This window comes from Ammospiza caudacuta, chromosome 2 (assembly GCF_027887145.1).
Source record: "Ammospiza caudacuta isolate bAmmCau1 chromosome 2, bAmmCau1.pri, whole genome shotgun sequence".
NCBI classification, from domain to species: Eukaryota; Metazoa; Chordata; class Aves; order Passeriformes; family Passerellidae; genus Ammospiza; species Ammospiza caudacuta.
In genome coordinates this window covers 59,487,075-59,737,909 of record NC_080594.1, presented here as the reverse complement: position 1 = coordinate 59,737,909, position 250,835 = coordinate 59,487,075, and the positions used below count along the sequence as shown (strand labels likewise).

General features: G+C 42.0%; 6 protein-coding genes and 2 non-coding genes across 14 annotated transcripts; 4 read left to right on the top strand and 4 right to left on the bottom strand.

Annotated features, from left to right (window-relative positions):
- The first annotated feature begins 13,904 nt into the window (after positions 1-13,904).
- Positions 13,905-91,920, top strand: GTF2F2 (general transcription factor IIF subunit 2). Its single transcript, XM_058800011.1, has 9 exons — positions 13,905-14,065; positions 20,558-20,631; positions 21,143-21,161; positions 21,932-22,076; positions 28,706-28,744; positions 49,670-49,751; positions 81,597-81,696; positions 86,459-86,602; positions 91,073-91,920. The coding sequence occupies exons 1-9, from the start codon at positions 14,000-14,002 to the stop codon at positions 91,190-91,192; spliced, it is 789 nt and encodes a 262-aa protein (XP_058655994.1). The 5' UTR covers positions 13,905-13,999; the 3' UTR covers positions 91,193-91,920.
- Positions 37,336-40,921, bottom strand: KCTD4 (potassium channel tetramerization domain containing 4). The gene has a single exon (XM_058800012.1). The coding sequence runs from the start codon at positions 40,781-40,783 to the stop codon at positions 40,010-40,012; it is 774 nt and encodes a 257-aa protein (XP_058655995.1). The 5' UTR covers positions 40,784-40,921; the 3' UTR covers positions 37,336-40,009.
- Positions 91,921-98,989: 7,069 nt separating the features above from the next.
- Positions 98,990-99,125, bottom strand: LOC131554998 (small nucleolar RNA SNORA31). Its single transcript, XR_009274493.1, has one exon. It is a non-coding gene; the product is annotated as a small nucleolar RNA SNORA31 (small nucleolar RNA).
- Positions 99,126-99,794: 669 nt separating this feature from the next.
- TPT1 (tumor protein, translationally-controlled 1) lies at positions 99,795-105,037 on the bottom strand. The gene is made up of 6 exons (XM_058799901.1): positions 104,877-105,037; positions 104,547-104,620; positions 103,709-103,899; positions 102,872-102,977; positions 101,446-101,562; positions 99,795-100,023 (listed from the first exon to the last, which is right to left on the bottom strand). Exons 1-6 carry the CDS (start codon positions 104,902-104,904, stop codon positions 100,021-100,023), a joined length of 519 nt encoding a protein of 172 aa, XP_058655884.1. The 5' UTR covers positions 104,905-105,037; the 3' UTR covers positions 99,795-100,020.
- Positions 100,090-100,219, bottom strand: LOC131554997 (small nucleolar RNA SNORA31). The gene has a single exon (XR_009274492.1). It is a non-coding gene; the product is annotated as a small nucleolar RNA SNORA31 (small nucleolar RNA).
- A 126-nt stretch (positions 105,038-105,163) lies between the features above and the next one.
- Positions 105,164-137,874, top strand: SLC25A30 (solute carrier family 25 member 30). Of its 5 annotated transcripts, none has more exons than XM_058825160.1 (11): positions 105,323-105,368; positions 127,198-127,287; positions 128,718-128,796; positions 130,340-130,487; positions 131,120-131,214; positions 131,481-131,566; positions 132,762-132,857; positions 133,758-133,882; positions 134,395-134,533; positions 135,384-135,464; positions 136,270-137,874. In XM_058825160.1, exons 2-11 carry the CDS (start codon positions 127,267-127,269, stop codon positions 136,309-136,311), a joined length of 912 nt encoding a protein of 303 aa, XP_058681143.1. In that variant the 5' UTR covers positions 105,323-105,368; positions 127,198-127,266; the 3' UTR covers positions 136,312-137,874. The 5 variants fall into 5 exon arrangements, with proteins under 5 accessions (XP_058681147.1, XP_058681143.1, XP_058681145.1 ...); XM_058825161.1 differs by lacking the exon at positions 105,323-105,368 and adding an exon at positions 126,559-126,590; XM_058825164.1 differs by lacking the exon at positions 127,198-127,287 and having other exon boundaries at positions 105,164-105,368.
- Positions 137,875-139,881: 2,007 nt separating this feature from the next.
- On the top strand, positions 139,882-170,555 carry COG3 (component of oligomeric golgi complex 3). 3 transcript variants are annotated; one of them, XM_058824736.1, is made up of 23 exons: positions 139,882-140,092; positions 141,938-142,084; positions 142,599-142,660; positions 144,299-144,464; positions 145,303-145,377; positions 145,498-145,590; positions 145,883-146,008; positions 148,216-148,296; positions 148,509-148,552; positions 148,752-148,878; positions 149,375-149,466; positions 151,914-152,053; positions 153,273-153,433; positions 155,548-155,653; positions 157,520-157,644; positions 159,257-159,346; positions 161,208-161,328; positions 163,599-163,687; positions 163,787-163,921; positions 164,914-164,989; positions 166,476-166,603; positions 167,172-167,270; positions 168,464-170,555. In XM_058824736.1, exons 1-23 carry the CDS (start codon positions 139,925-139,927, stop codon positions 168,491-168,493), a joined length of 2,481 nt encoding a protein of 826 aa, XP_058680719.1. In that variant the 5' UTR covers positions 139,882-139,924; the 3' UTR covers positions 168,494-170,555. The 3 variants fall into 3 exon arrangements, with proteins under 3 accessions (XP_058680719.1, XP_058680720.1, XP_058680721.1); XM_058824738.1 differs by lacking the exon at positions 139,882-140,092 and adding an exon at positions 140,498-140,531; XM_058824737.1 differs by lacking the exon at positions 145,498-145,590.
- A 49,432-nt stretch (positions 170,556-219,987) lies between these two features.
- CBY2 (chibby family member 2) lies at positions 219,988-220,971 on the top strand. Its single transcript, XM_058800442.1, has one exon. It carries the CDS (start codon positions 219,988-219,990, stop codon positions 220,969-220,971), a length of 984 nt encoding a protein of 327 aa, XP_058656425.1.
- Positions 220,972-250,835: the final 29,864 nt, after the last annotated feature.

Here is a 250,835-nt window from a genome sequence, read left to right as displayed (position 1 = left end):
CGTGTGCCTGCTCTGCAGGGCCTCACACACCATTGGCACTGAGGCCATAGAAGCCTAATGATCCTTTCCTGCTTGGAGTCCCCTTTTTTTCTGGTCAGCTGTTTTGTACTTCTCCTGTCAGGGCAATGAAGGGTTGGCCTGACCTAGAGGGACATCTGAGCTGTGAAAGCAAGCAAGCCAAACTCCTACTGCTGCTTCCCAGTGCAGCACCACTCCCCATCTGATGCCCCACAGCAGCAGGAGATGGTAAATCAAAGTAATGGGTTCCCATCGAGGGAGAAAAGGCACAATGGAAAAACAGCAACTTCAGGAAAAGGAGACCAGCTGGCTGCTGGTTTGTACAAAGCCTGCAGCCAGGGGGAAGCTGTCTAGGAGCAATGAAGGTGTTCCTGTTGTTTCCAAGGTAACTTCCATCTTCTGCCACCCAGGTGAGGCTCAGCCTTTATCATCATGTGAGCAGAATACAAATAATGGGCCTGATGTGGAAAACAAAGCTCACACAAAATGCCATGTGTTACTCCAGCTGCTCTGCTAGTCATTTCTCACCTTCCACCCTTCCACATCAGCCTACTGAGGCAAAGTGACAGGAACAAGGAATTCATCCACAGCAGCTGAACCTTCCTGACTTGCTGCCAGATGGAAGTCAGCTAATTCAAAATTACCATAGTGGCTTTCCAACTGGAGTTACAACTCAGGAGCCCAGGAACCTCATCGATGCACAGCTCTTTGGTGCCCACATCACATGGCTCTGACCTTCCCATGCTCATCTGAGAGGATCCATGAGTTCTCCAGCTGGCATGAGCACCAGCTAAGCTTGGCTGTCACCTCAAAGCCATCCTGGGATTTTCTAGGGAAATAAAGGAGTGAAGAGTTTTCAGACTTTGTCTCTGTGGCAACCAAGAGAGCTGGGCTGCTGCCACTGAACCAAGTGGCACTTCTTGTATGGAGTCACATGGGTCAGGTGCTATTGACCTCTGCATTACCTGTGACAAAAGTCACTGGCTTTTAATTGCCTCTTGAAACCAGCACCAGAGAGGAAAGGAGGAGTGAGAGGATGTGCCCACAGTCATGTCCTGAGTGCAATACCTTAATCCTTTGATGTACACATTATTGTCCACACAGGGAGTTTGCAGGAGCAGAGAAACTTAAGGCCATCACTGAACTCTGTGTAGTTCTTCCTGTCATTATCATGCTGTGCACTGGCAGGGAGCCCACACCAAAAATGTCAGCCTTCCACAGAGCCCTCCCAGGACACACACTCCCAGGTTGTGGCCCTGCTGCTGCCCTTGGTCTAACATCTTCTCTCCAATACTTTTTCAGCACAGAGACCTTGATGGGGAGAAGGACACAAGAACCAGGCTGAGCTGGTTGGGCAGAATTTAGCACAAGATCAGCACCACAGTGCTGAGGGCTATGGGGGGATAGTCTTGAGGAGGTTTCTGGTCAGTATTGATACTCTAGCAGAACAAGTACATGGCCAGGAATCAGTAGGGGATCTGCAATGATACTAAATGCAAATATTATATGGCAGCAGGAGGCCCTCCTTTCCAGATATTTCCAGCTTTCCTGGAAGCTGGCATTATCTACTCCAGGTGTCAGCTCTGATTCACCCACAAGAGCCTGTGTCACAAAATATAACATCAATATGACTTTTTTAGAGTTTCAAAGCACAAATCCCAGCACTGCCAATATTGAAGAGTTCCCAGCACTGTGGGCTAAAAAGCTCTGGTTTGGAATATTGACTAAAATTTGGGACTCTTGCTAGCATAAGGAGTATTTTTTTTTCCCAGATATACCCCCACCTACAAGCCTTCAACCCTCTCAGGTCACAAATGCTGAGAAGAAATGTGTTGGTGTCTATGAAGCAGCTCCCCAGGCAAGGAGGCTGCCTGAGGTCTGCTTCTGCATGCAGGGGCTGCAGCAATGCCAGGATGAGTGGATCTGTGAGCAGGGAACCTGTCCACCCCAGAGGATCAGACTTCTCCATCTGTGTGGCTGAGCTGACAGTAGGAGTCTTGTGGCCTGCTCTCTTGAAGGATGTGCAGAGATCCACTTTGCCTTGTCAGCTGCTGGGGTGAAATGATGTATCACAACCATCAGCTGAGGCAAACAGTAAAATTTCTGTCCCATACCTATTTGTCAAATGCTGCTCATCAGGGTCCTGGAAAATGGAGTGTGGAAGGAGCTGCCTGGTCACCCACCAGTTGGTGGCGATTTTCTCTGGCACTCAGAGATGGGCATAGCCCAACAAACTGATACCTCCTGGAACATGGACAAGTGAACTTGTAACCTCTCATCTGGGTTTAAGCACACAGAAAAAACAGAAATCTCTACCAACATCCAAATGGCAACCGCAAGTGAGATGATACAGGCAGCTGAAGCATCATCCTATTTTGACTGCTGTACCCCCTCAGTTAGCAACTGAGTAGTCTTGGTTACAGAGTCATATTAAAAACTCTTCACCAGGAGGAATTCTTGGTTTAGCAGCTAATATGAGAGAGTGAAGATCTGCCAAATGCTTGGGAATTTGAAATGCACTAGGTACAACTTTGCAAAGGCAAAAGAAAACTTCTTTCTCAGCCTGTCAAAAGATACAGCCTTCAACTCTTCAAAAGAGTCAGCTGGGATGAAGTGCTTCCAACAGGCAACATTCCTTACAGTGTAGTTGTTCCATTTCTGATCTTCCAGCCCTGATTCTCAAAGAAAATCCTACAATAGCTTTGTGAGGTAAATCTGGGAACTGTATCTCATTACTTTCCTGAATACTAATGTTTTAGAGCACATTACCATCCTCCTCTCTGCACCTTTCCCAATTATCAATCTCCCAGTGCTCTACATCACGCTACTATTATTCTATAAATTACCTGCATCTCTTTTCCCCCTAGGATATAACTACCAATATAGTCTTTATATTCCATGCTGTCAGATGTCTAGCTCAGACACAGGTCTAATTAAACCCAGAGCAACTGTTCCCAAGATGCAGTTAAGTTTGAAATTCACTTCACCTTTTCTGAGGACTATACATGCACCAAAACTCATCTGCTTTCTTCAGATATACTGGGTGGCTTCAGAAAACCTATTACACCTACATAAAAATCTTTATCTTGAAACCTTTGCTCTTACAATACTGGCATGCCAAAAGCCTTCATAGACTGTGAATAGGAGGGGCAGCAGGGGAGTGACTGGATCTGGTTTCTAAAAAATAGAGGTGTGACACTATGACATGCTTCACAGAAGATCTTAAATTCTGTTTCACCAGACAGAGTGGGGGTTGAGCACTAATTTAAAATAGATGTTCACTTTTGAGTAGCAACAATGACCCATAGCTACAAATTCCTGCAAACTCAGACTCCCCTTCCCTCCTTCAGCCCCTGCCTGGAAGAAACACCTTCAGGAGGCTCTTCTCCATAAGGGAAGCAGCATCTGAGCTGCCCTTTCACTGAGCCTCAGTTTCCCACCTGTAAAACAAGGAAGGAGGACAGGCTTAGGCTTGGGCACTGCAGGCTGCCATCTCCCCCACTGCTTATCCATCACTGCTTGTGTTTGCTCCTGGCCATGGCCAGTCTCTCTCCAGACAGCACCTGCACTGCTCTCCCCCAGGGTTTTGTACATTCACTGTCAACTTACTGCATGAGAGGGACAGTGTGTCCTCCCAACAGCTCCCAGGGCAGCTGTGTAATAACTTTATTGTACATTTCCACAGTGGGAGAAGACTTGAATCTCTTCTCCTTGAAGCCAGGCATCCTGAATGAGACCTTCAGAGATGGCTTGGAGAAGGAGCACTCCTCGTGGAAGGCAGCAAGCAGGGCAGAGGATGAGGGAATCCCCACAGTGTGGGCCAAGCCAGGGCTGCAGCAATGCCCCCATGGGAATTGCTGACAGTGTGGGACTGAGCTGGGCAGAGGAGTGAGTAACCCTGGGACCAGCAGCAACCCAGCCTGCAGGGTGACCTTTGGAAGGAGAATCAACACAAGATGTATTTACCCCATTTAGAGAACATAGGATGTAAACTTTTACTGTGACCAAGGCTTTAATAAAACATGAGACCAGCTGAGGCCTTTCTCATACCTGTAGTATTTTAAGCATTCTTGTCCCTCAGGTTGCTCTGCTAGCTCTTAAGGGCTGGGTTTACACTGCTCTTGTTCTCTCTCACTGCATCTCTAGCAGCATCTCTTTCCTCAACTGGACCTCTAATTTCCACAGATTTGTGTCAGTACAGTACCTTTAGGCTTTGGTTGAAACTGATGGATGGTTTCAAAAGTTAGGGACAGAGCCACTGTCAAGCAGACACCTACAGAGATAATGTGATCCCAAGGGCTTCCTTCCCATAGCAAAACAAGCTAAATGCTATGTAGTCAAGACATTCAAGGCTCTAGTATAATGCAGAAACATAGAAATACAAAAATAATGGTGTGTGAGCAGCCTAAACTTTGGCCTTCTTTAATATTTGGCTACTTGGCTTTGCAATTTTAATGACTCTTTCAAGGAATCATTTTTATATTCAATGCAGTACTTTGTGCAATGGCATGTTAACTTTGATGAACTCTGTTTAAGATGGGGAACATTCCTTGTAATTTTCTGCTGATTTTCACCTTTTTTTGCATTTTTCCCTCACATGCTCTTGCCCACTGAGAGTAGATTCACCAACCTTGTGCACAAATATGCAGAGGATCAGCAATGCAAAAGCCATCCACATCCTTGTCCCCATGCCATGGATGTTGGGAGGCTGATGAGTCTGATCCTCAAGCCTTGCACAGACAGGCTTATTGAACTTGACAGCATCGCATGTGTGCAGGGAGATGACTCATCCGAGCACAGGCTGTGGGATCTGCCCCTACTTGTAGAGCCACTTTCTTCATAGCAAATCCTGGCTGCTCAAACAACACTTATGTTTCTATTTTGGGTCACTGTTTACAAGCACAGACTAACAACAGTGGGAGAATGGAAATCTGCTACCAGCCAGCACTCTCTGACCCTCTCAAAAGCAGCTTTCAGACACTACATTATTGGAGAGGATCAGAATGGACAATTGCTCTAAATACCTTAAAAATATATTATTATCTGCCAGAGACTTCACATTTCCTAAGAGGAAGGTGAATATCTGGCACTTTCTCTATGTGGTTAGAGGAGTAATTACTAGTGCGGAGACATTGACTCTTTGATAAGTTGTCAAGGATTTCTGAGACTACTGAAGTATCACAATGTTTTCAAAATATCAGCAGATTTTCTAGTGAAGAGCTGTACAGTTATGGGTGCTTGACTGAAGCATCTCTTAATGGCTGCCAGAAGTAATTTGCACTGTTGCTCAGCAGAGGCAACGGATGGTTTAATATCCAGGCCTTTTGCTCTGCACAGGCATGTCAGCTAAGTACATATTGTACCCAAAGGAAATTGCTACCCATTCTTTGTACATTTGCTTCTCTTTGTGTGAAATCCCCTGCTACTCCAACAGCTCAATTCAAAGTCCCTCATCAAAACCATAATTGTGGTTCAATCAACAGTGTTTTACAAGAGGGAAAATGACTTCACCACAAGTGCTCAAAACGGACATCATGCCAACCTTACAACTTATCGAGATGTGCGGACATTTAGCACGACCTGCCTTGATTTTCAAAAGCTGAGTTTTATTGAGCAGTCATCTCAATGATTTTGTGCTGTTCTATTTTCTAATATAGCAGTGGGTTCCTTTCTGCAAAGGATTCTGTATGCCTTGAATGTCCACGATGAGCTGGCAGGCACAAGTGACTTCTGATGTCTGGGTTTTCTTCAGCAGAAGCATGGTTCATATGTCACTGAGATCAGAACAAAAGGTCAAGGAAAGCAAAACAAAGAAATCTAATCTTGAGTCTGCTACTCATCTCTCCACATGGTGAGAAAATCCTTATGTATTTCCCTTTATCAGTTTCAGCTCTCTACATGCTGAAAAGTATTATACATCTGTTAATATAGGGTTAATACCTAAGACTAATAATGAGGGAAAAGCCTATCTCAGCCAAAACAAGGACTCAAAGTCAGACAAATGAGATTCCAGTGGAAGAGAAATAAGATTTCTTTATTCCTAGCATTGTTAGAAAGATACCTTGTCTTTCACCCCAGAAATTCTCCATGTGAACAAAGAAAGTTCAGGTAATTTAACAAACGGGGTAGCATTCAGCTTGGTTAGAAAAAGCTTCAGTGACTCATCCTCAAGAGTATATGAAATGAAGAGCTGACCTGATCGTGTGGGGACTCCAGAAATGACAAGTGTGTGTGAATGTGAAACAGGGGGTGAGCTTCAGGAGGGAGGAAGAAATATCCCACAAGCTCCAAGTGATGATTTGAGGACTGCTGCTGCCAAATGCTCAGTCTCTGGAAGAAAGTGTTCTCAGAGGTAAGTCTGCACTTTTCAACAAGAATCAGGCTATCAAGAAATGGCCTCTGATAAGAAACAATCCTAGAATTATTGTATTTCTTACCCCCAGCCCCATGTGTCATCTGCCAGAAGATAAAATGAAACAACATGAGGCCATCATGAGGACTAGCTGTGGTCTCTGCCCCCTCATGAACATTTAGCCCCTGTGTTCTCATTGGATTTTCTTAATCTCACTGATTTTATTTTCTGTTTTCCTTTGTTCCTTTTCTGTTTATTTTCCTCCCACTGACTGAAATGTCATTTCTGTTCCTTTTTTTTTTTCATGTTTAAACCATAACAATTAACTAGAAGACAAAATTTCAGACCTTATTTAACCTCATCCCTCAATGGAAATCCAGTAAAATATGATCCAATCAAAGGTCTGTAACACTTTCTACTCATTCCAGTTTATTTATTTCAATTTGGTGGGAAAGCTGTTCTTTGTGGCAAAGAAAATGTATTTTGCTCTGGTCTGTAATAGCATTGTTAGCTTATACTGAAAGGAGACAAACCACTCTTGCATAATCATATTTATTAGATCATTAGTGCTGTTTTAGAGAAGTGCCAGCTAGCAGCACATAGGAAAAAATGTGAGTTATCAGCAAGGTCATTAGGTGGAAAAACTTTGGAGGGAACCCACAGGCAGCACACAGCAGTAATGAAGCAGACACCTCTGATGTCTCCACTTAATTATCTCAGTGAGAATTTGTTGTGAGGTGCTGCTGTGGCTGAGCTGCAACTAGGTGCAAGGGTGGGACAGGAGGTTAGGTGCACATGCATGTGATTAATTTCCTTTAATCACACCACTGACACGAGGCCTTGAAGAGTCCTAGAGTGATCACTTCTGAAGAAGTGACACCCACAAACTGGATGTCTTTGTTGCATTTAGATGTACACACAATCTCAAAATTGTATACACCTGTCTATGCTTTCAGGCTGGCAAGCTTTCCAACAGAAGTGCCCTGTTTTTCTTTAGGAGCATTGTAGATTTTTTCTTCTGGTCAATAATGTTGTTTTTGCTCAGTTTAGTCACACAGCCTTCTCCCAGTCTCATTGGGAAGCTCCCTCTGCAAAACAGTAGTTCATTAGGAGATAATTTATGCATCAATAACATATCTTGGAGAGTGTGCATTGCCTATACCTACAAAAGTAATGAGATACAGTTCCCAGATTTACCTCACAAAGCTATTGTAGGATTTTCTTTGAGAATCAGGGCTGGAAGATCAGAAATGGAACAACTACACTGTAAGGAATGTTGCCTGTTGGAAGCACTTCATCCCAGCTGACTCTTTTGAAGAGTTGAAGGCTGTATCTTTTGACAGGCTGAGAAAGAAGTTTTCTTTTGCCTTTGCAAAGTTGTACCTAGTGCATTTCAAATTCCCAAGCATTTGGCAGATCTTCACTCTCTCATATTAGCTGCTAAACCAAGAATTCCTCCTGGTGAAGAGTTTTTAATATGACTCTGTAACCAAGACTACTCAGTTGCTAACTGAGGGGGTACAGCAGTCAAAATAGGATGATGCTTCAGCTGCCTGTATCATCTCACTTGCGGTTGCCATTTGGATGTTGGTAGAGATTTCTGTTTTTTCTGTGTGCTTAAACCCAGATGAGAGGTTACAAGTTCACTTGTCCATGTTCCAGGAGGTATCAGTTTGTTGGGCTATGCCCATCTCTGAGTGCCAGAGAAAATCGCCACCAACTGGTGGGTGACCAGGCAGCTCCTTCCACACTCCATTTTCCAGGACCCTGATGAGCAGCATTTGACAAATAGGTATGGGACAGAAATTTTACTGTTTGCCTCAGCTGATGGTTGTGATACATCATTTCACCCCAGCAGCTGACAAGGCAAAGTGGATCTCTGCACATCCTTCAAGAGAGCAGGCCACAAGACTCCTACTGTCAGCTCAGCCACACAGATGGAGAAGTCTGATCCTCTGGGGTGGACAGGTTCCCTGCTCACAGATCCACTCATCCTGGCATTGCTGCAGCCCCTGCATGCAGAAGCAGACCTCAGGCAGCCTCCTTGCATAGAATCAAGTTTGTTAAATTACAACACAAGGGAAATAAATCCATTGAAAACATTTTTTTTGGTAGCTGAAGAGAAAATGCCTTGCTCTTCACCAACTCATTAGTGGAAAGTCCAGGAGATGAGTGACTGTAGATGCTGCTGACCTTTTGTGCTGAGGTAGTGCATTGCCAGGGAAGAAGATCAGAAAAAAATATAAAGGAGTGCAGGAGAACAGGTTAAACTCAGTTCTATGTAACATTTTCTATACACCTACAATGAAAAGGCACTTTAGAAAGCAACAAGTTGAAGAAACTTCACATTACCTTTGTACTATTACCAAGTTGAAAATGTTGTATGCTTAAAGCTCCTTTTTGAGAGCCACCGGTGAAAAAGGCTAGATAATACTTTTTTTATGCCTGCGAGGCACAAAAAGTACTTTGAGTTAAAGAGATAATGCAAATTTTATGGTCATTAAAAAATTATTTAAAATTAGGTTTAAACCTAGTACCTGAAATTTTCTGACAAGTGTTTTCTTCCTTTGAAAAAAAAATAATTTGCAGTTGCATCTTTCTATTTTCTCTCTTCCCCCACTCCCACTCCTTCCTTGATATGGTGAAAATCCTAACAAGCAAGATACAAGCTGCCTGCAGTCAAATTTACTGCACGCTGTCAATATGATGGAAGACATGGTATGGGTTGGAACTGCAGGCAGATGTGCAGTGCTATTAGTGCGAAAACTAAGTGTTCTCCAATACATAGCATAGATAAAAATGTGTGGCTGTAAATATATAGAAAGAATTAAAAATTGTAAATAAATGAATGAAGACTGCCCTCTGTTCAGAACTGCCTTTTTGTGTCGTGTTTTGCAGCAGAAGTGCCATGTTGAAGATTTCATGCTGCCTAGGATTGTAATGAAATAGGAGCTCAGCCCTGTGCTTGATGTTTTCCAACTCTCTGCCACAGAACAGCTTGGAGTAAACAAGTCTGTTATTAACATGTTGCTCAAAAGCAGTTTGAAAACACAAAAGCTCCAACATATATTTTTGTCTTAAAAAGACACACTGAGAATTCTTTGCTGCCTCAGGAAATAGATATGCAGCTTGATGGGCCATGCCCTGTTTTAGAGTAAGTTACACAGAATTTCTTTTCTCTTATTCAAAAATAAACAATCATGATCTGCCCAGATGTTCTTTTCATCTTTGCAGATTATTTATTTTTTCCAGATGAATGGAAAAATTTCCAGATTTCTTTTTTCCAGCTTACACAGACCAACTGTGCCACAAACAAGAGAATGATGCATTACAGTTGAAGATGGCAAAAGTTTGCCTTCCTCTTACTCAAGCAGTTCAAGCAATAGTGGTAGTTTTGAGATATAAGTTTGAGTATTTCTTGCACCCTCATAAGTCCATGAGGTCTTTGCTGACTGAAAATCCAGGTATTTGGAATACAGGAGAGATCCTTGCTGGCGGGCAGATGCTGTGTTGTACTTGTTACAGAGTAGGACAAGCAATGTTGTAACAATCTCCCTCCAGTAGCTTTCCTCTTCCAGCATGAGTTCCCTGCTCACCTTTATTTGTTGATGAGGAGATTAGCAGGCAGGAATGAGTGAAGTTAGAGCATCAGCTATTGGTGAAATAGTTTCCTGGCTCAATACTCCCAAACCAAAATTAGCTTCTGCAGGAGATTCCCTCTGTGCCTTGCAGCAGGTCTCAGCTCTGGCTCCAGACCCAAATATTTTGACCCCATGGAGGCCCAGCACAGCGCTGGTGTACAGTGCTGAACTCTGGGAGCATCCACATGTAGGCAGCACACAGCTCCTCCAGCATGTGGAAACCTCTCTGATGGTGTCCATCACTGATGTCTTGTGGCACCACCAGCTCCCAGGAGCACATCTTCCCTAGTTCTTGCTGGGCTTTGAGGAAAGCACATGGGTTCCTAAATGGAAAACTCCCATCAGCTTCAACAGGGCAGCATCAGGCCCTTTGCATCTTCTGCTGTGCTGGTTTTCACCGAGCACCACCAGGCTGCATCAATTAGCCTGTTCCTAAAACAGATGAAGAGAAATTCTGTGTGGCTGCTGATGACACTGCCAACTCTTCATCTCACTTAACTGGACAAGGGGAAAATAAAGAATGAAAGGCTGTGCAAGTCTGAATTTGGCGATCCCTCTTCTCAGACACATCTGTTTCCATGCAAGCAAGAAGAAAATGGGTGACTAACACACAGCTCTGCAGCTCAACAGCTGGCCCCTGGGTCCTCCTCCATGGCACTAAATGTGTCCCTGGCAAACACAAGGTTGAGATTTTAAATGAGGAATTAATGAAAATGCACTCTTTTTCCTGCTTGTTGTCCCTTTAAATTCAGTTTCCATGGAAACAGCTATGGAAAGGCTGCCTGGAGGAAGGCAGGAGAGATCTCTGCCTGGCCACCTTCCCCCCTGGGCTGCCAGCTGAGCCACCCCAATTGTCAGGCTTTTAGCCATCCCAATTGTCAGAGGTTTTTGCTATTGTCATTTACACTTGGAATATAAGTGATGACTCCTCATGGATTCCCTCTCTAAGGAGTCCTAAGGTGGTCAGCCCTGCTCCTGTCACCTGCTACTGGGCTCTTTGCAAGTGGAGCTTCTTTCCATCCATCTGGTGGAGCACAGGCGCATCTGAACCCCCTCGACAATGCTTTGCTGCAAATGTCACCCCTGTTAGAGACATCCATTGCACTGCTTTTTTCTTTTGAAACGTAGCGGTGCATGTGATTTGAGTGCACAGACTGAGCTGGGAGCAGTGGTGGAGGAACAACTTTGTTGTTAATTCAGTGTTTATCCAGGGGAAACATTTGAGATCCCTCCTGGAGTACTGCATCCAGCCCTGGGGTTCCCAGCACATGGCAGGCACCAACCCATCAGATAAGGTCCAGAGAAAAGAAACTAAAATGGTCAGAGGGCTGGAGCACCTCTCCTATGAAGACAGGTTGAGAGATTTGGGTGTGTTCAGCCTGGAGAAACAGAAGCCCCAGGGAGATCTTTTTGTGGTCTTTCAGTACATTAAAGGGGCTCACAAGAATGAAAGAGAGATGCTTTTAATTCAGGGCCTGTAGTGAAAGGACAAGGTGCAATGGTTTTAAAGAGGGTAGGTTTAGATTGGACATCAGAAAGAAATATTTCCAAATGAGGATAGTGAAACATTGGAATAAATCATCCAGAGAAATTGTGGATGCCTTATGCCTAGAAGTGTTCAAGGCCAGGTTGGATGGAATCCTGAGCAACCTGGTCTAGTGGAAAGTGTCCCTGCCCAGAGCAGGGGTTTGGAACTAGATGGTTTTTAAGGTTCCTTTCAACCCAAACTGTTCTATGATCTTATGAGCAGGATCCAAAGCAGACTGTAAAGCAATGGTGTTTGTCTGTGTAGATCCACGCTTTTTCCAGGTGAACAAAACCAAAAGGTCTTAGACCTACAATATTTGGGGTGACACAGTCCCAGAAAATGAGGCTGGTCTTACTGCTGTTGAGATGCACCCACTTCCATTTTTATTAGCATTTGAGGAGCCTCTAGTAGGTCTATGTAAGGTTGTCTTAAAGAAAACTGAATTTTCAGTGGAAGTTGACTAACAATATAAGACCTATGACCTGTCCACCCTCCCAGCTGAGTTCTGCAGACAAACACAGTTCCAAGGTAAAAACAAAAGCAATTTAAAAATGTGATTAATTTTAAATGTAACTAACCCTAGTCAACATAATAGTTCAGTGTTAGCCATTATTGCTTCAGATACATATAAAAATGTTGTCCTCCTTGGTTACCTAGATGATTGCCTATAATTAGAAAGGCAGACTCTCATATCTGAGATATAATACTGAGATCATTTTTTTGTGAGCTAGATGAGCAATTTCTTGCATATTGTACCAGAAAAACCCTCTGCTTGCTGCTGGTACAGACTCAGATGGAGTATAACCTTCAATGTTGAACAACCAAGCTTCAAAGAGGATGTAAATTTCTCCTGGGGGGAATTCAGAGAGCAATGAACATAAGCCAGAGGTCTAGAAAATAGACCTATGAGACAGAATTGAACAAACTGAAGTTATTTAGTATGAGAGGAGGCAAATCAAAGGGCTATATCTCAGTAAAAGGATGAAGTAAAGAAGAGAGGAAGATAATAAAATGCATTCCATGCCATAGAATCATAGAGTGGTTTGGATTGGAAAGGACCTTGGAGATCATCTAGCTCAAACCCCCAGCAGTGGAGAGTGATACCTGCCATTAGATCAGGTTGCTCAGGGCCCTGCAAACCTGGCCTTGAACACTGCAGGGATGGGGCATCCACAGCTTCTCTGGGCAACCTGTGCCCGTGTCTCCAGTGTGTCCAAGTCTTTGTTGTGCCCAGAGTGGATAGAAGGTAGATAACAAGGTTAAACTGCAAATGGGGAAAACTTCCCCAGGGATAGAGACAGCTGTAAAATAAGGACTTAGGTTTTTCTAAGCCAAATCCCACATCTCAAAGTAGGATGGGCAGGTGCTTTCTCTCTCCTGACATAGGACATTTTCAGTGTCTGAGATGCACTCCTATCTTCAGACAGCCTGCTTCAACTCTTCTTCGTGAGTTCCCTTTCTGGGAAGCTAAGCTTAAATCTTTACTTTTTATTCCCAGGAACTCATTCACCAGCTGTGTTTTCCTCACTTTTGTGGCCTTTGGGCACACCATGATGCTCTGATCCCTTTCACAGGAGCTGCTCCTCTAGCCACCATTTCCCTCCCAAACAGAAGGGCACTGTCATGGTAGTGCCTCCTCTGTCCAGGCTTCTCCTCCAGTTCTCCTAATCATTTATGCTGGGATAACTCTTCTGGTACCAGGAGGGAATAACTTCCGGCTCGGCTCTGCGCTATGCTGCCTCACCTTGAATCCTGTGCGCAGTTCTGGGTGCTGCAGTGTAAGAAAGACATTGAGCTGTTGGAGAGCGGCCCAAGGAGGCAATGATGGTAAAGGGTCTTGCAGGGAAGCTGTATGAGGAGCGGCTGAGCTTCCTTGGTCTGTTTAGCTCGGAGGAGACCGAGGGGAGCCCTCATCGCAGTTACAGCTTCCTGATGAGGGAAAAAGGAGGGGCAGACACTGATATCTTTTCTCTCATGACCATTCTGGAGGAACAGCCTGAAATTTCTCAAGGGAGGTTTAGGCTGGATATCAGGAATAGGTAATTCACCCAGAGGGTGATTGGGCACTGGAACAGCTCCCCAGGAGAGGGGCACAGCAGCGCCTGACAGAGCTCAAGAAGCATTTGGACAATGCTCTCAGGCACGTGGTGTGACACTTGAGCACGTCCTGTGCGGGACCGGGAGCTTGATGCGATGATCCTTATGGGTGCCTTCGAACCCAGGGTATCCTGTGACACTGGAACTTCCTACGGCCACCACGGATTCCCGCTCCTTCCCACGGTCCCGCCAGGGCGGGGACTCGAACCCGCGGCCCTCCCTCAGAGAGGGCCCGCCCCGCCGTGCAGTGCGAGCGGAGGAGGTTTGTCCCTCGCGGGCCGCCGTGTGCCGGTGCGCTCCGCTGCCGCGCTCGCCGCCTCTCGTCTCGTCCGCCGCCCGGCCCGGCCCGGCCGCTGCCCCGCCATGAGCGACAAGGGCGAGCTGGACCTCACCGGCGCCAAGCAGAACACGGGCATGTGGCTGGTGAAGGTGAGGAGCCGCCGCCGCGGCCCCGGGCCCGGCCCAGCGCGGCCTGTGGCAGCCGGGTGCCTCCGTGCGTCCCCGCCCCGCCGTGCCCGGGGTGGGTGCCGTGAGACCGGGGTTGCCCGCGTCGGGCTCGCCCTGTGGCCCGGGACGGCCGCTGTGCCTGTTCCCCTCCTCGGGGACTGCGCGGGGCCGGGTCCGGATGCCCGCTGAGTAAAGGAGACACCGCAGGGAAAGTTGGGCTGCTGGGGAGCTACACAGAATCAGAATGTCGAGGGCTTGGAATGATCCTTAAGGATCATTCAGTCCCAGCTCCCCCTGCGGTGGGCAGGGACATCTCCCACTGGACCGGGTTGCTCAAGGGCTTTTCCAGCCTGGCTTTGAACATTTCCAGGGATGGGGCACCCACAGCTTCTCTGGGCAACTTGTGCCAATGTCTCACCACTCTGGCATCTCTTCCTTGTCCTTGTTTGTGATGAGCAACAAACATGGCCGTGTAGCTTTTATTTCCTGAAAACTTTGAGCGCTGGAAAAAGTTTTGAGTGTGCCCAGATTCACGTCCTGATAAAAAACTGTCCACATCCAACAAGGAAAGTAAACACCAGGGTCTTGTCATTACAGCTCTCTTTAGTGCTGGTGAAATACAGCTCTGGTGGAGGGGCTGTGAGAAGGTACTGAGGGTGTCAAATCAGACCTGTTTGGTGCAGGACCACGCTCCAGTCTGGTGCCACCACTCACAGGCTGGCCCTGCGCTGTTCCCTGGAGTCAGTGTCTTTGCTGTCAAGACATTTTGCTGCCAATACCAGGGATTGTTTCAGAAAGAGGAGCTTGAAGCTGATGGGGGAGCATGTGCCCTGCCTGCTTTGAGTCCCCTCTGGGCATGCTCCTCTTTTTCTAGACCTATGTTTATTCTCTTTTGGGAGAAGCAGTTCCTTCCTCCCATTCCTCCTTTAGGGACAGGTTCAGACATCAACTTCAAAGACCCTGTGGGGACAGGGTGGTACCCAGATACTCGTCCTGGGCGGTGAGGGGGGTGTAACACTATGATACTTCAGCTACCAAAACTTCTTCTTGCTGTGGTCCTTAAAAATGGTTGTGGATTTCAGACTTGCTTTGCTGTGCAGAATTTTTGGTGGGCAGGTTGCTGCATCTGGTTCCTCCTCTGTACTGACACCTGAGTGTGTGGTGTCACAAAGCCACAACAAGCACTGTGCAAGTGCTCTAATTGTGGTTGCTTTTCCTGGGCACTGTCAGTGACTGCTGGCAGCAGAAAGCTGCAGAACTAGACCATGACATGCTGAGTGACGGGATGACAAAATGGCAGATGAAATTAAGGGTTGAAAGATCTAATCTGGTGTGCACACAGAAAAACAATCCTAATTATAGGTATGCAGCAGTTGGGTTTCTGCTGGTTGTTGTCATTCAGGAGGAGTGGTTTTCTTTTTTCTGTACAATGAGACAACTCTATAAGAACATGTCAAATGAGCAGAGTCAACATTGGACATGATTACAAAAGACACAGAAAACAGAGGAGAAAGTATTATTGTACCATGATGTTGCCTCTGTCTGGAATGCTCTGTGTAGCCATGGTGTCATCCCCCATGCTATGGAAAGTGTACAGTGCACCTGGGAACAGAACAGAGGAGAGCACCAGGTCTGCTCCTGGCAACAAGGAATGATGGCTGTGGAGGGAACTCCTAAATGCTTTGTTACCTTTTAGGCTGGCAAGAGGATTGATTTGGAAGTCTTGTAGAGCTCTGAAGCAATGAGTAATGTTAGGGGTGGATAAGGAAGAAGTGAATAGGTAAAGATGAACAAGAAAGAATCAGTTCAAACACTAGAATTAGAGGTGTGTCAGATTAATTCATTGGTGGGGCTCAGCATGAGCCAAGGAGGTACTGTTTTGCACAATGTGTAGTTAAATTTTGGAACTTTTTGCAGCTGGAAATTCTGAATTTCAAAACTTTACAGAAGTTCAGACACAGTTAGTCAAACTCAGGCAAGAAAATTGAATTGAGAGATTAAAAAGTAATATGCTGCCAAACTTCATGTCTGCTAAAACACCCTAGAAATTAGAAGAGCGTGCTGGGGAAATAAATTTTCTTCGTATGTTCCTCCTGAAGGAGCTGCTATTGGCTGCATTTGGAGACAGGACACTGAACTTGCTTGTCCTTTAGTCTGATACAGTTTGGTGTTTCCTGAAGCAAGGAATTTTCAGGCACATTTGTGCTTACAGTTGGTGCCACTCTGTTTAATGAGAAAACAGGACTGAAAGGAAAGCTGGAGTATTACTCTTCCAAGTAAATGTTGATGTAGTCCTTCATGCATGTGTTCCGAACTTATGTCTGTCTGCTTGTATTGTAATGATAGTAAAGAATACTGAAAAGATGCTAACAGTGATAGACCATAACATGGGGTAGGCAGGATTTTATACTTTGATTTCCTTCGGACTTGAGCTTGGAAACAACCACATCTGTTAGTAGGACTTCCAACTCAGTGGCAAGACAGTGCATGGTACCTGTACTTTTTTTCTTCACTAGCTGGGACAACGAGGATGAATTTATCCTTCCTTTGGGGGAGAGAGCATTCAGCTCTGATGGAATAAAACACCTGGCTTATTTGATTTCCTTTTAGCATCCATTGTGCTAGCAAAGGAAGTATTCCAGAGAGACTACTTAACAGGCAATAAAAAAATGTAGCGGTGAGTATTTTAGAAGCATAAGCAGTAAAAGGAGGTACCATAAAGAGAGTGAATTACTTTAGTACAAATCCAGAAAGGCACTAGGTTTTTATTTCTGTATTTTCAGTGAAAGCTAAGGTAGAGAAATAGTAAGACTATTTGGTTATGTACTTGTGGTGAAGTGAAGCTCATTTAGTGTTAGCAATTAGAATGTTAATTTTCTTGTTCCCTGAGTATGTTGGTCAGATTTTAAAATTTAATCTGCTGCATTGTTCTATAGCTAGAAAGAGGATATCTTTTTTTAATTCTTCTTTGTATTTTCAAAGAAAAATTTAAACATAGACTCTGACATCAGCCTTGGTTTCTGTTGTATGCACTGTGTATGTATTGCTATATAGAGAAAGAGCTAATTTAGTTTTTTGCAGAAAAGTGGAAGTAGTTTGTTACAGAGAGGGGCTGCTTGAGTTTTCCCTTCTGAAGGGGGGTAGGAAGCTGTGCCCAGGCTGAAGAGATGAGTGGAGCAGGGGCCCTCGTGTCCCACACTGCCTGTAGAGTGCCTTGTGTGTGCTGCAGCCTGGGCAGTGCTGTGATGTGAGTAGCAAGAGGAGAGCAGCAGTGGGGAGAGGGCTTGGAGTGATGCTCCTTTGTATGTCAGATTTGTTCTAGTGATCAAACTGTCATTTTTTTTCTTTTTTGGAGAGAAGAGTGTTCTTACCTACAAACCCCAGAATAAAGACCACTTGTCCTGAAAGGCTGTGTTCAGTTGCCTTTCATTGGGCAGGCACTCTGTTCACAGGTTACTCTTTCTGTGCATATGCAGTTCTCAAACTCCTCCTGTGGGATCTGTGAAAATTCTGCCTTGTAAAAACAGGTTGCTCTTGATTTCTGTGTATTCTTTCAATGATTGTTAAGATTTTGAAACCTGACTCTTTACCATAATTATTATGTTAAAGTTAAAAGAAAGGTGCAAAATAAGATGTCTGTGGCATTTAAGGCTTTAGTCTTTCTTGATTGTTTACGTCATTAGCATGTGGGTGTGTGAGTAGCACCTGGTTTTAGCTGAAGTACCTATGGATAGCTGGAAGTAATCCTTTGATCACAGCCCTGCATAACCCTTTGTCTTTCTCTTCATGGCCTTTGACTGCAGGTAGGCCAGCAGAAAGATGATTAAATGCACTCTTTGAGACTTTCCTATGCAGTATGATTGATCTGCAACCTCTTAATCTGACTTAATTCCCAGTCTGAATGTATTATACAGCAAGTCAATGATTTTAACACCATAAGAGCCCTTCACTCCTTGTCCACTCATACTGAATGTGCATCTACCTGATTATCTGGCAGTATAAATAGAGATTAGGTGCAAGCATGTAATAATACTTCTGTTGAGTAGCTGAAGCATGTCACAGCATTTATCTTGAGTTTAGAAAGAAAACAGTATCTGATCTGGCATGGAATCTGTTGTAGAAAGTAACCACTTTGAAAACTGGAAATATATATATCAATAGATTGTGCCAATTCATGGCTTTCTGTTGTGCTTTTGTGGTGTTTTTGACCAAAGTTGTCTGAACTTCATGGGAACCTGGACTATCATTTAGTTTGTCTGAGCAGTTGGAGGCGTCTGGATTTTGTAGTTTTTCTACATGTACTTCATGGGGTGCTATGAGTCTAAAGCTAAAAGTACTAACTAAGCACCAGTTCCAAGAGGTGGAGTTCTTGAAGAACTGATAAGTGCAAAGGTAGTGTTAACTTAATTTGAGCTTCAGGAAGTTAGGAGTTTGTTCTTTGTCAGTAAGTTATTGGAACAGGCTCTTTTTCTCCTCAGCTTTGTTTAGTTTTACTCTGTGCAAGACAAAAATTAGGCTTCCAAGTGCTTCTTTGCTGCTTGAAACAGAAAATGCCGCAGGCATATCTTAGTGTATTTCTCTTCACTACTGGCTGTGCCTCACGCTGTTTTTCCACATGGGCACAGATGTTTCCAGTAGCTGTGGACTGTGTGAGCCAGGACAAACTTTGCTGTGCCAGTAAAGAACATAGCTCTAAAGTTTTGAGGAGTGTGCTGCCAGAGGCCTTTATTGTACATTTTGAGCCCAGGTCACTTGATGCTGCAGATACCACAGCCTTTGCAGCTGCAGGAATTGGTGTGTAGGTGAGGTACCACAGCCTTTGCAGCTGAAGGAATTGGTGTATAAGTGAGGTAACAGCACTGCAGCAGCTTTTAATTCTCCATTTATGCAGGTCTTGTTTCTGTCCCTGGACTAATCATGACTTTGTGCAGCTGTTCTGGAAAATGGCTTGGGGTGCTGCTCTGGTTGTTCCACCTGCTAAACACAAAATCATCCCAACTAAAGCACAGAAGTCACCCACTCCTCCTAGCTAGATCAGTCTGCTCTTTCCACATACTGGCCAGCTGCACAGAGACTTTGCCCAGTGCAGTGAAGAGCTGGGAATGAGTGATGGGAGGCAGATTTGCCTAGTGTGGTTCTGCTGTTGGAGGAGTGGCAGTAGGCTGTGGTCTTGAGGTTTGAGGTTCCCTGACTCTAAGCCTTCCCTTCACTCCAGAAATTGCCTAACTTCTCATCACTGTGATTGGTTGGTTGATTTTTTTTTTCCCAGAGAGATGATAATTTCTAATGAATATTTAAAAGTACAATTTTATCTGATAAAATATTGACACTCCTTAGTTTAAGAATTTGATGCTGATCTTTTTCTGCCTTTTATGATTGGATAGTAGCATTTGAGATTGAAGTTACTAAGATTTTTCTCTCATTTGAGACTCTACATTGGTGGTTTTTTTTGTGCTACATTATTCTCTTTGCTCTCTCTAACTGAATATATACACATATGTGTATTTATGTATATGTGTATATCTGTATAACAGCTCACGAAGTGGGGTTGCATGAGCTTCATAAAGTTCAACAAGGTCAAGCACAAGGTCCTGCACTTGAGTTGGGATAACCCCCAGTATCAGTGGATAGTATCAGAGGAAAAGACTGAGAGCAGCTCTGAGGACAAGGACTTGGGGGTGCTGGTAGGTGGGAGGCTGGATGTGACCTGGCAATGTGCACCTGCAGCCCAGAAAGGCAGTTCTGTCCAGGGCTGCAGCAAAAGCAGTGTGGGCAGAATGTCAAGGGAGGGGATTCTGTCCTTCTGCTCTGCTTTGCTCTGCTCTGTTGAGATCCCCCTGGATTGCTGTGTCCTGCTCTGGGGCCCCCAGCATAAGAAGGATGTGGACATGCTGTAGCAGGTGTGAGGGAGACCACAAAGATGATCAGAGAGCTGGAGCACCTCTTCTGTGAAGATGGAGAGAGCTGGGTCTGCTCAGCCTGGAGAGGAAAAGGCTCCAGGGACACCTTACAGGTGCCTTCCAGTGCCTCAAGGGGGCTGGTGAGAAAGATGGGAACAGACATTTTAGTAGGGCCTGTAGCAGTTGGACAAGGATGAATGGTTTTAAGTGAAAGGAAATTTAGACTAGATGTAAGGAAGGAATGTTTTATAATGAAAGTGGTGAGGCACTGGCACAGGTTGCCCAGACAAGTTGTGGATGTGGCATCCCTGGAAGCATTCAAGGTCAGGTTGGATAGAACTCTGAGCAAACTGATCTAATTGCAGATGTCCTTGCTCATTGCAGGGGGTTTGGACTAGATGTCTGTTAAGGCCCCTGCCGATCAAAACCCTCTATGGCTCTCTATTGTCTACTATATTCAGCTCATACTTTATTCTGAAGTGGTCAAGGTAAAAGCATTTAAAGTATTTACCCATACACAGTTTATATGGTATTTTAAAATCTGCTCTTCTTGAATTCTGTTGTCTTCTCTTAGGTCCCCAAATACTTGTCTCAACAGTGGAGTAAAGCCTCAGGAAGAGGTGAAGTGGGAAAACTAAGGATTGTCAAGTAAGCCTTTACATTTACTGGTTGCATTTCTTAGAAGTTACCTATGTAAAATAAGAATATGTTGCACCTGTTCTAAGACATAATCCTCTTTCTTGCCAACAGTGTGCATATTTCTCTGATACATGATCAGTGTTTGCTTGTGTAGTGATTAGGAATATAAATTGTACAAAATTATACTGGGGAGTCATTCTGTTGCGTTACAGGAGGTTTGATTTCCTAGGTTTAAGGAAACCTAATTGCAGAATTTGGTTTTATTTACATGTGTTATTTTGCTGCTTCTGTTTTCACATGCTGACTTTTCCCACTTATTCTTGGGCATCAGCCTAACAAAAAGTTGAATAGCCCTGAAGATAAATAAAAAAACTAGAATTTGAATTAGCTTTTTTTTATCAGGAAAGCTAAACTTGAGGAATTAGGCTATGGAAGCATTAAATATTTTTAATATTTATAGAATTAGTTATTATAACAAATATTTATGTATTTATTAAATATTAAATATTTTCTTTTTCAGAAATCAAGGAAGAACGGAAGTAAGTAATTGCTAAAGTTTATGTTTTGAATTCTAAAATGTGTTTAAAATGTGCTGGTTTCTAATGTCACATATTTTTTGTTATACCTCTAGCGAGGCATTGTACCGCAGAATCAGGAGGAGAGAATTCTGTTAGTAGCTCTGCCCATAGATGCCTGTGGGACTTGCATCAGGTCTCTCTGTTCCCTCACTTTGTTTACCTTCTCTTCAGACACTTTGAGATGTGTTAGTACAAAAGGCTGAGGAGGATGCGCAGGAAAAGCATGTGGTGCTGGTGTGAAGCATCCCTCTTCAAGCTTCCTTAGCTTCTCTATTGAGTGTACAATGTGAACATGGCAAAGGAGCTGTGTTTAAACCTCTTCTGGGCTGTACAATTCAGGAGTCCCAGGCTGGTAACACTTGGTGTGGTACTTCAGCACTTTTTCTGGAACTCAGCTGGCTGTGCAAAACATTTTTCAGCACTCATACTGAGCAATGGCTGAAAACCTGTTATGCCATATATTTTAACAAGTAAAATCAAGTTGTTCTCTGACTTCAGGAGGAGGTAATTTACAACTTTTTGAAAGCTGAGTAAATTTCGTTTAGAACATGAAAGCTTTGAATTCTGTATTTTGACAAGAGATCAGTGTGGAAGGACTCTTATATTACTCTTTATTTTTGAAATAGGAATATGCTATACTACTTGTGTTTTCTCTCTTTTTGTTTCCCCATATCTTGGGAAACAGTGTAATTGAGTCTGTTTGGTAACACTGTGGCAATTGTGACTGTTAGGTGTCATTTACTTTGAATGAAGAGCTTGCAAGCATCAGTGATATTGGAGGAAAGCCTGCTTCAGTCAGTGCACCAAGGGAACATCCATTTCTTCTGCAAAGTGTGGGAGGACAGACCTTAACAGTGTTCACAGAAACTTCAGTAGGTAAGTTAGAATTAAAGTTGTTATGACTTTTCCAGTATGTCTGCTTTCAATAATTCAGTGCTGTAAAAGATAGAAGACTCGTAAGTCAGATTTTGGTGTTTTCTGCGTAGATAACGCTGTTGTAATTTTTTTGTGTCTGTCTGTTTACTTGTGTGATTGAGCAGCTGATTTAAGTTCTCTGGGGTTATCATGTACATTTCATCTCTGAGTCTGCTGGAGAGAACAGGGGGAATGTGGAATGCACTGCAGAGTGCAGTACATTGTGTACATTCTCCTTTAGGGTTTTGACTGAAAAAGCATGGTTTTGTGTTCCCACGTATTTTTTGTATGAACTAGTATTTGGTTTTTTTCTCCTTAAATTGGTCTCTGCTGTGAGTACAATTCTGTAAGAATGCTGATTTTTCCTCTGTTCATTTTTTAAAATTTAATCAGTTAAATATTGTGCATTTCCCAGCAACTAGAAAGGGTTATTTGAGGACTGTGGATTTACTGAGTAGAAGTTATTATTTTAACTGGGAGCAAAGGGTGGTTAGTTACATGAGAAATGATTGGGATGAAGCACTGACTAAGCATAGACCCTGTCAAAATTGTTTTTGTTTGAGATTAGCAAGCATAACATACAGTCACTGAGTTTTCCTGAAACTAATTTAAATGCAAAATGGCTAAAATATTTTGCTGTTCTGTTTAAGTTGGTACAGTGACAGTACAGTCAAAAATATACTTTACTGTGCTTTTCTTGCTTGAATTTCTTTGCTTTGAAAAATGAACATGACACAAATATTCCAAATTCCAGTCAGATTCCTTACAGGCATCATATTTCTGAGGTTACACTCACGTGCTTAAATGTGTAGGCATGTTTTGAGCTCCATGTCCATTTTCAACAAATTTCAAAGTGAACTATGGCTGGTGGAAAAACAGGTGTCTGAAGGGTGGACTGTACAGATGTCCCAACTGAAGGAAAGGCTGCTGCTGTATTGGATGCCAGAAAATCCCCATGGAAAAACCCACTATACTGACCATGAAAACACAGTCAGTAAGAATTTACATATCTTTGCACATCAGTCAATCCAGAGTAAGGCAATAATAACAAATTGAAATTCATTCATTCCTAGGTTCACAGATCAGTATGAGTCTTCACATTATAATTAGCATATTTTTTCTGAAAAGCATGTTGTCCTTTTTCTTTTTTTAATCTGCACCATGTAACACAAGCAATATATCAGTTTCAGCCATGGGCCAAAGATTAAGCTGGTATGGAACTGCAGATGTCATCTAGAAGGGTGCAATTGAAGAATTAGGCAAATGAAATATGGATAAAAAGTGCTTCATGCACTACTGCTCTCAGTCAATACCCTTATTGAGGACTCAAATCAACCAGAGCAAATGGCGTAAAGCAGTTGGGTTTGTTTTGGACAGGGTGGGGTTTTTGTTTGATTGTGGGTTTGTGATTTTTTCCCCCCCTCCACCATTTTTTTAAACACATTGAATATCCTAAGATCTATTTTCTATGTAGTCCTTTAACACTGAGATCCTTATGTTGGAGTGACTGTCTTTTTGATGGCTTTTCTGAAATATGCTGTGATCTTGGAAGATGCTGTAGGCAGTTTATATATTCTGGATAATTCAGCACTTCACATTGACTCATCAGGTCATTTAGAGCAAGCAAAAAAGGTCAAATTTGACAAGTAATTTAATATTTTCTGCATGATGTAATTTCTAGTCTTCTGAATGGATTTTCTGTAGGTTTTATTTTGCTTTGTCTTAACTGAACTATGCTTCTCCTACTTGTAGTGTTGGGAGAAATCCTTTAGTTCTTTCATTGTAAATGTCTGAATCTCTTGTGGTCCCGTATTTCTTAATGGGCAGTAGACTCTTCTAAGGTGCAATTTATTGTGTCCAAAATGTGGATCTGAGCTAAAAGGAAGCTTGATAAAGTGCCTTCCATCCCAGATACTGTTAAAAATCTGGCCTGTGCTGGCTTTCACATGTGCTACGTCTTCTGCTTGGATTAGCTCTGGGATTTCTCCCATTTATTTTCTTTTCCTTTTTCTGTGATTTGAAATAGCCCTGGTGAATAATACTGAGTACTCTGATGGTGGTAGTTGCAAAGTCCCTTTGCAAGGCTGTTGCACATGTGAGCATTGCATTGTCTCCTTGCTGGGCAGATCACTGAGCCCTGTGGTGGCGTTCCTGAGCATGAGTGTAGCAGAGCTGGTGGGAAGCATGGCTTCTGTCATATCTGCAGAGGGATCCAAAGCACACTTGTCTCTTGCTGTCTAGGTCTTGCTGTCTAGGCTGGTTTTGGTGTTATTTCTGCATTAAATATGAACTACATTCTGTTCCATAAACATCACCATATGTACATCAACTGTTGCTATGCTACAATGCTATTTGTGCTTCCAGTCGTTTTATCTCATCTTTGTCATCAGCTGTCATAGCTGTGGTTTTTTGGTGGGTGAGAAGCAGAAGATTTTGCATATATTTTAATATGTCTTATTGAACAAAATGAATTCTTCATATGTGCATATAGCTAGAAACTATCTAGGGGCAATTCATGGCTCTGATACATAGGGTATATTTGGTTAAAATTGTTTTCTGAGCTTCCTGCTGGCAGACATCCTAACATAAGATAATACTGTAATTTAACAGTTTCTTTCCTCATTGAAGGAATGGGAAGACACTTTTGTTAAACATTTAACTGCAGACTTTTCTGATTATGATTATACATTGCTTTCCTTACTACTTTAATTGCCCATTGCTTAATTTTTTCTGCCCACACGTAGTTTAGGTTTGCTGGATCTTCATGGAAATAAAATTGCAGCTTTGCTAGAGATAATGATAAAAGTTTCTTATTGAACTGGTTTTTGGAAAAATGTGCTGCTAATATGAGTTGTGAAAACACAGACCTTGGCAGGCAATTGCATCCCAGACTGTAAAGGACTGATGGGTGGAGGAGAAGATTTTACACTGTAGACACAGATAAAGTGTAAGATATTTCTGTAAAGTTGGATAAGGTGATTCATTTTATTTAAATTTTGAATATATCTTCACAACTCCCCCTCCATAAGTGAATAGCCGTAATGTCTATTTTTGCATCTTTAAATTCTTTCATGCTCTTTCCATCTTACTGAAAGTAAAAAGTGTTCAGAGAATTCCATTGACAGAACACATATCAGAGCTTTGCTTCTGAGCAGCATTCATGCATGGATTGTCTCACTGCTTCATGCTTCACAGAACATTGCTGGCTTTTAATCCTTTGTTTTTCTTCAGTTTCCTGGGCCTTCTCTCCTTCAGAAATTCAGTTAGTGACACTCAATTATTTTTTGTGTTCTTGTTCAATAATTCATGTAACGCTGCCTATGTACCCAAGAACAGCTCCTTTATTCCCTCATTCCTTGAAAATTCTCCCATTGTTTTGAATTGTTGGGGTTTTCTCCTTTACACAGCTTCTCATATATGAAAGGACCTTTTCTGAGTTCGTACATGAATCACACCTACCATATAACATACAATGTGCAATTGTATTCCAGCAAAAATGAATATTCAGAGGTTTTTATTCTGTATTTTGTATATATATATTTTTAAATATCAGCTATGTTCAGCCATTAAAGAAATGTGAAGAGAACAAACCCTAATAAAAACCTTTCATTAAAGCAGTTTCTTCTTTAATTGCACTTAATTATTCTCAGTAAAATATAGTGTGCTCAGAATCTTGATGCCTTGTAATACTGTTTCCAGTTCTGTTAGGTAAGTGTCTGAATTCTGAAATTCCTCATCAGACTGCTATTTAGGAAAATAAACACCCTCACTGTTCTGCCATCTTAGTGCAGCCTGATGAGGAGTTTTGACATTCACCTGTCTACATTAACAGTACTTTCCAATTATTTCTGTTCAGGCTGTCACTTCACCACATAGTCCAGTCTCCAGAAGATTTTGGGATCTAACCTAATGCTTCTTTGTTCTGTTTTGTACTTCAGTCTTTTCTGGACTGTTAGCCGAAGCAGAAAACCTATCAGCAGCCTCATGATCAAAAGTAATAGAAGCAACAGCAGCCTTTCAAAACTATGGCATTTTGCACATTTCCAAATATTTTTAAGAATCATAAAGATGAAAACCTTGATCAGAAAAGGAGAATTTGAGACTCAAGCTAGTTTAATTACAGATATCACTTTGATGGCTCAAAATTTTGTGTGTAATATTGAGATATACAGTCCATTTAGAAAACAATTGCAGTTGCTTGCATCATACCCATTTCTCCATCTCAAAAAAATGGAAATTATATTTATTTAATTACTTATGCTTGTTGGAGGGTTAAAAAAGTACTGTAAAGCAGGTTCAGCTGGCTGGCAGGGATAAGCTAATTTTATTTTCATTTCTGTTATTAAAACTATAGACTGTTAATTCCTGCACAAATTTAAACAATTGAGGATATAACACACAAAATACAAGGTCTGTTAGAATGGGCTCCGTGTGATGGGAAGAGTCTTTTTGCAAACTTCATTGATTTAAAATACCTTTTGTTTCCAGTCTCACTGATGTATATGTAAAAAACCAACACCCTACCACCACCCACTGCCACAATGACAGCAAAAAGCCCACTAACAACAAAAAGCCCCAACTAACCAGCCCAAATCTGTTGATGTTTATCAACTCCTGCATGTTGTAGAGGAGGCTGAGCAGCTGTGGTCTGCATTAATTAAGTATATTCAGTAGATGTAGTACAACTGCCTTTACCTTCTTCATTATATTAATGCTGAGAAGATTTTTAAAGCAGAGCCTGTGACCTAATCATAACAAAACTGAGTTGTCTAATGATGAGGAAGAAAAATGACACTTTCTTACTTGAATTTTGTCTGTTTTTTTGTCCCTGCTGTTGAGGGCAGATACAAACACACACCCTTTCCCTGTAGATATGAAGTACCTTTATTGCCATTTGAATCAGAGATGCTCTTAGCAATGTTCAAGTGTGATGTATTTGGCAATAGTTTCGGTGAGGTAACTCAGGTCTTCCATTGAAACTGAGTTGGAATTAAACAGCTTTAAGCCAGTTCCATCTTGCTTCTCACTTCAGACAGGTGTTTGTATCTTTGTATGTTTGTATGTTCTTCATTTCATCCTCTCTGCTTCTTGTGTGTGTACTGAATGTTTCCTTCATTAAGCTGCAATTGAGTTAGGAATTGGTTGAGCATTTATTTTAAGTCATGCTGTAAATCTGCCAAATATGCACAAAAATTACATCAATGAGAAAATACTTGGTTTTCTGCAAACAGGCTATCCTGGATGTACGTCTGAAAGTTGGCAGGGATCTTTACTCACTTTGTGAATACTCATGGCTGGGAAGGAGCCGTATAATGATTGTTTCTCATAGAGAAAGCAGGTGCCTTCAGCTGCAGAGACTAATGACAGCCACCTGTGTAAAGAAAGAAGGAGCTGGAAGATACTGGTTTTTATGTTTGCATTTAGTCCTCAGGCTCTCAAGCCATCTCAATGAGAAAAGAGGGACAGAAGCCTTCAAAGCCAGCAAGAAAAAGGTTTTCTAAAATATTTCATGTTTTCAGTTCTTTTAATACCCAGCCTGTAAATGGCAAAAATTATCAACCTAACTGAACTCGAAAATTACTCTCTGAGTTAGAGCAGTAATTCACTCTTGCCTGTAAGTAAATAGCTTGTAATGACAGCTGTAACTTGCCTGAGTTGAAAGCAAAGGACAAGTATGTTTTACCATTTCTAACTGTGTTTCAGGGAAGTGAAAATGTTCTTTTTGTTCTCTGCATCAGAGGATGCATAAAAAGGAGAAATATAGGAGGAACAGTCAAATATAATACTGACAAATTAATGGAGGGGTTTAATCTTACAGGGCTTGGTAGGGGTTGTAACTCAGGTTACCACAATGCATCTACTGGCAGCCATTTCTTGAAATGTGGGATTGGAATTTCTTGCAGAAAGCTGCTTCTGAATCTGACTCCGCCATTCACCAGAGTGATAATTTTTTAGCAAGTCACTTTGCAACACTGTGTCTGTTTCCTACATATGATTCTCTGCTGCATGGAACAGGAGATATTTCTGATTATATGTATTTGTTGTACTTGACAAAAATACCAATGGACCATAGTATCATTGTAGGACAAATAATCAGAGAGGAAAAAGCTTGAAGAAATAAATTCTTCCATTGCCTGTAAAAAGAGTAGAGAAGAGGTTGATCAAGATCAAAAAATTACCTAATGCCAATTAACAACATTCTTTTGCAGAACCCTGATTATTTTTGTAATAACCAAAAATGTTTGTCTAGGCTAACCAGTGAGATAAATGAATAATGTACATTGCTTGAGCATAATCCTGCTACTGATTTTATATAAATGTGTAACTTTGTTCTTGCAGAGCTCAGTCAGAGGTGCAATAGAGTTCTCTCATTTAAGCTGTGAGGGAGTTTGGGCACTAAAGGACTTTTTTGTTGCTGCTGGTAGCAAATTATTCCTCAGAAGGTATATTTATAAACATTAATCAAATCCAGTGATTTTGATTTTATCATAATCTATCATTCTTTACTTTGCAACCCAGTTGTTGGATGTAATTTCAAATAATCAACACAGAAACATTGTGATTACTTTTCTGTTTATTTTTTTTCCCAGAAAACCAATCAGAAGAAAAATCAGAAAGTGGCAGCACTGGTGAGTACAGACATTTTCTTTGAAGCACTTAAGAAATTACTTAGTACTGCAGATTTTTAGTTTTGCTTCTTAAGAAGTTGGTAAATTTAAAAAAGTGCCTTTTAAAAATATTTTGTAGAATATCATTACATTAAAAAATAACTTCATAACTGTTTATCTGCTGTGCCCAAAAGTTTAAATTATTACTATTTTTTATTTAAAAGAAGGGGAATAAAATGATTGATGAGGGAGAGGTTTAGAATGTAATGTTCTTTGCAATGTTGTTTTAGATTTTTTTTTTGTTTCAATTTGTTGTTTGTCTACCTTTAGTTTGAATTCTTTTCTTTGGGTTGGAAAGTTTGTTACACATTTCCAGATCTTTTTTACTTGATTTCAATTGCATAAACTAAGCAGTCATAAAAATAGTCCATAAAAAGTAGTATTATCTCTGGTGCACATGGATTAAATAGTATTGGACTGGAATACACTTGTTACGTGGTAATGGCACAGAGAGGAGATGGCTCATGTGAAAGGTGTGAAAGAGTTTCAAACTCCTACTTTTCCTTAAAATAATTTCCTAAACAAAACTCTAATGCTAGTGGGTGTTTAAAATGTCTTCTCGAAGGTACTTTTTGGACAATTAAACATGGAGATGTCTGCTTTTTCTAGTATGTGACATCTTTAAATTGCCTTTCAGCATCAGATACTGTCAAAAGTGTATAGTTTGTGTCTGGCTAGAGGTAGGGTTTGGGTTTTGTTTTCTGCAGCAGGGAATTTTTTGTAAAATGGAGATTCCTTCTATTACACTGGCCTAAGCATGTCAGAAGGCTGGTGTTAGTCTGCAGACTTGTACTGAATCCAAGGTGTGTTTTATAGCTTGCAATTCCTATTTAATTGGTAAAACCTGTTCAGTCTGATTCTGTGTGAATTGTGGTGCAGTTTTAAGGTAAGAAGGAGTACTTCCTAGAGACTGGCATTTTATACCACTGCAAGACTGAGATTCATGGCTATGCAGTGTCTCATGTAAATCAGATATTGAGATTTTAGCTGCTAAAATGAATCAGAATTTTGATACTTCCATTTAGTTGTTTTTTAGTTGTAAGGGTGCACTCTTGGTTGTGTTTTGTTGTCATTTGTGTTTGAAGGGTTGAATTGTCTCTCTTCACTTGGTGCCTCCTCCGTGTTCCGTGAAAGATGGCCACGTGTTCAATTGTTCGTATTTTTGCTTCAGCCAGAAGAATTAGTTACTGTATGGTATGAGCTGTTTAAATATGCTGACAAGATAAGTTCTAAGCCCATTTTATGGAATCAAACTGGATATGGATTCACTCTTTGACTCATGGTATTTGGTTACCATGGGGCACATAAAGGAGGACTCTCAGCCATCAGTTACACTATTTGCTTATTCACTGTTTTCTCAAAATCATTGTGGAACTCAGATGACCTTTTCCAAACTACCTCTCAGGTAATTCAGGCTATGTAGTATTCATTTTTTCTGTTAATCTACTGTTTCTTTGCCTACATCAAGTGCTTTTGAGGCAAAGATGATGTCTTTTATGTTTTTATTTAGCATGTTAGCATAAGAAGATCCTTTTGAATCTTACTAAATTAAAATATGTAAGGTTTAGTCATAGTTAGTAAGTAAAGAAAGTAAATGAGATATGACATTCCAAAACCATTGGATTTACATCTTTAAAAGATATTTACATTGGCAAGGTGCTGTCAAACTTTGAAATTTATGTTGTAAATCCTTAGTATTATGTATGACATTTTTAATCACATTTATTGTTGGGCTAGTTGTAAACCACCTAGAAATGTCATGATAGTGTTGCTACTCTACATGATGCTGTTTGAGAGAGATTGTGAGTGATACTAGATCACACCTAAGTTCATCTGGCTGGTGTCCTGTCCTCAGGGGGGGTCAGCAGCAGATATCTTGAGATGAGAGTAAGAGTAGTGTAAAAGCGCAGTGGTACCTGCCCAGAATACTTCTCATAGAATCATAGAACAGTTTGGTTTGAAAGGGATCATTAAAGCTCACCTAGTCCAGCACCCCTGCAATGAGCAGGGCCATCTCCAACTAAAACAGCTTCCTCAGACCCCTATCCAACCTAACCATGGAGGTTTGCAGAGATGAGCACCTGCCTCCTTTCTGAGGAACCTGTTCCAGCTTCTTCCAGCCTTTAGTGATTCACAGCTCGGAGAGTTCTAGAACCAGAAATTATGGTGTTTTACCTAACAGGACCTCGTGGATTTTTCGTCTGTGAAGTGTCCCTGTTGGTTGAGCCTATGTAAAATCTTTAGTATCTATAATATCTTGAATGATGTTTACAGTCAAAATATTCAGAAATCAAGATGTATGTGAGACAAGTTCTCTTAAACTAAATTTGAGTTCCTTTTGCATTTGATCATTTTAGATCAGTTTTCCATACAGAAATCTATTTGTTTAAAGCTTGTGATAAACAGTGCTTGGTGATTCAACTAGTGTTGTTTAGTGCCTGAAGGCTGGTTTATGCTAAAAGTGAAAGGAACATAGCAAATAAGACACTAAGCTAAAGGAAAAGAGAAATGAGGATTGGCTTTCCTTGGTCCTATATGAGGATGAGCAAGCAATTTAAATCCAAATATGTGTATGTGGCTCTTGTTTGTTTATGACATTGCTTGCACCTACCTGAAAGTGCTGTCAGTGGTGACAGAAGCTGTGAAAACCAAGCATTTGTGCCAGTATAAAGTGTGACCTGCTCCCCCCCCCAATAAAAATACTCAGAAGCTGCTGCTCTGAGCCTGTGTAGTCTGCTGAGAATGATACACTAAAGAAATGCATTCTCATGTAAGAGCAAATTCAGTTAGGTGCAGGCCTTGTGGAAGTGCATTATATGGAAGCTCCAGGGGCAGCAACTGAGTATTTAATGTTGCCCAAGCTTTGAGCATGTAGACAGACAATATAGGGTGAATTTAGTATTGAAATGTTACCAATTGTGAGTGTACGAATGTGACTGCAGACACAAGAATACAACACTCAAACTGTTTGTAGATACCACTTCCTTAATTTCTTGATATTGTAGTTAAAAAAAAAGGATTCACATGTTGATTATACATATGTTAGAATATCTGAAATTCATTGTAAGTGTGATGATAACCACTGACCTCCATGTGATAAAATCAGTAATTTTTTTTGTAAAGACAGGCTTCTTATGGTATAACATGGGATGGTATAAAGCTGCTAAATGCACGTTTGATTTTATCCTCTTTCAAGCAGTTAACATATATTAATTAAACTCCAAAAGCAAAATCCTAACTGAAAAATGGTTGTCAAGAGGAATAAAACAGTAAATTTTAATTTAAATACTAGCTTGCAACTCAGTGTTGAAGATAATTTGGATGCTGCCATGTTCAAGACATAGAAACAGTTTTTATCTTAGAAATATAACTGGGTTTGTTGGCAGATAAATACAACACAGCCTAAAGTACAAGCTTTCCAGGAGCTGTAATTGGTGTGAGACTCCATTGGTAGCTGTTGAAACACACAAAGAAGCAATGGCTCCTGCTTGAAGGTGAATGTAGTCAAGGCCTATGGTGCTGGTTATAGTAAATATTGTGTAAGAACAGGGAAGGTGCAGTGGTACAATAGCAAAAGGATATGGATTTAATGTAGGCCAGCATTAACTGGAGTTAGTTTTTTGAGAATTTGTGTAAATGTGCTTGGTGCCCTTAGAGTGTGATTATTTATTTAGGATATTGTATGAATAGTCTAACATGTATGTCTGAGCAAGTGAATGTACTTATTGTCAGTTTCTCTCCTGAGAGCAGAACCTGATACAAAACAACGGGAGTTAATCCCATGACTGTATTTTGTCCTCCTATGATGTCCATGCCCAGCTTGTAGAAGTAATGAGTAAACAGAAGTGTGCTTTTGGCTTGTACCAGAGTTCTTGGTTTTCCTTATGACTCTTGAGAAATCCCAGGAATCTTAGCCATGCTGGGCATTGCAGATCATGACTTCACAAATTGTGTTTGTCTTCTGTGAGATATTTTGCTGATTGTTGCAGTTCGCCCACCTACCAGCATTTGATGGATTTGATCACATTTGATGGGTTCAGAGTTTTGGAGTATTGCAAATTCAGAGCCTTGAATGATGGATCAAAGGGGCAGAGGAAAATCAAATGTTTTCTGTCTTGGCCAGTACAAGACTGACATGTAAGGCTTGCAGGAGTCAGTTTCAAAGTGAATAAAAAGAGAAACTCTGTGGGCAAACTCAGAAATCATAATCTTGCTGTGGCAGAAAAGTTATAGAAGTGGACTTTTATCACCATATGGAAGGCATAAGATAGCCTACATGTTAGATTTCTGCCCTGTTGGAAAAGAGCTTTATTTGCTGGTTTTTTTAGAAAATGTGTTGGAAATGTCATGAGACCTGGCAGTGCTGCAGGCCTTAGATAATGTTAGTATTGATAAGACTCCTAACCTCAAGAGTACCTTTTTCTCTCTTTAGCTGATTCTTATCAACCTGGCTGGTAGGACCTTTAATTTGTCTCCTCTGAGACTACCAATTTTTCAACACTGAGGAAATGTACTGCTTTGTCCCTAATACTTGCCAAAGGCCTTATTTAAGTAGTAGAGAGGCAATAAATGACTGGGTTTGGTGTTACAGTTGCTTGTCTGTTTACATTTTTTCATGCTTAGCCTGTTCATTGCTAGTTTGTTTGCTTATTTTTTCTTCCTGATTGAGAGAGTCCATATCCACCTCTGACCTGGTTTTTTTCACTTTATCTGTTCGCTATGGTACAAAATCAGGAATCTCCTAGGAGGTAACAAATAGCTTTCTGTGGAGCTGCAGCAGGAGATTTGTAGCTTGAAGTTTTCTATTAACAATTTTTTTTTAAAGTTAATTCCTCTGACTTCTGCTACAATAAAGAAAATTGCCTCTTTGAAAGCTGTCATATGAAAAGCAAAAAGAGAATTTTGTAAGTTTTTTGTCCATTATTTATTTATTAATTTCAGGATTATTAGACATTACTTGTATAATCTCAGTGTTGCACTGTGTGAACATCTGTCTTCATCACAAAACCAACACCCTCAGCTGACAGTGAGTGACACTGAGTCCCTTTCTCTTCATCTCATAGTGCTCATAGGCTCTCTCACCACACTTCTCTCTCCTCATTCTCACAGCTGGGGGAGCCAACACTACAGACTTCCCTGAGCATCAGACTCTAGACTCTCTAGCAAGCCCCTTGGAACTTCATCTTCCTGGGGCATTTCCCCAGCAGGCAGCCTTTGGTTTTTAAATCTGAATTCTCATCTCCTTGATGTATTTCTGTTGCTGATAAAGTGCTACCCCCTCACACAGGATGCCAAAATCTCTCTTCTGGAGCTGTAAGCAAGGAGACCTTGTGCTTTGGTTAGAGCAGACTTTCCATACCTGGAACAAAGCTGCCCCTGAGAGTTTGGTGGTGTCAAAGGAAAAAAAAGGTGTATCCTGGAAAAGCACAGAGATCTAGCTTTTCACAAAACTAAAATAATGCTTGGGGTGGGACTATGGGAATATTCCTTTAATGCCCAGAAAGATAATGGCTTTCATGAACTGTGTGTAAACCAAGGTTATATCCCACAAAGTCACACTGCCAGTGAATGAGGCAGTATTGTAATTTTTAGCATTATCAGGAGAATCTTATAGATATTCAGAATGACTCAATTTATAGGAGTTGTCTTCTAACAACTTGGTTTTGAAATCCTAGCATGTTGAGCTTGCATATCATCATGTTGTAATGGTGTTTTAAATGTGTAGCTGCTGTTTACAGCTATAATTATTTTACCAGCTTTGAACAGCACAGATAGAAACAGCTTCTTGGGAGACTGTTGCATTAGCTGTGTGTGGTACTCCTACCACAAACATTCTTGGGAAAAGAAATCAACTGTCTAGTTCTACAGAATATTACACAATTTCAGAAAGAAAGGCAACTGCAGTTGCTTTTTTGGAGTGCTTGCTCATCCATGTTCCTCAGGTGTCATCATACATCTTCCTCCTACCTTCCCCAGTCCTTGCCATACTGCTTGTTTTCTGGCATTTTGTTGGGAATGATGATGATTTACAGAGGCAGTGTTTTGAGACAATGTTCTCTGAGATATACTAATACATAGTAGTTACAGAATGTCTATTTCAAATGTAAACAAACTCCAAAATGTTATTTTTTCTGATCCTAAATTTCTTGTGCCTTACTTATTGATTTTGTTTCAAAACAGTAAATTATGCAACCCTCTCCCTTTATATAAGGATTCCTTCATTTTTTTTTTAACTAGTAGTCACTTTTCTGTCAATCTACCCTGTGTTGCAGGGCAGCAGACAATGTTAGGTTTATGTAATAGTTATTTTGCAAAGATGATCCAGCCTAGGAAAATAGTACTTATTTTGTCACAGACCCAAGTGAACTTGTGCTCTTCATCCCCAATCCTGATTTATCAGTCAGTAGTAGTAGGGCAACATGACCCACAAATAAATGAATGGATTAGACACTGCTCTTATTAAATTGTATTTTTTGTTGCCTGCCCTTATTCTGCTTCTATACTAATGAGGAGTGGGGGAAGAAGACAATTCTCTTAACCTCTTCTCGTCTTACTGAGTGGAAACCTTGTAATGCTTTTAAGAGGCGAAAATAACAATGCCACTGATTTTCTGCAAATGATGTAATTTTTACCTACTGTAGAAAATAAGTGACCTGTTGTCACTTAAACAGTTGTAATAGGTACAAATGCAAAAAAAAAAAAAAAAAAAGGCATGAGCATTTGAAAATATCAATAGTGCAATTATGAGGCTGTGAAACACTGGTCTGTGTGTGAGTCAGTACTGAATGTACAGAACTAGAGCTGCAATTTGACCTTGTTGTGCAGCCTCTGTATTTCACAGCATCAAGACTACCTCCAGAAACCACATGAACTCTAGAAGTCATTGGGCAGTAAGACTGGTTAGAGACTGAAGAAATACTTTGAGCAGGCATTGTATATATTTTTCCCAGTATTATTCTTTCCTAGGCATCCCTGACAAAGCCCCACAACTGGCCTGATGAAAAGAAGGGGTACAGTGAAACAAAAATGAAAAATACTTGAATGATGGGAGGAGAGAACAAGACAAGGGAAAGAATGTGAGGGTCAAAGGATCAAAAATTAGGGTTCTCCCAGACATGTGAAGTTTCTGGGTTTAGAAACAGTTCCCAGTCACCAGAGAAAACTGGGCTAAAACAGGCTTTAGTCTGACATAGTGCAGCCACTTGTAGGTTTTGTTCTCAATAGAAATCCATATGGTTGGTATCTATGCCAGTGTACTGCCAAGTGTGATAGGGTCCTTGGCTTCTCCTCCACCACTGGGAAAAGGCGACCATCCAGGTGTCAGTATTTTGGTTAGTTTGGCAGCTATTTATATTTTTCCATGAGTAGTCATTCAAGAAATTAATAGGGGCCTAAGGACATTTTTTTGTACTCTATGCAATTTAGTCCTGCCTTCAGTTGCTTCTCCTTTCTGCTTGGTGATGTGTTTTCTCACCTGACAAAACGGGCAGTCAGGCCAGCAGAGCTGACCAAGCCTGGGAGCAGGTAAAGTGCCTCCTTGGGGAAATAGGAGGAAATTCCTTCTTATTCCTACTGGAGCAGTTGAAGATCATCAGAGAAATTATGGTAATTGTCATTTCTTCCTTCCTGATACTTGTGGGGCAGTTCTGTAAGTTTGTTGTGATCCAAGTCTTAATGAGATAAAGGAGAATAAAAATATTTTGCCTGCACGTCATATACTATGTGATGTTAATGTTGTTAGAACAACTGTGGGTATTTCTGACTTAAGCCCTGGGTTTTGCAGCTTTCATATTGTCATAGCAGTTACTGAATATGAAACTTCCAGCTTTAAAGAAAAGACAGAAAAGGCAGCTGATGCATAACTGGGTACTTTTTTTTGCTCATCCTACTGTGATGGAACACAAGTATCCACCTGACTGAGTGAACATATGCAAAATATATTTATGATATATTTAGTATGTTTATGAAGTACAAAGGAGACATTATTTACAGAATTGAGGTTTTATGTGGTTTTTTTTGTTCATATACCAAAACATAACAGTCCCACCCTGAAAAATTGCTCAAGTTTATATCTAGTTTGAAGTGTCTAATTGTAGCTGATGTGGCATGATTCAAGACAGTTATGGATTTATTTAGTCAGAGCAGGGAAGGGAATTAAATTTTTTACCTCCATGTTCCTTTCTGCTGTGTAATTCAAAGAGCTGAGGTGCCTTTGATCAGAGATAGCATGTAAAAATTTCAAACCCTGACACTTACAGAAATGCATCACTGCTCATGAAAAAGGGAAAAGAAACAAGATTGAAGTTAGTGGTGCAGCAGATGACATGTCTGCCATAGATGTCAATGTTTCTTACACAGAAATATTAAAAAAATCCAGTTAAAAATACATAAGGTAATGAATCATTGAATTTTAAAAAAACAAACAAACCAATCTGCAATAAACCAAGCAAACAACACAGGTATTTATTTTAATGATGATTAGAGAAGTACATTTTTCCTTTAAAAAAAACTTTTTTTTCCAAAGTTCTCCTTCATAAGTTGAGAGGGCAGTAGATACTCTGAACCAAAAGCCCAGCAAATAAATATTTTATGAATAGCTATACAATATTCTTAGAAGATGTTTCAGATGGTTTTCATGTTACCTGTGATTATCAGCTTATAAATAACTTATATTCTGAAAATATTTTCTACAATAAATGCAGACCCATGAAATTCTCTACTGATTTTTCATAAGCACAAGTCATGCTCCAATAAAAAACTGGTGCTGCCTTCTGATAGGGGAGTGCTAACAATTGATTTCTTGGTCTTTGCCCTCCTAAGAACTTAACTGAAAGGCGAGCAACCACAACGTATTTTAATTAACTCATATTAATTGTTTGAAATAAAATTGGGTTTTCACCTTCCTTCTTTTCAGCTGCAGCTACATTTTAAATTTTAGTCAAAGACCCAGGACAAATGAAGGTTGTAATCAAAAGTGTTTAAGTGCAAATGGATTGACATCCCAGGAGCAACAGCCTCCTCCAGATTTTGTGCCGATGCAGGCTGTGTATTTGACAGCAGTGTGAGCATGCTGCTTTAAAACTTGTGGATTCATTATGGAGCTTTTTTAGATTGTCTTGCCACTTTATCTTGCTCATGTAGAGAATTGTATCTACAAAGGGCTTTTCATGTAATTGTTCTGTGTGATTGTGTTTCTAGTTCTTGTCCTAGAAAATCAACAGGATTTTGTATTTCTCTTAGGGAAGCTTTCACATTTGCTTTTCACAGAAGTCCTACAGATTCTTATGAGTACAAGAGTAGTGGTTAATGAGAATTTTTTAATACCTCAATTTGAAAATAGCTTGGAGGGGGAGGAGGGAGGATGACACATGCTCATGGCACATGTAAACAATAGTATTTTACTGTGTATCTTTTGTGTCTATATAATTAATGCATTTGGACAAATTCATGGAAGTTTTGGGATACATGGACAGTTCTTCAGCTTCTATGCCTGAAATGTAAAGTAATCTGATTTTTAAACAGTAGAGTCTGGAAAAGTTCCACTTAGAACCGTATTTTTTATAGAACCACATTTTTTGTGAACTGTAAGTCTGTAACAGGAGGACTAGATAGAAAACATCATAATTTCTAGACAGTGTACTCATTGTGATGGAGTATTCTGGAGAAGTTGAATTCCCCCGTTTGATAAAATCATATTGGAATATGTTTCAGTCGCTGCTCCCTGGTCTGGAGATGTAGCATCACTGTATTAATTCATCTCTGGCAAGGGACCTAGTTAACAACACCTGTTGTGTGTTAAAAGTGAAAAAGAGTTTCATGTTGAGGGATAAGTGGACCTTGCATTTGTATTCTCAGTCCGTCATACTTAGGATTGATTTGTTCCCCCTAAAATCCAAACCACAGCTGTTCTCAGCCTGTCTTCTGTTAGCTGTTTTCCTTGGTTGTCACTTCTAGTATGGATTGTACTGCCTTTTGTTGACATTCTTTTTTTCCTGTATAAAATCAATGTTTTGGGAGACTACTTAGTTGTTTGTTTTTCTTTCTTTATAAGCATTTTACTTGAATTTTGGGTTCGTATGAGCTGTGAATGATGATTGGTTTCAATGACAAACAACACTTAGTGCTGCTTCTTCTTGCCTTTTGTGATGATTTTTCAGCTTGCTTTTGTGAAATGACTGGTTTGTAGTACTTGTGTTTAAATTAGTTACAGTTGTTCTATAGAAACTATTAAAACTTTGTTTAAAATATCGATTAAAAGATTTTATAAATAGTGGGGAAGAGGAGAATGAAGGTATTTATTTCGTTACTTAGAGTGAATTGTCTTTAATGCCAGCAGGTGGTCTGTTCAGAACTGGTAGTATTCATTGCATTTAGTAAGCCACTGTGCAGAGCAAGGGCTCTGTTCATTGCCTGTCCTTATGAGCACAAATGATTGCTAGGAAATCTGACTGTGGCATTGTTGGATGCCAATACTGGAAGTTGCACTAAACTTAATGTCAAATACTTTTGTTAGCTATTTGATATGATGTATGATTAGAAAATTTAACATTCTGTGCAGATTGGACCCAATTCCTATAATAAAATTAATCTCCACCAGCATTATTTTGTTGGTTTATGTGTCTCTGGCAACATTAGTGTAGCAATATGGTATAAATTTGGAGTTAAGTGAGTTGAGAAACCATTTAACTTAAAAATTAATTTGTTTTTTTAAATTCTCTTGCAATCTTGTTTTTTGGAAATTCAGTACAATAGATTACCATAAACACTAATGAAGAGTCAAAATCATTTATTCCACTTAAAATCCATTCTTAATGTCTTATAAGCAAAACATTCTTTAAGCCTGCTTATTATCTGAAAACACTTTCACTGCTTTTCAACAGAGCAGTTAGGTATATGCACATTCATCACACAGGTACACAAAAATTCAGCTAGACTCTCTGGTTGAAAGACAGCATTGAGAAAACATATTACAAAGAGCATAAAGCATTCCATGTGTTTACAATGTTAGCAGATAATTCTTGTTAAATTCAGGCATAAAATTTTCATTCAGCTTAAGTAAGCCAGAGATAGATGTCAATTTGAGATTTACATACCATTAGCTCACATCAGTTGATTAGCAGCTGAGCTCTGTGGTACAGGGCTAGTTAGATGCATTATTTGTGATGCCAGGAGGCTGCAGCTCAGGGAGCTTTGCTGGCTGCGTGCTTGTTGCCTTTGCCTTTGTGATTACTTGATAAAATGCAGTGCATCACTGTGAACAATCGACCCTCTTGAACAGTCCAGACTGGTCAGCAGCCTAAATCCACATTTTAAAGCCGTCATTATAGCCTCAAATTTAAGAGTTTCCAGGGTGCAGACAAAGGTATTGTCCTCCTTCAGTACCAATCGTGTACCGTTTTCAGACTTTATGAAGTACTTGAATTGAATAATATTTGAAGATACTGAAAACTCCTCTGGAAATCCATCCAGCCTGCTTTTGGACACCAGTACAATTCTGGATTTTATTTTTGCAATGAATTCAGGAGCATTACAAAAGATTCTAAGTCCTTGTGAACGGTCGTGGCTGTCAGTTATTTCCAGGAAAGTAGTCTCCCGGGATGCTAGCTGTTCCTTCTCCCACCTTGATTTCACTGCCTCTGAGAGTACCTTAAGCTGGAAATATTCAGCTTCTTGTGCCAAAAGTTGATTTTCTCGAAACCCCTCTGGTAGAAGAAGTTCTCCGTTCCGTAGGAAGTTGAGGATGTGTCTAAAAAGGAGTCCATCTCTGTCTATGAAGTAATGACCGTCTGCATCAAATGGGCACATTATTCTTCCATTTATGATCCCCTCCAGGAAAGAATCTGGATACTTGGTTAGTGTCTGTTTTTGTGTGATGTATAGATAACCACCGACATTCAGAGTGATCAGAGACGTTTTATAGTCCTTGTCTAGCTCGGAGCTTTCCGAATTGCTGCTTTTTTCTTCGCATTCGTTTTCTCTCCTGCTTCCTTTTCTCTCCATTATTGAAGCTAGGACAACAATACAGCTATCCTGCTTTGCTCTTGTCAGCTTGCAAAGAGGATGTTTCTTATTAAAAAGCACCTTTATTCAGCTCCAGCTCGATGTTGGAATGGAAATGCTGCTCGCATTGCTCTGACTGTCAGCTTGGGTTTGCAGTAGGTGGCGCATCGGCTGTGTGTGCAGGGAGATAGCAGGAATGTGACTGTAAGAGAGAATTTGCATTTAACTGTGTAAGGGAAGAAGCGTATAACAACTGTTTTATTTCTTTCCCTTAAGTCTAAGTAGTTTGCATAGCTTAGGGGGTTCTGCACAGAATTACATACTGCTATACTAAATGGCAACTTATTTTTAATACTTGAAGATGTATTTGTAGTGTCAGCTGGCCAAATCATATTTTGTGCTTATGGTGTTAAACAGCTTCATTTGTGTTTCAAGGGTTTTTTATTTTCACAAAGCCTGTTTTTTCGTGTTGTTTTTTAGTACTGATTACTTGATGCATTCAGCAGGACAACACAGATATGAAAGGTGTCCCTGTGTGTATAACGGGTGTGTCATCTGTGGGATGTGTGCACGTGCATGTCACTCATTTATCGGGCACTCATTTATTGTGCAGCAGTAAGATGTTTCCACAGAAGATACCCTGCAAGTGGTGCTAAGGACTTGTTGGTCTGACTGGTCTAAGTTTGTGGCAAAAGCTTTCATTTGCAGCCAAAGGGTCTATCCTCACCACCAGGAGAACAGCAGCCTGATTAGGTTTTGCTTTTTGCCTTCCTGTGTGCCATAGACAAAAACAGTTTCACTGAGAGGATTTACCATTTATATTGATGATGGGTTTTCAGTCAGCAGAGCTGTCTAGCATCAGTTGGTTCTTTCTCGATAGGAAAACTCAGCTGCCCTGTGGAACAAAGGGCTTGTGTGCCTACAGATAGCTTTGAACATCACATAACACCATAGCTTAGCAACACTGGGGTACAGGGAGGCAGAAAAGTCGGCACAGCACACTGAAATCAAATGCCTATCTTCTCTCCTGTACTTTGAGCCTCTCAATTGCCTCTTAGAAAAAGATTTCCCCTTTAAACATTTGCAGTTTGGAGCAAGAAAGGAAAAGCTCTCCACACATCTCTATGGGTGTGTCCTTGGGGAGTGGACAGATGGGAGCCACTGCACACATTCCCCAGCACGGGTGGGAGCAAAGGCTTTCCTTGGGTTAGACCTGGAGAGGAGGAGGTTCCATCTTTGTCAATATGTATTTTTCACTTTAGAGATAGATGTGTCCTGCTTTGTCTGACTAGCAGTGGAAAGGCAGATTATTTCTCTGTAAATTCTTCTGCTCTAAGTATCTTATTCCTACTGCTCCCACTATCTGTAAGGTTCTTTATTGATACCACAGAGTAATCACTGTACTATTTTATTATTTGGAAACTGACTCTAGTGAAAATGTTTTTCTCTCACTCTTCTCATTGCCAGGGTATCCTGTCCCTAGTGCTGATGCACTAAATTTTTCTGCTGCTGTATATGATATATTAAGCAGGTATTATTAATTAGGTTTGATTTATCGTGGATTAGTAATGGTTTTATTTTTAACTCTTTGATGCTATGGATATGTTTAACATAAATTCAGTCAGAGATTTCAATCAGTTTTTATTTTTTAAACATTTGGACTTTTTTTCAAGATTAACTCCTTTCACTAATTACTAAGGTGTTCAAGTTACTGAATTAGTAATTGAGAAAATGAAAAAGCCAATTAGTTTCAAGTAAGATTTTTTTTCCATTACCGGAGACATTAATTCAAATTTATTTTATTGTCAAGTGATGGAAAATTCACTTAATGTGCTTAGATTGTGCATAACTATAATATTGAACCATCTTATTGTCTGTTAAACCTTAAGAGAATCATTGGTTGTTCTTTCACACACACTTGTTGTTGTTCATCTCACACACTTAACTTGAAATATTTTGAAGCTGAGCTAGGAGCATCCTGGTACAGGTGACTAGGGATTTCCAAGGAGAGAAGGGATTTGTAAAAGACAAGAAATTTTCCATGTCCAGTTAAACTGTCTGCATTTTAACAGACAGAATTTACAGAACAATGTGTGTTCTCTTTTCATCATCTTCTCCAAGTTCTAACACTTGCAGTTGATATTTTCCACTTTTGTGAACAAGTAAGTATTCTTTAAAAGATCATGCAAAATCATTTTAGTGGTTTGTATGATAAAATATTCAAAATGGATTTGGTGTGGAAAATATACTTTGTGGAGTTCATGAATATTTACACTTAAACCTTTGAGACTTGAAAAATTTAGAGCTGCTGTAAAATTTTCATCCCCACAAACCCATGTAGCTTTATTTCACTGCAGCTGACAGTCATCTGTAACACAAAACTAAAGCCTGGCATTTCTCAGTGAAAATTTTCCACTCTCTGTGCCATACTACAAGACTTTCTTAAAAAGTCTTGTAATTCTTCCTTTGCACTTGGTTATACATATGGTATTGTAGCGCATGTAATTTGAATGGGGTGGTTTCATATAACTTACTGTTTTTTGAAGGTATAGCTATGCTGGATTCCTTTTTTCTGTCCTTTTGTCCATGCACTGAAAGATCATCCAAAAGTTCATTTTGGCAAAGATACAGAAATATTTCTTGCAATCAAGTTAGAGACTTTGACCATTTTTGTCCTCTGGGAGTCTTTTGTGATGTGTACCATTTAGTCTGTGATAGCTGTGTCGAGTGCATCCCAGATCTTCTTGCTTCCCACTTGGATTGAAATGGAGTAGCTTGCTGCTGGATGCTTTCCCCTGTTGTCAGTGAACTGTTTGTGCCCTATCCAGCTGAAGTGTTCTGTTTACAGTGTGGGGTAGCAATCCTGAAGTGTCTGCTGCTTCACAAACTTTTAGTGTCACCTGTATGCTGGGTTTGCTGTCGAAGTAGGGAATAGTGCTGGAATCCAGCAATTGAAAGGATATTGTTTTGGTTTCAGATTAAATCAGGAAACACACTGAGCACCCTTATACAGACTTAGAAGAGTGGCTGTAGTAGTAGTGCTCCCTTCCCAAGTTATACACACTTTGGGTTGCAGCAGAAGGGCAGTCCACAGAGATTTCCAGGTTCTCACTCAGACAAGCTGTCCTGGAGACAGTGAAAATTCAGTGCTGGTGTCAAGCAGCTGCACAGAAAAACAAAACTTAGGAGAAGGGGGGTAGACATCTGCCCCTCCTTCTGCCCTCATGTTTCCTTTTGGAAAATTAGTTCACTCTCACTCAACTTCCACCCTCTTCCTGAACCTCCTGGTCTGTAAGCTTGAGCATGCCATGGAACTGAGGATTCGGGACCAGAACACACCATGGAAAAGTTGGTGCTTTCCCAGTGGTTCAGCTTACTTGCCTATCCAAAGAGCATCAGCTTTACTGACAGTCAGTAAAAATAACCTGGCTACAGAAACCAGCTAAATTTTTTATTAGAGTACAAAAAAATATGAGGAAAATTCTCAGCTATAGGAGGGAGAGAAATTTAGAAGTATATTAGGAAGCCATGCTAATGCAATCTGTTAGAGTTATTGAGGCAGTTTGCTAGTCATTTAATGTCATATAACACAGAAAATTGGCCACATTGTTGGACAATTAGACCATTCAGTAGCTCCTGTCTCACAGTGTTGATAGCATAGAAATTCTCATTTCAAAAATATCTCCAGATGTTGATTAACAGCTATTGAAGCAAGCTCTACATAGTAATTAAAATTAAAGATTTTCAAACCAACAAGTCTTAATAATTTGCATTCAAGAGTTTCTAAAGGGCTGTCTAAGAAACTGTCAAAGTTGCTGTTGATATTTTTAATAATTTTTGAGTACTGCAATTCTACAAGACTGGAAAAGCAAATGCTGTGCCAATACCTGAAAGATGAATTAGATGAGACAGGTATTTAAATATGAAAAGGTACTGTATGAAGAATGATAAAATATCTGACTTGGAAATCAATCAGTTAAACATCAATTAAAAATTAAGGGAGAGTAATATTTCTCTCCACACATGCTAATCAATGTGTGGAGAGAAAATGGGTGGCGCCAATTTGTTTGCCCATTTTTTTTTAAATTAGAATTTGTTCAGCAAAGCAGGTGATGCTTTTTTCTGATAAATCCTTCAGTATGTTTCATTTGTCATTTTGTAGTAGAATATATACCACATGATGGCATTTGTCTTCCCAAGTAACTGTTATATGTGATACAGCCCTGTCTTTATCTCAGCCCTTGAGTTTTCCAGCTTTTACCCTTCTGATTCTCTCCCTGATCCTGCTGGTGGGGCAGTGAGTGGCTGCATGGAGCTTGTTTGCTGGCTGGGGTTAAACCATGACAGCTGGGAAACAACAGCCCATCTTCTAAGAGCTGAGGAGCTGGAGGCACATGTGCCCACAGCCTGCCCTTCCTGCACTCTCATCTCCTTTTTCCTGCTGCCTGAGAACCATGCATCCTGAGTGTGGTCTTCTCCTTTTTTCCTTGGCACCACTCACAAGGCAGAGGAGTTGGTAAGCTCCAGAGCCTGACCCATGTGCTGTCAAGTCTGGCTGTGAGAGACAATATCTCAGGAAAGACATACATGAATTGGACTTTCTCAGGCTAATAAGAATGATTAAGAAGCTGAAGAATTGGCATAATGGAAGGTTCAAGAAAACATGATTTATTTTTATTAGGCTTGGTAAAGGTGAAGACTATATAAGTGCTTGGATGGGCAAAAATGCTTTCCTAGCAGGCTCTTCAGCTCAGCAGTCAATGGTCCAATAAGACAGTGGCTGGAAATAGAAGCTGAGTGCAGTCAGACTAGAAGATTGATACATTAAAATCTCCAAATCAGTACATCTCTCTCTCTCTAAAAACTGCAACAAGCCAACCCCTATCAGACCATCTACTGCACAATTCCAGTAAATTTCTCCTGCCTGTTTATTAACATCGGCTTAAGTGTTTCTATCATATTCTGTTCTTTGAAAATGATTGTCAGCAGGATTCCAAGCTGGAATCTGTCTCTCCCAGCATATCTATCATCTCACTGAGACAATAGTTGAAATTACTTTATGAATTGGCACTGGGGCATTCAGGCAGGGAGGTCAGGGTGAGCATGCATTTGGCAGCTAATGATGAACGTACGGGTTCTGTGGAGGAGCCTGTCTGGAGCTGCACTATGAGGGTACTTTGTACCTGCCAACACATGTTGGGCATTTGAGAGTGTGAGGCTCTTGGGAAAATGTCTTATTTTCCCTTCTCATCACTGATCTCAGCTAGTCTTTCAGACCTATTTATTTACTTTGTACTATCTACTTTGAGTAGGTGTTTTTAACAGGAAACTACCAGTTCCATGCCATATTCATCCATTACCTCCTAAGCTGATGTGACTATGGAAATGCCAAGGCAGATGTGTAGCATTTTGGATATCTTTTCATTGCATCTTTTGTCTGGCAACAGTTGAAGACAGACCCAAGTCTCTGAATTTGAGTTTGGTGAATGAGGTCTAAGCAGGCTACAAAGGGAATAAAAGTTGTGTTCCCTGACTGCAGTCTTGCATCTGGAGGTTTGCCTGTATCTTTGTGTATTCTGCTAGACTCAAAGGTTGTGTTAAAATTCCAAAGAGGGTCCAAGGAAAGTGGGACATAAGCCTTGTGTTTGGACAGTGGATGCTCTTAGACAGCAGACAACCTTAGCTGCAAGGTGGTGTTTGGGAGACAGCCTTGTACATTAAGTGATTGGAACATTTTGTCTGGATTTGACAGCAAAAGTCAAATCTGGATCAGTGGTAATGAAAAGAAAGTATTGGCCAAGACATCAAAGACGAAATACCAGAGAAGTTGTGGATTCCCTAGCCCTGACAGTGTTAAAGGACAGTTTGGATGGGGCTTTGTGCAACCTGGTCTAGTGGAAGGTGTTCCTGACCATGACAGGGGAGTTGGAACTGAGTGATTTTTAAGGCCGTTTCTAACCCAAACCATTATGTGATTCTGTGGTCATATTAAGGATAAACATGTTTAATTGGCACGTTCATTTTCTAAATAGTTAGTGGGTAGGAAGTCTCTGCTTTACTGATCCTGATCCTTGAAACTTAAAAATAATTTGAAAATTGTGCAAGGTGCAGGGAGATTGATAATGACATGTCAGTGTTCAGGCAGCTGGGCTAGATGGTTCAGATGAATATAGGTTAACTAGCCTTGAAACCTGTACCATAGAAGAGAGCAGAAAAATTGTTATGGCGTTCAAGAGGTATCTAAGATTGGAAATGTAATGAATGCTAGCAAAGATGGCTTTATGTAAAGTTTTTCTGGTCCAATAAACCTAATTTTATTTGTTTTGAAGATTATGTGTTTAAAGTAACAGCACATTTGCAGCCTGCTTAGCATTTCCTATTGCACATAGTCTAGATCCTTGTGACATTCTGATTTATATTAAAAAAGAAACTAAAACAAGCACAGAACAAGATTAAAAACTATCTGACAATTATCAGAAAGGAATTATGAGTAGGAAGCCTCTTGAGTTGTAGTTTGAAGGGCTTACTCCAGGACAAAGCGGTGAGAATCACTGCTTATAAAATGTGTTGTGATTGACACAAATGCAGGTCAGACAGTGAGTAACTATGACAGGACTGTCATAGTGTGACTGGGATTGCTTAATTCACAGAGTCTGTTTTAAAGACATGTGTTTTCACCAAACCAAAGGCAATTATACACCTAGGCAATGAAGAGCCCATAGATAAAATGCGAGGCTTAGAAAAGATTCAGAATAGTTGTGTTAGTAATATAATAGCCAGTTAGTAATATAATAGCCAAACCCCCAGAACTTGGTTTTTAGAGACAAATGATCTTAACTCATTTAGCCATCTAAGCATAAAGCAGTCATGGGACACAGACACCGTGTGCACCCTCCTCCAAAAACACCTACCAAAAAAAAAACCACTGGGAAATAATTTAATTCTAAAAGAGATGGGACCATTTTTTCCCCTGACAGTCTCCCTTCCTCCCTCTCTGCTGAATTCATAGATTCTGAATAACATTCAAATGGCTTAAGTGAGGTGAGAGAAATTCCAGCTCCTGTGTCTGTTATTTTACTTCCGTGTATGATTTTCATAAAATCAGTTCAGTAGTATTATGTCTGGTTTCTGGTCTCTGTTATCTTAAAGCATAATTTTGAGATTGAAAAGGTGCAAATAAGAAATCCCAGACTGATTTAAGCCTGGCAAAAATGTCTTGTAATGAGATAATGCATGAGCTTAAATTGGTTCATTTATTGAGAAGGTGATTGAGAAGCAGCTTGATAATGATTTGTAAGTAGTTTCAAAGGGAGAAAACACTAGGTACTGAAAGACTCTTTACCATAGTATAAAAAGTCATGAGAAGAACCAACTGCTAGAAGCTGAAGCCAAATTCTTATTAGAAATTAAGCAGCAATATTAGTACCATTTAAGCCACAAATAAGTTACTAGGTTCTGTAAAGAAGAAAGACCATACAATTTTTCTGTCTGTGATACATAGGAAGTCAGGCAAATCTTCCAAGTTGTCTCTTTTGACCATTAAGCTGGGAATCTACAAAATCACATGTGTTTTAAAACAAATTTTCTTCTATTTCATTCAAACCTATCTGAAAAAATATGGCTTTCTTACTGCTTTCAAAGATTTAGTTTGAATCAATCCAATAAATTTTAGATTAAATAAGTTAAAAATTCATGATGTCTAAGTAATAGTTTCTGGCATTATTCAGGGAGAGCAGACTTAGATGTGTGGACGTAGTAGTATTTCAGTCTATAAGGTGATATAGGAAATCCAGAGGTGTCTCAGAGTGCCTTGTGTTACTTGGACATCAGTATTTCTAAGCGTTTCTGTCACCTTCTGTGACATTGCCAGCAGAAGGTGGCAATGACAGTGTAGTGCTCTTGGAAGGACATTTTTATACTGAGAGCTAGTCAAGCCTTTAAAACTCATCCTTTCTTGTAATGCAAGGCTGTTCCAGAGGTGTTTGTTTAACACAAATTGCGCTGGCTGTGCCCAAAACAGACGGATTAATTGACATGCACTCCTCCCACATCCACACATCATGCACTAGAACATCATAGTAGAAGTGAAGAAATTTGCCCACCATCACTTCTCTCTTCATTTCTACATTAAGTTGCTTTTAATTTTTGGGTTTACCTACCTTTATGGTGTAGGCTGGTACTGCTCTGTTAGTCATCGTTGCTTTAGGCAAAAGGTGGTCACCTAGGGTAACAAAGTGACTTTGTGGTGAATGTACAGAGAGGAGTATTACCTAAATACATGTATGTATGTGGTGTCCTAGATTACTGACTGAAAGCTTTTACTTCTTTTCCCTGACTGTTACCATCCTCTTGTACTATTACTTTTTTTGCATTGTGTTCCTTCAATGTACTTCTTAAAAAAATTGTAACAAGAGGAAAATGTGGTACTGTTTTCCTGAGTATAAGAATAAAATTAGCTTTTGCTTTATCTTCCACTAATTTTGGGTACTTTGATTATTGGATTCTCTTTGTAGATTGTTTTTTTCACAGTCACTGATTGTATTAATTGCCCATTTACAAAAAAGTTCCTAGATAATACTCTGAGTGCAAAATCTAGAGAAAGGAGTTACAATCTCTTATTTAAAATTTGATCTCTGTGATTCATTCTTAATATGTAAAACATCTGAAGGCAAAACAAGGAAGTCTGGATATACCAGCTATGCAAACATGTTTTTACTGCTTATTTCTTTGGTGTCTGAATAGCAGAGATTTTAGAGCCTCGTTTGATAACTTAGAATTATGTTATATTTTGTAAATTCTTAATTAGTGAAAAATAATTCAAATGCTGACCATCTTGCTGGATCTTATTTTCATGTCCAGTTTTACTTCATTTTCTTTTCATTCTAGATAAACTTGCCTTGGAAGGAATAGTGGTGCAACGTGCTGAATGCAGACCTGCAGCTAGTGAAAATTATATGAAGCTGAAAAGGTAGGAGTCCTTCATAACAAATGATATGTGCTATCTGACTTTGGTGCTTTTATTATTGCCTTACTAGTGAGAGGTGATTTCAGTATTATCATGGTCTTACACCAGATCTACACAGGATCAGAACTGATCTTACTTTTGGGGTGCATTTACTGTAGGGAGGGAGTGAAGGCTGCTGTGGGCATTGTATCTCCCTCTGGTTTTGTCTGGTGGGATGATGCAGACTTCTGCATCCATTCATATGCAAATCTGTTACTAGAGCACATGTACCTTTTCATATCTGAACATATGACTGTATTCAAATGTGATTCAAGCTGAACTTGCTGAGACTTAAGAGATTACATCTGTCTGCTTGGGGTGCCCTTCTTGAGTGTGGGTTTCTGTGGATCACCCAAGTTTAATTCCACTTTACACTGTGCCATGCTAGACAAAAAGGATCTCTGAAAAGACATTTAAAATGTCCAAAATAGGAAAGAGTTTCTGGAGAAGTGCTGGACCTAAACTGGCATGGTTCTTAAAAAAGGTAGTGACTGAAAATGCCAGAAGTAGCATGGAAACCACAACACACACATTTTACAGGATCATTTAGTGACTTCTGAAAATTTAAGCAAATACCTCTAGGATTTACCATGTGATTCATACATCTTATGGGTAATTAACTTGATGATGTTCTCTAGTAATCAGATTTGGGATTGACTTGTGCCTTATGTTAAGTCCATCTTTATATATTTTAAGTATGTATATTAATTTTTTTGGAATAGAGAAATTCAGAGCAGGATATTTTAGGAAGAGAATTGTCTGTGACTGGTTTTAAAATTGTCAAAAGAAACATAAAATGCAAAGTGATGTTTTTCTCCAATTCCTAATCTAATTTCTATGTATCATATACATTTTCAGTGTCTTGTATTTTATTAACCTTCTCTGTCATCTAAATTGTGCCAGTATTTCCTTACAGAGTTCATTCCATTTTGACATTTTTCGACATTTTATGTTCTAGCTGTTGGAAATTAGTACCATGTTTGTTCCTGTACAGTGAACTACTTAATTTCAGACTGAGTTCTACGATTGCTGTCATGGTTTTTGTCATCAGCAGGAAATGGAGATGAGACAAATGTAATGTTATAGAAAAGGACTCATTTCAATCTGGCAATTTTAAATATACATGAATATAGAATGTAAGATGTATTTGCTTCATACTTGTTCTAATCACAGGTTTCCTGATCCAAGTGCTTTTTTGCATTTTGTACATAGTTGATCAGATAAGCTTCTTCTGCTAAGGCCACAGAAGGAGACCAAAACAGAACTGATAGCTTTAATTAAGTACTACCCAAACTTTGAATTTTTCAGTGTTCTACTTTCTGTCACGCATGCATGGATGCAGCCCCTCCTGGTATTCAGTTTTGTCATGTTCTGCTCCTATAGGAGCAACAGAAGTACAAACACAAAAGCACATTTTGTCTCTGAAAACATTGGCAGGTGAAAACAATGGTACCGTTGTTTTTTCTTTCCTCTAGAAAAATTGTCAGGCTCTGTATTCCTACTTTCTAACTTCACATGTTTTTAAAGATTTTTTGCCTTCTACCGATAAGTTAAAAAAAATTAGTCTGATCTGCTGAGAATCAGCATGAGATTTAGCACATCTAGCATTCACAGCCTCAGAAGGAATTGGTTTATATCCAAATACTGAATCTGGTATTTGAGTAGTAGGATCTAACTTTTCTCTCCCTTGATGCTCTCCCACCTTCAACATGTTACAGTCTGTACATAAAAAAAGGTGACAGCATTAAAGATAAAGCACATACATTATAGAGCTGTGTTATATTAAACCATTTTGTTCATTTTTCTATTTACTGTTGTGCTTTATATGAGACAGACTCTTCAAATATGGAATTTAAAATATTGATTAAACAGCAAGTCTATTGTGTAGGCTTTGAGTGCTATAATACTAAGTTGAGTTGGGAAGGAAGTAAAATTAAAAGATAAATGCAGTAGCTTCAAATGTTTAAGATCTAGAAAATGGAGCTGCCGACTCTCAAAATCTGTAATCACTTTTTTCTGAGAGCTGGCAGTAACCAAAAAGGATGATATACTTCCTGGTATTAAATGCAGATAGGGATCCCCTCTATTTTGCCATCTGCGTCTGAGTCGATGAGCTCAGCTGATGAATGCCTGGCGTGGCATTGGTCTCCTTGCTGCTCTGCAGAGTTTCAGTGTGAGGATGAAGCCATGGCCTTGTGATGGGCTGGCTGGCAGTTCAGTGGGAGATAGCGTGACGTGTGGGTTTAAGGACGGATGATGAAACTGCAGAAGCTGGTGACATGTGTGAGTGAAAACGTTAACAAATGTAGTAGTCAGGAGGGTTTCCTCCCAGCTTTTGATTTGATTACAGAAAGGATGGGGATGGCTGATGTTCACAACACATTGAATACAAGGTACAAATGTGTGTCTAGGGATAGCTACTCCCTAACAAAGGTAAAACAGAGGCTGTGTGACCACTTGGTATTCCATTTTGCAAGTTTTGTTGTCATTAGATTTATTTTAATTTTTTCCATTTTCCTGAGCTTCACATTCTAGAAGAGGGACAAATACCATGAAACTCCCTCTATCCTGCACTAGTAAAGCTTTGTGCTATTGAACTTCTTGCAAAATTTTTATTAGCAGTGTATTTCTTCATAGCATCTTAATGATTGGTTTTACATTTGCTGTTATTGAGGCTAGCTGAAAAATAATATATGTGGTTTCCAAGCACCTGTCATGATTTCTGTCTTGTGGGAGTGGATCTCATGATCCCATTTAAAAATATTTGGACTGTGTGGGGGAAAAAGTAGGCAGACCATTCCTAACTGCAGTCAGCTTTGCTGTGCAGTATCACAGAAGATGCTGTGCCTGCACTACTGTACGATAGCTCCCTTCTTGCCCCATGGAGCCTGTCAGACAGTGGGGGCACATGTGAACTGTGGCAGCAGTGTGTGTGTCACAGGTGGGGGTCACACACATGGCTCACTGTGCAGCACACTCTGTATTTGCACCAGCCTTGTGCCCCCACCATCCATGTCACCCAGGTCCAGGTTGCCTTTCCTTTCTGTCAGGCTGCCTTAGGCAGGCTCCACATCCTCCCTGGCCAGTCCCACACAAACCAGACTATTTTCTTACTGTAGTCAGCTTTCCACCATGAAGATGCATGATCTGAGCCTTAATTTTGTCTTTTTGAGGCTTAAGAGATTTTAATTTCGTGATTCCAATGTTTAAGCACCTTGGATTAATGACCCCTCCAAAGAGAGAGATCTTCCAAGCAGCTTGTCTGCACTGGGAAACATGGGGCACGGGAAGAGAGGAGTTATCCAGACATTCAGGATCACTTCAGGCTTCAGATTACTTGAGAGGAGATGAGAATACAATTTTGATGCTCCAAAGGAGTGTTTGCTATTCACAAAAGAGGGAAAATGGAGGGCTGGGGTTGTGCAGGGGGGAAAAGAGAGGTATAAAACATTTTTTTCTTATTTTTTTAAATACACCTTCTAGCATATTAATTATATTGTTTATGGAAACTGAAACTTTATTGAATTTTGGGAGAGATCATTAATCTGATTGCTGGTTCTCAGTTTCCTTCTTTTTGTAATGCCTGGAGACAGAGGATAAAAATGTAGGCTTTGCAGGCTGACTTATGATTCTTCTTTTGTTTTACCTTAAAATGGCTTCATTACAGCATGGTATGAAATTTGCCAGATCAATATTATTGTAGCCATATCATTGTAGCCAATATCACTGTAGCCATTTCAGATTCTTGCTGCCACATTACCTTTTCTATCCTTGCACTGGTCCTCACCTCCATTCTCTTCATCCCTCTGATCATAGCAAACTCTCTTGTTCCCCAAACCTTTCCCATTTCTGCTTCCCATTTCCTCATAGAAAAAAATATTTTCAAAAGTATTTAGACCGCATCAGTATCTTATACATTTCATTTTAAGGTAAAGTTAAGAAGAAAAAAATCTCTAAGAGTGACTTCTGCAAAGCTCCAATTCAGACTGACGTGGTCAAGTTGAGTAGCTACAGAAAGGTCTCTAGGACAGCTCAGGTCCTCTGCACTGGGGTGGCTGGGCAGCAGACTCACAGTTCTCAGAGGAGGTGTTGAAGGCACATGTGAAGTGCAGCTCAAGCAGTTGATGAATTGTGTGACATGTTAGTTAGTGCTTCTGCAACAGTGGAGAATGGCAGGCAAAAAAGGATGAATTCAGTGCCCTTGTTTCATTCTCAAATGTGATGCTGAAATGCTGGTCACCTTTCACAATGGCTGTTGGAATACTCTGGTTTGACTATACCTAACCTGAGTTACTGAAGTCTCACAAACCATACACCAAGTGAAAAAAGAGAAGGAGTCCTAGGATTATCAAAAGCCTAGAAGAGCCAACATTTAACACTGCAACAAGGGTTGTAATCCCTATAGCTCTCTTAAGTAATTTTTAAATATGTCTTGAAGTGTCATTAGTGAAAATAGCGGTTGCCAATATGACAGCTTATAACAAGGCCGCAAGAATTTTGTGTGTCTTCTTGCTTTTTCTTGTAAGAGTTTTCTACAGAGAATATATTGAAAGTCCTTATAAAAGCTGCTGGAAGAAACATGCATAATAGACTTTTAGGAGTAATGGGTTGTAAAACATTCTAGAATAATGAACTTCCACATTTGAAAAGTCATATTTCTTTACAACCATATTATGGAGGCCTCTTGAGGTCCTGAAGCTTCGTGTTCTAGGTCAAGTAAGTGGAATTAAATTAATGCAGATGAGATGCTCACTTTTTCTAAAAAGTACTGAGAGAGTATTGACTGACTGACAGTTCAGTATATTGCTGTAAATGAGCATTATGCCAGGGGTTTGGGGTTTTTTTTTGATTGGGGTTGTTTAGGGTTTTTTCCTTTTTTTCCCCCCCACAAATACTTCCCACTAGCAGAAGAAAATGAGTCATTTGACCACCATGCCACTTCCTTATATTCTTGTAGATATACTTAGTTGGCTATGAATTCCTTTCCAAAGTACATGAGTATACATACATCTGTGCATTTTCCACAAAGGCTGACACACTGCACAAATGCTTCTCAGTTTGTTTGAGGTGGGAAGCCAATTTTATGCAGGGCTGAGATTGCATCTGCCTGTCAATCAATGCAACCTTGATTTTTCAAGTAGCAAAGATCAGTTTCTCTCGCTTGAGGTAAGATTCGGCATAGTAAAAAAAACCACATTCCTAGGGTGTTTTAAGTTACTCATCAAGTACAAAAAATATCATTTTTGTTCATATGATAGAGTATTTCCAATCACAGTTTTTCCTGAAGAGTTATGTGCACTTTGTAAAAAATTAATGTTAATCATGTTCATGTAGGTTTAAGCTGTACTGCTAAGATATGTATTTAATATGATTCTTGTGTTCCTGGGCGCCCACCAGTTTTTAAGAAATCAAGCAAATAACACTCTAATTGTGAACAATTGGACTGCAAAGTAACAGACACACTTCAGTATGTGTGTCCATTTTGATCCATTTTTCACATTTTTTACCAGAGTAGTGGAGAGAAGCAAGTTAGAAAAACAAGCTTTAAGTGAGGTGAGCTCACTTAAAGAGAAGTGCTTATTCCCCATTTCAGTGGTCAGGAGTGTTGCTTTTGTTTGTTTCCTATATATTTATTTGTGATCTTAGACTCTTTTCACTGTCCCTTGTCCTTTTCATTTTGTCTGTTGTTTTTTGTTGTTTTTACAAGTGGTGTTCTGAGACTGGATTTTAATAGGCCTTTTATATTATCATGCTTTTTTGTTCAGTGATATGAAAAAGGTTGTAATGTTGGTCGTTGCTTCCAGCCATTGTAATGATGCTAATAACTAAGGCATAGCCTGCTGTTGGTAATGCAGCAGGTATTTTATCGTGTTTCTGTTAAATCTGCAGCTGGATGCAGGAGGTTAATATGTTCTTTCTACTCCATTGTACTCTTCAGCTTATTGTAGCCAAGTGTATTCAGGCTAATCTGAGGGGGGTTGGGCAGGGGGGAAGGGACATAAAAGTGGGGTTTTTTTAATACACTTTTTAGCATATAAATTATATTGGTTATGGAAACTGATACTGTCTTAAATTTTGGGAGATACCATTGATCTGGTCACTGGATCTCAGTTTCCTTTTTTTTGTAAAAGTCTGGGGACAGAATAAAAAATGTAGGCTTTGCAGGCTGACTTATGATTCTTCTTTTGTTTTATCTTAAAATGGCTTCATTAGAGCATGACCTGGGATTTGCCTTCTTTCTGTTTTTTAAGTATCATAATTTCCAGGTGAGAGTCACAGAATCACAGAATGGTTGAGGTGGGAAGGGACCTCTGGAAGTCATCTGGTCCGAACACTCCTGCTCAGTCAGGGCTACCTAGAGCAGGTTGCCCAAGGTTGTGTCCAGATTCCTCTGCATTTCTCTGGAACTGAAATAGCTTCTGAATAGAGAGCATAGTGAATGTGTTCTGTGCCTTTTTAGAAAGGTATGTTGTTCATAGAAGCCTAGCATGAAGGTCATTTTCAGAAAGAAGAGAGATGCTTTGGGATGAATATTTAAGAAGAGTTTATGGCAAATACTCCATGAATTTTTCCTTATACCTTGGGAAAGGAAATCAATTTTTGTAATTGGAGAGTTCTCGTTGCTCTGGGTTTTTTTGACATAAAGTTCATGAAACAGAGGCATTGCATTTAAGAACATATCTAGTTTGCCTTTATGATAATTAGCAAAATAGCATCCATTTCCTTTCTATCTGCTGAAAGCACTGAGGCTAAAAATAGTCACCCTGGAGTATGTTCAGGCTTCAGTCGTAGCCAGCTTCTTCAGGCTGGAGAAAAGCCTCTCTCAGTACCAGTGCTCAGCACCAGAAGTTCTGGATATTTATAATTCTAGTAAACCTTAATGTCAAGGGCACTGATTCCTTCACTTGAAACCAGAATCCTTGGTATTGTACAATGCTGGAACTCCTTTAACCAGGGCAGCAATAATTACAGAGATATCTCTGCTGCTAAGGTGCTTTCCAGATTTCAGTGAGGGACTTGTTTAGTATGTGGGAACATAACTTGTCTTCCCAGGGTAGCACATTCCTTTTCATCCTCTTTTCCATCTGTAATATGATATGATACTATAGTGGGTGAAAATCTGAGAGTTCAGTTTTAACTACCGTGACTGATCTGGTGTTACTGATGTAAGTAAAAAAGCTCATTTCTTCATTGGTGTCAGCATTTTCTCTGTTGCAGAGCTCACTGAAGCTTATGGATCTCTTACTGGTTGCCATTCCAAATTCTGTAGTCACGTTGAGTACTTCCAGTGTTCTGGGTTTGCAAAACTGCTTTGGCAACTACCAGCTTGACAAGCTCAAATTTTCACAATATGTACAATGCCAGCACCATACCACATCTTCTATTTTTAAGCTGCTTTGTTCACATACTACTGATGATATTTGGAGTTTGTAACAGATCAGTAGACTGGTATCATCCAACGGTTCCCTGCTGCAAAAGAGCTCCAAAAATTCTACGGTATCATTGAGCACTAAAAGCTACCTGGTGCAGAACCAAAGATTAAAATCATTAGGTGGCAAGTTCTGTTGCTGACATACTGATTTCCTGGCTTATCAAAACATTTCTGAAATTTGTGAATCTACAGGAAGGCACTGAGACAGTGGTCTGAAAGGTAGCAGGGTGCACGTGTCCCTCCAAATAGCACTTGTTACTCGGGATGTCACCAAGTTCAAGGAAATTCATAGATGACAAACTGTCCATCTTCTGGTTTCTGGTTCTTTTTTAAAGGAATGTCTGTCTGTAGGATTCCAGTGCTTATCAAACTGGGTTACCCTGGGATAAGTGGGTGATTTAATTCCTGAAGACATGGCAAAATTCCAGTGGGAGCTTAAGTCCCAAAGTGCCATAGGACCAAGTACCGTGGAGGAAAGTTGTGGAGGTACCTCCTGTGCTCCTTAAAGGCTCTGTGGGTGGAAAAGACGCCAACTTTGGAAATTATTCACAACATTGCACAGATATTAATACAAGATACTGAAGCACTGCAACAATCAGTTAGTACTCTGGCACGATCCTGAAATGTTTTCCAGTAGGGAGGAAATTGTGCAGCCACCTGCTAATGCTCGAGTCTGGGATGTTTTTAAAAAGGCTTTGGAGTTGAATTCAAATTAATGCCATAAAATGGAAAAGAGCAGTAAATTACTTCCTTTTGCTTTAAGCGAGAGATATAATGTAAAATTCTTTCAAATCCACTCATCTCGTCTAGTTAAACTCACTTTATTTCTCTTGAATCATCTGGATAGAAAAAAATGGGATTACCAGTATCAAAGGCCAACAAATTAAACTGCAAATACAGTGAAGGAACTTTAAAATCATAGGAGGCTTATTTACACTTCAGATCAAATGCAAATAATTTTCAGTAATATTTTTCACAAAAGCTCTTCTATAGACCGTTACTTCCCACAGCTTGAAAGAAGTAGAAATTAATACAAAGGACCCCTACCTGAAATATTTCTTATGTATATTAATGTGCATACACAAATTTAACAATTTCATATAAAAACAATGGCTCACAAAGTCCTTTTTTTTTTCCATGCCTTCATTTAAATACAGATATGTCCGCTTATGGCCTTAAGAAAAACATATGCTGCCATTTTCAGTTACCATTGCAAGACTACATAATTGTGAGAGAATGAGGTGGTTTCTCTTTGAAATGGTATTTTATCAACAGAATATTATTTAAATGTCAGTTCTAGTGATATGTAAGTCCTGAAGGTATTCCTTTCTGTCAAGTTTACATTGAGTTTGAAATTTTCAAACTGCTTTGTGCTTTTTAATGAAAAATATTTTTTAACTGAACCTTGTACACAATAATTTCACCATTCCTGAAGTCTGTTACGATGTTTTTGCTAGACTATTGCCTCATTTGTTTGTAGTCAGTAGATTTGCCTGGGATTTGTTCATTGTCATTTTGGTATCTGTGATACTTCGCTGAAAATTTTGCACTGTGCACTAAGCCGTTACCACCATTAGGACTCAACACAAATGCCTCTGCCCTAGTAGAAAGAGTATTACAGCTCGAATCTGGCTGTATGTTTGTTGAATGGTACAGTGAAACTGTTACAAGGCTGGTGTGTTTTATCCATACCTGAGATTGAAATGAGACGTTTTTTTTGAGCTAAGCTTGTACCTTGAATGTTGTGATGACCCCAACAGGGAAGCATGAAGAGTGCTCATGGACTCCACTGCTTAGTTCCTCTCCTGCTGGCCCTGGCAGAAAGCTGGAACTGAGGCAGCTTTGTGACAGCTACCAGTAATCATTAAGGTTTAGGGTCAATGTTACTTTAGTTTATAATTTTGTATAAGTTTCTTCTGTAGAACACATAAATGTATGATAATATGCATATTCTGCACCTGAGGCAGGGCAATCCCCAGTCTCAGTGCAAACCAGGTGATTGAGAGCAGTCTGGTAGAGAAAGACTCTGGAATATTGGTATGAAAAATTGGACATGAGCTGGCAATGTGGGCTCGCAGCCCAGAAAGCCTCTCACGCAGGAGTTGTAAAGATCCATTTTTGCCTTGAAGTGCCGTGTTCCAGGTGACTGCTCTGTGCTTTCCCAGGGCCTCACAAGAAGACTGAAATATTCAAACCCAAAGTTAAAATGGATAGTGCATCACCTGAGAGTTGTCAGCTTCTCCTGTTTCAAGTTTGAAAGCAAGGTATAGCATAAAGTAGTGAAACTTAGAAAAATTATATGCTGCTACTTGAAATGAAAGTTTCCAACAGTGTAATTAATATAGCAAAGCCACTAAATGGAAATGATTAAAAAAATGCTCTCATCTTCACCCTAGTTTCTGACATACCTCAAGGCTGATAATGTTCCGCACTAAAAGCGGCTCTGCATGCCTGAATTAATATCCTATTGATATCCAAACATTTCATGTTGGTAGGTATTGATATATGTTACCTGCTCTATCAAAATTATTTAATTTTCTTTTCTTTGAGATCCATTATCTCTGCTAGGGTGTTGTAACATAAGCTACCTAAAGCCATTTCTAGTTGAGCCATCTCTGAACAGTTCAGAAACCATGGTGTGCACAGACCAGAACTTAGATTTAGAAGGTGGTGAAGGGCAATAGTGAAACCTGTAGCAGCAGACTGATTGGATTTGGGGTGTTTTGGAGGACAGACTGACTTTTTTTTTTCCATTGATCGCTGTATGTGTCTTTTATCCCCTTCCTTCCCTTCCCTCATCCAGGGTACTTTTCTCACTCAAACTTTAGGTGTGCTGGATGCTTCTGGTGTTGTCAAGCACTCAGATACTTGCTGGTAGACGTTTAGGGTGGCCCTTTGTGACTAAGGTGGAGTTGCAAGTTTATCCAGGAGTTATCTTCAGCAGCAGTTTTAAAATATAAAGAAATTTAGATCTGTGTTCAACTCATACAGTGTGTTCTATCGATAATTTATGTTTGATTTTCCAAATGTCAAAGATTGCAAACCTCCTGTCTTATTAATGTATTAGTCTATCCTGAGTGACAGTTCTGAGAATTAATTGTGCAACTCCAAAAATACCTGCCAAAAATTAACAGGTACAGCACCATCTTGCAGGTCATGGGCACACTGAAACAGTAACTGAGGAAAGTGTGAACAGACTGGGCCCTAACCAAAGTTAATGGCAATGAGGTCTCTCTGTTAGGTCTTTGAACAGATCCATATTTTCTCAGGGTTATCTGACTAACCCCTTTCTTAATGATAGTGGCAGAATCAGGAGGAACTGTACCCTGTGACTTGTAATATAAATTTGAATTACTGCCTTGCTGTTCCCTCAGATTATGTGTGTGTTCTTGAGTGCTGACTGAGACCTTGCCAAGGAGGAAGATAAAGAAGAAATAGTCATGAATTAGACAAAGAAACAGCTCACCAAAGAGCTTTCCTCTGTTCCTTCTGCTCATGGTTGTATTCAGTTCTGCGGCTTTGTGCTGCATTCCCAACTATAGGCATGGGGAAATTAGGGACTTTACAGGGTTCATTTCTGTTTATAACATAAGGTTCTGACTCCATGATTCCAGTCTGCAGACAGCAGATACACACAGGCTTCTGTCTTTCTTCAGAACTGGTTGAACAGTGTTATCTCAGGTTAGAGTCAGTCAGGAACATGACAACACCTTTAAGGTGAGGCATCTAAGTATAAAAAAATAGCTTAGCACAAATCCATATCTTCCCATAAACTCAGGCACTTGTTAACCCTTAGACTGTCATGACAGCAACAATGCAGCAACTTCAGATCTAAAACAATAAGGAGATGAAAAAAATATCTTTCAAATGGTTCAGATTTTTTAAAAAGGTGTTTAGTTGGGCCTAGAAGTAATGAGACACGCATTCTGTCTGCTAAGCTTATTTTTAAAAGTTGTTGTGTCATATCTGAAAAGATCCTAGCTCTCCTACAGTATTAACTGTAGCTGTTTTTGAGGTTAAAGAAAGCCCTGTGCTCAAAACCTGTTGCAAAGTTCAATATTGTCTGTATCTTAGTTCGCTCATTTTTTTTTCTATTTGAAAAACAGACAGGAGGAACAGGAACACAAAAATAGCCATGGCCAGATTTCTTTTTGTAAAAAAAGAGAAGAAAATCCCTGCATTTCTGGGATATATTCTGAATTGTGAAGTCATCTTGAAAGAGAAATTTCACTGTATGTGAGTGTAGGCGGGAGCAGAAAAATATGTGATAAAAATAGCAGACTACGTGGAAATTAACACCAATATGTGGATGCATACCTGGAGATGTTAAATGATAATATCGGAGAATTACCCTTTAGATCTATATTTATATAATACATTTCAAACTAAAATTTAAAAAACTCAAACCACCCATATATAATTTTCAAATTACATTTCAAATACTTTCTTTATTTTGAATTCTAATTTCAACTCAGACATTGACTTCTGTTCTGACTTTGGGAACTGTCTAGAAAAGTCATGATCATTTTAACTATTCTGGCTCATGTTGACAAAGAACTTTGTTGTTCAACAAAGTCCATGAAAACTAAGTACTCTTTCTCTGAAGTGAAATTCAGGGAATAAGTACTGCATCCTGAAAGTATGAAGCTATGATCGAAATACTTAGAGCATTAAGAAATCACTGTATTGCAGAAAAGGCTCAAAAAAGACTTAATAAGATGTTAATTGATCAAAACTTGATTTTCAAAACAAGAGAATGTTTTTGTAGGGTCTCATGAAGCACATCCATAGGTACAGCAAACAGAATTTTTTCATATGCCATGTTTATGGTATTGGAAGCAAAGGATATATTTTGTAGATTGACAAAACATAGAACTTCATGAGGTTAAGTTGTACTATATAAAATAAATTCCCTTCTAAGTCAGTATGGTTAAGCAGCTGGGAAAACCACTGATACTTATATTGGAGCACTGTTTTTTTATTCTCTTACTGTACCTAATGTTGTCAGAAAAACACACTTCAGATATGCTCTTAAGTATGAGTTGGTTTTGTTATTATCAGCAGGAAGCAGGAGCAGCATATGTCTATGGGAATGCAATTTATGATAAAATACACCTAATTAAATCTCTTGAGGATTTATATTCACACATGCTGTGAAACTGAATCATATGAATATTTCTTAATAAATTAAAGCATCTGTTTTAAATGTCTAACTGTGCACCTAAACTTCAATTCCTGGTCTTTGTACCACAAATTTAAAATAACATGAAATGCACTTTATTACTGCAATATCGACCATGAGAGGTATTCAGGGCAACTTGGAGAGAAACACCTACAGTGTAGTTATGCCACATATTAAAGTAGGAGTAATGGTGTAGGTTTTATAAATTGATGCCTAAATCAGCCAACTGGAGCAGATTATTACAGCTGTTTTTATTGCTATTTCTTCTAACTCTTTTTAGCCTATTTTCATATTAGAAAACGAATACCCCCTGTAGTATCCACTCTAGGGGTAAAAAGTGCTTCCTGCAATTTGTGGGATCTTGGCAAGGACGAAGCTAGCAAATAGATCTGCCAGATTTAAGACGTTTCATTGCAGTTTTACACTGTATTTTTCCCTCTCCTCTATCCTGTACTCTTAGATTTGCATGGTCTGGTACAGAAAGAATTATCAGTTAATTCATCCTTTTGCTGCTTTAAAAAATAAAAAACTAACTTTGAATGTCACTTGGATATTAGTTTGAGGTGGTTTATTATATAGCATTTAGATTTTTTTCATTATTTCATGAAGCTGTATGTAAGTGAAATGCTAGGTGAGTAAATGATAGATGTTAGCCACAGTGAGTATATAGGTTTTTGTTCCTGACAGGCCTAAGAGCCAATGCTTATGGAAAGTGAGCTATTGTTTTGTGTATTCAGTGAAGTATATTAGCTGATGCACAGTCTGTATTTATGTTAAGAAATTTGGCAGAACATAGATTGGAATGTGGCAGTTATTTGTTTAATTGCCTTATAGCCCCTTAAAAATCTAAGAAGTTGTTTTCTATTACACTCTACTTTGTGTTTATATGTGTGCATAGTACAGCTGAAAGAAATACTTCACTTGCTTCAATTACCTAAGCATAGCATTTGTGGAAGTCTTGAATCTGACTAAACAGAGGACAATACATAGTATTGTACTTTTGTCTTCTGTGTATATAATGAGACTTCAGCTGCATGAAGGAAAGTAAGACTTGTGAAAGCTGCTTGAAAAGCAGCTGCTTGGTCTAAACAAATGCAGTCATTCATCTAAATTGATGAGAAAAGTGCAAACAAATGATAAACTGATCTATTGTTACTATTTTCCAACAAAGATTTCAGTCTGTAATTTCTTTTAATGTAATTTTTAAAAAATACTTCAAAATTATATGTAGGGAATCACAGGTAAAGCATCACCAGCTTTAGTGAATCCAAGCTGTCATATTTTAGCTGTAGATACACAAGTTAGAAAATAAAATGGCAGGCATACTTTAATTGTGGTTTTATTTCTCTAAAAGGGTCAGTAAATTCAAATGAGTTTATACACCTCAGGGACTTTCTGGTCTCCGAACATCTGGGTGTGAGCCTGGAACACGGCCCTTGGAAACCATAACATCCCTTATAGAGGAATAGAACCAAATGAAACATATGTAATTAGTGGTGTGCTCCAATCTGTACATGGGCAGCTGTATGATTGGTGCTGTGTAAATGCTGCAGCAATGAACATGAGTAATGAAAATCAGGAATTGCCTAATAATGCATGAAGTAATTTGAAGATTATGGGCAGATCCATTTCAGAAGCTGATGAGTGAAGCACAAGTGTCCTATGTATCATCCAAAGATGAAGAGTTCTAAGCATATTTGCCCACATGTCAAATGTGCCATTATTTTAATAAAAAAATAAACACATAATTCAAGTCTAGGATTTAGGAAATCTGGTGAGTGCAAAATAGAAGTAATACTTGGTATAGATATCTGAAGCTTGCTGAAAAGCAAATGCACAAGCTCTTACTAAGTTCAGAAAAACCAGTCATTTTTGGAAGCAGTGGAAGCATCGTGTTACATGGTCAGCTTTGTTGTTTGCCAAAGTCTTTTGATGTATTTCTGTGTCTGTATGAGAAGTGACTGATGCACAAGGCATTTATGTAGCAATATTTAAAAGGCCAAATTCAAACAATGTTGTCAATTCGCGTCATGGTGCACTAACCAAGTAGTTACTAGGAGCTTTGAGGGCCTATCCCTAAATCCTGTCAAATTGAGGAAGACTTTCATCAAGTGCAGCAGTTATTGAATCACCCCATTAAAGGTGGTGTGGAAGGTGGTGTTACCTATGTTTTGTGATATATAGTATTTGATTTGCTTTTTCAATTCTTTTGTCCTTTTTTCATGGGTCTGCTTTTACTATGTAAGCAAAGATGATACTGCCATAATAGTGAGGGATTTTTCCCTGAAATAAAATGCAATGTGGAGGCTACCCATTCTGCAGCGCTCCCTTCAGAATGATAAAGTGTTGTTCTGTCCCCCAGGTGCTCTTCAGATAACCTGGCTTCTCACACTGGTTGGACAGTTACATCTCTTCACTTCATTAATCAGTATGAACACAAGCAATTGCCCTGGACTAAGTTAATGTCAGAATAAAATAAATTGAACCTGGCTTTCAATTCACACATAAAACTGAAGTGAAGGTCTCCTGTGGAAGGAATTGAGGCTAAAAAGAGTTAGCTGCTTTGAGCTCTCAGGGACCAGGCAATCAGTGCACCCTGCCTTTTTGCCTTCTATTAAGATAAATCAGTAACTTCATTCAGAGTATAGGCATCTTCCTTACTTTTTAAAACATAATGTTTTGCTTTGGTTTTGTTCAGAATTTTTCTGAAGTTAAAGACTGTTGAAGTTTTGGCAAAATGCAGAAGTACTTTCAGTTCATTGCAATATTAATAAAGAAGAGGAAGGAAAATTGTTTTTAGAGGATTTAAAAGCTAGATGACAAAATTATTCTTGTTCGCATATAGCTTCTTGCTGCAGGAAATAGGAGCCTTTTAGAAACAACTCCATCAAAGTAACTCAAGCCAAGCAGCTAGTAGCCATCTTCAAGGAAGATGAAACTCTAGACATTAAAAAAACTCAACCAAAAAACCCATAAAACACCGCTCAAGATTACAAGAAAGAGATACTTGAATCCATCCACAGTTTCTGTTCCTCATTGAACTATCCTTCATGATGCCCTATTTTGACTTCTGGATGGAGATTAGAGTGCAATAGTAGTTTCATGACGTCCACCTACAAATGAAAGTGTGTTTATCTAAGAATGCCAAGCACACAAAATTCTATCTGATGTCCCTCTCCTAAGTGAAGTACAGAAAGTTAATATCTTAGGAAGGCTGTTAATGGGCCTCTCCTTTATATTTTTTTGGTTATTTTTTCCTCCCCGTTGTGCCTTTATTCCTTTTTGAAGAAATCCTTTTTTCTTTAGGTAATTATGACTTCTTGATTATTCAAAGAACTCTTCTAAAACCCTTCCAATTATCAGTCATGTGTTTCTGTTGACATTTTCATTCTTCATTTTCTCTTGCTTTAGGAGGAGGACCTATCTGAATGTCTGTATGGATGCATAAGGTTCCTTGCTTGAGGCTATCCTCATTAAGTCATGACTATGTTACTTCATTCGAAATAATACACTAACTCACAAACTTTTTTTTAACTCAATTTTTATTCTTGTAGTTCTCTTCTATCATGTGTGTAAATATCCAGCTTTGTCATGTGTGTCCTTCTTGAAAAAGTAATTTAATTTCTCTGCAGTTTCGTTGGCCAGCAGGAATAAATGTTTAACATTTTTCCTCCTTTGACTGGTTTTGGTTTAACTGTTTAGCTTGCATTTTATTCCAAAGTGGTACCTCTGTGTTTATTCACATCGTCATGGCATGGCCCACTGAGGTTTGTTTATGCTCTCTGTAATCCGAGGGTCTTAAAAGGCTTTGCCCTTTGAGTGGTCGATTTTATGCTGTGATTTAGAGTGGGGAAATGGAGATATGAAGAAGCTGACTAGTCCTGCTTTGGCAAGTGAGCCGATGGTGCTCTTCTGCATGTCCTGACAGAAATTGTGTGGCATGGTCACTTCGCAGTTTCAGGCAAGTTTCATCTTCTTTTCCTTTTTGCGTATATAGGTCATGAGATGCTTCTTCCCCTGAAAGACTCTGAAGTCAAAAGCCTTGGTTTTGAAATAATACATACTCAACTCAGAAAGTCTTCCTTTTAGTTTTCTTCTATATCTTAGACTTACTTCCACATTAAGATTGCAGCAATATAATGCCTTTGTGTTTTTGTATTGGATCCCATCCTTCTCTTACGAGCTACCTTTGAACAGAAGCTAATTAAATCTACACACATTTAGCATGACATTAATTTTTTTTTCTTATCTGCAGCAGCTGTTTATGAAACATGATTACCATTCCAGTAATTAATATTTCTCAGGACTGTGAGAAAAAAATCACAGCAGTGTCTGATGTGTTTTTCTTTCTGGAGGCTCAATTGTATTGAGCTGGAGTGAGTGCTTGGCACATCCAAATCTTCAGTCCTGCATGGAGCTGTGCTTAGTGACACAGAGCAGGCTGTGGCTGCTTACTTTGGATACTGGCAGGAGGGCATGGCAGAGGGAGTGCCTCACTCTGCTCGATGTAAAGAGGGAGTGCTTGTCTTCCCAGTTTTCCTGCTAAATCCAGCACACTGTGCTTGTCCTGTGATACGCATATCTCAAGGGCTGTTGGGTTGTCCTGGCATTTAGCAGTCATCAATAACGTTTCTTTCTGGGAACCCATATGCACTTTTAGCATTCGTAATACTCTGCATCAAGAAATGATGCCATTTATTTACAAGTTGTCTGAAGAACTGATTTCCTCAGTTTGCTGGGGGTTTTCCTGTGATTTAATGCCTGCTACTTCTGGTATTCACATCATACAGTTGTTCCCTATTCCTGGACTGCATGAATTCATACACCTCAGTCATACCTTCATGCCTCATTTTTTTATTTTTTGACCCTGAAGAGTTCTATTCTTTTTTTTTTTTTTTAGAGTGTAACTTGTTACATTCCTCTATGTATTTATACCAGAGAAAATTAGTGCCCCAATAGTTCTTGTTTCTTCTATGGTCCTTTCAGAGAGAAGACCACAATTTATAATGAAATACTATTTCATAATTGCAGCTGATATTGTACTCTCCAGGAAATAGCCATCCTTGCTACTGAGGGTAATAGAATAATAATGGTGAAATCTCATCCTGGCTTCTCAAGCTTTTTCCTCAGGTTCATTTTGGCATTACTGTTACATCAGCGTGCCACAAAATTTCACAGCAATGTGTCAGCCTCACTTTTCAGGTGCCTATAAGAAGGGGTCCTGTGTGTGAGATGTCAGTGGCTCTAAAGTCACCTGGCTGGCTGTACGCACTGTGGGTGGTGGGGAGCCATCTGGCCTGGGAGTGCAGGGCTCTGGCATTCTGAGCTGCTCACATGGCTGCACTGCCAGAGAGAAGGTCCTGTAGATACTTTGGCAGTCCCTGAGCTGGAGTCTAAGGTAGATTTTTTTATGTTTGTCCCCATAGCAAGCCATAAAAATGGCAGTTGTGAAATAAAAGGAATTGCATTAATTTCAGTCAGCAGCTGCTGAAGATACTGGGAAAGCATATTTTGTTTTGGGAACATCATGTTTGGATTTCCAAAACAAAATTTTGCAGGATTTCTGTTCCATGAAAACTTCAAATGTTGGCTTACCTCCTGATTCAAATCTGTGGTTTTTTTTCTTGAAAGCACAAAAAAACATGTAGTAAAAATTCAGATTTCCAGACAGCCATATTTAGGACTCAGCTGAAGGGCTATTTCTTTTTTTTTCTACATGTTATTAGTAAGAAACTCTATTGCATCTATGCTTTTTGCATTTGTATTTCTCTCATCACGGCAATGAATGTTAGTGTCCCAGTGTGATGCTTAAATTTTCTTTTGCCTAATTTTGTTTCATTACTTCATTGCACAGTCTTCAATAACCTAAGTGCTTTCTTGTTTACGCCCTTGACATTTTCAAATGATGATGCTTTTCAGCCATTCTGTAGCTAAGCTATACCTATTTGTCTTATAGGCTTCTGATTACAGAGTAAATATGCAGCTATGGAAAATACACATTCTCTAATGTATATTAGTAGAAGCAGATGGTGCAATCTGTTCATTGATGGAATTTAGTTCCTAAAACTGATTTAATCTGGTTTGCAGCAAATACCATTCCAGTACCGTCTGTCATGGAACATGTACAAAGGGAGATGTTCCATTTCATGTTGTTTGTGTTTCATTGCAATAAAGTGCTTGTTTCATGTGTTACGTGGGGTAAGGCATAACAGAGTACCTCTTCTAAAGGCAGGTTGTTTCAATGCACAATACTACATTGTTCATTATTTGCTATTTTTATATGTTATTATTTTTCGTGGGCCCTTTTGTATTACAAAGCTGCATGCTGCTGGTCCCCTTTGTAAACCTACTTTTCATGCAGCCATTAATAGAATTTGCACTTGAGAAGAAACAGTGGACAGTTATTTTCTTCACTTATCAAGTGGAGAGGAATTTTAAATTAATTATAGCAGCATTTTGCGTAATTTGGCATTTTTCCTGTTATGAAAAAGAAGTTTCCTTGTTTCTTCAGAATAGAGGATTTTCCAAAATTATGAAGGCCATATAAACAGTTTGAGTTCTGCTTCTGCTAAGTCAAATGCAGAAGAGAATCCAGTGCATAGTACCTGTCTTCTTTAGCTCAGAGATCCTGTAGTCTCTAAAGCAGGAAGTCTTGGCCTGAAGTGCTGAATTGTCATAGAGGTCTTGAGGCTCTGTATAGCTCAAGGCTACAGGCTTGCAGAGACAGCTTTCTTCTCCCCACTTAGCACAAAATGTTTGGAGCTATAGCAATAAAGTGGTAGGTAATTTATGTTTCATTTCCTGTTGCAGTGAAGGATGTGTGAATCCTCCAAAGTCTTGTGGAGTTATTAAATTAAAGGATGTAGTGGAGCAGGGCAAGTAGTCCAGAAAGTATTGTGGAAATAACATGATATAAAAGCATCTATTTGGAAAAAAAATCTGTTGGGCTTCTTACCTATCTGAGTAATTGCTTGACTGTTCTCTACATTTTGAAAATTAAATATTTGCTACAGCTGTGTTTTTGGGAGATTTTTAAGTAAATGTGTTCTCCATTTCTTTTCTCTAGAATGTCTTAACCTCCTCTAGACTTAGAACTAGAATTTAAAAATTGATCTCCCATGGGGTTTTACACAGCTCCAAAGAGCTTTCACAACTTTCAAAAAAGCTGATTTGTTTCTCTTTTCCCCTAGAGATGCTTATAATTTTGTTTTTGTACAAAACCAATAAATAATAACAACAAAAATTATTAAGTGTCTTTCAAGATGATTATGTAAACCAAAATGAACTTAATAAGAGACATGTCAGTAAAAAAAAAGAACACATTTGCTTCATCTAATCAAATAATAGCTTGTGTTGGAAGGGATCTTAAGGATCACGTGGTTCCAAACCTCTGCCATAAGCAAGGACACATTCCACTAGAAGATGCAGTAAAATATGAAGTATATGTGATATCCCATGATTGTTCTTGGAAGTACACCATGTATACCACTGAAGAAGGAGCAGATATCCAGCAGTTCACATCATTCTGACCTGACCTATATTGACTGCTGTGTGTTCTCTGCTAACAGCAGTGTGTATTGTTGAGTCCAGAGAAATTCTCCCATTGATGTTAAGTGTTTTTAAAACACTGTCGCTCTAAATATCTCTAATACTGAGCTAACTTTTTATAAAGTTACAATTTTTTTTAGTGTTTTTAAGTGTGGTAGGTTAACCTTGGCTGGCTGCCAGATGCCCACCCAGCTGCTCTCTCACACTCCCTCCTCAACAGGGCAGTGGAAAAAAATAATATAGAAAATATCATGGGTCAGGTTATGAGCAGTTTAATGGAAGAAAGCAAAGCTTGTGTGTGGAAGCAAAACAAAAATATAGATTTAGTCTCTACTTCCCATCAGCAGGCCACTTTATGGGAATCTGGACCTAAGTGCACATAGGAGCTGCTTCAGAAGAGAACACCTTCATAAGAAGTGTCATCCTCCTCCTTTCTCTTACCTTTTGTTGCTGAGGATGACACCATATGGAATGGGGTATCCCTTTGGTCAGCTGGGGTCAGCTCTCCTGGTTGCATCCCCTCCCAGCCTCTTGCCCATCCCAGGCTCCTGGGCCCTGGGGCTGCTGCTCAGGCACTTCTGGGGCTGCTGTGGGGCAGGCTCAGCCTGTCCCTGTCAGATTCACTGCACTGATAGATGCTCTTTTATGCTGCCATTTGAGAAACATACACACACTGAATTTAAAACTAGAGAAGTTTTGGGAAAATGGAGGCTTTTGTCAGTAATAATGGTTTCACAGTTTATTAGTACAGTAATAATGATTTCACATTACATTTCATGTTTGGATTACTGACTAACAAATTCAGTTAATGACAAACCAGTGAAATTTATGTATGTGGAGCATTTCTTCTTGTATGTATGCATTTTTTAAAATTGCAACCTTTAGTTTAGTTATTAACACTGTGCAAATCAAGCTTTGAAATATAAGGGTCCTGAAACTTTTTTCATGACTCTTCCCTACCATCCCCCTGCCTCCCTCCCATTCCCTGTGGAAGACACACTCAACCAAATTGGAGTCTGCTTTCACACAGATCTTATGGAAAACCCAATTATCCAGCTTCCTCTTGGGGAAGTTAGACAATGTTTGTGCTTCAGCCACTAACTGTTTTTGGAATTTGTCATGCCAGACAAATCTGTAATCAAATCTTTGGGGTTTTTTATTTAATAACAGAATAGGTATGGCTTCACAAAGTCTGGGTGAGTTTCTTTGTGCTCACAAATAAGATGGATTCTTCTGAAAATCTCTAATTAAGAGAATACTAATCTAACAGACCTCAAAGTACATGGAGCTAAGTTTATTTCTTAACAAGTAAGCTCTCTAGGGAGAGTTCCAAAGATCATGTTCTAAACTACTAAGCTTATGTTGGTTTCTTCTTTGAAACAAAGGCTGAGTTATTTTTTAAATTATATTTTTCAAATGCAAAATGAAATCTTAACACTTTCTGGACTCAGTTGCCTTAAAACCTTATCATGTCCTTGTTGTGCCTTGTGGTTATCAGTGTGCTTTTTAAAGAAAGCTGTTTTGAAATAACTTTAAGAATTGTTGGTTTAAAGATATAGCAGAGCTTGAAGCTGAGTCTTGAACCAGTCTCCTGATCCTGAAGGTATTTTCACTTTACTGACAGCTTTTATTGGGGCTAATGGTGATACAGCTGTGGCTTTGATAAGCACCACTCTGAAGATGATGCACATAAGGCAAGTTAAAGGTTTTTAAGAAAATAACATCCAGGTTTGCCCTCTGCAGCAGCATTTCAGAGGCCAGACCTTGAGGAGGGTGACTCAAGGTCATTGAGTCACCTTCATAAATTGAGCAATGCAGGGCTGCTATAAAACCTTCCTTCACAACCTGGCAAGCAGGAGCAGAGTCCTGTGGCAGGTGACTCTTTGGTGGCCCTTTTTCCCCATTGCCATCACCTCCCAGCTGCAGGGCAGCCCTGCAGCTCCCAGCCCTGTTCCTGCTTGCTGGACTCCTTCCACACAACTGGTGTCTGCCTCTGGCTTTGCTGCAGCTCCATATCCTCTTACTCTGCTTGTGGGAGCACAGTTCCCACTTGAACAGGTGAGGGACGTCCACCTGCGTCCAAGGTGCAGCAGTGATTTCCCAGTGGAGTTGGGCAGGTATGTAATATATTGGGAGAGGGAGTTGGGGGAGCACTTGTTTTGCAAAATAGGAGGAGGTAAAATGTAATTACTTGAGCAAATGCAGCAGAGCAGTAGTTCTGTACAACTGGCAAAGGAAGTACAATTGGCTGAAAGAATGATGATCAAAGTTTTTAAAAAATCTTCAATTTTCTGTTTAACTGATATATCTTTCACTCTGTGCTGTGTTACCTCTTTTTTTCCCATGGCTTGCAGGAAAAACTGGTGAATTTTCCACATGGAGGATGAGCAAGACTGCTTTTTCACATGGACTGAGGAAAAAGACAGGTTTCTTTCCTGCATTTGCTTTGGTTTTTATAGTGTAGGATTTCTCAGGTTGCTGAACTAAGCATGATTTCAGAGTTCAGTTAAAACTAATTTCATTCTCTTTGTTTGCAGGAAAGAGTGTTGGGTGGGTTAATTCAGCAGTTCTGCCTGAGCTAATTCTGCAGTTTAGTGTAACCATATATTTAAACCATTGAACAGCAGCTGAACTGTGCAAGATTTCCCCTTTAAGCTATCAAAGGCAGTGTGTAGTCATTAAGCCATGGGCATGTGCAGTACATTTTCCCAGCACCTGCCTTTCAGTGCCCTTGTTCTTGAGCAAGGTGCAGCAGTTCTTGATGCATGTTTCTAAGCATATTTTAACTGAAGGGAAGGGTGTGTCCTCAAAAAGGTGTTCTTGCTATCCAGCATTTTAGAGTGTGCAGGCTAAGGAAGGAAGAGACAGAGAAAAACCTTGAGGATTTGAGCTAGCTAGGTTTTCTAGGGAAGCAGTCCAAATGTTTTCCAGATTGTCACAAACTGTTAAATTGTTTACAGTAAATTTTAACTGGAAGATCCCCAGTTGAGCCAGATGCCATAGCTGTTTGCAGAACAATCAAGAGAGTGGTGAATTATTTGGGAATTGGAGTTTTAGAGATCGCAGCAAGTAGTTGGAGGCAGAGTGCTGGCAGCTGTAACTTGATAAAGACATTTTGCAGGAGAAAGGGAGGAGAGGTTCAGATTGAGGAGATGTAGCTAAGGTGCTGTAGTGATTTTTTTGTTGTTGTTAAGGACTTGTAGCCAAGAGTCTGCCTCTTTCTTTCCACCTCCTTAGCTGTGAGCAGTTTCATTGTGGAGTGAATTGACTGAGCTTGTAAATCATTCACCCTTTTACCAGTAATTGAAGAGCTAGGCCTTTCAGGGTATAGTAAAGATGTACCTTTTCTGTCTTAAAAAACTAGTTTCTAAAATTCTCTCTTCTTGTTCCCATTAGCAAAATGTACACAATTTCTCTATCTGCAGACTGACAAAAACTATTTGGCTTGTGTTGCCCAGACCTAAAAATCCCTTTTACTTCTACCAATGATTTCAAAACAGTTCTAAGCACACCAGATGAGTGTTGGCAGGAGAACAAAGATTATGCAATTTTGAGACAAGTCTATTTGTTTTACTTTTAAGAATAATCGTTCGGAATTTAGAATTCCTCTTCTAAAATCTGAATTGAAATTTTGTCTAGCATGTAAATCCATTTGTTGTGGAGAAATTTGAGGACTGAGAAAAATAGGAGCGAGAAAGGAAATTAAATCTTTGCAAATGGAAGTGAGAAAGGAGACTTTATTTGGCTTTAATTCAGGAGCTAATATTAATGTTAAAATTAAAGAGCTGGGCTTTTTCTCTCTTGCTTAGTTTGCTAATGAGTCACTTTTCCTAGATCACCTTCTCTAGTATTAGTAATGGGCTTGTGAGGCTGCTGGTGCTTCCCCCGGATGCAGGATCTGCTCCGTGGTTACTCATCCCTACAGTATTTCAGATGCTGGCATCTGCCTGTGCCAAATAGACTGCAGTGTCCAGTGTCAAAGGGTTGGCTCCACAGGATCATCACCTGGATGTCTTAGCTGAACAAACCCAAAAGCTTTTCAACCTACTTTTTCCCTTTTCTTGCTATTTTTCAGGAGTATGTGCCCCAGACTCCTGCCTATTCAGCCATTCCTCTTGTGTTGTCCTCCTCTTGCAGCCTCTGTGCTCCCTCTCTTTTTCCATGTGGGAATGATGTGTGTCATGTACATTTGCATGGTTCTTATAGCTCTCTCCCCAAAATCCCACCTGCATTCCTATTTCTCCTGGCATGTTGCCTAATTTTTTGTTTGGTATACCTTATCACTCAGCCAGTCTCAAACCTTGTCTCATGCCTGTGGTTAAGGTACCCTTACATTCTCCAGACAACACAAATGGACATCCAGATTTTACTTCATCCTCATTTTAGACCTTTCTGTCACTGGAATAAGCCGCAAGTACAAGCACTGTGGTATAAAAATCTACTGTGTTTCAATCCACTTAGGAATTAAGATGAAGTGCCCCATATGGAGCTACAGCCTGTAACTGAGCATGCATGGATGCACTTTTACCCTTAGTCCTCAGGGAAGACTTTCCCCTTCAGCTCTGCTTTTGCTTGTTCTTGAACTTGATCTTATCACTTGTGTTGGGCAGGAAGCAGGGCAGGACAGAGATGTTCGTGCTATATGTATTAATAAGAAAATACTGGAAGTGACAGGAACCAATAACGGAGAGTTCTTTTCCATTTTGGGCACTAATTGATTGACTATGATGACCATAGGTTGGAAAGGAGGAGTGCAAAATCCTGACATTTTTAACAACTGCAAAGCTGCAAACCTCTCTGCTCTTCCAGAGTACATGAATTGTAATAAGGAAGTGTTCATTTCTTTGCAATAAATGGTAGGGCAAGAGGAAACAAGCTCAAGCTATACCAGGGGAGGTTTAGATTGCATTGTAGGAAACATTTTTTCACTGAAGTGGATGTCAAGCTTTGGAACAAGCTGCCAAGGGTAGTGATTGAGTCACCATCACTGGAGACATTTAAAAGGCCAGGATACTCTGGGACATGGTTTAGTGGTGCATTTGGCAGTGCTGGGTTAATGGTTGAAATTAAAGACCTTTTCCAACCTAAATGATTCTGTGGTTGGTTGTGTGATTTTCTATCAATCCACAGCCTAAACAGTGCTGAAAGGGCCTTTTCACCTGGGGGGCAAGGGGTGATGCTGTGACCCCAGTCCTGACTTAAGTCCTCCTGAAAGGACAAGGAGGATGCAGAGGCTGCCTTGCTTCACAAGGTTGAATGGGAATCTCTGCCCTTAAGGATATCTGGTCATGGACCCTTTTCACTGGAAAAGGGGGTGTGTGCTGAGTGAAAGGGGGAGGCAACAAACAAAACAGAGACCCAGACCTGGACAGATAAACCTTAGAGGCAGGGCCAAGAAACAAACTTAGTCAGCCACACTAATGGATAGGCTATTTATAACCTCATGTAATATAGAATATACCTCTGAAGTATGATTCCTTTTTGAACTTAGTCTCAGATAAAACTCTTCCGCCTTGTCCCCAGTGTGGACCAGGCAATGCCAGATCCTAACTTCATCAGTGTCAGAATGCTTCCAGTGGAAGTATCTGTAGACACACTTGATTAAAATTATCTGTGATGTTAAGCAGATGTTACAATTTTTTTCATGCTAATTGCATTTAGTGCATCACTTAACATGTTTAAAGTAGTGCATCAAACAAATAGAAAAAATTATTGAATTATATCACTACTAATGCTAAAATAGGTTTTATTTTATCTTTATATTATTTGTTTACACAAGCTTAGCTGAGAAGATTTTAGTCATTTGCAATTCTAAACTCAGAGAGGAAAACTTGGATTGGTTTTAATCAATTATTCACTTTTTGTCAATTCAGAAAATAAAATGCTTAAGAAATTGTTTTACTTATTGTTGAATTGCCTTTTATAACATCTGATGTTCTGTACTGAAGGAAGATACAATATGTAGACTTGGAGTGTTCAGTCGTGCCTTGGTGGCTGTCTGAGAATTAGACATGAAATTGTCATATATTCCTATGATTCATTGCTTATCCTTCAGCATATATAGTTGAAGATGTCAACTTCAGAAAAATCTAATATCTGAACACATAATAATTACAGCTCTTTTCTTGAAATGCCAGGGTTTCAGGACTTAAAATTAGTTATAAATCGTATCCTGTATTAATAATCTGAAACAGTTATTTAACGCTGGCAAATGCGCTTCTTAATGCCATTTTCATTCAGCTCATGCTCTTCTCCGCCTGCCTGTCTAGTCTTCAGAAATGGGGACAGCCTCCCTTTGCTTTGACTGCGCTGGAGTAGCGCTGAGTGTCTGAAGAGCAGTGGATTCATCCATGCGATGGAGGCTGTCATCCGCCTCCATGGAACGTGAGACACTGGGGCTCCTTGCAATGAGACACAACGTGCAGGATTTGCATGTTGTTCTTATCTTTCAGAATATATGACAGATTGTTTGGTGTAGCAACAGATTGTCATTCTTGTTATTAGACAGTGCGTGTTTTTACTGGTGTGGCCATTCTAGTAATTTCCTATGTTGTTTGTGCTTGAGCACTGCCATGGGATTGCTTTAGCAGGATGTGCACCACAGGGTGCTGAAGTCACTTAGTTCTCACAGAGCTAGTGAAACTTTAAAGTTTCAGTATCTTACAAGAATGTTCATCTCTTGCTGATCATCTGCTTGCTTCTTACATTACTGCTATCCTTGCTTGGAGGGAAAGTCAAAAGAGATGCTGCCTGAACCTCACCAAGGTACAGAAGTCCAAATGAACAAAAGGAGTGTGAGGCTATATTGTTGCATTTATTTTATTAGTTTGTTTTGGATGAGGTTTTTCAGGATGTATCTATTTCTGTCATGTTTGGGCTGCTAGCGAAACAAGGAAGCAAAGGAAAAGCTTCATGGCCCATACCAGGTATCATGAAACTTCATGTAATGCAGCTGTCAATGCCTGGTTCTGGTACAAAAGTACTGAGTAAGGGATGATGAGAGCATTAGCTCCCTGGTATTGGACTGGGAACTTCTGTGAGCAATTAGAGAAAAGCTACAAAACTGTGCAGAGATGGAGAGTTTGTGTTTCTTCCCCTCCAAAGCTTTGGGCAGTGGGCTTGCTCTCTTCCAGTGCATCTCTGCCGGCTGACTCCTTACTGGTGCCCTGTGTACAGATAGCCAAGCACAAAAAGGAACATAAACTTCCCTCTCTTATCTGTGAAATAATTTCTTTAGAAAGGCAAAGAATTTGAGCCCTAGCAGTGTTTGTGATTAATACCTGCTTCAAATCTTTGAAACATTTGTTTTGTGACAAAAGATTAATCACAGTAGATTATCAGTTTTAAAGGTCTTTGGTTTATTTTTTGTTGCTGAAAATTACATGTATTTAAAAAACAATGAATATCTCTTCCTAGGAATGTACATACTGTCTTCATCTGTCTTTTTGTATGAGCCTGCTACATGTTGCCAAGTCCTATGGAATTATTTCCAGTCTGTTTGAATGGTTTTTTCCCCTTATTCAAGTATAAGCACAATGACAAATCAAAGCTGCGGTATGAAATGTGTTTTGTTGGGAAATGACCATGGTGGATTCGATGCCATGCTGGTTACTTGCTGTATTTCAAGGGGGAAGAGCTATATTTGATCTTGGGGGTGGAAGAGAAAACCACAGTGTGTAGGCGCGGCTGCTCCGCTGCTAATTCATTGGCAGTTTGGGGGAAAATATATCTCAATTTTCTCTTTATTTTTTAGGCCAGATATTAGCATGAAATATGGCTCTAACCATTTCAACAAGAGTTCAGTGTAAAATTTAATTCTTTGGATATTTTTCTATTTTTCAGAGCAATAACTAAGTCTTTTAACTCCTGCAAATCATAATAAAGAATAAAATAAATAAAGGTAAAAAGCCACGGCTCCTTTAAATCAGTGTCACCAGTGACTCAGAATATCTGTTGATTTTTTTCTTTATTCCTACCAGCAGTTTAGTTTGAGATTCAGCAGGTCCACTCTGAGAAAATTCTGCATAAAGCACTGCTGGACATTCTTGGTTAATACTGCTTTTTTGAATTCTGTTTAAGAAATTCTAAGTAAGTAAAAGTACTTATATCTGTAACATGTAAAACATCTATCTAAAATGGTAGTACAATTTCCAGTTTATAGCTCTTGTTACGTATTTTTGAGTCTATAATTTTTTCAGACAACATCTATGCAAATTTAAAAAGTCAATTATATTCCCCCAGACATACTACTTTCTGAATATAACAGAATTGCAGCATGATTTTGAAAAAAACCCCAAACAACTATGCTGTATTTTCCCTGCAGATAGTGTCTGTATCAACAAATCATCTGGACAAAATTATTATGGGCTGTTTGTCTTTACCCTTTGTAATGCGCTAAGCAAATTTCAGTGCTTCATCCCCTCATGAACCTCTTGCTAATTGGTGTTTATACCATGTTTGTCAGTTTATTCCTCCATTTTTGTGAGGCCAATTCCAGATGTGCATCAGCTATTATTCCATGTGGGATTGTGTGACAATATGCCACCTGCAAGCCCAGTGGAAGGAAGGTAAAGGATGGTAACCTGAGGCTCTGTGAAATCGTGAAAGCTGCAGAAAAATAAATGGGAAGGGCAGCCATTAGGGAGAAGAGCAAGATGCATGTGTAGAATAAAAGCTATTAATAAAAAGCTTTGCCTCCTGAGTCACCGTGCTTCCCATATAAATTTCCATCTTGGCATGTGGCCACGGCTGTAATTGTTTGCATTAAAAAGTAGTATCAGGAATGTAGTGTATTTTTAGCTGTCACTACAGCAGTAAAAACCAAAAAAAAGGTTAACATTGTACTGTAAGCCAGTTTTCTAAAGACCATCTGAGATCTGTGGTTGTAATTTGGAAACCTTTGGCAAGAAATATCAATGTACAACACAAACATCTCTGAAATTCCAGAGACATACATTTGCAGCTGATGTATTTGTTACTTCCTATGTATAGATATTTCTGAAGTCTTCTGCCATTTCACAAACCAGCTTAGATGGTCCCTCTCCATTTTCACTTGGTTGGCTTTCATTCTGTTTCCTTAGCAGGCAGTAAGTTTTTTCTTTGTTTTCAGGGTTATGTGCTAGAGAACTTTACTTGTTAAATGTATCTTCACTTCCATCAGCCTTCGAAGGGAGGCCTCTGAGAAGTCTGTTAGCTCTCTTACACATTTGATTTTCTACTGGTTTGGAAATTTGGAAGTTAACATAAAAGAGCTGAAATGCATATCCTGCATGGGGAGTGAAAAACGTTAAGAAATAAATTGCTAGTGTACTTTTGTGCAAAGAATTAATTTAAGGAAGCCACACTGAATGGAGTTGAAATTTCCTCTATTGTAATTTTAAAATGCCAGATCAGGAAGAGGCCTTGAACATGAGTGGTATCTAAAGTCCATGGCTGACAATTCGTCATTGAAGAGTTCTTTGGCTGTGTACCTGAAGAAAGAGAGATATTGTTAATTTACATTGTAAAGAGTAATGAATATAAAGCCCAGTGCGAGGAGGATTAATCATGAAGATAGGTCACTGTTGAATGCCTGGCGCTCCCTGAAAACGTGACACCACCTGATGTATTTAAGTATTGTTATGACCCTGTGCTGTAGCTGTTATGAGAAGGACTCTGGAGCTACATTGTAAATCAAATAACTTCATCTGATGCACATGAAGTTGGTGCAGTGGCCTTGGAGGGGAAGAGGGTGACAAGAATTCCCAGTTTGTCTCAAGGAGCCCCTGTCTCTTGAACAGTAGCAGTATCAGTAAATAGATTGAGCAGGAAATCTCCTTTATGAAGGAAAAATGGGGGGAGAAGTGAGATGAAAAATAGCTAGAATACAGGAGAGGAAGAACTGGAAAACTCCCCAGGTCAAACCAATAGAAACATGATGAACTGGGAAAAAAAATGAAAGAATTAAGTCAAACTGTGTAAAAATTAAAGCTAAACTATTTAAATAGTCATTGGGACCAAAAAGAAAAATCTTAAGCAATGGAGAAATAGAGAAAAAGACAGATTTGTAGAAAAGATAGTGATTTAGTTTTGGTCTATGCCTTTTGTGAAACATGAGTTTAGAAGATCTTTGGTAACCAGATGAAGAAAATCTTTAAAATCATTTAATTAGATTGAAGGCCAAAAGGTAAACTCTTGTGATAAGCAAAACATGTTCACTGTTCGTTTACCTTCCAATTGATTTTCCTTCTTCCTTTTGCAGACTTATCATTTTTTCTGTAGTTTTTAGTACTCTTAAGCAACCATTGCCTCATGTTCTACATTTTTATGATATAAAGATTCGAAGGGAAGTAAGTTTATCTATGTATGAGAAAAAACTCTCCCCACCTACTGTCCAGCAATACCAGCTATGAGGGATGATTTTCTGCCTTTCAAGTCGCTACAACTGGAGAATTTATTTCTTGATTTATTACTTCCTTCAAATGTAATTTATTTAGGTTGTTCAGGTGTTCATTCAGAAACACGCTGAATTTAAATTTTATCTTTTTGGATGTAAATGATATCTTTACAAAAAGAAATCAGTGATCTCAAACACTAACAGTTGTTTTTAAAGATCTGTCAGTTTTATAATTTATATGTTTTACACTAATAAACATGCAGTTATTATTGGCATTAAGGTCACCATATTACTTTTTGTTTGGAAAGAAGCAAACATCACTGTGCATTTATTGGGCTGTGGTATACTGTGTTTAGTGGAAATTGACTCCTCTGCCTACAAGATGCAGCTTTGGAAACAAAAGTGCTTCACTGATAATTAACATGTTAATCAGATGTGCCATAAAGCCATTGTGTCTAAAAGGCCATTGTCCTGTGCTTTTCTAGAGCTTGGTTTCTTGTCTCATCATTTCAAGTAGAAATTCTTGAGTGCTAAATCTGAATTAAATGGAACACTCCCTCTACATCAACATACAGAAGCTTTAAATTACATTGAATTACGTAGGGATGAACTTGACAAGATATCCTCAACCAGTGACCTGCTAAGAGTCTTTCCCAAAGAGAATTGAAGGTCACCTATTGTTATTTGTGTGGTAGAGACTTGATTGCACATTGATTTGAAGCTGGGTAGATTTTTCTGTCTTTATGTCTTTATAATGCTCTTAAAACTGTTATTTGCACTCTCTTACTGTACTGTAATGCCAAAAGAAAGGTCACAGAAATTTATGTTTTTACATTTCAATATATAAGAGAAGGTTATGGGTTAGCAGAGGTGAATGAAAAGCTTTTTTCATCCCTCAGCCGAGTAAGCTGTGAGATTTTGCATTCATTTGGGTTGGGTTTGATCTTTTTTAAAAGCAAGGGCTTTTTTTCGATCTGAGCATTAGGTTTTTGCAGTGAAATTTGTGTTCAAAGTTTGGTTTTAGTATCTTCACTTCAGCTGTTTGATTTTTTGCATTTCAGTATCTTCTGTAGTTTACAGCACCCTAATAGTTCAATGTCCTTAAGCAAAAATAGGGTAAGAAGAACTTAATCCAGAAGAGTGCATCTGTTTTGCCTTATAGATTGTTTGCATCTGACCCTTGATAATGTCTGGTTCATAACTGCAGATTTTTAGAATTCACTTTCAGTGTGTGCTGGTCTGACCTTTTTATTCTTGTTTTCTTTTTTGTAGATTACAGATAGAAGAATCTTCTAAACCTGTAAGGTTATCCCAGCAGCTGGACAAAGCTGTAACCACGAACTATAAACCAGTGGCTAATCATCAGTATAATGTAAGTAGCTTTTAATATTTTCCCTTCTTTTCTTCAGGAGGAATTTGGCTTAGGACCCCAGGACTGCTCTGCTGCTGTCCAGCAGCTCTTTTGCTCACAGTTGGCCACTGTCTTTGTCAATGCTCTATGTCACCTGATTTCTCCTTGATTTTGTCTTCTGGGGATCTTCTTTCTGTCTCAAGACCAGTATCACCCTTGGGGCTAAGGTCTGCCAGTAACTGTCTTGTGTTATCTGATGGAGGGCAGACCACCTTCACCCAACCTGTTTTAGTGGCTTTATTACATTCTTCCTCTAATCTTTTTCTTAATGTAATTTTGAGATTTGTGGATGAAAGACAGTTCTGGCTTTGTGCTATGAGATGTGGAAATGCTCTTTTGAGCTAAATAACTTTTCATCTGCAGGAGGGTAAAGGACTTGAAAAGAATCATTAGTTTCCAGTCCTTTGGAGGAATTGGCAACAAGTAGAAAAGAGTAACAGCTGACAATTTTTCTCAGTTTCCTACCTTCAGCATACATGTTATTGGCATCATTGGCTTTGTCAATATTACACCCACACTACTGTTCCAGATCAGTAGATGTACATATAAACTATAATGTCCTTTTCCTTAAAGATACTCTTTGAGTATGTTGAATGTGAGCAACATTAAGTCATACTGAAAATGAATCACTGTGTTAGTCATTTAAACTTTTACACTTTTTATTAAGATTTTATTTACATAAAACAAGTGACAATATACTGGATGATATTTAAGCATTATTATGAAAGTCAGTCTATTTGCCACAGAACCAGAAATAATAATTTTTCTCTCATGGGTCTGTTTTGTAGTAGTTACTGTTTAAAGCCTGCTCTGTACATGGATGATCATACCAATATAACTATTGCAGCTGAGGGAATGCCATTTAACCAAAACAGTCACACTGATGTGTCCTACTGTGCAGATGCAGTTTTACATCAGTATATTGTTTTATGATGCTGCTGGTGTTCTTCTTTAATTCTGGAATAAGCTTTGGTGGGGTACAGCTTCTCTTTTTAGTGGGGTGCTGTTCCATTTCCCTGACACCAGCATAATTATGGTAGTATGACTACAGCCTAGAGATAATCTTTGTATCTTTATTCCAGCTGCAAACTGCAGGTCACCATATCATTATGGAAATTTAAATCTTGTATGAGATTGAGGGGGTATAACCAGGCCTGTTAAAAGTAATGATGCTCTTATGTCCTAATTATTATATTTTTATTGGTTACACAGCTGTCCATGGTCATGGAAATCCATCAGCAGTGTGTTTAGTTTTCATATCTACCCTAAAGGTGTTCTGATGGGAAAAATCTTGTAAGACATACTTGTCTTGAGTCACCTTCACCTTGCCTTGACTCTAAAGGCCAAGGCATGACTACTTTCCACAAAATCTTTCTTTTCATTAAGTCTTCTATTAAGGTTCAGGTTAGATGGCTGAAAGGGTATATAACTGGGAGAAAAAGTCCATGAAGTTCTAAAACCCCTTGGTGGAATTTTTCTGCTGTTTTCAAGCAGCAACTGCTTTTTTAGAACCTGCTGCATTGCATGTAATTGTATGGTGCTGTGCTGGGGACAGGACTTCCACAAGAAAGAAATAAAAATGTACAAACTGTCATATATGTTAATGTAATCATCATCTGGGCAGTTTCTGAGGGAAGAATGAGTATCTACTAAGTAAGACAGAAAGGGCTAGCATTTCTTGAAGGAAAGAATAAAAAATGAGGCTTAAGTGTGGCTGCTTCATGTACCTATAAATTAACACACAGCAGGAAGGAGGAGGGAAATGAATTACATGTGGATGGGGAATAGCAATGGCTTGTTTGAATTCAAGGACTGGGAAAGTGATTAGGTTATTTTTGCAAGAAATTATATTACACCAATATTTTTATTTGAAGAAATTTCAATTCCATTACAATATATGCTAAGGTTGTAACTTAGCTTTTCTTCTCTGGGGAAAAGACCTCCATTATATGTATAAATATTAAATGTGTTTGCAAAGTTGCAAGGTTAATATTTTTGAAGCTGGAACCTTTCTGTGACTTAATTAATTTTTATAATACAGCAGAAAGGTTCTTCAGTGGTTCTGGCTACCCCTTCAGAGGCTTCATTTAGTGGTTTCTTTGTGGTCCTCTCTTCCCCTGTAGAGGTTGGTACCCATGCCAGGAGACAAGAAAACCTTTAGGACTACTTTAAAGTATCTTTAGATGAAACTTTGGATTTATTCTAACTTTTCTATGACTTTTATATTTGCTGTCTACCAAAGCAGTTATATCAGCTTCAGTATTAATGATACTTTCAAAAGGCAATTTTGGCTGCTTTTCAGCAAGCTTAGCAACATCCTGGGAAGGTAAACAAAGAGAAATTGATTTCAGTATAAAGTCTTCTGGGGATAAACTCACAACTTCTGTGCTAAACAGCTTGTTCTAAAATGCTCCTTCCTGGAAATCAAGTAGTATTTGAATGTTTTTTAAATTAAAAAAACCACAGAATTTTAAAGACATCAAATTAGTTTACAATGTAGGTGCATTCTATTACATGACTATTAAAAAGTGCTTTAAGCCTACTACATAGAAGACCCTGTTTGCAAAGAAAACAGGAAGGAGAAAAGTGAAAGGCTGCATTGTAACTTGCTGTGAGCAGTGTATTCACAAGGCCAAAAGAAGAAATCAGCAACAGAAGACACCAGGCTTTTTTTTTTTAGCACTTCTCAATGTGCTCTTCTATCAGACAACAGTGGAAACTGTTGCTGAGGTTAGAGGAAAATGCTAGAGTATTGCTAATTAGAGAGTGGGCAGCTGGGGCACCAGCAGCTAGTAGCTTTTCAATAAAGGGAGGGTTTTATACACAGTTTTTTATGTGAGTTGATTTTATACATTAATGAATTAAGAATATTAGAATATTCACATGGAATTTTTTTAGTAATTGCCTGTTGGACTTCCAGAAGAAGCAAATGTTTTGACATGTTATTGTTTAAGGGAACGCCAGTGACATACTTTAACGTTCCTCTTCTCGTGTCTGTGGTGCAGCAGTTCTGCTGTGGATCCTGGTAACCAAGATGATGTACTGCTTTGCTTGGTGTTACACTTTGCTATGTTGCAAAGCTATTACTGTTTTGAAGATTTATTCTTCTTTAAATGCACTGGCTAAAGAGTTAAATAATTACACTAAACTGTACTTACTGGATAAAAATCAATTGCATGATGGGTTTGGGTGGTGAGATTGCAGCTTTTATAACACTGCAGGGAGTTAGAAAAGCAGACAGGTATTTAGTTGTGCACACCCACTTTAGTTTAAAGCAGAAGTAAGAGACTTCAAGCTACAGGTTGGGAACAATTGCTCTGCGTCCAGTTTAATGATGTACATCCATTTCAGAATGTGAAGAAGGTAGTTAGCTGGCTGGAGACCTGGGAGCCACAGCAAAGGTGGCAATATTCTTTAGCCACTTTGGGACAGCTACCAAGAGACAGGCTATTTTCACTCTGAGAGTAGGAGGAGTTAGCTGGCAAGGATACATAGGGAAAAAATGAATTGAGCCATAAAACCAATCTTTCTGCTCAAAAATAAGATCTTTAGTATCTAGTAGATCTGTCTGTGCATTTTCATTTCTATGCTTTTCATCTGAAGACCTTCCTTTTGAGAGTCAGAGTTGAGCCATCAGAAGCAGAACAACTCCCATACAGAATTACCTCATTTACAGCCAGGCGCGTGTCCCTTATTGATCACATGCATCTTTTCTGCTGTACATTGTGCCGCTATGGATTCACCCACGCAGTTTGCCTGAAAGCACTTGATGATTACATGACTTACACCACCTTCTGGATCACTTTTGTTGGTTCCAAGGAGCTGGCTGGTTTTCTGTTCCAGGGTGGTGTTGGGGGTGGGTGGGGTGATGTGCTGGCAGGTGTCGTGGTTGGTGCTCTCTGGCAACTGGGGTTTGTTTGGGGTGTGCTGGTCTGTGCTTCTGATGATGAATCAGAGGAAGTATTTTTGGAGGTGATAAAAGTTTCTGTGAAGATATATAGTCATCTGGTGCAGATTATAGTGGTTAAGTAATTTTTAATGTACAGTTTGAAGTAGGATGATGTGTGGCAACAAGGGGCCTCTGCCTGCTTAGAAGGTTTGGTTTTTTGGGACTAGTGCAACTTCATGTGTGCTACTCTGGTTTCTCCTGAAGAGAAACCATCCCGATCCTCAAAGTGTGTCTTTAAAGATTGGTTGTATATTGAATGGAGTTTATACCTTGAGTGCTGCTTCTGGAGAAAATGAGGCAGTGTCCAAGGGCCATTGGGAGCATTCTCTGGGCAGGTGCTTGTTATGATTGTGAATGTAGCCATGTTAGCCTGTGGATTGTCCCGAGCATGGCAGTTTGGAGGTTGTTTGACATTTGTCATTGTACCTCAGAAGCTGGTACCAACAGAGGTGGAGTTAGAATACTGTCTCAGTTTGGATTCCTATATTATTATTAGTTTTTTTTCCCAGGTTTGGGCACCTGCAGGCTCTATTTCCATTTTTTTTTTCCTGGTTAAAGCAGATACATCTGAGAAGCTTATTTTGCTGAGGACAAAATGCTTAGTTTATGCTCACAAAAGAATATTTGTACGTTCAAAAGAAAACTTTCCAGATGAAAAGCACTCAGCCATTGAACAGTGTTTTGTTAAATAGAAGAGGTTTTTGTAGCTTAATGTTCAGCACTGGGAATTATACAGCATTACATGTAATGTCTTTAAAACATGTGTTGTAACAGATTGAATATGAGAAGAAGAAGAAAGAAGATGGAAAAAGAGCTCGAGCTGATAAACAACAAGTGTTGGACATGCTTTTTTCAGCCTTTGAAAAACATCAGTATTACAACATTAAAGACCTGGTGGACATAACCAAACAGCCAGTGGTATGTACTGCAAGTCTTGTAAATACAACCATTTTCAGTAGTTACTACTGTGTGTATTTTACATATCTAGAAAAGAGTTTAATATGTATTATAGGCCTTAGAAACTCCTCTCTAAATATGTTTTACAACAAACTGAAATCACCAAGTTTTAAGTTCAGCATTGTAGGACAGTGTAGGATACCAAACATTGTAGTGAGTGTGCTTTTTCTTGACAGAGATGGTTTAAATAACCTAAATGGTCTCTTTTTTGTTTAGGTTTGCTTTTATACTAGGAACCTAATTCTGTAATGCTCTCATGTCTCCCCTGCTACTCCTGTCCTCACTGAAGCCTAGTTCTCTTGGCAGCAGCAGCTTATGTTAGTCTATGGTTAGCCCTTCCCTCAGCATCTGAACTTTATTTTGGCACAGCAACAGGGGTTGCTCTTTTTCTATATTTCATGAAATTTGTATTAAATGAAAGGATTATGCATATTAGAAGCTCAGGCATCATGAGCTCAGGCTCAATGCCTCCAAAATCACTGGATTTCCTTTACAAATAGGGTAATTTTTAGGTTAAGAGTTTAGGTGCTTGATATTTAAGATTTATTTATTGCTTTTAAACAGTGCTTTGATACACAGACAAGAAAAGCACCAAGACATCTGCCTTATGTGATGGTTTTGTTGTCTTGCAGTGCCTGTCAGCCTCTTCATGTATGAACCATAACTTTCCAGTTCTTTCCCTTCTTTCTGTGTTCAAGCTTTCCTTGAGCAGACCACGCAAGAGTGGCCGGGTGACAGTGACATGCAAAGGACCTTCAGTGGTTTTGATGTTTTTCACTGCCAACTTCAATATCTATCCTCAACCCAGCTGCAGATTTCAGAAGACTTAAGGGGACTTAATTATGTTTGAGTCTAAATGGAGCAACAATGTCACAGGTTATTAGAGCTAAGGCTGAAAAAAGAACAGTAACAGCTGGATTGTGGAAAAAATACTCTGTAAAAAAAATGAAGATGCTTGCTAGTTTTTCTCACTTCACATTTAGAATGAAGTGTATCTCTGTCAGAGCCTTTGTATAGGTAAACAGTCTGTTTGGTTAGAAGCTGCACAAAGACGTTACACAAGTAAAATCTGTGTAGGTTCTCTGCGTTCTAGTGCCTTGAAAGAAACTTGAAAGTTGAGTAACATATCCATGTCTTCCATTCATTTATCTCATGAGTCAGCTCCATATCTGTGCAACAGAGAAGGTGTGTGGGTCATGGGAGCTGAGAAGGAGGAAGGAATAGGAGGAAGGTATGGAGGAAGTGCAAGAAAATTCTAAGTGGCTTTTATTTTTGGTAAGAGAAGTGTGGCAGTCACTATCTCAATCACTTTGAATGCAAGCTGGTACAGATTTATCTCATCTACCATGACATCAGCTTGCAGTAGACTCCCACTTAAGCCACTGGAGAACTTGAAGTTACAAATAAATAAAGGTACTTTTCTTATGTAATGGTAAATGTAAATGGTAAATGAAATCCTTGCTATAGAATATGTTGCATGTTACACAAGAAGTTGCTGCCATCTTTATTTGTGTCATGAAATCACAAAACAAGTATTTTCTGAATGTAAATGACTGCTATATTAGGGAAACCTGGATTTATTTGCTTTTCATTCTAATGCAAAAGAACAATTTGCAGTAGTACGCAAATCTTTTGCCACCTACCCAGATGTAAGTACTGAATGCTTCCTGGAAATATTGCAGTAATTCCAGACTTGGGCTTCATTGCTGAGAACATAATACTGTCTGTGAGAAATCAAATATTTGTGAAGAATGGAAGCAGGATGGAGCCAATGGCATAAGAACTGTATTTTTAAAAATTTGAATGGATTGTTTGGATTTTTAATTCTGTTTTAGCTTTAAGTAATGGTTATCCTAAATACAACAGGGTTTGTTTCCCCCTCAAAGTTTCAGAAGTATTTTTAGAGCATGTAAGTTAACTCTTCAGAAATTTTTATCCCGTAATTCCATGCTAACATCTCACTTTATGTGGAAAAAATCATGAGGAAAGGTAGAACAGAGCAGAAGATGCTTTAAATATATGAACAGATCACCTACAGATGATTTTCTATGCTAGAATTATATGTACATAAACACACTGGATCCCCTTCTGAGAAAAAATTGTGGGCCCCTGATTAGCAATCACCAGGCTCTAAAATTCAGTATTTGGCATCACTGGGAGTAGTGTGGGGTTTCTCTCCATGGTACAGTGTCAGAGCACTATACTTCAAGATACATAGACCAGCCTGGTGCACTGCAGACCCAGGTGGGGAATCCTGGTTTCTAGAAGGAGAACTGATCCTGCAGGAAAAATCATAGCATCCCCTGAACTCATCTCTTCAAGCCATTTGCTCTCAGCTACAGCACAGCACAGTGGGATTATCCATGTTTCATGACAGTCTAAAAACTCCAGCAGCTCAGTGTTGTCTGTGCACACACAGTGATGTTTTGGGGTTAATGCTCTCAGCTGCCCTCCCTAACACCTTTCCTGCCTGGTTACCCCCTGCAGCAGAGATGGGAAGTAAGTGGCAAATCTTCAGCCGCTGCAGCTCACGGTTCCAGCTTGAAGTGCTGTTACCCATGTCACAGACCTTACCTTGCTCTTTGGTTTGGGTTGGTTTTGTTCCATTTTGTTACACTCTTGGAAGTTTTCCTCTGAGAGAAGCAGAACAGCCTGGGTAATTAGGTCTGAAAAGCAATTGAAATTAAAAATAGCCTTCATGTAGCTGGGTGGGTGGGTTTGGGTGGGTGCTGTGGAAAGTTCAGCCATAGTGGTTTTACTCTGCCTGAGGCCAGCAGCACCATCACACCTTGTGACCCAGCTTCCGAGGCAGACTAGATCTGCCAGTTCAGGAACTGCACATCAGTGTACCTCATGGCACTGAGTGCAGTTATGGGGGATTTTTTCCAGTTCTCTGTCCATGTGAACTGGAGCAGCAGAATTTAACCTTGCAGCCAGGTGTTTCTCCCACCCACTCTGCCATGCTCTGAGGTGTCTGTCGGTGACACTGCCTCGTGTGCAGGCAGGGGGTATGCAGGTGTGCACATCTGCACACACCCATGCAGAAATGGCTGTTTCACCTGCTCCCAGCGCCTTCGGCACCGTGCGTAGGGCATGGCTGCCGTAGCGAGCTGTGTCCCGGGTAGCTGAGGGGAACAATGACGGCATCGCTGCAACAGACGAGGTGTGCGAGGGGACACCGCGATCTGCTGCTGCCACCTGCTGGGGTGTGCGTCTGCGCCCCAGAAGGCTGAGGAGCCATCCCAAGGAAACACCCTAGCAGACCTAAGAAGCTGGTTTATATGCACGTCCCTGGCAGTCACCTTTCTTACGTGTTGGGCTGCTTTGCATACTTTTAGTGTGTACCTGGAGAGGGAGAGTAAGGATAAGTTTTACTAAAATACACTTATTTTACTGACTGAGACCATATTTTTTGTTCATGTATTTCCTAGCTTTTCCATTTAGCAAAAAGGGAAAGAGTGTAAGGAACACTTAGACAATCAGCCTTTCTTATTTTCCTGTATCTTCAACATGTATTTGTTGGTTTTAATAGCTTGGAGTACATTGATATTTAGTGGAACTGCAGATGCAGAAAATACAAGCATTCCAACAACTCCAGTTCAATATAAGCACTCCAACAGGATTAAATTGCTCGAACTCGAGCAATTATTAATTTAATGTGGGGATTCTTAAACTGTGGTCCGTAGTTGCCATGACAATCCACTCATCTCAGTCCCAATTAATAATTAAACAAACAAGCAGGCTCTTGTGACTCTTAAGAAAATTACTGGTGTTTATTATAAAGAGCAAAGGAGGGCAATATCAGTGAGTTGTGTTTTGTCAAAGATTATTATACTACTGGCATAATAGCTCTACTTGTTATGGTTTTTTTCTTTCTCTTCCAAGCTTTAATATTTTAAGGTATTAGAAAATTCTCAGACACACACTTAGCTCTCTTCTAAAAATGAGGCCACAATAAAATGCTTAAAGCTTTGCAAAATGGCATGAAAACCAAAAGCTTGAGGCTTTGACAAAGTTTGAATAAGGCAAGGATTTTCAAGATAATCCCAGACCAAGCAGGAAGAAAGGTCAAGAGCTTTTAGCTCAATTGGAGAAAATCCAGCAGGAGGAAGATGTGTGACATAATAGTTCCCAAGAGGTGTGGGTAACTTCATTTCAGCAGCCCCTGGAGTACTTGCCTCTCAGAGGGACTGACTGGGAGCCATCACCTCTGGGGCTCCTGTGCTCCCTGCTGCATCCCTTGAGGCTTGTGCTAATCCCTGCTGGTGCCTGAGGGTAAAAGTCTATCCCAGAGTCCTTCCCACACCAATTAGTGCCCATCAGCCAGCCAGGCTGTCTGCCTCTTAGGAACTGAGTCCGTGCAATTGAGCAGGTGTGCAGGAAATGTGGGAATTGCCTGCCTGTTTAATTTGAACTTTTGTTTCCTTTCAGATATACTTGAAAGAAATTTTGAGAGAAATAGGCATCTACAACGTGAAGGGGACCCACAAAAACACATGGGAGCTGAAGCCAGAATACAGACATTACCAAGGAGAAGAAAAGAGTGATTAGCAAAAATATTTATGATGTAAGAGTGATTGCACTCAGGGATCTGTGGTGTTCACAGAGAGGACTGAGCACAGTGCAATTCTGCAAGGATAAAGATAAATTAAAGCAGCTGATACTTTGTAATTTTCTGTAGCTTTTTCCCCCAAGGAATATTTCTTGTATGTTTCTGTATATGCTTTGTCTTTTGACAGGAAAAGTTTATAGAATAAACTTGTATTAGATTTATCTTTATTAGAAATCTGCTGAGTTCTCCTCTTACTTTTTCTTCGCAGCTTTGTGGCTTTTCCTAGTCTTGATAACTGATGGAAAATGTGTCTTAGAGGAAACCATAACTTTGTGGGTTTGCATTCCAGTGTAACTGGGTTAATACCCTGGGTTCTGCTGGGATCTGTCAGGGCTTTGTCTGGAAGCCTGCATATGTGCACAACCCTTTGTGCAGTGTCTGTGTGGAATGGACATGCTGCTCCTCCTGGTATCAGGCTTTGGGAAGAACAGCCACAACCATGGTGCTCATCACAATCCTTAGACTCCCTGGGAACAAACCAATGCAGTTAAAAACCCGTAAAGTGAGTGGGAAGATGTCAGTCCCCTCCATGTGATTACTGAGAATAAATGACACGTCTGTTAGGTACAGGAAGGAACAATTTTCTCTTTTGTTTGGTTTTTATGCTGATATCTATGTTCTGTTTAAGTATATCAATAAAAGTATTATTTTAATTTGTACCACACAATATTGACTTGAACACATTATGATTTAGGTGGCATAAGTCTGAAGTGTTTGTTCAAAGCATGTTTTTATTGCTGGCTTTGCCACTGGGTTCCTCTGTGGTTTGGCAAAGATTGCTAAATGTGTCTGTGTCTCTATTCCCCCATTTTTTAAATGCACACTGCAAGGGTTATTCCTTCAACATCCTTTTTAGGAGGGAGCAGGGAAGGAACTATTTAATGATATTCTCAAAGCTTTTATGTTAGAGCAAAGAACACAGAGTGGAGATAACCTCATTATTATACCTGTAAATTAAGCAGGTGAGGTTTGATAGCTCAGCTTTCACATTCTCTCATGTCCTTCAGGTGTACGCATCATTGCTGCTCACCCTGATGCCACAGGAGGTCTGTGTGAGAAGCAAACATTCCATTATTGGTCCACTTGGAAGCAGTGAAAGGCTTAGGGAGTGGTCAAATGCTTTCAGAGGTCTGTAAAACAACTCTTAAGTCACACAATTTTGCTCAATTGATTTTTTTCTAGAGTTTTTTGTTTAGGTATCTCTCTACAGCTACATTTTGAGCTGGTGCTCAGCATCCTGTGTCATTAAGTGCCCAGTTCCCAGGGAGGGACTGCTGAAAGTTTTGAAGAGCAGCTCGCATTCCAGGGGGCTGTGTGCTTTCATAAATACTGCCACTGACTCGTGTCTCCTCGGGCTCTACAGCAGGACCCCGCTGGCAGATGGCTGCAGGAGCCATCTGAGGATGCTGAGAGGAACACAGGAAGTCAGCCTTTGTGTCTTGCTGGAACATGAAGTGCTCCCGGGCAGTAGCCAGGGCCTGCTCACACTGCTGTCCTCATCGTACGGCTCGAGTCCTCTGTGGACTTGTGTTCAGGGATGAGTAGGATGAGAGCTCTTGCCTTTCATGAGCTGGACTCCTCTGTGGGATCTGTGTCCTGTTTCAGCAGGTGAAGCGGAAGCACCCAGCAAGTCTAGGTAAGCTTCTCCATTTTATTGCCCCTCATATGATCCTCTAAAACCATGCAGGGAGATGCCATGCAATCCTCGTTAGGTTGTGGTGTAATTCCTTGCCACAGGTAGAAATGACTGTGACATTCCAGAGAGAAATGGTTACCTTGAGTGGAATCTCCAGCAGGAAAGTTTAGGATCTGCTTGTATTTCTGGTTTTATGTGAGCTGGTTCACAGTTTGTCTTCAGTTGAGAGGGACATAGTCAGCAAGAAATGCCTGAACATGTAAGTAAAGGAGGTGTTTTATTGATCTGCAGAGTGCCTTTGGACAGGGTAAATAAGCTCTGCTCGGGAGTAATGGAAAATGTGCAGAGCACTACGTTTTTTATGGGGTTTATGGTGTTTGCAAAGGGCTGATTTTTTATGGGTATCATTAAAAACATGTAGAGTGCTAGAAGTAAACAGAAAAAAGAAGCAGTGGGGTTTTCAACCAGTGAGCAACCAGAAAAGTTGAGGGATGCCAAACTGTACTTCTGTGAAGTAGCACCAGTTACAAATAATGAGCAGGACAGTGAGGAAACACCATTTCAAAAATGGAAATGCTGTATCATAGTAAACTAAGAAAAGATAACCAGTGGAGAGTCCAGAAGCCAGGTAGCTTGTGAGCTACTTTTTTACCTGCTTCCTGTATGATTTTAAAGTTTTTCTAGCATGTTAGGGGATAATTGGAATTTTACCCTCAAAAGCTGCCACAAAATCCAAGTGGCATGAGAGAAGGGAACAATGAGCCCACAGAGATGCTGATCTAAAGCATGAAAGATGCTCTCCTGTGCTGGCAGCAGGACCTGTGCCATGCATTCAAAGGCTCTGCTGGCTCCTGCCTGGTGGGAGCATGCGGAAAAGATGAAGGTGGAATATTTAGGTGCCCTTGGCATGTCATCATCCAGCCTGCATCTGAGCCATGGGATCTTACAGTACAAACCATTTTAGAGACAGAAGCAGCAAGATAAATATGCCACTATGAGCCCCATATTCTACCTTCTGCAGTAACCCAGGGCACTGCAGGACTAAATTCATGCAAGGCTGGGATAATGACTGAGCATTTGGGAGAACCTCGTTTGGATCCATCACTTAATAACCAGGAAAAGCTCTGCAGCTCTGCTGCACTTGTTCTGCATGACGCCCTTACACAAGTGCTGTTGGCAAGATTTCCATCTGCCAGAAGAGGAGGCTCAGAGGCATTCAGGTCTTATTCCCTGGCCCCCACATTTGGATTAATTTAAACTCTGGACTCACAGCAGTGATGAACAATTCCCTGCTGGTCTTACCATATGCTGCTGAACTCTGCTCATGCAGATGTTCTTGAATATTAGCGGTCAAAATGCTGCTTGGTGAGAAGGTCCCACAGGCATGAGCAGAAGTTTCTGTGTGCTAAATGCCATTAAATGAAATTAAAAGCATGTCCACTCTCCAGCCTTGCTTGGCCTGAATGACCAGTTTGAGTCATTGGAAATTGCATACACAGGAAGCTCAGGCAGTATCAGCAGGGACCTGAGCAGACATGAGGTGACAGCCACCCCTTTAGAGATGCCCTGCTCACTCAACCTCCCTTCTCTTTCCCACCGCACCAGGGAAATTCTCCTCGAGAGGAGGAGAATCAAAGTAAAACTTGTGTGTTGAGAAAGAACAGTTTAATAACTGAAAATTAATAAAATACAGTAGTAATGGTAAAAAATTATTAAAATGCTAATAAAAAAGGAAAAACACTTAGTGATGGACAATACAAGTGCTCATCACCCTCTGACTGATGGCAGAACCCCCCCTTATGGGTAAGTTCCCCCGTTTATATACTGGGCACGGCATTCTGTGGTGTAGAATATTCTGTGGTGTGGTGAGCCCAGGGCCTTTGTTCTAGTTGTGCTTTCCCCCCCTGCCCTGTTTCTTTTGCATCCCTTCTCACTGGCAGCACATGAGACAACATAAAAACGTCCTTGACCTAGGATAAACACGACTTAGCAGAAAAACAACATTGGTGTGTTACAAACACTGCTCAGATTCCAAATCCAAAACACAGCACTGTAACAGCTACCGAGAAGAAATGAGCACGGCTGAAAATCAGGGCATGGGGGTACCAGGATGGCACACGCTGCTGGGGGTGGCTGGCAGGCTGGGGCAGCTGCAGCTGGTGGGTGAAAGGCAGAGTTGAAGCACCTTTTTGTGGGCAGCATGAGGAAGCACCAGCAGCTGCAGGCAGTTCTGTGGCTGCAACAGCACAGCTGCAGGGACAGCAAAATCATTCCTCCCTACTGCTATGGGAGAGGCCAGGGGCACCCAGCTGTAGGTAGAGCAGCCAAACCTCTGCCCTTGAACCAGACAACTGCAGTGGCAACACTGGGGTTTTATTAGCTGAGGAGAACAGGAGTACCCAGCTTTACATGGTCATTTTTCAACCACTCTGCTACAAGTAATTTGGGAAGTTGATCTTTAAAAAGCTTTCTCAACATTTATGTTCATGGACATTCCCTATTAAAAAAAAAATAAACAGCTGGACTGCTTTGTGCCAGCACATCTGCACCTCACTCAGATAGGAAAAGAGGTTTGCTCTCCCATGCCAGTGGGATGCCAGCAGTGCTTCCTTCCTACTGCTGCTGGTTACAAATGGGGAGGTGAATCCCAGCTGTTAGCTCCCAGGATAAAGTGTGGGCTGCAGAGGAAACAATGGTTCAGCATTTTATCAATAAGTCCAGCTGCTGCCACATTGGCAATACTGGCATCACACAACCAAAATAGTCTTAAGAATGTCTTCAAGGGTGTTTGGATCCCTTCTGCCTCAGGTGGAAGGTGATGAATGCAGCTCTAGTGGATTAAAATGCCCAGCAGCCATGTGCATACTCAACAACATCCCACCCACTCCTGCAGAACACACTGGCAGGGTTGCCAGCATTTGCTGGCACTCAAAAAGCTCCCTGAAGCCACCAGCCCTGGCCACAGGCACTTGGCTGTGATCTTTGCTTAACAGCTTCCAGCTGCAGCTTCCACTAAAAGGCAGCCAAGACACAGGGACTGCAAACCAGCAAGATTGTGCCCTTGTGAATGGATTTGGTACTGTTTAGGGCAAAAACGTCCAGACTTGGCTAGGGTTTTTGCCTCCTACAAAGATGTTTATCCCTGAGCTAATGAACATGGTGTTTAACTGCTGCTCTCCCACTGCCAGCTACAGTGACAGAGATTTCCTGGTCCAGAGCAAAACATCCCAGCTTACAATGGCAGCGACACCCCAGGGAAGTGGTACAGAGCTAAAGTGCAGATGGAGGTTCAGGAGCAGAGGGAGACATCCTATCTGCTCCAAGTGAGCAGCAGAGTATGAGAAAGAAGTATCTTGATGTGGATACTATTGCTCTTTAAAGAAAGCATCCTCCCTGAACAGCTGCCCACCGCCAAGACTGAAGTGGGCTGACCTGTGCCAGCTCAACAGCCAGGGACTTGCTTAGGGAAGTAAGCAAATTGCAGCTTTTCCATTTTTTTCCAAATTAAAAAAAAAAAAAAAAAGAAAAGTATTATTTTGTTTGGAAACACCCATGTCCTGTGCTTATTGTAACTGCCTTCTGGCTGTGAGCTAAAATGAGTGAAAAATTCACAAAAAAAAAAGCCCCCAACACCAATCAAACCCAATTGTGTTCCCTACATACTTTCATTTAGAATCTTCCTTTGCAGGTTCTCCCTCCTTGTGCCAAAGCTGAGGGCTGCACAAGGCTCAAAGACCATCACTCACTTGGGCTCTGGCATCCACCCTCAGGTCAGTGGGCAAAGCTGGGCACCCCAGAGGGGCAGTGGGGGACACCAGTGCCTCTCCCAGCACACCAGATGTTCCCTGCACTGCATGAACACCCCCAGGTCTGCACCCTTTCTCCTCAAAGCAGATGGCCAAGCAGCAAAATGGACATTAACATCAGTGGATGGGGCATGGAAAGTGTTTGGGGTTTTTTGCTTGCTTCCAGAGGGCAAAAATAGCATGGATTTGTAGGTGAGGTGGCAAAGACTATTATTGTAAGACAATAATAAGACATTGAGGGCAAAAAGTCAAGGAGACAATGGGACGTGCCCAGCACAGCAGCTGCTTCCTTCAGCCCAAGGGATCACTCCTTTAACCACAGAAGCCTGAAACTAGAAAGGCAGGTTTGTTTCTCTTTTTAAGCAAATCCACCTTCCTTCTCCTGTCAGCATCCAGCTCCTAGTGGGTGCAGGAGTGGCCTCCTGGCCCCACAGAGCCTGAGACCCCAGCCAACATAAGGGAGGTTTCTACCCAGCTGCTTAACCTGCTCCATGAGGCTCAAGAAAAATGCAATTTGGATCCTTCCCAAATCCACTGAAAGTATCTTTCCAGGAATGCGAGATGCAAGCCTGATAAGCACATTCTAAAACAAGACTGGGCTAAGTCTTAAAGCTGTCCTTCAGTTGTGTATTTTAATTTGTTAATTAAATAAAGCTAATTTGTTATCATAGGGAATTTTATCAGTTTAAGAACTCCAAAGCTGTTGTCTGAAGCATGAAGACTTTCCTTTGCAAACCACTTCAGCTTTTCAGGCCCAGAAACAAAACAGCTGCTTGAGCTGAAGATGGGCCGGAAGAAGAGGAGCTATGCCATGAGGAAATACGCAGACTTCCTCCCCAGCACAGAGCTGTGTCACGGACTGTGGGCAAGTACATTTACCAGCACGGGCTCCCCTGCCCAGCATGCAGTGACTCCCAGCTCTCCCTCAGCCTGACTGCAGAGCAGGCAGCTACCACAGCAGTGCAGCTGCAACAAGCACTTGGCACTGCCGCAGTCCTTCCCTGCCACACCCTCCCTGGTGCATCTGACAGATGTGATGCTGCAGAGCAGCAAGGCTTATCCTGAGAAACTGAAGGCAGCAATGCATGTTTGGGAAGTGCAGTGAGCCCAGCAAGAACATTTCACTTGCAGCTCACTGAAGAAACAAACAAAACCCCACATCTCCAGAGCCTCTGAACTGGCACTTCTTACAGCAAGCTGAAAGGAGCCTTCCCACCAGAGGCTTGCCGTGCAGAAGAGCACACCTGCTTGGAGCACAGAATTCCCTAGTTAGGAATGTTTGCACACAGCAATTAAATACCCCAATGAGCCTGGAGTACAGACAGGATGACACACAATTTGCCATTCAACCAAGCAGCAAGCCTGTGTTCATTGTGCTTTGAAGCACCTGCTTTTCAAAGCAGCTCTCCATCTGTACACAGGTGCCACGTGGCAATTTGCTCCAGGCTGGTGCCCAGGGCTCCCAGCCTTGGCAGGACCAGCCAGCGGGGGGGAGGAGTCATTTCCACTCCCACATATCAGCTCCAGAATTTTAAACATTGACTCACAGGAAGTGGGAGCCAGGGCTATGAGGGGCAGCACAGGCATACCAGCATTGCCCTGCCCACACTAACTTTACTCAACTGAGGACTGTTGGCTCTCCCTGTCTTTTAATGTTCTCATTTTTAATGAAGATGCATCAGGAAAGGGGAGAGAACATCCTCACCTGGCCTCATTAAACACATCCTCTGCAAGAAAATGCACAAGCTGCCTCAGTGGCTTTATCTAGGCTTTGAACTTGCCTCCCAGCCTCAATGGGTGAAGCAGGGCACACCAAAATTGTACCTCATCCACTACAGCTGACTCAAAATCCTTTACTGAAAAAGCTTAAAAAACAAAAAAAAATTAAAAATCCGTATATATAACGTTCCCACAGAACTAAAATAGGGTGTATTTAACCAGACAGGAACCTGGGAGATAACTAGGGCAGGCTCTACTCCCTCCTCCAGTCTCTCACTCCTCCCAGCCTTCTGCCACATCTATCTCACCCCTGCAGAACCCCCTTCCACCTCCACCCTGCAGCACCAGGGGCCAAAAATTGACACAAGACAGCAAAGATGTGAAAACCCCAAATGAGATAAACAGCAAGTGGGCCATGCCCTCCCCTTTCAGGCACCTTAGCCTTCTATGCCTCTGCCATCACTGCAGCAGGAAAAGTTAATGATTAGCAGTCCAAGGCAACATCCCTGCTCAGGAACAGGGTCAGCAGCAACACACATCCCCTTGATCCAGGTGGGGCTCTGGATCTGGAAGAAATTTGTGTTCCTTTATTCAATCCAAACTGCCACCGGGTCAGACAGGCAGAAAGCGCAAGGAACCTGTTACTGTTGCATCTCAAAAGAGAACCTGAGAAGCAACAGTGTTTGCTCCAGGTCTGTCAAACAGATGCATTCCCTAACGTGGAACACAGCAGGAACATAACTTACTAACACTCAGTTAAGTCCCAAATACAGGCATACACCTGGTTTGGAGGACATCTAGGGCAGAGCTAGGCCATTCCAACATCACTCTCCAAGAGGCCAAGTACAGAAAAACCACAAATCCTGCAACTTGACTGAATTCTAGTTCATATGCTCCCCAACAGCTGTCACATTCAAAGTACCACAGCCAAGCCGTGTTGGAAAACTGAGCCATTTCACCTTCTCTCCCCAGTATTCCCATTCAGCCTCCTGCCTTGATCTTGGAGACCTACTATAGCTCAAGAGAGGCTCAAGTGCTCTTGTCTGACAAAGCAGTTCGGCGCCAGCATTCAGCTTGAGCAGCACATATTCCATTCAGGGATGTTTTTGTTACTAATTTCTTATCTCTTCCAGACATAAGACTCTGCAAAATCACAAAAAATGGTGGTCCATTCCATTATGGCATTTCATGGACTTTGCCTTATTGATATCAACCTGCTTTTGCACTCCAGTACCACAGGCAAACTGTGAAATCTGTCTGGAAACAGTCCAGTTGTATTGCTCTAGCACCAGCTGTGCTACTGGCAGCATCAATCCATGGTGCAACCTCTCCTTCAAGTCACCTTGAGAGACACATCAGACCAAAAGACATCACCTAGAATGGGTTTAAATGAGTTTTATTTTAGACAACCTACATGATAGATGTTTTTTTCTTTTTTTTTTTTTTAAACAATGCCTCCACTCCAAATCAGGGTCAAAATAAGTGAATAAAGCTCAAGATGACATCAGTCCAGTTAGACATTGCTGATTCCTGGTGTTGTGCCGATGAAGAAGAAACAGCAGCCAGCTATGAAGACAAGTGATCCAAAACCATACTGTATGATTTGTTACTGAAACAAGAGTAAGCAAGTGTTAGTTAAAGGTCTTGACATTACCAGCAAATTTCTGTAACTTGTTTGTGTATTCCCTAATTCAATCTGGGCTGCCACAGTCAGGCAGGCAGAAAGCGCAAGGAAGTTATTTTTGCATCTTAGTGCAAACCAGGGAGCAACAGGAAAAGTGCTCATGGTCTATCAGAGGATGCTGATCATTTTTACAATTGTACAGAGCAACTGGCACCCACCAGCTGCTAAACAAGCCAGGCTGAGCACTCATTCACACTCTTCCTGCTTGACACACCAAGGTTCATGTTTCCCCTCAAGCACATCCTAAACAAGTACCAGAGCTTACAATGTACCCAGCTGTCTCTGAAGAAAGCCGCACCAAGAAGCTGAAGCAGGTTTTACTGCACATGGGAACACCTTGCTACTGTTCTTGTACTCCACCTTGAAGTAGGTGGAGTTATCCAAACAACACATCCAAAAGGTGTGCCCCCATAGAGAAGATGCACAGACGCTTCTGCTCCCAGGAGGTGCCCTGCAGGTGATCACCTGTTCCAGGACCAGAACAGACATCCCCCCTCATCAGGCTGTGGGAGGTGCTGTGTCTGTCTGGCCAACTGAAGTGTTCCTTTAATTGGGCTACTGCTGCACACCAGAATCTGGCTCATCTTTACATGACTTGCATACCAGAAAGCCTGTGAGAAGCTTTACAGATAAATTTAGCTGTCTATATACAGACTTCACAAGTCCACAATGGGCAAGGCAACTGTTGGTCCCACACTGCAGTGAATTCCACAGGTGTCCAAGCAAACCAAAAACCCACAAGTGTTGAGATCCAAATACTCTCTTGTGGGCAACCACATTCCAGACCATAGGAGCAGACCACAGGAGCTCAGGTAGTTGGGAGATTCCAGATAGAAAAAAGGTTAAGTACCTGGTCAAGTAATACTGTGTTACCAAATTTAGGGCAGTATTTATACTGACAGTTCTTGTATAAGGGCATCAGATTAAGTGAAAGAAGACAGAATATGACCATGCAAGGTACTTCACAGTTAACTCCCAGAAAAGAGATCCAAAGTAGAAGTGCTCCATTTCAGAGGACTTGCTCTTTAATCTAATGGTTTAAACCCATTCCCAATTACATCTCACCAGGGCCATCCCTTCTGCATTTCTTGGCCATAAGTCACCATGAATCACAGCAGTGATATACATCCCCTTTTAGTACAACTGAATAGTACTCAAAGTTTCAGGCATTTTGTATAATATTAAAGCACCAGGCATTTTGTATAATATTAAAGCACCAATCAGGCTGTACTTGCACAATACTTAAAGTTTTCAAACTGGCAGCTACTGTTCAACAGGGATACAGGAGAACAAAAGATGAAGGAGCTCACCATGTACTTGGGCACATTAACTCAGTTCAGTACTTACACATTTCTCGATTTCTAAGCCGTCCTTAAAGAAAATCATATATGGGGTCACACCATCCTCACGGAAATCCAGGAGAGCCACCATTCCATCTGGATTCATGTTCTCCCCTACAAAGAACTTCAGAGGAATGTGTCTCTAAGACATTTAATTGGCTAATGCCAGGAGAAAATGCCTTTTTATACAATACTTTTGTATAAACAATGCAACATCACCAAGCTCAGTTTAAAAGTCTCCCTGACCAGCCACAGGGATTTTCCTTCCCTGCAGCTTGTCAATCTTTGTGCTACCATGGCTGATACACCAGAAGAAAGGGATGCTATCCAGAGGGACCTTGACAGGCTGGAGAGGTGACTCCATGGGAACCTTGTGATGTTCGACAAACCAAGTGCAATGCCCTATACCTGGGTCAGGGCAAGCCCAAGCACAAATACATGCAGGGCTTGGGAACGGATTGACAGCAGCTCTCGGGAGAAAGACTTGGGATGTTGGGTGACAAGTCTGTGTAACCCAGCACTGTGAGCTTGCAGCCCAGAAACCCAGACATCCAAAGAGGAGTGACCAGCAGGTCAAGGGACATGATTTTGTTCCTCTGCTCTGCTAAGCCCTCACCCAGAGTGCAGCATCCAGCTCTGGAGCTGGGATCCCAACACAAGAAGGATGTGGATCTGCTGGACCAAGCCTAGGTAGGCCACTGAGATGGTCAGAGGCCTGGAGCACCTCTCCTATAAGGACAGACTGAGGAAATTGGGGCTGTTCACCCCTAGAGGCTCCAGGGAGACCTTACAGCACCCAGTATGTAAAAGGGACTACAAAAAGTCTGGAAAGGGACTTTGACAGGGGCACATGGCAATAGGACAACAGGAAATGACTTTGAACCTCTAAAGAGGACAGATTTAGATTATATATTAGGAAGAAATTCTTCACTGTGGCACTGGTGAGACACTGGCACAGACTGACCAGAGAAGCTGTGCATGCCCCATCCCTGGCAGTGTTTGAGGCCAGGCTGGATGGGACTCTGAGCTACTGGGTCTAGTGGAAGGCATCCCTGTCCATGGCAGGGAATTGGAACTCGATGATGCTTTTCAACCCAACACCTTCTGTGATTCAATAATTTTACCTTGCTGCTATGAACAGAGCAAGAGACAGCAGGGGCCAAAGTGATCTACCTTCCAGGTCTAACTGCACAGTCCCTGAATCACCATAACAACAAATGTAGCTAACTACAAGCACTACCAGCTGAAATGAGACCACCAAACAGCTAACAGTCTCTGGCTGTTTCTCCTCCCTGACTCTCAGGGCCATTATTACTCTCAAAGACTGTCAAGTTAGCATCCCCACAACAGGTGCCATCAACAGTCTCAACAAGCTGTTCAGCAGATGAACCAATCACAGCTTATCAATACTGCTGTAAGGAGACATAACTCACCTGGTAGTTTTTGAAGTTGGCAAGGATGTGTTTGATTTGTTCTGCAGCCCCGGTCATGAAAGGCTTTACTCTCTCTGGCTTGTGTTCCTCAAGTCTGGCTTTGATTCTGGAAGGACAAAGAAAAAATGCTCTGAAAACATGTTCTAGCTTAATATCTTCATTGTCTGGCAGGATGCCATAGCAGAAAGGGTTGACCCAGCTACATGTCAAACTTAGATTTTGCTGCCTTTCCCCCCACTTCCTCTCAAAGCCCCCAAATTTTAACTTAGTTTTTTAAAGTAAAATCACAGAACAGTACCTGCCACTCCTACCAAGGTTATTTTACAACCAGGCTAGTGATAGGCAAAAATCAGCAAGCCCTTTCCACAGCACCAGGAATATCACCCACATCACAAAGCTTTTTCACTTTCAGTATTAACCCCACTGAACACCAGCCAACAGCTGTTACACCATGAACTAGCAAAAAGACCCATTCACACACGGTTTTTAGCTGTTTACACTGTCACTCTAGAAAAGCTCCAGAAGCTTTTCTTTACCACCTCAGTTCCTCCAAATGAAGGTCTGGCATGGACAAATAGAAAACAGCAAAGCTACAAATAAGAGCCAAAGCACACGATCAGTTCCTCTACCTCAGCCACAATAAACACACATATTCCATCCCCCATTCTTTAGAGGCCCGGTTCTGCCAAGCATTAAGACATTACTGAAGTTCACAGCCAGTTTCACACCTGTATCAGAATGAACACCTGATAGGAATAAATCCAATGCTGTTTTTACAATCTCAAGCACACAAAACCCCTGCAGCCCAACTGAAAGGAAAGGCCTACCAACACTTACGCTTTCATGTAATCCTTGATGTACTTCTTGTAGGATTCTTTTGTGAAGCTGGTCTCCTGAAGGTGGTGGTTAATTACTATGTCAACACCAGTTATGACCGTGGCTTCTGTTCCATCTCCCTCAGGACCTTCAGCAGAGGCATTGCCACCAATTAGAGAGTCATCAATTTGACCCTCTGTCCTGGTGACCATCTAGATTTAGAGACATCAAAAAACTTAACGGCTCTGCAAAAAACCTTAGCACTACCGCTCTTACACTCCTATGACCTGACAGCAGGGCACAACTTGAGACACAGTTCAGTGCAAGGAACCTGGCTGCAGCTTGAGCACTAATCTCCCAGTGACAGGAAAAGAGGGAATGGGTTAAAATTGAAAGACAGTAGGTTTAGATTAGATATTGGATAGAAAGTCTTTACGTGGGAGGCACTAGCAAAGGTTGCCCAGGGAACCCGTGGATGCCCCACCTCTGGAACTGTTCAAGGCCAGGCTGGATGGGGCTTTGAGCAACCTGGTCTAGTGGACGGCGTCCTTGCCTATGGCAAGGAGGCTGGAACTAGATGATCTCCAAGGTGCGTTCCAACCCAAAGCGTTCTATGATTCTATGACTCCCAAGCACGACTCCCACACGGTGCACAACCGAATCTCCATTACACTCCAGCCTGGCTGACTCGGGCTCTCTCAGGCACCATCTACGGCAGCACGGGGCACGGGGCCAAGGTGAGTCTTCTCTCTTTCCCTGCTCGGGCTCTTCGCAGGGAGGCCACCCCCCCTCCCCACCGGCCGTGAGTCACCGCGGCAACCCTTCCTCCCTCCCTCCTTCGGGGCGGGCGGGCACTCACCTTCCCCTCCACTTCCAGGCACAGGCCGTCCGCCACCTCCCGGATCTTGTAGATGTCCGAGAACATCTCATCCTCTGCAGGGACAGAGAAACGCACATACACACCCAGCCGCGTCAGCCTCCGCCTCCCGGCACCCACCACTATCCCCCATCGCTCCCGCCCCCGGGCTCCGCGCCCCCCCCGCCCCGGCCCAGCCCCGCACATGCGCGCCGGCACCGCCGGGCCCAGCGCTCGGGCCCGGGCCGCGCTTCCCCCCCCCCCCGCCCCGCTCCGAGTGCCGGCCCGACCGCCCCTCCCGGCCGCGCCCCCCCCCCCCCTCCGCGGCCTTACGGCTGATGCAGTCCCGGTAGATGATCATGGCGGCGGTGGGGGGCGGCGGGGGCGCGGGGTCTCAGCGCAGCGACCCGGGCGCGGGGCGGGAGCGGGGCGGAAAGGGCCGAGTCAGCGCCTGCCGGGGCTCATATAGCGGGCACGGCCCCGCGCGTCACCGCGCACGCGCACTGCGCGCCGCCCCGCCCCTCCGCCAGCGGCGCCCCCGCGCGGCCGCGTCCGGAACCGCCGCGCGAGGGGGGCGCGAGCGCGGGGTTCCCGGCGCGCGGGCCGGGGCAGCGCCACAGCGGGGACAGCGGGCACCAGTACCGGCACCGGCACCCGCACCGGGAGCTGTCAGTGCGCCGAGGCCTCCCCTCCGCCTCTGCAGGATCAACTCACCGAGCGACCTCACACGGCTTCCCCTCAGGGCCCTTCACCATCGTCACTGCCCTCCTTTGGACGCTGTAATAGCTCCATGTCTTCCTTACGTTGTGGCGTCCAGCACTCGAGGTGAGGCCGCCGCAGCTCAGAGCAGAGCGGGACAATCCCCTCCCTTGCCCGGCTGGCCGTGCTGTGCCTGATGCACCCTAGGACAGGGCTGGCCCTCTGTGTGCCGGGGCTCTGCTCAGATTCACCTGCCAAACGGCGAGCGGGGTTTCATCCCTCCTGAGTCAGAGGGGCAGGGCTGGCAGGGACCTCTGGAGAGCAAGCAGACCTGCCCCGGGCCAGAGCAGGGCTGGTGCCTCTCCCTCATTGCCTGTGCTTGCATTTCAGGAGTTTCAACACCAATTTTCCTCTTGCTCCTAATCTTTTAAGCTCTCAGTAACACATTTATTTTTGTCTAACTTCTTATGAGGTGTCCGGGAGGTGTGATCACTGGCTCTTCTGTCATTATTCAGAGTCACTGAGCTGGGGCGATCACATTTTCACTTTCTTTTGCCAGTTGGTGCAAGATGGTACAGCTTTTGGGCACACCTATGCATCCTTTCTTTTTCCTCTTTTTTTTTTTTTTTTTTTTTCAGGGAGGCAATTATGTATATCCATTCTCTTTTCCTTGTCTTGTATTAGGAAGCGTCTTTGCACCCCCATGTTCTAAACTAGCCTCCAGTTTAACACAGGCAGCCTGGTAAATCCACACACTGACTTTCCAAGGAGAAGTGCACCCAGCTTTTCCCAAGCTCCCCGGGGAAGCACTGCTGCCCATGTTCCATCACATCCAGGGTGTCCCCTCCATGGGCAGCCTGACAGGGCTGTGTCTCTGTGAGCTGTCCTGGCCACTTCCAGCTGCTGCCTCCTCGCTGCCATCCCCACACGCTGCTGAGGGGCTCTGGACCTTGCAAGGGCTGTGACACAGGGACACAGAAACTCATTCTGTTATACATTTGCTGTACTGGTTACTGGATCTCCTCCAAATAAGTGATGTTTTGAAAACATTTATAGGGAAATAAGTAGGAAGCTATGGAACTCTTCCTGTTATTACTCCCTCAGGGAAATTGAGTTGGGGATGTTCAGAGGCACTGCTTATGCACTCGTGAAAGGGCTGCCTGGGACAGGTATATTTTTATTATTTTTCTTATAAGGATAAGTGAGATTTAGCCCAGTAGTCAGGGTCGAGATAAAAGACAGAAGGGCAGTAATGCCTAGACCTCTTTTTCCCCCTTTGGACTTACTTTTCTGCAGCAGCCTGTCAAGCTGAAACAAATCTAGACCTCACTTGAACTCCGATTCTTAAGAGACATTGATAAAATACCTTCAAAAGACATCATGGGACCTGAAACACTTAATGCTGCTAATGATCCTGGACTTGGCAGAGACATCAGGGCACAGGACACAATTCCCTGTCCCTCGCCTTCCTTAGGCAGTGAATTGCTCATTGCTTTCCTTGTGTGTGCCAGTGGAGCTCCCTTTTTATCTCCTCCTTCCCTGCTCTTCCTTCCTTTGCTCCAGATATCAGTGCCCTTTTTTTTAAGATGGTCTAGCTTCTTACATAATCTAATTAAATTTACAAGTCGTTCTCTGCTGGTTTTCACCTTCAAGACTACTGCTGCTATTTCAGGCCTGAAGAAGGGGCTTCTTCCCAAAAGCTTTTCCTGCTTTTTTTTTCTTTTCCTCAGTGACATCTGGCCTGATAAAAGATAGCCCCTCTTTTTACAAACCACAATAAAAAAAGAGCAACTTACATCTTTAGCAGTATGTTGAGTGACAGGAGAACATTTGGCTCCTTCTACATAGTGTAATATGCAGCTAAAAACATCCAGTTAGTAGGTGTGCTTCAATTTGGTTTTCTTTTCAAGAGACCATTCTAGAAAAAAGGATATTTCTGCATAGTCCAGAAACATCTTACAAATTCATCAGTTGACTCAATTTGCTGAAGTCAGGGTAGAAAGCCTTTAGCACAGTGTGATGGTAAAGGGACCTTCAGGTTGCTCTGCCTTGCCTGTAGGTCTGTATTAGGAGTTGCAGGTGTAAAATGTGAGATGTCACTTAAAAATGCATCTGCTAAATGGGTCAAGGCTCCTGTGTGAACACCAGGAGTGTTTGATGTGGAGTTAAGTTAAATCAGTATCAAGTTGAAGTTAGCAGTGTTTTAATTGGCATAGGCTTCGCTGAGGTATCAGTGCTAAAATTTTCCTGTGATCCCATATAAACACTGAATTATGTTATGTGCTGATACTTTGTGAATTTGAAATAGATTTGAAAGTGCTTTTTTCCCCCCCTTTTTTTTCAGAATCCATTTGAGAAAACCTTAGTATTCCTCACCTGCTTTCTGTCCAGGCAGCCTCTTCAAGCACTTCTCACATCCAGCCAGAGTTGGATTCACGTTTCAGAGTGACACGTTAAAAATGTGGTCCCTCCCTCCACCTTTTTAGTTGCCGATTGACAACCAAAATGATGTGAGAAGTTTTCCTGATAGTGCACCTCGCCTTTTGTGTTGTGTAAATCCTGAAGGATTGATGGAATCCTGTGGGTTTATAGAGGAGTCTTCTAACAGTATCTGAGGAGGATTTTCTAGGCAGGTGTCTGCAGAGTGTCACAAGAAGCCTTTCCCATGGAAAGCCACACCTCAGACAGTTGTGAATTACTGCAGTATTGCTTCCATCAATATTGTGTGGATATGGCTGTGCTCAACTAATTGTGTCTTGGGTTAGAGTGCCAGATGACAGCTGATCCTGCACCATTCTGTCCCCAAATAAACAGTCCATTTTCAGCCCTTGTGGCAACTCCCATGAGCTGTAAGAAAAGGGAGGGGATCCTGCCTTCAGCCTATGTCTCCTGCAGGGTGCAATCAGTGGAAATAAAGCAGAGGTGAGGCTGGAGGAAGAGAGGTGGTACTGGGCTATGACATAAGGGGTGGCACCAGTGTGTTCTTCTAACCTTTGTAAAAGGCTGTGAAAGTCACATAAAAGTGATGATGTTTTACATCATTTGCCAGGTGTGGGGGAGAGGATCCTAAGTACACATCTATATCTGCTGGTAGAAAGAAATTGGAAAAAATGAGGATTAAAGGACTGAGCAAGCCCTGGTGCTGCAGAGAGGCTGGCAGGACAGTCTGTGCCCAGTGCCCCCTTCCCCAGTGCATCTCCCAAAGCACAAAGGCTTTGGGAGAGAGGATGCACATGATCAACTCATGTCTTCACAAATCTGTCTGGAATTTAGGACTGAAACAAGGAGCTGTGACTTTGTAGCCCCTTCTCCAACACACAGAGATGGAAACTGTAGCTTTTAACTGGTTCGCTTCAAGTTGTTTCCCCAGGGCAATTCCAGGCAATAAAGATTTGATCACTATTTGTTACCCCTGCTTATTAATTGGGAATTGATCTTACAAAGCCAGACCATCAGTTTGATTCTTTCAGGTGAGTTTATGTTATGAATATAGTCAGTCTTCCAATGCTTGACAATCCTTTGACTGTTTTGGATCTCGAGCCAAAATTCATAATTTAGATTTACATTGGCAGTGTACTAAGCCAGAATCCCAGATCCCAAGATTAATATTTGAAAGAGTTGAGCTTTGATCATTAGTGTAGCTTATCAGCTCAGATCTATTCACAAATGATAGACCATATTAGGTTGGACTAGATAGATTAAGGTATCCCAGACAAAGGCATCATTTTTAGAATACAAGGAAGGTCTTTGGTTGAGCAACAAGCCCTCTAACACTCACAACAGACGCAGGTGTTCGTGTTCTTACCTTGACATTTTCAGTACTTAGTGTTCCTCTCGGTGGCTGCTGCACTTCTGCGAACAGACACAGAGGTCGCTGCGCAGCCACAAACCCCTTTTACCTGCGGCGCTGCTCACCCAGACCCTGCCCTGGGCGGAGTGAGGCTGTCAGCCCGCACTGCAGCTGCTGCGTTTTTAGGAAAAACAGGACTGCGATTCCCAAGTTCACAACTATGAAGCAAGGTGCTGCCCACCCGCAATTTCATACTCACTAACCATAGAAACATCCAGGTGACTGAAAGGGCTGTGGTGGAAATGTCTGCACCTGATCCTCAGGTCTGTGCCAGTGTGTCGCACTGATGTGCTCAGTGATGGAATAGAGAGTGCATTCGTTAAAGTGGCAGTAACATTACATTGGGAAGGACCACCAGTGTACTGGAGATTAAAACTGGAATTAAAAAGGGATTTTGACACATTGGACAAGTGGCCTGAATTGTTAGAAGGCATCTGGACAAGGCCAGCCCATCAATGAGCAGTCAAACATTTGCTAAAAAGAAAACCTACCAAAGGCTTTTGAACACAAAGGCGCAGCATAACATTTAAACAAGCTCTGAGCCACACATTACTAGAAACTGAAAGAGTGCATAGGGGAAGTGCTGCCTGATCATGGCCCTGGTCCTCTGCTTGTTGTAGGCTTCTGCTGCTGGCAAATGCCAGGGAATGCTGAGATGATGATGTGCTCCACGTGGGTGCTCTGATGTCATGTTCACAAATACAGAGCAGAAATGATCAGCCATGGACACAGGACAGAGAACTGGGCAGCAGTTCTACAGAAAAGATCTGGGATACTGGTGGATCCAAAGCTGAACCAGAATCATAGAGTCATAGAAACATTTAATTTCAAAACGGCCTCTGAGATCATTGTGTCCAGTCATTAACCCAGCACTGCCAAGTCCACCACTAATCCATGTCCCTGAGTGCCACATCTGCTTGCCTTTTAAATACTTCCACAGATGGTGACTCAACAACATCCCTGTGCAGCCTGTTCTGATGCTTGACCAGCCTTTCAGTGGGAAAAACCAATAATCCTAATGTCTATTTTTACCTGTTCTGAGAGAAGGCCACACAATATTGGAGTAGCTAAGTGATGATGTTATGTGTAAGAGACTTGTGCTGTTATAGACGTGAGGGGCTGAGCTCTGTTTGGTGGTGCTGGTATTTCCTGGAGCACTGACTCCAGCTTTAACAGCACACTTTGAAAAAGCTATGGACTGATCAGCAAGGGTTCACAAGAGCAGAGGGAATGAGTAGAAGGAAAATGAGTTAGTTTGTTTTGCTGTGAGGAAGATTTAGATTAGCCATGGGAAATGCTTTCCAGTACAACCAGAGAAGCAAAGAATAGGCTGTCTACCTAGTTCTCTGTCCTGGCAGGTTTTTGGGAATAAGCTAGAAACCTGTTCATGGGAGATCAGAAAACATGTTAGATCTGTCATTGTTGACACAAATAATGGCTGATTCTGCCTGCCTCTAGGTTCTTTTTAACCCTATTCATAACCAAGTGATTCTTATATGAACTATGTGCTGTCATTTATACCTGTTTAGGGTGGTTACATAATCAGGGTAAAATTAATATCCACAAATCCCTATTCAGAATAAACAAGAGGGTTTGGAAAAGGGACATTATGAGAAGAATGTTTCTCTGCATGGCAAGATGGGTCTGCATGGAAATCACGTGCACACAGGAGAAGCATTCAGGTTCTGCAGTGCCCAGAGTCTTAATCCTAGTGAGTCCCTATTTTAGTCCTGGTTAAATACAGTGTGGTACAATCCTTTGACTTAGGTTAGAGGTATGCTGCAGAAAGGGCTCCTTCCACGCCAAACCTAAGGCAAGGGTAAGCAGGGATCTATAGTAGGAGTCCTAGTAAAATATCTGTATTGTATTTGAATATCTGTATATAGGCCTTGCCCTGATAAGCCCCAGTTGTTCTTGATGGGCTGCAGCTGTGATGTCCTTAATTGGGCTGCAGCTGTAGCTAATGAAGATAACTGGGATAACAGGGACTGGGCTTGACCAGTCAGGGAGAACCTGGATGGAGCCCTGATGGAGAAGGATTAACAAGCAGAAGAAGTCAGAGCTGTGAAGAACTGCCCCCAAGAAGTATTGCTGAGAAGGTACGAGACTTTAGGAATATGATTGTGACAGTATGGGACTTTAGAAATATGAAATATAACAGAAGATAACAATGGGGATCTAATTTCTTGTGTTGGGACTCTCCTTAGTCTGTGGGCAGTAAACCTGGACATCTCTCTTACAGCAGAGTAGAGGTTTTATAAAGTCATCCACCAAAAAAAAAAAAAAAAAAAAAAAAATTTCAGTGCATGCCTGGCTGGTTCAATTGTTTTGCAAAGAATGGGAATGGAATTTATCCTATTTATCCTCCACAGCAGAGATAGCTCACGAGCGGATCCATTTGTTAAGAGCGCTCAAGCTGACTTCTCACGGAGCAGCCAGGCTGGCTACAGAAGGGAAGGGGAGCTGGAGCTGCAGGCAGGGGAAGTGTCTTCCCCAGCCAGGGCTCAGTCCCAGGGTGTGCCAGCCGGGCCAGTGGTGTGGAACCAATGTCTGAAGCCACTCCAAGGGCTGGGATGAGCCAGACACAGTGTGGCTGCAGCACAGCCCAGGTGGGGAGTGAGGGATGGGCATGAGCACAAACAGCCACTGAGCCCTGGGGAGGAGGGTCCCAGCAGGGCAGCTCACGGCCCCATCCATGGAGCAGGTTTTACTGCAACGTGAGCCAAGGTTACAATTTCCATCTGCAGGCATCACTTCAAAGTTAGCCAATGCTTCTAAGGCAAACATCTCTGCCCAGTTCTTCACCCTGAAGACATCTTCAGTTAACTTAGTGATCCCTGTTGAGAGGACGATGTCCTCCTGCGAGCTCTATTTTTGTGCCAGCCTTAAGGCTTTCTGAACGCCTGTGCCATGTGGGACACCCCACTAGATGGCGGGACAGGAGCCGGTGGACGGCAAGCAGGACTCGGCTCACCTTGGTAGGAGGCCAGAGCTTTTTCCACTGCTGTTGGTACCGTTCCCATGTCACCTGACGTGCCCCAGGGCCAGCGCAAGTAAAATTCGATCTTGGGCCTGTAACTGATGCAGCCGCTCTGGGCTCCTGGCCAGCTGGATGCTGCACACAGATACCATTCACTCCTGATAATTAGCATCCACTCATAATGAGCTGGGGTCTGTTGAGTTCTTAGCCATTATAGGGGCTAATCCTGCCATGCTGAACTCACTCAGTTGCCATTTTTCAAAATGGCATTTGCTTCAGAAATCTTATGAAGCTTGAAATTGAGTTCTGCCATTTTAATCCATCCCTGTGTGCTTTTTAGGTCATTGTTACACAGTGTGAGCTCTCAGCCTTGTCAATGGGGAAATAATCATCAGAGCATTCAGCATGTTAGTGGTGTTATCCCTAGAATTCTGACACTACCAGCGGGTAACACAGTTACATTTAGAAAGCAAACTTTGCTGCAGATGCACCAGGAAAATGGCAGGATTTAATACCCATTATGAGGAAATGGGTAGATTAACTTCTTGGTCTCTCAAAGCATCACTTTAAAATACTGTAGGGGACAGCAGGCAACAGGACTAAAAGATTCTATTTTGGAAAACAGCTTCTCAAATGGCAATCCAGTAACTTGAGGTCATAACATGTCAGCTGGAAATACAAAGCTGCTGTCATTTTCAAAGATCTCAAGACAGATATTTATTATTTTCTGTTAAGAATTTAGCATCCACTACATTCCTCCTTTCTGCAAAAACCAAAAAGGTGACTGGGTGACAAAGGATATGTTGGACACTTAGGAGGTACCTCCTAGCTTCTGAGTGATTTTTGAATTGCTCTGTTGTTTTGGAAAGGTATGGCAGCACTGTAGGAGCTACTCAAAAATGGGGAATTTTAAGAGAAGGATGAGAGAAGAAGGTGTTAAGAAGGTGTTTGCAGATTCTATCCACAAATATGCTCTGAGGAAATAGGGACTGATCTGTTTATCTGTCTGTGAGATGGCTGATAATCTGAGGCACTTCAAGATAAGGTTAGGAAAGGACCTTGAGAGTTCAGTCAGCCAGTCTTCTTTCATCAGGGAGATTAGTTAAACATGCAGTTCTCTGGGGAGATGTTTGCTTACCTTGTTCTTCAGGTTTCCTGGTGCTGGAGATTTCCATCGTCCTCTGCAGAACAAATGGAACTGCTTACTGAACAGGGGACTGGGCCCTACCATTCCCCTGTGAGTGTTGCAAGTATAGGGTGGATCATAACCTGTATTAATGTGGATTTAGAGGCCTGTCTGATGCTCAGATCCTTAGGGAGCTCAGTGTGCCCCATTCTACACAGACACAATAGCTACACAATTTGTGTATTTATTAAAAAAGCCCAACTGTATTATTTGTGAGTACTTTCACACAGGATGAATCAGGGTGTTCCTCACTGTTTGGTTCTTTCACTGGGTCAGTGGGCACATGGAAGTCTCTCTCCACAGCTGTGATGCTGTAGGTAGAGAGGAAAAATGGATGAACCAGCTCATCTCATGTATTTCTTCTGGAGCTTTACATAAAAAAAGCAGTTTAGCTAACAAATACAATTCAGGGCAGAGTGGCCTGAAGCGATAATAGATACTTCTGTGAAAACGTGAGAGCATCTCTCAGTGCTGATCACAAGACTAAACTGTTAATGAAATTTTAAGAAGGGAATAGAGAATAGAAGCAGAAACATCCTTGCCATATGTCTGTATACACACACACAGAGTTTGTATGTAATTTCTGCATGCCCAAATGTCAAGTGCCATGTGCAGGCCTGGCCTCACAGTGTCAAAAAAGTGTGATAAAAGTGAGACCAGTACCAAGAAAAGAGGCAAGCAGCAAAATATTATCTGCAATAAGGCACACTACCTTTAAAAAGTGCTATCTGGGGTGGTGGGTGTGATAGAAATCTTACCATCAGAGTTGAGAAAATTAGAAGAGACCAACTATTCACTCTCTGTCAGCAGATAGGAAATATAGGAACATCAGGAAAATGATGAGGTGACAAGTTCAGAAGAGTCAAAGGATGGCTTTGTTTAACACCCTGTGTATAGTTAGCCTGGGAAACTTATTGCTTGAGGATGCTGTGGATGCCAAAAGTTTAGATTATTGTAAAAAGAAATTTAAAAAAAATTGCAGAAAAGGCTACTAAGCACTTCTTGCTCAGGAAGAACCCCTACAGCCAAGGACTGCTGGAGGTCAGGAAATTCAACACCGCGATGTTGCCTCCCTCTGCATAGATTTGTGTGTTTTTCAGGAAGCAGTTTGAAGATAACTCTGTATCCTTAAATGCCCTTTATTAACTTGTCAATCATATGCAGCCTTAGGAGAGAACTTTTCTAGAAACACAGAGGGGGAAAGAAAGTCATAGGGAAGCTGGGGAATCATCTCTGTCTGTTTCTCTGCCCTGAAATAACCCTTTGACAAACCTGTGGGGCCATGCTGAGGTGAGGGAGGACTGCTGCCCATTCTGCCTCACCAGCTCCCAGCTATGCCAATTACATTAGCTGCTGCCCTGAGGATTTCTCCTGTCTGATCCTGCTGTCTTACAGTTCTGACCTGGTTTTGACATTTGAAAGAGCAAGCAAAACCTTCCTCATATGTGACAGGTGGTTTAGGGGCCACCAGCTTCCTTACTGTTTAATGACTGTGCTCAAATGCCCAGCCAAGGCGGTGTTGGATATCCCTGAGTAAGCGAAGGATTACAGAGGTGATGTGAGGTCAGGCTGCCTTGTTTCAGCACTGCCAAGAAATCACATCCACCCTCAGCACTCTTCTGTATGGCCACAGGCCCCTTCGGGGTGTCTCATTTTTAAGTAGTTCTGCAATGTGGTCTGGTGTGGTGTTCCTCCAGCTGTGGCTTATCAGACACTAAATCACAGCAAATTTCATGTCTGGGACATCCTGCCACACATATCTCAGCCCACAAACGTGTACATATGTACAAGCAAAGTGCATTGGGACCTAGAAAACACATTTTTGCGCATCAAAGTTGAGCACACATATTTTTCTGCTGTAAATAACAGGCACACAGTGCCTGTTAGGTTTGGGCTTGTTTTCTCTAAAAGGTCATGCTATCCTTCAGTCTCGAGAAGCTCCAGTGTGTGGGTAGGAGCACAGTACACACCTGTGAGGCCACAGACAAATTCCTGTGTGTCAAAACTGCTGCTTACAGCCCCTCCTCTCTGCGATGGCAGTCTGTGCATAACCCTCCTGTCTCACATTCTCCATGCATGAAATGAGGCCAGTAATGTTTATCCACCTACTGCAAGCTTCATAGAACAAATCATTGCTACTCTGTGGGGACAGGGAACCAGGAAGAAATCCCACTGCAAAAATGAATAGGTATGGGAGCAAGTGAGTGCAGAGAAATCAGGGAGGCGTGGGGGCGTAGCTGTTACAGCACAAAGCAAATGATCCTCCTCTGAGAACAGCATGAATATGGAAACCATGCAACAGATGCACTATGCTGAACATCAAATAGATGCAAATTATTCTGGGCATCTTTTTGGTGCATTTTCTCACTATTCACAAGCGGGTTTGTGCTGAACATCCTAGAGAGAAGCTGCTTTTGGGGAGAGTGGATGTTGCATACACAGGGTGAGAGCATGCAGGGTGTGCTGTGCTTGTGGTGCCCAGAGCTGTGGGGGGCCCCTAAACAGCAGGATAGAAACTGGCTTCAGAATCCTCTGGGGCAAGGCAAAGGAGTGAGCTCCAGCCAGGCACATAAGAGCAGTGCCATGAAAATGGAGATGGTTTTTATTTCTTTCTGTTAATCTGAGTTTACTATCCACTGCTTTGGATTTCTGCTGGTGGCCAGTGATATTTAAAGATTTGGCTTTCATCCAAAGCCCTCAGTTGCATGCTTCATACAAGAAACACAGACAGAAAAACAGCAATTTTTCCATTAGTTTATTGAACAGGTCTGCTGCTGCTCAACACAAAAGGCACCATTTCAGTTTCTGCATGCAGTCCTGTTTATAAGCAAGCTCCTTTCCTGAGGGCCAGCTTTTTCAGATGAACAACCTCATCATTTGTGGGTATCTTTACTACCTGGAGTCTGACCTAGGCAGACAGAGGCTCAGGGCATGATTTTGATTTGCAATTCTTTTTTTTTTTTTTTAAAGCATTTCACATGCTCTCATTTCACATGAAAATGCAAACATAAAGGCCGAGTCTTCTGATTTTTGTAGCCCACTGAAAATTAAGGACCAGGAAAATTCTTTTTCATCATTTCCTTGATTTCTGATTATATTCTCCATTCCTGAACATAGCCATGATGGTTGGTAGTTATATTGACCGAGTATGTTTCTTCAGTCATAGTTTCTCTTCTGGTGTAATGCAGTCATAACAAATTACTACTTATTTCCATAGGTAGGGAAACAAAACTGTGGAGATCATGGATATTCAGGATGGATAGCAAGAACCTGATATCTTGTCATGATAATATTTCAGTGGTGCTGCTGCTGAAGTTTGGTCTACAGAGAGGTACAAAATTTGTTTTCACAGTGTGGTATTTGGCCCAAGTTACAAAATGTTAATTTTGAAAGAGAAGCACAAAAAAGGGCTGAGTTTTGGACTGACAGTGGGGAACTCCTATGTCAGCCTGCTGGAGCTGTGCTGCTTTCTAGGTTGTTCAGGGCTAAGCCTGTAAGTATGTTTTTAGGAATCAAAGTACTTTTCTGCTTCCCAGCAGAGGCAGGAGTTTCCTGACATGCTCAGGTCTTGTTCTTAGCACTCAATTTGGATTTCCATTCTTTGGTTTCAGTCCCTTTATTCATAATGTGTACGTGTGGGTAGTTACAGACCACATAGAAATACCCTGAAGAGTCACTGCTAACAGCTCAGAAGTGCAGTCTATGGGATGAGATCCCTTTAAGGCCTCGAGGAATAACACCGAGTTTACCAAGCATGTAGGAATTGCACCCTCTTGTTCAAGCCCAGTGACAGAGATGTGAACAGCACCAGGCACTGTTACAGCTTTGTTTCACAGTCAGTGCAACTTCAGTCATTCAGAGTTCTGAAGTCCTTTATTTGGTTTTTTATATCATTAATGTGAAGGACCTACTAGTTTAAAAACTGTAACTAAGAATAGTTTTGAATTTACCGGAATGGCACAAAGAGGAGAAAGACAGACTGGTATTATCACTACAACATTTAAACAATATATTATCATCTATATATCTGTCTCAAAGATTAAAAATTACATAAAAATGCACACAATGTTAACTACTGTTAGCTTATATAAAAAATAATTTTTATGTGAAAAACATTAAAGCTACACATTGTATATACTGCACACCTGGATTTGCATATTGAACTTATGCAGAAAGTACTTTAGTCTTTTAATACAAATGTCCAGTAGACATCTGAGAGCTAAAGACTGTTGAATACAGGAGTTCTGGTTTTTCCTAGTGTGTGATACAGTAGTAATACTGAGCTGGCTGTAGTTGTTATATGTTTAAATCATGTAGTTTGCAAGACAAGAGTGTGGTTTTCAATGCAATGTTTTATTTTCCATACTCTGGCACGTGACATCATTGCTTTGTTTTGACTTAGTGCAAACACCAATTCCTATGTTAGTAGTGTATAGTAAGAGGAAATTAAACATTCATGTAATTGCAGAAGTGAAAGGCAAAAAAGAAAATAGTTATTTTTTAATACATGGGCACAGCGTGACCCTACAGTAAGGTCACACTGCCTGCTCTGGCTCCAGTCTGTGGTCAGGAAAGGTCTCTGGGAGCTGATTTTGGAACCTGGCACAAACTGGCTCTGTCATGTGCTACTCGAGGGAAAGTTCAGACACACAAATCTGGGCTTATAAACAGAGGCAGTGAGAACTAAGATGCAGTTCTGACAGAGAAGATTTATTATCATCTTTTTACCTGTCCCCCTGCCCTTTTACCTGCCCTTTTGTCTGTACTTTTTAAGGTTCATGTTTGCAAGCACCTCTTCAAGTATGAAGTAAGGTTGGGAGGGGGGTGGAGAGTATCTCTATTTGTGTATGTGTTCTGTGATGGAAATGGAAAACATTTCAGAGTACGGTCCAGAAGATTTTAAAATTGAGATGTTCTGGAGCCAAGCTGGACCAAGCTTTAAGTATGAATAAAACCAGCCGATCTCAGTCATCAAAAATGCAGAGTGACTACAACTGTGCCTTGCACCATTGACTCCTCACCCCAATGGCCACAGTCAACTCAAATCAGCAGAGCAGAGCCTCTGTGAGCTCAGAGCACTGTTGAAACACACATCTCTGTGTTTACAGTGTCAGTGTCACAGGTTGTCTCCAGGTGTAATTTACATTAGACAGCATAATCTACTTCATAAATTCAGCCACATCTTTTGCAGTGCTGGTGCACATGGAGTATTTTGAGATTACTGTGTCTAGCCTAATATTGGAAGATCAGACCCTTGGTTCAGGATGAGCAGTTGGTCTCCTTGCAAGAATATTTTGCTCTTGATTTTCATTCAAGGCTTTTCCCCCCATTTTTACTACAATGAAAGTTATGGTCTGAGAACATTACAAAATAATAATCGGCCTCCCACCACCACCCTCTGAGACTAAACTGGCTTTTCAAGAATTTTCACAGTACATTGCTCACAAAGCTGAGGGAGATCAGCTAAAACTTGGAGGCAAACCCAGGTCTGATTAGTGAGCCTGTAATTCATTAACATTTATATGGCCATTTGTTTCAGTGCATTTGAAGTAAACAAAACAGGGAAAATAAAGGAGAAAGAACTGAATGTCAGTGAGAAACTCCAGGGCTTGATGCCATTGCCTCTTGTTAGCAAATGACAAATACCTCCAAACTTTGCAAATGCATTCTGGGGTTGCTGGAACTGTTGAGAGAGTGGATGGGAGCTGTGACCTGCCTGAACAATTGTTTTCCAGAGAACTCATGTAATTTCCAGTGGATTTAGAAGATTTAATAGGAAAAAACCAAAACACTATTCAGTTGAGCTTTCTGGGTATAATGATTTTGACCAAGAATGTTAATTCATGAAAATGCAAAAATGTTGTTCATTGTTTCTAAGGCAAAACAGCAAAACAAAACATCTGTGGCACTGGCAGGACAACTTTGATTGTAAGAGTCCTGATTCTGATTTTCCTGCTGCAATAAGTGCTGCATTTCAGACAGTATGGCAAGAATTCTTTCCTAATGCTGTCCTCCTGCAACATGTAAAGGAAAAACTTTTGAAGGTCTCACTGCTGCTGCAGCTCTGTCTCCTATCACAATTGTTGGGGGATTACAGCACAATGCAGAATTTAAGAAAATTCTTAGAACTCTTTCTGGGCTGGTATCCAGAAGCCTGTGTTTGGCTAAGTTTAGAGGGCTTTTGGGACACAACTAATCTGATACTTGAAACCTGTGAAGTCAGGTGTGTTAACTTTGACATGGAAAAGACAGACACATAACTGTGTACTAACATGGTCAGATGAGCTCGGTTTGGGAGTTAATTCCTTCTGCACTAGTGACATGGACAGTGGTTAAACTAAGATCTTTTTTGCTTATTAGAGACTTGCTGAGCTAATTGAATGAACTCTGTTCAGATGAGCTAGATGGAGCTGCAGGAGTCTGCACATCACTGTTATTTTCCCCACCTAGTCTTTAACTACACCATTTAAATGCCCCTACCACGTTCTGGATTGTATGAAGTGAGATTATCTATACTGTACATTTCGTTGCTCACACTTTCCCCTCTCCCATTCCTTTCAAATGCTGTATACTTACTGATCAAAAGCCATTTTCTGGGGTTCCCCTATTTCTGGAACTGCTTTTGTTCTTCAAGGTTTTAGAAATAGAGAACAGCCTGTTTATAATCTCCAAAATTCAATGTTACAATGGAGTCTGCAGTGAAAATCAATATCAGAAAAAAAGTGCTGTCATTTACATATTGCTGAGATACATTTGGAAAAAGGTTGTGTAGCTTCTATATTAACCTCATTTTCATACACATTCAAGTACCTCCATTACAGAAGGCTTTCAGGTAGGGACTGTCATTTAAGATATAAAACCAATAAAAACAGTGGATCTTTTGGAATCACATAAAATCCAGGATGTGTAAGAACTACAAGAGCTGGGCTAGTTTCCCATAAAATTTACAGATATTACAAATCCACAAAGTTTAACTCCATCCAGGGGGAAGTATATAATCTATTGCTAAGTCCTGTGCTCCAAGCAGCTGGGAGGATGGCCATGCTGGCTATCCTAGGTGTGACTGCATAGCGCTGTGACCTTCCAGGATCCCTCAACACCTCCCCAGGAAGTGGAGACAGTCACTCAATCCCCAGACACCTTCCTTAGAACATTTCTTCCTTCAGAATCCTGAAAGTATCAGAAGTAGCTTTCACCTGTGGTGCTTTCCTCTGGAACAAGTTACCTAGATGTCTTAGTCCTCACGGCAACTATCACTGAGGTAGCAAACCGTCTGTTTTCAAAGCATCACTTATTCTTTGCACTTACAAAAATCCCTCTTGTCATTTCAGACAGTCTAGCATCAGTAAAACCTTCTGTACAATATACATAGGCCTGTTCTCATATCTCTTGTCTAACTGTTCATTTGCACTATCTTCTCTTGTTCATCTTTGTTACTCTTAATTGCTTTTTTGTCTCTCTTCTCCCTGTCTTCTTGCTGGCTTTGCATTTGAAATGCAAAGCAAGGAAGTTTGTAGGCTGGTTCTTTGATTAGGCAGAGCTGGAGTCCCCCTGGCCTTAGAGCTGAAACAAGGCCAACCCATCTTTGGCATGAATTGAAGTCTGCATTTTCAGCTGTGTTGTAGGAGGCCATCCAAAGTTCTTCGATGAAGTTTTACACACGATCCAGCTGGCAGGCTGCAAGGTAGCTCTGCCTTGCCTCTGTTGTCTGGCCTTGAAGGTCAGAAAAAGTTGTTAGCACACTGTGTGAAGTCTGGGCATTAATGCCACCTCCTGTTCTTACTGCAAGCCAGACAGGAGGCCAGAGGTGTTAGGATGGGGTGTTAAAGGCAGGATGCATACTGCAACCCCTCAGGAGTATTTGCTCTGCCAGATACTTGTGGCTAAGTCCTGTGAGATGTTGAGACAGTCTAATATTTCAATGCTTCCAACAGGATGAACCCACTTCAAGTCATGCAGTGCTGCTTCTTCTGTTACACTGCTGCTGCTGCCAGTGTGAAGCCAGTACAGCTGCATCAGCTGGCAGAAGCCTGGGGTTTGATGGGTGCATTCTGTAATTAGTGAGTTGAACCCACTCATAAGTGGGTTGAGAGCAATCAGCAGCCTGAGCAAAGGGCCAGAACTGTGCCTGGGAATGGGAGGGGAATATGGGAAGGTAAGGGAGCATCTGCCTTTTTGGCAGTGAGCTGATACATCAGTGCTGCCTTGTTGCAGAACAAAGACCCTTTTTACAGCTGTGAGGCACATTTCTCTGTTCCCTGGTGCTGCCTTCTAAGGCATGAGCATGTCCAAAAGCTGGCATCCACTGAACCAAGTGTAGGGAAGAATAACTCTGGGAAATGGAGGGACATGAGCATGTCAGATGCCATGTTTCATGGAAACCCAGGATGTCTATGGAAGGGCAATTGTTCTCCCACTCTACCAGCCTTTGTTACTAGGAGCAGTGGAGATGTGAGTTCCTACCCATGACTGCTGCATTGCTGCATCAGCAAGGAATCCCACTGCACATTAAAGGTCCTGAGTGACTTGTTCAGGATGTGGTTGTTGTGACAGACAACTACCACAAGGACAAAATTCTGCAGCTGTTTTTCCCTGCTGTGCAGAATAACCTGTCTTGCTGAAGGTTAACAGCAATCAGCTCATGTCAGCCAAACACTGTGTTAGTTCTGGTGTTGTCATCCTGTGGATCAGCAGGGCTGCAAAGCAGGAGAATACTTCTTCAGAAAGCATCCTGCTTTTTCAGAACATTTTATTAAAAAAAAAGAAGTTACTTAAATGCTTCATTTGACAAAACTTTATAAAGTACATTTTTAAATTTAAAAGGAAGGATATAGTATTAGGATGCTGATAGCAAAAGTTCGGTTACCCAAAGCCAGACTGGAGTAACCAGAAGAAAAGCTGTATTATTTGGGTAATGATTTAATGCAAAGCATTCTGTAAAAACTAGAGGAAAACCATCAAAATTTGAGAATCTGGAAAGAGAATAGTGAGGCTCCTTTAAGAAGTAATAGCACTGAAAGCTTGAAATTTTGCTATGTAGGCAGTTCTGGATTCTGATCAACCTAAATCCTGCATTGCAAAGGACATGGCTTGGGGTCACCTGCCAGTACATCTCCCTGATCATTGTCTTGTTTGAGTCATGTTTCCTTTACTGTAGGACTACTTCAACTGCAGCTCTGCTTTCACAGGATAGCCTAGTGCAAATATGTATCTCCCTCAGCAGACACTTCCACAAATATATGCTTCCCCCTGGATATGGAGTATTGCCAGCAAGGGGTGTACTGGAAGAGGCAGAAAACATACCATGTGTGAGATGTTATTTGGTGTCCCGTCAGCCTCTCTGTCATTCATTCAACATTGAATCATCTCCCTTGTGGGAAAGGTTAGGCTGTATCTTACACCATATTCTGTCTGATTTTTACTAGGACATAGAAAAATATTTGCTCTTCTTTGTGTTGCATCTACCAGCATTTAAATTGGCATTGTTTCTTCTAATTGCTACTTGTTTAGCGCAGTGCAATGTTGGACAAAAGCCTCTGTGAAGCAACTGTGACTGATCTTTATTTAGCAAGGACCTGGAGGATCACCCTTTGAGGCTGGAAAGTATTTTGTAGTAGTAAAAAGCCTCCTATGGTGCCTTCCTATCTGAGCAACTTTAGCAGCTTTTCATTTGCTCATTCAAATAACATCAACCTCAATGCTGTCACGTACATAGGAGTTATTATCTCTGTTTGGGGTCCCAGAAAAGAAGACAAATCAATTTCCCAGGACCTGCTACAAGATTGCAACACTTTCAGAAAATTTTGTTTGGTTTACATTTACTAGAACTGCTTTGCTGGGACCTTATACTGTGTGACTCTCGTCCACTCAAAGCCTGGAACTGCCCTCTGTTCCTTCACCTTTTACCCATTAAAAACAAATAACATGGCCCTTTTATATCCACAAAACAGTGACACAGTAAAGACCTTTGGCTCCTGCCAATGCTGGAGTCCAAATCAGATTATAAAAAAAATATTTGTTTAAAAAAAGACTATAAAATGACATTTACCGTTACTCTTGATTTCTCTTTCCTTTCTCCCTGGTCTCTGCACAGTAGATTATGTTACTAAGTCAGAAACTTTAGTTGTCTTGTCATTGTACATACCATATGCTAACAGCTGGAGGAGGAAATTTCATTGAATAATTACAGACAAAAAGGGCTGGAGAGGTCTTTGAGAGTCCATCCCAATACTTGGTCCAGGTAATCCGGATTGTAATTCTGTCTCAAAACCAGCTGCTTAACAGTTTTTAAAAGTTGGTGATGATGAAGGTACTGCAAACTCCTCAGTCATCTAGTACTGTCCACACCATTAAAAAGTCTGTTGTATGTCTAATGTAAATGGTGGAGAACAGAGAATTAAATTCCTCTTTATGGATAACTTCAGTCTTGAAGATTATGTTATATTAATCTTTTTTTTAAGACTGTTTCTTTCAATTTTTCATTGCAGATAGTGTTTTGTATTCCTAGCCTTATTTTCCTAGTTCTTTTGTACAGCTCTCCTGAAATGCACCATACATAACTGGATGTGGTGCTCCAGGCTGAGGTTTTGCCCCTGGCAAACACAATGGAAGTACAATTTATTATGTCTTACAGTTTTACATGTGCCAATAGCACACTGAGTGTCTTTCCCAACAAAGTCATCTGCTGTGTGATTGAGGGTCAGGTGAAATGCCCTTCAGAGAGAAAGTACAAACAATTGAAGGTGAGGAGACTGTGCCAGGGCAGGGAGCTCTTGACTCCCATGTCCTAGGCTTGCTTTCATCACTCAGCCAATGGAACATGAAAAATGCAAATCAGTTATGTAAGTAATAATTGTGAAAGTTTCCAAGGGAAAAAGGTACCTCTCCCGTGGCTACAGCTACCAACAAAATGACAGGGCAGTTTGAACAATACCTGTAGCCAGCTGTGTCTTTTCACTAACCATTCATTTAAGCAGTAGGAGACTTGGCAGACCTGTCTTCACCCCTGCAGAGACTAGAAGTGAAATGATTTTCCATTTTAAGCAGCAGTGGAAGTAGCAAAACAGGAATGAATGCACAAAGCAGAAGTCTCCAGAAAAAATGGTTTGAGGGTTGTCTTCTTTTGCTTAAAAAAAAAGAAACAAAAAATGCATGAGGAAACTTAGGAACAGTAAGTTTAGGGGTCCGGGAATTAATTAATTAAACTGTAGCCCTGCACAGCCCCTTGGGAAAGAACTGGCACTTGGATAAAGCTGTTGTAAGACTGTGTAATCAGTAGCACATGTGGAAAGATGCTGAGCACATAAGTCAGTGCTGGTATGACGCAGATGCCATGTTCAAGGCAGCTTGCCAAAAGTAGTCTGCTCTCTGTTGACAAAAGCATTACGTACCTCATACGTAGTATGAATCGGGTTGAGAATACAACAGAAGACTTTATTCAGAGGACCTATGCAAAAGTCACCAGTAGTAACAAAAGTTAACTGGAATTCTTCTTTATTCAGAAGTACACAGTTGGGAACTAGCAACTAGGTTGTTAAGAAACTAAGAAATGTGATTGGGTGCAAGATATAACATGTGAACAGGAGCTGATTTTCATCAGAGGCAATAAAACCCATCTGCCTGCAAAAGGAGCTGCCCAACTCAAGATCAGAGTGGAACTAAAGTCCTTCTTAAAAGGAGGCAGAAATTTGAGAAGTCAGAAAACAAAAGCAGCTGCACCAAAGTGCAAAAGCAGAAATTTGAGAAGTCAGAAAACAAAAGCAGCTGCACCAAAGTGCAAAATCACTCAATGTTAGAATCAGTCCAGATGATCTCTGTGCAAAAAGAAAGAAAAGAGCCATTCAAAGTTTATCTGAAGTAAGATCGTACTTGCTGCAGATATAGAACCTGTAAAGAGATAGCCAGGTATTGGAATTTCAGGAGTGGGTTAGAATGTAAATAACAGTTCTGAGGTGGGACTTTGTAGCTAAGTTCTATGAGGCCCACCTGCAAAGACAACTTTGCAACATTGTGATTAGAGCAGGAGCTTTGTGGGCTACCCATCGCTTAACAACTGAAATGGAACATTTGTGGGAAGTTTGTAATAGACTTGGATTGCTTTAGAGAACTATTTTCATTGTATGAAGCACTTGTGGCATACCGGAACCCAAATTTTGGATTCCTTATACTTAATCGAGAATTGCATGCAAAGCCACATCCAGCTTCTTAATGAGGCTGAGTGGGTGTCACCTCTTTCTCCACCAGCCAGTAAGTTTAAATAAAGGTTCTCAGCCTCCAGCCTTGCCCTGAGATGGGCGCGGGGAGCAATCCCGCAGGATGTGTTGCCCTTTCCGGGGTAAGGCATGCCATCAGCCTGCAAGGCAGCGGACTGACAGCGGCAGCAGGGCTGCACCGTGCGGGTACGTCCCTACACGCACTCCTGGCAGCTCTTCAGTCAGAAACAGAAAGCGCCGAGTGATCATAACACTCTGCCTTTAGGGGCAGCAAAAGAGCTGATTCCAAACTATTTCACAGGAAGCCCTGGACTCTGGACCAGACTGCTTCTGGTTCTCATCCAGTCTGCATGCACGGGTCGCTGCCACCCGTACAGCGGCTGAGACCTGCCCTTTTAGGTAGCCCCTTTCCTTCGGGGCAGGCACTGGATGTGTGTGAACAAAGCCATGTAAAGCGTACATAGTGAATCCATAATTTCTGCCCTGGTGATGCAAAGAAACATAGTTAGAATGGCACAGAACTGTGTAATACTACTACGATTGCTGAATCACCTGTGTAAACGTTCTGCCAAAAATATTGAAGAGGGTATTTTAAAGAGCAAAGTGGCTATTTAAGCCCACCCTGCCCCTTTCTATTCCTCCACACAGCAGGTAGATAAAGGTTCCTGTGCTGCCTCAGGAAAGCTCAGCCCCGGTACTGCTGCAGTGTGGCTGGTGCCCATAGGATGATAAATCGAGGGGCAAAATCAGTGTCCTTATAGATAATGGTGAGGATGTTCGTTAACCAGGGAGAGCTGAAACACCCGACACAGCCGCTCCATTCTCCTGGGGCAGGAATGCTAATGGAAAATGCCGGCTGTCCCACCACCCCAGCAGCCCTCCAAGGCCAGCGGCGAAAGGAGACCTCTGACTGCAAGGTCGGCATGGTTAATCTTTTCCACGAATAACTAAAGCCGGATCGGCGCCCCCTTTAAACCAACTGCGGCTTCGCACCCACCCCTTCCACACCCCGCTCCTGGCTCGCCTCTCGGGCCAGCCCGCCCCGGGGCGGAGCCCCGTGTTCCCCAAAAGCCGCCGCGGCAGCGGGGAGTAGCGCCGGGATTTGTGAGCGCCGGGGCCGGTACGACAGGACGTGGGGGTCGGGCGGGGCTCGGTGGTGAGTGGGGAGGTGGCGGCTGCTGCTCTCAGGTCTCGGAGGGTGGGAGACTATTTTTCTTGTGTAGTAGTAGCTGTTGCCACCCTAGACCCGAATCTGCTTTAAATAGTTAAAATTACTATAAGCTCGAGTGTACTGCGTGCTTGATACGCTAGCGATGTTTTCGGCCACCATGTAATAGTATGTGGGACTTTTCAATTCTGCTCCCCGTCGGGGAAATATCGAGTTATTTAAGTGATTTGTTCTTTCATGGAACTCGGGCTTTTGGGTTTAGTCCAGTCATGCTGTGGTTAAAAGAAAGAGGATTCCCTTCTGACCACTGCAGAAAGTGCGTGGATGAATCTCTGTATTAATTCAGCCCAATCCTCTTTAGGGTCGAGTATCCCCTCTGTCATTGCTGATGTTCAGGGTATGACAACGTGTATTTTGTAAAGGCAATATCTTTGTAGTAAAAGTGGAGACCTTAATTTTTTCTATGATGATGGCTGGATTCTCTTTTTAAGTAGTTTGCCACTCACTCAGCTGATACAGAATTGTTCTGAGGAGACACTTACTATTTTTATTGATATAGGGAAGAAGTTCTGACTAAGAAGCAAACCAAGAATTTGGAATATAAGCGGGAAATGAGACATCTGAGATCATGGGGCGAAATTACTGGATGGTGTGTCTTTTTGATTTTTTTTCCTGAGAAAAAATCTACATCTTTATCTTTTTTCTTCTTCTTCATACTTCTTCCTAATGTATGGAAATCTTAAAGAAGGGGGCTGGAGGTTAGAAATTGAAAGATTCATATGATTAGTTTAGCTTACTGGCAGGAGATGAGACTTGAAAGCCTTTCAGATTTACAAACCTTGACCTTCACCTTGGGATCTGTCAAAGGAAGAGTGTGCTATAAAATTTTTCATTAGAGTATCCTATTTATATATTAAAGCTTCAACTAATATTTGTAAATCTGTGTGCAAATTGAAAACTTTATTTGACCGTGCTCAGAATTACATATAAAAAATGAGTAGCCTGCATTGCCTAGGCAGAGTGAAATATGAAATGAACAGGAAAAGGATCTATATTTTTATTTTATATGTGTTGTGGTATTGGTGATAGATGAAATCTTGTTTTAGTATGTTTGAGGGGCTTAACTGTCAGTTTTGCTGAGTTTCTCAGGAGTAAAGATGAGGTGTGTAGCAGACAGTGGGCAACTGAGCTTGGCTTTGTCTCTGTTAATTAAATGATCTGCCATTAATCACGGCAAAAAAGGATTATGAGGAATTGGAGCTGGAACTGGCCTCCCTCTGATACAGTGTCATATCCATGCAGCTCTGCCTCCTTTGTATTGGAAAGCTGGCATGGTCTAAGCCTGTGTGTCCAGACCTCTGTACTGCGCTCTTTTGGCAGTATAGTGGGGTGACCTTAGTTGCCTTCTCCTTTTTTTTTTTTTTTTAAATTATGTTCTTTGCAGCAGTGTAAAGAATAAGGATTTCTGTGCATGTAGGTGTTGAGTATGTGAAATTTTGTGATTTTAGCTCTTTTCCTCGTGTGTCAGAAGACCCAGGTAACTCATCATGAAGTAAATATGGTAAAGGGAAAACTAGAGCTTTTATTGTGAACACTGGTAGCAGAAATAGGTCTGAATGGAAGCAAAATGGTGTATGCACCCTTATTTTCTGTCCAAGTGTACCAGCTTAGCTCATGCTAAATAATGTTGGTAACTGGGAAGAAGGAAGTTCTGTAGTGACTGCAGGATGTAGTCAGACTAGTTCAGCTTAGAAAAAATCCTTGGAGGCTATTCACTGCAGTGGTCCTAAACATAATGCCTGGGAGACGACCTGCTTTAACCTTTCATGGTGAGGAGAGTGGTGAACCAAACACACGGCAGGCACTGATTTGACCCAGATGCTTTTCTGTGGTATTCCTGTCTTTCTTCTGATTGTCAAGTGTATTAAATGTGGTTTTTTTACTCTTACTTTTTTTTTAGTCTTTACTCATGTTTGGAAGGCCCATTTTAAATGGACTAGGCACAAAGTTTTAATTAAGTGTTAGCATGAATATTTGTGGTATGTACTTACAGTAGTGTTAAATCTTCCTCTTTCACAGAAAGAGGAACCAATAATGCCAGCACTGAACTGGAAGCCCTTTATCTACGGAGGTTTAGCATCAATCACTGCAGAATGTGGTAAGAGTTTGCTTTAATTGTTGACATGATTTTCTTTACTTGGATAGTCTCTATCTGAAACAAGTAGGGTTCCATGCTGCCAGTGACACAGTGGTATATGGTGGTCTGCAGCATAGAGTTTTTTACTTAATGCTGAATGAAGAGTTTCTCTTATCTCTATTGCAATGTCAGAACACTTGTGTCTGTAAACTCTCATCCCTGGTGAGTCTTGTTTCCTATACATATTTTGCCTCTGTTTTATTATTTGGTGTTTGTTTGATCTATTCCTAGACAGTGGTTATAAGTAGATACAGCTTCTGCTTTGCTGCAGTAGATCAGTTATGCTCTTAACTTGCAGATTTTTCTCTTAGCTTTACTGAGTATCTATGTTGCAGTTTAAATAATCTTTTCTTGAATGCAAGTGGTTGCTTAGATTTGAACACTTAAATTCAATAGTGCGCAACACAGAATAATTGCTGTAGTGCATCTGATGTTTTAGGCTTCTAAAGGCAAACCTTTAATATTAACATTTTTGTAGAGTTGTATTTGAAAACATGTATATGAAAATAAAGGAAATCTGGGTTTTCATTGTAGCAGGACATGGTTGGGCATGTGGTGGGCTTGCATGTAAGGTCTGTCTGGTAAAGTAGAGGCAGTATAAAATTACACTTAAAACTACTATTTTTTTTGTTTTCATAGAGTAGTTTGGGTTGGAAGGTCATCTGGTCCAACCTCCCTGCTTTGAGCAGGTACATCTTCAATAAGATCACGTTGCTCAAAGCGTTGTCCAATCCAACTTTGAATGATTGCAGGGATAGGAAGGGTTTCTTTCTACTTAGGAAATTTGTATAAACTTGAGTTTGAGATATGTCATTATTTGACTTGACTGAATATGGCCAATAATGCCAAACGCTTAAGGGAGACATACAATTCATGAAAGCTTTGCTTGTCTGGTAAGCCTCATTTAAACAGATGTAGTTAATCCTGACTCCTCCTTCCACTCTTAGGTGAGAGTGGAATGTTGAGGTGGTCCTTTCCTGGATGGATACAGTTTCTGAACCCTTTCATAAGGGGAGCTTGGAGAAAATTAATTGAACATAACATAGCAGTAGGTAACAGGAAAGCTGTAACAGGAATAGTACTACTGCTATTGTTGTTTCAGATACTAGGCCAGAATCTGTGTCCTACAGAATTTATTTGCCTTCAGTGATGTCCTCTTCAAAGGGGTTGGTAGAATATGTGTGCAAACTCAGTGCTTGATTGGGATTGCAAAGTCCTGTTCAGTGTGGCTGCTTACAACAAGGCAATGCTGTGTTGCCTGAAAATATAGTGAATGTGAACACAGGAGGTAGGCAGGGCTTCTGTCAGGCCTTTAGCAGAAGCAAGGTGATAGAATGTGAATCACTTCTTTAAAAGAAAGTCTTGGTAAGAAAAGCTTCTTTCCCATGGCAGTACTTTTATATATTATGATATATAATAAATGTTGCTGTTTCTTGTTTGATATTCTCTGTTGTCTTTGGTTAGGTAGGTACTTTGTTAATTTTCTCACTGATTTTCCTTTAAGGTACTTTCCCCATTGATCTGACTAAAACACGTCTCCAGGTTCAAGGTCAAGTTAATGATGCCAAATACAAAGAGATCCGCTACCGTGGGATGATGCATGCACTGGTCAGAATATGCAGAGAAGAAGGGCTGAAAGCCTTATACTCTGGGTAAGAGTAACTGAGCTGCAGCGATGGCTTATCAACAGTCTATTGATAAAAGTATAAGCTCATTGTATGTGAATTTTTGGATTTCAGGATTGCAAGGCATTTGGCTAGCCTTAATCTGGAAGCTGGAAGACCCAGCTTTGATACCTTCAGTGCTGCACACTGCCAAAGCACCTCATGTTTTTAAAAAACCCCTCAAACAGCAAAACCTACATGAAACAAAATACCTAAGCACAAGGTTATTTTCTACAGTGCTGCTATAGTTGTTCCATCTCTCAGAATTAAAATTGGATTTACCTTTGCCTATAAACAAGCATGCTTTTCTTCAAAACATGCAGGATGGTGGGGGAACTACATTTCAGACATGACTGCCAGCTATTTTATAGATTACAAGTTGAAGCATGGTCTAATAGTAATAATTCCTTCACAGTTCATTCATATTCTTGCAGGCTCTATTTAAAAAAAAATAAAAACCAAAACCTAAAAAGCTCCAAAGCTTGTTTTGTTATAATGAGTTTAAATTGTTGATTTAAATGAACAAACCTTTCTTTGCTAGATATCTCTGCACTAGGAAGAATTTTCTGGTGAGTTTTTGAGATCTTGAGCATAAACATTTTTGCTGCTTGTTTTTACAGGATTGCACCTGCAATGCTACGGCAAGCTTCATATGGAACTATAAAAATAGGCACTTACCAGAGCTTAAAAAGAATGTTTGTTGAGCATCCAGAAGGTGAGGGGTCATTTTCTATTTAATTCAGGACTGATTTGCTTGAAGCCAATTCCAGTTGCATCTTACTGTAGCATTTGAACAAGTCTGCCAAAAAGACATTCCTTACACCAGCTACAACAAAGTTAGTCAGCAAGGGTAACTCATCAGAGCAGGTTTCATGGCTTCTGTAAGTGGCACTCTCTGGTTAAATGAGGGGAGGCATCATCCTGTCCTAATGCATCCTAAGTTTTGTAAATCTGCAGCTAAAATCTTTGTTTGTGAAACAGATGAAACCCTCATGATGAATGTTCTGTGTGGCGTTCTTTCGGGAGTAATCTCGTCATCTATTGCCAACCCCACAGATGTCTTAAAGGTAATTATGTAGAGCTTGTCTTCTTAGTTTTTGTTCTCTCCTGAAGCAAAAACAGTCTCCTGATGAATATAGGATTTGTTTTGTAACCCTACTTATTCTCATCTCTTAACTTCTAAAGAATCAGTAGCATCCTAAATTCCTGAAACCTCCTCCTGATCCATACTAGTAATTTGGAAATATGTGTGAGGAAGGTGAAGGCTGGGGAGGTAGTTAGACTCACATATTTTTGAGAGTGCGGGGAGAATAACTTTGATGCTGTGGTGTTTGTGTGGAGGCCACACTCTGTATTTCATCTGTACTTCTTGGTAACACTGTTGTACTTGGATGTTGCTAGAGCTCAAAATAGGTGAAGATTAGTTCAGAGGCAAGAGGTTCAGGGAATGCTGCTTGTACTGTATGATTCCTTAACACTAGAGAAGTTTTGCAAACCTGTGTTCCAGGGAAATGGCATTCCAGCATCAATCATTTAAAAAGAATTAGTGAAACAACCACCTCTTTAAGAATCTGTTAGCTTAATCATAGTCAGTAACTTGAAAGGGTTGATGGGTGTATCCTATAAAACTGGAGCTTGTGACTTACAAAGCTGCTCCTAATGAAAAGGAAGTCAAGAAAACTCTCTGTTTTCCTGAAGCTACTAAAAAGCTTTGTCCTTCATAGTGCTAGTGTGGTTATGTAGTGGCATTTCAAACAAGCTTGTATTTCAAGTGTGGCTTCAATTAGTTACTTCCTAGAATTATATCTACCTACTTGTTGACAACCTGTACATGTAAGTTACCTTTACAGGTCCCTAAGGATGATCTTATACATCTCCAGGGTTGAAGATCATGGTTCTCAGTGACTGAAATATTAATCTGTTTAACCTTTCATTTCAACATGTTCTGTGAGAACACTGCAAAGGACATCCTGCAGAACCCATCTGCCAGTCTTATCTAAATGGAGCAGTGTACCCATACAGAAATAGAAGTGACTTAATGCAGCTAAGAATTCTACCACATACTTCTTCAAAATTAGCAGCTGCATTGGGATAGTTAAGGCAAAAGATTGCACTTATATAGCTGTGATAATGCCAGCTCTTGCTTTTATACTTAGAGAAATTGACTTTACTACTTGCAGTTGTATCTTGATAGTTGAATGTAGTTTTATTATTTTTTTTGGTTGCATTTATTTTTTAATTGTATGTTCTAATGAATCTCAGATCAGAATGCAAGCTCAAGGTAGAACAATTCAAGGAGGAATGATGGGCAACTTCATACAGATCTACCAAAATGAAGGCACTAAAGGATTATGGAAGGCAAGTTTTTTTGAACTGTATCTTACACTTTACCTACACTTCCTTGTTCAATTGAACGTCATGTATTCCTACAGTGTTCTCAGCTGAAATATGGAGGATGTAATGTCTGTCATTTGTCATGGCTGCTTCACTGCTGGTGTCTCAGTGCTTTTTGATGAAGGGTTACAGCCAGCCTTGTATGTGAGGATTAGCTGCCACTTAGGAGAGGGAGGACAAATGCAGGGTTCAATTAGGGTGACTGGCTCGAGGAACAGTTCAACAACCCTTTCTTTGCCTTACACCTCTCAATCTGTATGCTCTGTCTGGTTTAAAACATATGCTAAGGAACATTTGGAAGTGAAGGAGCTGCTGAGCATCCCTTCTAGCTCAGGAACTCTCATATTCAGTTTTACAGGTTGTCTCTTGGGCCAATTATAGTCAATGACTGTATAATAACTGAAGAGCCAAAATAGACAATTGTTTTGAGCTGCAGGAGAATAGGAATGTTTTTCCATTAGTGTGCTTTTCTCACAGAGTTTCTTGATCTCCAGTTTTCTGTTCATCCTCCTTACTTTATCAGTTTTTCAGCTAGCAGCAAAGGAACACTGGTTTGGAGGTTTTACCTGACTGTTGACGCAAGAATTGAGATGTTAAGCAGAGGTAGAATTGAGATGTTAAGCAGAGATAGTAAATAACTTAAAGGATCTGAAGTTTCCATTCTGTGTGGAAAAGTGATTTATGTTATTTCAAATTTGTGGTTTTGGAGCATATACATCTAAGACTTGTACTAATTAGCCTTATTTGAATTTGCAATGTTCTTAACATATTTGTGGCGTTTTGCTTTGTATTGTAAGAGCTTGGCTTTTCTAACAGTGCACAAAGGTTGACTTTAAATTTCAACTATATCCTTTCTTTTGCCAGGGAGTATCATTGACAGCACAGAGAGCTGCTATTGTTGTTGGAGTAGAGCTGCCAGTATATGACCTTACCAAGAAGCACATAATTCTGTCTGGACATATGGGAGATACAGTATATACTCACTTCCTGTAAGTCTGTGTACCTGGTTGTATAGCTCAGTATTAGATAGTTCTTGCTGCAGGGGGGTGGAGTATTTTTATTTTTTTATCATCTGTCTAGATGTATACATATATTTCCGATGTGTTTATAATTTTTAGTGTAATAGCATCTCAGATGGTAGCATGGAAGCTAATTTTATACAGCAATTGAATTTAGCTTTCTTTTGAAACATGGAAATTTGTTTTGTGGGTGGTCTGAATCATTCAACTGTGCAAATTGAGGCTGGAAGAAATTTACAGTCAAATATTATTCCCTGGGGTGTGAACATCTTTCCAAGCGTAATGTATATAAGGGCTATATAGCAAATTTTCAAAATTATGTTTTTATAGTAAGTGAAAAGTAACTTTTCACATCCATTAGCTGAGTTAATTTTTTTAGTAAAAGCATTAAACAGTCATTATTACTTTGTGTTTCCTGGGAAGGGGAAGTTCTTGTACATCTGTGTGGTAGATCAGGTTCCATTAAACCCTTCTTTTACTAGTTCCAGTTTTCTTTGTGGATTAGCTGGAGCCCTTGCATCCAACCCAGTTGATGTTGTAAGAACACGTATGATGAATCAAAAAAGCCAAAACCATGGGGGACACTCAGCCTACAAGGGCACTTTGGATTGCTTGTTACAGGTAAGCAGTTCATGTATCATCATAAATAGAAACTGCTGCCACCAAGCAATGGTTTTGCTGTGGAGCTGTTCTGTTTTCCCTAGTAACTTAGACATGTTTTTGCCATAATATTTAAAAGGACTATGCTGTCAGTAATGCACTCAAGTGTGAAAAGTATCTGCTGTCTTGAGAGAGAGGCAGGAAGAAGTTAGTGTCTGCTGCAGACCCTTACTTTCTTTGGGTGCTTGGATGAGGAGAGGAAGGCTCTCAGCAGCACTGTCTTGCTCAACTTTATACTATGTCAGTCTGACAGGAAATTACCATTTCATAGGTCAGTCCTTGAAGCACAAGATGTTCTGAAACAGACAAACAGTTTTCTATGTTGCTTACTGCATAATGGAAAGCTTAGTACAGCCAAAGGCAAGGTCAGCCTCTGGTTTTGATTACTTTGATTTGGTTTCTGAAGTCTCTAACTTGGGATGAGGTGGGACCATGATGGCCTTGTACATGGAGAAGAATGGATAGTAAGCTGTTGCTGTCCAGCTGTTGACTGAACAGTCCAAGTCACATTGTCCAGGGAAATCCGAGGTCCAGAAAGCAAACTGAAATATTTCAAGGGGCTGCCAAATGTTAGCTACAGGTTTACATGCAGCAAATTTCAAGAGGCTGTCAAATGTCAACTGCAAGTTAACATCTAATGAAATGTATTTCTTTATCCTGTCAGACAATAAATATAAATTAAGGTTACAGGACTAAGCCACCTCCTTGTCTGGTACAGTCTTGTTAGCTGAGATGCTGTCTGGGTTTTTCACTAAAAAAGAATTACATAAGTGTGTTCTTATGTTTTTGTTCGTTTTTTTTTTTTCCCTAGACATGGAAGAATGAAGGCTTTTTTGCTCTGTATAAAGGTTTTTGGCCAAACTGGTTAAGACTTGGTCCTTGGAATATCATTGTATCCTTTCCAGAGGTGTGCAAAACTACTAAGTTAGCCATACAACAGCAAGTATTGTTTTTTACAGAATTACTCAGTGTGGGAAGTGTCATATCAGCACAGATAGTCCCTTTTTTTATGAATGGAAAATTGTGCAGTTGACAGGTTTTTTTTAAGTCTGCTTCCAGTTAGATTGAATTTGATTCACACAGAGTCAAGACTAAAATATGATCTTGCAAAATAATACTCTGTTCTTCCAATTTCATGCCTGCCCATTTTCTTTGTTATGAGCCTACTTTTAATCAAAGTTACCCAGGTGAATGAGGAGTGGGGGCTATTTCCAGAACTGAGGAAACTGTGGCAGTTACTGATGCAGTCTTTTTGTTTATCTTGGTCTCACAGTTTTAGCTTTGTTTCAGGAGCCAACTGATCAGAGCCCTGGGAAGTGGGTTGGTAGAAATTGTTTTGCAATAAACAAACCTTCTTAGCCCATCAAAGCTAAGTGATTTAAGAGTCTTAAGGGCTTTTGCAGTATTTTTATGGCAGCTTTTGCAGGACTGCCTCCTTAGTCCTGGGTTTACGGTCCTGAGGAAGATGGATGGGAAAGTATTTTGTATCACCAGCCTTTAAGCAAGTTTCATTGTTCTCCCTAGTATTGTGTAAAAATGTAGCCAACCTGCAGCATGGCAAAGGAAGGAACAAGGAGTGCTCCTGTAGTGGAAGGAGTGGAACACAGTTGCACACAGAAGCAGCTAACCTTGAGTAGTGAAGGGACCAGTTTTCACTGCATGAACAAGAAAGAGTTTTCCTTAATCAGCTGTGCCAGTTCTTTCTGACATATGAACAGCTGAAGAAATTGGATGCCTGACATGCTGAGCTGAGTACAGAATTCTGCTAATGTACTGTCAGAGTTTAGAGCAATGTGCAAGTTGTCTTGAGTGTTTGCTCTTTATTGTCTGAGCTGCTGGCCAAAGGAAGAGGTCACTGCAAGACTGAATGAGAAGAACCTGGAAGTGATTTCAAGGCGAACTGGCTCCTGTAACCATGGTTTGTGCACATGAGTCAGAGGATGATGTGCACTGTTTTTCAGACTGAACCAAACATGGTGGAATACCTTCTGTCAACTGTTTCAATGCTCTTGAATGTAAAGATCTGCAATGCAACTTTGTGCATCTGAGTCTCAAAGCACAGTGTTTTATAAAAGTTAAAGAAAAGGTTTTTTTCTTTATTTCCATAGATTTCCATAAAGGAAGGAAAAGAAAAATATTTCTGTAAGGGAAGATAAGCAGAACTGAGGAGTTGGGCTTTTCCTGCTTTCAGAAATGTATACAATTTGATTTATTGTAATAGCTCAAAGCTTCCAGTTAACCGGAAGTGTGAAAAGACATCTTTGCTGGCTTTCAGGTTGGCAAAATAACTACTGCAGTATAAAATCTGGTTTTGGTTTTGAAGCTTTCCTGTGTTCTAAGTCCTGAGATGTCTGCATAATTTTCTGGGAATAATCCAGCTTCATTAGCAAGTGTGGTTGCTACAGTTGACAGTTTTGCATAGCTTGAAGAAAGATTTTTTTCTTCCATGTATAATTCTTGATTTCAGCATAAGTGCTTCTTAAACATATTCATATGGAAATTGCTAGTAGGAATGAAGTTCAAACAAGTTCATGCCCATCTGCTGATCTTGCAGAGAAACTTTCCATGCCTCTTCCATCCTTGAGAAGAATTATTGGTTACTGGCTGTTTCACACTGTGCAGTCAGGCTCTCTCATGTGGGTGCCTATGTGACAAGAGCCAACCTCTCCAAAAGTAAATCTCCTATAAAGACTGCTTTCCTCCTTTAAAAAGACCCCAAGTCCAGAACTAGTGAACACTTTCACATACCAAAGATGCTCAAGTTGCTGTTACATGCAAGGAAACAGTTGATGTAGAAATCAATCACAGCTCCTATAAACATTACCTTTAGGCTTAAAGGTATATCAAAACTTCAGGGCTGTTAACTCAACAGTTATATCACACTTCTTAAGTGCTGTGTTGAATTCCTGGAAAAAGGAGTATGTGAGATGCAAATTGCAGGATGGATCTTCTGTGTTTACAGAGGGCAGCAAAGCAGGATCCATAGCTTTGGATTTTTGTGGCCTTGTGTTAATCTTTTACACGTTTTTCATAAAATCATTCCACTTAAAGAAGTTTCATTGAGATATTAAAATTGCTGTAATTACTTAAAATTACTAATTTTGAATTCACAAATAGAATTTTTAAATGCACAAGGCACTTTCTTTCCTAAGGTAAAACATTTTCTATATATAGGGGTATGCTGATGTGCAGTGTTTCCCCTTACAACTGTTTCTGTGCTTTGATAAAAAGTGTAAATATTTTTTATGCTGTGTAAGAAAAGTATATGTTTTTCAAGCCTATTAAAAGCATTAAAATATAAAGTGTGATGACTTAGAACTGCTTTAAGTTTTGAAGTTTCAAATACTTTGAGAAGCTTGCCAATTTGGAGTGACAGTAACTGCACTGTACCAGTTAATCTGTGGGGAAGCTGCAGAGGTATAAATGGACAAGATGGACTGGAATTGACTGCTAAGTCCCAAAGGCACCAAAACAGTGAAATAGGAGCTCAGGATCTCAGCTGAATGTGAGCCAGAGTGTGCCCAGGTGCCCAAGGCCAATGGCATCCTGGCCTGTATCAGCAGCAGTGTGGCCAGCAGGAGCAGGGCAGGGACTGTCTGCCTGTACCTGGCACTGGTGAAGCTGCATTTTGTTATAAATGAGAGCTTGATTATGCCAATATTCAAGCAGCAATCAATTTATTAATTAATATGGTAAAGTATGAGCAATACAGCACTGGGTACAGTGGGGGATGTTTTCCCTCCAACTGCACACCAATAGTTGAGGCTTTACAGGTTTTTATAGGGGTACTCATAAGCTTACTCATAAGCAGTTTCTATTCCAATTTTTACTCATCAGCAGTTTCTATTCCCAATTTTTAAGTCACAATTCTATACACTACTGTGATTTAGTTTTTCTCAGGATGTATCCCAGAAAGGAGTATCCCCAGATGGTGGGGGTCCAGCTTCTGACAAGAAGAAAGATGAATCCCATCTGGTAAAGTGCAGCTCCCCAGATGTGGATCCACCTTTTAATTGCAAAGACTATAAATATCATAACAGTGATGTCTAGCTTCCCTTGGTTGAAACTATAAATCCTGGAGTTGATGTTCATCTTCCTTTCTCAAGCTGTTTTTCTCTGCTTTACTAAGGCATGAGATAAGCATATTTCCTTCATATATATTCCAATGCTATAGTTTCAAGGATACAAGCAATATTCTAAAATTATACTTCAAAAGGTTCTTATTGCAGAACTCTTTAAGGATTAACTACAAGCAAAAAGCAACATTCTTAACACTTTAATTCCAATGCTCCTAAATCAACTAAGGTTAATTGCAAACAAAAGACTGGTTCAAAGGCCTTCTTCCATGCTTTACTTTCCTCAGTTATTATTAGAATTTGCAACTGTCCCACTATCGCTCTCCACACATATCACAATCACAAGTACACACATTGCCTGTATGTACCTGACACGAAACACAGCTTTGTATTTCACACTTCTAAATCAACTTAAGACATATAGAAGTAAATTGTGAACAAAGGATAGGTTCAAAGGCCTTCTTCCATGCTTTACTTTCCTCAGTTAATTATTAGGATTCATCTTTATAACTATCCCATGGTCGGTTTCCACACATATCACAATCACAAACACACACGTTGCTGTGTGTACCTGATATGAAGCACAGCTTTGTATTTCACAATTTCAAGTGCCCCTCCAGTTCTGGGCCCACAGTTTGGGAAGGACGTTGAGGTGCTGGCGTGCATCCAGGAAAGGGCAGTGGAGCTGGGCAAGGGTCTCGAGCACAACTCCTGTGAGGAGGGGCCAGGAGGGCTTGAGGTGTTCAAGTAGGGGCAGAGGAGGCTCAGGAGGGACTTTACCACTTCTAGAACTGCCTGAAAGGAGAGTACAGCCAGGTGGGATTGGTCTCTTCTCCCTGGAAACCAGCGACAGGACAAGAGGCCAAAGCCTTAAGCTGCACCAGGGGAGGTTTAGGTTGGACATCAGGAGCAGTTTCTTCTCAGGAAGGGTGGAGTCACCGTCCCTGGCGGCATGTAAGGAATGACTGCAGGTGGCACTCAGTGCCCTGGTCTAGGTGACATGCTGGAGTTTGGTCACAGGCTGGCCCGGACGGTTCGAGATCTTTTCCCGGCCAGTCTGCGATCCCGTGGATCCTCCCAGCCGCCAGGGGGCGCCACCCGCCCAGCGGCCCCTCGTGACGCCCGTCTCTGCCCCGTGCCCGTGACGCCACTGCCACGCGACGCGGCGCGCTCCGAGCCTCCCCCGGAAGCGCCGCCCCGCTCCCGGCGTTCCGCTGCGCTCCGGGCGCCGCTCCCGGCCCGTCCCGGCCCGGCCGCCCGTCCCGCCGCCGGCAGCATGCTGGAGCCGCCGCCCGCGGAGCCGCCGCCCGCGGCCAGGGACGTGCGCGACCGCCTCAGCCTCTGGGACCGCCGCCCGCAGCCCACCGCGCCGCTCAGCGACCGCCAGACCGACTCGGTGCTGGAGCTGAAGGCGGCGGCCGAGAACCTGCCGGTGCCTGCCGAGGTGAGGCGGCGGCGCTGCCCGGGCCGGAGGGGCGGAGGGCGGGAGCGAGGGCGGGAGCGGCCGCGGTGCCACGTCGCCAGGCGGGCGGCGGTGACGGCCCAGAGCGGCTGGGCCTGCGGGGCCGCTGCCGGGCTCGGGGGGCTCGGCTGCGCTTCGCGTTCTGGGTCGCGCCCGCAGCCGCGCCCCCAACCTCCCCTCTCCCTGCCTCGGGAGGGCTCGCTCCCTGGGAGCCCCTGCCGCCCTGCCTGGAGGGGTTGGTGAGGCAGCGGTGAGAGCTTTCCCCGAGAATGCACCGGCTTTCTCTGCCCGCCCTCGCCGTTTCCCTCAGACCACCAGCATTTGTCCTGCCGAAGCTGAGAACTTTAGCCGTGAAGTTAATTCTTTTGGTTTAAAGTGATCCTTGCTAATGCATGGCTCCTGGCGCCAACGTTATTTCCTGGTACGAATTGCAGGCTCTCGACTGAACTGAGGAAAGCCAGGAATAGAGGTGAAGAGGTTAATAATTTGTCAGCACCATAGAGGACATGGTCCCCCATGGTGTAAAATTCCCAGCTCTGACAAGGTGATTACTTATGAACGCTCCCTTGTCTGCAAAGGGAGGTGGAACAGAATGCTTGCATTCCTAACTGCACTTTTCAGGAGAGGGTTTGTATTTAAACAGGATCATAGTGTAAGATAAGTGCCATAAAATCAGCAAAGCCTGCTCTCAGCAAGTGTCTGAAAGCTCAGAACTGCAAAAGGGAGAGTGTAAAGCCATTCCTTCCTCAAATGCACCTGTTTCATTTAATCCTTCCTGGTTGCTTTTTTTTTGTGTAAGCAGAATGTAAAAAGTAAATATTGGCAGGCATCCAAAGTGATTGTAGAAGGATGTCCTGCTGCCAGAGGATGTTTTTAAGGATCTAAACCAGCTTTGCAACAAGGCAGGTACTGTGTTTGCCAGTGAGGACAACAGCAAAGCCAAGACATTGAGTTCTTCAGAGACCTGGGACAGTGTTGTGTCAGCTGTCCTGAAACAGCAGGCTCTGATGGATTCACCTTTCCCTCTGTATTAGACACCAGAGGAACCCTGGCTGCCCTGCTGGGGTCAGCCCTCTTTTGGGTGGAGAGGGGTGTGGAAGTTGGACAATGTCTGGCAATCTGTTTTTTCTCAAGTAGTTGAAATACTCTTTTTCTGTTGAACTAATACTAGCAGGCAGGGAATATTTTACTAAACAAGTTGTTTTCTATAGAGATACCAATTTCTAGAGAGATAAGCAATATTTTCTGGTTTTACCCTACTGATATTCTCAGAAAACATAAAATTTATCATCATGTAATCGAAGAGGGTATTATATTAGTTAAGTGTATATAGTAGTATTTTTCTTTTTGAATTAATTTCTCCCCTATAGGCTAATTAATAGTCTCTGGTCATACTTAAATACAATTTACCTCTAGTTAATTTTTTCCATGTTTTCCTTGCTTAAACAAGATAATTGTGGCTAAAAAATAATTTCTGTTCAACAGAGCTATTCCTTGTCTTCTGAATAAATTATGGCAGCAATCTTGAATTTTCCTTGAATGTCTGGCAAAAATCCCTGACAGTTCCTGTGTGGTGTTTCTAAGTGTATGGATATTGTAGTTGTCGGTGTAATGGTTGGACTCAGTGATCTCAGAGATTTTTTCTAAACTTAATGTTTCAGTGATTATCATATTGATAGGTAGAATGTCCATTGCATTTTTTTCTTCAAAAGTAGAAGCCTGTAATTTTCTCATCTTGCTGCTTTGGATTGCATTATGGTTGAGCTGCAGCTGTGAAGGGATTCTCAGTGAGTTATCTGACCAAAGTTTGTGGTGTTCTGTGAGCAGCTGCCCATCGAGGACCTGTGCAGCCTGACGTCCCAGTCACTGCCTGTTCTGCTGACAGCTGCCGTGCCAGAGTCCACAGAGGATGTCCTTCTGAAGGGATTTGCAGCACTAGGGATGGAGGATGAAAGAATTGAAACAGCACAGCAGGTAAGTGAATGACCATGAAGGTGCAGCGATCTTCAGAGAATGCTGTTGGTTTCTGTGTGTCTCGCCTAGCTTTTGGTGGGTTTGCTAAATCTTTTGGGCTGTGTTCAAGATGCATAGAGGGGAAAAAAACACTGAAGTCTTAGCTCTGAAGTGAAAGGTACTTTTTGCATTTGGAGTGGAATCTAATGTGAGAATAAGACACCCCTTCAGTAAAGTGGTGTTGCTCTTGAAGTAGAAGAACCCCCACTATCTAATGTGATACCCTTGTTCTTGTGCAAATAAAGCCAGATGAAATCCAGTCTTTACCATTTTAACTCAGTGAGGGAATAGAATGGAGTATTTCAGTTGGAAGGGACCCACAGTGAGGAATTAGTTTCCTAGATTAATAACTGAATTCTGAAACAGCTCTGTTTTTAACAAAAGCTCATCTTCATTTCATAGATCATAGATTTGATTTTTTTTTAATTGATTGCATGTGATATCTATATTGTTCACACCGTAAAATCTCTTCTAGTTCTTCTCCTGGTTTGCTCAGGTGCAAACACAGATGGATCAAGATGAAGGTGCCAAGTATAGGTACGTGCTCTTCCTCAGTTCTTTTCACTGTAAGCAGTTCCACCCTGAAGGACTTCATCTTGTCCATTAATGTTACCACATGTTCACATTCAGCTGGTGGGGAGTGGGGGAATGTGCTGGGGCAGCTGAGGCTTTCCAAGGCTGTGGGCCTCACTCCCAAAGGCCACTGCCCAAGTGGCAGAACAGTTAAGGGGATGCAGATTTCCTTCTGAACTGCCCAGTATATTTAGACAGGTGGAAATTAGTTTTGTCTTACAGACAGGGCTGTAGACAAAGGCAGTTCTAGAGCTTTCCTATGATTTTTCAATTTTTGCTGGTATTGGAATGTCATCCTCTGAGGGCAAGACTGTGTAAGCAGATGTGGCTGGAGGTCATTTCTGTTCTCACCATTTGGCTCATCAGTGACTGTGGTTGTCATTCTGTCTCTGCATTCCCTGACACTTTGCTCAACTCTGGTTTTGAGTCTTGCCATTCTCATCTGTTTGTGTGTAACTGACTTTTCCATCAGGCTCAGCAGAACCCCTTTCCACTGACTTTGACAGTTACTCCTTGGGAATCTGAAGTACAGCTGAATGACTTAGCTAGATCTGCTTGTGGCTTTTATAGAAACTGGCTTCTGTTTTGAGACTTCACAAACTTGCCCTTGACCACAAGGAAATGCTGCTGTATTCCCTCTTCTGTTTTTCCTCTGCTTTTCTTTGGGCTGTTTCTTTCTCCTTTGCTCTGACATTTGAGGAGGTGACTTTTCTTAAAAGCAGAGGGTGAGGCATGTACTGATCCTGTGATCTGATTGTTAAGAACCTCCAAGGAGTTCTGGCTTGCACTTTGTCAGTTGGCATGTTTGTAATGGTGCACACAGGTGCTCAAATGTGGATGCACAGTGGCTTGTAGGATGGCCAGTATGCTGCTGTCTGCAGGAGGCTAAAGGTGCAGAAGGAAAATGAATAATTTCTTTGCCTGTTGCACATGGATACAGGGAATTGCATTACTTGCCTCTTTGTACATGGTAAAGCAGAACTGAAGTTTTAGCTGACATCCAAGAGTAATTAATTTTTAATATGCTTTAGATGAGCTGAATGCTTGACATCTAGTTATCATTTAGAGTTTTTATCTGCATTGAGCCTTGGACAAATCTGGTGACATTAGACACCAGATCTATTTAATCTAAGCCTCTTTCAGTTCTCACAGTAAGTTTTGAATCCTCTAGATAATTTCAGCCACTGCAGAAGAGAAAAAGTAATTTCTAAATGGAAACTGAAAATGAGTAGAAGAGACCCAAATTAACATGCCTGTTGGGAGCAAGGCAGGTAGAATTAGGCTGCTTGCAGAAGTCAGTGTGTTTGTGCTGCCCATTTAGGCAGTATTCACATGCTGCAGACCAGCTGTGGTGCAAGCTGCTGCTTTCTAGGTAGGCTTGCTGTAGAGAATGTCAGGGAAATGCAGTGGCTATTCCAGACCCTTCAGCTCTGTTATTTCTGAGGTGGTGAAACGTGCTTATTGTGCACTCTTGCTTGATGCAAATGACCTCCTATTCCTAGAGAGAGAAAAGTGGTGGCAGTGTCCCTGCAGGCAGCTGGATTTGCAAATACACAAAGGGAAATTTTACTTCTGTTATCTGTTGATTCTCTTTTTTTCTAGACAGATGAGGGATTACTTGTCTGGCTTTCAGGAGCAGTGTGATGCTATCTTGAATGATGTGAATAGTGCCCTTCAGCACCTGGAGTCACTGCAAAAACAGTATCTTTTTGTGTCCACAAAGACAGGAACGCTGCATGAGGCCTGTGAACAGCTTTTGAAAGAGCAGGTAATTTTTGATGGAAGGATTACTGGGAACTGCTTAGGCATCTTAAATGACAGTTTCTTTTTCTTGGGCTGGGAAAACGTGTGAGCTGTGATAACAATGCATCCATTTGCTTTGGACCTAATTTTTTGGGAGTGTTTCACCTGAAACTGGAGTGTCAGTATGTGTCAAATATTCAGTATTTGTCAATATATGCTTTAATGAAGAAACTTAGCTGAGGGCAGTTTTTGTAACTGATGCCTGACAAGTGCAAACTGTACTGGAATTAATAATTCATATCATTTACAGAAATATTTTGAGTTGCTTTCTGCAAGATCCCTGAAGCTGGGAGCTTATTTCCCAGATACTTTTTCTTTTTCCTGATTTATCACTGCTGCAACAGTGATACAATGGATGTTTTTATTTAATAGTCAGATTGGATATGAGATAGTCAGATTGGATATGAAAGAACTTTTTAAAACTCCAATCCTGAGATACAGGATTTTTACAATTCTCTGTAATACTGATGGCAGCACTGCTGTTTGTATGCAGCATTTTCTGTGGGATACTGACAAACCTGTAGTATATATTATTTTAAATACACTACTGAAAATAATGTGTCAGTCTCTGGCAAAAGAACAAGAGAGCACTGCTGTATTCTGCATTTTTTGTTGTACTTGATTAGTTGCAAGTTTCTTGGAGCTATTGAACAATGGTGTGTGCTGAAAGCTGAAAGGGAGGCTTAATAATATCATACACACATGTGTGTATATATATATATATAAATATATATATGTATGTATATATAGTTAAGCCATTTGCTAAGTTGATGATTTTCTTTTATTTATTGTTTCTTTAATAGTCAGAACTTGTTGAGCTGGCTGAAAACATCCAGCAGAAACTTTCTTACTTTAACGAGCTGGAAAATATCAACACTGTAAGTATTATTAATTGTTAATATTCTTAGAAAATGAAAGCTTACTGGTCTGTTGAACTTAGTCACCAACAGTAATGTGCTTAGGTTCCTTACAATGATGCTTTGTCTTGTTTTCCAAAGAAATTGAATTCCCCTACGCTGTCTGTGAACAGTGAAGGATTCATTCCCATGCTGGCTAAGCTTGATGATTGTATTGCATATATTTCATCACATGTAAGTCATTCTGTATTTTTGGTTAAATTGTCACAACTATGTGTTCATACTTTTGTAATGTTTTTTTTTCCCCCTATAAAAAGTTTTCTGTGCCAAATACAGGAAAAAGTTAAGGATGGTGCTTTATAAATGTAGGAAATTTTTATTGAATATACTTTTTATTCTGCTTAATTCTTTTGTAAAATACTTCTTTTAGTTTGTACAAGCTGGCTAGTTATGTGAGTATATTAAGTTTTGATAAATTTTGACTCTTACTATTTCTATTTAAAATTGATTTTTTTCTTTCTTTCAGCCAAATTTTAAAGACTATCCTGTATATTTGACGAAGTTTAAACAATGCCTTTCTAAAGCTATGCACCTTATCAAGACATACACTGTGAATACACTACAGAACCTCACAACCCAGTTAATGAAAAGGGTAAGGTGAACCAGCAAGTGGGAAGTAGAGCTGTGCTGAAATGTCTATTATAACATCAAAGAGTTCTCTTTTTATTTTTTTGAAGGTGGGATGTGTCAGCAGATTTTTGTGAAAATAGGTCAGGGCAAACACTATGGTGTTTGTGTAGGTTGTCCAATACTCAGCCAAGTATGACAGAGATCTAGTGATCCAAAAGATTTAAAAGTAGTAATAATTAAAAAATGATGGAAATTGAAGATTAAGTCATTGAATAGAAGTAGGTGAGCAGTAAGCGAGTGAAGGCCAGGGATGGATGAAGAACTGTGTTAGAGACACCAGATGGCCAGACAGTGGCTTTCCTGAGCCAGAGTGTGCACTGGAGCTCTGAATTGTCTGTTGGTGTGTTGCCAAATGGGGAAGGTACACAGGAGAAATAGAGGTACTGTGGTGTTTTGTTTTGGAGGTGGATTGCTTTGGAGACAGAGAGAGATTAAAGGGAATACTTGAAAAAAGTGTACAGGAGCTGGGTGTTACTGGATGGTAATTGTAAAGCACAACTCTGAGTTCATACCATGATCATTTCAGTATTACATTCCAGTAAGTATTCTTGGGTGCTCTTGGTCATGTAAATGTTTATTCTGCAGTGGTTTGTGTAGCTGCAGATAACAACTGTGCCAGGTTCCTGTTAGTTTTGCCAGTATTTTTTGTTTCAATTTAAAGTGTTGACAGTGATGCTAGAGTGTCCCAGGGAAGAGACACCCTGTCCCAGTGTTTACTCCCCCTCACTCCAGGGAGATGTAAGCATAAATGTGACCAGGGAGGTGTTTTTGGTCTCATTAAGATGTTGATAGTCTCATGCTGCAATGTTCTGTCAGAGCAGAAGGGAGAGGGGAATGTCTCTTCCTATGCACTTTCATTCTTTCTCCAAATAATTGTTGTGTACTTTGTGCTCAGTTCTACTACAGACAAACTTAGTGTCCTGAGGGATAATCAGTGAAACTAAAGATAATAGAATTGAGAACTGGCACACCAGAAAGAAAGGAATTTTAGGCAGTGTTCATGGAAACTTGTGGAGGAGTACTCGTGGAGTGAAGATATTAGTTAAATGGCATTGAACATTTTTTTGTGTTTGGTACCAAACTAGGTTTTATTAAAAAAAAAAAAGTATCATAGCTTGGTTTGATGCCAGTGGATTGTTCTGACTGAGCTGAATTTAAACATCTCTGATAAGCAGCATGTCTACAGAAAGAAGTGTGTAACCTAATTTCTGAATTTGAATTGCTGCTTAGGAGTTTTAAGTCAGGAAGAATACGTCTTTTAAGAGTGGGATGACCTTTTCCTTCCCATGTACATGGGGGTTTTGTGGATATCTTGTATACTTTGAAACATTAAATGTCTCCCTCTGCTAGAAGTGCAGTACTGGACCAGTGTTTTTTAGTTGTTGTCAAGTGTTGAGTTTTCCTATTGTAACAGAACAAGACTGTCAGGACTGGGAAGGAACCGAGATCTGGATGTTCTCTGGTGATGCACACATGTGAGTGGAGGTTTTGATGTGAGTTCATAGAAGGATGATGAGGTTGCTCACAGGGATGAAAATAGGAGGTGAGGATGGTGGAGTTTTCCTGTCCCCATCATGTTTCTGAAGAAGACCATCTCTTTCTCACTTCAGTAGGGATAAGGGGAGGAAAGCTTGGTGTTTAAACTGGGTCTCTGCTCTGCTTTGTTAGTGCTAGAATTTGTCTGAAGTTCAAGCTGTCTGCCTCACTGGGCTGAGGAGCTGTAGGGGGAGCTGCCTCAAGACAGCTTGATTTTCTGGTTGTAGGTTGAATGCAAGCTGAAACTTAGCTTCTCTGCCTTGGGACCAGCAGATAAAGGGAAATTTGTTCCATTTTAGTACTACATATTAAGGACCAACAATCACTACTTCTCTGGCAGGTCCAGAGAAAATTTTTGTCTCTAATGGAGAATGTCATAATTACTGAAAATGTTCCTTTTTCTGTAGAGGCTGTTGGATGAAGCACTTGGCTTGGGTTTTGTTCTTCCATCTGACTTTAAATTCTGAAACCAGCATGCCTTTGTTGGTGGGAAGTGGCAAAGAGCTGTTTCACTGGAAGCATAAGCATAAACAACCAATACCCTGTTTTAGAGCCTAATTATCTCAGCCATTATATGCTAGTAGCCAAATATAGTATTTTGCTTTTTAACCAATTACTGATCTCTTCTTTCAGGATCCTTCAGCTGTGCCAAATTCTGACAATGCCTTCACGCTGTTTTATGTGAAATTCAGAGCAGCTGCTCCCAAAGTCAGAGTAAGTAGCTGGTAACTAACTTTTAAAAAGGAAGTTATGAAAATGAGGCTTGAATTTATTAGTGTGAATGCAGGGATTGCATATTGTGCAAATGTGAATGTCCAAAGATTGCATATTGTATCCGTGGAAAAATACTACAAACTGTTTTCCAATTACTACAGAAAATGGATTTACTGATAATACTTCTTTCTCTGTTTTTTTTTTTTGAGTAGACTCTTATTGAACAAGTAGAGCAAAGATCTGAAAAAATGCCAGAGTGAGTATGTCTGCATAATTTATCTTCAACAGTTTTAAGTTTTGAAAATATTTACTTTTGTTTAGGTACTGTTAAGCACATTATTTGTTTAAAAGAAAGTTTTAAAAATTGTAATTACACAGACCTAAAGAGGATATTAGAATGAATTTTATGTGTGCCAGAAAATGATCTTCAGTTACTGTTTTAATTTCTTGGCTAGGTATCAGCAAGTTCTCAATGAAATCCATCAATGTTACCTCGACCAGCGGGAGCTTTTACTTGGTCCAAGTATCGCTAGCACTGTTACAGAATTAACCAGTCAGAATAACAGGGATCATTGTGCTCTGGTAGGTAAAGTAGTCATGTGTTGTGAAGGTTTTGTCATGTTTTAATCCTTTCTCCCCCAGGAAAAACGAACCTACTTAATTCAGTCATCTGCATGCAGAATTGTTACTGTTGTCTGTGAGTTTGAATCATTAACATTCTACTAATATTTTCAAGCCATACATGTTTTATTTCTGTAAAAACTCCACCCTGTTACATACCTCACAGAGGGGGGGAGGATTAAAAAAAAGCATAAAATGTGGTTACTTAAATTTCAGAAACAAAAAAAGGGGCAGAAGTTGTACAGTGAGCTTTTATTTGGCTAGTAACATCTTTTCAGCCCGTACTCTTAGAGTTCATCTTGTTGCTTTTGAATTTTACAAACCTTCAGTTTAATCATAGCTGTAGTAATCACAACACAATATATAATATATAGTAATAATACCTTTAATATCTCTTGTGATACTGATGCAAAGAAAATAATTTAATAATCAAGTATTTGTATTTCTGTGAATACAGGTACGAAGTGGTTGTGCCTTTATGGTCCATGTATGCCAGGATGAACACCAGCTTTACAACGAGTTCTTCACAAAACCAACACCAAAACTGGAGTAGGTGGTAGATCCTGGTTTGGTTTTGTTTAACTGGATGTTGTATTTAGGGGGGTGTTGTGATGTAGCAGATAATATTTTATGGGAAACAGAGCCATGTTCAAATGGTTTGGTAAGAACTAGCAAGATAAAAAAAACAGCTTAATCACTTTAAGCGTCAGAATTTGTTGTTCTTGTGTTTTCTTCTTTCTTCAAGCAAAGCTGATAGTTCCCATTCTCCATAAGTAATCTTTGCAAATGCTCTGTAGATAAACATATTCAGGTTCTTTGAAAATAGCTGTAGAAGTCTACAGCTCTCAACTGTTTTTGTACAGCCTGTTTTGCACAGCCTGTAGCACAAGTGCATTCATTTACTTCAGTCTGAAGTTAGGCTGATGAACTCCAGCTATTTTTCCGGAAGGATTTAATGAGCTGCCCTTACTGTCAAGGAATATTTGCATGTTGTCTGTATTTGGACTGAACACAAGGCAGGGTATTGGATGCCTGACAAGAGCGGTGTCCCAGTCTCTCGTGCCTAAACCTAAAAGAGGGACAGGGTGCTGTTTCACACAGGAATTGTATTGGAAAAGTATTGTTGAGTTTTTTACAACAAACCTGTAATGGTAAAGTATTTGAATAGATTATGTCCCTCCAGTTTTCTGGTATGTTTTAGTACTGATACTTGATTTTGAAATTTGGGTAGGTCGTGTTCCCTTGCTATAAAGTTCCTAACTAAAGTGTGTCCCTATTAGTGTAAGTCTAACTTATTAGTGACTGAGCAAGACACTGGTTTTGAGTGTTGCAATGTCTTAAATTGAGTGCAGCCTAAGTTAAACAAAGTGTGTAACCTGAAAAAGACTGCCAAGTACCCTTCCCATCCTTCAAAGCTAAAGGAAAACCAAAACTGCTTAAAGCCTCACTAGAGATAAACCACAGTGCCAGAGTAGGCCCAGTCTTTTCTGAGGGTTTGTGGCCTTGTGTAGGGCATGCTCAGAATTTGAGGTGACTGAAATAAATTTGCTTAAGAATCAGTTTAGCTATCTCAGTCTAAATCCTGGACTAAACATTCCTAATTGAAATCAGTGTAAAATGTTGTTCAGCCAGAAATCTTGTCACTAATGCTATTCACACCAAGAATGATAATAGACTTCTGGTTTTTTTTTAATTTTGATGGAATGTAATTACCTAATTTCCTAAGAACTTGCTTCCCTTTTTTTTTTTTTTGCCTACATCTAAATAAAATATTTTTTAAAAAATGTTTTAAATAGTAGCTCCTTTATTAGGTTTCTCTAAGCGTAATACATGGCCTCATTTTCTTTTCTGCAGTGCTAAGGTGCTCTGAAGATATTATAGCCTGGTGTCTGTGTAGAGATAAGAGTTTACCAAAATTCTACCCAAGAGTAAAGATCTGAGATTGAGTATTGTAGTTAATAAATAAGACTAGTGAAACTTTCTCTTTTGTTTCTGCTTTTAACTGTTTTATCAAGTTACTTGTGGTGCTATAGGATGCAAAGGAAGAGGCATTCAAAATGTTTCTGCTGCGTATTTTTCATGAGCATTTTTGTTCCCAGTCTGAGGAACTGAAGTGTCATTGTCCCATTGACAGACATTTTTTGTGAATTAGAAAAAAACAAATAGTGCAGTAAACTCAGTGTCTTTATCACAGTGTCATTATTCAGTGTTCTTGATGTTTAAATTTCCAACTCTAGAAATTACTTGAATTTTCAGCTACTGGCAATGGCATTAGTGCCTAATATGTGATTAGTGAGGGGGGCATTGAGAATGGCAAAAATGTCTAGAGTGAGTGCTTTTGATGTCTTAACCAGGATATGCACCACTTTGAACATGAAAGAAAAAAATCCATGGAAGTGGGATTTCTGGTGTGTCACTGTATTGATATCATAACTTCAGTTAGATTGGAAAGTGTGTTCTGAGATGTTGGTAGCTATAACAGAAAACATTACCAAGCTTCTCCTCCTGCATCCCTCTTTGTGTGCTCCTGATTCTAACACACTGTTGAGTCCTTGCAATCAGATGAGCCTTTTCTTGAGGGAAAATTCGGGTTGTTGATTCTGAGCTCAGCAGGAGCATTTTTTTACATAGTAGCCAAGTAAAACCAGGTTGCAGCGTCTTCCCTTTGTGACAGGTTGAGTTGTTGGTTGGTTTGTATAGGTTTTTTTTGGTTTATTTGGCTTTTTAAAATTTTATATTAAAATTAATTAAAAGCTATAACACCATTTTTAAGCAGTTGATATGTCACATCTTTTAAAAGGAAAGCTTTTCCTACTTTTTAGGTAATAGTGGGTTTATATTTTAAACTGTCTTGTTTGAAGTCTTCTATGACACCTTTTTTCTCTCCCTCCTTTCAAAAATCTTTGCCACAAAATAATCTATGTTTGTGGTAAAATTTTCTTTTGCTTTTGAGGGATCCTGAAAATATTTTGCTTTGTTTTATTTTTTCTTCATAGTGAACTCTTGGAGAAGTTGTGTCTTTCATTGTATGATGTCCTGAGGCCAATGATCATCCATGTCATTCACTTAGAGACACTTTCTGAGCTCTGTGGGATTCTCAAAAATGAGATGCTTGAGGATCATGTACAGAACAATGGTAACTCATAGATTGAAGATTATTGTTTTTAAGTGTCTTCTTAACTGATAAAATTATTTAATTGCATAGTCAGAAATTCTAGATGCGTATTTCTTTCTAGTGGATCTTAACCTAACCTCATATTTGACATGTTTGTGTAAAATTAATTATGCTTTTTCATTTCTAGTGAAGGTCTGTATATTTGGGTCTGTGCATAGCATCATTTTAAGTAATGTACTGATGTTAGTCATGTTTTCTCTAGATTGTACAAATGCTAGCAAGCATACACCCAGTGTATATGCATGCACCAGGGTTGATTTAAATTAACTTTTAAAATTAATGAACTGCTTCACTTGGCCCTGCTAATGCATCATCCATGTAGAGCTTTCTGCATAATGATGATAAAATAATTGAAACTGATTTTTTTTCAATTCTCCTTAATGTCATGTTTCCCAGATTAGAAATTGTAACTTCAGCAGAGGAGTTAAGTAGCAGTGTAGATTCTGGAGTTTTGTGAGTATGCAGAGCCCAAAGTCTCATAGGAGAGGGCCGACCTGGTGTCTCATTTCATAGTATGACCAGTGCAGAATGGAACCCTTTCAGAGTCTTTATTGCACCAGGCAGTAAATAGAAATCATCCTTGGTACCTGATTTATCACCCAGTGTAGCTCCTTGTCACTGAAGCTGTGCCAGTAATCATGAAGAATTGTTCACTTTCCTGGAAGTATAATTGTGACACTGTTCGGAATGAGCAAAAATTTGCTGACTTAATCATTTGGCTTATCATAAGTGTCTTACTTCTACTTAAATTTGGGCTGATACAGTAATTCTTAAGTTTGATGTGACCTGCATTGGTTTATCTGTTTTTATCAGCTCCCAACAGTCACACCACGAGTATTGGCTGTGATGGAACCAAAGCCACCTTGTTTTGTTGTTCCCTCCAGAATTCCACTTAATGTACCCAGGTCTGAAATAGATAGAACCCTTAATTCTAACAATGCATCTGAGATTGCATTTTCATAGCCTAATGAAAATCTGGGGAGCCAAAGCAACTGCAGCATGGAGTTCAGTAAACTCCTTGTTTATCACAAATTTGTCTGCATGCTGCTGTTCCAAAAATACCCTGACTCCATCTGCAGCAAGCCAGGTTTTTATGGTCATATGTGTGATACTTCAGATTTGTGTTTCTATAAGCTTGTTTTGTCATTAACAAGTTTGTGCCTGTTCTTATCTTTGTCAGCTGAACAACTGGGAGCCTTTGCAGCTGGTGTCAAGCAGATGTTGGAAGATGTGCAGGAGCGCCTTGTCTACAGGACACACATTTACATCCAGACTGACATCACCGGCTACAAGCCTGCGCCCGGCGATCTCGCCTATCCTGACAAGCTGGAAATGATGGAGGTACAGCCTCAGCTTCTTCATTGGCCTTGACTTTGTACATGCTGTTTATGCAGTTATGCAATTCAATGCTTTGCAGCTTGGGTTTTCCTGTTCTTAGGTGTATTTGGTGTTATTGCCGTTTTTAAATTGACACTTGCTGATTAAATTATGGCCCTGAACTAGATGTCAATGTTTTATGTCAAACTTAGTGACAATGGCAGTAGTTCTCACAGTTAACAGTTTTGATAAAACTTGAAGCTTCTGAATTTTTATTTACATTCATCAGTAATAGGTATTACCCAATGTATTTCCTAGTTGAGCTGGAATTGAAATGATGTTTGAGACAGTCCCAGTTAGCTTCAGGTTTGTTTTAAGAACTACTGGTCAACTAGCTTTTGGTAGGCATGTGTGTACCCTGTGCTCAGGCAGTGTGAGAGGAGATTTGCTTTAAATAATTTAACATGTTAGCAATGGCTTCCAGAAGCCTTTTTCAAGTTCTTATCAGTATTAGCCATTTTTTAGTCATTCCAAGTCCTTTGAGTCAGTGTTCCTGTTGAAATGGATCAAACTAATTCTACTTATTTTAAAAAATGAAATAACTCATGGAAATAAATAAATGCCCAATGAGAAACCTTTAATGAGTTTTTGACTAGAACAAGCTGCAACTGCATGAAGACTACATGGAAGCAGTAAAGCATAGTAAAGATCCCCCTCCAAATTCACTTTATAATGGGAGACCCAAGCTGTCAAAGCACTGAGGTGACTGAGAATGGCTTTTCCAGCATGGACTGGCAAGATTCAAATTTTGTCACTGTATTCTGCTTTCCACGTAGCTGCCAGAATAGCTGGTGGTGCTTAGAAAACTGTAGGACTGAGTTCCAGGTGACCAGTTGATAGAAAGCTGCTGTTTGACTTCAGAATCAGAACATGACTTATAAAGAACACAGCAGCTATCTGTCTGTCTGTCTGCCTTATCTCTCTCTTCTACCTACCTACCTAAAATACATGTATTTTGCTGTGGGCTGAAAGACATTAACATTATGTGACTGTACCTTACTGGGCTCAATTCTTGTCTGCAAACAGAAAAAACACTGTGAGAAAATTACCAGCAGTGAACTCATGTTGCTGTGATATTGTCCTTACACAATAAAAGCTTTAGATATATATATATATCTAAAGCTTTTATTGTGCTACAGTTAGTACTTTGGCATTTTTTTTTGGATATCCACGGGGTTTTAAACCCTGAAGCTAGTGAGTCTGTTGAGTACATGCTCTTTGTATTGAAAGTTTAAGGACTAATAAGCATCTCCAGGCAAGTGATTCTCCTGTTTGGTCTGCATGAGGCCTTATTTTCTAACAAAGGTCCTATGGCCCTTCAGTTAAGGAAGAGAAAGTTCATTGCAAATTGAGAAATTATGCTGCTCTTCATATGTCCTCATAAGACTTCAGTTTTTGCCTGGTTTGAGATTCATTTGGCTACTTGATTGCTTTTAAACCTTAAAACCTTGCTATTTAGAGAGCCCTTCTGTCTTAGTAAATGAATTATTAAAATGTTAAAAGCATGGGGCAGAAATGTTTCTTGCACTGTTCTGCTCAAATATTAATGCAGTTCTTTGCCCATTCTTGCTGCCTCTGTTGCTTTGAAGCTGACCAAGTAGTGGAAAAGGTTGAAGTAATGTAGTAGTAGTGAAAATGTTGAGTAATGTTAGGGGAAGGCTTTTGGTTGAACTCCTGCAGGGAATAAACTACAGAGTACTTTTGGGCCATCTGCACATGTCATTTATGGAAATAAAGCCATAAAAAATGATCTGTTTAAAATCCTAGTAAGTGTTGAACTGGGTTACCCTATTTTGTCCTTTCTAGGTGGCATTATAGGTCATTATAGAGAGGTCGGTAAAACAGGCAGAATGGAAAGAGCAGTGCTTTACACAGATAGGTGTTTGTGAATATCATATTGCAACATTTCTGCCACTGGAAACATATTGGAAACATCTGCCTATTTCTTCTAAATGTCTTTGAAACACTGGAAGTTGAGTGTAGCTGATTTCTTTTGCAATTTAGCATGCTTTTATCTGTTGTAACACCAAAGCAGTGTTATGTGATATTAAAATATTATTGTGTATCTTTCTTTGCAGCAAATTGCACAGAGTTTGAAAGAGGAACAGAAGAAGCTGCCATCTGAAGCTTCATTTTCAGATGTCCGGCTAGAAGATCCTGAGTCCTGCAGCTTAGTTAAATCTGGTATGAAATACATCTCATATTGTCAAATTAATGCATAAAGCTCATGGACTGTGAGCACTAGCTTGAACCATCTGTGAGAAACTTGCATGGGTTCTTTTCCTAGACAAATTCATAAGCAATTTTTAGAGGTGAACTTTGTCTCAAAGTTTAGTTTTGTGTTTTAGATGAGAAACAGCCTGATCCTGTTCTTTTGGTGCTATTTCTTTGTGCTTCGAGTACAGTCTGTTATATGAAGCAACTACTTTTGCAACCAACAGCATCTATTGTACTTTGTATAAACCTGAGATTTTGTATTCTCCACTGAAAAGTGTCCCTGCCATCAAGATATGTACTTGAGGTTACTTTTGTTTGTTAGCTGTGCTAAGATGGAAAGGTGATTTGGTGTGTCAGGCATGTCTCTTAAATTATAGGTATTTAAAATAATTCAGAATTAACTCCTTGTCTTTTTAAACATGTGACCCATGTGTCTGTAATTACACAAATTACAGCAAACTGGAATAAAATCTCATAAAATATGGCTGTTCTGATGCCAGTTGTTTGAGTTTAAATTACTATCGAAGATCCATGAAGAATTTCTCCTTTTATTTTATCATTGTTCAGAGTGGTACAGTGTTATTTATTTACCCAGCAGCATCTTTCTTAGCTCTTTATCACTTGTTTCTTGTATTCCTTTTGATTACATGGTAGTTTCTTGCTTTTGGCTTGGAAAGTCTGCATAGGTGTTTCTAGCTTTACTCCACAAATCCCATTGAGAATGGAGTTCATCGTACTTCACCCCAGGTATATGGAATTTGCAAGTCCTTTAAATCTCACCTGCACTCAGGAGATGGAAGGAACCTATATGGTATAATTTGAAGATGTGTGTCTGAGATAATTTGGATCATTTGTCCTTCAGAGGTGCTTCTCTCCCATTTCAGGACCTGCAGGAATAGCTGAAGTGACTAATAAATGGCCTAGAAACCTCAAACAGATATCATAAGATTTTACAGGCTTTCTAATTACTGTGACAATAAATTTATAGTTGCAGAAGGTAGAAAGATATTACTAGATTATTTCAGATTATTTCTTCACTGATCACATAAACACAAATGCATTTTCCATCAGCAGGTGAAACTGCAAAAATTTTAGTTTTTTTAAATGGTTGGTATTTGAAATCAGAGTTCTGGTGCTATTGACTCAGCTGTTTCCCAGCTTGATTTAAGGACAAAATGAAGACAGACGTCTGTCTGTCAGGTGTTGTGAAAATCCATTTTGAGCATACTATGTTATTATGATGGTTACCCAGGAGGAGCACTTTTTTTTTGTTTACAACAATCTCATGACAAAATTGGTTTTGCTGTTATTTTTGCAGTTTATAAATTATGTTTAAACCCTATATTTTTGCTACTGTTCAATCCATGTAGGATTATCCCCAGCAGAAGGCAAAGAGTGAATAAATAGAATGTTTTTTCCCTTTTTTTTTCCTAAGCATTTCCTGTAATTTCATGATCTCTAACCATTTCTTTTTATTCTTTTCTCCTGTGCTATTTTTTTTCGCTAACTGATAATTTCAGCTGTTTAGTGGAGTGGGAGGTGTGTGTCATTGGAGACATGCCTGTAACACTAACTCATTTAAAAAGGTTGAGCTGGGCCACCCCTGAAAGCAAATTCATGTCTTTCATAGGCTTGTGCTCGATTCACATCAGAAATCTAGTACTGACCTGCTCAGAAGGAAAAAAAATATAACATGCTTGGGTAAAATAAAATGTCATATTTCTGTGTAGAGAGTATAAAATGGAATTTTATATTTCAGTTGATATTACAGTCTCCTTTGGTTGGAAGGACAGATGGGCAAGCTTTACATGTGTGTATTTTGCTTTTAAACAGGTTCAGCTGAATCCCTTAATCCCAGGCATCAGAGCACGATTTCACCTGCAGATCTGCATGGAATGTGGTATCCTACTGTCAGAAGGACTCTAGTGTGTCTCTCCAAACTGTACAGATGTATAGATGTATGCAAACATTTCTTTATCTAATTTTTAAGATGAAGTTATAAAGTGTGTAGAGCATCATGTCTAAATATTTTAATACAAATTAGGAATGGACAATTACCGGCCTCTAACCCCTTGGTCTTTCTGCTGCTATCTTTATGTAAAACAAGTGAACAGACAAATTTAAGCTGTCATTTCCAAGACAATTTTATATTTGTAGAATTGGAAAAATGGCACTGATTTGTACATCTATTGCTTTTGCTGTTACAGAAATAATTCAGTGTCTGATGTTCAAGATACTGATCTCACCAAAGCTGAGGAGTGAATAGGGCAAGAAAAAATAGAAAGTTCTGGGTCAATTACAGGGAATGATTTTATTGCTGAAATTACTGGGTGAATGTGTTTGAGTGATGTGTCTGGTCTTAAAAATGGTGACTGTGATGCTTCTACATTTTGAAAATGTTCTGAATTTTTTTTGGTGGTACATCTCTCTATGTTCCAAAACGTAGTAACACATTTCCAAAGTTTAAGACAGTGGAAATCTTCTTGTCTATCAGAAACAAAAGCAATGTTTATTTAAAACATATTTTAAGACTTTCCCACTAGAATGTGTTTTGTGTTGCTCATTTAACAGCATACAAGGCTGCTAAGTCTCTGAGGAAACTAATGCAAGTGTTTTTGCTTTTCTGCATGTGTTGTATCTTTATTAGACACATTTAATGGATTTCAAAATATCTTTGATGCGTGTTACACAAAACTCCTGCCAAGATGCTATTACTAAAAAAGAAGCTGGAAAATACTAATGCTTTGGTGCTTGAAATATCAATCCCACTAAAACAGATGGATATTTGCCCTTGTTTTCAGCTAGACCTTTGTAAATGAGGTGATTTCTGTGTTGTTTGCAAGGCTCGTTTACAGTGTATCTGCACAGAGGTTAATTTAGTTTTCCCCTGAGATGCTGTAGCAGAACTGGCACCCTTTGCCTGCACCCTTTATATAGGGAACACATGAATGAAGTGGTGCTGGCAGGTCTGGAGCAGTCAGGGCTCTGTTGCAGTGCTGGTGGGAGTGAGCTGTGTTCCTATGGCTGGCTCAGCCGTAGGATCATATTGCTGCCACTTAAGCACTTGCTCCGTGTCCCTTGGGCCGTGGCAGCTGTCATGTTTGTTTACTAAGCTGTCACAAATGTGAGGTAATTTGAGGCTGCCTGAGGTTAAGCTCACTCCAATGATCTCGTGTCTGTTTCAGGTGTAGCTTGCACACACAGGTAGTTGCCCTGACATACAAAGAGTGCCTGGTCAGGTTACCCAGCACACACCATTCATGCTGTTGGCTCTGAAAGTGTGAGGTGTCACTGACCATGTTGCTACCCAGGTGCCAATTCAGAGGTGCAGGGTGAGCAGGGCAGGCTTGTGTGGGTACCTGCATCCAGCCTGAGTGGTTGTAGCAAGCTTTTGTATGTGAATGCTTCATTCTCTGTCACTGCACGTAGCCAACATGTTTGTAGCTAGTTGATCTGGAGTTTTATAAGCTGGTAAACACATTGTTCACACAGTGCAACTCTTAAAATTCCGCCTAAGCTTTGCTGACACCTCTTTTCTTGGTCTTTTTTTTCTTTTCCTTTTCCCTGCAGAGGGCAGTGTTTCAGGGATTATCACAAGAGGCCTTATCTGCCTGCATCCAGTCGCTGCTGGGAGCTGCCGATTCCATCAGCAAAAACAAGGTCAGAATCTGTGCTTTGGCTATGATTTCCACAGCCCCCAGCCCTTTGTATATTTAAAGTCATGAAGCAGTGGTTCAGAATTCTGTTAAAATCTTAGTTAAAGCATGTTGCCCTGCCCCCAGAGACTTGGTGGATTTGCCAGTTCTTAGTTATGGTTAATGTATTGCAGGGCAAAGATAATGATTCACATGGTAGCATGTCTGAAAAGGTGGCATACAGATTGTAGCAATCATGTTTACAGGCTGCTCGAACTCATGGGAATTCAGTAAAGTGATGCCTAAAGGGAAATTTTTGCTAGAGGACTTTGTATTTATTTTCACTGCCTGTTACTCTTTTCTCTTTTTCTCTGCCTTCATTGTCTGAATTTTTAAAAATCTTTCTAACTTACGTTCACTGGGAAGAAGTTTTAAGTATTCTCTGCTCAGAACTGTATTATCAAAAGGTTTGGTCTGGTGTGTTGCTCAGAATTCAATGCAGATTCATCAAGTCATTTACACTTTAACTGTGTTTAAGTAGTTGGAGTAAACTTTTTTTCCCTGTCACAGTTCCTTTAAATCCTGTAGTAATTTGCTAATTCCTAACAGCCAGGAAGTGAATTAAAAAAGAAAAGTCTTAGTAGGGTAAAATTGTTGGATTTTTATAAGCAGTAACTATTTAGTAATGAAAAAGGTTTTAGTTCTGATTACAAGTTATTTGTTTTAAAGTGTCTCTTTTGAGTGTCCTTTAAAAAAATCTGTTAAACATAGCAACTTTAAAAAGAAGTGCAAGCTACATTTCCCTTTAGCTTGAGCAGATAACTATTTCCTGTGTAACTGGTTCAGAATTCTACAGTTAAATACCAATTCCAGCACTATGTACCTGGCCAGCATTGATTTAAAAGTACTGCAGAGAATGAAACTTGTTCTGCAATGAGCCCTAAATAGGTTGGCCCAGAACTAGGATCTCTACCACTTTGTTCTTGATGCATGTTAATTTAGTGTTATCTGGTAAAATGATGCATATAAGAATTTAAAAAAACCAAAACCAATCACCCCAAACAACTCAAGAGGCCCTTTCCACCACTCATTTTTAGTTAAATTTCTATTTGGTGAAAGTGCAGATTTAAATCTGATTTATTCTTTTCTATTTTATTTAACATTGTATCAAGGAAAGTCGTCTTCCAGCTTGCGAAAGCGAATTTGATTTCTAGAGTCTCCTCCTTTTACCTCAATGAGCCATGAACTTTAAAGATTAAAACCAGCACATGTTATAAAGCATGCAGTTAAAATAACAAACAGTGCAAAATGCATCATTTAGATGGAGTGAACTTAGCCTTCTTTTACTATTTGTATCTTTGCTGCACTGTTTAGAAATTAACTAAGCTTTGTGTTTAATGACATGAGAAGAATGCGTTGTAAGACCTTTGCAGAACAGCACAGTTAATCAAGGTTATTACAGGAACATTGACTTTTTTTAGTCATTGTAATGATGAAAACGAATTTAGAACCTCATGTTTTTCAACTATAAATTATGTGAATTACATGAAGCCCCTCTCTCTGAAGAAGAATAAATTTGTATCTTTCAAATAGTGGATACCTTTACTTGATGAGGACATTTAGTAATATGGCTGTGTAATCTAATTCTTCTAAGAAATAGGAATAAAGTATCCCATTAAAGTAGAAGTAATGCTTCTGTAGTGCAGTGTATTAGGAGTAGTATAGAAATGGGATTTGTTGATCCCAGAGTGTAGTTAATCACACTACAGACTAATGGAAAAAGCTTGTTAAATAATAAAACTGGAAACGTTGAAACTTTGCTCCTCATTTAATTGTTTGGGTTTTTTTTTTTACATGTAATGCATGTTCTTTCTCTTGTGCTGTAGACCCAGGTCGATGGACAGCTTTTCTTAATAAAACACCTTCTGATTCTTCGTGAACAAATTGCTCCTTTCCACACTGATTTCACCATTAAGGAAATTTCCCTGGACCTTAAGAAAACTAGAGGTACTAAACAGCTGCTGGCTGCAGAATGGGATGGGATTGTCCTCCCTTTGTGCCAGCAAAAGTTTTGGGTTTATTTTATGTTCACTTGCAATGACCTGTATGCTTTTTCTAATCTCTTGCTTTGTTCCTAGCTTTTCTGAAAAAAACCAAAACCATTCTCCTACTCGGGGCAATTCAAAATGTATCTAATAAATTCCTTATTTTTGTATGAAATGTGTTTGCCTGCTTTCACTGCTGACCTAACTCATTTATCCAGTCTTTTTTAAGAACAGCTAAATAATCTACATTTCTATTGCACAGAATTGTCTTTCCTCTTTTCTGACCTGTTAAAGGAATATCTTTCTGCTGCTTAGCAGGGGAATTTAACAATACATAGTCAACTTATCTAGAGCAAATTAAGATTTCCTGGACCTTTCTGTGAGGTTTTTGTTTTGAGAAGGATTTCTTATTTTGCAAGATCAATGAACAGTATCGGTATTATGGTATTATGTAGTGAGCATGTCTCTTGTAAGAAAATAGTAGTAGTGGCCATGGTCATGGTTTTTGAGATTGTACTATTGTTCCCTTACAAAATTCAGGAAAAAAAGCTCTTAACACAAAATTGAACTGTCATGCACTTTCCAAGTTGTAAGGATAATGGGAAAAATTATTGGAAGCATGTCGAGTTTCTCTCTTTCCATTCCAGAAGAGAAAGCTGAAGAAATAACTTCTCTTTCCTGCTAATATGCTGCAGTCTTAACTCTGAGCAAGCATTTCTTACACTAACCATTTCACTTGTTGCATTTGAACATCAATGAAACCTCCTACCTGTTGAGTGGTTTCTAGTTGACTGGAGGTTAAAGGGCAAATACATCCTTTTGGTGTCTTGTCCTGGCTGATACACAAGTTTGTTCTCCATATTCATTTAATGGAATAAATTTCTGTGCCAGCCAGTGCTTTGCAGGTGGTAGTGGTAAGTAATGGAAAACACTTTCTTTATATTGGGTGGTGGTGGCAGTGGTGTTGAAAAGATATATGTTGTGCTTAATTCTTACTGTGGTGTAGCATAGGCCAGTAGGGCTCTTATATTTGAGATGAGTTGTAGAGGAAAAATAATATGGCTAATAGTTTTACTGTGTTCTACCAAACTTCCTGCACACAGGTTTAAGATTTAATTTGGTATTTACAGATGAAGTGGGACTGCTTACTGTAAAAGTCATGCTTTTGTCCAATTTCTTTGAAGTAGTATAATGTTAAGGTACATGTAACTGAAATATTAGGTGGGAAGAAGGACTAGCTTATAGTCTTCTAATCAATAATTTAGGAAATCTTTGGAATTTCTGAAATTTCTGGTAAAAAATTCAGAGAACAAAAATAATCTTGCTCTGTGTTCACCTTTCACTACATAGGAGTGCAGGTTCTTAGTTCAGTGCAAAATCTACAAACATATATATTTGGTATTATCTCTTTATTTAATGTCTCAGAAAACACTTCTTTTACTCTTACATATTTTTTCCCTCCCCTGTTTCATACAGAATGCAGAATTCCTTTTGAAGTGAAAAAAAAAAGCAGATAGATTTGTAGGATGATAAATGGCTGACAGTAGGGTGAAAAGCTATACTGTAACTAATAATTTTCTTTTTCCCAGTTTGACTAGATTTCAGTGTGCCAGCATCCTGTTGAGACTATAGGTGTAATTTCAGTATCTTGTGTTATTTACAGACATTGTTGCTTTTCCTTCTGGAGACTTGTGTAGAGAACATAAACATGAGTGTTTATCAACCTTGATGTTTTGTTGTTTTGTCCTAACTAAAGCAGCTAAGCACAGAAGAAAAAAGTGCCAATTAAAAGTTGTTTCATACAACTGTAGTTGGTTTTCCCAGGCAATGTGTGCAAAATTTTTGTTTGTAAATGCCTAAATAGCTTACGAAAGTCTTCCACTTGTAGATTACAGTAAGAAGAAAAGGAGAGCTCACACAATTTACATGGTTATAGCACTGCAGTTAATATCAGCAACTTGTTAGTTTCTTGTAATGTATTTATCTGTTTAGACTGTGCAACTTTAAGGTACAGGTGTACCATAGGTGCCACTGAAAAGTAGTGAATTAAGCTTTGTGTGCTTCTGTGCATGTGCCCTTGTGCATCCACTCTGAGCAGTGCTAGAGTCATTAATGTTGCAGTCATAGTCATTCATGCTGGGCCATTTTTATGCATAAATGAGTGATTAGAGTTTGTAGTTCCTGGAGCTGAGTGGCATTGACTTACAGTGTGAGTGACTTTCTGATTCACAGATGCAGCATTTAAAATCCTGAATCCTAAGGCAGTTTCAAGATTTTTTAGACTGAACAGCAACAATGCCTTGATACAGTTCTTACTGGAGGTAATGTGGAGTCTTATTGAGTTAAGAAAAATTGGGTCATTTAAATGTGTGGTGATCTCTGGCAGTTAAAAAGAAGAGAATTGTTGTTCTCTGTTCAAGGGTACTCCAGAAATCAGAGAACATTATATTGACTCCAAGAAAGACGTAGATCGTCATCTGAAATCAGCTTGTGAGCAGTTTATTCAGCAGCAAACCAAACAGTTTATAGACCAGCTGGAGGAGTTCATGACAAAGGTACAAATGTATTGTATGTTTGTTAACCTAACTGAAGTACTGGGAGGATAAGGGAATTGGTATTTAAATTGGGTATATGACAATCTGCTGTGCTGTGTGATTAGCTGAAGATAATGTGCTTTCCTTTAAGTTCCAACAGCAATTTTCCAGGCATTTTTGAGATTAATGGAGTTAAAGGAATATGTCATAGCTTGTTTTTACAAGCAACCCTTGTGTTCTTTGATCAAGAAGCTTTAATTTTTCCTTGAATTGTAACAAGTGTGTGAAGGTTGGCAGGAGCTTTTCTTTCTGCAGAATCTACTTTGATTGCATTTGTAAGCCTTCAAAAACAGTCTTGGGTCATGTGTGTTCTTGAGGGAGTATTGGATGTCTTGTTCAATGCATTTCTTTCTAGAACCTGCTCTAGAGGCCAGGATTTCTAGTGAGAAAACCTCTCAAGAGGATCTATTCTGAACCTTAGGTCCTGAGAATAAGTGACATGACCTCTCAGAAACTGGGGCCCCAGCATTGCATGGACTGCAGATATCCTAGCTGCTGATTTTTAAAGAATTTAGAAGATGACAGTATTAAATTTACTCATGCCTGTCATGCTGGGGTAGGGGTCAGTGGCATGCCTAAAATATAGATGGGTAACTGGTGAGATTGATAGATTCTCTGAGTGATCTCAGTGATTCATTGGGAATCTGGGGAATTTGACTAAGCTGCTTAAGGATAGGTCTCTTTTGAGGTTTTGTATCCTTAGGTGCCTAAGCATCTTTGTAAATTTAATCCCATTTAGAATTTTACTTTCAAGAATTGATCATGGTTGTAATTTTGAATTGCATTTCTGTCAAGCTGCTTCCCGTGTGTTGTTAAGTCAGGCCATAGAAGAGACAGATCATTGGAGATTCTGTACACTGTGGTATCTCAGAGAGTTGTGCAATTTTTAGTTGGTTATTTTGTTGTGAACTCAACTGAAAGAAACATCATTTTGTTGATTTTACTTCTTTTAGGCAGCTGCTTTAAAAACAATGGCCACTCAAGGAGGTCCCAATTACAGCCTTTCACAGCAACCTTGGGCACAACCAGGTATTTACTTTGGTTTATATTCATGTTACTATTAGGAATCTGAAGAGGTGGCCAGAATAACTTGGACTGAGAGACTGTGATTGATTTTGAAAAATTCTACATATAAGAACTGTCTACTTTTTTCTTGCAAATCCTGGCTTCCATTTGAGCCTGTGTGCTATTTGAAATGTCTTAAGCCAGCTCTAAAAACCTGACAAACTTCAGAATATATGTTTAATTGGTGCAGTAGATTAATGCCTTGAGTATTTCTCAAGCTGTGATTGTTCATGTGATTGTGCTGTTTACATGTGATTGCATGTAAACAGCATTTCTGCAACTGCATACAGAATGTGCTTAAGGAATTAATTAATTGTGTTATGATAAAGCTTTTACTTGTATAGGAAAGAATGAATCCTCACTGACTCCCTTATTGTCTGTACATTTGGTATTTACTTTGTTTTGAGTTTTCCTGTCACCATGCAAAAATGGAATCTGGGTTTGTTTCCCTATTTTTTTAAAAATTCAAATGTGAACACTTTGTAGGAGCATTTGGAGCAGTTTTAGATGTTCCTTGGTTGTTTTGTTCTTCACTTTACAAAGTTGTGCTTCTGGATGAAAAATTCTGATTATTCCAAATCATACACTGGAACCTTCTGTTGCATCATATTCTTAAGATGCAAAGCCAGCCATGTTTATACATAATTCAGTGCTGCTCCATAGGTCAGACACTCTCAAGGGCTAACTCGAGGTTCTACTTAATATCTCCCTCTTCTTCAGGAGTTTTTAAATGTTTGTTTGGAGATAATTATGTGTATAGAAGCAAATTGAATCAGAGTTTCTGCTGTTTCCTGGAGTCATTTAGTCTGCCTAGTCTGGGAAGTAGGACTAGGCAGAAAATTTAGATGTGGCAGAAGTTGAGGGGGGTAAAAACCCACACAGGATTTTAATTTCAGTACTTGAAAACTACAGAATGTATTTTTCCGCTGGCCTTTAGGCAATGATCTTGTAAAATCATTAAAATTTCTAGCAATAAAGAAAGAAGGTCTTGTCTGACAGAGGATTCCTGTCTGGTTAATTCAAAATGCAGATTTCTGTGCAGCCTTTCCTCTCACAAACATGGCCTATAACCAGTAAGGAGGATTTGTGATTCTGTTCTCTTTGCTAGCACTGTTTCCCAGCAGTTGCTTTTCCAGTTAGATTTTTTGGGAGGGAGCCTATGTAGAACTTAGTTGCTATTGAAGGGCTGTGATTTCAGAAGCCTCAGGAGGATGTGGTAGCTTTCAGAAATGGGATGGGTACATTTTCTGCAGGGAATGGAAGCAGGGTCTGGCAAGCTGTGGTCCTGTGATGGGTTTGACGCTGCACAGCCCAGCGCCCCCTCTCTCCCTTCCACTCAAACCTCTGGCAATGATCCGCCCCAGGAGAGTGGAGGTGATTTTCTGGAGTGTAGGTTTCAGCAAGCAGAACTCCATTTTAGCCCGTTAAACACATTTGCTTTTACTTTCAGCAAAGATCAACGATCTGGTCTCTTCCACTTACAAGACAATAAAAACAAAGTTGCCATCAACTTTACGAAGCATGTCCTTATACTTGTCCAATAAAGATACAGAATTAATTCTGTTTAAGCCAGTCAGGGTGAGTACTGCTGCCATGTTTTCCTGTAGATGTTTCATGGTGATATCTTTAGCTTAAAAAAGCCAAATCCAAACAGCTCTACTGCTCTCACTTGTACTGTGCAAGACATGGATACTACAGGGAAGTAACTGCTGCTCTTTATTGTGTACATCTTCCACCTGGCACCAAATGAGTTGCCATAAGGAAAATTAACTCTGTCCCACACCAACCAGTCGATTTTGGTCAGTTATGCATGGGCAAGAGCACCAGAGGCAGAAAGGGTGATAGAGACTGAGTGGAAAACCTGCTGTAAACAATCAGGGGAGCCAAGCTTGAGTATTAAGCTTCCAGGTTAAGTCTTTAGGACTCAGTGTTTCACTTTAGCACATCTAACTGAAGTTTTTATCTCATGGCTAACGTGGATTCCTGTAGCTGTTTTGGGGCTTGTTTTAGAAAAAATGTTCTTGGAGCTTGACTGCTTCTCTCTCCCTGGTCACTTCAGTAGCTATTCCATGTACATTGTGTTTATTCTGGTTTAAGATGGGTGTTGTGTTTTTTAATATTGATTTTTTCTTCTTTTCTTTAAAAGAATAACATTCAGCAAATGTTCCAGAAACTCCATGCTCTGTTAAAGGAAGAATTTAGTAATGAAGACCTCCAGATCATAGCTTGTCCTTCAATGGAACAGGTATATATTGAAGGTCCCTATTTTATCAGTTGCTCTTTCATGTGACTGGCTTTTATAAACATAGATTTTTTTCATTTTTTGTATTTCCAGTGTTCAGTATCATTGTTTATTTCTGATCCCCCTTAATCCTGGATGATTAAACTTTGGGCTTTATCTGATCTTAAAACTCTCAGCTAGGAGAGGACTTTGGTTGGGTTTTTTTAATGAATGTCTAATAGATTTTCCTAAACCAAGGTGGTGATTGATGTTGCTGGGAATTGAGTTTTACAGCACTGTAGAAGAATCTTGCCATTTCCTGGCATTGTCTTCTTGGAAAGGTATCAAAGCCTGTGAATATGCCTTAAAAAAACTGCATTTGAAGGCAGTATTTCCTTTGACAAATACAAAAACCAGCAGCTTTTACATTTAGGAAGCACGAGAATGAATTGCTAGAGTGCATTTGAAGTGAATTGTAGAGAGAAAATGTGCAGGTGTTTATGGAAGTGTAACCCTGCATGGTCTGTAGGCTCAGAGATAATTTGGGTTAAGAATTCCTTCTATTAGGATTCTCTGTCAGAAACCAAGTAGGCTTTTAAAAATGTCACTTTGACCTTAGTAGTCTAGGGAATGTGGGTAGAATCTTGATTATCACAGGATAATTTAAGCAGGTAATCTAGTTTATGGATTAGAGGATGTTGCCTGCAGTGTGTGTGGCCACAGGTATGTGTGATAACTGTCCTGGAGCACTGTCCTGGAGTGGGAGTGATGCACCATAAGGAGGTGAGGTTACCCTGGAGGAGATGGCTCCCTTTAATTGTTTATCTGATGAACCTTAGGATCACTTACCCTACAAACGGAAGTGTGTGGGAAACCATGTTGTAATCTATGGGAAACAAGTACTGTGGAGGATCCCAAGTGTGTTTCAGATATTTGAGGTGAATGGTAACATTTTTTGCCAGTTTGCCTGTTTTTTGGAATTTCTTGACAGCACATGAAGTTACTTTAGGAAGTTTATCACAGTAGTTTGTGACTGCTGAAATGAGTGGTCAGCATAGTCGTCATTTTAAAAAGCATTTGACTGGAAATTTTGGCTGTTGTTTTGTAGCTGTCTTCTGATTAATGATCTTCCTAGGAATCTTGTTTAAAGGTTAAAATGTGACACATTAGTTCTAAAACTTGGCTTCCCTAACATAGGCTTTCATTTTGTCTTTCAGGTGAACTTACTCTTGTCGATGTCCAAGTAGGCCAAGAGTGAGGCTGCTTGGAATAAGCTTCAGCCAAGTGCCAGGGAGTGAAGGGAATGCAGAGACATTTGCTTGAAGTCAGCAAAAGATCCCTGTGCAGTCTGGTCTGCATCAAAACTATCCAGGCTGCTTTACCCTGTTTTAGGGAAAAAACCCCAAATGAACAGGTTTCTTGATTTGGTAAAGGTCTTACTTTTCATTGACTTGAGCAGTGGGCAGAAGAAAGTGAAACAAAAACCCCTTTGCTGATTACTCTTATGGAAGCTCAATTACTGCCTTTTCTAGGTATTTTCAAAATTGAAAACTTTTTTTGGTTTGTTTTTTTAATGTAAAAACCAATCTTGCTTTCCCTTAATGAGTTGATATATGCAATGGAAAATCACACTTTTAAAGAGATGCTGGAAATACAGTGCAGGAAATCAAATGAGAGCAGCAATAGATATTTCTGAGAGTTGGGAGATGACCATATTGGTATGACAGTTAGACTTAAGCAGGCATGCTCTGAGTTTTTCTTTAACTTCTCTGAAAATCCTGGTAATCCACCACATGCTTGAAAGTAATTCAGAGGTTCTTGCTTGGGAAACCTTAATTTCCCACATGTGAAGTGTTTCTTGGAACATTGGATGGGCTGTCTTTCTTACACTCTTGTGATGGGGAGTTATGAGGCCTGACCTGAAGTGTCATACTCTAGCCTTTCTCCATGTGAAGGTCTCAGATCCTTGGGATTTGCAATGGAAAGCTGTGCAACATAATTTCTGTTGTTTCTGAGTGAACTACATGTTTTCAGATGCTTTACAGCACTGCGTAGCTCTGAGAGTTTCAGCTATCTAATTTTAGGGCAGAGTTAGTGTTTTTGCCTTTCTCAAGATCAGATGGTGGTGTCACATTGTTTACAGTGGGAGTCTGGAGCTTGCACAGCCTTTGTGCCCTGGAGAAAGTGCTGATCAGGGGGTGTGGGGATGCCTGAACCTGAAGTGCAAGGCTGTCAAATCTGCATTGTAAAGCGAGGATAAGTACTCGGTGACTGGTAACCAGTGCACGCTGTTGAGTGAGCATTAATTGGACATTAGTGTGGAAAGCTGGATGCTAAATGCCTGGCCCTTAATGGAATGAACACTTCAGGGTCTCTCAGTGTGTAAATCTTCATGGTGCAGCACTATAAAATGAAAATGTAGTGGGTTATGTGACAGATCTTTAACTTATTTATAAAGCCTATTCTGTACTTTGGAATATGAAGAAATTTCCTTGCACATCAGTGATATTTTGGTTTAATAATTTTCCTGATATAAATAACAAGACTGGAGTAGAAGATGGTAGGACTGAAAGCTACCACAAGAAGTGTTACAGCAGTGGTGCTGAAATACATAAATGATACTAATAGGACCTTACATGACTCCTTAAAAATTAAGTAAAGGAACTAACTAGGAGAAAAACTTGCCCTCTCCCTTTACTTATGTAGAAATACAGTCTGTAAGATAATGTCCAGTGCATTGTAATATATGTATATTTGTTTTTTATAAGGTTTTTCAGAAGGACTGCATGGTCACTGTACAGAGTTATGACTAACTTAATGCAGACATTGTACAGAAGAGTTGTGAAGGGTAAACCATGGCAGTAGTCGCTCTTGTGCTTGGGACCTTTTTCTCTCTTAGAGTACCCAGACAGCTCTAGGACAGCTGGTGGAAGGATTAGAAGAGCAATCAGTTTATACAGCCTGTTTGCTAAATGAACATTTGTTTAAACATGTACAGTTTCAGATATTTACGTTTACAAATAGTGTAAATAGTTTCAAAAGATTAATTTAAGATGCTTTATATTATCTGACTAGAAACTTGCTGTTTTTAATTTTTTTAAATAAAAATGTTGCCTCCTATTTTGGTCCAAGGGTAAAGCTTTATTCTGTATCCTGAGGCTTGTCTGTCAAGATAACTGCAATACAGAGACAATAAACATCCTAATAAGCACAGGTTGTGCATTGCTGAGAAGTGTTCTTTTTTTAGCAGTAAGAGAATTGAGTTTGACACAGATATACCTGAGTGCTGAATGTACAGCTAATTGTTAAATATATGCCTCTTTATGGTTATAATAAAAGTAAATTTGTATTTTCTTTACTGACAAGCAGTCTTGTGTGACTAAATGGTCCCTTTCCTTGCAGTTTTGTTAGAAGGAAGAAACCACAAATGTGAACCACAACTGTAATACAAGAACATATTTTAGCTAAGTTGGCTTTTACTAAGAGAGCTTGGGAGCTGTGGCAGAAAACACAAGTGTTACTGTGTTTGATGACTGTTCCTGCCTGCTTACTCACAGACTCATTTACCAGAGTTTCTCATTACCCTGTGGTGCTCTTCTGGCCCTTGGTGGTGTGAAACACATCATGCAGAAGCTTGTGGTTTGTCCCCTGTAATGTCAGCATGAAGCTTCCCTTCACCCTCTGGCTTTCACAATGCCATTTGAATGGAACTATCCAAGTAAAAGCTCTCCTTCCCTGTGGAATTCAGCTTGTGTCTGAGAGGTGTGGGGCAGTGATGTGTGACTAGAGCTTCCTGGTCACTTGGAGGCTCTTCTAGGGGTCTGGCCTTTTGGATTGTATCCAAATGAGATGAATGCCTGGTCAGCTTTTGGACAACAGTGATGCCTGCAGCAAAATCTTACGCTGTGCCATGTGTTTTCCAAGCAAATCCTAATAGTTCTTTTCTCAAACTGCATATTTGGTATTGACAAAGTGATGTGGGTATGAAAAGGGGGAAAAGTCTGTGCTGCTGAAGCAAATCCTGGTGACTGCAGGTAGACCCAGCTCTGTCCACAAATGCTGTTTTCTCCCACTCTTGTGCATTTTCATCCCCATTGAGCCCTAAAAGCAAGCAAATATGTGGAGCGAGTCAGGTCTTTTATATCAAAGACCTAAATAGCACAAAAAGAAAAAAGAATCAGCTGGTTCCTTTCAGTGGTGGCCAACTGTGCCGCTATGCCATAGGAATTGCCATCAGCTGGAGCCTGGAATCCCAAGAGACACCTTGTGTTCCCTCTCTTGGATTGCCCCTGATCCCTGTGCCCAGGCTGCTCTCTGCCATCCCCTCTGCACCAGCCCAGGTGTCTCTGGCTGAGAGCCAAAGCAAGCGGGTTGGGCACACTTGGCACAGCTAGTTCCCAGATTTCCAGTTCCTCAGCTGCCGTGTGGAAGCCAGGTGCTTCAAGGCACGTGCTGTCAGCTTGGGCAAACCTGCTTACAAGGACTTGGTGCACAGATGGGCATTGTGAGCTTGAAGAAAGGAGTTTTGTTTCCATTGCAAAGTGACTGTCACCACCCTGATAAGGGAAAAGTTGGTCTGAAATGCTGATGTGACTGCTTGCTGTGAGCACTAATTTCTTGTGTTTCAGTATTTCATGCAGGTAGGAGATAACAAAATGCAAGGAGTGATATCACTGAGAAAGATTGCCAAAAGTATTGCAACACTGATTATTGCAGAGCAGGCTCATGAGCTGAATGTTTTCAGACTGAAGGAGGAGCTCCTCTTTGCTTTCTGGCCAGCTAAGTGGGTGACTTTCTCTGGATCATTCAGTTGCAAAGAGAGCCCTTGCAGAGTGAAGGATGTTAGTGCTAAACTCTCTCGGGGGGGCTGAGTGGGAGAGCATCCTGCATCTCTTGTAACCCAACCTTTCACTGCAACCTGCCATGGGTGCGCTTTCCCTTCATGCTTGTGGAGCACACTAACCCTACTGCTTCCCCTGGGAGCTGATCCTCTTCCAGCACAAGGAGACTGAGGAGCAAAGAACTGAACTCACGATTTGAGCCAGCTCAGGTGGGACTGGCCTGCCCAGAAGTAGTGGGACAAGGAAGATGACTTCCTTATCTAACAGAGCAGATGGTCCTGAGAAGAAGTCTGAATTTTGGGAGACAAAGAGCACTGGCCAGAGCTTTATGGTTCTGCACACCTGGGGCCTTGGCTCGCTGCCAGCCTCCTGAGCAGCCACTGCAGAGGTTGGTTCCATTAGCGATGAGCCTGTGACCGCTCACAGGGCATTGCTGTGAGGGCTGGCAACACTTGGTCTGTGCCTGCACCAGGGAAGACAACTTGAATCCTTCCCCCGAGGCCTCAGCCCCCTACCAAGCATGGGCAAGACGTGATTTCAGTGCTGACCAGTTGTGTTTGCCTCTACTAAGGGACAGGGTTACACACCAGTATGCTGGGACAGTCACACTGGCACTGAGCAGGGCTCAACCCTGGCCAGAACGGCATTTCCACCTCTAATGGTCAGAGGTGGGAGACCTGAGTGAGTGTCAAAAAATACCAAAGGATTTTGGCGTTCTTCTCCCCACGTGCTTGTTTCATGTTAAGTGGAATGCTGTTTAGATAAAATCAGAAGCTTTGTGCTTATATTGACATTTAATATTAATGCTTTGAAAAGAAACAGTGTTTCAAGATGGATTTGTGAGTCGTCTTGTTACCCTTCAATGACAGCATCTCAACTCCTCTTAATGCTTTCCCAGGAGGGAATTTCATTAAGAGTCACACAGACAGGAAATTTGGTTTTGAACAAAACAAGTAATTTTTCTGCATGAAAATATGTGATCAGTCCCATGCAGCAGTCCCAGGTTTATCTCCACTGGGTGGTTTCCTCCTGCTGTCCAAGGAGCTGGTAGGCAGGAGCCAGTCAGGCAGGGATAGCACAGCAAGTACTCACCAGGAGCTGGGACCCCATGGTGAAACGGGATTGTTGTGCCTGAGGGACAGTAAGTCAGCTTGAACCTTAATGGTGACGTGGCCTTTCTGTTCCATGGTGATGGACTGGAAAGGAGGCCTGTGAGAGTGCTGGCTGAAGTCAGGTCAGATCAGTGCTTCTGGTGGCTCCTTCCCTCCCCAAGTAGGTCCCAGTATGTGGGTCCAGGGTGGCCCTGGGGAGGGAGAAATACACAGCTGGGTGAATTTAGACCAAACAACTTCCTGGTCCCCAGGTACCACATTTTGTCTGCAATTGGACCAAACTTCCATTTTTTCAATTCAAGAGTTGCTTCTGGGAGCTGATGCATCAAGTCAGGGGCTGTTTTTGGTAAGTTTTTGTCCTTTGGCAAATGTTACAGAACACTATGGAAATTGGATGGCCCTTTGGAGAATCATGAGTCCCTGAAGGGCAGAAAAACCCCTTGGCTGGAGTATGGGCTGTGTGTAAGTCCCTGTCATGTGAAAAGGGGAGATTAACTCAAACCCTTTGTGTTTGATTGGTCTGCCAGCACCCCAGAAAAGCTGGGACCCATGTGATGGGGACATGTGTCAATCCAAGGAGAGTGATTTCACCATGGTTGCTGATTCAACAGCAGGACATCTTCATCTCCCTTGGTCTTCAGCTGCTGTTTTCAGGGGCTTATCAGCTGGAAAGTACCACTGAGTTCCCTCCTCTGCAAGGGTTCCAGCAGAGCCTGGCTGTGGTGTCTCCACTCCCCTCAGACTGTGCTGTGTTGTATGGAAGGTGGGATGTGCTCATGGGACCATGCTCCATGCAGGGAGTAGCAGCTGGATTTTCTGCAGCAACTTCCACACCGTTATTTTTTACCCCAGTCATCTTTCCACAGTCCCTCTCTTTCTGTTGCATGTCTACAGCTGCAAGTCCCTAAAAAGAGTTCTTCCATGCATGTGTGTATGGTTGTGTGTGGGACTGGGTATGGGAAATGGCCCTGTCAAACTACAGAGGAGAGGGAAAGGCAGCATATGAGGGAAAACAGCCCATATTTACACATGCAAATACAAATTGATGCTCTCCCTCTCATGACAGCCTGGGTAGACAGCTCTGGGTGCTGGACCATCCCCCAGCTGTGGCACACAACAGGGGGAGCTTTTGTCCTTCACAGCATGTGTTGCATTGAGTTTTTCCTGCCCAAGCATGAAGAAGTTGCTTCTCACCAGGCTGCAAGAATGGCTTGGTCTCCCTCAGTGTTACCTTGTGCTGCAGCTCAGGGAAAACAAGAGGAAGAAAGGAAAATCTAACTTTGCATCTGTGGTGTGTTATAGCACCAGCCATGGGCAAGCCTAAGCCTGTCCATAAGCAGGACAAGCTGTCAGTTTTCTCTTTTCCTCCCACCAAAACTATCACATTCTATTCACAAATACCAGAGTGGTCACTTAGCCCTGCCCTTAACCCGCAGGTGCTGGGTGAGGCTGGGTGTGTTGCAGCAGCCAGCCCCAGCTCGGAGGTTGATGCCTTGAGAGGCTGCCTAGAACAGAGGCTAGACAGTGTTAAAGGAATAAAGTAGGTATTTATTGAAAGGCCCTCAAAGGATGCACCTTGGGCAGTGCTAGAGCCTGGCTGTGCCTCCACCCAGGAAGGATGCTGGGTCATGAGTTTTCACACTTTTATAAGTTTTGGTCCATTTATATATTGGGGTTAATTGTCCAGTTACAGCTTCAGGTTATGCAGTCCCATCCTCCCAGATTGCTCTCCTCAGTTCTCTGTTTACACTTTTTGGGCCTGAAGCTACAATGGTATCCTTGCTTCTCAGGCTGGATAAAGGATTGTTTTGTCTAACTAAACTGAGAAGAGAACTTGCTAACACTTTATATGAAGTTCAGAGTTATGTACTAATGCAGTACAGAACATGAAAAATATGAAAGCTGAAACTGAAGGCATGAAGGTGAGGCAGCAGGCAGCACGTGGCTGACACTGGTGGGAGGCGTGCAGTGCTGTGAGAGGCTGGTGGCAGGTCAGGGGTGCTTTGGTGCTGCTCAGGGTCCCCCTGGTGTCAGGCTGTCCCAGCTGGCTGCCCTGTGATGGAGGGAACACCAGTGTGTCTGCAGGCAGCACTGCAGCATTCTGATGGAGGCATTATTGCAAAAGCCATTTAAAATGATTTGTAAGGGCTGCTTAGACATTTAAGATGTCCATTAATTACCCTGAGCACAAGGAGGACTTGTAAAATTGAGATGGGATTTAGTGATTCCCCCAGATATGAGCTTTCTGAAGGGAAACTTTGGAGACTGGGAATGGGATGTCAAAAATTATTATTTGATAGCTCAGATGCTTGCAGCTTTTACTAAAGTCATCACTCACCTCACATAACAATTTAGACTGCAAGAAATTGGTCACCTCAGTAGTTGTTTTAGTGAGGAACACTCACTGGAGATGAGAAACAGTCCAGCAGCAATGTTGACCTGAAGCTAACCAGCTCTATTGCAGCTGCCCCTCCCAGGTGCAGGTAACAAGCTCACATTCTTCCATTGTGGCCACCTGGGGCTCCACGTGGAATGTGGTGGGGATGCCTGCCTGGACAGAGGGGATGGGGATGTGATGCCCCAGGCCTTCTTCCCCCTCCACTGGTACCAACCCCAGAGCTCTGCAAGACCATCACACTCTGTGCTTTCTACCTCACCTTGGGAATTTTTGTTTATTTGCTTACTGTTTAATTAAACCCTTTCAAATAACTGAGGAAAAAACTCATCCTTCACTTCTGTGTTTTCACATTCCATGTACAAAGATAACTCTATCTGTTCTGTTCTGTGTTATTAGCTGCTCTCTGATGATATAATTTGCTAAGGGCCCTCTTTTCATCAGACACAAAAGTAATTTATCCTGCAAGGTACTGACAAGGAGCATAGAAACATTTCTTTGCTAAGGGCTTGGCTCCCAGCATTACAAGGGAGCAGAGCTTAATATTTTCTGATAGAAACAAGCAGCATTACCACCTGCTTCTCTGGGAAGAATGGAGAGCAGCTAGGAGAGGGGGAAGCAGAGAGGTCATTGTTAATGCAGCAGCCAATTCTCACTTGCAGAGAGGGACTGTGCTGGGGCTGGGGCTGTGGCAGGGACTTGAGGGACTCGTCCACAGCAGCTCCCAGGCGGAGGCATTTTGAACTGGGTGACTCCAGCTGTAGCTCTGGCACCAGTTTAATAACCTGGAGGTGCAGGTTTGGCTCTGCAGGATAGCTAAAAATTCCTTCCTGCTTGTAAGGGATAGAGGCGAACAAAAAAAGCAACAAACTGACAATTTTGCTCCTGCTTTCATTTTCCAGGCTTTTTATGAGGCTGAAAAGACAGACAGTCCCAGGCAGGCAGATTTGCTACCCCTATATTTCAGAGTGGGAGAGCAGTATAACGTGCTTCTATGTCCAAAATAAAAAAGCCAACAAAATCACTGATTGTGTGATAAATCACAGGTAATTTTCTTTCATGCTGGCAGAAACTGCAATGCTGTCTGGCTGGGGGAGGGAGAGGAGAGGCAGGCAGGGAACAGAAGAGCCATGCTGCAGGGGCTTGAGCTGTCAGGGAGATCCCTTCCAGCCCTGGCTCACTGGGCAGAACTCAGTCCTTGCTCGCCCTTCCAAGCTCGCTGGAGCTGGGACAGCAGGCCCTGGGGTGCTGCTTCCCTTGCCCTTGGCAGCTGGCTTGGAGGGGATGTCCCAGGGTACCCCATCCCTTGCTGGGCACAGGGGTGATGTCCTCACTCAGGGCTGCCTGAAACCTGTGAAGCTTTGGCCTGTGCTGGGAAATTGATGGCCTGGGACCAGGAGCACTGTCCTTGTGATTCCTGGCTGAGGAGCCTGGCCCTGACCCTCCGCTGGGTGATTTGAATGGAGCAGCCTGGTTTGGAGGGCAGGAGAGGGGAATGGTGTGGAGGTGGGCAGAGTCTGTTTCCCTGCCTCTGCCATGGGATGGTCACTCTCCCTTTTGGCCAGGATGAAGCTTGTCCTACAGCCATGCTCACACAGTATGGGCAGACTCACAGTTTCCTGGGGCTGTTCATTCTGATCAGCTACTGCATTGTCTAGACTGTTCTCATAAAAGCATATACATACATATATATATATATATATATATATATATATATATATATATATAAAATGCAGGAAATGTAGGTTATATTTAATTATCTGTGCTCCCACACAAACACAGCTGACCTGTTTACACTTCCTTCTTAAGAGCTCAATGGAAAGTTGTAGCTGTTTTTCATATGAAAATGTGGACAACTTGGGAATTTGGCCTTCTTTTAACATCCTGTGAAGCACTGAGAAAGTGGGGGGAAAAAGAGAAAAAAAAGACTTTATGCATTTTTAAAAGGCTAAAAACTTTATAAACAACTTTTTAAAAAGCAGCTCCTGTCTCTTCTTTAAAAAGAAAACCCTGAGAAACTACACTGGAAGTCAAGACACACTCAGTTTTTAAGACAGCATTAATATAAAGAATCTTCAAGGGAAATTGGAAAATTTGCATTTTGGAAAGTAAAATAGCCTGCACTTGCAAAGCATTGCAATGGCAGCATTCACAGCCAGCTCTCCTCCTTCCTAATTGGGGATTTCCCAGGCAGAGAGTGGACTGTGAGCAGCCCTAAGGAGAAGGACCCGGGGGTGTTGACTGACAAGAAGCTCAGCAAGGCCCAGCAATGGGCACCTGCTGCCCAGAGAGCCAAACCTGCCCTGGGCTGCATCCAAAGCACTGGGGACAGCAGGGTGAGGGAGGGGATTCTTCCCCCTGCTCTGCTCTGTGAGACCTCACCTGCAGGGCTGCTTCTGGGCTCCTCAGAGCAGGGGAGACATGGATCTGTTCCAGAGAAGTGCCACAAAGGTGGTCAGAGGGCTGGGGCACCTCTCCTGTGAGGACAGGCTGCTCAGCCTGGGGAAGAGAAGACCCCAGGGACACCTTACTGCACCTTCCAGTGCCTAAAGGGGGCTCAGGAAAGCTGGGAAGGAACTTTTGGCAGAGGCATGTAGTGATACATCAAGGGGGAATGGCTTTAAACTGTCAGAGAGTTTTGCTTTTGTTCTTTACTGTGAGGGTGGTGAAGTACTTGGAAGATTGTCCAGAGAAGCTGTGGATGCCCCACCACTGGAAATGCTCAAGACCTGGCTGGATGGGGCTGTGAGCAGCCTGATCTGGTGGAAGGTGTCCCTGCCCATGGTGAAGGGATGGAGCTAGATGATTGGAATTACATGATCACTAACGTCCCTTCCAACCCCAACCACGCTGCCATTCTGTGATTCTGTGATAATGGCTCAAAAGCCCTGCAAGTCTTAAGGGCCTTTTCCCTCTGTAGTATTTATAGCAGCCATTCTGGTGCCTTCACAGGACTGTGATCAGTCCTGTCACCTAAATCCAGCCCATCTTTCCCTAGGTTTCTTTCCAGATGGGTTTTTCTTATCTGCCAACCAGCTGTGCTCAGGGCTGGGTGGGCTGACAGCACAAACCCTGGTGCCACCAGGACCAATGAATGGCACCTGTGCATTTTGCATCTTACTCCAGCTTTATTTGCAGGCATTATGGGCTTGTTCTGGCTGAGTTACACAGGCTGCTGCCACTGCTGCTTGTACAGAAGCTGTGCTCTGGCTACCACCCACATCTGCCTTTCTGGTGGTGAGAAGAGTCATTATTTATTGCTCATTCCTCCCCAACATCTCCCATCAAGAGAGACAGGCAAAGGCCCTCCAGTTCTGACCTGGATGAAGTGCAAAGTTTGTAACTGGAGCCAAAGGGGCTGATTTTACGCCCATTGTCAGTGCAGCTGGGCTGTGCAGAGGTGAGAGTCATGCTGGTGTGGGTCACCAGTGCTGAGCTGGCACTGGGCACACCTCACAGTTCCCAGCCCAAACCTCACCCCTAAATAAGAGGTGAAGGCACTGCTGACATCCTCAGTCACTCTGTGTGCAAACCCAGAGCACCAGAAATATTTCTCTGTCTGCTCTGGGGTGTCCTGACCCCCACAGGAGCACTGACTTTTACCCTTATTCATAGACAAAGCTTCCTAGACTTCAAAATAGACTAAAATCCACAAAAATTTAAAATAAATTATAAAACATAATGTAAATGTATCACTAGGTGAGAAATTTAGGTTTTAGGATTTTTAGTATGTTGTGAATGGAAACAAAATAGAAAACACAAAGTGTCATCTTAAGTTTCTTCTTCATGCTTCTTCTTCCTTCTTCTCCAGGGGTTTAGGTGGCATTTTGTAATTGGGCAGAAAAGTCTGCACTGTGGGCTCTTTGGGATCAGTTATTGGGTTAAAAGAGAAAATAAGCTAGGTGTCAGTTCTTAATTGGTAGTTTAGTCTTAAAAGATCTTATAACAAGAGATTGTTAGCCATTTTGTGCCTTCTAATGAAAAGCTGCTGAACTCACAGTAGTGAGACTGTTTTACTGATCAGAAATAATAAACACCTGAGTCCAAACACAAATTACTGTCCCAAGTGCCTTCAATCCAGACCCAGAAAAACCAACATCTAAGAGCCCCACAACTCTGGAGGAGCCCTGGTCGCTTGCTGGGCCTCAGCTTCAGTCCCTGGCGTGGGCAGTGGCACGGCCAGAGCTGCCAGGCTGGGGTGGAAATGAGGATTCTGCCTTGAGGGCTGAGCACACCCGGATAGGCAGGACCTTGGTGGCTGCAATGTCAGTGGGTCTGACCCTGGATTTCTCTTGAATTTCTGTTTTGCTCCCTGGATCTGTGAAACCAGTTGGTAATTTTTTTTATGTGCACACACATCTTTTTTGCCAAAAGTGTTCCCACAGCTCAAGAAACACTTTGTGCTTGAGTCACTGATGCCTGCTCTTTTCTTTGTCATCAAAAGGGTTCTGGGTTTCTGATGGTCAAGCTTAAGTCTCTTAAAAGGGGAGAGCCTCTGCCCTTTGAAGCCATTTTTGCTCTGTCAGTAAAGACACTTCCTTTTTCTCCTTGCAGGGAGCATCAAATCACTTCCACAGAGCATTTTTCTGAAAGCACATGGCTTTTCTGAAAGGCATCTCACCAAAGAGCTGGCAAATCCTGCACTGCCCGGCTCTAGAGGCTGCAACACCAATTTACCAGGACCAGAGAGGAGAAGACAACATATTCTGTGTGACCCTGTGGCCCTGAGTAGTGCCATTGGATAGGAATGAGGAACCCTCTCCTGTTGTTTTCTCTAGGTGGATAAATTTCATGCTCCCCTGTGGTGCTGGACAGAGGCTCAGTCTGGCTCCTTTTGCCTGCAAATGGCAGTGGCAGCTGTCCAGCCTCTAACCCCAAACAAGGACACCCCCAGCAGAAAGAAGAGCCCCTGGTGCTGCTACCCAGCACTGATCCCCTGCCAGGCACTGCTTCCCAGGGAAAACACACTGCTGGGAAAAGGCTCCTCACTGTCACTCCTGGATTTTTCTCACCAAACAGCCAGAGCTGGGTCTCACCTTGCTGGGGCAGAGGGCAGTGACTGTTCCATCATCCTTGTGTTCTCCTCCCATGGAGGGAGGCTCCTTGTCTGACTCTGGCCTTGGGCTCCCTTGGACAAGCCTGACAGGCTCCCAGACGGCTTTTTGTGAGGAGGAGTTCCCAGTTAACTTCTGTTTGCTCAACCCAACTTTGTGTGCAAAGGTTTTCCCAGCGGAAGGCTTTGCCATCCATTGCTTCCACTCTGCACCCTTTCCTGGGGCCCCAGGGCTTCAGCTCACCTCCTTGGGCTGGGCCCATCTCAGGCTGGTTTGGTACAGGACAGACACACATCCCAGCAAGTGCCATCACCCCCATCCCATCTGTGCAAGGGGAGAGCTAGAAGTGCTGCTTAGCTGGATAAATGCCATTCATCCCCAGCTGCTCTCCAGGGACACCCCAAGAGCTTGGGAATTGCCATTTCTCCCCCTTTCCCTGGGAGCTGGCACTTCAAATTTGAGAGAGTAAGCTGTTAAATTAGCCAGAACATTGTCCCATGCTTTCTAAATATTCACATCTAAATATTCAGAAATAATGTCAAAATAGCAGCAAGCAGGGAGAGGAGAAATTTGCTGATGATATTAAGGGTGGATGTGGCAAAGGGCTGACTATGAATAGTTTCAGAAAGACCCTCGTGGCACTGAATGAAAGGGTAATAAAATCACAGATAAAATCTGATGTAGATAAATGTAAAGTGATGTGCATGGGAGAAGACAATCCTAGCTTTACATACAAATAAATAATGGGCTCCAAGCTGGCTATTTCCACTTGGGAGCAAAATCTCCAGGGTATAATAGATAACTCTATGCAAATGTCAGCTCGAAACTCAGTAGCAATCAAAAAAGCAAACAGAAAACAGGAATTGTTAGGAAAGGAGAAGAGAGCAAAACAGGGGAAATCATTATGCTGCTGTATAACTCCATGGACTCCCTTCTCTTGAATGCCATTGTGCACTCCTGATTCACTGATCTCAAATATGATACAGAAGAAATAGAAAATTTACAGAGGAAGGCAATTGAAGATGATCAAAAGCACAAAAGGGCCTCCATTCAGGGAATGACTGAATAGATTAAGACTTTTTATCTTGGAGGAAAAAATGACTGAAGGAGAAATATGACTGAGTTTTGTGAAAGGAAGAGCAATGTGACTGGGGAACAGCTGTTCATATTATTCAGTGCTCTTCAAAGGAAGAGAGTGAACATCACAGAAAACTATCAAGTGACAAGTTCAAAATAAACAAAGGAGATTTTTAGCTGTGGCACTCCTTGCCATAGGGTTCAGTGGATGTTTAAAGTTTGTGTTGGTTCAATAGGGTGCAGGCTGATCGATAGAAGAGGAATCCATCAAGGGCTGTTAAATGCAGAGATGGCATCTGCAGTTCAGGAGGTTCCTGAGTCACTGACCACTGGGGAAATGGAAAGTATTCTGGGAAGCAAAAACAAAGGTTTGCTCTATTTTTGTATTACCACCTGAGCATCTGCTGGGTCTCATCCAGAGCAGAATGCTGGGTCTCATCCAGAGCAGAATGCTGGGCCAGGTGTATTTTGGGGGCTGAGCATTTTCAGTCATCCCTCTGTCCTGCATTTCACGCCAGGCCATGTATCTCACCAAGGGGAATGGCTGAAATGAAACCTGAGGGGTCTGGTGCTCCTGCCTGTCTTCCCACATCAGGCACAATTCTCACCTTTAAAAGTCTTCCACCAAGACCCACAGGCAGGTGCATTGCATTTTCCTTTAGCTCCCAAAGAAAAATTCTTCACCTGCATGGACAAGGCTTCTCAGCTGGAGGCCAAGTTGCTCTGGAATGCAACAGGTAACCAAGGGATGGAAATGCAGCCTTGTTCTCCATGCAGACCTCTCATATGCATCTCACTTTGTCTGGCTGGGTCACCCTGGGTTTATTGTTCCAAGGCATCACTGCCTGGGTATGAGCAACAAGAAATGGAGGGGAAAAAAAGTGCAGCAGTGGCTCTAATGGTCAGTCCAAATCTGAGTGATTTGCTAAATTTTCCCCCAGTAAATGAAAAACAAACACTTGGATGCTGCAGTGACACAATATGCAAGTGACCCTTCTGGTTGAAGCCTCAGTGCCTTAATGACAGGGACATTTGTGCTCCTGTGCACTTTTCCAAGTCTGCCCTAAAAGCCATGCCTTGGCAGTTTGCAAGCTGGTGCCCACAAACCAGTAAAGTCACAGTGCACCTCCTTCCCAGCTAGAAATGAGAATGAGGGATGGTGGCTATTACAAGATAATCACGCCAGGGAGAAATTCCTGAGCTCAAGAATCTCTGTTCCCCAGATCAGAGTGATCTCACTGCTCTTGGCCAGCCACTGGCAAAGCTTAGCCAGCCAGGCTGGCATGACACACTCAGATTTTAGGAGCCCACCCCATTTCTGGAGGCTGCTGCCTCACCCAAGCAGCCCTGTGTTGACATGCCATGCTCAGTAATGTGAAGGTGAGGCTTATTTTCTGAAAACCCACCATTTTCACCCATAAAGCCTAAATGAAAGTAAATGAAAGCCCAAATTCTATTTTTATTGACACCTGTGCTATTTTGCAGCCGCTCCAAAGGAGTAATGATGATATACATTGGAACAGGGGGACAATCAGACATCTGTCCTCTTGATTGATCTGCAGGAGAGGGAGCACAAAAAGGTCCATTACACACACTGAAGGAGCTCCTCTAATAATGACTGTTACAGGGAAAAATCCCCACCCATATTTCTTGCCCCCAGATTGCCATTAGGAAGGAGATCCTGATCTGCTTGGCTCTGGATGGGAGACAAGAGTCTTGGATTTCAGTGTGAAATGCAAGTGGGCAAGGATAGGAAACCCCAGATCTTGACTGTAACCTGGGGAAACCAGGTAGCTTCTTCTTCCTCCTCTTCTCTGGTTGTTTACCCTCTGCCCTAATCCTCCTCTTCAGATGTCCCCATGGATCACTCTCGGGGGTCCTGCCACCCCTGGGTGCCCCTGGCACCAGAGCCAAGCCGGTGATGTGGAGCAAAGCCCAGCCCAGCTGCCATCACAAAGGCTGGCACTGTCCTGCCCCTGCTGGAGGGAGATTTTAGCCCCTGAAAGGCCAAGCCCTGGCATGCCACAGCCACACACCTCCTGCATGGGCTGCTGGGGTGGCATCTGTGGCTCCTGTGACTCCTGTGGCAACCTTATTTTAATATATTTGTGCTGAATTAAACACATTTCCTGTGAAGAAAGGTGGGCATTTCTGTGTGGAGGGAACTTGGCATCTCTGAATACTGAGCAGCCAAAGCTGTAGTGTTCAACCCGGCAATCAGCCCTATTAGCACTAAAAGGAGCTGTCTAAATGCCAAGCCAGGTCCAATAAATAAGCACTAACACATTTGGAAATGGCTTAGAAATGAGAATTAAAAGTTTTGCTGCTAATTATGTTTCTTATTTTAGATTTGCTGTCAGTTCTAGCTCTTCCATTCAAATGAGACAATCATTTGCTGCTAAGATGAAGGAAATGAGATGACGTGGAAGTGGGCAAAGCTGCTCATCCATAATAGAAAGCCAATAGGGACCTCAGCTCCTCTGGACACAGCATGAAGATGGGGTCAGCAGATATAAGTAAATGTTCCTCCCAGCCTCCTGTTGACCCGAGTCCCAGATGTGCTGATAGCCCGTGCTCCCACCAGAGCCAGGGAACCCAGGAGGCAAAGGAGAGGCAGGCGGGCTCCTCTGGGCAGCTGAAGGTGCACAGCCCAGAGCAGGGAGCACAGCCTGCTGCAGGCACATCTCATAAAGAGCTCCAAAATCTGTGTCGGGTTTAACAAGCAGCCCTGCTCCTGGAGAGCCAGCTGCCTTCCACGCTGCTGAATGGGCTGGTGCTTTGAAGTGGTAATGACATCTAACTGATACTGATGGCAAAGGCTAATCCACTCTGCCCTGTAATGTTCCCAGTCAATCACAGAATATTCTGTTATTGGAAAAACTCATTTTTGCCCCTCTGATGGTAATCAGTGTATGCCCTGAAGCACGAGCCTTGATAGCCTGTGTAATTTGCAACCTAGCTAACTGTAACTGTGGATGTTAATCCTATTTATACAAATGCCTGGCAAGCAAAAGTAGGGCTGCTGGGACAAGCTGCAGGGCAGGGCAAGGCATAGAGCCAGATTTCCAGGAATTCTCGCTCCGCAGATTTCAAGCTGTTGCACCCCAGTGATGGGAGAATGAGAGGTTTGGGGTGGGCAAAGAGAAGTGGCACAGGCAGGGATTCTACTGTTGTGTCACTCCTGCTGCCTGGTGTTTGTCCTGGAATATGCTGGAGCAGATCTCACCCCAGTGCACATCCTCTGCTTTGGACAGCCCCTCTCTGCCTGACAAATGACATCCAGAGGGACCTGGACGGGCATGAGAGGTGGCTCCATGTGAAACTCCTGCAGTCCGACAAGGCCAGTGCAAGGTCTCACACACGGGTCAGGGCAGCCCTAAGGGCAAACACAGGGTGGGCAGAAAGTGGGCTGAGAGCAGCCCTGAGGAGAAGGACTTGGGGTGTTGGCTGAGAGGAGAAGCTCAACACGGCCCAGCAATGTGCACTGGCAGCCCAGAAAGACAAACACCTCCTGTGTGAGCTGAACCAGGGCCCAAGGTCAGCAGCCTGAGTGACTTAACCTGGGTTAGGAGCCTGATGTTGTCAACAGCAAGAAACAGACACCTCCAGGAAGCAAATCCGAGTAGGAGGCACAGAGCCTGGGGAGAGAGAGATGTGGACACAGCTCTCTAGTTACCCATCCTAAAGGGGCAGCAAAAGGCATTTCCTCACCTCACCAGGGTGCAGTGAGACCTAGACATGTCAAATGGCATTTTCTGGAGGGACCAAGCCCTGAAGTGGTGCTCAGCTTCTCTACTTGGCTGCTCAGTACTAAAAACACCCTCCTGTGGCATTCACATTCCCTGAATATGATTCCTTCGTCCAGGGTTTTTCTCCTGGGAAGCTGAAAGGCAGCAAGAGGCCTCAGACAAAAGGAAAACAATTCTTATCTCATTTGCATCTCCTGTGTAGTGCTCATGTGGAATGTGTTTGGAGATTGTTTACCCAAGGTGATTTCTTGATTGGACTGCACTGCGAGTTGTTTTGACTCATTGGCCAGTTAGGGACAAGCTGTGTTGGGACTCTGGAAAGAGTCACAAGTTTTCATTATTATCTTTTTAGCATTCAGTATTTTTTCTGTATTCTTCAGTATAGTATAGTATTCTTTAATATAATATAGTAATATAATAAAGTAATAAATTAGCCTTCTGGGAACATGGAGTCAGATTCATTGTTCTTCCCTGTCACAGGGCTTGCCATGCATTTACAACACCCTCCTAACTGCGTGGTGTGGGGCTAAACTGGGAGCTGACGTTGTGTGTTTAGAGAGGCACCAAATCTGCTCCATCACAGGCAGGTGCTCAGGGCAGCCTTGCCCTGGTGATGTGTACCTGTGCCTGTGATTGCTCACTGCACCTGTTTCACCAAGGACAGGGAGGAAGAGAAAGGAAACTGGGGCTTTCCTTTCCAACTGCAGGAAAGTCCCAATTCCCAAGAATTCATGGCTTCAGGTGAAAACTTACCAAAGAAGGCTCTCAGGCCCCAGAGAAGAGAAAGGTGTGATGCCCCTGAGCCTGGGCCCTGCAGGAGCTGTTACCTGCAGTGACAATGGTCCCGTCACTGCAGGTGGGACCAGTGACACAGGGACCCAGCCATCCAGCAGCATTTCCAGACAGGGACTTCCCTGGGCTTGTTCCCTTCCTAGCAGCCCTGCAACACCCAGCACCTCCACCCTGATGTGCTACTGCTGGTACCAGACATGCCTTGTCCTGCAGGATTAAAGAAATAGCAGCATTTCCCTGGTCTTATTCCGGGCTTAGCTAACATAAACTGAAACAAAAAACTCCCCCAAATCCAAACCAAGGAAAGCTGAGCTTTGTGACTATTTCATTAAAACAATACCTCTGGAAAACATAAACTACATGGAGTTTGCTGTGCCTTGTTTTCCTGCTGTTCTTCACTAGGAATGTCTCCTACTTGGGCAAGAAACACCAGACACACTAAAAGCACACACTTGTGGGTGCATGCAGCACTAAGCACACCGACACAGCCTCTCTGTTCTGTGACACCCATCAGGTTTGAGTTTTGAAGCAAGGCTGTGACAGCTTGGTCATGTCACACATTTCTACATCTGCGGGGACCCCAATGGTGACCAAGAGACCCCACTTGTTGTGGTTCCAGCTGCAGGATCTAAGATCAGCAGCAAGGATAGGCTGGCAGAGGAGGGAAATACATTTAATTGTATCCATTAATATAGATGGAAAAGAACAGACACACATTTGGGCACATTTGTTTTCTTCCAGACCTTGAGAAAGTGTTGCTACAGCCAAGAACATATTTTCCTACCCAACTGCACACTACAATTGGTCTAATAAAAAATGCATTTCATTTGCCTACAAAAATCCCTCTCCTGGGCACATTACAGCCATAAAGGATGCTGCTTTCTATTCCTGGCTCCTTTTAAAAGGCCAAGTCTTGCTGCTGTATTATTGAATTCAGCAGACGCATGGCACAGCCCAGTGAGCACTGCTGTACGAGTCTCCACATTAGAGTTTTCTAGGCTTGATCCTTCACACACATAAATGGATTTTACACTCACGATGCTCCTGGGACACCCAGGCAGCTGCTTCAGGTTTTTTGCCAGTTTAAGTAAGATTATTATCAGGCCCAAGAGCTTATGTGCCCTGCGACAGCCCACGTGTTGCAGGCACTTTTACCTCAGTGAGCTTGTATCTGTGACAAAGAGTATGAGTGGGATTCACAGCTGGGGTGGTGCCTGTAACACTGATGGCCAACCATGGATAATCAAATCTAGATGAAAACAGGCGAAATTGGTCCAGGATCTGGCTGTGATGCACATGCCAGCAAGTAGCTTCTGATCCTTTTGACATCCCTGAGACCATGTGGTTTGGTCAAAATGATGTATTGAAACCAGAACCTTATATGCCCTCCCTTGGTATTTATTATGTGGGCTTAAGGCTGCTCCTGCCACCCACTGCCTCTGAGCTCTCATTCTCCTGTGCTATTACTGAAACAGCCTAAACATCATGTTTTAGTTATAAAGTGAGTTTAGTGGATGGAAGAGTGGGAGGGAAGGGGGATTAAATTTACTGCTTCAGTGACTACAGATCTGAAATAAATCTCCAATTCAATGATAGATCAATAACATCAAGATTGGGTTTAAATTATTAATAAACTATGAGAAACAAGGATAATTATTCTATGAGTCACAGCTCTCTAATGCACTGCACATTTTTTCTCTGAGACATCTGCATTGAAGCACGACCTGCCTATCTTTTGGCAGAATGCTGTAGCCAAGAACTTAATGCTTTTTGTTTTGCCAGCTAAGCATTTCATAAACCCTCATGAGCTGAGACAGCCTGGTGACAACATTGTGCTTCTCTCATGGAGAAACCCTTAGGCCAGGGACCCCTAAAACACTGAAGTGTCTAATGAGGCCCTGGCAATCAATGAGATTGATTTGAATCACATTTGTGAATGGTTCAAAAGGCCCTCAAATGTCCTTTGAAACCTGGAGATGGAGGAGTTGTGCTGGCCTAAAAGGAGATGCTGGCCTTGAAGCCCACCTCACTGGTGGCAAGGAGAAGGCACAACCTGGGGGCTGCAGAAGGCAGGGAGGGGAGGAAGAGCTTCTGTGTCACAGACATATTTTATGAAAAATCCTTTCCTTAGGATTTCTTCTCCTGAGAAGCTGAGAAGCCTCAGGAACAAAATGTAAACAATGATTATCTGCTGCTCTGGAATGCAACAGGTGCATCTGTGATTGGTCTCGTGGTTGTTTTTAATTAATGGCCAATCACAGCCCAGCTGTCCTGGACTCGCTGGTCAGACACAAGCTTTTGTTATCATTCCATTCTTTTTCTATTCTTTGCAAGCCTTCTGATGAAACCCTTTCTTCTATTCTTTTAGTATAGTTTTAGTATATCATCTTCTTTTAGTATAATATAATATATATCATAAAATGATAACCCAGCCTTCTGAAACATAGAGTCAGATCCTCGTCTCTTCCCTCTTCCTGGGATCCCTGTGAACACCACCACATTTTTGCACATTTATGGTAGACTTTCAGCACCATTGAACTACTGGTGAATTTCAAGTGAATTAACTTCCCCCTTTCAGGCAAAAAGAGAAGGAGCCATCAGCCTGAGGAGGCCTGTTAAAGTCAAGAAGCTGAAGACTAGAATATTCCTCCATTCTGGGTCACAGCCACCCAGCCCACACTGGCACACTTGGGCTGGACATGCTGATCACCTCAGGGCATCCTCCCACCTCAGCAGCTCTCATCCCTCCTCAGCTGTGGCATCATGGCCTGGGTGGTGATGGAGAGTAGCCTCCAGGGCATGCCACAGCAAAATCAGCTAATCCCTGCTCTTTGACAGGGTGGGCTGGGGTCACATTTCCTCAGAGCACTCTTGAGGATGCTCTTGAGCTGCTGGGCTATCAGGTGAGGGGCTCAGCAGTGCCCTGGCTTACCAGGAGGGCACCCTGCTTAAGAGGAGACGAACAGAGCTCAGGACACAGGTCATGCAAGGCACTTATCCTCCTGAAATGAGCTCTGCAGCAGCAGAGGAGAGAATTGCCCTCACAAAGCTAAGGTCAGCACAGAGGAGAATGGTAACAGAATGGACAAGGGCACCAGAATGGACAAGGAGTACTGGTGGCTGCTGTGCAGACTCTTCTATGGTCTCATTGCTTTCCTTGCCACTGGACAAAACAAGGTTTCATCAGTCCTAAAATCACCCTCCTGCTGATCTCAGCTCACACAGCTCTGCAAAGGGCAGTAGGTGACTCCCATTCTGATGACAATACAGTATCTCTCTGCACACACTTGGGCTGGGATCCTACTGGGACACCCCTCTTTTTCCACAGCATCTCCAGCAGCAGCTGAGGCTTTCCATACACCCTTCCACTCTCTCCTGTCACCTGAAGCTGTCAGGTGAAAGAGGTACAAGATCATTCTGAGCCTACAACACAGAGCTTTCAAGGTGTCCAGACACTACTATCAGTGTAATGTAGGGATAATTTTTTTACAGTCCCTGTGAAATACTAATTTAAAGATACCTGTGGCCTTGGCAAATGAAAAAACAAACCACAAAAAAATGAAAATAAGATACTGAACAAACTTTGCTCGGGGCTCGACTGTGATCTGATTCGAGGTAAGGAGTGAAGGGTGTTTACAATTTTATTTATTTATTTATATCCATTAGTAATTCAACAAGGTCTTTACACATCACTGCTTTCTTATTAGTCACCTATGAATTGTAAAGGGTTCTGGGCAGAGCACACACAAATTAATGTATCTGTGGATGAAAACTTATGAGGAATAGGGGGATGCTTCCATTGTGTGTTTGCTCTGCCAGCTCTCCTGAGGCAGTAAAATGCCATCATCTCTGCCTTGCACATGAGAAGCGCAGTAAAGGACTATGTGCAGGTTAACTGGGCCCAGTATCAAGCCCAAATCTCATGGAAATCCCTGTTCCTGGGGCCAGGCTGTAGGTGGGAGACTTGGGATGCTCCCTGGGTCAAGCTGGTGTTTGCCTGAGAACGAGACATGCTCAGAGTGAGCAACCTGCCTGCCCATGAAGGGTGCACCCCAGTGATGCATGGGCAGCTCTCTGTGTGCACCCCAAATCACTGCCAGCCCTTAAGGACACCTCAGGCCAGCCCTGCAGGGAGCTGACTGCAGGCTGCCCTCTCACAAACCTTCAGATGAGGGAAAAATTTCTTTTTCTTTTTTTACATTCATGTAGTGACTTTAGCCCGGAAACTTTTAAGTCTGATTTCCCTTGATTCGCCATCAGAGGTTTTACTTCAGTCCATAACATTTTCAAAATTTGGGGAAGAAATAGAATCTGCAGTCTTTCAGAGTGAAAGTTATTTAGAACAGTTATTTATATAAGTGTTGGACATTTCAATTTATTAAAAAGCTATAGCATACTTACAATTTCTATGAATGTAATTTATAAAATATAATCCAAAAAACGCCTTGCAGCGTGTTCCTGTAGCAATGTAACAGCTTTCCCTACACAGCTGTTTGCATCTGTTTCCCTTGGTGCCAAGGGAAGAAAGGAGTTTAAAAAAAATAATTTGGATATTCCTATAAAGATTGCTATTAACGAACTGAGTGCTGTTTAAAGACACTGAAAAAGCATGTGGTCTTTGTTTGCCTCTTGGCAAGAGTGTCTATTCAGTTTCTTTTCCTTGCCTTCTCGGCGCAAGGAAGGTGGGCAGTGTCCCTGTGCGTGCGCCGGGCTGCTGGGAGCAGGCAGCCGCGTCTCCAGACCGTGTAAATCCGAGTGCCAGCCGCAGCACCCGGGCTGGGAACGGCGGCACAGCGATGGGTTACTGTGCCTGGGGAATCAGACCTGCTGTTTTTCCTCAGCTGGAAGAAAAGCCTGTGAAATAAAAACCACGCATCTCAGTTGATTCGAGAGATGCTGTGTAAGATTTATCTGTCTAGGAAAATAAAATAAAAAAATTTTAAAGACCCCTCTGCAGAGGCTGGCAGCATCCCTTTTAATACAGCTGATGTTGAGGGGCCCAAAGACAACCCCTTGGACAGGCATAACTTGCAGTTTATTAATAGCAAGGGCGCAGCAGAGGCTGGCGGGCTGTGAGTGTCTCAGGCACACTGTAAATTTCCAGTTGCTCAGTGTTCTTGCTGCTTGCCTGTGTATGGCATAAATACAGCCTAACGTGACTGAATTGCACAGAAAAAATGTTACCAATTACTCTGCTTACCTGCATTCCTTTGGCACAGGTCCTGTGGGCTGAGCTGATGGAGAATATGTCGTTGGTGCTGGACAGGAGAGAAAGAGTTTTCTTTAAAAATAAGAAAAAGATCCTCTTTTTGTGTAGAACAGCGGGTTGGTTGGGGTTTTTTCCTGCCTTGAGATTTCTTACCATTTCATTATTTTTGTTTCATTATTATTTCAGATAAAACCTTCTCACCTTAACGAGGAACATTTTTCCCCACTGGTTTTAATGGTATAATAAATTGAGGGAGAGCAAAGAAAAAGCTCCTGAAAATGAACCGTAAAAAGTTGCTGGAGACTGAGAGCAGGCTTTGCAGAGGAAGAGGCAGGAGTAACAAGCTAATTTACTTTGCCTTTCTGTTCAGGTTTCCTCTGTAAACAGCTCGGGTCTCCTTATTTTAGAGACTCTTTGGAAGGGCATATTCCCATGGGTGTTTCACCTTCCCTGTAGCTGCACAGGAGCAGTGGGGTGAAGAGGACTGGGGTGCTCCTCTGTGGGAAGGTCATGATGCTGCAAGAATGAGGAGTGAACCCAAAATGGTGATTTTGGCCCCGCCAGGTGTGGTGCCATGAGGGATTTGCTGCCAGAAACCTTTCTCCTCCAGGTTTCCTTAATTCAGTGGCCACAGGCTGCACATTTCCCTCTGTGCTGAGCACAGCAGGCTGGGGGCTGTCACAGCCCACACTCACGGGGTCAGCTGGACACCTCACCTTGTCTCACGGGCTCTGTCAGGTCACACTGCTCTTGTGCAACCTTCCTCAGTGTCTCCATACCAAGGGTCTTATTTCCAAAAACTCAGAGGGGACAGAGGGAAGAGATTTAGGGCAGGTGTATGCAGAAGGAAGTGGGAGAGAGGAGAGGTGCCTGTGGACACGCAGGGGTCCTGGGAAAGAGGGAGGATGAGGAGGCATTTGGGAAGGGCAGTAGGGTGGCAGAGGAGATGGTGGAAAAGAAAATGTGGAAGAGTAAGACACATGGTAAAAAGAGAGGTATAGATAGCTATGACAGGGAGCCAGAAAAAGCATTGAAATGCAGGTTACTGCTCAGATTACATGAGCCACTCTTATTAAAGACAAAAAAGATTGAAAAGCAATCAAAAGAAGCCAAAAAATGCCCATCTACACAGTAGTGTACAAATTCTTGAAGACATATTAAATGTTGACACTGGGTCCCTAATGAGGCATTCCCATATTTGACTTTCTTTGGTAAACCTTACTGTGTTTATATACTATCTCTCTACTGAAACAAACTTCATATATCACCTGAATTTTAATTGTGATATGCAAATCTAAGAAATGACTGCCTAGGATAGCACTGAGAGAGGTTTCTGCATGCATTTGCTGCCTGTCTTTTGTGGTGGTTTCAGACTCAGCCTCTTGCCAGGATAGACTTGTCTTCAAGGATGCAGATCACATGTATTCCTGATAAGCATACTTGATTTTTACATGGAAAGCTCTTTAAAACATTAACATTACATGTGTGAATAGTTTATTTTTCTCATTCTTAGGAGCTGGCAAATTTGCATTGAGAAAAATGCAAAAGTGAGCAGAAAACTCTTTTGTTGATATCCCCCAAGGAGGACCAACACATGAATTCCTTAGGAAATAGGTAACCCTTTCCTTCAAGGAATAGCCAGGCTCTTCCATGCTGGCTCTGCCAGGAGCTCTCCTATAGCAGGCAGAATCCTTGTTCATACTATGTTCCTAGAGGAATTAATGGAAAAAATCCAATCTTTCCTCCAAAATAATTGTTTAGACCTAGGATAATGCCAAGGGGTCCACCTGGACCCCAGTTTGTGATCCAGTCTGTGTTGCTGAAAGCCAGACTCTCCCTGTGTAGGCAACCAGCTGCAGCTCTCCAGGGCTGCTGTGTCCCCTTCCAGTGGCTTTTGATGGAAAAAGCCCCTCGTCCCCTCCTCACCCACTCTCAGGGGCAGCTGTGACCCCATCCTGGCTGGGTTACTTAGTGAGCTGTCAAGTGCTATTAAAAGAAGGATATACATATCTATCTGTATCTATCTACCTGCCTATCTATTTATCTGTCTTTCTGAAGTAAACAGAGCTTGGAGAGTCTTATAAGAGACATAACTGTCTAATACTAATTTGCTGGAATTTGCTTGCAATAGAGCAACTCTGATCCAGACAAAATGAAACCAGATGGTTCTATCCTATGAAGACATGCTGAGGGAGTTGGGGTTGTTCAGTATGGAAAAGAGTAGGCTCCAGGGACACGACATTAGAGGCCTTTCAGTACTTAAAGGAGGCTTATAACAAAGCAGGAGAATGACCTTTGCAATGGTCAGATACTGACAGGACAAGGGGGAATGGTTTTAAATTGAAAGAGGAGAGACTTATATTAGATGTTAGGAGGAAGTTCTTTACTGTGAGGGTGGTGAGACACTGGGACAGGTTGTCCAGAGAAGTTATTGATGCTCCATCCCTGGAATTGTTCAAGACAGGGTTGGATGGAGCTCTGAGCAACCTGGTCTAGTGGAAGGTGTCCCTGCCCATGGCAGAGGGGTTGGAATGAGATGATCTTTAAGGCTCCTTCCAACCCAAACCATTCTATGATATATCATTCTATGATTCTATGATATGCAGAGAGCAACTTAGGAAAGCTCCAGAGCAGCTGACTTCTTCTCTCTTCTTCCCTGTAACAGATTGCTCAAAAATACCTGTCAATATCTTTTCCTTCTTCAGAGATCTTTCAGGAAACTCAATCGCAATTTTTGCTTGTTTAGCAGGAAGCAAAAAGGAGGTTTCTTCAGGCTCCACATCACAGACAAAACCTCTGTTGGTTCTCCTAGTTGTCTCTTTGTAGAAAAGAGCAAGATTACTCTGCTCAATATAATCCTGCATTCTCTGCATTTTGAAGGCTTCTTTAGAAGCCACATGTTCCTCTTCCAGCCTTTTCAAATTTTCCACTGTGAGAGCAGAACTGGGATATGATGACCAAATCCGAAGGGGAAATGTTTTTGGTTGGAACTCGTTACTGCAAGACCCTGACAGCTTGTGTCCATTAAACATATCTGCAATGCATTAAGGAGATGAGAATCTTTAGCAACAGGCAAAGTCAATTCATCATTCTTGCAACAAAGAAAGAAAGAAAAGAGAAATCCCATTAGTCATTTACTCCTGATGGGCATATTGATTGATGTAGTTAAAATGTTCACACTAAGATAACCTTATTAGATTGAAAATCACTTTCTTTTCAAGAGGATCTACTAGGCACCAATTCAACAAAGCACTTAAACAAATACCTGATATTGAGGGCATGCTCAGGTCCTATTGGTGGGATTTTCTTAAATTGTTCCCACCTAACACTTCAGAACAAAACTTAAGATAGCTACAAAGGCTGACATAATGCCTCTGTTTCAGACATGCCCAAACTGAGCAACCAAACATCTCATATCATAACACACTACCCTCTTCCCCACTAAGGCTGTACTAAAGATTGCATCAGTGATTTCATTATTAACCCAGTTTGCTTTGGCTGTAAAATGCTGTACAGCTGAAACTTACTGTGTGCAGGGTGGGATAGAGTGCACTTTATATTCATTACTAGTACTCAGACAAATTATTTTGGACAGTTTTTGCTACACACTGATGGAGAAAAAAAATAAAAATGTACAGTGGAATCTATTGAATCTGTTTAATTGGACCTGCTGGTGGCCATCCGACCATGCCAATTAAATAAAGACAAACAAAAGCAGCTCTCAGAGGACCTGCAGTGAATAAACCCAGGGTAAATACCGCATGGTTCTTCTTATTGCATTATTCTGTATAGTTGTGTGCCTGAAACATAAACTAGCCATAAAAAGCAACTCACCCTCCTGTTTGCAATATCTGCTTAATTGTGTCTGCATCTTCTGTTCTCCCACTCAATCTGTTTAATGTCAAAAGATAAAGGAGGGAAAAATAATAAGGTTAGTTTGGCAGAACTAGTGCTTCACAGCCTCCTCTTTCCTGGCCTGCCCCTCCCTGTCAATTCCCATCAGGCACGATGCTCCTCTGCTCTCTGTCTGACTGCAGACTGAGATGGCTGTTTCCAGGCATTTCATCAGTGCAGAAGTCCCAAAATGTTCCATTGCCCTCAGCAGAGGGGTCTCTGCCAGCACTGTGGGAGCCCACAGACACTCAGGCACTGCAGGTGCCTTGGGATGGCTCAGTGGGCTAGACTTCCCCAGTGGAATAATGCCTGAGAAGGCAGCAGGTAAGGGCTGAGCAGGACCAGCGCAGCAGTGCCCAAGGTGACAACACTGCCCAGGCGAGGACCCAGCCAGGGCTGTTTCTGAGGTGCTCTGGCAGTGATCCCCTGTTACCATTTCTTGCATTCTGAAGGCTGTAAATCGGGAAACATGATGTTTAGCATGTTGGAATCCACAAGGCTAAACAGGTTTACTTGTGCGATACAAGTGCCTGACACAATGAGCTCGAGTGCTACAGAGAAGCACATGTACGGGGTATCAGCATTTTCACCTTTGTCAATCAAACTTGTACAACATCTCATTAAAAGAAATCACTGAGTTGGCTGGTCTGGCAAAAGCCATATTCCCTAACTCTGTGTTGAATTCTCATTAAGGATGATCTTTAATTCTCCTCTGATCCTTTTCTTGGGATAATTTTCTTTTAAGTTTTCTGGAACTTTCCTTCTGATCCAGGTAATGGTGGAAACCGATTGCAAACAACCCAGAAAGACCCTCAAAGGTTTCTCTTACTGCTCTTTGTTCTAGATTAGCTGGCAACTCCTGATTGTGAAGAACCCCGCTTTACACTGCATCTTTCATTGCTGGGACACAAAGCATCCTATTATCATGTAATCTGATTATGTTGCCTAATTTTAATCTCCTTAGGAAGCTAGTTTTGGAAAAGTCTGTAATTTCTGCCTTTCATGAACAATTCTGCCATTTCTCTAGTAACAGACTTTTTAGATCCCTTTGCTTCTTAATCATACTTTAAGACATCTCTATATCATTAACTCTGATGATCTTTGTACTGCTGTCACTCTACTTTCCCTGTGGAGTTTTTGTGGTCACAGAGCTGTGGAACAAGCTGGGCTGGAAGGTGCCTCTGGAGGCCACCAGGGTCCAGGACCCTCCTCACAGCAAGTCTACTAGATCAGAATCCTTGAGTTTTTGCCTAGGCAAATTTTAAGTATTTCCAAAAGCTAAGATTCTAAAACCTTTCCAACTCCAACATTAACCACCCTTATGCTGAAAGTAATTTTGCTAATATTTAATTGGAATTTCCCATAGTCCAGTATGTGTCTGCCGTCCCTTATCCCACCAAAGTGCAGCTCTGAGGAGTCTGTTTTGTCCTCACCCTCTCATTTAGCAGCTTCAGGCAGCAATGAGAGGTACTTGAGTGTTTTCTCCTCCAAGCTGAACAGACCCATTTCTCTCACCTTCCTCTTGCGCACATGAGCTCCAGCCTCTACATGTCTTGGTGACCTTTTGCTTCAGTACATTGTCTCTCATGCTAGGGAGCTCCAGACAAGACACAGCATTCCAGATGTGCCTCCCCACTGCCAAGCAGAGGGTAATAATTGTGTTTCTCCACCTTGTGCTTGGAAGTCACATTTAATCCAGCTGTTTTGGCTGTGCCTTCCCTCAGCTCAGGATCACCTGTGTCCCTGCTGCAATGCCCTGTGATTGCCATTGGCCTGGGATTGCAGAGCATGGATCTGGCCTCGTGTCTGTGCACAGTGTTTCACCCATGTGTGTCCCTGCACACCACCATCGCTTCACACTGACTGCTCTCCTTGAACTCTTCCTCTTCATGAATGTTTTAAGGGATGTTTTATAATGTATTATTACTTAGGCTTTTAAAATATTTTCTCTTGCAACCTTGAAAGTGGGGAATTGAAATAAATAAAAGTACAACTGAGCTGAGCCTTTCTGAAACCCAGTGGCAGAGAACAAGCCATGAAGCTGAAGGTTTAGCTCCCTGCCTGGCCCCACGCAGCAGCAGCAGCAGCAGTGCCCTAGGGCAGGATCACATCCTTCATATACAGCTTGTTTATGCTGCCTTGCCATCCTTCCTATCCCAACTTTCTCCAAAACAAAAGAGAAAAATCACCTCATACAAGAAATGTGGAGAACTACACTTCCAGTGGTGGAAAAATGTTTTGAGTGGATTATCCGATTCTCTCTGCATCACTCCACGCAAAAACATATCCCTGACCCCATGGGATTCATAGATCAGGAGGGTAAAGCCCTCAGGACAGACAATTTCTGTCTCTGTTCTTGTACTGTACCTGCCAGACTGAGGTGTCACGCCCATCAGGACAGTCCCACTGAATAATCTGAATTACAGCAGGTTTTAGAGTACCCTCCCTTGGCACTTGGCACATCAAAGCTGCACAACTCCCAGATCAGCAGCTTCCACACAGTTTGAAGGAATGCAGCACTCGAGTGTTCATGTTGAACTTTTCAAAGAAACTGAAAAGGATCAAATGAAGTATTTTATTGAACTCTAAATATGGAGTGTTTTTTTTTTTTTTTGCATGCTTCTTTTCATCAGAAGAAATGTTTGAAACAAAAAGCCCAGAGCAAATTAGAGGGATGGAATGCCACATTTCGAAAGTGCCAAAATTAAATATTCCTGCTATGGAAGTTTGCCTCACCCTCTCCATCATGAGCCATTCTGGGATTTTGATATCAAACTGTCACATTTTTCACTTGACCTGATGCATATTTTGCTACAAAGTCCAATTTTTTTGCAAAATGCAAATAGAACATTTTACTAATCTGGTCAGATAGGATTGGCATACAAAGAAGAGTGCTCTTGGTTTTGTAAGCTCATAGTTCATGGGCACTGGCATTAAATAGAAGAATCAGTTACATCAAAAAAGCATGCTTAAAAATCTCATTGATGATAAGCTGCCCACTGCAATGTCACAGGAAATTGTCACTAAGTATTCACAAATACATCTGCAGCACTGCAACACATCTTCTCCAAAGCCATATCTGTCCCTGACATCAGAGTTTGTCATAAAAAGCAAGAGAATTCAAAGCAACATTTACTAGCTATTTCCTCTGTGAAGCTTCACTTTCTCTATAGCTCTTCTGTTCTCGTAATAATATGCTGAAATCTAGTCAGAATATTTGAATCTTAGAGAAACAAAACACAGCTGAAGTAGCTGGAAGGCGAAGGGCTCGGAGGCAATTTCCTCTGATTCATCAGCAGACAAAGGCAGAGCGATGGCTGTGTTTGTGCTAATAACAGTGGGATTGCCTCCCTGGCGCCGCTGCCCTGTATTTCTTTAGCTCTTGTTGTCATGCCTCATCTCACAGCCCCCCACTCCTGCACTCTCAGACACAGCCCGGCTGGATATGCCCAGGGGAGGCCAGAGCAGCCCTCCTGCCATCTCCATTCTGTGGCACTTCCCTGAGCAAGGTGAGGCTGCAGGCTGAGCTGGGTATTCCAGCCCCACCTGGGTAATCCCACCACAACCACCAGCCTCTCCACCAAAGCCTTGTTTTCCTTACTCTGAGCTCTCCCATCATCCCCCATTAAGAATCGAGCTGACTTGACCCTTTCTGTGACCACATCCCTTGGGTTGGGATCCCCCACTGAGGGCAAGGATGGCCAGGAAAATATTGTCAAGCTCTTTCACTGACAACACCTGGTGAGATCCCAGGCAGCTCTGCAGGGTCCTGCAAAAGAGACAACGCCTTCCCTGTTGGATCATCTCAGGGAAACTGGTTTTATTTGCACATCTGTAACTCCCCAGGCAGAGGCAGAAGACAGAGAGTGCAATGGCATCAAATGAGAATTAAACTCTGTGTCATACTGCAAAATGTCAACTAAATTAATTCCTACTGTAAGACCCCTGCACATATCCCAGAAGGTAAAGGAGTGCTGTGTACACAAGACTAGAGAGATCCATATGCAGACATTGGAGTGGAATTTCTGCACCCCAGCAGGTCTGGAGAGAATACTGTGTAAATCAGAGTTTAGTCAGCCTCTGCTTTCCATTGCAGTCTTCAAGATATTTGTGCTGGTAGAGGGAATCTTTCCCTCTAAGCAATTCCTGCTGGATCCTATGGGATTTGTAATCCCCTAGTTTATAGCCCACTGCAATGAAAGGCACCTGACAGTGCCTTGACTTTGTGGCATTCTGGCAGGGCTTCCCAGTGCAACAGCTGATGTCAGGAGCTGTCAGAGCCACAGCCCAGCAAGGACTGGGGTCTCCCCTAAAGCATCACTGCCGTCTCCCCATTTTGCTGGGGCAGAGGCACCTGCTGGCACCAGAGGTGCTGTGGTGCTCAGAGCTACAGCCTAACACACCCACCAAGGGCAGGTTGGGGTGGTGCACTCTACCTTTCCTTAAGTGCCAGAGAGGCAGATATGTTTGTGTATGCATACATATGGGTGTGCAAATATTTACAGACTCAAGGAGAGTAGTGTGCACATTATACACACAGTACTCTTGTTACTATTGCACACATTACGTACACTCAAATACATAACATAAAACAGTAGAATATACATCTCCCTAAAAAAACCCAACACATTTATGTACTTTAAATGCCAAACAAGCCTAATGAAAGCAAAAGATTGTTTCATCTATTTTTGCCATTGCAGCTGTGTCCAGAGTAAGTCTCCAAATTCTGAGTTATCACCACAACTCTTGTAGAGAAAACAATCTCCTAAAATAACTCTGTTTCTGTACTTTGCGCTTTGAAAGATGTTTGGAAAGCAATTGGTCGCTGTAAATCACACAGAAGGTTCTAGAGTGGTCTCCTGTTGTGCAGCTCTTGTGCCTGTTGCATCCTGCCAGTCCTGTAAGCACTGGCAGAGCCAGCAATATTCATCTCAGCAGTGTCTTTCCATTTGGAGGGGTGAATCCAAAAGCCTGGGTCTCACCACAGAAGTGACATTGGCTCCAGCTGAGTGGATGATTGTCTCTCTGTAACATGCAGTGGCCATTAGTAGGCTTATAGAAATGTATGGCAAATATGTGATGATCTGGGCCACAGAAAATTCACTCAGCCTCAAGGTTTCAAAGATCATGCCAGTTCTACAGGTGCAGGGATGAGAACCAGCTGCCTCTGCTTGCAACCAGTAACACCCACAATTAGGAATGGAACCCACTTATTCTGGTAAATCAGAAAAAATTACATATGAAACATGTAAGCATCAACAGCTTAAGAGGGGTATGCAGAATCAGTCTACCAACCCCCGCTGCTGGGATTTAAAACCTGGCTTTGGCAGATGCCATTGCCTGGCATGCAGAGCAGTCAGGACACCCAGCTGAGGAGTAGAGTCCATGAATGCTCTTCAGAAAGCCTGGCACTTCAGGAGCACAGCAATCACACTGCACAGCAAAGCAAAGCAGCTCCAGCCATAAATCATGGTTGTTAGTGTGTGTACTGGGACTTGTGGTGTGAGACACAAGGAGTGGTCTGAAGTTGGACTGTCTGAGAGCACAGAAATCTCCGATTAACTGCCAGTGGCTGTCTCTTTCATGCTTCTGAAGAGTAAAGGACTCATCTGACAGCAGCACCAGGGATTTATTGGGTTTGGCTCTGGGTAACACAGAGCTGAAGTTACTGCTGGCTGTGGTTTTGATTTCTAACACTGCAGCAAACTGCGGGTATAAACATTTTTCCTCATATTGGATCACAGGACCTGATCCTCACAAAGGACTTTTGGCAGAACAGTCCCTCCTGCTTCATGTCCTGCAGCACAAAAGGGGAACCCCAGCTCCACTGCCTTTTGTCCTGTCCTCTGCAGCAGCCAAATATTTTAGTGGAGATGAGAAGGAGCATTTGTAAGAGGTGGCAAATAATTCATAAGTAATCCAGCCGCCTAAACATAGAACTAAAAGTCATAGTTACAATGCACTCAGTCAAACAACAGTTGTGTAATTTGCAGTGATACCAAGTAACTACAAGGCTGTAGGCTTAGAGCAGAAAAAAATCACAGTCATACAGAGCCAGTTGTATTGAAAGAGAACTGAGAAGCTCTCTGGTGTCTCCTCCTTACCCTGATGGAATAAACTATCCTTACAATATTCAACAGAGCCTCGTATTTATGCTGCACATCCAGATAACTCAATGTTATATTAAATCAAAGGTAAAAATGCATGTACTCAAAGGACTGTCTTGTATTAAAACTACAAGTTCTGAAGTAGAAATTTATGATGAAGAAAACAAAGAGATAAAGAAATGTAGATATTGTTTCTGAAGAGAACTTGGAAAATGAGAGAGACGCCAAGGGACAATGCTGTCAGCACTGACCCTGCTGAGGCACAGTCCTACCAGATGAGGCAAAAATCTCTTGCCTGTGCCCTGTTCATAGGCACCTTGGCAAGAAGCTACCTGCCAGGATATGTTGTCTCCATGTGCCATTTCTAGGGTCTGAAGCAGTATCTGCAGCCAGAGAGAAATGAGAAGAGGGTGCACTGACTCCAGTTCTCACAAGGATTGACTCAACGTATATCTGAGAATGTTTTTCTTAATTTTCCCTTTCTATTTTTAATTTTTATTAAGGTGTGCTATAGTGTGGTCTGGCTAATTGTTTCTCCTACATCTCAGGAAAATCTGATTTCAGGGATGGTTGGGGTCTGAGGGAGGAGGTTGACTCTATCTCTACACATCCCATTACCCACTCTTCTGTCTCTATCCCTGCCTGCTGCAGGGAAGTGATGGCCCTTGGGACATTCTGCATCTTTCTCCTCCTCCTTCCTTCCTTCCTAACTCCTGTTACAGGACAGGGTTTTTTTTTTCCATCAGGAGTTTGGTTTTCATCTCCCACATGAAAGGGAAACCAGGAAAGAAGAACAGCAAATTTGGGTTCAACAATGATACATGGGGGATAAATGGTAAAGCAGCATCCAATAGCCACAAAACAAGCTTTGTCCCCATGAAACCCTGCACAGGTGTCACAGAACAGGCATACCTCTCTGGGCAGGAATATCCAGGAGACTCCTTGCCACAAGGACCAGGCAGAGATCTGATTGCTGGGAGGTGCCTGGGGCACCCTCTTTGTCTTCAGTGTCCCTGGGTGTTGTTGGGACTCTTCTTCTCACTGTTTTGCTGGGCTGTTGGACCCCACCCCTGTACATTCCGTTGGGGATTCATTGGGGTTCTGTCAGGGTTCTGTTGGGATTCTGTGGGGATTCTGTTGCCATAGTTGTCACATTGCCACGCCACATTTCTCAGTCAAGAATGTGAGGAGAGCCTGGGTGTCTCATCATCTAAGTCATGGTGGACAGGTTCCACCCAAGTGTTCCTCGTTGTTCTTTTTCACTGTGTGCTGCATCTTGAGCCTTCTCTGGCACGAGCTGCCCCCCATGGGCCGCAGCACATCAGCATCCTCACCCCACCCATCTGCCAGGGCTGGGGCATGGAGTGTGTCAGTAACCCCTGCTGTCCTTAGAAGGGCTCTCCAGCTCATTGGGTTTCAGTCTTTTTTGTATGTGCCTTGCTTTTCTACCATCCAGAGGTGAAATAATGTTGCTGCTTCTTCTGGCAGCTGAGTGTCTGAGCTGAAAGGTCTTGGGGAAATTGCAAAGGCTAATAACTTGGGCGAAAACTGCTTCTATATTTCTCTCAGAGATTTCCTGAAAGGAAAGGAAAGCCAGGTTTGAAGGGAATGTTTGCTTGAGTCCAGCTGTGAGATGTACTGGTGCTGTCAGGAAGTTGTGGCTCCATCTCTGCTTCCCCCAGCTGTGCTTTACCCTCTGCAGTCAGTTCCTTTAAGTCCCTCCATCAGACTCTGTGGGGTATTTTCCACTCTGGTAACTATGTTCATTGTGGACCCAGGGGTTGGTCTCAGAAGACCCAGAGAGAGGAATTTTCCTTGAGCTCAGCATTTTAAAAAATGTTTTAAGGGAACAAATGAAAATGGGTGAAACAAAAAACCACATGACCAGGTCAGTGGTCCCACAGCTGGGCTGCCTGCTGAGCCCTCTGCTTTCTGTGTCCTTCAGCTCAACACCACAGCCCCATTTTCCTCTTCATGGGACAAACCATAAAAATTGAGCCAAAATGCCAGTGAGTTTGATGTGTGATCCTGGAAGTAACAATTGGTCTGGTGAGACTGGAGGAGTTTTTCTCCTCCTGGATCCTGCTGCAAGGGGTGGAGAGAAAACACCAGATGATGGTCAGAGTGCCCATTTCTACTCAGAGAGTTGTGATATCAACTTTCACCTTGTGTCCCCAATATCTCCTTAAGGGCATGGAAGTTTCTTATGCAATGTCCTACATGGGCTGGGGCACAGATTCCTAGCGCAAAACAAGGAGTGGTTTTGTGGAGGCAGGGAACATTCCCTAATATACAGTTATTTAAATCAAAATCGTTTCTTTTACAGAACATACCTCTAATACTCTATAGATTTTATAATTTAATTTAATTTCTCACCAGGAAAAAGTCAATTCCTGCATGGCAGGGAAGCCAGAGTTAAGAATACTTTAGTCTGCTCAGCAAAGAGGGACCTATTTTTAATCCAAAGGCCCTCTGTTAGCTCTTGCCCATTTAGTGTAAAAACAGGATTTACTACACATACAACTTAATCCCCTTTTTATATTTGCATAGGGATCCCGCAGCAAATGTATGAACAGCTTTTGAGATAAGAGAGGGAAGGCCTTGGGAGTCAAAGTCATTGTTTTTGCATGAAGTATTTAATGCTAAACATAAATATTGAGAGGACTGAATTCCTGTGCACTTGCAGACTTCACTCTTGTGCTCTGGAGGATTTTCACTTTATAACAAATTATTAGGAGCCTGGTTGTAAGTGAATGTAGGAAAAATACGGGGAGTCTTTACAGATGCTTATGGGTCTTCATTTTCCTGTTAAAAGGATAGACAAAACAGCAGCAAAGGTGGTGTACTTCTCATCTCCCTCAAAAGAGCGTGGCTAAGGAGGGAATGTGCCAGGCAGCAGAAACCAAGCCCTAGGGAAGGGACTTTCTCCAGTGGTGACCTCGAAGGGGATTGAAGTTGGAGCTCCTGCGGCGCACGTTCATCAACTCCGCTCATTGTAATTCGCATGATTTACGTCCTCACAATCATGATTAGGTGGTGAAAAAAAATGATCTACATGCAGGGTTGACTTTAGAAAGTGACATTCTTTGTCCAAATCCAATCAAGCCCCACAGCATGCAGTCCTTTGGATTTAGCATTAATTTTAATATGTGTGTCCCTGAAAATAACGCTCCTGGCTTTGGAAACCTCAGAGATGAAGAGACTCTCGGGCAAGTACTGGGCAGAAAATTATGTTTGAGAGCTGTCATTGCTTTCTCCAAAGGTAATTTTGCTAGAGTGAAGAATGGGATGCTCTGGCATTAAATTAATTTTTAAAATGTAGTCAGAGACAACTTGGTGGGGAAATTTACTTCTCCAGACATTAAATGGGGTCCAGAGGAACTCCACCAGAATGGTTTGTGGAGTTGCTGTGATCTCAACAGTGCAATGCAGTGAGCAGCAGACTTTTGCCTTACTGTAGGCAGCATAATCAGTACTGTAAGCAGCATAATCAGTACTGTAAGCAGCATAATCAGATTAATTTTTGCTCTTTTGCTTCTAAAGGCTGTGATAAGACTGGCAAAATGTCTCTGCCTTTGGATGTAAAATCCCTCACGCATTTGATGTTGTTGTGACTTTAACAGGCCAAGATTTTACACTGAAGTCTCTTTGCTGCTGCCTCTCAAAGCTTTCCAAGATAGTCAAGTAACAGTCTGATTTTTGCTTGCTGACATGTTTGGGATCCTCTTTTCAAGTCAAAGAACAGAAACCAGCAAACTGCATGGGCAAAATAAAAAACAGGGTAAAATAGTAGGGTAAACCCCCAGGCAGCATCTCTCCATCATGCCTTTTTACATCATCTTGCTGTATCAAACTTCAAAAGCAAATCTTGCCTAATGAGCAGGAAAAATCTGTGGCCAGTCATCCAGGCAAATGGCTCATGGGTACAGGGGAGGAGGAAATCAGAAGAAATCTGTTTCTTCTTAACTACTGGAGTCTGAGAAAATGAGCTTGCACCCAAAACTTATGCGGGTTCAATCAGACAGGCAAATGAGCAAGAACATTTTTATTAACATGCTACATACCTAATGCTACAGCCACGCTACACCAGTGACAGCTTTCCTATGCTCTTGAGTGGTTCTCCCACCCTCCAACTTTTCTCCTATGAACAGAAAGCTGTAGTGCTGATTGCAAAGGACAGATACCTAATTACAGGGCTTGTTATTAGCAGAGTCTGGGAAATCAGAAGTCTGCAGTTCATATGATGTAGAGAATGATGAAGCATCTCAAATCACTAATGTGATTCAAAGTAGGGTCTCAGAATCTGCACATTTATTTTCCCCATTAAATCTGTGGGGAAAGCCTATTTTGCAGCAAGATTTGGAAGGCTTTCTCCTTCCTTTTCTTGACTTTTGCCAAAAGTGAATTTTGAACACTTTCCTGACATCTTTATCCCATCAGTCTGTCAGTCAGTCTCACAATGTCCTTCATGCAAATCTGTTAGGGCACTCTATAATCTAGTGTTTTATAAATGTCTTGGAGGAAAACAATGTTTGACAACACCTCAAAGACTTGAAATCCTGCTGGATGCAAGCTACTGGGGCACACTGTCTCTTTGCTACCCTTGGAGCACATTCCTGGCTGATCACAGCACTGCAGGCTCCTTGTCCTCAGGTGTGGCTGGTGGGGAATGACCTTGGGAAAGGGTGGGAGTGGAGCCATTTCCAGCTGGCACACACCTCTGTCCCTGCCCAGAGTCTGCTTTATAGTCACACTCAAACCAGATATAGTGTTTAAATTAAAATGGAGAGAGAGACAGAGAAAAAAGAAAGCATTCAACAGTAAAGATGTGAAGTGAGGGAAAACAGGCACTTCTTACTGTGTTACTGAAGGCTTTGTATAAATAACAAGCCATTAAACTTTATGACCAAGTTCTTGGAGTAGTACTGTTTGGTTGTTTTTATGCTGCAGTAGCCCCAACCAGTTTTGAACTGTTTCTGAATCCTCTCGCCTCCTGCATTATTGTTCCTTCCCCCTGCCCAGTTTTGTGAGATATTTGGCCCTTTGAATAAATCACACCTCTTCATTTTTCATGGGCTGTTGTCAAGTCCAGTGTCTGTCTCTTAAAGATGGTCCATCAGGTGGAGCTGATCTCATTTGGTGATGGTGTAGAGCACATCTGAGCTTATCTCTTTCAGTGCATGTTGCTAGAAATTTCCTGGGCTGGTACTCACTAAGTTAGTGAGTGTTGTGTCTTCATGGCTTGAAATACTTGACTCCAAAATCCCTGTTTTGTTACATGTGGTATACATAGAGACAAAACTTGGTATTTCTTAATGATTTTCATCTGGCAGAAAAATATTGAAGAAAGGGTCATTTCTGATTCTAGGGTTCTAAATTTTCACAAGAAAAAATATAGATCCTCCAACCTTTCTTCCTTCTCACATGCCCTTTTGGGACTAATATCTTAGACTAGTTCTAAACTTTGAACAAACCCAGAGGAGACACAGCTAGTAATCAACAGCCAGGCATAAAGTCATTGAGTACAAAAGCAAAAAAAAAAAAAAAAGAAGACCATGGAGAAAAAAGAATAACATAACATTTTTGAAATTGGATGAAAGGAACTAGATAGTGATGTGCAAATGCATGAAGGAATACTAGGAATACCAGAGCAATTTAATTTAGAAGGATGTGGTAGTTGAACCTACCTAAATATTGCAAATCTTAGTCCTTGTAAGTTTTGGCGAAAACCCAGGGCAGGGTCTCAGAAGAGGAATCATGTGATCTTGATGTGGCTAATAAGCTGGTGACTGCAGAGTTCTGAAGGAGCTGCAAATGATATAAAGATTTTACCAGAAGAACTGAATAGGGGAAGAAAGCTGTGAGTAGAGAGGGAGAGAGAACTATAGAATTATGTTTCAAGGATTCTGGTTCTCTTTGATATAATATGTCAGAAGCTAGAAATACCCAGTCATGGGCTATAAACAGCTTTGACAATCTGATTGATGTGTGCATTAACTGAATTCATGACATAAAATATATGAGCCTTCAAGTGCTTATTTTTCCCCATGAAAATGATTACCACGAGCACTTTGCACAGTGACATGTATGTGAACTTGTACCCGTGATTTCTCAGTTACAAAAGATGTCAGTATAAGGAAGAGCTGCTATCTCTATCACTTATTTTAAATGGTTTTGCAAATGACAAGGCATTTAAAAGAACTATCTTTTTAATAAACTTCCTGCTTCAACCATATTTTAATTCTTTTGTTAACCACATCTGATTTTCTTTGCTTAGGAAGTTTTGCAGTGATTCTCTTGTTTGGGGAAAAAAAAAGTTGTGGGATGCCACTTCTCAGGTATTTCATATGCATAATATGTTTCATACACATAATATGGAAGGAATGCTGCTTCAGATTTCTGAGAGTGCCTGTGCCTCCAGTTCTGTGTTCTCCTCAGGAAGAACACAAGTATCCCACAGAATGATAACAGTTTCACTTGGCATTACCACTTACCTGAATCCCACAAGCAGTTTCTTTAGCAGGGCTCCCAGGAGATCTGCAGCTCAGCCCTTGCCATCACTCAGGTGTGGCTGTGCATTGGTGGCAGCTGTGCATCAAGGATGATGAGTTTCAACAAGGCAAGAGATTTCTGATCTCATTTGCTCAAGTGTGTTTATTGCATCGAAATTTTTGCCTTTAAACAGTACTGCCTGGGGCTTCCCCAAAAGAGGAAATATGGGGGATATATGTAGATGTAAATGGAGATGGCTGGCTACGGTTTCTTAGGGCTCTGTGTTTGGTGGGGTGGAGCTGATGCAAGGAGAAGGAAAAAACAAAGACAAATAATTAGGCAGATGTCTCATTATTTGCAAGAGGTAATCCACTGTCATCAGAAAGAAAGTAACTTCTCTGAGGGGTGGGAAGGAAATTTGACCTCTATAAAGATCCACAACCCAGTCAAAAAAAACTAAAAACCTTTTTTTTTTAAACTTTATTTTTAGCAAGCTTTATGACCGTTGAAGGCAAGAAGTTAGCAAGGCTGAACCCAGTCGATGAGATTGCAGAGTACAGCAGATAATGGTATCTTTGATCAACCAGGCAAAGCAGATAAAGATGCACTGCAAAAACTGGCCTGTGAGTCACAGAAATATCTCTTTTTCTGTCATTCAGCAATTCTTGAGATGAGACTTGGAGAAATTAATCAGCATGGAGGTGGAAGGTGAGGGAGATATGGGCTGATGGCATGTACCCTGTCTGTAAGATGATGGCAGGCTTTGGCTTAGTTATTTCAGATGAGGCTTCCCAGGTCACTGGAGTGCCCCTTTCTGCCTCAAAAGGGTGGTGTTGGGACGCTGTCTTCTTATTAGTGTCAGGTAGAAATCTTTGCTAGAAATAGAAGGACTGTCTCCAGGTACCTTGTTAGACATAGAAGATGTGACAATCCCAGCAGCAAATAATACAAAGCATTTCATGGCTCTGGAAAGGCTTGAGTGTCTCATAAAAGGAGGGCTGACAGAGATTCAGCAGCCAGAACAACTGCACTTTTCTGTGCAGCTCAAACTTGTGAATAAACCTAAACATGCAATCAGGCACACTTTTAGAAGAGCAATTGTGCAGTTTTCTGCAAGATACTAATGGCAACATGGCTTTACACAGAAACAAGTTGCACATTGCTGTCTTTCTGTTGCACACTAGTTGCACATTGCTGTCTTTCTGTTCTGAATACAGGAATCAGTGTCCTTGGCATTTGTCCATTCAGCAATGATACTTGGTCTGTGATCACCTGCAATGCACTGACAAGCAAAACCTGTAAATCATATTCCTGACATCCTGTCTGTGCAGAAAGTGACTTTGGTAAAATAGGAAGGGTAACACAAGCACAATGTGTAACCTCAGTGTTTGTGTTATGCAAAACAGCACTTCAGTTAATGGGCTGGCTGCCATATACTGTATGTTTATGTTGTACAGACAGCTCAGATGGATTATGGTCTCTGCAAAAATGCTCAGGTTAAATACCATGTAAAATATTTTAATGGGCATCGCGTATATCTGCCACTTCATCCCTGCATACAGGTGGAAAGGGAAGAGCTGTCCTTTCCCTAAGCAGAACAGGTTTAGCTTTGCTTCTTGTACAGCCAACTCTGCTCAGACCAGGAGTGCTCAGACCAGGAGTGCTCAGACCTGGTGGTGTCTGCTCACACAGGGCTGGCAGCTCAGACACAGAACACGAAATGGCCTGTAAGAGACACCTTGCAGGAGAGACAGTGACCTTCACACTGTAAATCAGACACAAACCTTGTGTATATGTGAGTGACCTCATTGGACGCCACATCAGAAACCTTGCACAAGGAGTAGCTGCATTGCTTGAGTGCACTGGGGAAGAGCTGGTCCTAAAAGGAGCCTGGAGGAGAGTCAAGAGTCAAGGGAAAGCTGGTGGGACCCAGCTGCTGTGCAGTGGCACAGCCACGGTGCCTTACACCTGACTGCAGAGGAAGGGTCACCTTCATCTTCGTTTTTCCTATCAGGATCTGACTGCAGCTCACATTTAGCAGTGCAGAACATGGTTACAGCTTTTTCTGGGGAAGTTCTTTCTCTGCCCATCTCATCACGACTTACCACACCTAAGCCTTTTGCTTGGACTTCTCTTGCTGAATCATTGACATTACCATAATTTGAACATCTTCATGGAGTTTGCTTCTTTGCCTAGGAGGGATCTGTGCTTTGACTGAGATGTGTGGGGTTTTTCCCTTCTGGATGCTTAAGAGTGAAAGCTCTACAACAAGTAAGGAACAACAATAGTAATAAAAAGCAGTATAATATTTTTAAAGCCCAATAACTCTGCACTTGTTCCTGCTGGGATACACCTTGCTATGAAGCCTATGTCACTATGTCACTAATGGGACTGTTCATTTCAGTGAGGCAAAGCAGCAGGGACATTATAATTAATAATGCTTAACAGGAAACAAGTTTTTGTGCTTGGGGCAGAAGGGCAAAAACTGTTCTCTATTATTTTTTGAAGAGTTAATTGGTAGTAGGCAAAGATGTGCTGCGTTGAGCCAGCAGGTGCTGCTTTATGACTACATTAATGTTAATGATATCCTCTGGACACATATGAAGACAGGATAACCTATTTCTTTTTTGTTGCCTTTCTCTGGCTGGATGTGTGTTCTGGTTCCAGCTATTTTTTGAGTGCCACTGCAGTGTACTTTGGACAGACAGTGACTCTAAATTTGCACAGAGGTCTGCAGGCAATTTTGGAAAATCAGGTAACTTTCATAACCTCCATTCACCTCAGGACAGACTTTGCAGGTCTAAAGTTGAGGGAAATGTGTAAAAAGGGCTGCTTCTCTGGCATAAAATCATTCCTAGGGGTTACATAACATTTCTAAAATTGCCTGTTTAATTGTTCCTAGGTGTGCTTAACAATAGTACCTGGGTTCTAGCTGTTTATTCTCTTATTTCATTGTTTAAACCTCTCTTCTTCTGGCATACCATTAAAAGAGCACTCTGGCACCAATTTAAACCCTGGGATGAGCAGATGTTAAAATTGTGTTCCTCTAAGCAAAGTGTGCCATGGGCCATCAAAGCATGATATGTGCTAGAAAAGGTAAACCAGGGCTCTACAGAGCTTGAAATGGTTTCGTTTCAGTACCACTCCACATTTAAATTTAGTTATGAGCCTATATTATCTTTTCTTTAATGTTCTTTTTGCATTTCTAGTTTGGCAAAATTACACTGTCTAGCACTAAGCTTCAGACATCCTTCAAGATATTTATATCTTTCATAAGATGCTTGCTTTGCAGAAGCCCATCAGCTCCAGTAAAAATCTGTGTGCCTTTGTAACAGGCAAAAATGCTGTGGAAGGATAGTCCTGGGAGCTGAGTGCAGAGCTCTTTGCAAAAACCAGGTGACAACAATACCATTTGAGAAACCCACTGGGTAAAGATTGATTCTGAAAGCCAAATCTGATTTTTAATAAGATTACCAGATGGGTCCTGCCCCTTGTTAGAAGTCTGCTCCTGCAGGTCTAGTGATAAAGAAACATGGGAGAGCTAATCTTGCATGCCTACAAGGACTGAGAGAGACGTACTTAGCAGTTTGCCCATTGGAACATGGGTACAAGTCTGAGTGAGCTATTTCAAAATAGCTTGGAAGATGACACATGAGTTATCAGAAAGGCAGTGAGGGAGAGTCCATATAAAATCTTAGGATGGTTACAGCACTGGTGCCACAACCAGAGGTTCAGCTGCTTAGATCATGGGAGTCTCTTTGAGGAACCTGATCCCTTGGGAGCTGATGGGGTTCATCTGCCAGAGAACGGCAAGAGCATCTGTGCTCATAGGCTTGCCAGGCTGGTGAAGATGGCTTTAAAGTGATGTTGCCAGGGGAGGGAAACCTCAATCCATCCCACTCCTACCAGAGTGATGCCAGTGCCAGCCAGAGACACTCAGAGCCTGGAGAGGGGTCACAGGTCAGCATGAGAGCACCTGAAGAGCAGCACAGTGTGAGTCCAGCCACTCCAGACAGTAAGTCTGCTTAATGGGGTGTGGTGTTGTGAGGTCCCCAGGAGGAGATGAGAGATGAGAATTTGACTCCATGTCCTCAGAAGGCTGATTCATTATTATATTATATTACATTACATTACATTACATTACATTACATTACATTACATTACATTATATTATATTATATTATATTATATTATATTATATTATATTATATTATATTATATTATATTATATTATATTATATGCTACACTAAAACTATACTAAAGAAGGAGAAAGGATACATCAGAAGGCTAGAAAAGAATGATAGTGAAAGCTTGTGACTGACTTCTCAGACTGACTTCTGGTCATTAATTAAAAACAAGTCACATGGAACCAATCAAAGATGCACCTGTTGGTAAATTATCTCCAGACCACGTTCCCAAGCAATCAGGTAATTATTGTTTTCATTCTTTTCTGAGGCTTCTCAGCTTCCCAGGAGAAGAAATCCTGGCAAAGGGATTTTTCAGAAAATATCATGGTGAGAATGGGGGCCCAGCTTACATGTCTCTATTGAATGCAGGCAGCATGGGGAATAAACCAGAGGAATTACAGAACTGTGCATGCCTGCAGGGCTGTGATGGGTGGGCTCTGTGACTGGAGAGTTGGAATGATGGGATACAGGCTCTTCAGGAAGGACAGGGTGTGGAAACAAGGAGAAAGTGTCACCCTCCACGTCAATGACCAGCAGGAGTGCATGGAGCTCCACCTGGGCATGGATCAGGTGCTACCTTGGAGCTCATGGGTTTGGATTAAAGGGAGAGCAGGGACAAGTGACATCATAGTAGGGGTCTGCTATGGGCTGCCTGGCCAGGAAGTGGATTAGTTCCTCTGCAGATAGGTAGGAGTGATCTCAGCTTCGCAAGCTCTGGTCCTTATAGGGAACTTCAACCACCCTGGTATCTCCTGGGGGAACACAATAGGGCATAAACCATCCAGGACACTCCTGGAGTGCCCTGATAATAACTTCCTTCTCCAAGTGATAGGGGAGCCAATGAGGAGAGGTGCTAATGTTGCACCTTGTTTTCATCAGGAAGAGTATCTGATAAGGGAATGTGAAGCTCAAGGGCAGCCTTGGCCACAGTGATCACAAAATTATGGAGTTCAAATATTTAGGACACTGAGGAGAGCACACAACAAACTCATCTGGATTTGGGAAAGCAGACTTAGATCCCTTCAGGGATCTGCTTGGTAGAATTCCCTGGAAGGATGATGGGCCTAGAGAAGCTGGTTAATAATTAAGGATCACCTCCTCCAAGCTCAGGAGTGATGCATCCCTACAAAGAGGAAGTGAAGCAAAAATGCTGGAAGGACTGTGTGCATGAACAAGGATCTCCTGGACAAACTTAAAAACAAGATCTGGATTTCCAGGTTCCTTGATAGTTCATTGGATATTTCACATGGGTTTTGTGATTCTTCATGTAGTGTTGTTTACAGTAAAGGGTCTAGAAAGTCCCAATGGAATCTTATTTTTTAAGGTGATTTCTTCCTCTTCTGTAGAGCTTTTAAAATAAAATGAAATGCTTAGACTCCAGTTGAACAGATCCTTATTAAAGTAGGAGCCGGTCTGATAATGACTTAAATTGGTGCTACGTGGCCATCACATGTTATTTGATAAGCATTCCATTATAATTAAGAAGTGGCTAATAGACAATTAATATACAGGATTACACACTTAGCTAATTAGATGATTTAAATTTTTTTGTTAGATTAAAATGTACAGGACCCCATAAATCACTGTTAGAGATTGCTTAATAAGCCTGAACCCTTAATTTTCTCCCTGTCAATCAGGAATGGAACCACTGACTTTTCCTCTCACCCAGAGAACTGTCACATGGAAGAGCTGCTCTGTGCTCAGAACGAGCTGAAATGCCCCCAGCTCCCAAACCCTGCACCTGTCTGCAGGACCTCAGAGCTCAGGTGCAGGCAGCAGAGACCTGACCAGAGCAGTGGTGAGGGCTGAGGCATCACCTGGCTGACAGGTCACCGGGGGCTCAGGTCTGCTGTCCTGAACCCTGGTTCCTGTTGCTGTTTGGGGTTTGTGGCTGTCAGAGATCAGGGACAGCGTGTCCAGCTCAGCCTGCTGGCAGGCCTGCCTCTCAGGGGGTCCCAGGGAGGCCATGGGGGACACCCCACACTCACGCCTGAGGTGACTGTCCCCTTCCAAATTGTCCCTGTGTACAGGAAGGGCAGAGAGCTCCTCCAGCCGTGCCCCTCTGCCCTCAGAACAGAACAACAGAAACAAGTGCACCACCGATCATTTCTGCCAGTATTAACTCCGCAGTGAACAACAGGCTCGTTCAGCAGCATGGAGTGCTCTGTAAATTTTGATCTGTTCAGACAGAATCAGGAGAGTGACATGGTAATTGGGCTGGTTTTTGTTGGCAAGGCTCACAGAGGCACAACACACAGGAACAGCGTTGACAGGACACGGCTTAGAGTTGACCAAGAGACTGCACATGGGTTTTGATGATTTTCAAAAAAAATATTCATAGCTAAAGTACAAAGCAAGGAAAGTGAGAATGAGATCAAAGGTGGAACAACACAAAGCCTGACATGTCTGTAAGATGTCACTTACTAGCAATAGTAAAATGTTTTGCTTCACCCTGTAAACCATGTGTGTATTACATTCGGGGGATACATAAGAGTGGTGTGTAGGGCCTCTTTGCTGTCATGCTTTCATGTTCAAGGCACTTCACAAAGAAGAACTAAATTCTCTTGACAGCTTACATCAGAAAGTCAGCATCCCAAATTCATTGAGAACCTGAGGAAATGATGACTTACCCAATGTCTAAAATTCAATTAGAATCAGAGGGAAGATATGAAAGTAGATATTTCCACCTTTCATTTCAGCTTGCAGCTGACCCAGCGCTGACAGCAGAATGCAGGGTTGGTGATTTGCACAACATTGGATGTTGTGAGGGTTACACTGAGGCACACTGGCAGCAGCCCTGTGATCATGTCCCTGGAAGGACAATTAGTCCAAGTAGTTGATGACATAGGTGTGCCACTCAAGCCATTTATCTGCCCCAAAAAAAACTTATCTGGACTTTTTCATTACTTTCACACTGCTGACTGTCTCTTCCTGGGCAGAATATAATGCTGAGATATTACCAGACATTTCACTGCCTCAGAAACCGAGAAAACATAATTTTTACTCCCTACCCAGCAATTGAGAACAGGAGATGATTCAAGAGCACTCAGATATGCAAGAGTCTTTTTAGTGACTAGGTGGGATTCACATCCAGGCTTAATGCCCTGGAGAACAGTGACTGAGTGTGTGGTGAGAGCAGCCTGCACTGGCAGGAGCAGAGACTGGCATTTCAACAGCACAGACGTGCTTGGCATGGCAGAAAGTGGCAGCAGACACTTTTGGTTCTACCAAATAAAGATTTGGGAATATAGCATGCTTTTTACTAAAAAACCCACACACAGATTATTTTCACTTTAGACACTTTACGAAAGCAAAGGGTGGAAAGGGCTGACATTTGCTGCTGGTACATATCACTACCTAATAGAAAGGAGGCTGGTATGGAGTCTTCAGGGCCCTCCTTGCAAAATCTTCATGGCAGCAGTTCATACCTAGCTCTTCCCCTGGCTTTCAACCCATCACTGGATGGTGACCTCTTGCATCCCAGCATGGAGCATGGAGAATATTACATGAGTGTGCCTGGGATCACACACTCCTTCCTACTGGATCCCTTCTAGAACCAGACAATCTCCAAGAAGAAGGACAGCAAAGTCAGCTGAGCAGCCTAGCATAAGGTGTGCAGGTAGGATGGAGAAAAAAGGCTTTGGTTCCAAAAAATATTTAATACTTTGTATAGTGAAACATCTTTGAGAAATTGAGTGGTCTGAAGCTGTGGACAAAACAGCTGGCAAGCTAGTTCAAACCCTTCTTACAGAGCAGTGGTTACTTGTCTCTTGGCAGGGAGAGGAACACACTCAGCATTATTTCTGCCTTTGTAATCTTGTGAGTGACATCTCAGTCCTTTTGAGAGTCCAGCTCAGAAATCAGTGTAGCTGCTATAAAAAATTCTGCTGTGAACTCTTGCAGCATTTCCAATTCTGATGAGTGCATAAACACATTTGATGATATTCATTAAATTTGATCCAAATGTATGGCATTTGAATTCATAATTTTCAGTAAAAAATTGACTTGGCAGAAGAACTTTACAAAACTTCAAGGAAAATACTGCATGAGAAAAGCAAAGGTATGCTCACTATCAAGTTAGTTCTCCATGGTTCTGGATTAAGCAGCTGCACTTCTTTCTATTAATTCAGTTTCTAGTCAGCTCTTAGACCTTAAAATGTTTTTCAAAAGTCTCTTTCAGAGCCCACAGCCACAGTTCTGCAGAAGTTCATATTGGACACTTCAGTCACCCCTCTGAAAAGTGTCTGCACTGGGTAGCACCCTTAAATTCCCATCTGATGGCAGGCCAAACACAAACAGCCCATGATAAAATATTTTCTCTTTTGAGGACATTTTTCTGTTTTCCTACACAGGATCCTGGAGCTCAAATAAAGAAGGATACTCCCTGGGGAGTTGCCATAGTAACCTCTGATGTGTTTTTGTCATCTAAGATTAAACATAAGCAAGGGAGCAATTACAGAGAAGGATTTTATACCTGAGTTTATAATTTTCATATAACACCAAAGCTGAACTATACCTCCAAGTTCCTGAAGCAATAGCAGTCACCTTGAGGGTGATGTCAACTTGGTAATTTTCACTGAAAAATAAATGAAATGCTGTATTTATTATTCAAGAATCCTGATTAGAAAAAAAATCTTCTGAAAGATGTAGCAAATAAGAAAGACTTAATTAAGAATGTAAAGATGTGGAAGTGGAAATGGCTGCTACAAATAATATCTAAACCTGCATGTGTGAATGCCTTCTGTGTTCTATTTTCTTCTTACTAGCATTCAGCTAGAGTCTGCTCCTAAACTTATAGTCAAAGAAGAGCTTCACATTGTCCTCAGAAAATAACTTCAACTTTCACAGTGCATACAAGGAAGTGATTTTTGAATGTATCAATATCAGTTCAGCAGCAAACAGAATTTGACGTTTCAGAACAAAAGCAAAAAATTTTTTAAGAGGGTGTGATGGAGAAAGAATCCGTCCAAACTGTTCTCAGTTACGAGCACCAAAGGGAGGTCAGGAAGCCTGGGTTCAGGAAAGGGCATGGGAGCTGAGCTAGCAGGAAGGTCATTTCCATGGGAAATAGCCCAGAGGAGCAAGGCTGGGAGAAGGCAGAGCCCATCTTGCGAGGAGAGCGCAGAAGGAGTGCAGAAGGGAGCTGGGCAAGGAGCCTGGCGGGTCGGGGGGCAGGTGGCTGCTTCTGGGACAAGGTCCTGCAGTGCTGACATCAGCCTCAGTCCCCTGCCCCTGCTGTGCACCCCAGCACCTCTGGACACCCCAGCAACTCAGCTCGGCTCCGGGGAGAGGGAAGGAGCACGCTGGCTGCGCTGAGAAGGTGAGCACTGCTGGCTCTGTCATGGTGTGCTCCCAAACTGCCCAGCCTCTCTTGCTTTGCTGTGGCTTCCCCACAGCTGGCTGCCTTGCCCATCCACCCAGCTGCCCAGCATTTCCTGGGATTGTTCAGAGATGGGGGAAAAATTGTATGGGAGGCATTGAGATGTTGAAGTATCTCTCTAAAGCTTAGGTCAGTGTCTCCCTGGCAGTGCAAAAGAGCTGACAGAGTCACTGTCAAGTTTAATTGTCCCCAAGATAATGTCCTTCCAAGTCGTATATATTATACATTTCTGTTTATCCTGAAAATGTGCAATCTAAACACTTTCTCTGTAAGTGACTTTAAGAACTGTAGCTGCTTGTCCATGATAGGCACGTGGGTCTGGGCTTCTGATGCTACATGTGCCCTGCATCTTCCCTGGATAATTAGGGGTCTGGCTGATTTGCCTTCTGCCCCTTCACCTCTCACCCCTCCCATTCTGGGGCTTTTGTGAGAAAAAAATGGGACTGGGCACCTCAATAGAATGGGATATGTTGGAAAGGCTGCAGGGACAAGGGTGTAAGGGAGGGAGCAATGCATGGATGTAGTGTAAGTGGAAAAAAAAATGTCCAAAACAGAGTCTTTGGGAAATAACTTTTTAGCAGAAGAATGATGTTATGAAAACAAGTCTGACATGAGATTAAGCAGCAGATGGTGTAGAAGACAGCCCTGAAGTTCAGACAGTAAACAGGTTGTAATAAAATAAAATCTTAATGCAAACAGACATATATTACAATAGCCCTCTCCTAAGTGCAGGAATCTGAGATTTTAAGTGAAGCAGTAATTTTAGGAGTGGTTGGACAAGCTTGGGAAGGGGGTGAAGGATGCATCTATGGATGTTGGCTCTAAGAAGTAACTTGGAGGAGCCTGCGCATGCAGTGCTGTTTGGTGCAAATGACAGGGAAAGGGGAGAGCAACAGGTTTGGAAAAGGGGAGGGCAGCAATAGGACAGGGGGCACACGCTGTGATGCCAGAGCTGGAGGCTATGAGAGGCTCGTGTGTGGTGGTCACCCTCTACTCAGTGCTTGGGGTAGAGATATGACAGCAAGATCCATGAAGGATCAGACAGAAAGGCAGAACTGCGCTTTCCAAGGAGCAGCAGGGAAGTTGGGAGACCTCACAGGGGGAGAGGAATACACCTGAGTGAAATTTGACAAGTAACTTATTTATTTATTTATTTATTTAATCCAGTAAAAGACACATTTGTGCTGTTAGAAACTGTGCAGAAACCCTGAGAATTCCAACAATTTGGTTATAAAAAATAGTTCAACCTCAGATCAAATAACTTCATCATGAAAATCACATAAATTTAATTTTGGTTAAAGATGCAGAAAACAAGCTTTTCTTTGGCACAAAACAATAATTTTTGATTGTCTGGTTGGTTGTTATTTTTTTCCCCCACATATAAGACTGAAATCCTAATTTGCCCCAGTTCTCTCATGGTTAGAAGGTGATTTAAGCTGCAATATTTGGGGTAAGGAAAGGAGGGGAGAGTGTTCAACAGATAAGTCTGAGGTTTCTGTGTCTGAAATGAGAATTATTAGAGGTTTGGCCCTGCAGTATGGATTTTAGAGATGAGTTTTCTGATGATGTGAAAAAGAGGCAGATGGACTGTAGGAAAAAGATAAGCAATCACTATTGCAGGGCTAGAAAGCAAGAAAAATAACAGAGCTATCAAAGCATATAAAGAGTAAGAGTGACAGGAGAAATGAGAATGAAAGGTGGAGAATTATCTATGGATTGTGACAGTTTTTGGACTGTGGTGATGGGAGCTTGTCAAAAAACCACACCAAGAGCAACAAAGCTCTGATGTCCCAAAGCTTTGGTTTGTGCATATTGTGGATTTTAAGATCAAAAAGCAAAACTATCACTGCATTTTTATGGCATTCTGTTAACACAGGCTGTTCAGCATTAGCAAGAAAAACCTGCTCTCAAGCCCAGACTTTTTCTATGAACCTTTAAAAATGCTTTATTTTGAAAAGTTTGCTTGAGCCTCATAACAATTTTTAATGTATTTGTGCATCAGTCATTTGGGAGCAGGCTTTTCTGAGGCAGAAGATAGTCTTTTGCTCCCTTACAGGTCTGTAAAAAGGAGGTAGAAAGATAAAGGGGAAGTGCAGGTATTTATAAGAAAGCTTTTAGTGCTGCCATAGAGCTGCTTTATCTACCGATGCAAATTTCTCCGCTTCTATCTACAAGGTATCTGGTGGATTCCTTACCTTTCAGCATCAAAGTGGTAACATGGTTAACTGTGAGAACTGATTTATTTGCTTGTCCTGTCATTGGTGTAACTTAATTCTGATTTGGAATTTTGGCAGTAAATCTATGTATTTGTGTTCCCTATTCTTTCAGTCCTAATCAAGCTTCTCCAGCCCCACTGTGTCACCCATTCCTTGGCAGTGGTCAGCAGCCTCTTGTAGAAGCCCTGGAAGAAGCCTTTTGCCACAGTCCTCCTCAATTTGCTGAAGAAGGGCCATGGCTGCCTTTGATCAGAGGAACCAGAGCATGCAGCACACAGAGCCTGGGACAGTCTGCATCACGCCTCGGGTGAAGCCAAGGGGTGAGATGTTTGTCTTTATTGATGGGAAATGGGTGAATGACATCTACTGCCAGCCACCCTTTTCTTCACACCAGAAACTCTTTAGCAAGAAGGCACAGAATGAGTGGAGCATCTGGGAGGAGAACAGAGCACTCCGGCAGGAAAACCAAATCCTATGGATCAAAAACAGGATGCTCTGGGAAGAAAACAAGGCCCTACAGTATCTTCAGTCACAGAACAAATCTGTCCAGGTAATTTACACTGATGCTATTCAGAGAAGCCTCAAGAACAAAAATAAACCTTTTCCACTCTTCCAAGAGAGGAGTACAGGCTTTCAGCTCAGCCTGGGCAATAAAGCTCTCCAGGCAGTCCAGGAAAAGAATAAAATATTTGAAGATTTGCAGCAGGAGAATAAAGCACTCCCTATTACCTGGAAAGGCCAAAAAGCCATCACAGTCCATGAAGAGAGCAAAGATGCCCGCTCAGATCTTCAGAAGAGCATTGACACCATTGCAGCTGTGGAAAAGAGTAACCCTGGCCCAGTGCCCCAGCAGGAATGTGAAGGTAAAAGGAAAAGCACTACTCCAACTCAGAACAAGACTGAGTCTGCCCCAAGTACACCGGGAGAGCATGAAGTCCTCAGGGTTCTCCAGGAGTTATGTGAGCTCCTCCACACCTTCCTGAAAATGAGCCATCCCCCTGGGGAGAAACAGTGCTGTCACAATCTCTATGATGTGAACAGATCCTTCCAAGAAGATTACAATAAGCTGAAGCTGCAGCTGAAGGCTATGAAAAACACTGTGTCAGACATCACAGCTCAAATGGACATGCTGGAAAAGGAGATCATTGCCATCACTACCCCAGTGTATGAGGAAGCAGGACAGAAGCTGGCAACTGAGCATCAGCTTGGAGACGTGTGAAGCTTGGGACTTAGAACTGCTAGTTCATTTCCCAGAAAACTTCTCTCCTTTTTTCAGGAAACCTACTAAAATCCCAATAGAGCCTGTAGATATCTGGGAACATCATGTCCTTCTGAAACTTTCTTGCACTACTTAGATATATTTCACTTTCTGGTTATATGGTGTAGGTGACTGTCTAGTATCAGGAATCATGTTTTCCAGCATTTTTATTTCAAAGTTTCTTATAACAAGCCTAGATTTTCAGAAGGTTATTGCTTGAGGATCTCAAGTCTAATTACAGATCTCAACTCTGATTACAGCGTGCCAGCTTGTAGTCCAGGGGTGCACTCACAATCTCTGCTAAAAAAGCATTGATTAATAAAGGAGGATCTCTCCTCCCAGACATCATGGTGGAGGCAAAGGAAGAGAATGGAGCAGGCAGCAGGACTTCTGCACAGAGCAGTGAGGTCCCTCTTGATTTCTTGGGTAGTCAGATGAAGCAGGATTTTACCTGCCCCAGAGCAAGAGCGTAGGTTGCCAAAAGCAGCATTTTGATGACTGTTCCATGGCTTAAGCCAGTATTTAGAAGGGCATCTACTCACTATAATGGACGGGCCAGTCAGCAGTGATCTGCTGACACAGAAGATGAGAGCCTTTTGATCTGCTCAGGTTTGAAATTCTGGTCTGCCCTCAATTGTGTGGCCAGAGTGGCTGGAAATGCATTCCCTGTGTCTCGCACAGTCTGGATGCAGTGCACTGTGTCACAATCTTTCAGGCAGAATATGGGAGCCTGCAAGAAATCTGACAGGACAGATGCAGGAGACTTCTGCAGCGCAATTGTAGGAGCATTACTGTAAAGCAAAGGAGAGGTTACAGTGAGGTTTATCTGTTGCAACAGGACCCCAAAAGCAGGCTGTCACTCGAGTTTAAAAGTCTCTAAGTGATTTGCCACGGAATTACCTAAAGCATGAACTACCTTTCACCTTGTATTTCACTCAAACAACCATGCCAAGTGCAAGTGATGACTGTTTACTTCAGAGGCTTAAAACAACAGGTATTTTCTTCTGCTGCTCAGGCTTTGGGATGCTGAGGCAAATCTCTCAGGCATGAAGTTAAATGGCTGGCTCTCACTGGTGTGGGTAGGGCTGCATCTATAAAAATCTGGTAGAATAAGAGGAACAATGTTCATTGAGAGGTGGACGTGTAGACAGCAAGTTGTTCCTGCTTAATAACTGGGTTACAGCTCTTAAAAGATTAATGCCTCAGCACTGTGCTGGGAAACATGTTCATGTTCTGTGCCTTCAGACACACTGCTTTTCTCTATGCCATCTCCCTCACCATGTTTGGTAACATGTCCAGTGTTACCAAACATTGAACATAATGTTTGGTAAGAGAGAGAAACAGGACTATAAAGACCCAAATGCAGAAGTTCAGAGGAGGGCAGCAGAATAAAAAAGCTCTGACCGTGTGTTCATATCTTAACAACCTTATCTGTGTTCCATTAAAAGAAATAAACTGCTTTTTTGCCAGTGGTCAGAATACTGACTCCTGCCATGTCCCTATATGTGGGCAAGAAAGACACTTGGGAGTGCAAATTGCCACCAGGTCTTTGGGAGGAGTCATCTAAAGTCAGGCGTCCATCCAGGACAGGACATCAGATCTCAGCTGGTCTCTCTGGGCTTCCTTTCTGTCCTGTAGGAAGGAATGGGCATGTTCAGGCTGTGATTAATCTTGCTCCTATTAGACTAAAAGTAGGCTGTGTCACCAGCTGGAGTCCCCTGTTTCTCTCTGTAGCCTCTACAATTACTTTGAGGACAATTAACTCCAACTTAGACATTTGGTTTGGAGCTCTCTGAGTGAGAAACTTGGCAGTTCCAGACAGAGGAGATGCTTCATCAAGTGGTGAAGTGGCACAAGCTTGGGAGTGTGTCCCAGTCCCTGGCTTTGCTTTCTGTGCAATGCCTTCATTAAGCAGCTGATTCAGATCTCTCTATTGTGTGGAGAAATTATTACTTTGTGAATAAAATTGAGATAGTTTGGGCAGAGCTTAAATATCATGCACACATGTAGGATCCTGAGGGGAGCACACTACTTCTCCTGAATGCTAATGATGTTTCTGGAACGAATTGGGTTTTGTGAGTCCTTTGCACTTTGATCACGGTGGATCTTTGAACTTCCTGGTTATGAAAAAGTCTATACCTGGTAAATATTTTTGGCATCTCTCACAGAGAAGTTGAATTTATCATTCCTTCAAGTTTTCTCAAGTCTGTCAAGTGACTTGACAGAGTCCATAAAAGACTGCCCAGCACTTAACCTTGCAGAGAATTCTGTGCTGTGAAAGCTCTCTGTCCTGGTTTAGGGGAAATGTGGGAGGAAACCTCCAAAGGGGTCCCTCTAGAAAGCAAATTCAAGCAGCCCCCAACCCGGTTCAGGAGACATAAACCTCCTTTGAGAAAAGTGGAAAAAACTGTTTATTTAACAAGCAAAGTACTCACAAACACAATAATAGTAAACAATAGAACCTCTCGCTGTTCTGAAGAGATGGCAAATTCAGAGAGTTCTTGTCACGGACTCAGCTTGCTCAGCCTCTTATCAGTCCCTCTAGTGCAGCAATGCTGTGTCCCAAGCTCCAGTGGGCCACAGGTGTGAGCTCCCAGTGTTTTTCTGGATTTTTGGTCCAGAGGAGGTTTGAACAGTTCCAAGAAAAAGAAAAAATCCCCACAGTCCAGGGAACTTCTCTGCCTCAGCTAGCTAAAAACACAACTAACAAAAAAGTAAAGGAGAGCTCTTTCCTGCTGTCTGTCCATGCTGCAGACAGCACAGCCCAGGAGCTGGATGTGGGGGAGCAAGTGCAGTCCCTGATAACAAACTGTGCACTTCTTCTCTCCCCCCTTCGCTCTCAGAACCAGACTTAAAGGTGCAGAACTTAATATCCAGCATAAACAGAACAAACAATTGGGAATACAAGCGCCATAAAGTCACCCTAGAACACTCATTATCCCAAAAGGTACCAGATCTCCAGACTCTGCTTATTTGGTCACAAACCAGAGCGAGTTGGTGACAGCAGTGGAGAATCATTTCTGGGAGGTGTTGGAAAGGCAGATGATCACGAGTATTGCACCATCTGTTAATGCTAAGGGCACAGAGGTGAGATCTGACTGAGTGGCCTGCAGAGCGCCACAGGACTGCACGGGGAGGGTCCTTAGCACTGCTCATTTTCTGCATTGTTCCATGTCCCCAGCCAGTGCCATTCACCAGTTCAGTGGTGCCATCCTACACGTCTCCATCTCTAGAGGGTGTGCTGGTGAGAATGGTTGGACTGACAGTTTTTGCACACTATTTCAGGAGCAAATGGAAGAAACAGCAGGCATTTACAGGAAGAATTTATAAATAAACATAAAATTTAGGCAGGTTTAGGAAAAAATTAAATAAATTTAATACATTTTTCTAGTCTGCTCACTAGTTTACAAGTCCCTGGAGACTGGTAGCTTTTCTGGCTTGAAATGGATGGATGTCATTCTTATACTGCATAATTTACCTTTTGTAGAAAGACAAACTTTCAGTCTCTCTCCTTATTGATGCTGATTAGGTCCTTATTTTTTTACTACTCATTTATCAGAACTATTTTTGGAAAGCTGGATTTTTGGCAAGGACATCATCAGCTTCTTACTTCCCTGTGAATTGGATTATTGCCTCTAGCTGGGCTCTGTGGAAATGCTGACTTTCCTGTTCTCATTTTTTACTAGACAGTCTAATACATCTGTGTTTGTACTGTCTTCATAGAACACCCACCCTGGCCTTTTGTGCTCATTTCAGCAGTCCCATCACATCCTCTCATCCCTAAATTGCAATTTCAGAATTTTTTAAAGTGTTACAAGCTTCCTTGAGCCCTGGCTTGCTCCTGTTAAGTGCTGAAGACAGTTTTCCCAGAGTTATGCTTGTGATTTCATGAAGCTGAGGATGTACTACAAAAGCTGTTGTGCTGGCCAAAAGCCATCCTCTCCACAGTGGTGCAGACTGTTCATTGGTGTTCTCAGCAGCCCAGTTTGTTCTTTCTCAGCCAGTTCCCAGCCAATTCCAGTTTAGCTCAGAATTGGACATAAGTGTACATTTAAATGCAGGGTAAAGTGAAAGTCTTTCACTCAACCTTTGTGCTGAACCTGGACCAGCCATCTTCTTTTTTTGACATCCAATTTGGGCACAGACTACTCAAAATATTCCTGCACTGAGGTGCAAAGAAGAGGGGGAGTAGCTCCTCAGATAAGTTTCATAAAGAAATTCTTTCTTACAGTGGCTGTTGGCTGGTTTTAAAACAGAAAGGTTTAAAGCTTTACCAAATTTTCCAAAGTGGTATTCTTCTCAGCTAGGTGGAGATACTGAAATGAAAGCAGTAAGTGAGACCCATGGCCACGTGAGGTCACTTCTGCAGCTGGTGGAGGTAGGCAGGATTGCCAGAGGGTCCAGGTCTTTCCCTGCTGACTGCAGAGAGCCTGGAGTGGCCAAGGTTAGGTGGGGAGAGTCTTGGCCCTAGACATGGTCACATCAGTTGGTGAAGGGCTGACAGAGAGCTTTGGATGGAGCTAAGGGAAAAAATGTGAGTTTATGACAATAAGGGGCAGGCAATTTAGGAGGAGCTCTGGGGTGTTGTGAGGTTATACAGGGAGAAAATTAAAAGGGTCAAATCCCAAATAAAACTGATTCTGGTTACTGTTGTAAAAAATGTTTCTATAAATTCATCAGCAAGAAAAGGAAGGCTAAGGAGAATCTTTGCCTTGGTGACAAAGAATGAAGAAAAGACCTCAGGTACTTAATCCCTTCTTTCCTCAGGCTTTAACAGCAAGATCAGCTGTTCTCAGGGTACCCAGCCCTCTGAGGTGGAGGGCAGGAGCAGGGAGCAGAATGAAGCCCCAGGGTCCAAGGGTGGATGGTCAGTGCCCTCCTCATCACCCAGACACACACAGGTGTGTGAGGCCCATTGGGCTCCACCCAGGGGCACTGAGGGAGCTGGTGGAAGGGCTCACCAGGGCACTCCCCACCATTTACCAGCAGCCCTGGCTAACTGTGAGTCAACTTCTAACCTCCAGTCAACTGTAAGGAGGGTCTGGAGAGCTACAGGCCTGTCAGCCTAACCTCAGTACTGGGAAAGGCTATGGAGCAGATCCTCTTGAGTGTCATCATGTGACACATGCAGAACAACCAGGGGATCAGGCCCAGCCAGGATGGGTTTGTGAAAAGCACATCCTGCTTGACCAGCCTGATCTCCTTCTGTGACAAGGTGATCTGCTTAACAGCTGAGAGAAAGGCTGTTGTCTGTGTTGACTGTGTTGTGGTGAATGAGGTACACCCAGTTGGTGGCCAGTCACTGGTGATGTCCCCAGGGCTCAGTGTTGGGGCTGCTCCTGTTTAACACATTCACTGATGATCTGGATGAGGGTACAGAGTACACCCTCAGTCAGTTTGTGGATGATATCAAGCTGAGTGGGAGTGTTGATCTGATGAAAGGCAGGAAAGCTCTGCAGAAGGATCTCAACAGGCTGCATCAATGGGCTGAAGCGAATTGTGTGAGGTTCAACAAGGAAAAAATCTGGGTCCTACACCTGGGTCAGAACAACCCCATGCAGTCCTACAGCCATTCAGGCAGCCTCAGAGGTAGGGGTTTGGCACCAAGCAAGTTTTTGCATTGCATCTGAGGTTTCTGTTCTGTGCCACTTGAAGCATGTGCCAAAATCCAGCTGAGCTGAGCATCAGCAAGGCAGAGGGTTGTAGATAGATCACACAAATAGTATGAGCAAATCTCTCCTAATTTGTTGCAAATTCATACCTTTTGGTTTTTCAGCCTTTCTATGCTTCTGATTTAATAGATTTTTTTTAATGTTTTTGGTGCAAAAGGTAAAATCACAAAACTTTCAAATCATCAGGAAAATATAATTGGCAGAAATGTTTTCTAAATGCAAATTGAACATCTTCCTTTTGATCGTGGGCTATGCCAAAGCTCTAACATACATCTTTGATCTTATGGCAGTGTCTGGAGAAATTATGGTACTCTAATATGGAATAATAGATTCTCATCAAGACTTCTAGCTTTAGGAAATTGTTTAATCTCCATTCTCAGTGGCTGTTTCTTTGATGCAGCTGTGGCTGAAGGGTCCCAAGTGCTGGAAAAACAGCTCACCAGCTCAGAACAAAGCTGATTATGTAAATTGTGCATTAAGATTCAGTTTCAATTTAATTTTATTCTGTAAATAAATATCCCATTAACATCCATCTGTTAAAAGTCAGGTAAAACATTTTCAAAACCTCCATTGCTATGACAGATGTGACTGTACCATAAATAGCAATGGTGTGGTGGTATGAGGATGTCAAAGTATAAACTGTGAAGCATGTTTTAAGAAGTAATGAAGGTGATAACATTTAATTATAACAAAAGAGACCTTGTCTGATTGAGACAGACAGGGCTTCCATTTGTATTGTTCTGTTTGCATTATGCAAAATGCTTTCTCTGATCACCATCTCCAAGAACACTAATAATTATATCTCATTAATTCACTTAAAACACAAAAACATTTCAGCTGATGGAGGTCATTACTGAATTATGTCCAAGTCTTTTGCTTAATATCTTTTTATTTCAACAGCTTTCTTGAGAGCAGTCATTTTCCCTTTGTCTAGCTGATAGTTCACCGCCAATGCTGTTAATAGATTGTACTGATCAGGAACAGAGTGATGAACCCTGTCAGGTTTCCTAAATTAGTCTTCAAAGTGAATGAGAAGGTTCAAGTGCTCTTAACCCATAGCTATTTTTAACTATTTTAAAAGTCAGAGATTTCATATGCACTGCAAAAGAGCACTCGAAGGAAGAAGCCAGGGAATTGGAGCAAATTTCACTTACACTGGAAGTATAAAACTGTGTGGTGTGTGTCAGCTGGAGATTAAAACCAGGTTCCCTATATATTCTTAAATATTCTGAAGGAGGGATGGTAACAGTGCTAATTTATTTCCATAAAGAGAATGAAGAATTATTTTCTATGTCACACACTATAGGGAATGGTTAGGGGTAGTGCATTGCTGTATCAAGATGGAACAAGCAAGGAGAAATTGCAATTCTTCATGGTACAATCAGACTTGAGCACAATCTTCCAGTGCTCTGCTATTCTGCCTAAGCTCCTTGTTTATGGAAATCTGCATCATATGTGCAAATCCTCCCTGCTTGGCAGAAGCTGGCCTTAGGCACAAAACGACATGCCTGTAAATACCTAATTGTTGATACAACAAAATGCCATATGCCACACTAAAGCTGGCAGTCTAATTCCTGGTAAAACCAGTACTACATTGAAACCTTTTTATCAGAGAAAATAAAAGCAGAGTCTGGTACCAAGTTTCAAGAATGTTTTACTGCTCAGTTTAAGTGTATTTGCAAGTCCAAGACAGCTCAGTGGTCCTCCAGGCACCAGATATCATGAGGTATGTCCTCATTCCTGTCCAAGGAATTGTGAGGTTGTGGGGACTGAGATGCAACTGAAGAATACAGGTGATATCACAGGCTCTTCTCATGCACCAGTACACAGAAATTCTCTTTTGTCTGTTCATTTTTACAGCTATCTTAGGCCTTTACCATCAACTGGATTTTACAAGGGTGTTGGGCAAGGAGCAGAGGGCCATGCAGATTTCATCACCTCCCACAGGTGAAGTTGGATTAGAAAAGGGAGGTTATCCCACCCCACCAGGCCAGACCTAGAGCTTTGACTGGGTATAAAGACCTCTAAATGGCCCTGAGCTTTGCTGTATTTCAGCAATTCAGGAAGTTGTTGAATAAGGGCAATGAACCATAGAATCATTTGCCCTTGAAAGGACTTTTAAGGTCATTGAGTCCAATCAAGTCCAGTATGGATCTCTCTTGAATATCCACCCATCTCTCCCCTTCTCCACTACACCTATAGGCATGTCTTGGACAGAAACAGCTTCTCCATCACCTGTCCTCTAAGACTCCCAGGCTGCAAAGATACTGGAAGTCTGGAGAAATGGGACTGCAATAAGGGAAGGTTCATTAAACATCATCAGCAGAGCCAGCAAAGCTCTGCTCAGGTGTGGTCTGAGACACCCTGAGTGGTTTCTTGGCTCTAATATCTGTGTGAAATACAACACACCAACACAAGCCTGCTCAAGAAGGTTTGACACTCCATTTGTGACATTATTCAGGCTGACGTGCTCTGCTAAGATGGCAGTGGGGGAAGCAGCAAATGACACCGCTAGAGAACATCTCTGGAGCTTTAGCATTATCCTGACCAAGACTGCCCAGGAAAGTTCTCTTTTCTTGGCACTGACACCAACTATTCTCTAAACAGAAAAAGCTCAGACTCTTCAAGGGAGTATAAAAAAAAGAGAGCATGGATGCACACAGTCCATGAAGCTGCTCCAGGCAAATATACAGACAAAGCATTTGTTACACAATCTGTACTCCTTTACAACATATCATGTGGCCTGGTTCTCAAGATTCAGACACAAAACTTCACTTGTCTTTAAAAAAAGGAAAAAATATCTCTCTCCTCTTACTCTTGATAACCCATGCCACGACTTGGCTCTGCCCCTCTGCTCATGATATGATATAGTGGTTATCCATTTTCTTACCATATTCTCATCTCTCCTCACATCCTGTCCACTCTCATCCCTTAAATCTCAAAAGCCTTACCTTGAACAAGTTACCCTAAGTCATGTAACACACATGTTGAAATTGACACTTTTCTGAAGAATGAGGTTTCTGGGGACTCCTGGATATTTCACTGCCATTGCTGGTATTTGAAAATGGGCTTGGATTTCACATAATTTCAGGAAGACAGTTGAATACGAAACTGATCAGGGCTATTTCTGGTTGGTTTTTTTTTTTTTTTTTTTTTTGGCAGGGAATAAAAAACTTGCTGTAGCTGCTGGGTTTTCCATCTTGCAGCGGGCAGAGAGCAGCCAGACTTCTGGGGCTGGGTGGGCTTGCTGAATGCCCCCCTTCACCCCACACTCCCAAAGGGACATTTCCAATTCATTATGTATTCCCTATCCAGAATGAAAATCTTTTTAAAAGAGGATTTTTAGAAGACACATGTTATTCTAATCAGATGCCTCTGTGAACTCTGTAGCAGAGAGGCCAGGGACTGTTGGCAAGCTTTATTGAGTATGACTTAAATGCATTAGATTAGAAAGCACTCAATTTAGCTGGTTGTTTTTCCTGATTTGCTTGGCTACTCCATCTTGCCCTCCCTCTCTCCTTTATTGTGATGGAGATGCCACGAGGCTGGCATGCAGAAAAGGCTTCAAGTCAGCATATTCAGGGTCCTAAATGCAAAATGCATCTATGATTGCATAGCACAATGATCAAAAGTGTTCCAGAGCTTCCTAATTAACCCATCTAATTTATCTTCCCTCCGTGTGGTAAATTGCAAGTTAAATACAAGAGAGGGGGGACTCAAGGCCTCATTTCAGAAGGTCAGCCTTGCAATTTGCACGGACTCCTTGCACTTGGGATTGAAAAGCAAGCTCAGATGAAAGTGTTGCCACCTTCAGCTGCTTGCTGGGCTAAATAAGAATGGGGAGAGATGCAGGTACACAGGGAAGTATTTTGCAAGTGCAAACATGGAGATACAAATTTTACAGACAAAAGGGAGGGCCAGGCCCTCCTGCTTGAAATGTTTCCTCTTAATAATCTAGCTTTGAGATTTCTGCCACTGCAACTTGTGCCAAATCTGCAGGGTGAGTGCAGCCACAGGACTGTCACCCCAACACAGTGGAAATTCCCATAGATGTGGTTCAGAAGTGCATTGGTGTAGAGGGCTGTGCTGTTCTAATAAGACCTGCCACCTTCTTTTAAACTTCCTTAGTTCCCAGCAGGACAGAATTGCTCGTGTACGGAACTGTACTAATTTTTCTGAACAGAAAAAGCAGCCAGGTGTGGCTGAAGTCCCTTGTGCTCACTGTACCCACCTGAGTGCTCCATGAAAAGGGACACATCATGTCAGAAGAGTTCCTATATTGTGATTTACTATGGGTTGCAAAGAGTCCCCAATGACAAAACACATATCAGTTCTGGCCTTGCAAGAAATAATTTGCAGTATGTGTGAGAAAGGCATGGATTTAGGCAAAGGAACTGATGACAAGGCTCTTTCCCAAGATTTGCGCCCTCCTGGCATGTCGGCTCTCAGATTTCAAAACTTTACCTCATCCAGTCCCTCCTTTGAGACCCCGACTGTGCCACCACAGCAGCATCCAGTCACAGCTTTGTGCTGCTCCACTACGTTGCTGGATAGGAGCACACATTGTTTTTGAGAGAGAAAGAAAGCAAAGGGAGGGAGAGGGACAGGGAGGGAACTCCCTGTGGGCACTCCCCAGGATCTGCTTCCAGCCCGATGGCTATGACAGAGGGACAGCCAGCACCCACTTGCTCTGGGAGAGATGGGGTGTAGGCACAGACCAAAAGGCAGCTGCCTGGTAACTTTTTTTTTTGCAGTGCTTTAATAAAAGTTATCCCCAGTAACAGTCTCCAGGAAAGGGATTTGAACACATGCAAAACAGTCTGAAGACCTATCTGTTTTAGCTTAGGGCTTGACATGCCCTGGAAGACAGCCAGCCTCTTTGACAACTTCTTGGTCTGCAGAAAGGGACTTAGCTGCCTGCTGCACTGAGCCTTGGGAAATGAGTCCTGGGGCTTGGGCTGCAGCACTGCAGCCTCTCAGAGCTTGAGCATCCCTTGGGATGACCTTTATGCTGGGGGATTGTTCATCTGCAGCCACAGCTGTCCTTTCTGCCTGGCCTCTGACCCTCCTGTGTGGAGGGTCAAGCTAACCGATATGTGTGCCATGTAAATACCCCAGGAAATACTGTGGTTGGAGTTTTCCCAATCATTTGAACTCTCTTGCTTCCTCAGCACCAAAGCTTCACCATCCCACATCTATTTTACCAGGTTATGTTGTCACTAGTGCAGGCAGCAAGAGTGGAAACAAGGCACTTGTGCAAATATATGTATCAGAGGTAAAATGAAGGTGAGGAGGCACAGCCCATGCTTTGCTAATTATTTTTCTGGATCATCCATTTCTAACGTAATTCCAACTTATTACACATAAATATATAAGATATATATAAGCCCTATATACATATGTGTATGCACATGTGCGCATGCACAGAGAAAAATAAAGTATGGAATTCAATATAATTAATTTCCATATCCTTTAAAGGTGTCCAGGAATAAATAAATAAATAATAATGCCTGTACAAGTTGGGGGGGGTTTGATGTTTACAAAGTAGAGCTGTGTGCTCAAGCATGCATCAGCAAGACTGGCTACAGATAGTTTTGAACACACAGTCCCAATAATACCTACACAGCACTTTGAAGCTTCCCAGTGGGCTGAAAGCACAAATAAATCCCAAGAACTGAACAGGTCAGTAGCAGTACCTGCCTCTTTCCAATGGATTATGAAGGCAAAAATGCTGCCACTATCTGCAAACAGGCTTCATTCTTTCACTGAGGAAAGAAATCAATGACCTGAGCTCAAAGCTGGAGACACATGCTTCTCAAGTTTTATGGAAAAGATTGGGTTACCCTTGAGGAAGGCTATGGGGACCCATCATGACTCTGGTCTCCAGCATGCAGGGGGGTTTGCTGCCACCACTGCCTACATGGGGGCCTGTGGCAGAGCCCCCCAAGTGCTAATTTCCTTGGATATACAGGAAGCCACAGCAATTGCTTTAGATGTAAACATCTGCATTTTAAACTATAAATCTTAATGAAAGGTCTCTGATTCCTCATGCTAAAACATTTGCTGCTGCAAAGTCCAGCTTTCTGCATAAAAATAAGCTGACAACAGCAAAAAATTGAAGAGGTTTACTGCTGTTCACACACTATCATTAGTTTCCCTTCTCTAAAGGAAGAGATTGCTTTAGCACAGACACAGTTCCCCATCCTGAAAGTGTTTACAAGATATTTTACTAATATCCCATTGAATAATAAATGCATGTTTGTGTATTCTGCTGATACAGGATTTGAAGCAAACAAGTTCAGTCCACAGAAAATTCAGTGAGTGAAATCAAAGTGAAAAATTTAAAAGAAAGGTGAGTGGTTTTGTGCTGTCTGTGACAAGGACTAAGCTGAAACTCTGTGGGATGACATTTCACTAATACAATACTTGCAGGACAGCTAGGAAGAAAACGGTCATGAGACAGTGACACAGTTTGCTCCATCCCTTTTGGCTCCACATGCATGGAGAGACAAGGGCTCTGCACAACCCTACAGTTCCCTGGTGCTTCTGGGGCTGATACTTCTGCTGATGCTGGAAACTGTTTCTGTGTAATCCAAGTTTGCATTGTCATTTCCTCATATTAAATTTACTTTTAGGTAGAAACTGTTGGAGAAATTAAGTTGCAAGCAGCCAAGCTTGAATTAATACTCCAAATGGCACTAAGGGCTCTTTGCAGAACTATACATGTTTCAGAGCAATCTACTCTGGTTTAAAAGGCAAATGACAAAAAACCATCTTTGCTGAATTTTTCACTTCTTCTTTAGCACCTTAGATAAATTATAACATTTTTTGTGCATCTTTCTCCTCAGAGTAAATCTTTAAGTTTTATGGTATGTTGAAAAGAAAAAAAAAAAAAAAAACCAAAAGAAATTACAGAATAAATCCACTGGGAAAAATAAAATCATGGATGGTCGCTCCAGTGACTTCTGAGTGTTACAGTTGATTTCATGGGTTTCATACAGTTTTGAAATGGTCAGAGCTACCTTGCTCTATTACAGCCACTGAAGTTCAGGCATGAAGGTTTGGCTCTGAGTTTTCACTTTAATCCTTCTAAATCCAGAACAAAACAAATAAACAAAGAAAGAAACCATAAAAAACAGAAAAAAGAAAAAAAGAAGAAAAGCTCAGGTAATAACATTTCCTGGACTTTAGCCTGTCAAAGCACACAGCTCCCACAGTGGAGGCTCACACACTGTTCGTCTGAGTGAGCAGTGAATGTGGAGGCAGAACCCTGAGCATAAATTAACAAATCATTTCAGTCTGACAGGGCTGAAGTTTTCTTTTTATGCAAAGCATGACCAGTACTCAGAAAGAGGACACCATAAGTGACGATCCTCCTGGATGCCTTCAGTCTTATTTTCTCGCTGGTGACCTTGGAAAGCGATTGGATGTTCTAAAGTGCATGCCGCAGCTCAGCAAGAAGTTTTGAGCTCAGTGCCAGAGTACTGAGTGAAATCAAATGGACCTTAATTTTGTCAAGAAAGGAAGGAGATTTTTTCCTTCCTTTCCCAAAACCTTATGAATTTTGGACCTGTAGTGGATGGCACCAGCAGTTTAAGTCTCTGTTACCAGGAGTTTCTTCCCTGGCTAACTACCATGATCCAGCTCTTTATGAGGGACCAGAGCCAATATTGCCTTATGAAAGATGTTCTCTCTCCATAACTAGCACAGAGCTGTAGAAGGGTGAGAGGATATTCTAGATGTCAGACTCCATGAACAGCACTAAGTGTCTCTTTGAGGCTATGTCCCTTAAGATGCACACAGATTTAACCATGCTGCCCCCATACATTTTCAGTCATGCGAGGTTAGCAAGATGTGTTCCAAGCAGAGGATGGTGGTGATGCTGGCTCTGTGGGACAAGGGAGGCATTTTCCTGCCTGATCCTTTGTACCTATAGGGTGTTATAAAGCATGCTCAAGCAACCTCACTTGGAACAGTAGAATAGAAACCATCAGGATCTGTTCATGAAACATCATCTCTCTTGCTGTTTCCTTGGGCCCCTGGGAATTTCTGGTGCCCTCAGCAGAGAAGACAGATGTGGGTCTTTACCCCAGCTTCACTACAGGAAGACTCTTGGGAGGACTGACCAACTCTGTGTGCATTCAAATGGGAAGTTTCCTGTGGAGGTTTTAAATTCAGATATGGTCAGTGGTATCTCCAGTGAAAGCAAACAAGCACCTTCAATGTGCAAGGCCTCTCCTAGTGCAGAGCTCCAAAAACAGTCAGGTGGGACAGATGCTAAATGCACCCATTTCTCCCTACAGACAGTTAAAGTGAGCCCAGAGAGAGCACTGCTCTGTTGGCACCCCAAGGTAGGTGAAATAAATCCCTGGCCATTTCAGCCCAATTAACACCACTCAGTCCCTCCAGATCAGCTTCACTGATGGACAGCTGTGATGTCCATCAGCCCCAGAGGGGGGTGAAAGCTCTGGTCACTTCCTAGCAAAGAGAAAACCTCCGTAAGGTGCGCATGAGTATGTGTGTCAAGTGTAGCGATAAAATCCTGTGTATTACTGGGTTTATACTGGGTGCCTAATTAGGAGCACAATGCTGTTGGAAGGCACTACCTATGCCAAGAGCCTTGGCTCCAGCTCCAAAGGAGGAGGGTAGATGATTCCAAATATTGAAATAACTGAATTGTGATATGATGCACCACTAGCAGTCAATGTACAACGCAGGTCCAAGACCCCTCCCTTGCTCTTTGGTGGAAAGGGGGTGGTCAGGCTTTAGCCTTTCATCCAGGCACACAATCTTCTGTACATCAAACCCTGTTTCTTTTCCAGGACAGTCATAACTGTGGCCTGTAATGCATCATTCACGGCCCTCATGTGCACACCTTGAAAGTGCATCATACCAAAGACAAAGCTATTCCGGGTAGTCAAACCAAGGAAATAATCATTGCCTGTAAAATTACTGCAAGCTGATTTTCTCATTAAATTTCCTTAATGCCTATGATTTTTTTTCCCTGACTGTGCTAAATCCCATACTTTTAAAAGCATCTCATTCCATCTCATTCCATTAACTCTAGCCACCACATTAATAGCCTGAAAATACAGGTTGGTACATTTGTGCTGCTAATGAGCATTGCCCTCCCCTTCTCAAAACACAGTTACACTGTGAAAAATAAATATTACTGCTAATGCTTTGTAGTCCACCCATGGACATGTTTTAAAGACATCAGCAGGGTTTCCAGTTGATCACAAAGGTTTCATCTGTGTTTGGTTTGGAATCCAAGATGCAGAGGCTTATTATTGTCACTATTTGAGCAGAGTCACAGCTGGGCTAACAAAAAAAGTGTCACATCAATGCAGGCTGCTACTCTGTCATCTTCCCCAGGCTTTGTGAAGGGTTTGTTCACAGGCAGAGACTCATTCTGGGGCTCCTCAGCAGGCCTTGCTGACCCTTGCAGTGACAGTCCCCTGCTCTGTGGTGGCTACACTTCTCCAGGTGGGTTTCTCTGCTCCACCTTTTATTCCAAAACTGACTTTTTCCTGCTGAAACCTAGCAGCCCCATGTGGAGGCACTGGTGGGCACAGTGGCTTGAAAAATGGAGAGAAGGAAATTGGTCAAGGATGTGCCATGCTGTGAGGAGAAGGTGTTTACACCAGTGGGAGCTGGAAAAAGCCCCTCTGCTCCACATGGTCCTTCCCTGTTATTTGCCTTGCACACCTGTCAAGGTGTCAGCCAGCAGAGGATGCACAGGGCTCTCACTAAGGATGAAGGAGGACACCAGAGAGGGGAGTGTTTCACCATGTACCAGCACTGAGCCTCTTCTGGATGCTCACCCCACTGGCTGCCAGCTGTGCTGTGGGGCTGTCCCTGTCCCCACAGGACATTGGCCATTTCAGGCTCTGCCATGGGTTGTGAGCTCCTTGTTACACAACACATAATTGCATCCTTTCAGAGGGCTGCTGAGAAAGCTGCCTCCACAGCCAGCCTGTCCTGCTGACATTAAAGGCAGCTTTTAGGGATGTTAGGATTTGGCTGAATTGGGAGCCTCAGAGACGTCAGAATCACCCCAGGTTATGCAGATGATGCAGAATATAATCCCACTGAAAAATTGCTTCTAATGACTAGAGAACCAAGGAGCAGAGGGGCTGAAGTGCCCTGGCATGCTGGCATTTTCCCTGACAGCATGTGCACTTCCTGATGATTCACTCCTGTGTACATGGAAACAAAAGTTTATGGATTGATTCAGTGTCTTACAAAACACCATGTAACCCTCAAGGGCTGGAAAAAGATCCTTATGGCTGGCCTCCCTGGTGGTGTTGGTAGTCTTGGGGTGCTAATGAAGCAATCAGAGAGCAGAGAGCTCTGCTATACCAGTCACTGTGCAAGCAGCACTGTTTGCTTTCTTATGGTTTTCTAATTAGGGGGAGCAAAAAAGCAATATCCATGCCTGCCGTCTCCTGAGAGAAGATTGAATTTTAACGTGTAACTTCAGGAAAAGATAGAGTTATCTTTTCTCGGAACCCAAACTAATCTCCCCTTTCCACAGGAGAGGATTAGGGTTAGGGTGCTAGGATTTGCAGCTTTAATCAGAGGAGACTTGACAACTTTCATTGTCTGCCCCAGATTACTCTGGTGTCTCCGTATCCTCCCATCCCTTTGAATAATGAGGAGCCGTGGACTGAATCCTATCTTAGTGATACTGCTGGACTTTTATGGCTTTGTGAAAATTGGCAGTAACTTAGCCTGCTGCCTCTCCTTTCAGAGAAAAATGAAGGTTTTGTTGGCATTGAGCTCTTGCCCTCCCTTCAGTGACCCAAACGATCTGGAAAACTTAATAAACCTTTTCTGCTGGTGGTGAGAACAGCAGGTCCAGTCCTGCCTGATTTGATGGATGATTGATGGAGAGGAGAGGAGAGGAGAGGAGAGGAGAGGAGAGGAGAGGAGAGGAGAGGAGAGGAGAGGAGAGGAGAGGAGAGGAGAGGAGAGGAGAGGAGAGGAGAGGAGAGGAGAGGAGAGGAGAGGAGAGGAGAGGAGAGGAGAGGAGAGGAGAGGAGAGGAGAGGAGAGGAGAGGAGAGGTCTGTCTCTCTGACCTCACAGTGGGTTTAAACTCACAACCTCAGGAAGACCAAGGGTTTAGAAGGAAAAAATATTAGTATTCTTCAGGACTGAATTATTATAAATGCTTTGATCTGTTTTATGTGCAATAATGATGTTGTCAGTATAGGTCAATGTATTTTGGCAAACGGCTATTTATTTACACAAAATGAAAATGAAATCTCATCCCCTTTATTGAAGTAGAAACAAACATACCTGCCTTTTACTGCCTCAGAAATCCATTCTGCTGAGTTCTGTGACCAAACCCAATCTCATCTCAATCTTTGCATGGCCAGCCTGCCCCCGCCCTACTGACTTCACTGCTGCCAGCACCCTCACAGGGCAAATCTAAGGGATCAGCTCTTTGTGCAATCAGAAAACCCAGTGACCTGCATTGCCCAGCAATGACCAGCCCTTGAGAGGATGATAATTGTATTTGGTTGAGGAGCTACCATAGTGTCCAGCTACCTGACAACAGAGAGAAGTTTAATTTTTCTTTCAGCTGGGATGGCTGGGAAAATACGTTTAGGCTAGAAGCAGAGATTTCTTTCTTTTTAATCAAAAATGTATTCTTTACTAGGTTCAATTACTTTTTTCCTGAAGAAGACATTTTGTGATCATGTATTGATTTTGACTCTGTTTTCCCATTCTGTTTTAGGGAAGTTTGAGGTGGACCATCTGGTTAAATCCTTGAGGGAGGGAAACAAAGAGGCAGAAATACAGAAAGACCTGAAAAGCCTGACCTTTTCAATCTTCCAAGGGACCTTTTCAATCTCCCTTGACATAATCCTCTTCTGTGAAAACCATCAGAAGCTATGGGATTTCCTCTAATGGGGAAATTAAAGCAGATTTCAGAACTTCAAAAGTTATCGTGACACCAAAGTGCATTGCCACGCTCCAGCCACCCCCTGTGCCTTGCCCAGCCAGGTGCTTTAACCCAACCTTCAGCTGGCCTTGAGCCTTATCTCCCCTCTGCTGGTCACCACTTCACCTCCTCCTGCTCCAGAGCACTTCAGCTTATGCATGGCAGGGCTGTCCCCAAGATGCCACTAAACATCCCTGTGGCAGGAGCTCTCTGGCTGCAGAGAGCAATGGAAAACTTTCCTTTCTGGGGAAAGGCTGTGAGAAGATCAGAGAAAAGAATGAGAAACAGTTCTTAACTTGCTGCACCTGTTGCTGTGAACATGTGGAATGTGTGATGGAGATTTGTTTACCAAACAGTGGTTTCTTGATTAGCCAATGGTGTTTTAATTAAAGGACCAATCAATTCCAGCTGTATTGTAACTGTCTATAAAAGCCATGGGTCATTCCCAGAAGAGCGTTGAAGAAAGGAGGATGCAGGGGATGTCTCTGTGTGAGAAGAGCCTGCCTTTAGGTTCTTGGAGGCAAGGCACATGCAGCAGGACCCAGCAGCTGAGGAAACTCATGGCTCCAGTTATCTAGATTGAGGCATGGTCAATAAAAGACATTTTCACTTTGGGCTGGGTGTGAGGACATCTGATATATCGCATGAAAACCTCTTACTTGCTAGGGAAAATAGTCCTGAACAATTTCTTGGGAGCAGCTGTGATCCAGAAAGGGAGAAAGCATGTGCATAGTAAAAAGAAAATAATTACTCCCCCAGTATTGGTGTATTTATATGGGTCACACAGAAATGTGCTTATGTTTGAGGTTGGATACTCTTGGTCTAGGGATACAAGAATCTCCATCCACTGGCACATGGGGTCTGTGCTGTATTCCCTGAAGTGTCTTTATATGGCCCAAATTGCCCCAAATCTGGTATTGTACTTCCTGTGAGAAAACACCAAAATTTGCACAAAATTCCCTTGTAATTTTTTTGGATTAATCTCAGTCATGTCTGTGATCCTGCTGGCACGATAACTGACCTTTTTTCTACTTCACCTCTACTGCTTGATGTGGGACTGCTCAGCGTTCAGTCAAAGAACTGATATTTTTATAAACAAATTTGAAAGCAAATTGGGTTTGCATTCAGTCTCTTTGCCTATAATGCAGTTTTCATTGATGCAATAAGTTTGCAGAATTAATTTCTTCTGAGAGTCTTTATTTGTTAAAATAAAGACTATTCCAGTAAAGCATTTCTACAATAGTATTTTAAATACAGAGACGTTTCAATCTCTCAGATACTCTCATTAAACTTAGTGACTTAAAATACGTGACTCCATCTGGGCAGTTGCAGGCATAAAGAATTTATTATTTGTTAGAAACCACTCATATCCTTTCTGAATCCACCCTTGGTGCGCCTGTAGCTCTGGGAAAAGCAATTCCTTTTTTTTTTTTTTTTACAGATGTCTGCAGCCTCCTGCATTACCCTGTCACTTCCAGAAAATAGGATTTCTCACCTACAGATGGTGAGGAGAGAGGAGGGTAGCCGTGAACATTAGGTTGAAATTACTTGTCAAGTTTGATCAATTCACAGAAAGACAAAAATCCATTTTGAAAAGGCACAGTTGATTTTTGAAGATTAGTGGCGGTGTCCTCACAGCTCCTTTGTTTGGGTGAATTATACAGGGTGCAGTTTATTACCTAAATGAAGGATACATTTGCATGTAGATGGTACATATATTATTTAATTCTGCGCCGGTCGGTGCAATAAACAGCCCCTCTCCTACACACACAAAAATAAACACACAAATACGCACACACGTTCACTACCCAGGACTTATGGTACAGGGGGTGGTTCTTTACTTTGTGCTTTCTTTTCCTTTTTATTGCCTTGTAAGTATTATTATTTGACAAAGCACAAGGGAAGGAGTACATGAATCTATTAAAGATAACAAAGCTCCATTGTGACACAAAACTCATGAAAGCAGACAAATAAATCTTCCATAATGTGGAATAGCTGGTCCCTAGCTCTTCAAGGAATGAAGAAGCAGTTGAACTTGAAATGAACACTAATTCTGAATCCTGCTGTTGTTGGGGTGACTTCTTGTTGCAGCAATTTCTCCTTACAATTTAGCCATGCTATGATGTATTAATTACCATCTGTGGGCTCTGTTTAATGGGAGCATTAAGAGACAATACCTGTTTTGCTCCCTCCCAGAGTAGCAATTATTCCTACAAATAAGGAAGATGAGTGAGTGTGAGATGAGTGTGCCTGTGCCAGAAAGCACAGAAAATAGTTCCTGATCTGCTCCATGCATTTATGGTCCGCCAACATAGACTGCTAATAGGCAGCTACTTGGCTCTCTTTGATGGGAAGAATAAAAAAAAGATGTTTCCTGAGCACTTATCTTCCTGCTGAGATTTTCAGACTGGTTTCCTTCAGAGGTGTAGTTTACACAGGCCTGCATTGTTCAATGTCCTTATCATGCCCAAACCATTGGGCAATTTTGCCTGGGTGCACCAGAGTTGGGGATGGCTCAGTTTCACCACCAGCAGCTCCATCCCATCCTGGATTTGGGTTCTGCTGTGCCTGTGATCCTAACATACATCAGCAAGTCCTTCCCTGTGGCTTGGCTTCCTCCCAGGGTGGTGGGGTGTCCATCCCCAAGGAAAGTCTGTGTAAGAGCCAAAGGGGCAGCCAAGGAATCGGTGGTGTGCCCCAAAAGCAAGTGTCCCAAGCTGACCTGAGATGCCTGGTGGGCTTTGGGTGTAGAGATGACCAAGCTGAAGACAGGGAGCTCCCAGTGGTGCCTGCAACAGAGGCAACAAATTGGGAAAAGAGTCAAAGTCCCTCTTTGTAAAAAATATCCTGAGCCCCCATCTTGGGCTGTGTGGAAATCCACCTGAAGTGTTATGAAAGCCTGCTCTGACCCACTTTGTTTGCTGATCACATGTGAGCAGCCTCGGGAAAAATAAAGCAACTCTTGCTTTGAGTTGTTTTCTTCTTTGTCCATTACAATTTCATTTTCCTAAGATTAAGGAGAAAAAAATGAAGACCCAAACAGCCTCATGTTTCTGAACATTTTGCAGCAGCAGAAAGAAACAAAATGAAACAACCCCTTAAATTATTGCATTTTCAAAAAGAATCATCATCTCATTGTGCAGATGGTGTGCACCAGGCCCTCATTAGCATCTTGCTCTATTTTTAGTGTCTCTTCTTGCTGCACATGAAATCTGGCTGTATTAAAGGAGTTACCACAATGCCTTCCCCAAACACCATTTTGGTTCACAAAAGGCACTCTGCCCCTTCCTGCCTGGGGTTTTAAGGCACAATTCACTTATCTGCAAATCAGGGTCTGCTCTGCAACCACCAGTGTGTTTGTTCATGGGTAAATGGAGGAAAATCACCTCTCACATCTCCTTCCTCCATCATCAGCAATTTTTTATGTGTCTGTTGTGAAAAAAGTTGTTACTCTTGAAAGTGGTGGAGCTCTCCTGTTTGAACCTTTGTGAAAGAAAGGCTAGGATTGCTCTGGCAGGCCAGAGAAATGAGGACAGTGAAAATCAATTCTCTGTTTGCTGCTGAACTGAATCCCAGTGCTAACCCACAGCCCAGGGTGCTCCTTTGGCAATGTTTTGTTATGGCCAGCTGGTAAATAAATAACCTTCCTCAGAAATTTTAACATCTGGGAGGAGTGCAAGCACAAAGTACCCTTTGCTCCTAGCCTGTGGTGGCTGGGGTAGGTTTCAGGCTGGTTTTCATGGAGATTTGAGCCCCAGAAGAGTGGAGGTTGATGTGAACAATATAAGGATTTTATTCCTTGCCTCCCAAAGCTGATGTCTAAATACCTGAAATGTATCACATCCTCCAAGTGCCCTACCTCCACCCTGCACAAGAGAAACTATAGGTCACCTGAGCAAATGCAGGCACTTATCTTCCGCTTGTCTAAAATCAAGGGGGTTAACACCCATGCTCCACTACCAATGGGAGAAGCTGGTTCTTGTAGTCCCTTGAAGTCCACTTCCATTTGCAGATACAGCAGTAAATTTCAGGTGGCTCACTCTGGACCAGTTCTCTTCCACTCTTTTTCTGAATTGTTTAACACGAGCTCGCTGTCCCTTGCAGCTGAGTTCCAGAGGAATGAATGGTAATGAGGCAGTAATTTGTATGAGAGACAACAGGTCAGCTGAAGGTATCCTGCTCTGATGTGGAGGTTGCTTCAATAAACCATGAATATTCATGTTGCATGTCTGGTCAGTTTTGATCACTCAGCTGAATTTTCAAGGCAATTCCTATCAAGCTTCATAAGAACCTGAAACAGGTTTTGGCAATAAGAAGGCAAAGAAAAAAAGTGATGTTAAAAGGAATTGACAGGCAATAGGGTTAGAGATCCTACCCAAATCTGATCTTGCAAATAACCAACCTGAAATTAAGTAATTAATCTGTGAAGGTCTTTGATAACTCATGTGCTAATATTAAAGTATATTCCTTGTTAATTGTCCTGAAGAAAAAAAAACCAAACAGACAAAAACCGATGCCCAAAGCCTGCAAGAAATGAGGAGTGGATTCATGTTGTTTCCATTTAATGAAATAAAAGAAAGATTAGAAAATGCCAAGAGTCCCTTTCTTTGCTTCTTCACCTGACCAGCTTTGGGCTAGACACAAGTCCAAAACTCTGATACCTATGCGGATTCTCAAGCTCCTGCCACAAATTGAAGGTGGTCCTAAATCCAGCTCATGAGGGACAGCCCAAGCAGAAGTACAGGGACCTCTGTTTTGCCTTTGGTGATGGTGACACTTTTATCTTCAAAGCAATTGGGACTGAGAAGATTAAATATAGCAAACAAATTGTAAGACAAGCTTTAGCAGGCAGTGCATTTTGGCAATTTTTCTCTTCCCCCTCGTATTTCATTTTAAGTGTCTCATGATGCACCATCCTCCTCATGAAAGTAGCCCTCCAATGCAAGCAGATGATACAAGCTGAGAATGTCAAATAGGATTTGCATGGCACACATTGTGAAATGTTTTACAGATATCCATAGAAAGGTTTATTGCTGCTCTTTCATGTTATACATCATCATGAGGATTTCTAGAAGATTATATTGGTTCAGATTAGGAAATTCTCCCTGAGGTACCATTCATTGCATGTTCAATTAGAATACTTCATGAAATGTAACATGTTGAGACAAAGTCAAATATTTGGGGAGACAGCGGGACATGAATGACAGCAAATACAAATATGTGTCAAAATATGTGTAGAGGGAGAAAAACACTGCTTAGGATTTGTGCAGTAAGTAAATTATTCCTATGCTATTCACTTAAATTCCAGTCTGGCATATCTTACCTGAGTTCTAGCAGTTTATTTGTCATCAAGTCTGTGCTTGACCAATGGCATCCTGGCCTGTATCAGCAATTGTGTGGCCAGCAGGATCGGGACAGTGATTATTCTCCTGCTTCTAAGGGCACTGGTGAGGCCATATCTCAAATCCTGTGTTTAGTTCTGAGCCCCTTACTGTAAGGACTCCCAGGTGCTGGAGCATGTCCAGAGAACGGCAACGGAGCTGGGGAATGGTCTGGAGCACAAGTCCATTGAGGAGCAGCTGAGGGAGCTGGGGGAGTTTAGCCTGGAGAAAAGGAGGCTCAGGCGGGACCTTACCACTCCTACAGCTGCCTGAAAGGAGGGTGGAGCCAGGTGGGGTTGATCTCTTCTTCCAGGCAACCAGTGACAGGATGAGAGCACCAAGCCTCAAGCTGCACCAGGGGAAGTTCAAGTTGGACATCAGGAAGAATTTCTTCATGGAGAGGGTGGTAAAGCATTGGGGAATAAGCTGCCCATTTTGGAAGGAATTGAGTCCCTATCCCTGGAGGTATTTAAAAGATTTGAGATGTAGCACTGAGGTTTAGAGATGGCCTTATCAATGCTGTGTTAATGGCAGGGCTCAATGATCTCAGAGGTATTTTCCAACCTAAACAATTCTATGGTTCTGTAAGGATCAGCCTTGCACTGTCTATCCAAAAAAAGAACAGTTTCAATTTCTCAAAGGATTCATTTTCTTGACATAGTAGCACAAGGGAACTGCTTGAATTTTAAAAGAGTAAATGGGCTTTTGCAATTCTGTCATTGGTGCTCACGGATGGACACACCTCAGAGTCTCAGAGGATAATCTAAGCGTTTGGACTAAGTGACCTGAACTGTCATTAATAATCCAGTAATCATCCTCCAGGAAACCCTCTCCTCCATAGTCCTCTGCTGAGCTCCAGCGGTGCTCACCTTGCCAGCCCAGCTCTGAGCACTCCTTGATGCACTCCTTGATGCCTCTATTAACTCACTGGAGCTAGAAGGATGCCGCTCAGCCTCTGGCTGGTTTTCTGACTGCTGTGTGATTTGTGATGCCTTGAGCTAGTTTGCCTTAGGGTTCAATGTGTCTGTCCTGGGAAGTGACACTGTATTATGGCATGTGGCATCTGAGACAAGGCTGAGGAGAAGCCCAGGATTCAGGATTGCCTACCCCTCTGGGGTTATGAATACTTGTGCAATTATGTTGACATAATACAAAGGTGGCTCAGGTTCACTTTTTCAGCTGGAAAATGTTCATTTTAAAGGAATTAAAGAGAGGGCCTTCAAGCATTGTAAGGGGATGAGATTGTTACCTGTGGAAGAACAAGGATAGTTTTGTGGGGTGTTCAGGCTAGGGGCAAGGCTGCTTTCTAGGGAAGAAGCTTGGAGGTGGGGCAATGAGGGGATAGCTCTTCTTTTGAATGGTGACCCCATGGCTCATGACACTGAGCTGGAGCAGCAGCCTGAAGGCTGTGGTCCAAGGGACTGAGGATCGGTCATGCACTTCCATGAACACAATCAAAATCTCTCCTAGATGAAGTGATCTGAGTGTGGTTATCACCACTGGATGAGAAGAGAGCCGTAAGCCATAGGGATTTTAGTGATAATGAAGATCCTTCCCAGAATCACCACTATTATTTCTTCCTTTTCCCAGAGAGCCTTAGGCCAAAGATGTTTGAAGCTGTCCCAATCACAGCCTCACATGGGACCTAGCCAAAAGCAGTGTCTAACTACACAGCCCTTTTCTGACACACCCCACTTGAGTACAGGTAAATCCCCAGCCCAGTTTGATTAGTGCTTCTCTGATCAGAGACAACTCCCATTGAGCCTTTCAACATGCAATTATGCCTTGAAAGGTCACTCTGGGAAAACTGTGCCATGAGACTCCATGTTTATTGACTCCCTTCCCTGAGCAATTTGCTCAGTTTACATGTAATGAATAAAAGCTGTTCTTGGCTGCTGCCCAACCTGACTGGTCTAAAAGTCAAGCCGTGTCAGCCTTCTGCCAGGGCATTAACATCAAAACTAAAGGTTGCTCCAGAAAAACCTCTTGACGTAGGAGTGTCTTTTTCCTGTCACCTTTGCATTTGGATGCATTACCATAATCCCCATTTACCATAATCAGTATCAGCATTTCCCACTCTTGTTTTGAGCTGCTCATGAAGTCCACTAGTCCTTGCACCCAAATTAAAGTTTGCTATCATTAGTTCCACTGTCAATTTTCACCTGCATATTAGCTTCTACCTAAACTGTGCTGGTTCAGACCCATCTCTAGAACTGGCTGTTGTGTCTACTCAGTGCAAACAGGAGAGGAGAATGGGGTTTGTTTTGTTAGACAGCATATCAGCCTTGTAGATGGGTGTCATGTGCAGGGTTAGTTCAGCTCCAGGATGGGCAGCTGACCCACCATGGCTGAGCAAGTGCCTTAACCTGGCCAAGTGGTGGGACTGTTATGACAGGGTGGGTTCTGATGCTTTTGCTGTGGTCAGATCAAAAAATAACCCCACAGCAAATGCAGTGTGAAATAACAGCTTTACAGCTCTGGGGCTGGGATGGATCATTCTGATCTCTTGGCCAGATGGTGCTGAGGGGTTTCTGCAGCAAGTCTGCACTAGGGGAGTATCACTAAGTCTAGAGAAGAGCTACACTGTCCCTATAGAGGAAAGTCATGTTACTGTGGAACTGAGAGCCCATCTCACCTGCCAGCCTTCCAGGCTGAATGGGAAGTGCAACCACCACTGCATATGGAAACTTCATTAGTCACAGCAGGGCTTTCACTTAGGTTGCAATTGAGTGAGGATGAGTGTGTTTTGCAGAAATAAATCCTCTGATATGTGGAAATGTGATGTTATGGCTCACATACAAAGATTTCTCCGTATTTGAGTCAGTGCTCTTCGGTGTTTCTCTCTGTGCACAGCCCCGGGCCCTCCAGGATGAACATCCTTGTGGTGTTCATTGCAGGCCTCAGTGCCTGGAGATCTCCATGGCTCGTGGTTCAGCTCTGGTTCATCCACGTTTCCAGCAGAGAGAAGAGCAATCAGGAGGCATGGTGAGGTGTGATCCATCACAGACAGTATGAGTACATGCTTGCCCTCACATACTAAGGACATACCTCATGCAGAAATCCTTTTTCAACATGACTTTTCAGTGTGTACACAACCACCAACACGTGTTAGTCCTGCATATAGGCTGTAAGGCCAATGAGTTTGCCATTATCCACAGCCTGGCTGTCGGCATCAGCCAGTGCAGACACACACTGCTGGAGGGCCCAGGCTTAATCTTCACTGGTTTTCAGCGTGGGAGTTTATCACACAAAGTCACTGTGCAATTGCAGCAACAATTTACAGTCTGCCAGGAATCCAGCCAGTCCTCCTCATACCTGGGGCTGTCCCTGTATTCTGCCAATCCAGCAGAAGAACTGTGTGGAGGCTTACCCAGAGGAAGCTGGATAAATCTCCATGGCAGCTCTCACACTGGTCACACCATCCAGTGGATATTTATACTCTCCTTTTTTTTTGCAGTTCTGATTAAATATTTCTCAGTAAAAACTCTACAAGTGACAGTGCAGTAGCTGTGGCATGCTGAAGTTCAACCCTCTCTGCCTACTAGAATTCTTTTTCCAAGGACACATGCCACAAGAAACTGCTGCCCAGAGGCAACAGCAATATATTTCTGTTTCCCTCAGGACTCTTGTAGGTGATTTTTTTTGTTCAGCATCTCTTTGAGTAATCAGAGTTGTCCTGAGACTGTCACTCTTCTGGATATCTCCCTGCACATCTCAATCAGGCAAAAAGACAGGCCTCTCCTGAAGCTCACTTTAGGTAATGACCCCTTTCAATATCAGCTGCTACTTTTAAAGATGTTATCAGCCCTCATTGTGTTATTATTTTATGTTAGTATATTATACAATTATTCATTTGTGTTACTGTAGCTCCCAGGGATCTCTCTCTGGATCAGAACTGTACTGTGGAAGTTGCAGCAGCATCCAGCCATGTTTTGTGTTCTACTGTCACTGTCACAAGCCGAGAGGAGCCTCTATCCTGAAATAGGAAATATCTGATGGTCATAAGAATGGGCCAAATGTTTCTGATGTGCCAGATGCTGTTTTAATTCTCAAAGCTAAGAGAGGAACTCACATTGCTTTTGGCTGCTGTTAAACTGAACCACTCTGGAATGGTAGCATCCAGTTTTGTGGCCCAGCTATTTGCCACAGTATGTTAGGAAAGACCCAGATGGATCCCTGTGGGTGTACCCAGTGGTCCTGCTGTGAAAGGCACAGGCAGAGATGTAGGGCTTGCCTGCATCCCTTCCATGCACTCTCTCTGAGGAGCCCTGCAGAGCCTCTGTGGAGCCTTCCTGTCTCGTGCCCTGATGCCATCTCAGCCTAAAAGTCGATCTTAGCAGGAATTTAGAGAACAGTCTCAGAATCATTGAAGTCTTCAAGCCAGCTGCTTGGCAGCTATTATCTTCAGTGGCTGAAGCAGAGATTGCAGCATGAAGAGAATTTCTACATAGACTCTGCTTGCCAGTCTGGATTCACCTTGAACAGGTGGGAGATGTAGTCCCTTCCCCACAGTCTGCTCACCAGGCAGTCTGATCTGAAAACAAAGATCCTTTCCAACTTGTTTCATGCATTACAGTGTTTGCTTTACTTCTTTATGTGGTCTCACTTAGCAGAGAAACAAAGAATATCTGAGTTTTTCCTGAATTCAAGCCAATAAGACCTGGCTGGCGGCGAGATATCTCTTGCTATGCAGACATCCAGTCTCAGCAATAAGAAAAGTGCTTTTATGATCACCTGGAAACTCTGCCCTAAATCTCACATTTGCATTTGAATAAGTTTTTTTCTTTGTCTAAAAGCTCTGATTTTTCAGTCTGTGCTGCATGGATGTTGAAGCACTTCATCACTGTTGCTATGAAAGTTCAAAGCCATTTATCTTCAATAAGGTTACTTGATGCAATTTCTAACAGGAAGAACCTCTCTGTCCTGGAGCTTTCCACAAGATTAAGTGATGTATTCAGATAGGCAATGTCTCAGGGAGATTTTCCCTACCTGGAAGACATAAAGCTCATTCTGGTTGAAGGACAGCAGGCTTTGCAATTGGTGTTTCCTATTTGCTTCCACTAGAGTTTGTTAGTTTCTTTCTTGGAGCTTGGCATCCTTTTGTGAAAGTACTGTGAGAAGAGCCATCTTTGCAATGAAAGTTAGTCCTCATTATTCTCTTGAAGATTATCACTGCCTCCTAATCTTTCACATGTATTTTCTGGAGTGGCAGAGCCCAAAGGGAGATAAGAAAACTATTCACGAGTCTATTGCCTGTGTGGAGAGAGAAAGAATGACTGTAGTCCTAGCCAGGGGTACGAGGTAGAGGTTTAATGTGATGTTCTGCCAAAGATTTTTTGTGTGGTTTTCAGCAAGTACTTTACTGCCCTGGTGGGAGCTATGCAGGTGAAAGACAGCAGAACTGTCAGGTGTCAGGACCTGGAGGAATCACTACCAGCTGCAGGTAGTGATTCCAATCCCAAAGGAGCCGGGCAGGACTGGGGCTGGGTGTTTGCACTCAGGATGCAGCATCCTTGTGCAGGACCCCTCACATGCAGACCCAGCTGACCTGATCACCTGCACTGCTCCAGAGACAAGGTTCCCAGGAGAGTGGAGACCCTGTGGTCAGGTGGAAGGTGCTGATGAGAAGAGAAACCTCTCTACACAGAGCCTTAACTCCCAGGAGATCCAATCTCTTTCCTGGCAGCCCTGCTGTGACCACACTCCGAGGGTTCCTGCTGAGTAGTTTCTGTCTGGAGGATGAGCTCTGCCCTCTGCTCTCTGTGCATGCCTCTGGAGCCTGCAGGTCTGCCCTGTGCTACCCTGCTGTGAAACCCTCTCTGTTTCTGCAGGCTCATCTCTGCAGAAGGTGAATCATATTTATGTGTAAAGAGTTCTGGTGGTGACACATGGCAATCTTTGTTTTCCGCCCTTCAATTTGATGGTGTGAGCAGGCAGACTTTATTGAACTCAAAAAAAATTTGAAAACTTATGCTTGTGTCTGAACAGTTCAAAATCTGCAGCTCTTCCATGTGAGAAGCTGTTTCTGATTCAATTGCAGAAGAAGCACATCTGAGTCTGTTCTGACAGACTCTTCTCCAATTGAGGTGTTTGTCAGGTGTGTGTTGGGCTAGAAAAACAGATAAATCACCTGTACTACAGTACTGTCAATTGGATTTAGCTCCTCTGATGCACAAAAGAGAGCCATGCAGTAGCATCCAGCAATTTATTTATTTATCCAGCTATAACCCTAACTTGTCCAGAATTTACCGCCTCTTGTTCCTTCCGTAGTTTACCTGTATTCATAAGGATGGTATGAAACAGAGGGTGTGATACCAAGTCCAGTGGGAAGAGGACTACTGCCCTACTTCTCAACAAGCCCTACAGCCAGCACTGGCTCAGCAAGATCCTTACTCATCTTCAAGATGATGAGACTCAGGATGCTTCAGCTGATTTATAAGGAGTCATGGATATATGATGTGAGCTTAATTCATAATGGGATTGAGCTGAAAGCACTAATGCTGCTTTACTGCAGATCTGACATTTACATTCACATGGTGTCTGATGGATAGTGCAGATGAACCAAAGCAGGTTTTCTAGTGGGTCTGGTAGCAATCCATCTGTCTCAGCCTGATGAAATTATTGTTGCAATTTACTAAACTAAGCACAAGAAAATCCATCTGTGAACAGAGATATATAAAAATCCTAAAAATAAAACCACAAACCCAAAGCCAATATTTTGTCTATGTAGAAAACCAAAAGACAACTGAAACCCCACCAAAACAAAGAGGGAACACCACTCCCAGGTAGTTGGGAAAACAGAATTTTGCAATAGCTGCATA

What these genes read in the sequence shown, in the direction of transcription:
- SLC25A30 (XM_058825160.1), top strand. Translation starts at nt 127,267, where the DNA reads ATGGGGCGAAATTACTGGATG. An exon ending in GTTTGTTGAGCATCCAGAAG is followed by an intron (nt 131,215 to 131,480) that starts GTGAGGGGTCAT and finishes TTTGTGAAACAG; the next exon opens with ATGAAACCCTCATGATGAAT. An exon ending in TTGGTCCTTGGAATATCATT is followed by an intron (nt 135,465 to 136,269) that starts GTATCCTTTCCA and finishes CAGCTGTGCCAG; the next exon opens with TTCTTTCTGACATATGAACA.
- COG3 (XM_058824736.1), top strand. Translation starts at nt 139,925, where the DNA reads ATGCTGGAGCCGCCGCCCGCGGAGCCGCCGCCCGCGGCCAGGGACGTG. An exon ending in ACCTGCCGGTGCCTGCCGAG is followed by an intron (nt 140,093 to 141,937) that starts GTGAGGCGGCGG and finishes TTCTGTGAGCAG; the next exon opens with CTGCCCATCGAGGACCTGTG. An exon ending in GGATCATGTACAGAACAATG is followed by an intron (nt 152,054 to 153,272) that starts GTAACTCATAGA and finishes TATCTTTGTCAG; the next exon opens with CTGAACAACTGGGAGCCTTT.
- KCTD4 (XM_058800012.1), bottom strand. Translation starts at nt 40,783, where the DNA reads ATGGAGAGAAAAGGAAGCAGGAGAGAAAACGAATGCGAAGAAAAAAGC.
- GTF2F2 (XM_058800011.1), top strand. Translation starts at nt 14,000, where the DNA reads ATGAGCGACAAGGGCGAGCTGGACCTCACCGGCGCCAAGCAGAACACG. An exon ending in TGGCTAATCATCAGTATAAT is followed by an intron (nt 81,697 to 86,458) that starts GTAAGTAGCTTT and finishes GTGTTGTAACAG; the next exon opens with ATTGAATATGAGAAGAAGAA. An exon ending in ACATAACCAAACAGCCAGTG is followed by an intron (nt 86,603 to 91,072) that starts GTATGTACTGCA and finishes GTTTCCTTTCAG; the next exon opens with ATATACTTGAAAGAAATTTT.
- CBY2 (XM_058800442.1), top strand. Translation starts at nt 219,988, where the DNA reads ATGGCTGCCTTTGATCAGAGGAACCAGAGCATGCAGCACACAGAGCCT.
- TPT1 (XM_058799901.1), bottom strand. Translation starts at nt 104,904, where the DNA reads ATGATCATCTACCGGGACTGCATCAGCC. An exon ending in CTACCGGGACTGCATCAGCC is followed by an intron (nt 104,621 to 104,876) that starts GTAAGGCCGCGG and finishes CTGTCCCTGCAG; the next exon opens with AGGATGAGATGTTCTCGGAC. An exon ending in GCCTGGAAGTGGAGGGGAAG is followed by an intron (nt 103,900 to 104,546) that starts GTGAGTGCCCGC and finishes CTCTAAATCTAG; the next exon opens with ATGGTCACCAGGACAGAGGG.